The sequence below is a fragment of the Hermetia illucens genome, chromosome 3, assembly GCF_905115235.1.
Source record: "Hermetia illucens chromosome 3, iHerIll2.2.curated.20191125, whole genome shotgun sequence".
NCBI lineage: Eukaryota > Metazoa > Arthropoda > Insecta > Diptera > Stratiomyidae > Hermetia > Hermetia illucens.
Genome location: NC_051851.1, coordinates 78511581 through 78769316, shown reverse-complemented (window position 1 = coordinate 78769316; position 257736 = coordinate 78511581). Strand labels below are relative to the sequence as shown.

General features: G+C 41.0%; 4 protein-coding genes, 1 long non-coding RNA gene and 1 other non-coding gene across 8 annotated transcripts; 1 reads left to right on the top strand and 5 right to left on the bottom strand.

Annotated features, from left to right (window-relative positions):
• Positions 1 to 5739: 5739 nt before the first annotated feature.
• LOC119652389 (probable Dol-P-Man:Man(7)GlcNAc(2)-PP-Dol alpha-1,6-mannosyltransferase) lies at positions 5740 to 16009 on the bottom strand. Of its 2 annotated transcripts, XM_038056489.1 has the most exons (8): positions 15700 to 16009; positions 15266 to 15642; positions 8120 to 8252; positions 7888 to 8061; positions 7675 to 7828; positions 7249 to 7620; positions 6938 to 7183; positions 5740 to 6873 (listed from the first exon to the last, which is right to left on the bottom strand). In XM_038056489.1, exons 2-8 carry the CDS (start codon positions 15389 to 15391, stop codon positions 5748 to 5750), a joined length of 2331 nt encoding a protein of 776 aa, XP_037912417.1. In that variant the 5' UTR covers positions 15392 to 15642; positions 15700 to 16009; the 3' UTR covers positions 5740 to 5747. The 2 variants fall into 2 exon arrangements, with proteins under 2 accessions (XP_037912417.1, XP_037912418.1); XM_038056490.1 differs by lacking the exons at positions 15266 to 15642; positions 15700 to 16009 and having other exon boundaries at positions 8124 to 8255.
• Positions 16010 to 27648: 11639 nt separating this feature from the next.
• On the bottom strand, positions 27649 to 28794 carry LOC119652636. Of its 2 annotated transcripts, XR_005249566.1 has the most exons (5): positions 28643 to 28794; positions 28500 to 28584; positions 28231 to 28278; positions 28015 to 28095; positions 27649 to 27953 (listed from the first exon to the last, which is right to left on the bottom strand). It is a non-coding gene; the product is annotated as an uncharacterized LOC119652636 (long non-coding RNA). The 2 variants fall into 2 exon arrangements; XR_005249565.1 differs by lacking the exon at positions 28643 to 28794 and having other exon boundaries at positions 28500 to 28627.
• Positions 28795 to 79162: 50368 nt separating this feature from the next.
• Positions 79163 to 211708, top strand: LOC119650729 (paired box protein Pax-1). The gene is made up of 2 exons (XM_038053756.1): positions 79163 to 80086; positions 210338 to 211708. The coding sequence occupies exons 1-2, from the start codon at positions 80041 to 80043 to the stop codon at positions 211129 to 211131; spliced, it is 840 nt and encodes a 279-aa protein (XP_037909684.1). The 5' UTR covers positions 79163 to 80040; the 3' UTR covers positions 211132 to 211708.
• Trnas-gcu lies at positions 160411 to 160492 on the bottom strand. Its single transcript has one exon. It is a non-coding gene; the product is annotated as a tRNA-Ser (tRNA).
• LOC119650728 (proteoglycan 4-like) lies at positions 180943 to 184259 on the bottom strand. The gene is made up of 3 exons (XM_038053755.1): positions 183954 to 184259; positions 181864 to 183829; positions 180943 to 181616 (listed from the first exon to the last, which is right to left on the bottom strand). Exons 1-3 carry the CDS (start codon positions 184182 to 184184, stop codon positions 181057 to 181059), a joined length of 2757 nt encoding a protein of 918 aa, XP_037909683.1. The 5' UTR covers positions 184185 to 184259; the 3' UTR covers positions 180943 to 181056.
• A 13656-nt stretch (positions 211709 to 225364) lies between the features above and the next one.
• On the bottom strand, positions 225365 to 234135 carry LOC119650730 (high affinity copper uptake protein 1). Its single transcript, XM_038053757.1, has 2 exons — positions 233565 to 234135; positions 225365 to 226254 (listed from the first exon to the last, which is right to left on the bottom strand). Exons 1-2 carry the CDS (start codon positions 233592 to 233594, stop codon positions 225814 to 225816), a joined length of 471 nt encoding a protein of 156 aa, XP_037909685.1. The 5' UTR covers positions 233595 to 234135; the 3' UTR covers positions 225365 to 225813.
• Between the last annotated feature and the right edge of the window lie 23601 nt (positions 234136 to 257736).

The window sequence follows — 257736 nt, the reverse complement described above, 5'->3', positions numbered from 1 at the left end:
TAACTGTCACCTGATCCCCAATTTGATACCATTTTCAAAAATAAAAATAAATAAATAAATTTTATGTGAGTGTAATTACGCGGTGTTTCTAGCGGTTAATTATATATGTTTGTATACCGCTTTTCTCGTAAACCAAAAATGGTATCCATTTTAATAGTCTGCAGTGCGTTATTATTGGTGTCCTTATGTAAACTATTGGAACCAACGTATCGCCGTATCCCTATTTGACTATGATTTTGATATCATACCTGAAGCAGACTTCGAGGGTTCGTTCTACTGCCTGTCTCGATTGGTTGCGCCATTTCATTTTATCAAAGACCTGATCTGGATGTAATCGTGAAGTCTTTCCCCCCTTTTGCATGTGTGGGGACAGCTGTGTGTAACAGCTACGGTAAAAGTATGCTTGAAAGGTTTTGACGCATTGTTTTGAAGAAGCTTTCTCTCAAACCTGAGCAGCCCCAATATATTTATCCCTCGAAAAGCGGGGCAACGCTTCAATCCCAAGGAAACCTCGAAACTTTATACAAGCTGTTTGCAATCGGAAAAAGACGAAGTTATATTGGAAATGCTGAAATTGTCACCATAATCGTAACCAATTGAGCTGTTAAAGAAGGATTTCGATTGCCAAGTAAGTATAGTGTGCCCAGTCAGTGAAAAATCGATATTTGACTGACCCGAGGTGGTTTCGGATAATGTAACTAACGGGAAACTCCAAAAACTAGTCAATAGAATGCCAACGATTTGGGGGCTATGGACAAAGCGAAGGGGGTCACTTTGAAGAAACACTTTTATCTGAATCATTGTGATTTTCTGTTTTTACACCAGCTAGTACAGGTTGAACATATGGATTCGAGAAATATTATTTATTTTTCGTTAATGTTTAATAATTTGGTAAATAAAATGAAGTAAAATAAATCAAAACAAAATAATAAACACAAAAAAAAATATTTTTTCAATCGTTCTCAAACGATTAATAAGTTTATGAATAAGAAACATTTATTTTATTTATTTGTTGTAATTCACTATTAATTTTCAACTTTTAATACTGCAAAATGGTGGACTTTTGGAAAGTAGTTACTGCTACCAAAATCACTATGAAAAATTTATCTGTCGTCAATTATTAGTAAAGGCACTAACTTTTCATAACGATAGGACAAATAATTAGCTAGTATACTTATTACAAGTGATGCCTCCAATGTCAAAGGGCTTAAAGTACACCCACAAATAGGCAGATTGATAATTCCTACTCTAGCGACGGGGTACTAGAAGAACTCAATCGTCTAGAATTATCGATGCACGCCGTAATCAGAAAAATCTGCTTCTCTTCCTTTTAGAATAAAAACAAACTGCAGAAACCGATGGGTCAAACGCAATAACGACCGTGGGTCTAGTTAACGCTAAAAGAATAAGGGAGAAAATCCTTGGGTAAATTGCGGTTCCATTTCCCACGCAGTAAGCTATCGCAAAGGTCTTTATCAGGGCATTTAGCCAATTCAAATACTTCAAACAAACATCCACAGCTGTGCTTCAATATTCAGAGCTCAAAGATAGAACGTTAACCTCGACTCAGCTAAGATCTTCGAAAAGTCTTCGACTCACTCTTTCGCGAATGTCTACCATTTTTCATTTTCATTCGCAAATTTGTAAGTTCCTACTGTGCTATATGAAGAATAGAAAAGCATCTATGCTTTTTGATGGCACCTGCTGGTCCAAACCATCAGCCAAACATCGCCAAGTTACTTCCCATACATTGATTGTATTATCCTATTTTTATCCGCAAATAGCGTAAAAATCTCATAGACTTCTCAATCAATCCTGCACCAATTTCTACTTTATATGATTACTTCCAAAAGTGGAAACTCCTCTTCAATCGTAGCAAATGTGAAGTAATTTTCTCCTAAGAAAAGATAAACTTTGAAAAAAATGAAACGTGATGACATTAATCTAAAACTATTAATTGAAATAACCATGATTCCAAATTAGCAGTCTACTATACAGGGTAGTTTTGAAACACACACGGACAAGATGTATGGCAGGCAATTCGTCACGCAATTCTAAGTAAAAATATTAAGTAATTTGTTTTCCATTTCTTAATATTTTAACTGCTACAGGCATTTCAATATCTAAAAAATCAGCGCCTTTACAAAACTAAAATCATAATAACTCAAAAAAGGAAGATAGCTGGAGTCAAGACTATACACAGGAGGTGAAACTGCCTAGACAATCCTTGAATTTTTACAGGACAAAAAAGATGGGTGGGCAGTCAAGATCGCAGTTGCGTTCTGCGCATCTTCATCCGTATTGGTTTCTTATTAATGCCATGGTGTTAGTGCACGTGGCTGCATTCATTATAGAAATTTTCCAACGTGGCGACCCGAATAATACGGTAATGTCACTTTAAAAATTTCCTGTTGATTGTAACTGGTTGCTTTTTTAAGCTCTTGGAAGGCTCAGGGCAGTCCAATAAGATGTATGAGGCTATTTCATCTTCTTCATTGCCAAGTTTGCACATTGGCTTTTCATTTTCCAGCAGTTACGCGACAATTACATCAGGCTACCGTCATGGCAGGTAATGAATTGTCCCCTTTGAAGTTTAGAAGCAGAGAATGTGATCCGATGTCGAATGTTTCTTCAGTTTAACAGAAGATCGGCATGTGAAAAGAGAAACCCATTCGCGGAGGTCATATAAAAAATTTGTTTTTGCCAGTCATTGACATCGAGGCCACCAACAAATGTTCAAATAACAGTGCGCTATTATATAAACCCAAATCATTGCTTAATTCAATTCAGGATGCTTCGCTCCCAACAAAAAATGATAAACGATACATCCTTCACGAACCACCACCAACTCCAGTTGTAAGTTATGCAACTGTGAAGAGGAGATCATCCAAAACGCAACATCTGCATGTAGGATGTTGAGCAGTAGCGAGTACACTAGTCGTTGTAATTCGGTCTGTAAGATTCTCCATCAAAACCTTGCTTTGAAGTATAACTTGGTGGCAAATTACCATCCTTATTATAAGAATACTTTGCAGAGAAACTTGGTGATCGGGTCAAACTACTGTGTGATCACACTATTGCCACCGGTCACAGTGTTAATAACAATAGAACCGATCTAGTTTCTCAAGGAAGAACGACCGTGCTTCATCATCGATGTAGCAGTACCGTTGAACCGGAATGCTATTGAAAAACAGTAAGAAAACATTCGGAACTATGGCCCCTTGGCGAACGATATGAAGCAGACTTGGAGACTACAAAAGATCGAAGTAGCCCCAGTCGTAATTTCAGCGAGACGGAAATAGTCCCGCAAAATTTACCTAAAGCGCCTAAAATGATTGATTTTCAGAACGGACTTTACATAAATGTTCGAAAAACGGTCATCTTTGCAATCTGTGCTATAGTCCGAAGAGTCCTGTCCAGTAACAGTCTGATCTAGTGGGCTCTACTCCATATTCGCACTGTTTTCCGTTTAATATCTACACGTCTCTGCAGATTAGGACCGTGTTACTTCTTCCTTGGATATTGCTTTAGGCCCATTCTTAGGTTGGTCGTTCCTTGGAGCTTGGTCAGGAAAAGGGATTGTGGGCTTTTCTGACGATATAAAAATAAAAAGAGCTTCGATAGCTGAAATCAGGTTGATAATATATATTGATTCCAATATCTCCTAAGCGCATCCACTACGCCTATGCACCGTCGTTGCCGGTTCACTGAAATGTGCTTAAACTCTCTCCGGGTCTTCCCAAGAAGCCTACACGTGTTTCTAGAGCACCCCATTCGTCAAGCATGTAAGGTAGTGGGTTCCATTGCATAGCATAATTGGGCAATCGAGTTGTCGCTCTTCCTTCATGTATGACCTATCCACTGTCATTTCCGCTTTCTGATCAGCATGTTCACAGGTATCTGACCCGTACGCCGAACGGAGGGCGAAATACTTGGAGCTTTCGAATAATAATGATTATCAGTTTCTGTGCGCTACTCCACATAACAGAGATGTGTCAGAGCACTTCATTTCAAGACTGTAACGGTGCACTAGAAGTATTAGGTTGTTGCATATGAAATGGCGATTTTGCTGTATCAAACCATCACCAGTTATTTCAGTTTTGACCAACTAACAGTGAATAGGAAGGAAAAAAGGATGGAAAAGAGCCAAGAACTTATACTTTTTCTGTATGAGTTCAAATTCGATCATAAAGCAGCAGAGGCGACCAAGAACATTAACAGCGCATTTGGAGCTGATACGGTAAGCTAACGAACCACATGGCGGTGGTTCGAAAAATTCCGGTCAGGCGACGTAAGCCTTCAAATTGAAATTGAGTATTCAACGGCCGAGATTGAGATGGTGTGATACTCCTTCACCCCAATGCACGACCCCATGTATCCAGAACAACGGTTCAAAAGTTGAACGAATTGCAGTAGGAGACTGCCTCATCCACCATATTCACCGGACCTTTCGCCAACTGACAACCACTTTTTTAAGCATTTGGATCATTTTTTGGCGGAAAAACAATTTAGGAACGAAGAGGCTGTCAAAATTGCCTTCAACGAATTTATCAACACCCGACAGTTGGACTTCTACGAAACTGGCATAAATGCTCTTGAATCTCGCTGGAAGAAGTATTTTGAATCGACTGGCACTTATTTTGATTAAATAAATAAATTTTTGGAAGCTTTACACTCGTTTCAAATTTTAATACAAAAATAGTCATTTCATTTGCAACAACCTAATAAAATATAGGCCATAGAAACCGTCTAGAAAGATATTCGTTGAAATAAGGTATACAATCTTTGCAGCTCATTGTCAATAAAAGTTTTCGAAATTATATAAAAAACCAGAATCAAGTTAATAAATGAACTGCAAGTTTTAGTTTTCAAAAAGTGCTATTATTCCAATAGACGTTCAGCTATTATAAGTTCTCAAAGAAGAGGTACGCGGAAAACTCTTATATAACAGATATGTGCAGAATGAATCTATCCTATGGAACAAATTGAAAACTTTCATCATGTCAAGGATTAAGGGGACGTGAAAAAATGGAATGATTGCCTCATGCAACACGGCGTCAGACTGAATTTAAATAAAACAGAGTTTTTATCGACCGATCCCACTGAAACAGGCACTCACTGTCTGTTAAATATCTCGGATTAGGGCTAAGCCAATAGTGAACTCTGTTACAAAATTGCTTCACGCAACAGTGCAACAGGCGTTCTTTGTGATTGACGCATCAACGAACGTCTCAAATCCAAAATTTACCGCAGTGTCGTCCCGTCGCATCTGATTTTGAGAGTGGGCCAACTATAATAATCGAAGAACAGCGCCTCGAAGTAATGGAGACGAAGATGTTACTTCTCCCCAGTGGCGTAACATGCCATGATTACTCACTTGCCAAATTGGTCTAAACATCGAAGTTGATGGAAAACGATAAAACGCCAGCTGAAATAACGTTGGCTTGATGGTAATTTGAAAGCCTCTCAACTCTATCCATATCAAGCACCTGATTCGGCTTCTGAAGGCTGCCGAAGAACACAGATTAAACAAATTTGGAGGAAATCATTTGCAGAGAAATGGGAGTGTGAAATTTTAAAAAGTGATTAGAATCATAATTTACGGCAAATCTAAGAAATATTGTATTTTTATGAAAACTTTCCTTCAAATTTCTAAATGCGCCGAAAGTTTCAATAGCAACTACCTGGAAGACGAAACTCTCTCCTACTTATATTAGGTTTTAGAGAAAGACTGTTTTCTTCCTTTTTCATATTTTATTTATATACTCACCCTCATCAATATCATCAATAACTTTTTTCAAACATTCTTTGGTTGTCATATTATCTAAATTACAAACAGTTGTTAGATCCATTTTCGATATCCGCTCAACCATCTCCTTGATTTTTTCTTGTTTAATTATCTGTTTCACCGTAGCTTTGGTACTAACTTTATCGCTTTCCACTTCAACTGATTTCGGGCTGGAACCCTCAATAACAGAACCTTTCGACAAATAGTGCTGCTCAATCAAATGGCGCAATTTGGACTTGGTCTTCCCCATTGACTTCTTAGACAACTTTCCCAAGGCTAAGTTTCTTAATTCTGTGAATTTAATCTCTCTCTGTAGTTTTGAAGGAGATCGGAGTTTTTCTTCTGATTGAGTTTCATTTTCATCGAACTCTTCTATTTCGTCATCCTCATTCTCTTCTTGCGATTCGAGAGGCACAGGAGTCGTAGGCGTTGGTGGTCTTGACGGCGGTGGTGGTTCTGGGTTATATGGTGGCGTTTCTTCGATGCTTTTACCGAAGTGCAATTTCAGTTTTTCTTCGAACCCGTCGTCGATATCGTCGTCTTTATCTACGTCAAATTGCAATTGAACATATTTGTATCTGTCATCATAATCGAAATCCTCTTCGGTTTCAACGAACGCTTCATTGCTACTCAAGTTCTCAGAGTTGTCTTCCTCAATAATGTCTGATTTTTCTTCTTCCTTGGTTATGATCGGATCTTCTGGTTTTTGTAAAATCACTTTCTCGGCAGTTCTTCGTTTCTTCGCGCCACCTTCTGGAGACTTGCTCTCAGTGTTGCTGGGTGCTTTTTCTTTTTTAACTTCTGGTGGTTGTCCTTTTTTAGGTGGCTTAGGAGCCACTTTCGATTTCAAAACACCAGGTTTTCTCTTCATGATGCCGATACATGGTTTTGTTTTGATTTTAACTGGAAAGCCAGTATCGTATTGCAATCCAATATTACTGAAACATTCAATGAATTCCAATGCCTCGAAATTTTGTGTCAATATTGGCCAGTCAGTGTTTGTTTTGCTTTTCGCTTCCACCAGCAAGTGAGTGAATTGTTTTGTTTCCTCGTCCGCATAATTCAAATTTTCTTTTTTGCTATACCTTAAATAAGTCAAAATAATCTCAATGAATACCGCATTGAATCTAGAATAAAGAAAATACGCACTTCCAATCTGGTCTAATTTCCGTGAATCTGGAAACACCGGTTTGAGCCGCTAAATTACAAATGTGCACTGAAACATTTGTTTCCGCAGCAGCAAGACGATGTAATCTAGATATCGCAACTCCACCCGGGTAATTTGTACTGGATACCATTAGCAGGAATAGCGACAGGAAAATATTCAAGACAATGTGTCCTCCGGCGATAATAACTAGTAGGCCGTGGAATAAAGATTTCGTCCGATTTATCCACCTACAAAGAGAGGGTTGACTTGATAAGATATCCTTGCGTTTTGAAATCTGAAGCATCGTACTTACATCCGATGGCACGCGCACGCTACTGATAAATTCAGTAACGGAAACACATAGACAATGAACCGCAGTTCTTTGTGAGGTAAAAAAGAGTATAAAAGTACAAAAGTTAGAGCAGCTACTCCAAGTGCCCGTGAGCGAGGTTCCAAATAGAGTCCAATCGGTATAAAGATGAGTGAAAAGCCCATGGCTCTTGGAATGGCAGAATAAAAGTACCAGAGGAACGGCGATGTCCCCCAATCGGAACTTTTATTCAGAACCGTGTTGTACCAAAGTACTTCCCCTTCTGGCCACAATGGTCGTTGCCATAAAAACGAATCTAATAGTACAGTGAGCGATAGAAGAACAATGCCGGCTGGAATGGCTATTTTCAGGACTCTGAAATATGAGAAAGTATTCAAAAGGCACTCTTACAACGAATTAAATGCGTACGTTTCTAGAGAATATCTCTTCATGAATAAATCATACATAAGCAGAAGCCCAAGCAAGATTGCCACTTCTATTCGAAATATAATTATTGCTGCGCCTGCAAACCAAATAAATGGTTTCACTCGTTGCCTCATCCAAAATGAAACTGCCCACAGCACTAAAAATCATATAATTATCAATTAAACCAACATGTTATATACGTAATCAAAAACATACCCAGTGGTAAGGCGAAGACATTTGGGAGAGGCCGGCTCATGTAGAACATGAAGTGAAATTGAGACACCGTCACCACTGTGTACCACAGTGAAACCATTATCCCAAAACGCTTTTCAATCACGTCTTTGAGATGTTCCCATGAGAATGACAAAATCGCGGCCAGTGCCAAGCGAACTATAAAATTTAACATTCGGGTCAATACAATGAACTTGTTTAAATCCAATTCATTTACCTACATATTGAGCCCAAAATTTATGTATTTCGAACTGTTCGAACGACACAATAAATGGGGCCGAAAGTGTTGTTATAACGAGTGGGCCGAGAAATGATCTTGGTACGACACCAGGAAATTCATGATGATCATACTGAAAGAAATAGAAAATAGTTTAGTGATATAAAACAGTAAGATCAAAGTAAATATTGTAAAAGCACATAATGAAGTTTTTATGTACTCATAATTCTACAAAATTTTATTTATTTATTTTTCAAAGGTATCATTGAAAATATTAGAAGTATTATAAATTGAAAATGACAGCATCAAGCATTCTCATTTGACGCGAGGACTGAATAGGTAAATCAAAACGGAGCTAAAGCGCCGTTATCCTCTTGGAGCAACTTTATCACTATTTTAGTCGATTTCTATTCTGAAATCATCTTACCTAGAAGTATATTGACTAGTGCCTTTCATTTCGATCACCCGAATGATTCTTGTGCTATTTACTGCACCTAAATGATCTTGTATTATGAAGAGCCTAGCAATAAGTTATGAAATTTTAAAGAACAACAATTCTTTTCTACTTTAAAAGATTTCTAGTCGATATATTAGGGCGAGTTTCTTAATTTTGTCAAATATTTCTTGCTGAGTTTATCAGTATCTCGGTCATTTGTTCTTGTCTTGATGGATCGTTCCAAGGAGATCATTTTTTTGGGTAGGGTAGATTAATGCGTTTAGGCACAGTGTTGGGCTCCCGCAACGATACGCCGTCGGACTACCAACTAAACCCCTCTCCAACGTCAGAGAGCTAGCCTGGAACCGTTTGTCACATTAGTACTTCGGGCTAGCCCCCGAGTTCTCCCGCTTCGGGGAGCCTTCAAATCAGGGAATTCCTTTCACATTTCGTTCAACGAGCCCCTTGCTATCCAGCCCATCCACATGTCGAGCTCTATCTTCTTTACAATGAAAGGAATCTGAACGAAAGGCGCAATACGTCTCTACCTGTCAGCGCTCCTCAACATTTCCCCGACAATGTTGTCTAGAGGAAGAGCTCTTGTGTTTTAATAAAATTCTCAACGAATCCCATCCCATCTTCCACAAGAAAAAAACATGTGATGGACATCGTCCACGACCCTATTGCAAAATACACAAACAGGAGATCGTGCCTTATCAACCTTGTACAAATGAGACTGAACACCTCCACGCCCACTTAGGAGCTGGATAAGGAAGTAGTCTCTCTACTTCCGATTCAACTGCGCCCCCAAGACGCCAATGAGCCGCACAATAATCTGCCTCTTGGCTATTCTCCATGGCGCTTGTATATGGCTTTACGTTCTTTAGCAAGAAGGGCACCGGGAATTACCCCGCGATCACCCTTATGGCCACCCGCATAACTCCTCGTCTTACGATAAACCTCCTTGCCAAGAGTGTCAGCCCATACCTGTACGGCGTAGAACAGAACACACTGTGTTGTACTCATCAAAAGACATCGCCTGCTAGACGTAGGACGTCCAATGCTTGTCATTAGCCGCCTTAAGTTGGAGACACCAGGCGCAGTCTTGTCCGCTGCTGCTTTGATTTGACAGTGTTAATTGCAGCGCCACCACCCCCAGGAATGCCCTCCAGCGCGGCCCGCCTTCTCCAACGACAATTCACCCGGTGTTCACCTTCGTGATGTTTCACGCACAAAAACACCGCTGGGGCGGCGCACACAGAGAGGCTGCACCAACCACTTTGAAGGCGATATATTGATTGTCGCTTTCCGAGAAGTCTTCAAGAACTCGCTACTTGCATGCCAGCGACACCAGTGATTCCGACGCCAAGGCTACGTCGGGAATGTTCCACTTGCAGCCTCGGATGCGGAACGTTGGAATAGATCCGGTGTTTAAAACCACGAGTCCTGTTCTCGCCGTCATTTCAAGAATTCATTTCCTCTGAAGTCGGGGTAGGGCATGCCGCCGATTAAGATCCGCTCCTCCGTTCCCAAGATAGCGTCCTCCAGAGCATCAACTTGCGTTGAAAATCCGGCATTGTCTCATTCGGTGTTAGACACTGAAAAACGTTACCCCTCAATACTGAATTCAGACAAAGCACCCACCTCCCCCATCGCCTTGGGCAAGAATCCTAAGGTGAATGCCGTCTTGGACCTAGATGGCAGCGGTATCTGATATGTCGGGAAGCCATGAAGCTGGTTCCTTGTTTCGATTCTGTTCACTGATGAGCACTAGATCAACTTTGTTATTAGGTCCAAGGCCGGCTGCAGACGTGTGCCCATAATCTAAATAGCAACATTTAGTGAGGGCGAACCGAATTCGTATCCTATATATTCTCCAACCAATTCTGATTTCTCGCTGTTAAGAAGTTTGCTAGCAACGTCCACTACAGCGAGTTTTTGACCTCTCGAATTCGCAGAGGAGATACCAATTCGGATACTGCTTACTCGCTTAATGGAAATTATTTCACGTTTGGGGGTTTTTTTTTTTTAAAAAACACCGCGAAGTCCCCTGTCCCCTTTCATTTATGAGATGTTTGTGGGACACCACGCAAAGCGATTGGAGGAGAACATTTTACTTATCAAGGGGATGAGTACAATATGTAGAAGATGTCTCGGCTATTATCAACAAATGAGAACTAAAAGATAACCAGAAGAAATTAAACTAGGTGCACAAGAGGATGACACTAAGCGTCTCTCTATAATCAACCTAGATTTGTTAGAACTTGATGTTTACAGAAAACCAGAGAGCTTAATTACTTTTTAGAAACAGTCGAGTTGGATGGATTTAAACCCTTTGTGATTGAATTCTTGTTAAGCTAAAAAAAAAAACGAATGGAAAAAAGTGTCTATGGTGTATGACCAACACGGGAAACTGAAACGAAAAGAAGAGGTAGCCGCTACACTAAAAAGTTTTAGCAGGAAGGGAATGGTTTCTAGTCAAACAAGAACAAGAAAGATTCATGGAAAAAAGTGGAGTCTATTAGATATCTTTTCCTGTTTGAATACATCCTACAAAGGATAAAAGCAAAGGACCATATTTACGATATTGGAAGAATGGGGGGGGGGGGGGGGGGGACAGAGGTAGCCGCTAAGAGAGGAAAGGGAGAAAACCTAATAAAAAATAGCAGTAGCAAAGTACATCCAGGATAAATGCCATCATATCTTCACAAACGACTTGGCGATGGTGAAAGAAGTCAGGAACACCAAGATGCAAATGTCTATGAAAGCCCGGAAACCTTAAAACCGCCAATGATAAAAGGTTGAACAAAGATCTTGATAATGAATTGTGGAGACTGTTCAAGTGATCGTTATCTTAAATTTCCTTTCTCCCTTCTTTATTATTTTTTGGATTTTTTTTACCTCCATTGTTCCTTTATTTGTAATTTAAATAGTTCGCTTTTAAAGGTTTTGGGGCTATAGATGCAAAGGAAGAACTAAAAATTTTTTTTAAAAGATGTAGTCATGTAGGGTATTATCTGAAAGGTCTCGATTAGTACTTTCCGAAACCGATGTCAGTTTTGTGTAGGTTTCAAAAAAAGCAAGTAAAGAGGCAAAATGTGCACACTTAAAATGAGACAGACATCACCATCATATAAAATGAACTTATATAAACGGCGGAGTCGTGGGAACGTTTTAGTTTTCTTTTAGACTTTTTTTTAATTATTTCCATGTCAGTGTCAATTAATCCAGGTAGACATGTGTATGGATATGTATATGCTAATGAAGCTTGCCGGTAGTAACCAATATAATAGACATGTGTGCTCTGATTACCAGCGGTTTTTAATTTATGCCCCTAACATATATGTATGTGACTGTTTTTGTGCATGCAGTAAAGTGGAAATGGCTGAAGATGCGCTACATCAATTTAGATACGCACATATATATTCATGCATCCTCATACGGTAATAGACAATGTTTGTTTATTTAGGGTGAATCTTGGGGTTTGGCAAATTATGACGGAATATTTTGTATTCTTAACTATCTGCGAATGGGAAATCGTGCACAGCACATAAGTTAAACACAAAAACTTTATACCCCAAGCGCCCGGCTTCCGGTATCCCGAATTGTTTGTATCTGTTGTCTTCTTCACATTTGTTAATAATATTGAGCTCCTAGTATGAAGCGTATATACAATACAGTGCTTTCCAGATCAAGCCGTTTGTGTAAATGACTTTTTAAAAAATTGAATTTTTAATTATGTTTTCACGGAACTGTCATGTACTCATCATTCCTCACATAGAGAAACACAAAAATTTTTATACCTGAAGCGTCTAGCTCCTGGTTTTCCACCGTTGTAATTTTAACATTGTTTAGATGCTGGCGGCTATAAAAATAACGCCTTATATGGCATTATGAGTAATGAGTAGCTTGATAGATTGGCTTGTCGTCGTCGCTTCGAGCTAACACCGAGACCAGCAATTGATTTTCAGGAACAGCGGAAAATTCTGATATTTACAAAAGTCAACTTTCCATAAGGACAAGTGACATGGCTTAGATACACTAAACTTCTCCTGTCACAACCAGACTAACATATATAAACGGAATTACTGTGGACATTCTAGCTGTACATATTTAAAGTTTACAAGATGATGCCTGTCTATCCTGCAACGAAGGCATAGAATACTTCCTCTATGTGAGTGCGCCGACTACGGTCACATGAAACGTTCGACTTTTGTTGTTGTTGTACTCCAGTTGCAACTCCAACGGGTCACTACGGTCTTAATGTTTAAAGGCTAAGAATCTACTTCATCCTATGGCTATTGGCACTTGAATAATGCCTATAATGAAGAGTTGGGCCGATGCAGCTGCCTGTCTTCCTCAGACTAAAGAAGAAGGCATCATCCATCATCATGTAGGGAGCCAAAAATTCTTCGGAGAGTTCTTCTCTCGAACGCGGCCAAGAGATCGCAATTCTTCTTGCTAAGAACCCAAGTTTCCGAGGAATACATAAGGACTGGCAAGATCATTGTGTTGTACAGTAAGAGCTTTGACCCTATGGTGAGACGTTTCGAGCGGAAGTTTTTGTAAGCTGAAATAGGCTCTGTTGGCTGACAACAACCGTGCGCGGATTTCATCATCGTAGCTGTTATCGGTTGTGATTTTCGACCCTAGATAGGAGAAATTATCAACGGTCTCAAAGTTGTATTCTCCTATCTTTATTCTTCCCGTTTGACCTGTGCGGTGCGATGTTGTTGGTTGATTGGTTTTTGGTGCTGACGTTGCCACCATATATTTTGTCTTGCCTTCATTGATGTGCAGCCCAAGATCTTGCGCCGCCTGCTCGATCTGTATAAAGGCAGTTTGTACGTCTCGGGTGATTCTTCCCATGATATCGATATCGTCAACATAAGCCAGTAGTTGGGTGGATAATTGCTGCACTGTGTGATATCTCCCTTTTTATGTATGAGACAGATAATGCCTCGTTGCCAATCGTCAGGCATTGATTCGCTGTCCCATACCTTGAGCACAAGTTGATGAACCACTTGGTGTAATTGGTCGCCTACATATTAAACCAATTCGGCTGCAATTCCATCGGTTCCTGGCGACTTATGATTTTTAAGCCGATGAATTGCACGGACTGTTTCTCCTAAACTGGGTGGTGGCAGTATTTGTCCGCCATCTTCAGTTGGCAGGACCTCCAACTCGCCGATGTTCTGGTTGTTCAGTAGCTCATCAAAGTACTCAAACCATCGCTCTAATATGCCCATTCTGTCGGAAATCAGATTTTCCAAATTTGCCAACGAGATAGTGATCCGAATCTATATTGCCCCCTATATATTCTGCCATTCATCAAGGCTGAGAGGTGGCGGGGTTCGATCAACACATCGTCAATTTGATCGAAAGTAGTTCCGTCTGGAGAGATCCACGTATGTTTGTGGACCGCTTTCCGCGCAAACCAGGTACTTCCAACAACCATTTCGTGTGACCCTGCTAATAGAGTCCGCAGTCCGTTATCATTTGTATTTTGGTGTAAGCTATGGGAGCCAGCGTATCGCCTGAATACGGGCTCCTTCCCTACTTGGCTGTTAAAATCCCCAAGTATGATTTTGATATATCTGGGACAGGCTTCGAGGGTTCGTTCTACTGCTTCGTAGAAGGTATCCTTCTCCGACTCTATGCCTTTGGTGAGCGTGAAATCGGTGCAGGCAGAAAGCAGTCAGTGCGTTTTAGGTGTCAGTACAATGAGCCTTTCCACCTTTCATTAAGCAAACCTAACCCCTCGTAGAAATGATCATATTTGGGAAACAAAGTGGAACAACGAAATTTGTTGGATGCATTACAGTATGGGCGCATATATTATATACGAGATATCGGCAAAAAGACTTGATTTGATTTAAGTGAAACAATACTCAGCGATATGAATTTCCAGTTATTGTGCTGGCATAGAGCATTGAATTCACGGAAAATAAGGTTCACTATTGTATATATATATATCTTGCGATTGATTTGTACAGAATGCTTCCCTCGAAGCGATGTAGTTCCGATTTTCTGCTAAATTTAAAATTTGTATCAATTGCTCACAAGTAGCCTGGCAAATGGGTTACATGGTTCGATAGCCAACGGGCCCAATTATATCAATAAATCAATAATCGCAATTCAGACTGATTCATTAGTGATGCGAAACATATGATGATTTGAGGAACATTCGAACTCATACATTCAATTGCAGGTTACACGCAAGAAATGCATGAATGAGACCAATACGTGGGTGGCCCTGAATTCTCCATATTATTAGCATCGCGTAAGTAACTTTCATGTAAACAGACTAGAAAAGTTGATATGAACTCCGGAGTCCGCCCAACGTACTCAATGAGCTTCCGCGCCACCAATCAAAGGCTCATAAATCATAAAATGACCTGAAAAATGTTTTATACTCATATACACAGATTATATGATATTTTTAGTCATCTTTCCATATCGTTCACGAGATTGAAAAATCATCGCGTCTGATGATAGCGCAAGTTGTACAAGTAAAACGTAAAGGTGTCTTGCCGAGAGACTAAAAATAGCCGGGCAGCCAAGTCTACGGAGTCGAGTTGGATCGCCTCGCGGGCTGGCTCCCGAGATGGTTTATCTGAATTTTTCCGCGCGACGATTAACGGACGAATAAACTCAACATTTAGGAGATGGACATGCAGATTTATGGTAGTTGAGTATGAACTACTGACCTGCGAGAAATTCGATCGATGATAGAGAAGATCATGGGTCGCCTGCAGATTGAAGCTTTCCTCGACTTTGGTGAAGGGGGTGTAGAAGAGATGGGCCACGGCAACGAAGAAGACGAGAAGTCCCATCTTGAAGCCTCCTGGACTACGTTCCTATGGTTCCGATCAGTCCAATAGGACCACACTCCGCCACTCCGAATAATTCCTCAGGATCTCGAATATTTCGTCCCGATCGCGCTTACCCCAATGGGGCACACACTGCTTCGCCTTCGGCAATACACTAAATGCACACTTCTGTCGGTCGCCTCGAGAAGCCTGGACCTGTTGCTATTACATAATTCCACCCGGCAGATCTGTGATGTCGCCGTCGCGTTAATTAGCTGAAAGAAAACCATTTTGAGCAGCTGGATGACAGAAAATACGAGGTAAATGCTCACGAGATTGCCGCCGACTGTGGTTTCTGCTACGTGAACGCATAGGATCAGTCGCGAGAACGAACTAGTCACCGGGGCTGATGCCGACGTTGGAAGCGTTCAACCGCTATCCAAAGTTTAAGCGACTGGGAGAATGTGTGAAAACTGTGCTTATGGAATTTCAGGAGTGAATTTGGTTGCTCCGAATCTCGTGTTCTCTAATGTTTTCGTCGCGCAATGTTTGAGTTTTGCGAGGAGAGAAAATGTTTGTTGTTACACGCACTCAGTACAAAAATAGCCAGCGGCTTACCAGTCAGCTGTGCTGTGAGGACGCAATAAGTTGGCAAGTGGAACGTCAAAGTCAACAAAATACAGCGGCTAAAGCGGGTTCAGCAAGAATGAATGGAGTGACATTTTCAGGCTTAATTGGAATAGAAAAGTTCCAGTGGCTAACAGGTGGCAGCACAATATGATGACGACATGTGAAGAATTCGGAAATCGTTGAATCTTTTGCCTTACGTTTATTCGAAAAATTTATTGTGCCTAGAAATAGTTTTGGATATTTTTCCGAATTATGAGAGTCATTGTGTGTGTATGGTGGGGGAGAAGCTACAGCTTCTGAGCACTCAGGCCGTGTTGGCCCATTGTATTCGCCACCCCCCGTTTAACGGAATATTCCGGAATCGTTAACGTATCGCAGGATTTCCGTTAGTAGATGTGATGCTACCCGTCGCAATTTGAGAACATTTGCACCAAAGATCTGATGCCTGCCTAGGCGGGGCATTCACATAGGAAATGCTCCGTGGATTCCGCTTCCTCATTACAGTGGGGACACGTATCATCTTGAGTAATTCCTATTCTGAACATATGCCTAGCTGGTGAATTATGGCCTGTCAGAATGTCCACAATACACCTGCAAGCCCTCCTGCTTTTCGACGTTCGGTTCTGGCAAGAAAAGTTTGGTGTGTAGAGCAGCATTTAGGCTGTGCCACCTGTCATTATGGGAAGCTTGTTCCCAGTTTTTGAAAACAGACTTAGTAACGCTACTGATACTCCAATTGCTGGCTCCGGTCCCGCCATAGGGGAGATTGACATCTCTTTCGCTAAAGCGTCTGAGATTTAATTTCCGTCTACGCCACAGTGACCAGGTGCCCAGAGTAGTTCCACCGTATTGAATCTAGACATAGAGTTCAAACGGTCTCTGCATTCCTGAACGATTTTCGAGGTGATCAAAAGACTGCTCAATGCCCTCAATACAGCTTGGCTGTCACTGCAGATTGCGATGCGCCTGCCCTTCAACCGCTCGTCAATCACTCAGTTTGCCGCCCTTAGGATCGCTTGAACTTCGGCTTGAAAAACCGTTGCATATTGTCCCAATGGAAAAGCCCACTTCTCGTTTTTATTCGAGAGGTAGACTCCGGCTCCAGAACCCTCTTCTGTTTTTGAGCCATCGGTGTAGAAGACTTCGGTATATCCCGCCACGCATTCCTCTGGGTCTTCCCCGACCTCTCTATGCTTCAGGGTAACTTCATATCTTCTACCAAACAGATTCAATCCTCCCAGTACCTCTTCCAGTGCTCTGTGCCCCCCACATCCGTTATTTCCCCATAGATCTAATCGAATTAGTCTATGAGCTGCTCTCATTGCAGTGCTTTGAATAAATATATTCAGGGGCTGCAAATTGAGTAGTGCATTCAGAGCTGCGCCGGATGCCATGCTCATGGCACCAGTGATACCCAGATACACAGTTCTTTGCAGTGCGACTAGTTTACGGTCAAAAGCTTTTTGTCTCACCTTAACCCACCACACTACGGATGCATATACGAACATCGGCCTAATAATGGCAACGTATATCCACATTACTTACCACATGAGGCCTAAGACCCCATGTCGAGGCAAAGGTCCATCTGCACAGCCCATAAACAGTGAGAGCTCGTCTCATCTTTACCTCTACATGTTTGTTCCAAAGAAGTTTTTTATCTAGAGTGACTCCGAGATATTTCACTTCTTCGGAGGGTTGAAGGGTAGTACCCCTCATCTCAGGGAGGCAAAGTCCATCCAGTTTTCTTTTCTTTGTGAATAAAACCATTGTCGTTTTATTTGGATTAACTGACAGACCATGTCTGAAGCTGTCTATCAAATCAACGGCACGTTGTATATACGTACACACCGTTCCAAGATCCCGATCAACAGCAAGCACAGGCACGTCATCAGCATAATTTTGCAGTTCACATAGTAGTGAGTCGATCAGCATACTCCACAGAAGTGGCGAAAGCACACCTACTTGGGGGCAGCCCTTCGTTGCTTCGGCAGTCAGGTAACGATCGACACCTACCTCAGCGCACAGCAATCTCTGTGTTAGCATAGCGTGGATCCACTAAATTAAAGCATCATAAACACCATGCAGTCTGGCGATATCACAAAGTTTTTGAAAAATCGCACAGTCAAAAGCCCTTTCAATGTTCACGAACACCCCCATCGCGTACTCACCATTCAAAGTTGCATCCCCTATCTTTGTGACCAAAGAATGAAGAGCAGACTCACAGGACTTTTCACGTTGGTAAGCATGTTGGTTTTCACTAAGTGGATGTGACCTAAGTTTGTCTCCACGAATGTGACGCTCCACCATTCTTTCCAAACTTTTCAGCAAGAATGAAGTCAAGCTGATCTGTCTGAAGTTCTTTGGATTAGAATAGTCATCTTTCCCAGGTTTCGGTATGAAGACCACCTTAACCTGTTGCCAAGAAGAAGGCACGTAGCCCAGAGCAAGACATCCTCGAAAAATATTTCTTAGAGGTCGCTCTAAATGCTCCATACCCTCCTTTAGCATTGCCGTATAGATGCCATCCATGCCAGGTGCTTTGAAATGTTCAAAGGATAGTATGGCAGCTCTCACCTTTTCATGAGTAACAACCGCTTTCGCAGTGTTCCAGTTCCCCTTGCAACACTTGCGTGTTGAAGGGTTTGCAAGAACCGTCAACTCTCCCCGTACCACTTCTCTCACCCGCTCTCCCGGGTGGTGTACTTCGTGAAAGTACCGTCGGGTTTTCTAAGAGAATCCAACTTGGCCGACTCATCCCTTTTGAGGACTCTGCACAGCCTTGACGTCTCTCTTTCGCCTTCCAGTTCCTCACAGTACGCTCTAAAGGAGTCTCATTTCGAACACCTAACCAACCAACCGGTGAGTACTCATCCTTTAAGTTTTATTTTCATATTTCTACAGTTCTAGCAAAATAATAAGATACTCCCTGTTTTTCAAGACATCGTAAAAAGAATAAAAAGATCAACAGAAACTGTTTGGACGGTGAAATTAATTCGCAAGCAAATATTGGCTGAATAGAAGCATTCTAAATTTACTCATTCCGTTTTATCTGTATTTTCTTTCGCAAGCTATTCGATTTTCTCCTGAATAGCAGTAAATTTATGATCATCTTCTATACACAAAATAACATGTAGGAATATAAAGCCGTTGTTTTTTTTTAATTTAGGATTTGATAACTCTCTTTTCGAAATATGAATACAGTAAGGAACTCTTATATATCACACTAGTTCTTCCACCTGATATCGTTTTCCCTCTCAGTACAATTTGTTGTAACAAATGTTGCCCTTCGAACACTTCACGTGTCCTTTCCGGTGCGTGAGTCTTAATTGGCTCCTGAAAGATAAATGAAAAGGAAATTCGCGCGAGCCTAACGAATGGCCTACACGCGAGCTAAACTTGAAAATGAAAAAAAATTAAGGCTCGACCGCACGCTTGGAGCCGTAAAACTCCGGACCCGAGTTCCGCGATCAAAACGGAGCATTCCTGACGGATCATACCCTCGATCGATATTTCTCCTGCCTCAGATGTATAGTGAGGCGCGGCCTACGACGTCCTTTCCCTGCTTTGGCATCCTCAGGCCGTTGTAATGAAGGATGTCCCTTTTTACGGCGAAAACTCCCCGTACCTAGTTGAGGGCGAGATGAAATCGATCTCCTTTTTTAGTTTTCTTATTTCCTTCCACAGACTCGCAAAACGAAAAACAGAAACGCTTTCCCCTGACTTCGCGAATATATTACTGCATTTTTCCAGAATCTTCACTAACACGCACCCCCGAATGACCAGTCTTTGTTTCGAGACGTTCGCCATTGGCTGGAATCTCCCCACGAAATTATTTTACAAATAAGCACAATCTTGATTAAGTTGCGCAGTATTTTCTTGCTTTTTGCCAGGTCGCGCTGCTCTCCTTCTTGCTCAGCGGGCTACTAAGAGCAACTTCCACTTCCAAATGCTCATGTAATTCACCTTAAATAGGAAACAGAGAAACAGCCGAGCGGAATCACCGCAAGTCTTGGTGCTTTTCACTTCGTACTTCAAAACCAGACAACGAAATTATCACCGCTCACTTTTTCAATTCCGTTTATGGCACTCATCTCCCATCCCTGATCCAACTAATCAGCTGTCCATCCATCATTTGGTCCCGATCGCGCTAATCCTCAATGTAAAAATACATTTTCAGTCGCCTCAACTAGAAGCAAGACGTTAGGTCCAATAATATGTGACTTGGGCAAGTTTATGTGCAAGGCCAACGTTTGCCTTTAACCGATCCTATAATATTTGAGAATTATCATTACTTACAAATTAACAAATTTTCAAAATATAAATGGGTTTTAACATTTTCGGGAAAGGTAACAGGTGGTAGATTTTGACAAATAAAACGATATTATTAATTATAAAATTTTAAATGGTTGATGTAAGTGAATGTCAGGGTGGGAAGTAGGATATTGGGAGGTGTATATTGGGAAAGCTAAAGGGTGTTAAAATATAAACAAGTCGGGAAACCGGAAGCTGGACGCTTCAGGTACGAAAGGTTTTGTGTATTTCTTAGTACGTAGCATGTAATATATCCATATACTATGTGAGAATATCCACTTTCGCATGATATTGACATTCATAGTCTTATTATTATTATTTTGTTAAGGGAAAGTCGCACCGCGTCCTTGAAGAACTATTGTGCCCCTTTTACTGGTTATAGTGTACCTGTTGATCATAGTATCTCAAGCAGGCCAGTAACCGTTAGGAACTTTAGTATGTTCCCCACTTCCAGAAGTTTCAGCTTTGCATCTGGTATTAAGTGTTCTCCCAGATGTATCATAGTCTTGAATTTGCGAAGAATCCAGAACTTTGACGTATTATAACTTTGTTAGTAATAGTGCGATTTCCACCAAACTTGGTAAGATCATGCTCTATGTTATACTCTATATTGTTGTGAAATTTTGTCGTGCTAGCATGAATTTAAGGGGGGTTTTGCAGTCAATTATTAAAAATTATGGTAATATACTATTATTAACTTTATTTGTACAGATATCACTATGGAAGGTATTTCGGAGCCCAGGCACCATATAGTGGCAGCCCCCTGATTTTTTTCAGATTTTTCGGTTGGGTAGTTTATGAGAATGGCCCCCTTAAAGGAATGAGCACTTTCAACCCCCCGCACTCCCCACCTTTCCAACAAATGTCAAAACTAAGACCGGCTTCGAAAAGTACTAATCGAGACCTTTCATTTGATACCCCACATGACTATATTTGATGAAAAAAAAATTTACACACCCCTTTTGCATGTATGGGCCCCCCCCCCCCTTAAATTCAAGGTAAAAGGATGTAGCTCATTGTATGCGGGAGCGTTCACAGTTCCCACCTTTCTACCAAATTTAGTGTCAATCGCTACAACCGTCTCCGAGAAAAATGCGTGTGACGGACAGACAGACAGACAGACAGACGGACAGACAGACGGACAGACAGACAGACAGACATTGAATCGATTTTAATAAGGTTTTGTGTTTACACAAAACCTTAAAAAAAGGGAGAATATTACATATTATTACATGCATTCCTTTTTAAAATTGTCTTTTGAAAAGGCGAATGAAGTACTGCACATGTCACAAAGCCGCGGACATTACAGCTTCTCACGGTGTTTCTCCATGAGTAACCGCACAGCCTGTGTTGCGTCAGCACCTCCATGTTTCCTGGCCCCCCATGAATAGTAACGGAAGACGGGGGCCTGTTAGGGGAGTTTGGTTGATGCAACGCCCTGATCTCTTCCATTGAAACCTGCTCGAAATATTCCCGCCATATCTCCGCCGTACATACGGGTATTTTGTCGATCTAACGGATCAAAATGATTTATTTAGTTTATGGATTGATTTTATGTCATTGAAATTGTTTTTCAATGAATAATGACTTAAAATATTAGGTAAGAAAATATTATAAAAATACCCATTTTTAATCTATGACTTGATTTTTATTTTCTCTGAAAATACAATTTATGTAAATTTTTGCATTTAGATGGCAATGAAGCCATGGTTCTTCAACTATCTGTGTTCCCAAAGACCTTTTCTAAGTCTAATCTGATTCGAATTGAGCAAACGCCTGATAATAATGTCCATATTACACTCAATTCTTGAGAATTTTGTTGTAAAATTCTGTCGGTAAAACCAGAAATGTTTGTTTCGTGCCTCAGGGGCTTCTTCCGGTAGTAAAACAATGGGCGACAATGCCTTATCTATGACAGTCGCATCGTGCAATAGAATCTTGTGCATCATAGATGTCATAGGATTATAAATATAATACAATTTTGCAGTTTTTATCCAGTAATATTTTTTTTTGCTCGTACACGGAGGTGGAAAATCTTACAACGACACGTCCACTTTAGCTCCACCGCACAAACCCCGGAACTACAGCGAGCGAGTGTGGGATTTCGCACCCACTAAAAATCACCCCCAGATCTCTCCAGCCCCAGCCAGGCAGGACCACCATTTAGGTAATACTTCTCGGGGTAGGTTTTTCCTTAGGCACTCGTCCCTCTCCTCCTTCTTTGCTCCTTCACCAACTCCGCCTGTATTTGGACGATTGCGAAGCAACGAAAGCCAGTTCTTCTTCAACGTTAGTATCTTCGCAACTAAATTCTGCGGGCGCACGCTGCTACGCGCACGCTTAGTTGAGGTTCCTCCTCTTCATTCGCTAACATATTTTTATTGCATCCACCTTAGAACGGGCTTGCCGGAAGCCAGACTGGCGCTCCGACAAGCCATTGCTGTTTTCGATAAAGGGTATGAGTCTGTTGTAGATGACTGTCTCCATCATCTTCCCCATTCTGTCTAGCAGATAGATAGGGGATATTATGCTGTGTCTACAGATGGCTTGCTAGGTTTGGGAAGCAACACCAATTTTTTCTTTTTCCACTGGACAGGGAATATTCCTTCTTTTAGGCACGCTTTGAAAGTGTTGGCAAAAAGTTCGGGACTTGTCTCATCCAAACTTGAGGCCTTGTTGTCACCGATCCTACCATATATTTCCCGCAGCTCCTCCACAGTTACTAGAGTATTATGCTGGACAGCCGTTGTGAGTTTAAACGTCTGCTGCAATATCCTCTCAGACGGACGAATTCTGGCATGCAAAGTAGGTCATTCAAAAGAAAGTATATCTACCCCAACGTCTTTTTTGATGTTTAAATTGTTAAATTCTTTCGGAGTAGCTCCACAAATGTTGTCGTAGTTTGTGTAGTGGCAGTAGTAAGGGCATTATCAACTTTGCCTTTACCATTGTAAGCACGTTCTATGTTTACAATACAATACAATTTTCCTTCCAGTAAAAATGTCGCATGTTGTAAAGTTTTGACGGCATTTTACACATATTCAATTTCTCCTTGTGTTATACCCACGGTTTCTTTTACGTACCTGATTCGAATAGATCAACAATATCGTGCTGTGAGTGTGTGCTGTGTTTTCTGCTTTTTTAAAGTTTTGTATAAAACAAACCGTTATTAAAATCGATTCACTGTCTGTCTGTCACACGCATTTTTCTTCAAAATGAATAAACCGATCCGAAGAAAATTTGGTGGATAGATGAGAACTATGAAATCCCACGCATACAGTGAGTGGTATAAATTTATCATCATCATCAACGGCGCAACAACCGGTATCCGGTCTAGGCCTGCCTTAATAAGAAACTGCAGACCTCCCAGTTTTTCGCCGAGGTCCACCAATTCGATATCCCTAAAAGCTGTCTGGCGTCCTGACCTACACCATCGCTCCATTTCAGGCAGGGTTAGCCTCGTCTTCTTTTCCTACCATAGATATTGCCCTTATAGACTTTCCGGGCTGGATCATCCTCATTCATACGGATTAAGTGACCCGCCCACCGTAACCTATTGAGCCGGATTTTATCCACAAACTCACGGTCATGGTATCGCTCATAGATTTCGTCGTTATGTAGGCTACGGAATCGTCCATCCTCATGTAGGGGGCTGCAAATTCTTCGGAGGATTCTTCTCTCGAATGCGGCCAAGAGTTCGCAATTCTTCTTGCTAAGAACCCAAGTCTCCGAGGTTTAGGTGGAGTTTAAAGAAGGGCTCCCCATACATGTAAAGGTGGGATGTACAATTTTTTTTCATCAAATATAGTCATGTGGTGTATCAAATAACGTCTTAATGAGTACTTCCTGAATCTAATATTAGTTTTGACGTGAATTGCAATGTGCGCGAGCAAGGGGTCAAAATCTACACACTTGAAATGAGACAGGACTCATTTTCGGGAACTATCCAACCCAAAAATTCGAAAAAAATCAAGAAGGTACGGTTAGATGAAATCTAGGTCTCAGAATGTGTCCCATTCCGATATCTGCTCAAATAAACTAACTAATAGCATATTACCAACTTTTAGAAATTGACTAAAAAGCCCCCTTAAGTTCAACCTAGGAGTTTGAGCAGGGCACTGCTGCTAACAGAACTGAGCGATTTAAATATCTCGAGCCAATGCTATCAGCCAATGGAGAACTGCGTTATGCTCCTCACATAAGGAAACACAAAACCTTTTATACCTGAAGCATCAAGTTTCCGGTTTCCCGACTTGTTTCTACCATATGTTAGTCGCAGTGGCACAAAACTGTTTTGATAAATATTAGAATTTGTGGCATTAACTCCGCCATGCTATTAATATAGTATGCTGGTCTCAAGCCCAGGTAAAGAAGGAGGGTTTGAGGCAACGTATTTTGTACTACCCTCCGTAAAACAAAGGCGGAGGAACTCGCAAGAGCCCTTCGGAAAAGGCGCATTGATATCTGCGCTCTGCAAGAAACCCGATGGTCTTCATTGTCATACGAGTGAAAAGGCAGACGGTAACAGGTGCCATTCGAGAAGTGGCAATGAGTGTAATGAGCGTATAATCGATTTTGTGGACACCCATAACCTTGTAGTTATGAATAAATGGTTCATCAAAAGGTTGTCTCATCTTCCTACATTTTATATAATAGTAGGAGCAGTAAAACTCAAATTGACCATACATATTCTCATAAGACGCCGATATTTCGTCACTGTCACTGATTGCAAAGCCGTTCCCTAGGGGACCATCGCACCTCAATATCGGCTATTGATTGCCGTCCTACGAACTAAACCACCGATAAAACAGCGTGAGAAACGCACTGGCCCGCTGCGCATTAAATGGTGGCGATTTCGTCAGAAGAAATGATCTCACTTACGCGATTACCAACCATTACGAATGTAGAAGAGCCGTGGAAACAAATCAAAGGCACGATCCACAAAGCGACCTCTACATCTTTCGGGGTCACCAAACTGGGTAAGCGGTACACCAACCGAGATACTTGCCGTTGGAATTACGATGTTGAAATAAAGGTCCGTGAAAAGCAACGCCTCCACCACAAGTTTCTCGACGATAAAACGCTGGCGAATTGGAATTTATAAGAAAAACCGGGAAACAGAGAAAGTGATCGCTGTCACCCGGGCAGACCATTACAAAAATCTTTACGACAAACTGGACACTCGGGATGAAGAGAGAGATCTATATTGACTTGCCGAAAGCCGGAACTTGCACACACAGGATATCGAACACTTCTGTTACATTAATGACAAGAACGGTGCTTAAAAACCGTCGAGCCGTCCTGGAGATGAAGCATCAAAAAATGATCTTCACAATCACCTGAGGAACGTTATTATAAATACGGCCACAAACATACTTGGCCTCAGCCACAAAAAGAGTCGGAACGCCTGGTTTGACGATGAATGTAAGTTAGCAACGGAATGGAAAAATGCTGCATACCGAGTAATGTTGCATTCTCAAAGAACGCGGCCACGCTCAGAAACCCACCAAGGATTCCGTGAAACGGAGAAGCAACTTAACAGATGGAAGAGAGAAGCCTGGGAAAACCAATAAATCTGTGAACTCGAAAAGTGCAGGGAGCAACCACACCAGGCGCGCAAGTTTTACCAATAAGTCAGCAGGATGAAGTCTTACAAACCTCGATGCACATCCTGCCGAGACAAAGAGGGAAATCTGATTTCCGACAGAATGGGCATACTGGAGAGATGGGTTGAGTACTTTGATGAACTTCTGAACAACCAGAACAACGGCGAGTTGAAGGTCCCGCCAACTGAAGGCGACGGACAAATAAGGCCACCATAAAGTATAGAAGGAACCGTCCGTGCAATTCATCGGTTTAAAAATCATAAGTTGCCAAGAGCCGATGGACATACAGCCGAATTGATTAAATATGGAGGCGACCAATTACACCAAGCGGTTCATCAGCTTATACTCAAGAAGTGGGACAGCGAATCAATGCCTGACGACTAGTAACGAGGCATTATCCGTCCCGTACTTAAAACCGCAGATATCACGCAATGTAGTAATTATAGAGGTATCACGTTGCTAGGTCGGCTAGCCCCATATGCCCAGAATATCATCGGCAATACCGAAAAGGCTTCACTCCAGGCAAACCAGCAACAAACTGGTGGAATGTGAACATCAGTCCAAGTCCACCCAAATACTGGCTTATGCTGACGATATCGACATTATGGGAAGAATGACCCGAGACGTACAAACTGCCTTCATCCAAATCGAGCAGACGGAGCGAGATCTTGGGCTGCATATCAATGAAGGCAAAACAAAATATATGGCGGCAACGTCAGCACCAAAAACCAACCAACCATTAACATCAAACCGCACTGGCCAAACGGGACGAATAAAGATAGGAGACAACAACTTTGAGACCGTTGATAATTTCTTCTATCTAGGGTCAACCAATAACTACTACGAAGGTTGTTAGTAACCAACAGAGTCTATTTTAGCTTACAAAATCTGTTCCGCTCGGAACGTCTCACCATATGGTCGAAGCTCTTACTGTACAAGACAATGATCTTGTCAGTCCTCATGTATTCCTCGGAGACTTGGGTTCTTAGCAAGCAAAATTGCGATCTGTTGGCGCTTTCGAATTTTTGGGCCCCTACATGAGGATGGACGATTCCATAGCCTACATAACGACGAAATTTATGAGCGATACCACGACCGTCTGGTTGTGAATAATATCCTGCTGCAACACCTAATCCGTATGGACGAGGATGATCCCACCCGTAAAGTCTATAAGGGCAATATCTATGGTAACAAAAGAAGATGAGGCAGATCCTGCCTGAGATGCAGCGATGGCGTAGGGCAGAACGCCAGACTGCTTTCAGGGATATTGAATTGGTGGACCTCGGTGCAAAACCGGGATGTCTGGAGTTCCTTATTAAGACAGGCCTACACCTGATACCTTATCTTCTCTGATAGAAAGGAGTTTAACTTAGGAATGCTGGATAGCTTTTCCAGTTATTGGTATATATTCGAAAGATCGACCGTTTCTTATAGAACAAGGTTACTAGGCTACTACAAGGCTACTAAACAATGGATTGAACAGAGTATCAGGATTGTTTCGGCAACAGATTGTGTAATTTCATATCACTATTGCTGAATATGTTGTATTTATAGCGTGGAATACTACCGAACTCTAAATTATGTAAATGTCGACGACAATGTGTGAACCTGCATTTTCGCCGGTAGTAACCGCTCGAAAAAGCTCCCAGATTATTTCCAGTTACCGAATAGTTGTTAATTTGACTTTTTCATCGAACGATTTGCTGTTTCTGAAATTGATCCTATAGCCATAAATGGCCAGGATTTCTAAAATTTATTATTTTTTCGTTTTCAGCTGACATTTTATGTAATATAGTTAACAAGGGTTCAGACCACCTTTCTTCAAGAAGAATAAATTTGATTTAGCTTAAATTACAACAAGAGCCAAATGAGATATACTCTTATAGGAATGAATCGCACCACAGCAGTTATTTATTCTCTAAATCCATTTTAACAATATTTTGTCTCAAAAGTTCGAGGCCATTTCGTCGAAAAACAAACCCGCCTATTTATCTTTGATGCATTAAAAACACCGATGGCATTCATTTCACATTTAAACACTGAGAAATTGGAAAAATAAATGTTGGTACACTTTCTTAAAGTTTAGTGACAAAAAACTACCTCTAAGCTGTGCCTGCTTGTCCATCCAATTAACATCAACTCCCAGAAATAGTGCTATTTTTATAAACTTTGGAAAAAATTCTGAAATAATATTTATGAAACTATCAGCTTGTATTGAACAATATTTTGTGTATATTTGTACCTTTGACCTACCTTAAGTGCTACACAAATATTTTATGTTTAAGAACATTTGAAGTAGGAAAAGAAAATAATTACCTCATCTTTCAATGATTTTTTGGTGCCTGTAAATAAAATCGCCTCGCTCTTAAAAATAAAGTTAAATATAATAAGAGTAAATTGATTGAATGCTAATTCAATTAGTGATAATTTAGTATAATCTTTAGATAGATTTTGAGGGAGAAGAGTTGGAAAGAATGGAATAAGTATTTTTTTTCTGTTCAGTTTCAGTAATAAGGGTTCACATCTTTTAACACACCCAATTAAATATTATCTATATGGTATATATAGCAAATGTTAGTAGTTACCAAATAGTTCAAAAGCATATAATCTTTTCTTGAAGGCTGTGTAGGAAATATAATTATTGCGTCGCAACTAAAACGAGTGACGAAGCTGCGACGAAAGCTTAATAAATGTTAAACGCTCTGCCCCCAAGTACATCCTTATATACTTATGACCATTCTTTTATATTTCGCAAATCAGTTACGCCTTTATTTCTGCAACCGTGACCAAATTGTAACCACACACACACAAGAAATCTGTAACGAAATTCCACTTTTAATAGCCTGTTTTATGGAAACCGACTTTCTCACAAGGGAGAATACCCAGCACCAATAATGGACTTTGTCCACAGTCGACTCCATTTTTCAAGGTATGAATGTTTTCAAATTGATTTAATGATGTAATAAAAGACATACCTATTTCCATTTATTGGATTCATGCCATTCATCTTGGATACAGACAAAGGGGCCGATTCTTTGCTGTTTTGTTTCTAAATGCACAATTAAATATTATATGATTTTTATTCATTGAAATAAAAATGTGTTCAAAACACAAACGATTTATAGAACGTTTAATGAACTGAAGGCAAGAAGTTATGGGGGCAATGGTTAATAATTGCTTACATTTCCCATTAATGTAAAATTTAAGGTAAATACGCTTACTTTGGTGTTGTACAATAGCAAAGTTAATGTGGTGTAGTAGAGGTTATTGCGTTGAATTAAAAATTAGTCACAAGTTGGAAGTTTAGCGCTTTAAATATTAGGGGCTTATGACTTCTTATTTGTATCAATTTGAATACCACCTTCTGCCGAAATGGGCCACATGATTCTATATGATTGCTATTTATCACTTGGTGGGGTGTAGCGCGTTAACCACACCAACGTGTCATCTTCCGCGGTTACCTGAAATGTGTTTCAGCTCTCCCACGACGGGGCGTCTGCCCTTTGTCTCTATTATTCTGCACCAAGTGATCTTGGGGCGACCTATTTGTCGGCCATTTTGGGAGAATGGGACCTATTCACTGCCATTTTCGCCGCCCAATGATATGGCGACGAAGGCTTGGAGCCTTTGAGTGGCAATGGGGGTCACTTTGCACGTGCTAATCCTATATAGCATCACAGAAAGAACATTAGCACGGAATAATCCCAGTTTGATCTTGGTGCTGAGGTAATTTCATTTCCATATTTTAGATAAACCCGCCAAAGCGGATTTGGTGCTGTTAATGGGCAACATACAGTTCGCTTTCGTTGATTTGCCCAATAATGCAGATAGGAAGAATGTGATGACTTGTCAGACTGAGAACCCTGCCTTTGTTGATGATTATCTTTAGTCCAATTCTACTTGCCCCTCTTTCCAAATCCAATGCCGTTATCCAAGCTCCGTGACTCGGTGAGAGAGCAAACAGATGCTATCTTCTTAGTCGAGGAGTTTGAAGAAAGATGTCATCTTTCATTGAATTCCTTCACATCCTCCAGACAGGGCAGTATGGATCATGAATAATATGAAGAAATAATATCGGTGACAAAATGCAGCTGGTGGATTCGGCTTTGGACCTCAAATTCGTCTGAGATTTTATCTCGGAGCAGCATCTGACACTCGCTCTGATAATAGCTGTTAGTTTCTCCAAAATGCCCATCCTAAGCATAGCACTCCCAGTCGATAAAGCTTTCGAGATGTTGGTGCGCACCAGGAATATTTTAACCATTACCTTTGCTACGGCAGGGAGCACGCAGATACCCCTTGAATTGTCACACTCGAAATGGATCCTCTTCTTTGGAATGTTAAGGATCATCCCCTTCTTCTATTCTCTGGGAAAGGTCTCGAATTCCCAGGTTTTCCGTACGGGTAGAAACAGCAGATCTGCAGAAACTGCAGGTGCAGTGATAAATAACTCTGCGAAGAGACTGTCAAGCCTAGCGACTTTATTGTTGGAGTGTATTGATGTCAGATCTCATACTTCCCTACTTGGAGAAACAGTTCGTATCCGCGTGACTAACGATTTCATGGAAGAAGAAGGATGAAACTCACCGGATGTGATACGGTTAAGAACCGTAGTGTTCTTCCCACCTCTGCGGCTGCTCGTCGTCAGCGTCCTTTACGGGACCGTAGAAAGATTTGCCACCACCTGCAAATTCTCACATAATTCTGCTCTTTAATATCTATTCTAGTTTGCCAGCATATGACATATTGTTACATATTTTTCAACTTTTCTGCTGCTTAGACAATAACAAATACTTATCAAATCTAAAAACCAATCCACATCCCGCACCCGCAGTTTTGTGTGAAACAAAACCTTATTAGAATCCAGCTGATGTCTGTCTGTCCTTCTGTCTGTTTGTCTGTCTGTCACACCCGATTTATTCGGAAAAGGCTGGACCGATTGTCACGAAAGTTAGTGAGAGCGTGTGATCCGTTGTTCCCTTTAGATATAAGAAGTGGCGCCATTTTGTGTTAAGTTTAAGGGTCCACACATGTGAATAGGCTTAAAATACATCCCGTTCCGATAATAGTTAATAATATTATATTATCATATTTTAGAAATTTAGCCGGAAGCCCCCTTTAAGTTCATGCTAGAACTTCAAAGTTTGGCACTTGCAAGCCCATGGTGTTTAACGTAGTTACCTGTCGTGGAGGCTTAATCCTACGGTCCTCTTCAGGCATGGATTAATTTTGTGACCACAATCAGAGCCTCGCTGAGACAAGCAACAACGGTCTATACCAAGTGCATGGCTTAGCATTCATACTGGTGGATGGAAGAATTACCTAAATCTCTACCGAACTAAGGAGTACGGCTCCCATATTGAAACGCAATACCACGCCGAGGCCCGAAGGTCTCTTTTCGCTTGAGCACAACCACAACCACCATGAAACTCCCACTAGGGGGGCCAACCGCAAATAACCGAGCTGTACCCCATACAACGGGAGTTCACCCAAAGTATGAGAGTCCAGGGGCTTTCCCGGTTCTCATGGTACCAGTATACCCCTGGTAAGATTTCGTGACCAATTTGCCACTTCAGATGAGTCCCCGTGCAGACTCGGGTCTGATCGCCCTAATTAGGCCTTTGGAGCATTCGCCTACTGCATCACGGCCGGCAAACCAAAGTGAGTACAGCGTCTCCCGGTGCCACCACTATGGAGGTTCTCCTCGGCCACTTGGTTTTGGTTTGGCCGACAGTGTTGCCGCCCCGTCTTCCTCACCGCTACCTCTGAGCACCTGGGTGAGCTTACAATTGATTTTCCCATGTTTTCTCTCCAGCCACTCCCCGATGGTAGAGATTAGTCTGTATGTCCTTTTCTGAGTGGTCCTAGCTGTTGCCATTTATTTATGGACATCTCCCTTTCGACTGTTTTCACCTGCGAGATGGACCTCACGCTATATATCTTTGTCATCTCGTCTACCAAGATGTCAATCTGCATTATTTCCGAGATGGCGAATGTTCCATCATTTGAAACAGTCTTGAAGGCAAAACACATCCTTAGGGCTGTTCTTCTGTAAACTGCACTAAGTTTATGTACGTTACATAAAACATGCGATCCTGTTCTTCAAACTCGGATTGCATATACCAAGATAGAACTCACTACCCTCTAAAGTACGCCGTTTCCCTTCTAGATTCAGCATTATTCTTGCCACACTCGGTGTAGACACTTTTTTTTGGCAAGTATTCTTTATGTTCAATTTATGCACAAGGTGTGGGACAGCAAATCAATACCTAGCGACTAGCAACCGGGCAATATCTGTCCCATACATAAACAAGTCGGAATATCGGAAGCTCGCGCTTCGGGTATAAAGGTTTTGTGTTCATCTTATGTGAGAAACTTCAACGCACATTTTTCTGTCCGTGTATAGCTACAAATTCAACATAATACTTCATATTTTTCCAAACTACGAGACATACGTACTTATTACAGCCATAGATATCACGCTCACCCTAAACAAACAAACTGCCTATTACCGAAAATTGTACACATATATGCACGTATATAATTTGATCGTACCCATATTTCCGATTTACTTCTTATATCTATTTGAATTAGGCACTACCCGCAAAGTTCATTAGCAGGCATATATTATATACCTACACACGATATGTCTGGTTGACAAATAACTAAAAAACTAAAACAAAATAATTGTCTGCGACCCAATTCATAAGAACTCATTTCGTTGTGGTATTGACGAATTGATATGTGATGATGACGTCATGCAGGTTGTAGAGTGCACGAAATTCACAAAAAATTGTAAAGTTTCACCCCCCATAACTTTGTTAATAATTATTGGATTGGATTCTTCAAACTTGACCAAACTGTGCATTAAGTTCTTCATTACACGCATGCAAAATTTTGTAGTTCTGGGATGAACATAAGGGGGGGTGCCGGGTAAATTTCTAAAATGTGGAAATATACTATTATTAACTTTATTTGTGCAGATATCGGAACCCGATATATTTTGAGGCCTAGATTTCGTAGAGATGCATCACTGTGATTTTTTTTCAGATTTTTCGGTTGGATAGGTTCTGAGAACGAGACCTGTTACACTTTTTGTGGGTCATATTTTGAACCCTCACTCCCCTATGTTTCATCTAATATCAAATATTGAAATAGATTCGAAAAGTACTAATTGAGACCTTTCATTTGATACCCTACATGGCTACATTCTGTGAAAAAAAAATTTGCACCCTCCATTCACATGTATGGGGAGCCCCCATTAAACTTAACACAAGATGGCGCCACTTACTGCATGTAAAGGGATCACCAGATTACATACTCTCACCAATTTTCGTGACAATCGGTTTAGTGGTTTCCGAATAAATCGGGTGTGACAGACAGACAGACAGACGGACAGACAGACACCGTCTCGATTCTAATAAGGTTTTGTTTCACACAAAACCTTAAAAAGGGATTTCACACAGTGCAGCAATTATAGAGGCATCACGTTGCCGAGTACCATCTATAAGATATTCTCCGCTATCTTACTAGGTCGGATAGACCATAAAAAAGAGGCTTCACTCCAGGCAAATCAACAACAAATCAGATTTTCTCTCTGCGACAAGCGATTAAAAAACTGTTGGAATACGGAAATCGGTTGCAACATCTTTTCATCGACTTTAAGGCCGTCTATGATAACATGGTGAGGGTAAAACTGTTCACGGCCATGAGAGAATTTGTTATCCCGACGAAGTAGATATGACTCACTATTACACATCAACAACGGTCTAAAACAAGGGGACGTCTAATCATGCGTCCTCTTTAACCTGGCCCTCGAAAAAGTGATTCGTGATGCTGAGGCAAATGCAAGAGGTATGATCCTCTTTAAGTACAGTCAACTACTGCCCTATGCTGACGATATCGACATCATGGGAAGAACGACTCGAGACATCGAAACCACGTTCATCCAGATCGAATAGGCGACGCGAGATCTTGGGCTGCACATCAATGAAAGCAAGGAAGGAAATATATGATTTCAACATCAGCGCCAAAAACCAAAGAACGAACAACGTCGAATTGCACTGGTTAAACGAAAATAATAAACATTGGAGGCTACAACTTTGAGACCGTTGATAACTTCTCCTATCTAGGGTCGAAAATCACTACCGAAACAGCTATGACGATGAAATCCGTGCACGGTTGTTGGCTGCAAACAGAGCCTACAAAAGCTCTTACTGTACAAGACAATGATCTTACTAGTCCTTATGTATTCCTCGGAGATTTGGGTTCTTAGCAAGAAAAATTGCTATCTCTTGGCCGCGTTCGAGAAAAGAATCCTCCCTTGGCCCCCTACATGCGGATGGACGATTCCGTAGCCTACATAACGACGAAATCTATGAGCGATACCAGGGCAGGGCGCCAGACAACTTTTAGGGATATCGAATTGGTGGACCCCAAACCGGGATATCTGGAGCGCCTTATTAAGGCAGGAGTAGACCGGATACTGGTTGTTGCGCCGTTGATGATGATACTCTATGTTCTGCTTAAAATTGTATTTTGCATCTACATATGTATTACCACTCCCAAGTATTTGATAGCCGGCTTGGAAGTGATGATATGATTTTAAATTCTAATGGGAGCGTAGTTTGTAGTTGACGCTTAGTGATCAGGATGGCTTCCGTTTTTTCTTCCGCCGGTGCTAGTCCAGCGCTCTCTAGCCAAGCTTCTGATTGTTTCGTTTCAGTTCAAGCCAGCATCTCCAAGACTACAGCGCTATATCGTCGGCATAACCCACCACCATGAACTCCTCCGGAGTCGGAAGATTAAGTACAAGTACAACTAAATGCTTTCCGTGAAGTCAAGCCAATAACAATACTCCCATACTGTCAATCCTAAAGTCATACTGGGCTTCGGCAATTGGTAGTAATCTATTACAAGTTACCCACTCCAACCTTAGGCAGCAGTATCAGCTTCTGCTGCTTCCACACTGCAGGAAATATCCCCATGCATGCTCCGAACAATTCAGCGAACATGTCCGGCTTGGATTTCACGGCAAGCTTAAGGTCATCGTTTAGGTATGGATGCGTCACATGCTTTGGCGATGCATTGCATTATGTGGCGATCTCTATACATGGAAGTGATTGCCCTGTTAGTCAGATCTACAATTGAACCAGAGCTTGCTTTCCGATAGGTTTTCAAATCACCTTCGTTGGCCAGTATTATATCTATTTTGGCAAATTCTTCTAATAAACACAAGGGGGCAGCGTTAGTCTCTCTGCTCCCCCACTCGAGGGCCTACGCATTAAAGTCACTTTCAATGATCTTTGAACTTCGTCCCCTTGGTTTGCGAACAAGATTGTCTAGCAGACCTTCAAATTCAGGCAATCTGAGGCTTTCACTTATTTTTGCCCACACAAAGCCATTAGCCGCCTGACTCATGACATATTGTCCGCCAGTCGAATCTAAGATCCATATACATACCATCGTCAAGGTTTCTGTAGGGTTCACTTATGATAGCAATCTCCTTCTCCGACTTGTCAATATTTTGTGCAAGCAAATCCTGTTCGATCCTGCAATGATTGAGGTTCATTCAAATAACAACATTTGGCTATTGCTATGGCTTACGATTGGTTTTTTTGTAATGTGTGCCCGCTACTCGACAGACGTCCAATGTTGGACAGTTGCTGATCACAACCGGAAACCACGTTTTCATTTGCTGCCAGCCGGTTTTTGACAGACTGACTGTGCGATTCTGGTCCAGACTAAGGAGCGCCGCATCAACGGAGAATTCATATGTAGTGGAGAAGAATGCTCTCGATGAGCAATTGCACGCAGTTAAGGAGAGGCTTCCTAAAGGTCATGTTGCGATGGTGTTGAATGCCAGGATGGGTTCATACAGCACCTTGCTTGGGCATGTGACGGAAAGGCATCGTTTCGGTGAAGATCACAAAGACTATAAAAGGTTCGTATATTTCTGTATCTTTTACTCCACTCTTCTACCTACAACAAGGCCTCTCGGGTTCTAACTAATTGGCAATGAACATCTTAACAGATTGACCATATCGCGATAAGTAAAAAATCAGGAGTTGCTTTCAGGCCTAGAAATTGACCATCATTCAAAGCGTCGTCCACCAAGTCCAATACGGACTCACCCCATGATCCGGTTGTCGTCCAGCAGTGGGAAAGCTTTCTTGCTGTGCAAACGGCTTAAGCTTTAAACAATCTGCCCAAGAGTATTGATCAGCACTGGGCAACCATTAGAACTATGTTTACCTGTGGCGCGAATGAAGTTACGAGCTCCCAAAAGGACTCCACGAGATATGGCTGACTGGCGAAATATGGAGGCGGATCAAAAAACGTACGGAGCTGAGGGGTCTGCTGATCGAGCGGATTTGAGTACGGCACGCCGAAGCTTCATTCCCGTGGTAAAGCACGAAAAGCGCAGCTTAGTTTTCGCCTTGACCAAAGGAATACTACCACTGCTTTAGTAGGGGAAACTAAATCCGCTGTTAATAGCAACGACTTCACCACTGCATACCTAATCACGGAAGAACTTGCTGGTGGTCGCAGGCGTGTTAACGGTAGGCTTCTCTTCCACAATGATGAGCAGCTGAGGGACTTTAGAGATCACCTCGATTCTGATTCGCATAACATCCGATGAAATTTTATCTCTTCTGAATGATCTAGCAAGTCACCGTAACATTCGGATATGTACTGCATCCCAAACAGAAGTGAAATTATGTTTACCATCAACGACCGATCGACGGGCCATGTTTGCTCGTTCCGTAACGTTTTTGTGCAGCCCCTGCAATCTCTGTAAAAATGTTTTTCCCGCTAATGGGTAAATGCTGGGACGCTGAAATCTTTTCTAATGGAAAAAGAGGTTTGCGGTCTTTGCGTACTTCCTGCTGACGGGAATATATTAGCTAAAATTACTCCGGAATGCATCAAGGAAGACCTCGAAATCTTGATCGAGAGAGTTTCCGTCCTGGATCCTCCTTAACCAACCACATCATCACCCTACCCACTGTGAAGTACGAGTAATGTGCGGAGTTTAGAATTGCACTCCATCTGTTTTTCGTCAACTTTGAGAAAGCTTTGTATTTAGAATGCTCTTTTCAGTAGTGCCGATACTTTCTCTGGACTCCGTCATTGATGAAATCTGTCTCTCCTTCATCGAGTCATGGGCCTTGACAAAATGGCTCTATACTTGCAGAAGGAATCAAACTGAAATCTCGAAAAGCAGATATCTTAAAATATCATAACAACAATTTGAGACTATTCGGGGTCAATGTTCTCTTTACTGCTATATGGAGCAGCACATAGAGGGTGATGATCATAGTTACTCAACAGCTCCAAGCGGGTACTTTGATCTGCGAAAATAACTAATGGCCAGACAGCCTGTGAGGCGGTAATTACAAGACGAGGAGGCGGAAGTGGCAATGGATAGGTCACACAGCCGAAAAATCGCGGGGTGAGCTGGGAGCAACTGTACGTGCCCATTTTCATTTTATTTTTATTTAAAATTGGCATGATGGCGCACAGTTTCCCACCAGCATAAGAACGGGACAAAATGTACCAGCTGGTCCTCCAGGTTGGGGGTTGGGTAGGGCTAACAACCCTACACGGAAAACTAATGTTACGAAGTCACGAAAGGAGCCTCGGACAAGATGGATTTTACACGATAAACCCGGCAACGACACGGATTAACGATTTGCGCATTTTCTCATGGAACGTGCGCTCCCTGTACAGACCGAATGCTGCTGAGCAGCAAGCCGATACCCTGTCCCAATATAAGGCTGATGCAACAACGTTGGAAGAGATGCGATGGACAGGGACCGTTTCCTCGTGAAGAGCCACTACACCATATACTAAAGCGGCTATCCAGTAAACCCTGAGCTCGGAGTAGGTTTTTTAGTCTTCCAAAAAATGAAACCTGTTGTTATCGGCTTTGAAGATATAAGCGAAAGGCTATGCGCCTTGCGTTTGCGAGGCAAGTTTAGAAATATAAGCGTCATAAACGTTCACGCCCCTACAGAGGAGACGGCAGAGTCGGAGAAGGATACCTTATACGAGGCAGTTGAGCGGACCCTCGAAGCCTGTCCCAAGTATGATATCAAAATCATACTTGGAGATTTCAGCAGTCAAGTTGGGACGGAGCCCGTATTCAGGCGATACGTCGGCTCCCATAGCGGGCCACTATCTCGTTGGCATGGTGCTCCGAGTTGGAATTACGACACCACTTACAATCACCTCTGATAATCAGGTGAGAGTGAATACTGAAGTCATTCACAACACAGCCCTCCGCAACACCTATAAGAGGGAAATGGATGCTGCAATAACCGCAGTCAATAGAGGTCTTGGAGATGAAGCATTAGAAAATGATCTTCACAATCACCTGAAGAATATTATCATTGATACGGCCACAAAGATACTTAGCCCCAGCCGCAAAAAAGTCGGAACGGCTGGTTTGACGATGAATGTAAGCTAGCAACGGAACGGAACAATTCTGCACACCGAGTAATGTTGCATTTTCAAAGAACGCGGGCACGCGCAGAGACTTATCACGAACTCCGTCGAGCGGAGAAGCGACTTCACAGACGCAAAAAGGAAGCCTGGGAGAACCAACAAAAGAGAAGCGCGGAAGTTTTACCAACAAGTCAGCAGGATGAAGGCTTACACACCTCTGTGCTCATCCTGCTGAGGCAAAGAGGAAAATCTGATTTCCGACAGTATGGGCATATTGGAGCGATGGGTTGAGTACTTTGATGAACTACTGAACAACCAGAACATCGGCGAGTTGGAGGTCCTGCCAACTGAAGACGACGGACAAATACTGTCACCAACAAATGTATAGGAAACAGTCCATGCAATTCATCGGCTTAAAAATCATAAGTCGCCAGGAACCGATGGAATCGCAGCCGAATTGGTTTAATATGTAGGCGACCAATTACACCAAGTGGTTCATCAACTTGTGCTCAAGGTATGGGACAGCGAATCAATGCCTGACGATTGGTAACGAGATATTATCTGTCTCATACATAAAAAGGGAGATATCACACAGTGCAGCAATTATAAAGGTATCATGTTGCTGAGTACCATCTATAAAATATTCTCCGCTATCTTGCTACGCCGGATAGCCCCATACGCCCAAAACATCATTGGTCCATACCAAAGCGGCTTCATTCTAGGCAAATCAGCAACAGATCAGATTTTCTCTCTGCGGCAAGCGATGGAAAAACTGTTGGAATATGGGCACTATCTATTCATCGACTGTAAAGCCGCGTATGATAGCATAGCCAGGGTAAAACTGTACACGACCATGAGAATTCGGTATCCCGACGAAATTAATAAGACTGACTACGCTGACCCTGACCAATATGCGAGGCCAGATAAAAGCAGTAGGATCACTCTCGAGACCATTCGACATCAACAACGGTCTACGACATGCATCCTCTTTAACCTGGCTCTCGAGAAAGTGATCCGTGATGCTGAGGTAAATGCAAGAGGTACGATCCTCTTTAAGTCGACCCAACTATTGGCCTATGCTGACGATGTCGACATCATGGGAAGAATGACCCGAGACGTACAAACTGCCTCCATCCAAACCGAGCAGGCGGCGCGAGATCTTCGGTTGCACATCAATGAATATATGGTGGCAACGTCAGCACCGAAAACCAACCAAGCAACAACATCAAACCCCATTCGTCAAACGGGAAAAATTAAAATAGCAGACTACAACTTTGAGACTGTTGATAATTTCACCTATCTAGGGTTGAAAATCACAACCGATAACAGTTACGATGATGAAATCCGCACACGGTTGTTGGCAGCCAACAGAGCCTATTTCAGCTTACAAAAACTATTCCGCTCGAAATGTCTCATCATAGGGTCAAAGCTCTTACTGTACAAAACTATGATCTTGCCAGTCCTCATGTGTTCCTCGGAGACTTGGGTTCTTAGCAAGAAAATTTGCGAACTCTTGGCCGCGTTCGAGAGAAGAATCCTCCGAAGAATTTTTGGGCCCCTTCATGAGGATGGACGATTCCGTATGTAGGACGAACGTTATGTAGGCACATAACGACGAAATCTATGAGCGATACCATGACAGTCCGATTGTGAATAAAATCCTTATGGATAAGGATGATCCCACCCGGAAAGTCTATAAGGGCAATATCTATGGTAGAAAAAGAAGACGAGGTTGACCCTGCCTGAAATGGGGCGATGTCGTACGTTAGGACGCCTGAAAGCTTTTAGGGATATCGAATTGGTGGACCTCGGCGCAAAACCGGGATGTCTGGAGTTCCTTATTAAGGCAGGCCTAGACCGGATACCGGTTATTGCGCCGTTGATGATGATGATGATAAAGTTGGGGAATTGGGAATTGTGTAGCAATGCAGTAAACGGTAATAAACCTGAAAAATTCTTTTAAAAAGACCGATGAAACAAGTAATCTGTGCTGCCAAAGATTAATATGGTTAAGAATTCCTGTTATCTGGAAACTTAGGGACTATCACCTCGCCTTTGTAACATTAATATAAAATTGTTCCCAGTATTTTAACATTGCAAGAGGGAATAAATACATATAGTTGAGCCGAAATATAAAGCCATTCAATCAAAGTCATTGAAATTTAACAGGGTTTTGTTTTACAAATATTTAGTAAGTCGGGTGGCATGAGCCACTGTCATGTCTGTCAAATGTATTGAAGATAATTGAAAATGTAACCCAAAAACTGTCCCAGGGAGCAGAGTAAACCACTGCAGCTTTCACTCAGGAAATTTCCTAGATTACGTCTTCAGTAATTACTCAGACTATGTATGTGTGCAGTAATTTATTTTTAATTTATATTTTCTACTTTATATTAATGGCCGAAACGAGCGGCGTCGAAAGGAGGGCCGTCGTAACGACCTGCTTCGGATATCATCTGCACAGTTCACTATTTGGAGAGATTTATACAGTAGCAAACTATTTTAATACATTGCATTTTCCGGATTATATACTCCAAAGCAATGTTATATAATGTTGGAGTCAGTCTATCGCCTTGCTTTAATCCGGAGTGTGATTGGTTGGGTTACTTGGTTTTGTATCTTTTCATGAGCATTAAGTTGACTCCTTATCATTTTGATGAGTCTAATCGATTTGTTTGTCCAGATAGTTCAGTAGTTAGAGCACAAGACTGTCGGCAGTGGGATTTGTATCGTGATTTTATGCCGGATACCAGTCGATTCAGCTGTGAATGAGAACCTGAGTCAAATCAGAGTGCTAATCAGGAAAGAGTGTAATGCAGACCACATTGCCGGTCTTGAATGAAGTGCCCTAACACAATCCAAGGCCCTGATCCGTTTGGATTGCCGCGTCAACCGATATTATTATTATTATAATCGATTTAATCGATTTAATTTCAAATTCAAGCAATATTTTAAACGGTACCGGGCGGTCAATACTGTTAAAATCAACAAAAACTGAATGGACATCAAACGCATAGGAGTATAGTATGAAAGTATCCTTACTGGCTGAAAACTATTTAAAACCCACTGCAAATCCTCGCTTAACTTAGTAAATAAAATTGACAAAATTGACAATTAGAAATGCAAACCAGGATACACGCCATGCCAAATAATTGGAAAAAGTTAAAATCGCGGTTTACTGTCTGTCTGTCCGTCACACGCATTTTTCTCGGAGACGGTTGTAGCGATTGACACCAAAATGGTAGGAAAGTGGGAACTGTGAACGTTCATGCATATAGTGAGTTACATCCTTTTACGTCGAATTTAAGGGGGTCCCCATATATGGGGTGTAAATTTTTTTTCCATCAAATATAGTCATGTGGGGTATCAAATTAAAGGTATCGGTTAGTGCTTTTCGAAACTGGCAGAGGTACAAAAATGCACTGACTGGGTATAGAAACGCGATCAGGAAGCGAAACGGAACAGCTTCAGGGAATTCTGTGAAGGGATCGAACAGATCATAGAAGCAACCAGGCTGTACAAGGCTGTAGCCAAAGACGGGAGAATATCCGGGGTCGTACCCCACGGTGGCAGGCGACAACGTTCTGCCTGACACCCCAACAACGAATAAAAGAGGAAGGAAGGGGAGCTGGAAACTAGCAAAAGAGGTACGCTCAGAAGCTAGGCTAAGATGGGCAGTGGAAACTTTTAAACAACTGAAATCTCCTGGAGTAGATGGCATTTTCTCAGCACTAATCCAGAGAGGCCTAGGAGTTTTCTTAGAGTATCTTCTGAGGGTGGTAAGGAGGAGCATAGCACTGGGATACATACTAAGGGCATGGAGACGGGCAAAAGTGGTCTTTATTCCGAAAGCGGGTAAAAATGATCCTTTTCACCCTAAATCTTTCAGACCAATTTGCCTAACATCGTTCGTACTCAAAACGGTGGAGAAGGACATAGACAACTATATTAGAACTAACGTTTTAAAGCGTAATCCTCTAGATCACTGTCAACACGCTTACCGGGCAGGACGGTCAACTGATACTGCTCTGTATCAGCTGACAGAGGTACTATGGGATGCCATAGAAACAAAAGAAATTGCATTGCGCGCTTTTGGATATCGGATATCGAAGGAACATTCGACAACACATCGCACACAGAGATACAAGATGCCCTGAGCCGCAAAGGAGTGGAAAACACCCTGGCATTCTGGATGGACAAAATGTTAGAAAGCAGGCAAATAGGAGTACCGACAGGTACAAATTCGATTGTCATGAACACCACTGTCCACAGGGTGGGGTACTATCGCCGCTTATGTGGAGTATGGTAGTGGATGAACTCCTGAACGTATTAACAAATACTGGAATACAAGTCCAGGGCTACGCGGACGACATTGTTTTAATCGGTAGGGGCAAATATGAAGATACCCTATGTGATAGAATCCAAACTGGACTAAGGATTACTAGTGGCTGGTGCAGGAAGGTGGGACTGCAGATCAACCTAGCCAAAACCACCATAGTACCATTCACTAAGAGGCGTAAGCTTGATCACCTGAGAGCCATAACATTACATGATATGAAGGTAAAACGAGAAACACAGATCAAATATTTGGGAATTACGTTGGACCAATTACTCTGGAAGACACATGTCGGAAAGCCACGAGGACTCTGATAACTTGCAGATCCATAGCAGGAAAAAAATGGGGTTGCAACCCGAAGATACTACTTTGATATATACTGCAATAGTAAGGCCAATGATTACCTATGGAGCGGTAACCTGGGCAGAAAGAACCAAACTCAGCACACAAGCCAGGAAATTACATAAGCTCCAAAGGCTGGCTTGCGTATGTATCAGTGAGGCAATGATCCCCAACGGCATCCCTGGAGGTCCTTCTGGGATTAACCCCTCTCCATCTGCACATACAGATGCAGGCAAGGAGATCAATATTCAGGATGGCCGGTAGTATGAGTGAGGCGGGAAGCTGCCTAAATCGAAGAAAGATTGATATTCTTTCTAGGCGCTATCCCGAATTACTGAAACCAAGGGATAACATGACAACGAGGTTTTACCTCGATAAAAAGTTTGAAACACGTTGGAGTAACAAGCAAACTGGGAGAGCGTGGCTGCGATATACGGCTTAAACCAGCAACTGATTATGTGGTACACTGACGGATTCCTCACAGCCGAGGGAGCAGGTGCCGGTGTCATTGGTCCAAGGAAAATGTACTTTGAGCCAATGGGCAGGTAGACTATCATGAAAGTGATCATTTTTTTAACGAACCCACAAACTACCCAACCGAAAAATCTGAAAAAAAAACAGAGGGCTGCCAGTTTATGGTGCCTAGGCTCCGAAATACCCTCCATACCGATACCTGTTCAAATAAAGTTAATAATAGTACATTATTATGATTTTTAGTAATTGACAGAAAAACCCCCTTTAAGTTCACCCTAGAATCACGAAAATGCGGCAATATAGGCTACAGCATAGAGCATAATGATGCCAAATTTTGTGAAAATCGCACCATTGCTAACAAAGATGTACTAGGTCCAAACTGTCGCTTCACTGCAAATTCAGGACTATGAATGTCAATATCACTTGAAAGTGGATATTTTCACATAATATAAAATATATGCTACATACTAGTGGTATAAATGCACACTTAAATCTCTTTATAAAAGAAATACACAAAACCTTTCATACCTGAACCATCTACTACAAAACTACTTCCAATTATTCAAATTTTTGAATATATGGTTACCTTTTACCTCTAACTGGGGCATATCGCAACAACCTTGTTTAGGCGTCATCGTTAATGGTTTGCTAAAACTTGCTGTCCTCCTTGACTATTCTGCACTATGCGTTTCTGAGGTAACTCATTCATTAGCCATCTCGGGGTAGTGGATTCCTGTGTGAACTATCCAGTGTCATTTCCACCTGCTGATCAACACGTCTGACCCATGCACGAAGTTCTCGTTCGAAATTGTATCAGGCGACGGAGTAAAGTGTTAACAAAGGCTTGGAGTTTTCCAGTAAATGTGCAGATCATTCCACATGTTCTGCTCCTATATGGCAGTACAGAAAAGATATTAGCAGGGAACAGTCTCAACTTGATGTTCGTGTTAAACATTTCCAGATTTTGGAGAAAGCACCGATGGCAGATGTAGCACTCTTAATACGTCGAATGACATCAAGTTCAGTGACTCGCCAGCGGAAACAATACTTCTTATATATGCAAATTGAACAATACCTAGAATGCTATGCCCATTGATATGGGTAGGACATTGATGTAGCTGCAACTTCACCCGCCTCCTATTCCAAGTGCAGAGGTATTTGGTCAAGGTCCGTGACTCGGTGACAGGACAAGTAAATGCATCAGTGCAGTTAAGAAGTGCTCAAAATTTGGTCGTGAAGGCAGGCAGTAACACAAATGGGTGGCTATGCTAGGCCCGGTAGAGTTGGGTATGCTGGGTTTTTGAAAAATAATACATAATTAAATCACAAATTTCCGATATTTATTTGCGGCTTTTTTTTAACCATTTTTTCTTTTAATGCAAAGGAAATCTGTTTTCTGTATCGCTTTTGCTTGAACTGTTTTTTTGCGTGGAACCATGTTCTGTTTTGCTTAAACTTCACAATGCACCATTGAAAATGCAACCGAACTTGTTTTATTTATGCATATTATCTCCAGCACAAAACAGCCAAGGTATATTCATGAGAATTTTCCGCTCAATTAACAGCAATTTGTAAGTTAAGTGCTTCCATTAAAATCATTCTCACAGTGTCAACAGATTCAGTTGATAACGAAATTACCAGTACTAAATAAGCAAATTGGAAAACTGCAATAATTTTCAACTGATACTGCAAAAATCATTACATGCTTGATTTTCATATGAAAATTACAATTTTCGCGACATAAAAACAGGGCATTTGTTATTATCATAGCACATAAACACAATTTTAATTTGAACAAATAAGTCCATATTGAAAAATACCACACGAAACAAATGAACCGTTCAAAATTCTATTATTGAACACTTTCAAATTATTTTCTCCAACGCATAGCATGTGAAAAAAGACGCTTTTCCATATATATATTCAACTTGACTTTCCATAAACTTCAAGCGAACGTGGAAAATCTGTCGGAAAAGCACTTAATTCAGAAATTTGTGTTTACATGCCACGACGGTTTCCTGAAATGAGCGTTAAATTGAAGCTGTTGAAGCAAATAATTTGTGTCTTACTATACTTGAAAATTTAACAATATTTGACGAATCAAACCAGAGCATGATAATTGAAATAAATCTTCCATTCAATTCTCAATAAAACTTGAAATCTAGCGCTGCCAATTACTGGCTGCAGGAATCGTTAGAATTGACTGGTTTGAAGAAATTTAAATTTAGATTGGATCACTTTTACTATTTGCATATCATTTTGATGCATGTTATTTTTAGGAGTAGCCAAGAATGTGAGCTTTGGATTTATGCTCTATTAAAAGACATTGAAAAACTAGAGAAATTTATAGAGGTATTTCAGGGACTCCGAAAATTGATGAAACTCGGTTTTGATCGGGTATCGCGTTGTCAGGAAATTTGGTTGTTTACAATACGCAATTTATGGGTAATTGTTGTCGATTAGTAACTATGCACTTCTGCTCCCAACGGGACTTTACTCTGGCATTGTTCTGCACTATGTAGATGGAGAACGATCCTGGAGGATATAGAGAATCATAGAATCTCAACACTTTCTTAATGTGTATGTATTCCAATGTTACTCTTTGAGTTCAATACTATTTGTCTATTTGTACCTCTTTCTTGTACTACAGAATTTGGAGGGGGGTGAACAGCCCCGATGGCAATCGCGACAAAGTTTGACAAGGGCCTCATTGCTCATGTTTGGTTTTTAAGTATTTCGTGGACAGAGAAATTCTAGAGAGCAACTTATACTATGCAGTTGTCATTTTTGGTGTTTCTGGTTTGGTCTGTCTGTCTGTCTCTCTCTTTTTTTTGTTCCTCGTTGGAAGGTGGAAAGGTTCAAAACCTACTGCCGCCTGCCATGCAGTTATATGAGACTCCTACTCACTAAAATCACCTTCCGCTTCTTCCAGTCTCCCCACGGGACTGCTATAAGCATTGCATTGCGGGGCTGGATCAGTTCTTAACTGCGGCGCATTATTGTTCGCTCCCTTTCTTGCTTTCTTTGCATTTCTTCATGCCTTAGCTGTTGATGAATCATTTTCAGCTCAATTACCACTTGATTCCAAGCCTCCGTTGATTCCAACATAAACTCCACTATATTTTCAGGTGTTAAGCGCCTGTTTGCGATCGCCTCCAGCCTAGTTCGGTGTGCTGTAAACTGTTGCGAGCATGTTGTATTTGAGTGCCCAATCAAATACAACATGCTCCGCATTCTCAGCCACGTTACCACATCGTGGGCAGCATGGTTACCCGTCGTGTCCATGTCCACTTAAAAACTGTGTTAGATCGTAGCTTAGTTCACCGTGGCTCCTTTCAATTCATCTTCGAATGTGTAGAATGATACGGTAGGCCCAACGGCCAGTTTGTGCCTCGTTCCATCTCTTTTGTCATTTTGCGATGGATTCCCGCCGTGCTAGTTGTCGTCGAAATACACGAAGTAGACTCCCCGATTGCATACATTTTGTCGTAGAGACGCCGACCTTCATCTGCCAAGATGACTATGGAGATTGTCCCTGCCAGTGCATATGTTACTTCTTCTATTTGATAAGCACTGCATACCCGAAGAGCACTTAGTCGATACGCCATTCCTAGTTTTCCGCAGTTTGATTTGTTTTCCAGAACGGTTGCCCAAACTGGAGCTGCGTAGAGTAGCATGGAACTAACTACCCTTGAAATAAGACGACGTCGACTTTGTCTTGGTCCATCAATGTTCGGTAGTATCCTCGAAATCGCTACAGCGATGAAAAATGCTTTAGTTGCAGCGCACTCAATGTGTTTTTTAAAGTCGAGTCTTTTGTCAATCATTACTCCCAAATATCTAAGTGACTCTTGGGAGTAAATTGTTTGTTCACCAACTTTAATTTTCCCGGCTGTCTCCTTCCTTCTTTTGCTGATTAGCACTAGTTCCGTTTAATGTTCAGCAAGTGATAGACCGAACTTTTTCCACCAGGAATTGATCTCCTATATCGCTTCATTTGCGTAGATTTCGATCTCGTCGAAGCGTTTTGCCACTATTGTTACCCCGATATCGTGCGGAAAGCGAATAGTTGTCACGCCGTTAGGAAGGCGTAGAGTCAGCACTCCATTGTATATACCACAGGGGGGATCTAAGGCAGACCCCTGTGGTACGCCGCACGTCATTGGGAGTAATTTCTGTCCATCGTCCGAGTCGCAATATAATCTTCTAAGAAGAAATGCAACAACGATGCGTACAATGTACTTCGGAGCCTGTAGTTTGGTTAGAGCCTCTACGATTTTCATCCACTTTGCACTGTTGAATGCATTTTTTACATCGAGTGTCACCACTGCGCAGCATTTGTCATCTTGTATTGCAGCGCGAGCCAGGCCAGTCACCATGTTGATTGCATCGACGATTGATCTCCCCTTACGAAACCTGGATTGCTTGTCGGATAGGCCTCCTTCCCTTTCCGCAACAGCGAGCAGCCTGTTGTATAATACTCGTTCAAATAGTTTACCAATGGTATTGACCAAACATATCGGTCGATATGAGGAGGGGTCTCCCAATGGTTTACTTGGCTTCGGAATAAGTATCAACTTTTGCAGCTTCTATTGCTCGGGGCATTCTCCTTCTCTGAGGCATGCTGAAAAAACTTTGTCAAACATACCTGGGGCTGATCTGGCTGCCACTTTCAGGGCGATATTCGGGATTCCATTTGGCCTTGGGATCTTATTTTCAGCGAATTTCCTTGCTGCATCAAAAATTTCCTTTTCTACCACTACAAGAATTTCGTCGGAGTTTACATGGACTTTAGGCAGATTTGCGTAGTTCACATCCTCTGGGAAGAGAATGTCCACTATGCTTTGTAGTAATTTAGGACACGGAATCGGGAGGGAGCACTTGCCTTTCAGTGATGACATTACAGACCTGTAGGCGCCACCCCATGGATCAGAATCACCTTCAGTACACATCTGTTTGTCTGTCACACGCACTTTTCTCAGAAACGGCTACACCGATTGACACGAAATTTGGTGAGAAGGTGGGAACTGTGAACGCCCAGACATGCAGTGAGTGATATCCTTCTACGTTGAGATTTAGAGAGGAGTCCCCATACATGTAAAGGTCCCCTTTATTGTTTGTTTTCATCAAATATAGTCATGTGGGGTTTCAAATGAAAGGTCTCGATTAGTACTTTTCGAAGCCGGTCTTGGTTTTGAGATTTGTTAGAAAGGCGGGAAGTGCGAGGGGTGGAAATTGATGATTTCTTTAACGGACCCATTCTCAGAAACTACCCACCCAAAAAATCTAAATTACGCCGAATTTATACATGCAAAAGGGGTGTGTACATTTTTCTTCAAATATAGTCAAGTGGGGTATCAAACGAAAGGCTTCGATTAGATTCTAAAAGTCAATATCACCCAAAAGTGGATATTCTCACATAATATATGCATATATTATGTGCTAGGCACTAATGGGAAAAATGCACACTCACATGTCTTTATAAAAGAAATATACAAATCTTTTGATACCTGAAACGTCCGGCTTCCGGTTTCCCGACTTGTTTAAGGTTTTGTGCGAAACAAAACCTTATTAAAATCGATTTAATGTCTCTTTGTCTGTCTGTCTATCGCACCCGGTTTACTCCGTTGAATAGATCGTTACGAAATTTGGTGAGAGCATGTGGTCTGTTTATCCTTTTACATGCAGTGGGTGGCCCCATTTTGTGAAGCAGATCTTGTTCTCAGAACCTATCCAATCGAAAAATTTGAAAAAATCCTTTGAGACAATTCTACTCCCAGGACCTATTTGCTGTCTACTTACAATACCAGGTTAATAGCTTACTTTCGTGGGCCCAACACGAAGTGAAATAATCTACCAAACAATCTGCACTACAAATTTGTTTGATTAGAGACTCGCGAGTCCAAAATGAAGTTTCATTCTCAGGTCTCCGTTACTGAGAATTTAGTCTCACTATTGCAGGCGAACAGTCTGTAATGCAAAGAAGAAATCCCTGGAATGACTGCCCTGTCTATGGACGCATCAAATACCAGATTTTTGGTGCTGATGTGCTGCAGCTGCAATGAGTAACATCACATCCACTCATGGGGAATGAAATCGTATACTTTTGAAACGATCTTTATGGTAATCAAATCTGAACTCCTCTGGCAGAAGGTATTGTTCCAGTGCGTATCAGAGAGATTCGTTCAGCACGCAGTGAAACACCTTCTCTAAATCTAGAAATGCAATGAAGGAAGGGTAGTAGGTAAGGGGTGAAGGTAGTTTAGTATTCCACAGTTTTTGACAGATATTAATGGTGCCACGGAAATTCTCAGAGATGATAACGTAGGCACCATATTTAATACGTTAGCTACCAAAATAGAGAAGTTTATAATCATTTCAACGTGTTCATCTTCTATGCTCCGGGTTCACGATACCATTCCATTGCGCTTTATGTAAATCCCTGATATCGATGCACCTCCTCCGAACGGTTATTGCAAGTCCTTCCGTTTTGTTGCCAAAATTCTAGTGTTCATTGTCATGAGACGGTAGAAAAAGCAAATACTGTGCTATGATTAAAATTAGGAAGTGAGAAAAAATATAGAAACAAAATTATACAGCGCTGAAATACCAACATAGTTTCAGAATGAAGAAGTGAAACTACTGGGTTGGCCAGGAAAACTTGTCACATTTCAAATGGATATTGATGTAAATTATAGAAATGGGAAAATAAGTCGGGAAACTGGAAGTTAGACGCTTTAGGTATAAATGATTTTGTGTATTTCTTATATAAAGACATTTGAGTGTGGATTTACCCCATTAGTACGTAGCACGTAATATATGCATATATTATGTGAGAGTATCCACTTTCGGGTGATATTGAATTTTATAGTCTTGAATTTACAAGAAAACAACAACTTTGACCTATTACAACTTGCTCTATGTTATAACCTGTTAAGGGGGATTTTACAACCAATTACAAAAAATTATAGTAATATACTAGTAATATTCTTTATTTGAAAGGATATCGGTATAGACGGTATTTCGGAGCCTAGGTACCTAGGCCTCCTGATTGTTTTCAGATTTTTCGGTTGGATAGTTTCTGAGAATGGGCCCCTTAAAAAAATGATCACTTATCACTTTCAACCCCCGGCACTCCACACCTTCCCAACAAGTGTCAAAACTAAGACAGCTTCGGAAAGTACTAACCGAGACCTTTCATTTGATACCCCACATGACTATATTTGATGAAAAAAAATTTGCACATATATGGGACCCCCCCTTGCTTAAATTCAACGTAAAAAGATGTAATTCACTGTATGCGTGAGCGTTCACAATTCCCACTTTTTCACTAAATTTGATATCAACCGTTGGTCTACGAGAAAATGCGTACTGGGCCCATTGCTGTGGAACATCATGTAGAACGATGCACTTAATCCTCCCCTTCAGGAGGAAGCCACAATAGGGGGCTACGCTGACGATATAGCGCTGGTTATGGTCACAAAGTACCTCAAGGACGCTGAGTTATACTCATGCGGGCGATCAGTGCTGTTAAGGGTTGGCTAGAGAGTTCTGGTCTGACCTTTGCGGAGGAAAAAACGGAAGTGGTTCTCATCACTAGGCGCCGTAGAAGAAATTTTGCCGTATTCAAATTGGGAATCATATCATCGCTACTAAGCCTGCCATTAAGGGGGTCATCTCGTGTGAAGGCCGTTTTTTTCGCTTTTTTTAGAAATTTTTTTGTGAAGAACTGGATAAAGATACAAATACGAATTTTTCACCATATATTTATTAATATTTTTTTTGCGAATTTTGCTGTTTTTTAAGGCTTCTTTAATGTATAAAAAACAAAAATACTGAATGAATCGCAATTATCCTAGTTTGCGGACCGTAGAAATTTGTTCTGAATAAGTTGTGAAAATTTCAAAGAATTTCGTTGGATAGATTTCGGGCTATGGTGGCGGCCGATTTTCAATATGCAGTTTCGCATTTAAAAAGTAGAATGCAATTTTGAGCCATAAAATCTTAACTGATCATTAATCCGCTATACCTAGTCCATAAACCTTAGGTTTCTTGGCTTCAATTCTTGCCCTTTTAGTGAAGTCATTCGAACGCCATTCGGACCAATAAATACGCGCATTATTACGGAAGTCGACATAAACCGGGCATGTGACTTATTACGTATTTGATACTATAATTTCCGAACGAATATCAAAAAATCACTTTATATTCTACACTATATCTAGATACAATTGATGCCAAAAAAAAAATCGATTCCGCGGATCCGACACACGGGATGACTCCCTTAATTACTTGGGAGTGATGATAGATGGGAAGCTTAGCTATATGCAAAACGTGCAGTATGCTTATGACAAAGCATCCACTGCGAGTGTGGCCCTAACAAGGATGATGCTGAAAGTGGGAGGGCCACGGCATGCTTCTAGGTTGCTTATAACTAGGGTAGTGAGTTCGATCCTGCTCTATGCAGCTCCAGTTTGGGGAAAGGCATTGCAGGTTACATCTAACGATAACAAACTGAGTTCAGTCTACAGAAGAACAGCCCTAAGGGTGTTCAGAACTGTCTCAGATGATGTAGCATTCGTCGTCTCTGGAATGATGCCCATTGACATCCTGGCAGATGAGATGACGAATATATATAGTGCGAAGTCTATCTCTCCTTTATCGCAGACGAAGAATGCCGAAAGGGAGAGATCTCTAAATAGATGGCAAGAGCGTTGGGAACGCTCAGGAAAGGATCGGTGGACACACAAGTTCATCCCTGCCATCAAGGAGTGGTTAGAGAGACGGCACGGTGAGATTAATTATAATGTTACTCAGTTTCTCACGGAGCATGGAGGATACCGCCAGTACCTGTTCAGGTTTAAACTAGATACCTCACCCGATTGTCGAAACTGCAATGGAGTCCCAGAGGACCCAGAGCATGTAATCTTCCACTGTCCAAGGTTTGTGGAGGAAAGGAAGAACCTAGAGGAGACGCTAGGAGAGGTGCTCGTACCAGAGAATCTGGTGCGAAGCATGCTAGCATGTCAGGAAGACTGCGATGCGATCAACTCCATGGTCGTATTTATCCATAGCAATTTGCGAAAAGCAGAGACCAGAAAAGCGCGGTTACGTACGCCGCGTAGAAACGAAAGGGGACCAAGCTAAAATGAGCTGACTCCGCCCCGTGATGTAATACCGTACGGTGGTTCCACGGGGCTTGGGGGGAGTCGGGGGTGGTTTTAGTTCGTAAGAATCCCACACGCTGACGTGTCCAGGCCAGCGTCTTTTGAAGATGAACTGGAGGGCTGACATTTTTTTCAGGGAATTATGGCGGTGAAAAACTTTTCGATGAAAAGTTTAAAATTGAAATTTATTAAGAAATTTAACAAAGTATTTTTTTTATTTGCTTATTGCATTGCTGCTCGTTTTTGTGTAAAACAAAACCTTACTAAAATCGGTTTACTGTCTGTCTGTCTGTCCGTCTGTTTCTCTGTTTCTCTATCAATCACACGCATTTTTCTCAGAAACTGTAGCGATTGACACCAAATTTTGTGGAAAGTTACATCATTCTACGTCAAATTTAAGAGAGGGGGGAGGGTCCTTATACATGCAAAAGGTGGGTGTAGAATTTTTTTTTCATCAAATATAGTCACGCGGGGTATCAAATGAAAGGTCTTTGTTAGTACTTTCCGAAGCCGATTTTAATTTTAACATTTGTTGGAAAGGTGAGGAGCGAAGGGAGGGGGGTGGTTGAAAGTGATCATTTCGTTTACGGACCCATTCTTAGAAACTACCAAACCGAATAATCTTCAAAAAATCAAGAGACTGTCACTGTATAGTGCCTAGACTCCGAAATACCGTCTATACCGATATCTGTTTAAATAAAATTAATAATAGTATATTACTATAATTTTTTGTAATTGGCCGCAAAATTCCCCTTAAGTTCATCGTATTACGACGAAATTTTGCAGTAATGTAGGTTATAATATATAGGATGATTCTATTCTCTGGTGGAAATCGCACTATTACCAACAAAGTTATAATAGGTTAAAGTTGTCGCCTCTTTGCAAATTCAAGACTTAAAAGTGGATATTCTCACATAATATATGCATATAATACGTGCTACGTACTAATGGAACAACTGCACACTCAAATGTCTTTATAAAACAAAATATACAAAAACCTTTCATACCTGAAGCGTCCAGCTTCCGGTTTCCAGACTTGTTAGAGATTTTCATTATTTTCGGCGGTTAACTTTTTTGTTGCTTTTTTTTTGGATAGATGGAGATGGATTTCTAGACATTTTTGACTGAATCCAAGTCTAGACCCCTAGTTGGCCAGGTCAACTACCACCAACATTATACGATTTTTTTTCAGTCATCATCATCATCATCAACGGCGCAGCAACCGGTATCCAGTCTAGGCCTGCATTAATAAGGAACTCCAGACATCCCTGGTTTGCGCCGAGTTTCACAAATTCGATATCCCTAAAAGCTGTCTGGCGTCCTGATCTACGCCACCGATCCATCTCAGGCAGGGTCTGCCTCGTCTTCTTTTTCTACCATAGATATTGGCCTTATAGACTTTCCGGGCTGGATCATCTTCATCCATACGGATTAAGTGACCCGCCCACGGCAACCTATTGCGCCGGATTATATCCACAACCAGACGGTCGTTGCATCGCTCATTGAATTCGTCGTTATAAAGGCTACGGAATCGTCCATCCTCATGTAGGTGGCCGAAAATTCTTCGGAGGATTCTTTTCTCGAACGCGGCCAAGAGTTTGCAGTTTTTTTTGCTAAGAACCCAAGTCTCCGAGGAATCCATGAGGACTGGCAAGATCATTGTCTTGTACAGTAAGAGCTTTGACCCTATGGTGAGATGTACATCTATAGTATATGATCGTTTGCTTGTAGACTGTCAGACCTACCCTCTACCTACTTCCTGTGCTATGATCCGGAGTCATTTTCGAAAAAGGGTGAACAATGCGCATCTGTAACATAGTCTTGTTTGGAAAGAAACGAAGTCATATGTGCGTATTTGTAATTTTTCGGATCCCAAAGAAATTTCAACCAGTTCAAATAAACGAAGAAATGATCACATAATTTCAAATGTTTTCCATGCATATTAGCAATAAATTGACAAATTTTCAACCTATGACTGTCATAACACAATCACTGCGCAACCCATTGCTCCCCAGCCATATTCCCAATTAGAACAAATTTCGAAAACAATATTTCCTTGCACTGGATCAGAAGAGGAAACTATGTTGGTTTCAGTGCCAGCCACCCCTCAGAACTCTCTTCATGCCTTGCTTGAACGAATGAATGCTTCGACGGCATTCTGATTTGTGGTTATACGCGTGTTGACTGAAGACTTCGATTTGAGTATCTACTTTCATCACTACACGGAGCGTCCGTAGCAATATTATTTCATTTTACTTCAGATACTTTTTGCGAGTTGATTTCAAATATAGAAATTAGTTTGATTTGAATTCCATTTGTAGTACTGACAGATGCAGCATTACTGCATGGCATGAGTTTCGAGTTTTACTTTACTTTTTAAATGATTCCCATGTAAATTTCTGAGTTTTTCTTCTCGCTAGAGTTTTATTCATTGGCTTGTCCTCCAAGTCCTAATTTGTGAGAGGCACACATATAATAAACAGGAGCATCTTTTTGTAGATGGCTATTACCAACAAGAGGATGAAAACTGTAGGAAAAACCAAAAATTTGACCAATAATAAACAAGTGAGAATACCAGAAGCTGGACGCTTCGGGTATAAAGTTTTTGGGTTCATCTTGTATAAGAAATTTCTTATTCAAGTTTTCCCATTCGTATATACCGAAAAATTCAAAATATTCCTTGATATATATATGTATTTCCAAACTCCAACCCCGCGCCGTTCATATGAGTTCACTTCATATGGTGATTTTTGGATTTTTGTCAAACTTTCCAAAATTGCGCATTATGTCATTGCTTATAACCGTACGTGTTCGGGTCAATTTCTAAAATTTGGTAATATACAGGGTGTGGCAGCATAACTTCCTTTTTTCAAAACTCAATAAAAACTATTGTATGCATCGGAAAATATTTATTTATTTTTTATAATGTAGGTACATGTCTAAAGTTTTTATTTACATTGTTTTGTAGATCAAATCTGTTAGGTGACGTCCCCCATTCTCCATACATTGCGTAAACCGATTTCTGGCGTTTGCCATGACTCTTGTTAGCATAGCAGGTGTTATGTTGGCAATTTCTTCTTGGATGTTAGTCTTCAAATCTTGTAGGGTTCTTGGACAGTTCGCATAAACACGGGATCTCAAAAAATCCCATAGAAAAAAATCACAAGGGGACAGATCGGGAGAGCGTGCCGGCCATTCCAAATCGCCTCTAATTGACATAAGGCGCTCTGGAAAGTATTCCCTCAAAACAGCCATCGATGCTCTTGAAGTGTGTGCTGTTGCACCGTCTTGTTGGAACCAAGTGTCCCCCAAATCCAAATTTTCTAGCCGTGGGAAAAAAAAATTCTGTAGCATGTTTACATACCGGTCCGAATTCATTGTCACTGTAACCTCATTTACCTCAAAAAACCAGCGACCAATAATTCCAGCTGAGGAAATTGCACACCACACTGTGACTTTGGGTGAATGCAAAAGCTTTTGATGCAATTCTCGAGGGTTGGTGTCAGCCCAGTAGCGCATGTTTTGTTTGTTAACCGACCCACACAAATGAAAATGGGCTTCATCGCTAAAAAAACAATAGCACTTTCGGGAACGACATCAAGAAAAAGCTCACACGCGTTCATCCGAGAATTGAAGTCACGTTCTGAAAGTTCCTGCACTATCGCCATCTTATAGGGATGAAAATGAAGATCATCACGAAGAATTCTTCTCACAGAACGATCGGATAGTCCAAGGGCAAATGCGTGTTTGCGCGCAGAACGCCGTGGCGATCGCAACATTGACGCTCTCACTGCTTCAATGTTCTCAGGTGATCTAACGGGCCGAGGGACTCCAGTTCTTCCTTTTGTCGCACTTGCAGTTTGTCTGAATGGGACGGGAGCCAACGGGGCTAAATTAAAGCGATTCCGAAATGCACGCTGTGTTGCAATAACCGGACATCCGCTTGAAAAGTAAACCTCAACGGCAAAGGCACGCTCCTCACTATTCCAACGCATGATGGCGACTGAACCGTATCGGGACAAAACTTTACAGTATCTCCTCTTGAACGAGACCACTAACACGTTCACTGCGGCGAACGACACGGTGACGTCAGCCATCTTTTGTTCTCCACTCCGGCGAACGACACGGTGACGTCCAGGTCATATTTACTTTACCCAAGGCCCCTGCCTTGCAGGCCCTCTAAAAGGTTTAGTTCTGTCCTCTCTAGGCTCCGAAAAGGATCAATTGACCACGTACTTTCTTTGAACTCCTTTTGTCGGCTTCCTAAAAGGGTTGACCAGGTTTTCCTTTACATTTTTATATAATAACTTGGTTCAGTAACTGTATGTTGTGGAATTAGATACTTAAAAAAAATGAAGTGTTGCCGGTTTGGCCGCATAATACTGTTCTCCAGGCGGCGGACGACAGGGTGACGTTCATTAATTATTTTAATCCATTCGAACATAATTAATAAATGTAAAACAATGTCATTTCAACTCTAAAGAAGGCTTATTCGCAAAAAAATTGGTTAGGCAGATGAAAAAGATAATTTGCTTCGAACCCGCAGTGAACGTGTTAAGTAGATATCGGAATGTATGTATTTTGAGGCCTAGATTTTTCCGGAAGTTCGACGCTTCAAGTGTAAAGGTTTTGTGCAACAAAGCTATACACAGGAGGAGCAATTTCTGCGGCAAAGGGGCACGGAATCTTATTGTCCACCTTTCGGATAGGGACGATGTAAGTAAGCAGTATTGGTCTATGGGTGTGTCGATGTCCCCCAGATGGTTTTCCCAGCAGGAAACAGATAGGATGAGGAGTAGGATTTTTTCCCCCCCACTTCCTTGGAGAGGAAACATAGATCTATTGACGAAAATATTACCCGTGTTGGCTTTCACCAAGCTTCTCATTACCATTAATGTTATTATGAAAAATGCGATCACGTGTTCGCAACCACATGGGGGCACACTAATACACTGCATTACATACACAGCACTAACACCAGCCCTTACGCGCAAAATTTTGCTGGCGCAACTCCCGTCGCGGTAGTTATGTCTCTGATAGACACGTCGAGTAAAAAAAATAAAGAAACAGAATTTTGTTCAGAAAAAGAACCGTTTATTCCCGTGATAAAAAGACAAGTGTCTTTCATTTCATTCTTTACAATATTTTATAACATGATTATGCTGATTTTGATAATGCACATCCGGCATGTGCTACATAGAGTTTGTTAGCCGGAATGAATGTATTTTATTTCATTACTGTTAAAGTGCAATATTGCTTTTATTAGGTGCATTTGGTGTATTTGATTACATTTGAATTTAGGTGCATTTGGTGTATTTGATTACATTTGATTGTGGGAAATTAGGTGTCTATGCGATTTGTTATGGGGACATAACTCGGTCGAATGTGTGCAAGACTCGTCCGTCTCCATATAATTTCAAAGAATGTGCTGGCAGTTGAATCTCCTGTGTATAGCCTTCTTGATTTTGTATTCATTTTATGTGAGAAACTTTCTATGCACGTTTTTCCATTCGTACATAGCCAAAAAGTCAAAATAGTTCTTCATAAATTTTCAATTTGCAAGATACTCAAATGTACATATTAAAGCCATAAATATTATGCTCATCCTAAACTAACAAACATTCGCTATTATCGCATACTGTTGAACACATAAGTATATGTGCACTCATCTATGCAAATTGGTAGTAGGCATCTGAGTATCTTCGAATTACCCTGCTCGCAAATTGAATTGAATACCGCTGATACTAACATACACAAACATTCAAATGTGGCACTCCATTAGCATATACAGATATATATATATATACATAGGTGTGTCTGGCTCGAGTAATTGATACTGATAGAGAAACAACTAAAAAAAAGGTAAAAATAAGATATTCAAATGCAATATATAAAGGGATTCACTGATCATACGCAACTACCCACAGAGTGCCCGACTCCTGTCTCTCAGTACTACCGGCTATAACACCCCACTATTGCGTCTAGTGCACTAAACCGGAACCATATCACTTATTACGTAAAGCCAGGTCTATTCAGTGTACGAGCATAACCCTGGGGTTTAGGGAACCTCAGTTACTCTGGGGTCTCCCCTATTTATCTTACAAGTTTTTGCCATAAGAAAGCCTTGAGTATAATATGTCACTCTGTTCTACATGTCCTCGCGCTACAGCATAACCTTAATTATATTTTCCGGGAACAGTTGACCTTCTGCACAAGAAAAAGTTGCGACAGGCATCATCCACCATATCCTTCGTGTAAGTGCATTTGGATGACCGTAATTTCCCGATTCTGTGTAGCTAAGACTGAAAATACCTGTCTCCGCTCAGCAGCTAGATTAAGTACGGCTGCACGGCTTTGAACTTTCAATCAGGTTAAAGTTTACTGATTGGGCTATATGCCTTGCCGTGAGACATTATACAATAACTATTCTCGTTTTCCGCTTTTGCGCGGACTTTTCTGTGTATTTCGAATATTGTCGAGTTGTTTTCGAAATGCCAACTTCCGCAGGGCGTCATTGCACTTTATTGTCCAACGTGGTGGAATACATTCGCCGAAAAGGCTACCTTGTTTTTGTGATTTTGCAAGATTTTGGCCCATTTTCCAGTGCATTTCCTTGCAGAATTGATAGCGTTTCTAAGATCTAGCGTTACAACGAAAACTACTTGCGACGCTAGGTTGGTTCGCAACAAGGGCGTCGAAATGTGTGGCTCACTCCAGAGTCTTTTGATTTGACGTTCCTGTAGATTCCACGGAGAATTTCTGTTAAAGAGCTGCCTTCATTCGGCTTGATGAGAAGGGCCTGTGACCTTGGTTTACCTCTTTTCTCTTCTTTGGCATTGATTTTTCCGGCGGAGCTGACCCTTTTTCCTCTGCCTTTACCTCCGAATGAGCTCCATCTTCTCCGAGGATGACTAGTGCTGCCGTCTGGTTAGCGAGTTTGTTAACCGTTTTCGCGACAAGGAAGTTCGAAGGTTGCCATCTCTCCTCGCGGTCCTTTTCCCGCCTTTGGACTCGATAGCGTCTCTCGTGTTTGGCCGCCGACACTATTACGGTCTATGGTGCCGCTGCCTTTCTCATTACTAGCCATCTGATCCGCTGGGACAGTTTGTTTTTCTACTTTTTCAGTAGGTGACCATTGTAGGGAATAAGATGGTACAGTTATCAGTTCATGTGTAACCTATTTCGAATAGTTTGACATGCCTTAAGTCCATGCCATGCCGGGTCGTCGTCATCATCGCCGCTCTTGTAAATTCACAACCAGGATAACTGGTGTTTATCTGGCACTACCGACTGGCAGGTATGATGCGGAATAGGATCATTGCCGTCCAGCAATTTTGACTTACAATTCGAATCCATCTGGTTCCCCTCCGCTTTATTTCAAATGGCATTGAAATCGGTAGGGGTCTCCATACATGCTAAAGAGGGATATACATTTTTTTTTTCTTCGAACATAGTCACATGGATTACCAAACGAAAGGACTCGATTAGTAATGTTCAAAGCTGGTCTCAGTTGCAACATTTAATGCAGGGGTTGAAAAGTAATCCATGGGCTCCTCGTTTTGGCTTTACACCCAAAGTTAAAATTTTTTTAAAAAACGACTGCGGTTTCGTGAAAAGCAGTCATTTCTTTCACGGACCCATTCACAGAACCTATGCAACCAAAAAATCTCAAAACTGCTAATATATGGTAGCTAGGCTTCGAAATACCCTTCATAACGATATCTACTCAAATGAAGTAATAGTTTACTACTATAATTTTTGATAATTGACTGCAAAATCGCCCTTAAGTTCATTCAAGGATCATGAAATTGCAGAGCATAGGCTATAATATAGAGCATGATCCTATCAAGTTTAGTGAAAATTGAACTATTATTGTACTAACAAAATTATAATAGATCAAAGTTGTCGCTTTAGTAGAAATTCTAAGACTTTGAATGTCAGCACGCGAAAGTAAATATTCTGACATAATACAGTGGAACCTCTCTTAGTCGAATTATTCTCTAACTCAAACTTTTCATCGGCGTTCCCATCAATTTCCTATATAAAATTCAACCTCTAAGTCGAACTACTCTAAATTTACAATTCCGCTTAGTCGAACCATCTTTTGTAAATTTGGGGTAATATATTTCATACATTTATAATTCCTTTGAGTCGAAATCGAAGGAGTGTAAATCACAAATTCTTCTACACTCATGTATGTAGGTGTATATTTGTAAATTAACGTGGGCCATTGAAATTTCAGTGAAAAAAGGGACAATAGCGGTGCTCGCACTATTTTCACCTCGGCCACAGTTTCTGTGCATGATTTTCATCCCGTGCCTAGATTTTCTTCCTCTGGTTGTACGAAATTTGAGCATCAAGTGTCTGTTTTGAATGGTTTTTTCCAGAATACTTACATACACAAGGTGCTAAAACAGGCAAATCGGCTGTTCAATTTCAAATTTCCCTTAGCGCTTTATTTTCTGATTGGAAAGAAAAGTGCCAGAGATTTGCAAATGCTAGTTCTAGCGAGTAGTATGCGAATACCAATCAGTTTGTAAAGTTGTTTTCAAATAGTAAAATTCCGTGAACAGGCGGACCAATATTAAACGAATATATATATAAATTTTTTTTTTTTTTGTGCGTACACGGAGGTGGAAAATCTTAGAAAGACACGTCCGCCGCAGCTCCGCCGCCCGAACGGCGGAACTACAGCGGGCGCGTGTGGGATTCACACTTACTAAAACCACCCCCGGTCTCTCCAGCCCCAGCCCCGCGGGACCACCATTGAGGTATTACTTCGCGGGGTAGGTTTGCTCTTAGGCACTCACCCTTCTCCTATTTGCTGCTTTCCTCCTTCTTTGCTCCTTCAGTAACTCCTCCTGCATTTGGATGATTGCGGAGCCAACCGCAAGCCACTTCTCCTCGGACTCCAGCATCTTAGTAACCAAGCTCTCCCGGGTCCCGCTCCTGCCCAACACCTGGTTTAAGCTCCTTCTCTCCATCGCAAATCGTGGGCAGTGGAAACATCACATGCTCTGGATCCTCCGGTATGCCATCGCATCTGGGACAGTTCGGAGAATCATCCAACCCAGAGCAGTGCAGATACTGCCTGTAGCAACCACCGTGTCCCTCGAGGAACTGGGTAATGTGGTAGTTGGTGTCCCCGTGTTTTCGCTCAAGCCACACCCTAATGTTGGGAATGAGCCTGTGCGTCCACCGACCTTTCGTAGACTCGTCCCATTTGCGTTGCCAGAGATCAAGCGACTCTGACCTTGCCGCATTTCTACGCTGTGCATGCCCTTCCGTACGTCTTGCATTGTACAGGACACTTCCGTACGTCTTGCATTGTACAGGACACTCATTTCTTTGGCCAGAATGTCGACCGGGATCATGCCTGCCACCACCAATACTGCCTCATCTGATGTGGTTCTAAAAGCACTGCAAACCCTCAAAGCCATCCACCGGTAAACCGAGTTCATCTGCTTCCGTCACTGAGAGTTTGCAAGCGCCTCTGCCCACACAGGCGACGAGTGGAGCAGGATGGAGCGCACCCCTCCGGCTAGCACCAACCTCCGGCAATGTTTCGGTCCACCAATATTTGGCAACATTTTTGCAAGTGCCGTGGTGGCACTGGCTGCCTTTTGGCATGCATACTCTAGGTGTTCGCTAAAACTCAGTTTGGTGTCAATTATTACCCCCAGGTATTTGATAGCCGGCTTTGATACGACCGTATGTCCACCGACCTCCACTTTCACAGTGTTATTTTTCCTGCGGTTTGTTATTAAGACCGCTTCCGTTTTCACGTCCGCCAAGGTCAGCCCGGCCTTTTCTAGCCAGGACTTTACCGCTCTCACTGTTTCCGTTGCGTAAATCTCCACATCTTCTGGGTGTTTTGCTGCAACAACCACAACTAGGTCATCAGCAAAGCCGACAATCGTAGTCCCCCCTGGGACGGGAAGAGCAAGCACCCCATTATACATGATATTCCACAACAGGGGACCAAGTACCGATCCCTGTGGTACCCTGGTTGTGACAATGTACTCTTTGGGGCCCTCATCCGTCCCGTACCAGAGAGTCCTCTCTGAGAGGTAGTTTTCCACCAAATTCGCTAAGTATCCGGGGACACCTATGTCAGCCAACGCTCCTTTAATTCTATTCCAGTTGGCCGAGTTAAATGCGTTTTTGACATCCAACGCCACCACGGCACAGCAGCCGCCGGAAATCAGTGCACCTTTTGCCAGGTTTACCACCATGCCAATTGCGTCCACCGTAGAGTGGGCGCGTCGGAAACCAAACTGGCGTTCCGACAAACCATTGCTGGTTTCGACGATGGGCAGGAGTCTGTTGTAGATGACTCTCTCCATCATCTTCCCCATTGTATCCAACAGGCAGATAGGACGATACGACGCTGGGTTTCCAGGTGGCTTGCCAGGCTTCGGAAGCAACACCAACTTTTGCTTTTTCCACTGGGCAGGGAATATTCCTTCTTTTAGGCACGCCTCGAAGGTGTTGGCGAAAAGGTCGGGCCTAGTCTTCACTGCCAGTTTCAAAGCTGGCTTGGGGATGCCATCCAAACCTGGGGCCTTGTTGCCACCGAACCTACCACATATTTCCCGCAGCTCCTCCACAGTTACAGGCGGTATTATGCCGTCATTTATCTGGACAAAAATTTGCCTTCCCCTATTTTCGTGGTGAGGGAACAGAGTGGTAACAATCTGTTTCAGGAGGCGCAGAGAGGTCACCTGGGGTGATTTCCGCAGCCTTTTCATCACCACTCTGTAAGCCTCGCCCCAAGGGTTTATGTCGGCATGGTCGCACAGCTGTTTGAAGCAGTTCTTTTTGCTCTTCCGAATGGCTTCCTTTAGGCGGCCACGCAATTGCTTGTGTGCCTCCTCTCGACCGTCGCCACCGGGTTTTCCCCTGAGCCTCTGGCAAAGCCTCCTTGCCCGAAAACATGCGGCTCGTAAACTTGCGATTTCGTTGTTCCACCAGTAGTTGGGTTGCCTACTGGGGAGCAATCGCCTTCTGGGCATAGTAGCATCGCATGCTTCCGTCACCCATCGAGTGATCTGGGTGGCTTTCTCTCCAGTCGTACCATTCAGGGATATGTCGGATTTGAGCACCGCGGAAAATGTGTCCCCCTCGAAAGCTTTCACTGTCCAGCCAAGCATACCACCCGGCATTCTGCGAAAACTCTTTTTCGAGCTCCATCCGCCCTTGATCTCTATGCAGATTGCCTGGTGGTCGCTGTGAGTATAGTCCTCACTGACATGCCAAGCGATTCTACTGGCTAAAGGGGCACTCACGTATGTCAGGTCCACTATAGACCCCAGGCCCCTTCCCCGGAAAGTGTACGAAGACCCAACATTCGCCAGTACCACATCCAGCTCCGCGAATGCTTCGAGGAGAACACGTCCCCTGACATTAGTTATCCGACTGCCCCATTCAAGAGCCCAGTTCACTTTCCTTGTTCTACTACCACACTCAGAAAGAACACTTGCACATAACAGTGTTAACTTGATCTTAATGTTGAGATAACTGCGTTCCCAGTGAAAAAGAATCCAGCACTGTTAATGCGTGGGGCAACATCCATTTCGGTGCCACCTTCGGCTTAAACCACGCTTCCAACATATACATATTATTTGAATGACGAGTTCGATGATCTGCTGATTATTGCAGATAGGGAGAGTGCAATTCCCGTCAGACTGAGAACCCTGGTTTTGTTGGTGTTTATCTTCAGTATAACTCTACTTTCCTCTCATTCCAAATCCAGACTCGATGAGATATAAAACAGATGTCATCAACGTAGTCGGTGTGTTTGAAGAAAGATGTCATAGTCCATTGAATTCCACTGTGAGTCTTGTTTTCCCCGAAATAAATTTCGAATGTTGTTAACCCCACTACGCCACACTTCCATTCCTTCTGAATAAGACAGTATAAAGAACGTCATCGATAACAAGAAGAAATAATATCAATGGTAAGATGTAACCTTGGCCAAAATGGACCTCGAAATCCTCCGAGATTTTACCTCGCTGCAACACGTGACATTTTGCTCCATTATATGTCGTTCTAATAGTGGCTATTCGTTTCTCCAGAATGCCCCTCCTTCGCAGAGCACTCTGGATACCTATCGAAAGCTTTCACGAAATCAATGAAGAGCAGGTGCGGCGAAGATCTCAACTATGCGCACTGTTCTAAAATGATCGTTAGGGTGTTAATCTGGTCAATGCAAGAGGATTCGGAGCGGAATCCGGCCTGCTCTCTGTCGAGCAAGCTTATGTTAAGCATTATTTTTGCGACGACAGGGAGCACGCAGCTACCCCTCCAATTATCACACTCAAAACGGGAGTCCTTTTTTGGAATCTCAACTATCATCCCTTTCTTCTACTCTCTGGAAAGGTCTCAGATTGAGACGAGTTGAAGCACCCCATCTACAAAAAATGCAGGTGCAACGGTAAATAACTTTGCGGCGAGGCCGTCAAACCCAGCGACTTTATCTGGGAGCGGCAGAGGTGAGACAGTTCTGATAAGTTGTAGAAAAAAGTAGGGGTCTTTTCTAAACTTTAGGTTTTAGCGTAAAATAGGGGGCCACGGACAAAAAAGTGGGAGAAAGTTTGTCTCGAATTGATTCAGGGCTCCCTCAATTCCAAGCGAAAATTGTATGAAAAATTTGAGTAGGATGGCAACGACTATTTGTCAGTGCCTTTTCCCCAACGCATTGTAGAAAGCATGGAGAATAGAGCAGGAGAAATTTGGCAGTCTATTAGGAACCAGACATAATGTCGATGGTTCTCAGCTGTGTCCAAATTAACGACGATGCATACCCTGATAGCTGATTGTTTTGATGAACATCGAATTCTGGATGACGTTCCCCGAATTGTGAGAAACAAAGGAGGCAGTGAATGAGGATGATGATAATAACGCTATAATAAAAGTGCTCGATTGAGAAGATATCACCCAAGAGAATTCGACTTAAATGTTTTTATATAAGAAATACACGAAAGCTATCATGCCTGAAGCGTCCAGCTTCGACTTGTTTAGAAATGTTGATTTTATCTTAGTTTTATGTTTGAAAGTTATGTCAGAGTATGGACATACATATAACATACATTTGACGATTTTAATCCAGTGGAATCCCGATAATTCGATAATTCGTATTTCTGGGTAATTCATGCAAATTTACCTGACCTCAGAGTTTTTTTTTCTTTATTTCCCGCTCCCATACGAGTTATAGGGATTCTACTGTATAAATATTTGCAGATATTGTACTTTTCAATGGTTGATTCGCAAAGTAACGTGAAAATCGTTTTGTGTTAGTCATTATAGCCCCAAACACATCAAATCACACTACTTGTACGTATATACACAAAGCATCTTTCTTCAAGATTTCACACCAGACCCAGTGGCAGGCAGGACGTTGAATTATTAAAGCAATTAACAAAAATTTATTCTGGCTGCATTTCCAATCATGCTCCTTGTGTCGGCAAATGTCAAGGGCAAAAATTTACTATGCCCCTCATACCATATTATTTATGAGGCGTAACTTCCCCTCCTCAAAATACAGAAAAAAAGATGTCCCAAAGATACAAGTGATTGTCTCTTAGGGAACCAACAATATTGATTAAAATTTGTCGTTTTCTTCCCATTCTTTCGACATGTGTTGATCATATTTTCACTTCGAGGAGTGTGGCTGGTACTCATCGTCGACGCATGGATAATTCATTATAATTATCAGGTGAAATTTATGAGGGCAATTGATTTGAACTTACTGTGAATAATTACGATACATGTTTTGCGTTGTTTGTATCTTTCATCTGCGGATCACATCGTCGAGCTGGCACTTTAAGATACAATGGCCCTCTCAGACGCTTAGTATCTCCAATTCTCAAGAGATCTTCACGTCAAGTTATGAAAGGATTGTGACATGGTGTCACTTCATGTCATCTTATTACCAGAGGCGAATCATACTTTTCTGAACCTCATGTTTGACTTGTCAGTCTTTGAATCAGGTCTGCATATTTCACATATGCTCAAATATCTGTGACATTTTGACGAGGTATCCGATGGCGAAGGCGTTTGATATTCGAATCTACCGCCGACATTTGCTACTGCACAAGTCGAAACGTTTTTTTTTTCAGTTGCCGAAAAAGATCAAACAACAAAGTGATGTTCATTTGTTTTTCGACAACAGGAGGGGGTTTCCTTTTCCATATTTGATTACTGTTTCCCGACTCAGGGTGAAGTCTAGCGTTTTCCCTTGGCCATTTTTTGAGAACATATAATACTTATGTTGTCAACATTTTTTGTGGTTGAGTAGCTAATTCGCTCGTTCCGCTTTTTAGGATGTTTGAAGAGAGTTCCACACGGATGTGTAATGAGACCTTTGTACCAACTCAGGAGCATATGTAATCGCTTAGTAAATCAGATTCCTGTTTGTTTTATTGCTCCTTTATTCGAAATCCTAAGTGAGTGATCAGGAAATCTGAGTTTCGGAAAAGCATTTTTTCGTAGATATAGCACTATGAACGTCGTCAGGCTGTCTACAATTTCATTCCTTATGTTTGTAAAAGTTTGAAAAACAAACCCCGGGGGTGGGATCAAGAGTTTGGTTTTTTCTCGACCTGATGGCAAAAATAATAAAAAGATTTTAATTGATTTTTCGGCTACAGTTAATCATATAAATTCGTTATAAATCATGTTCCCAAACATTGCTTTTAATAACGAGCGCTTTTGGGGCATATGTATACACCTCAACTACAAATAGACAGATGCAGCAATAATTTAGTTGTGATTATACGATTCTGCTAAATTCAATTAAAACCTCAAATGTAAACCCATTAAGGTTCCAAATCATTTCATACAAACGACGTTTTTATTCATCCGTTTCTAATAAATGTCCTCAGGCAAAGCGTCTTGTATCAAACATGCCTGAGTAAAGTGCTGGGTTACAATCAAACTGCATACATACACGCATATATTCCATACAACCACTGTGAAATAATGCAGATTCTAAATATAGAAGTTTCTTTTGAAGAAATTGGCATTACTCAAAATAGGCCCCCGACCCAACTCATATCTTTTCTATAGACTGGAAGGAGGGAAGATAGTCTGGGCGGCCATTAAAGTAGAGGAAGTATGGAGAGATTAGGATGCAAAGCGGTTTCAAGGACGATGGGGTTTCACGGTGAATCGGAAGTAGATAGAAATCACATTGCTTTGCACCAAATGGCATACATCAGGAACGTCCACAGAACAGCTTTTTATCTGCTGTTAATATATTGAAATTTGAAAGTTAGCACCGTGAAATAATTCATTAGTGACTCTGAAAATTTAAATTAATTTTTTAATGCATTTGAAATATTGACTCTATCATGTTGGACTTAATTTACTAATAATCCTTGTTCGTCTCAATAAACCTCTTCCAACGCTCGAAGAAGCCCGAAGACTAAAATAAAGCGCCCTTCCCCTAATAAAATTTCTTTTTATTCTTTTCAGGGGGAAACCATCATACAGAAATATAAAAGGATAGAATTTACAAGCTGTTAGTGATGCTGACATGGTATGTCGACAAGTCACTTATATTTGTATTTAAACCCGAAGAGATAAATATAATTTGGTCGATTAACACTACATTTCGACCGCCTCTTTGATTAAAGTCATTATCAAAAAATAAAAAACAAATAAACTGCTCGTCAAGGATCATAAACATTCCAAAAAGTACCTTTTTGCCGTCAAAGGATCTCAATGCGACAGAATTACGCTGGCATAGCAATGTAAACAAATGAAGAAGATGAAACTGTCGCCTGTGGTATGAACTCAAGCGACAGCCAGGCAACAAAACTGGGCTTGAGAAAACTGGGGGAAATGGGAATTTCTATATTTCAATATATCAAGAAAGAACCTGATAGTGATTATTTTGGAAAAGAATCTAATAATACTTTTAAATAAGAGCATCCGTTCTGAAACTTTCAAAAATTCTCAAATCTTAAAGCGTGGAGAGTCCCACGAATTTAATTTAGATACTGATACTTAGATTGCCAGATAAAGTCTCAATTGTTTCGAAACTTTTCAGTTTGATTTTGTTTATTTTTGACTTATTTATTTCATTACATTTTTACACTCAAGAAGAACATCTCGAAGACACCACACACGCAAATTTTCGGCGTTAACTACTTTCGTTTTTTAAGGCTTGGTTGGAGACAAAACCTTATTAAAATCATCTGCAGGCAGGCCTCGGTCCTGCCGAGAAATGGACAAGAATTTTTGCCGCATGGGCGGCGTCAAGACTTGGGTAAATTAGTCCGAGCAAACCAAATATTGGTACCCTCATTGGAAAGTTCGAAGAACTCGCATTATCATCTCAGAGGGTTCCCGTGACGCCATTAAAGAAGTCAAACGATTACATGACCGGCTGATGAAGCTCACCATTATATCAACTAATTGCACTATTCAATTCTTCAACGCGAGCGCACCACAGACAGGTCGACCGTTGATTGCCGTCTTGCGAATCAAGCCATCGATAAAACAGTATGATGAACGCAATGGACCGCCGCGCATTGGATGGTGGCGATTTCGTGATTACCAACCATTACGAATGTAGAAGAAACATGGAACCGATTTAAAAACACGATCCACAAACGATTTACGGAACCCTCGAGGTCACCAATCCAGGTTAGCGGTTCATCAGCCGAGATATCTGGCTTTGGAGTGAAGATGTTGAAATAAAAGTTCGGGGAAAAAACTGCCACTACCACAAGTTTCTCCACGATAAAAAGCCAATTGGCAGTTTTACAAGAATGCCAACCAGGAAGCAAAGAAAGCGATTGCTGTTACGCGGGCGATCAATTACATTCGGGACGACGAGAGAGGTCTGTAGTTACTTGTTAAAAGCCAACACCAACGCACTCAGGATATGGAACACTTCTGTTGCCTTAATGACAAGAACGGTACTTTGCTTGTCTACTGATGCAATACAAGCTGCGCAGCCACTCACGAAGAACATCGCCCTCTTTAAATTGAATTTCTGGATCTAGAAAAATCGTTTGACCGTGTGCCACACGAACTCATCTGGTATATTCTACGGCAACACCTAGTGCCAGAGAAACTCGGGCGGTAGTTTCAATTGGTCTACCACGATCCGAAGAGTAAAGTTCGAAGTGTGGCTGGTGTATCAAAACCGTTTCGTGACTCTGTTAGTGTTCATCAAGGAAGCATCCTCATATCACTCCTTTTTGTTCTTATCACACGGGACATTCAACGTCCAGCACCGTATACACTGCCTTATGCAGATGATGTTTTCCTAGAGTCCAATAGCAAAAATAACCTCGAGCAATTTGTCCAAAAGTGGAAAGATCGCCTCATGCAATACGGTATCAGATTGAATCTTAATAAAACTGAATTTTGGACAACCGATCCCCATGAAACAGGCACAATCAATATCAGCGGCAATGACTTGCCCAGAACTGAGCAATTTAAATATCTCGGGTTAATATTATCAGACAATGGAAAACTGTCCTATGAAATTGCTTCACACATTAGCGCAATTTGGTGGTGTTCTTTGTGATCGACGTATCAACATCCCAAATCCAAAATTTACCGCAATGACGTCCGCCCTGCCGTTCTCTATGGTTCTGAGTGTTGGTCGACTGTAAAAGAGAATCGACGGGGTGTTGCGGTAATGGAGACGAAAATGTTGCGTTGGACTAGTGGAAAAACTGCGAGAGAGGCGTCTTCGATGGGATGGTCACGTAATTCGTGCTAACAAGAATTCACATGCCTAGATTGGTCTGAACATCGAAGTCGATGGTAAACGACCAAAAGGCCGGCCGAAACAACGATGACCTGATACGGTGGATGGTGATTTAAAGACCTCGCGACTACATTCAAATCAGACCATTGATAAAATAAAATAACGCAACCGATCACGACGAGCTGATCCAGCTTGTGAATGGAGCAAAGGCTAGGGAAAAAGAAGATTTTATTTTGAAAATGCGAATCCTGCTTAAGTTCATCCTAGATTCGTAAATAATTAGCATTAAAGCATCATACTGGAAAGTTTGGTGGAAATCGTACTATTATTAACAAATTTATAGTAGGTCAAATTTTCTGCGTCAAATTACTACTCCCCATCGTATCGGGTATATCCACCGTATATTCACTATGAGCTATATGTAAGTGGAACCAACGCCACCCAACACTTATTCAAAATTTTAAAAATTAACAATCTGTGTGAGAATCGTGCACTCGCTGCCACTTCGTTGACTTCAATCTAATCTTCGACTAAGTTGGTATAGTAAGGTTTTAATAAGGGGAAATGTGGAAGATACCCTTTTCCGGCTCTCAACTTCACTTTGATGTATCAGATAGAGAGACAAAAGTCCTCAATTTTGCTCCCGGCTAGTCACCAAGTGCACCTGGCTCCATTTTTTCCAAATTAAGGATACGGCTCATTTTCCCATTGCAGGTTACATCTCATTTTCCCATCCCACCTAGTTGAGTATCCTATCCTTTTTTGGCAATATATCATAGCTTGTCGTTACTTGTGTTTGTCTCTGGGACTTAGCGTTTGGTATGTGATTTTCTTCTCTGAATCAACGGGTCTTTGTGGCGATATGCTGTAAGTTATTGGCGAACTTGTGAGGAAGCTGTTGAAGTTGAAAACAATTAATTAACTTAATGGAATACAATTAATCCTTAATGGAATACAGAGGCAATCGGCTCAATGTTGTGTCATTTCGCCTTCAATGTTTCATCCCATCTGCCGGATTCTAAATGAAGAAGATAGAATTCTCGCAATTCCTTTTTGCTTAAATTTGTTTATCTTGTACTTTGCGATGGCGACCAACTCGATTGGTGTTTCTCCGTTTGATAATGCTCTGTGTGAGGGAGTTTTCCTGGGCATATGGGGTAAACAAGTTTCGGGGTTAGGACGGCATTCTGGCAATTCATAAGATAGTTGCATAAGAGAGGCGAATATTTAGGAAAAAAGGGGGAGTTTTGAAGGTTCCTGTGGAATATTTGCTAATTGTTTTTAAGGTTTTGTGTAAAACAAAATATTATTAAAACCGGTTTACTGTCTGTCTGTCCGGCACACGCATTTTTCTCGGATACGGCCCTAGCGATTGGCACCAAATTGGGTGGGAAGTTGGAAACTGTGAACGCTCGAGCATACAGTAAGTTACATCCTTTTATGTTGAATTTAAGGGGGGTCACCATACATGCAAAAGGGGGGTGTATTTTTTTTCACCAAATATAGGCATGTCGGGTATTAAATGAAAGGTCTTGATTAGTACTTTCCGAAGCCGGTCCCAGTTTTGACATTTGCTGGAGAGGTGGGGAGTGCGGGGGGTCGAAAGTGATCATTTCTTTAACGAACCCATTCTCAGAAACTACTCAATCGAAAAGTTTGAAAAATTAGGAGGCTGTCACTATATGGTGCCTAGGCTCCGAAATACTCCCCATTCCGATACCTGTTCAAATAAAATTAATAATAGTATATTACTATAATTTTTAGTAATTGACTGCGAAACCCCCTTAAGTTCATCCTAGAATAACAAAGTTTTGCAGTAATATAGGCTGGGGTATGGAGCATGGTCTTGCTTGGTGGAAATCACACTATTACTAACAAAGTTATAATAGATCAAAGTTGCCATTTCTTTGCAAATTTAAAACTGAATGTTAATATCAGGCCAAAGTGGATATTCTCACACAATATATGCATACTATATATTACTTGCTAGGTTCTAATGGGACAAATGCACACTCAAATCGCTTTATAAAAGAAATACACAAAACCTTTCATACCTGAAGCGTGCAGCTTTCGGTTTCCCGACTTATTGTTATCTAGAACCTGAAGAAGAAGTATACTCTAATGTCCCTTGTTTTAATTTGTTTCAGAGCGCTACCTTAGGCATCGAACAACCGTCTGTTTTTCAATAGGACAACACCTCCAAGTACGTTTCCTTCTAATGTCTAATGTCCCACAACTATTCTATATGCCTTGACAATTGGTAAATCTTAAACTCGTTGAACATTTGCAGCACTTTCCTGAATTCCAGGTTCATATAAGGCACATATCCTCCAAAAATGATTTCAGGAAAGCACTCTTGAAAGCTAAGAATGAAATTTCCTCCGATGTGATTCAATACCTTTCCAATTCGATGCATTATTGTTCTACAATTGTAATTGCGTACATAACATTGAATTTGGTTGGTTTTTAATTTAATTTGGTTGGTTTTTAATTTTTATTCTACCGCCGCATGTTTATATGTGCGCTCTTCATCCTCCTCTCTCCTGAAACAATGCACCAATAATATTGGTAGTCATATATGATACATGGGCATGACACAAAATACAACAACAGGACGGCTGAAAATATTTTCTTTTTGCTTGAACCGCATATGAAAGTATTATTTAGTACCTTTATACCACATTTTTTAGTACTATATTTTCCACCCTTTCGACAATATTTCTTCGTAGATTTTGAAATAGTTGTCAACAGAGTGGACAGGGAGTGCATCTAGAATGCCCTACGCCACGTCGTAAAATTGTGAGGAATTTGAAATTGAAAGCGGAGTCCGCCAGGATTGTATTTAGTAACCAATAATAGACTATGGACTATGCGACCCTTCCTTAAAAACCTCTACTACGCTGATAATGTAAGTTTACTCTCGGACTGAAGACAAATACAAGCAATACAAAGTTCTCAACCTGACATCGCACTCTCCTTATAGGCATTAACGTATATCCACACGGATATGTATGTCATAATTGCTAAATTTGCAGTGAAACTTAATTTTTTGCTTGATCTCTAACGACTGCCTCTTACTAGCACCAGCACTTAGTGCCCAACAGTTAGGCTCGGATGATCCTACCCACTTAAAAAGAACTGAGGAGCTTTGGTGGTGGTTGTCGGCGGTACAAAAATCTATTGAGGATCGACCGTTACATCAAGTACGATTGCAGGTGAGTGTACTTCCACATGGTTTGAACCAGACTGTGAGAGAGTTCCAGAACACTTAGGACAGCTGTGAGGGATTTGTTTACAATACGTGTTGCCGCCAATTCCTGGGCTATTTCCGCTCAATATTCCTATTATGGGAGATAATAACATCAATGATGCATGCGGAGTGATCTCTCTTGGGGCCCGTCAGGGGTATTGGGTGAAATATGCGATCAAAACTTCCTGGTCCCTACCCACCACGTAAGCAGAACTATTGAGTACTGTCTACGGTACATAACGGTAAGCTGGACATATTTCCGTGATCAGCTCATGCTTCTAGGCCAGGTTTTAATAAATCACTGTACATATAGCATTATGCCCGTCCATGTATTGCATTGGTGCCATAACAGTCCAGCCAGAACTGAAACGATGTAACGTCTCTAATACCGCAGCATATACTCTGCACTGGTCATTCTTTACCCGCTCTTTGATAATGAGCTTTTTATAAACCCTTAATCTGCCTTATAAACAACCGCATGCAAGGGAATCATGAAAAGTCTCGGCGTAATCGATATAGCAACTAAATAGATTTCTTTGGCATCTAGTTATGTGTCCTACAGCTCGAATCGTTATTGAGTTACTTTTTGCAACCCCTTTATCCAATTCGGCAGCGCTTTTGCTTTTCGAACATGTTGTAGTCTGCAGGTGCGCATTGACCCTTCCGATAATAACGGACGTTAAGAATTTATAGAGAGTTAGGAACCAAATAATCGGTCTTGTATCTATGAGATATTGCACTCTGTCCTTGGGCGGACAATTTTTGTACCAGAAATTCAGCATCCTATCCAGAGAAGGACCGCTCTAGTTCTTCCAGTTGTTTATGACTCATCGAACCGCTTTTTGGGTAACATTTGTAAAATTCATACCCGAGATAGTGACATGGCAGGTCCCAAAGTTGATCGCAATATTCTTTTGCTTCCGTTACCGAAAATTACATGGTCTGGGCACTCATCTGCAAAGGCTTCACTGATTCCTCACGAACATTGCATTCTAAATGCGTTTGGAGGGACTTTCGGCATATCATGGCAACTGCCGACAGAAAGTTTCTGCTTCAGTGTTTCCAGAATTTCAACTACGGGTATCTCATTGTGGATGATAAAGTTTCAGCAAACCCTCCCTCCATCCCTCTGTTACAGTTTACTCCGGTACTAGGTTGTCACATGGGGAGTTGTTATAGTGTTTATATATTCTCTGATAGTTACATACAAAGCGTAAAAGCGGAGTGTACAATTTTTTTCATAGTCATGTGGGGATCAAATGGGGATCAAATGAAAGGTCTCGATTAGTACTTTTCGAAGCCAGTCTTAGTTTTGAGATTTATTAGAAAAGCGGGGAATGGGAGGGGTCGAAAATGATGATTTCTTTAACGGACCCATTCTCAGAAACTACCCAACCGAAAAATCTGAAAAAAATAATGAAGCTGCCTCTATATGGTGCCCAGACCTCAAAATACTCTCCATATCGATATCCGTTCAAATTAAGTTAATAATAGTATATTACCATATTTTTGGGGAAATTGAGTAAGACCCCCCTCAAGTTTATCCCAGAGCTAAAAAAGTTGGTAGTAGTATACAATATAATATGAAAATCATATTATTAGTAGCAAAGTTACAGTAGCTCAAAGTTGACTTTACCCTGTAAATTTACTGCAACTGAATATCAATATCACACTAAAGTGGGTAGTCAGACATGCTAAATGCATATACAAAACGGGCTACGTACAAATAGGATAGTTCTTCACTCAAATATACTCACAGAAGGAGCAAACAAAACCTTTCATACCTGAAGCGCCCAGCTTCCGGTTTCCCGACTTGTTGCTTTTACATGATTCATATCCACGCCTCAGGCTGTTCACTTCTTTATGTCTTGTCTTGTGTTGGTACTCGAAATGATGTCGTCAATTCTCTCAATTCTTCATCAAAATGTTCTTTTTTTTCTTGGGGCTTAATATGTTATTACCTACTCGCCGCAGATTTTCAGAATTTTCTCTCTTTATCCTTCTGTTTCGCTCTATACATTGTCTGAAGTCTAATTCAGAATTTTCCAAACGAAATTTAGAATTTTCCAAACTAATTGTAGACATTTCCAAATTTTGTTTCAGACTTTTCCAAACCAATTTCAGAATTTTTCATTTTAAATTCAGACTTCCCGAATATTGAGAAGTTTAAATTGTGGCGTTACTAGTTAGTTTCAAACACTTACCCGGACCAAACGAGTAGATGGGAGCCACCTTAACTGCTTTCATTACTTTATGTTCTACTGAAAGACAATTTCATAAAAGTTATTTAATTACTTAATTTAGAGGGACGTATGCTCAAGGAGGCGGCCCAAATTTCAGGTATGAATCCGAAAAGGCCATATTGCATTTTCAAAAATAGATATGAAACAGTTAGTAGCGTCGGAGGACGCCATTAGACCATTATATTCACAGACCGAATATATTGGTTCATTGAAGCACAAAATGATAGAAAAATGATGAGCAGTTCCGATTTTTTTCAAAGAATGCCAGCTTCATCGTTATCCGGTGGTAGAAAATTGAGTTTATACTAAAATATTGAAAATATTCTGTATTTGAAATGGTGTGCTCAAGGTGGTGGCGAGAAAGACGGGGCAGCAACCCTGTTGGCCAAACTAAAACCAAGTGGCTGTGGAGAACCTTCTTGTGGTGGCACCGGCAAACGCTGCACACACTTTGCTTTGCTGTTTCACGAGAAATTCTGGAGCATATGAATTCAGCTCGGTTTTTTGCGCTTGGCCCCTTTGTGGGAGTTTCATAGTGGCTGCGGTAACGTTCTAGCGAATAACAGACCTTAGGGCCCCAAACTTGGTGTGGCTGTTCAACGCGGATGTACTCCAAAGTTCGGTAGAGATTAAAGTAGGTCTTGCATCCACCAGTATGAATAAACTGAGCCGCACATTCAGTATAGACTGGTACCGTGATTGTGCTCACAAAATCAACCCGTGTCTCAAGAAGACCATGCGATTAAGTCTACTGGACAGGTGCTCACGTAAAACCCATAGAGACGTAACTGTATTTAAAATGGGAAAATTTGTGCCCTTGATCGTTCCTCGATGTGTCATGTCATTCGAAGGTCATGGGAGGTATAGTCTTTCCAGGCTATGGTCAAATCGCCCTTAGACTTCGTCATATTTTCTCCCGTTAGGACGTGTATTTTGAGAGGTCATATGAATAAAACTTCGCGTTGGTGCAAAAATCAAGTCGAAGATTTTTTCGAATTCATGTTGGTTATCTCGGAACTATTTAAATTCGTTTCCTGGATTGCTAGAACCCTGAGCTTGTATATGCTGGCCTATTAGAGTCGTTCTTTGACAACACCAGATTTGTTCAGTGATCTAACGTTCGAGGGTCCAAAAACGTAATCGTTCATTCGTTTGCGTGGTCGTTTTCATCGCATCAATCCTTTCCAAGGCTGTTCATCCTGCCTCCTGTAGTTTTGGTGGACAACCAGTTTTGAATCCATCGCTACGAACCCACAACGTGGAGCACCAGGTCAATTGCTTTAGAGCCCCTTGACGAAGGAGTATGATCAAGTAGCAGGCATTATGGTGGAGTTATCCCAACTAAATTGGGGGCCTGCCTATACTTCGATCACAAGTTTTTTTCTTTTTTACTGAAGATAGTACAGCGTCCGTTGTCTCAAACCCTCCTTCTTTAGCAGGACTACTAGTTACATAGTATGGCGGAGTTGGTTACCACTCTCATTTGTGTTATTTTATGTGAACCGTTGTCAGTAGGCTGCAGGGAACAAGTCCAAAAATGACAAAAACACATAAGTAAAAGTTTCCAATGCCAATGTTCAGAATGTAATGGTTCGCCTTGGTAGAATCTCTACTAATAAAAGGCGCTGACATCTAAACTAGCCTCGATACCAAACCTCTTGGAAAAGTGGGCGTCTTTCTCATAAGGTAAACCTTAAAGGAATGCTTTTCTCCGCTATTATTCTTGAATAGTGACGCATTTGAGCCTACTTTACAAAGTCCACTAATTATAGAAATAGGTACAAATTAGTAGAAATTAGGCTAACATAAAGGGAGATATTAAACTAACTAACAATTTTCTAATGGCCTTTTTGCCTGATTACTAGACGAGCTTTTTCTTCCTATCGAATTTTTATTTGAAGTGGGTCGCTCTTTCCTGGAAGCTTCACCAATCGTAACAGGAACTCAATATATTTGTCCGAAATAAAGTACCCCGCGGTATGAGCACTTTCTCCCCAACCTCATTTTGTCCTAGGAACATGTGTAATACCCCTTTGTCCAAAGAATTGCTAGGTTTCACGAATAAGCGACTAGAAAGGATTCAATAAGAGAAAATACTTCTTCCTAGACTGCAAATGAATTGATTGGCGTCGCAATGGCTACACGTCCCCCTCCATCATCTTGTTCCTCGCTACTGGGCACAACTTATTCGTTTGACCCTTGCCGGTCAGTCATTTCGGTATTCAAAAGATTGGCTTCCCTACTGGCAGTTTTTCACGAATTTCATTTCATTTTTAACTTATTCCTACAAAACTTAGCATTTGTATCGAAGTTTTAGGACACTTCACTCAATTCAAGGATACTAACTTCAGTAAATATTTTCACATAATATTTTTACGCCAGGTTTGCTTTTGGGGAAAAATTTATTTGAATCTCAAGAAAAAGTTCTGTTTTGTGGTAAGTTTCCCATGGATCCGAAACAGCTTATTCCGTGAATTTTAAATGTAAATTATTTTTGCCGACCTGTTGGTCCCTAACGTTATATAACATATAACACCGAACCTTTCCATGGTATTCAAATTTTTTTAATTTTTTTTTGCCGTCGGATAAAATATAATGGTATGAATACTTCCCTCTATTCACAAAAATTTATTCACAAAAAAAGATATGGAACTGCCTCGCCAAGGTAACGAGCTGAAAAACAGGTTTTCAAATAAAAAAGTAACTCTTCATCCACCAATGATCATAGATCATTTGATCAATGATCGCCATGCTACTAACCCCGAAAATTATCCAAGTACGACACACCTTCCGAATCAGATAAAAGATACACAATCATAAACATGGCAGCGATCTTTCAAAGGTAGCACAAACACCATCGCTCACGATGTCTGCACCGATCGCGCAAGGCAGCCTGGCTCGCGGGGATCGTTGTATGTGTTGGCTCCTCCCCAGATTCTCCGAAAACGGCTGTACAGGTAGTTAACTCCTCTGAAGACCGCCTCCAACGATCCATTACGAATGTTCAGACACGCCCGTTCAGACCCACTCTCATTGTGCAGTTCCCATTTGTGCTTGGTGGAAGCGGTACCACGAGCGACTCATAGGCGGAATACCAAATGAGGATCGTAGAGGATCGGTTGGTTGACTGGTCATATATGCATAGCACTCTCGGTCCATAGGAAGCGCTGAGTCTAGAGAAACGTCTACAGCGAGATGTATGTGGTGTGTACACAGCGGTGAGGTTTGGGCGCGATCTTCGTGCGGCCTTTTTGTATTTGTTTAAACATTTTCTCCCAAAATCAGTGTTGGGTTTGTCGGTTAGCTTCCTACCGCGTGTTTTTTTCTCGCATTGTCGTGAAGTTTCAAAGCGATCATCGGTCGGATGCTGATCGGTCCCGAGGGGTGATCATGCCTGATGCTAGTGCATTTCACCGATCATAATGATGGGTTTTGCCTCGCTTCGGATAAGTTGAAATAGCAAACGGTTGACCTATGAGCGTTTAGTGTTAAGTAGCATTCATATGCGTTCACACATGACGAAGAAGTAGAGGACCCAGAAAGGTGTGTAGGCATTCAGTGGCGAGCAATCTTCCGATCGATTGAACAAGTCATGGACCAGGCCAGATGTAGATACTTTAGCATCGTCATCATTCGCGTGTAGTATCACCACATATTCACGAGTGGACGGGGCGATCGTTAGTGAAAGTTGAAAACGAATTGATCGAAACATTTTCAAGTAGTTCGGTGAATATCAAGGAGTGTGTCCGCAATTCGGTTTTTTGGTGATCGTGAAGGTTTAGTGGGTCGAGTTTTTTCCCAACATGCCTGTATTCATCTGACTCGGTAATTTTATGGTGGAATGAAAAACAACTTTTTGAAGTCCTTTTGGAAAGGATTGCACAGTGTTAAATTGATTATAAACATTCGAGCGTTTCATGGACTTTGTGATACTTTGAAGTGAAAAAATAATTGAAAAAATTGAAGAAAGAATCCGAGGGTTATCGAGAAGTGACAAATTTCGTTGATAAGAAACGCATTTCCTTTACTCAATTTCATTTGCTCAGAAAGATTTTTAAGTGTGTGGCCGCAAGTGTTTTTGAAAACATTAAGATAATCAGTGGAAAATACATTTCGACTATCTACATCATAAAATGGCGGCTGGAAACTATAAGGGATTACCGTCGGATATGGATACAGGTTGGTTTTTTCGTCTAATATAGATTTCATTATCAGAAAAAATTCCGAAGTCAATAAGTGATCTTTGTAATGTTTTCGAACAAAAGTTAACACTTCTCAAGATTTGGTTTTTAAGAAGGAATATTCTAAAAATCTCGAAAGAAACAGCATCTAAAAATGTGCGATCCCCATTCGTTAGACGCTTTATTCTACTGCTGATCACAATCTAATTCAGTTAATCCTATTGTTCGTCCAATTTTTCAATATGTGAGTAGGATGGCCGGTCACTCACCATATGGTGCGTTTTATAACTATAGGACCACCTTTGATCTGGCTTCTTTAATATATCCTTGTTATTTATTTTATTTTATTAAAAAAACATTTAGTGTTTTTTTTGTGTTTGAAGAATGACCTTATAAAAATCTTATTAATACTACTACGTAAAACACGATAGATACTACAGATCCTAATTACAGGAAATAACAAATTTATCGATGAAAAACTCAAATTGACAACTGATAGATATTTACTAATAATCTGCGAGCTTTTCGAAGTGTCTTATCAGCTTGAAAACGCAGGTTCCTATACTACCAACGAGCAGCATTTTGTAGATAATTCGTCTCCCTAACTTTATAAATGTGTATATGTTGGTCTTTAGAAAAATTGACAACCGAATTTTTCATATAGAGGGTAAAATTATCTAAAATCTGTCTGAAGCGATTTCAATTTCCGTATTAGATTTTGAAATTGCATTCAATACGAACCAATAAAAAAAAATTATTGGAAGTAATAATTCTCGAAAGTTTTTTTTCATATGTCACTTGGACTATCTTGTTGACCACCAAGAACTTTGAACATTACTCCAAATGGTTCTCCTTTGGAATGCTTACTTCGCAGATTACGGATTTCAAGACTTCTGATTTGTAAAACCATCTTGGGAATATTGCAACTCCAGAAGAAAGGCTTCCATGGAAAGAGGTGAATTCCCTTACATTCTAACCATTCTTGTGAAAATCAATCTATAGCTTTCAAAATAGAAATAAAAGAACTCATGCTAAGATGTCTGTTTACTTGTTTAAAAAGTTTTCAAGTATCTAAGATGAGAACCGTATCGCAGTTCGCTTTTAGCCTTTACCTTAGCGTTCCTTTTATTTTTTCAGAGTCCAAAAACAAGAAATGCGAAACCGTTGAAAGTATCCTTCTATATCGAAGTGCTGACAGATACGGCAGGAATTCATAGCGCTTTTCATGCAATTTAATTTGATTTGACTCGAATCAGCATAAGCAGCCGATGTGTTGTAGTAGTGAAACAGTCCTCATTGAAAATGAAGCTATGTTATTTTTAACAGCATCTCGCGGAACCCGACGGCCCAACATTTTTTTCATTTTTCACTAATGATTAGAGCTGTCGATAGGGGGAGGGGTATGGGGGGATAACTACACCTTTTGGGGGCCCGGAATAGAAACTTTAACAAGGCTGAATTAATTATGCCCTTTCAAGGGGAGGGGGAAGGGGCGTATTTTTATCCCAAGTCCGGTGTTCAATTCCTACCATTCTTCTGGTATAAAATTGCAAATGTCCTTACCATCATCATCATCAACGGCGCAACAACCGGCATCTCGGCCTAGTCCTGCATTAATAAGGAACTCCAGACATCCCGGTTTAGCGCCGAGGTCGACAAATTCGATATCCCTAAAAGCTGGCTGTCGTCCTTACCTACACCATCACTCCGTCCCAGGCAGGGTCTGCCTCGTCTTTTCCTTTCTACCATAGATATTGCCATACGGATTAAGTGACCCTCCCACCGCAACCTGTTGAGCCGGATTTTATCCACAACGAGACGGTCGTGGTATCGCTCATAGATTTCGCAATTAGTAGTTAGTTAGGCTACAGAATCGTCCATGCTCATGTAGGGGGCCAACAATTTTTCGGAAGATTTTTCTCTCAAGCGCAGCCAAAGTTTCGCAATTTTTTGCTAACAACCCAGGTTTTTGAGGAATACATAAGGACCGGCAAGATCATATTCTTGTACATTAAGAGCTTTGACCCTGAGACGTTTCGAGCCAAACAGTTTTTGTAAGCTGAATAGGCTCTTGTTCTTGATAAGAACCCAGGTCTCCGAAGAATATACATGAGGGCTGGGAAGATCATTGTCTTGTACAATAAGAATTTTGACCGTATGGTAAGACGTTTCGAGCGGAGAAATTTTTGTAAGCTGAAAAAGGCTCTGTTGGCTACCAACAACCGTGCGGGGATTTCATCCTCATAGCTGTTATCGGTTGTGATGTTCGACCCTAGATAGGCGAAATTTTCAACCGTCTCAAAGTTGCAGTCTCCTGTCTTTATTGTGTTCGTTTGACCAGTGCGAATTGATGTTGTTCATTCTTTGGTTTCCCTACCACACCTCATGCAATTTACTACTCTGGTCACATTCTCCTGCAGTCAGCAATCGTGCTCCTTGTCCACGACTTCTTCAGTTACAAAATTTGCCTACACGGTCCTCACTAAAAGCCAATGTGCATATATATTCATATTTATTGAACTCGCAGTCGTTGAAGAATGTGAATGCAGCAAACTTCGATTTTATCTCCCCAGTTATTTTCAGATTCGGATGGTTACTGATCCCTTTTCGTAGAAAAAGTACGCAACTACAAGTATTTCACGACAATTAAACCATAGTTTACAAAATTTATTGCAATTTGCAAATGTTTAAGGTAGTGAATGAGTTCGAAGAGGGTTCAACGAAAGTCCTTGTTGTACAGGCATATTCCTACATTCCTGTTGGAACACGGATTGAATTTGTTTCTCAGAACACAGAATCTCGTGGGCTTATCGAAGCTTGGTAGCCGATAACCCTCAGGAAATTTGATAAGGAGTTATTTTATGCAGCTCTCTCAAAGGCTCAGGTGTAATCACCCTTCCCGAATATATGGTTGAGAGTGAAATGGACGAGTTGGTTGAATATCAATCTCTCGATTTTATTTCATTGTCCTATGAATGTTTGCATTTGTGCTGTACCGCTGGTATAAGCTCACCACTTACACAGTATTAAATGGCATAATAATGAATGAAGAAAAACCAGAAACTGAAGCACAGTTGGTGGTGTTCAGATACCTATAATTTGTTTCAGATTTCTATAATTTGCACATAACAACGAAGGCGGATCTAGAGCTATTAACGCGTCAAGTAACATCCAGTTGGGTACACCCGTCGGTAAAAACAACGTTTTGAGACGCTGTGTTATCTTTCCTGAAAAAATATCCATTTCTATTTTACATAACAAAGTTCGAACTATAAGCATTGTCTTAATATGTGGACCAATATTTCTACTCGTAATTGATTCTCTCAAGTGAAGTGCACGGTGTATATACCAGGTAGAAGCAGTATTGACAGCCGGTTCTTGTCTGAATAAGTGCTAGCAAAAAATTAAGTCTTGCACTCGACTTTACAATTGTTCATGATATTCCGTTTTTCCATAAAAACTTTCCTTCCGTCATACTTATTATTGTCTCCTCTTCATTCCTTTGGGAACCCTTTCAATCTGGATACTCATATTACTGGATGTCAAAAAATTAGCTAATTTTAATCATTTAGGTTCGCTGCTGACGAATTCGCGAATATGGGTCGGAACTTTGACACTTTGGCGCCACTTTACAAAAACTCGCATGCCTTAAGGTTGTCCTATTTAGGCGGTTAGACAACTTTGAACAAATTTTGGATCTTTTTTTCATTGGGACAATGAAGTAAATCAAAATTCTGATAAAGGGCCTTAATTGTACATGGTGTAATCTTTATAAATTATTTTTTTTTAAACAATGCAAAAGAAAATAGCGGCAACATAGCTTTTCATCGACCACGCTCCCTTTTTTGAAGGTCTCGCGGCCGGACCAATTTCACCTACAATTTTTAATTTATGGTAGACAAAATTTTTTTTTTCAATTGTATGCTTAGTTAGAGAACTACGTAGAATTTTTCTGAAATGTCGATTTTTGGAAAAACGGCGCACGTTCAATAAAATTAAAATTTTCAAAAAAATCGACCGAACATTTTTTTGTAAAAAAAAAAACAACTATGCAACATATCGCAAAAATCTTATATATATCCGTGCAGAATGTTATGAGTTTGGAGTGAAAAGTGTAGTTTCGAGAAAAATGCATCGCACAAAGGAGTTGAATCAGCATTCAAAATAAAAGTATTTAAATATTTTCCCCATCTTAATTCTTTAAGTATGTCAGTATTAGGGCATTCTTTCAGCAAAAAAAACAAAAGATGGATTCTTTGAAATTTCTACAGTGGCCCCTTATGTGTAATGACATTGACATCCCAAGCCCTTTAAAATACCTACGATTGTAACCGAGAAGTAAACTGTGAGTGAAATAAGTCTCGCCGAACGTGTGGTGCTGCCTTGCTAGCTCATTTATCTAGATTGAAGTATGGAAAATCTTAATATTGGTTATCTCTTCAATCATCAGTTTTTGAAAAAGGACTCAATTTTGGTTATCCATTTACTTGTTTATCATAACTGCCAGGTTCTATTGTATCCTGTTTTCTACTACGAGGGGAAACTGCAATTTTGTATTCATGAAGTTTCCTCGTAAAATGAAATGATGATGCAACCATCAGATTGACGATGACATTAGGCGTTGTATTTGAAAATACCTAAAAAACAAAAGAGAAAACCATCATTGAAGGGTCGAATATGACATTAAAAATTTGAATCGCCCTTCACATTTTTGGCATAAAATCGAGAAAAAATCTATTTATGAGAGTTCATATTGCCGCTTTAATCAGAGAACCAGAATTCTTTTATTCACTTTAAAATAACTTTAAATCCACTATAAATAGGCGAATTTCTGCACATAATGCAGAGATCCCACATTGGTGGATGGTTTTGCCATTAGTAGTTCCATTTGTATGGCTATAATACACATTGGAACTATAAATTTATTTAAAAAAAACTTATTGACCTTATTAAAGCAACTTCTGCACACTATTTCCTTTTTGCAGTGTCGTTTTTGCGAAATTTTTTAGAAAAAAAAATACCAGAACTTTCAATTAAATTTATTACAACTTTTTTCTATTTGTAAGTGATTGTTATTTTAATTTGCATATCCTGATATTCCGGGAACAATTTATTCAGCTCTTCAGTGCTTTCGTGTTTTTCAACCCTCCAAACGGAATTCCATACAGTCAAAAACTCCATCTTTTTAACCTCGAACAAATACCTTGATACCTTTCCTAGAATTTTCATTGAATCGTTCCCTATATCGTTTCTTCTTTCAGTGTGGTGCGCATCCAAATCCTTGCTCTTTAGCAGTGTAAATATGCAGGGTGCTACACTAGTTCATCTCAGGCAATGGCAGCCGCTATCGGGAAGCACAAGCGCAATATAGCTTCGCTAACATCGGTTCGGCCGGCCGCGTGGAGTAGCAAAAGTCAGGAACCGAGTGATCGCAGCAGATCCAAGATCCACGACGGATCACATCCTGAATCAATGGTTCTCCTCCCTAACTCCCACAAACTAAAACTAATAAAGGGGCATCCTCCTTCCTCCTTTATGGTCTGAGGATGCCAAGGAAGGATCAAAGCCCAAAGGCCGTGCCACAAGAAGGTCTGAAGCAACTGAAGGAATTTACATAATTGTGCTTCAACGGCTAATCCTTTTTTTACTTTAAACAAGTCGCGGAAAATCACCAAAATTGCTGGAAACAAGTCAAAGAACACAAAAGTTTTACCTTTCTATGTTTTTTAAAAATGCTGATTTAAAGGCTAGTCTATTCTTCTCGAAACAAAATGCTGTCTAACTTTTCCGCTTCAAATGAACAAAACTCCCACTATCCTGGCACCCGAAAAGCACTTTTTTGAAAATGGATGGCACAAAGCAACGGTGTCGGACTGAAAAAAAAATCTGAAATGTGCTCAAGATATGAACAAATATCTAGTGAGAAGTTCAATATTGTGCATTTAAAAAAAATCAAAAAAGTCAAAAATGCGTTGCCCCAAGATGACCCCCCTTAAAGAACGAGTGCATTACTTAATATAATAATTCAAGAACTACTGGGACAATTTATTGATTGGCAGTTTCACTTTTGTAAACCTCCTCGAATCTGCTTCATTTTCCTTTATCAGGTTTATATCATTTCGATTTGGCAGTAAATTTTTCTGCAAAATGTTTGTTTATGAAACTCGCGGTCTTTCTTCGGGAGCAATTCGCTGGTCCAAGCTGTATGTAAAATTCAACCAATTCGATGATATCTTGTTCTTGCATTCTTCCCTTGGTTCCCTTGTGCTTACCAATTTTGTGATATCATACTTCAAATTTGCAACCACACAATTCGAATCAAAGTTTTTCCCAACGTTCGTACTTAATTTCGTAACTTTTCAATGTGATCAATACAGCTCGCATAATGTTGGAATCTGTATCACAAGTTAAAGGATATCTTTTGCGCCGGAAAGAATATGATTTAAAAGCAGTGGCTGCTTCTTGATCTATATAATCAGTTTCAAGGTATTTAAGACGTTAAGGTGCATTGTGTAACACTAACACTAACACTAACTTTATGTTATAAGCCGCTCTCTTCGCAGTATCTTCTTATAAAATGGATGAACTGTTTGATCGCCATACAGCAGGTGAATCTTCATTTTTTATAAAATTCATCGTTCCTGGATTCTCCCAGTAGTGAACCAAAAGAAATTTTAATTTAAAATTTACGCTTACATGCCCTCGCAAAAAAAGTGTTAATAGAACCAAAAAGGACCTGTCTCATCCACCTTGAAAGTAAGTTAAGAGAAGTAGTTTCACTTGCTTACCAAATCCCTCCTCAACCTGGATTTTCTTTTAATTCGGTGACAGTGAATCCTTCTCCCGTTTTAGCGTAGGTGTTTCAATTTTTCCATAAAAGGGGATCTACTCCGAGCCAATTCTGTAGCGGTGAATAGCACAATTCATTTTTTTTTTAAATTGTACTTGCGGCTGACTCTGACACAATAAACTCATGTCTGTTAACAGTTTACCCTCCCATTTTTTCAGCTTTTATATAATTAGACGTGCACTCATCAATTTGATGGTCTCATTATCTGACGTTACGCCTTATTCCTTTCGCTCTTTACGTAACATTGCATATGGTAAACCTGCATTGCATTCTATTTGCAGACATGCATTACGCTATGTTAATACGCATTTTAAAACAAATGGGAAAGACAACCCATTTTAAATTTGTGACTCATCTCATATAAATCACAGTCTTCCCAGGGTCTTGTATTTGGTACTTCATGAAAAATCACTTATATCTGTTGTTCGGACTCATACCAAGAACATAACAACCATACATAAACTCCTCCTCTATAGTCCTGCGCCATGTATTTCTAGGGTCACCAATTCGTCGGTCACTCTGGGATAGTTGATTCTATTGCATGACGACGTTAATTTTTGGGATAGTATCAAGCTCGATACCACCGTGAGAAAACCAACGCTACCAAGGCAGATAAAATAATCGACACCTTCGATGTTCTGCCCTTTAATGCAAGAAGTTAAATGGAAGACCAGTTAAACTAAGAATCTTGGTTTTATTAGTGTTTATTTTCATTTCGATTCTACTCACCTAACTCAAATTCAGAGTTACCTGATCAAGGTCCGTCGCTCTGTAAAAGAGTAAACAGATGTCATCAGCGTAGTCAAAGTGTTTAAGAAAAGATATCATGGTCCATTGAAACCCTTCCTCGTCCTCCGAATAAGATAGCATTTCCATGCCGTCAGCGATAACAAGACGAACTACCAAAATCTGCAACAGAGTGCAACCTTGTTTGATTTCACTTTCAAATCTCTCTGAAATTTTACCTCAATGCAGCAAGTGACATTACGCCCTATTATATGCCCCTCTGATAATAGTTCAATTGGGCTAAGGTTTCCCTCAATCCTCAAACGAAAAATTAAGCCATTAGTTTCTCTGGAATGACTTTTAAAATATTTCAAACACATTCCCTATTGCCCCTGTCGAAGAAGTTCTCGTAATCGATGAAAATTAGCGAATACTATTTCAAAATGATCCGAAGGGTGTTAAAATGGTTAGGAGGCTTCAGAACGAAATACAGCCTGCTCTATGTCGATCATGCTTTCAAAATACACTTTAATGCGTTCCAAAAATAAAAACGGAAACATCCAACATTGCTTCCCAATTGGAGGAGTATTTAATTAGTACCGGGTTACCCTGACCCATACTACAAGCTGTTGGGTTATTACATGTTCCACCGAAGTTCAATTATGTGAAAAATCCTGCCCTAGCTAGAGCTAATTTGCTAGGTAAACCTGGTTGAACCCTTTCTCAGAGTTTGCTGGTCCCCGGATTGTATGTTTCCACCGTGAGAAGGCGGGACAGTTTGAGATATGGTTTCGTCTTCTACCTCGCCAAGCCAACATATTGGGTGTGCATTGTAGACCCTTATCGTAGACGTAAAAAAAAGTAATAGAGCAGTATCTTCATTGACAGTTTACTTAATTTCAAGGTTTTAGTCGGTTGTCCTATAGTATTAACTTGTTATTCATACTAACGACTTATAAAACGTATCAAATATTCCTCTCCCCATCTTTTGGTAACTGGTACTCGGTTGGAAAAAGTGGAGTTATAAAGAGGATTTCTTTTCGATTTCGTTTCGACCAACTACAGCCTGTTGAAAACTTTTATTTTCGAGAATGTCCACTTTTAGAATGCTATCTGGCTTTTCTGCTTCAACTGTGCGGTTTTCTTGCTCCAGGCTCCCGTACGAATTCTATTCTTCTAACCTATTAGGTACGTGGAGCGCTGTGATTTCCATATTGGGAATCCGTTTTTGACTTCCAGTCTGTTTTGTAAAGGGTAAGGGATTGGATGAGTCCTCAAGCTCATCGGCATACATGTATGTATAATTTTTTTTTGGCTACTATTTTGGTCTACGTATTACTGGTGTTACTTGTATAGGTGTTCCAATTTCGTATTTATGATAGCAAGACCTTAATTGTATTGCCTTTAGCTAACTATAGTCTATTGGGCATCTCTCCTTTCTTGGCTTGTAATTGATACTTCTGTTGGCGCGTTTTTGCAATCAAGTGAGAAGCTTGTGGTTTTAAGTGGTTATTTTAATGTTAAACGCGCAAAACAAGATATAATATTAAAGCTCTTATAAAAATAAAATTATAAAAGCTATCGACTTAAAATTCTACACGTTTTTATATTGAGTGCTTAATATTAAAATTTTATAATTACAAAAAATAAAAAAAGAACAAAATGGCGGCCGCAGTATCCAGATATTGCAGCGTGGGGATGCAAAGAGAGCGAATCGCCTGGGGTAATACTCAAGTTTTCCAAGTGACCGTTAACCAATTCAACAAAAATACGAGGTTAGACAATTAAGTAATAAGTCTGATTTTATTGCCGCGCTTGTAATAAACCTGCAACTGTCAAATTTCCTTCTCCCTCCCCAGCACCCTTCCCCTCTCCATTGATTTATTCATCATCGCTCTAGTTTGTTTAGTTCTCCTGCTGTGTCGTGTTGAGTAGACGTAGGTTGTTGGTGCTCGTCACGAAAATGGAGAAACGAAATCTAGAGCAACGCGTCGCGATGAAATTTTGCCAGATTTGGCAAAACAGCTTCGAAACGTACGCTAAAATTGTAAAAATGCATGGTGATAGTGCTCTTAGTCGTTCCCAGGTGTTTCGATGGCATAAAGAGTTTGAGGAGGGGCGTGAAAGCGTGGAAGACGAGGCGCGGAGTGGGAGACCGGTCGAGGTGCGGACTGACGCGAATGCGCAGCGTGTGGGCGCCCTAATACTTGAAGATCGGCGTTTAGCAGTTCGTATGTTGGCCTCGAAACTGGGTATGAATCGTGAAACAGTCAGACAAATTTTAAAAGGCGATTTCGAGATGAAAAAGTTATGCACAAAGATGGTTCCATAGAACCTTTCTGAGGAGCAAAAGCAGTGTCGAATGACGTCGCAGAAGACTGTTTGAAAGAAGTTGAAAACGATCACACGCTGCTTGATTATTACAGGCGATGAGAGCTAGTTTTTCCAATACGACCCGGAAACCAAACGCCAAAGCTCACAATGGTTGTCACCACACGCCCTTCGCCCGAAAAAAGCGCGCATGAGCAAGTTGAAGATGAAAACGATGATTATTACCTTATTTGATAGTCGTGGAATCGTCCACAAAGAGTTTGTTCCACCGGGACAAACCGCAAATCAAGTCTATTATCGCCAAGTACTCGAAAGATTGCGAAAACGAGACGCCCAGACATCGCTCGTAACTGAATCCTTCATCGCGACAACGCGCCATGTCACACCGCCCTCAGCGTGTCCCAGTATTTAGCTTCTAAAGGGATCATCGTGCCTTATTCGCCCGATATGTCACCCTGTGACTTTTTTTGTTTCCTAGAACAAAATTGGTGGTCAAAGGAACATTATGGACATCCAAGCGGCCCTGACGAGGGTACTCGCGGACATCCCAGTCGAAGCTTTCCAGAAATGTTACGAAGAGTGGAAAACGCACTGGAATCGCTATATAGCTACCCAAGGGGACTACTTTCAAAGGGATGGCAGACTTGTAGAATAATTTTTGAATATACGGTTTTTATGGAATCAGTGTCATTACTTAATTGTCGAACCTCGTATGTGTTTTGATGAAAATCGACTGCACGTACCTAAATTTGGCCATCAATTTTGGCAATTTGGTAATTTTTTGAACATAGCAGATTTCGTTTTTTAGTTGTTTTCCTATTGGAAAAGTGCTCCCAAATTTCCGAAATTTAGTATTTTTGTCTAATTTTAAGTACGTGCAATTATGCCATAAAATTTTAAAAAAAATTGGATTCAATCGGTTCATTAGGTTTTCTCCGTATTACCACGCTCAAAAAAAATTGTGTTTCGAGAAGAAGCCTTTATTACTAATTTCTACTGTAGGGGAACTGACGCGCGTTAGCATTAAAACAAAAGTAGATATCAATGTAATATTTTATGCAGTTATATTTGTATTATTTATCAAAATAGAACCCCTAATGTAATTTTCATTTTCAAAAACTCGAACTTGAACTTACTATAAATGGGAATAGCATTTGCGTCTACTCTATATGAAGCTAACTCTTTTTCGGAAGTATTATATGTTTCTATTGAATCCGCATGGTTCAGATTCGATGGAACGTTTGATATGAGTATCGATTTAATTAGACTTAAATCCATTCTCATTTGTCACCTCTTTATTTACTGAGGGGGTCAGAAATACATGCTACGTTTTCGTGATTTATTCATTTATTCCGCTTTTCTTGAAATTCTGATATACTGTTGAATTAAATCAAATAAGGGGAGTTTTTATTTTAAAAATAGGCGCGCCTCGAATATCAATGTGAACTTTTTTTGTTAGATTGGTACATTTTTTATTAACATCCGACAACGTCTTTCGATTGTTGCAAATTGTTGTCAGCAGATTTTTAAATTAATAAATTTATTGAATAAACACATATATACCTCCTCTTCATTTCTCCATCGACCAGAGGGCATCCACACAATGTTTTCTTTCTTATTATTTTTTTCCATAGTGGTGGCCGAGGATTGGATGCCAGCCTCTCCATTTTATCCGTTGCATTCTAATCCTAGTTGCGTCAAGGATGTTTGTGCTTCTCCTTACAGAATCTTATGTGTAGTGACAACAAAGTAAAGTAGAGTTTCATGTGCAAAATTTCTATTAAACTGTTTAAGAAAAGAAATTAATGTGATGTGATGTGATTTGATGTATTGAAATTGGAAAGGTAATGAAAGCATGTAGAGGAGCATTTGAAGGCAAACCACTTGCGGAAGACAATTAATTTCGACTATAGATTTTGCATTCAGTTATGTATAATATCAAACTATAATACCTTTGTAATATTTAAAAGCATTTGCACTACCACTTTCGGTCTTCCCGCTAAGTCTATTTCAACTGTCATACCATTACATTTACCGTATTAATCGAATTCTTCTTCCTTTACTTGCTTAAGCTCTTCTCGAAGTGCTAGCTACGTTTTTATTGTTTTCTGCATTTTATTGCGTTTGTTCTTCTTTTAACTACGATATACCTACCACTTTTACTGCAACTAATAAGTATAACCCTAACTCCGAAGGGGCCCACCAGCAGTTCTATTCATATGGTCGTTAATCACATTTTTCAAAGCAGAGGCCATAAAGGTCTCCATGGCACCAGATAACCACCGGTAAAAATTTCAAATGGGTCGCTTGTAGACTCGAATTTGTTCAACCCGAATCATCATATGATTACTTGCTTCCTCGCTACCCGAAAGAAAGTTGAGGTGTGTCCCTGGTATTTAGCTATATCCATTTTGAACCTCAGCCTCATACTGCTACTTCTCGAACCTTTGATCATCTCTTACATTTCTAAATCCAATAGTCATAAAGTGCGCGAAATAATTATACCGGACGAAACCAGGCTATACAATAGTATGGGTGGCTTTTAAAGTTTCCACGGTATCGTGTTTTATGCTCTTAGCGAACTTCCTCCCAAATTTTTTTTTCAACCATCAGAACCATCCAAACTGAAATTGTTTTAATCATTAAAGATGACAGCTTGACACTCGGTGTCCCAAAATTCGTATTTTTGGGCAAGCCTTAACTTTTGGAAGAGTAGAATGCGGGGCTCTAGGGACCTGTCTTGATATTTGATGTCTTCCTCTCTGACGAATTTCTGATTAGCTAATTTCTGTTAATCTACACTAAGATCTTTTATTTGTCTTTTCGCCTTTTCATCAATTTTCCGTGGACGACGAGATTTTTCAGGGAATCGTTTACAGTGTATTATTCGACTAATTTTTATTGCAACTTGGCAAATACACTTGGCAATGCATCTCGCATCATTGTGTGTGTGTATGGTGGGGAGAAGCTTCAGTTCTGAGCACTCAGGCCGTGTTGGCCCATTGTACTCGCGTCTTCGGCTTGAAAAACCGTTGCATATTGTCCCAAAGGAAAAGCCCACTTCTCGTTTTTATTCGAGAGGTAGACTCCGGCTCCAGAACCCTCTTCTGTTTTTCAGCCATCGGTGTAGAAGACTTCCGTATATCCCGCCACGCATTCCTCTGGGTCTTCCCAGTCCTCTCTACGCTTCAGGGTAACTACATATCTTCTACCAAACAGATGTATGGGGACACGAGAATCGGAAGGCATTGTAAGAACTGGATTCAGTCCTCCCAGTAACACTTCCAATGCTCTGTGCCCCCTACATCCGTTGTTTTCCCATAGATCTAATCGAATTAGCCTATGAGCTGCTCTCGTTGCAGTGCTTTGAATAAATATATCCAGGGGCTGCAAATTGAGTAGTGCATTCAGAGCTTCGCCGGATGTCGTGCTCATGGCACCAGTGATACCCAGACAAACAGTTCTTTGCAGTGCAGCTAGTTTACGGTGAAAACCTTTTTGTCTCACCTTAACCCACCACACTACGGATGCATATACGAACATCGGCCTAATGATGGCAACGTATATCCACATTACCACATGAGGCCTGAGTCCCCATGTCGAGGCAAAGGTCCTCTGCACAGCCCATAAGCTGTGAGAGCTCGTTTCATCTTTACCTCTACATGTTTGTTCCAAAGAAGTTTTTTATCTAGAGTGACCCCCAGATATTTCACTTCTTCGGAGAGTTGAAGGGTAGTACCCCTCATCTCAGGGAGGCAAAGTCCATCCAGTTTTCTCCTTTTTGTGAATAAAACCATTGTGGTTTTATTTGGATTAACTGACAAACCATGTCTAAGGCACCCGCTGTCTATCAAATCAACGGCACGCTGTATATTCGTACACACCGTACCAAGATCCCGATCAACAGCAAGTACAGCCACGTCATCAGCATAAGCTTAAGCGTGTATTGGCAAATTTTGCAGTTCGCATAGCAGTGAGTCGATCAGCATTCTCCACAGGAGCGGCGAAAGCCCTTCGTCGCTTCCGTAGTCAAGTAACGATCGACCCCTACCTCAGCGCACAACAATCTTTGCGTTAGCATAGCATGGATCCACTTAATTAAAGCGTCATCAATACCATGCGCTCTGGCGGCATCACAAAGTTTTTGAAAAGGCGCACAGTCAAATGCCCCTTCAATGTCCACGAACACCCCCATCGCGTACTCACCATTCAAAGTTGCATCCTCTATCTTTGTGACCAAAGAATGAAGAGCAGACTCACAGGACTTTCCACGTTGGTAAGCATGTTGGTTTTCACTAAGTGGGTGTGATCTAAGTGCTTTTCCACGAATGTGACGCTCCATCAGTCTCTCCAAACCTTTCAGCAAGAATGAAGTCAAGCTGATCTGTCTGAAGTTCTTTGGATTAGAATAGTCATCTTTCCCAGGTTTCGGTATGAAAACTACTTTAACCTGTTGCCAAGAAGAAGGCACGTAGCCCAGAGCAAGACATCCTCGAAAAATATTTCTTAGAGGTCGCTCTAAATGCTCCATACCCTCCTTTAGCATTGCCGGATAGATGCCATCCATGCCAGGTGCTTTGAAATGTTCAAAGGACAGTATGGCAGCTCTCACCTTTTCAAGGGTAACAACCGCTTTCGCAGTGTTCCAGTTCCTCTTGCAACACTTGCGTGTTGAAGGGGTTGCAAGAACCGTCAACTCTCCCCCTACCACTTCTCTCACACGTTCCCCCGGGTGGTGTACTTCCAGGAGGGTCTGTACTGAGTCCAGTCTGGAGCTCGTGAAAGTACCGTCGGGTTTTCTAAGAGAATCCAACTTGGCCGACTCATCCCTTTTGAGGACTCTGCAGAGCCTTGAAGTCTCCCTTTCGCCTTCCAGTTCCTCACAGTACGCTCTAAAGGAGTCTCGTTTCGAGCACCTCACGAGCCTCTTATATTCACGTTGTGAGTTCCTGAAATTTAACCAGTGTTCGTTCTTGTTACTTTTGCAAGCACGATTTAGAAGTCGCCTGGTTGATTTCCTGAGTTTTTGCAGTTCTCGGTTCCACCAAGGAACCGTTTTACCGCTTTGGCCTCGGGAAATAGGACAAGCCTCTTCATAGCACTCTAAAAGTGTGCCGTTCAGACTTTTCAATTCATCTTCCAGCCCCAAAGGAGTCCTTTGTCGCGTAGGGAACTGTACTTTATTGCCAAGAAGTTCATTGAACTTTGCCCAATCCGTTTTCCTAGGGTTCCGTCTTTGTACTGCAGACTGTTCGCCCGCAATAGTCAGATTGAATTCTAGATATCGGTGATCTGACAGTGAGACCTTGTCTAGCACTCGCCAGTGTGTAATCAACTCTAATAATTTTGGGGTACAGATTGTTAGGTCAATTACTTTGCTTCTTCTCGGTCCCACGAACGTAGGGGCGCACCCTACGTTTGCAGTCATAAAACCAGCTGAAGTGATGAAATCAAATAGCTTCTCTCCTCTTGGATTGCATTTGCTACTGTCCCAACAAATATGTTGAGCATTCGCATCGCAACCTATTAAGAGTTCGAGACCACTTGATTCTGTATATGCCACCAGATCCCTAAGTTCTTGCGTCGGTGGAGGATACAAACAATTATAGGGTAAATAAGCGGAGGCAACTATGATGTTTTTCCTCTCGCCATTTATCTGGTATTATATGATGACCGTAGCTAAGTCCTGGGAACAATATTGTCTCAGCATAGTTGCCTCTAACCGTCTTGACATCAGGACGCAAGCTCTCGGTCTTATGGATCTTTCGTCGTAGAAGATCCTAGCCCCTTTTACTGATCCAATGCCACAGATTCTGTTAAATCGAACCCACGGTTCTTGCACCAAAAAGATATAGGCGAAATCCTGTAGCTTTGTCATTCTCGCTGCCAACAGGTGGGAGGGAGCTTTGGCATGCTGCAGGTTGATTTGACCAATCTTTATGTTTTTCGACATAAACTTAGTCTATTGTCTTATGGAAAACAGTTAGAAGCGTATGCGGCAGTCCGCGTATGACGGAGTTTCCCCCACACCGTACCTCCAGAGACTCGATCCCCTCGTGATTGATTTCTCTGAGAAAAGCCGTACTTGGGAGTACCGCAATTCCCATGTTCTCATCCACGAAAGATCTCATCTCATCCCGCAGAGCATTCGTCTGTTTTCTAGTTAGCACCTTACTTGGTTTGCGGTGTCCGGGTTGCATAGATTCGATCACTCGAACTGGCATCAAGTCAGTTTCGTTCACGTCTCTGGCTTCCCTTCCTTCCGCCTGTTCCTTGGAAGGTGTAGGAGAAGTTACTAGCAGGTAGGATTCACTCTGTAGTCCCTTCCCCAGTGCGAGCCCCGATACCGCCCCTGTATGCACTATCCTCCACGCACGTCTCCATTGTGGGAGAGCGCACCGAAGATGCTGCAATTTGCTCTATGTTGTGTGAGTCGAAGACCATCATTGTTCTTCGCTGTCCAAATGGAGATGCTGCCCTACAGTTTCCTGATATGACTGAATTTCAGTCTATGTAGGAAAAAGTGGAGCACCATATGGTGGCTTCCCCTGAGCACATTCAGACTCTGTTGGTCCAGTTCGAATACCAGGTTGAAGCCCTCCACGTTTGTAGATTGGTCCTTCCTGGCATTCATGAACTTCACCCTCCAGTGCCCAAAGTCCATGCCCGGGTTCTGTTCACCCAGCAAGCGGATGATGTCCTCTGCCTTCCTTCGAGGGCCCGGTAGCCAACATCCGACATGTTCTGTCCTGCGTAGCTCAGTGTTCACAATAGTGAACTTGGGCCGACCGCCGGAATTCAAAGTTGGAGCCACTTTAAGGCAGCCTCGTCAGCGCACTCCAAATGGAGAAGCCCATCACGAAAACCTTGATCGTTAAATCGTGGCTTCGTTCCAGGCTCCATCATTTTTTTCCACAGGCATTCCTGGAGGATGGTAAATTGTCCCTCTGACATTTTGACATCCTTGGAGGAAACTCCCACGGCAGCAGTCAGAACAGAGGCCGCAGCTTGCGCATACGTCCTCTTCCTTCCCGCCTTCGTGTTCATATTCCTGTGGGAGGGACCAGCTTCATTGAGATCTCTCTCGCTGATTTGATCACCTCCCGGCACACCGGTCCTAATCCCCGCGAGACGCGTGGATGTAAGCCCTGGTGCGGAGCACAATAAAGCGTTGGCCACAGCAGATGTGTCTTACGCTTCTTGCGCGCATTACCGCTGACTGAAGAGTCTGGTGCGTCCAGTGTGGATCTTACCGGGGTTTCCAGTTTATCCCCACCTACCGCCGGAGATTCCGCTTCCTTGCGTCCGATTTCTCTGGGCGTTACCGCGCCTAGTGGTGCAGCCACGTCCATGTCCTCATTCCCAAGGTGCTTCATCTTCCTTCGCAGTGCTCTCTTCTGCCGTCGGCTTAGGGCCTTTCCAGGTTCACGGTGTTCGGACCGCTTGGATCCATTTCCACATACTGGCGTTGAATCAGTAGCGTCCACGTCACCAGCTTCCCGTTCTTCCGTTCTTCCCAGTAAGGATGGCGCAGAAGGTTCTGACAGGCAGGATTCAGCCTGTAGTCCCCCCTCCTTAGTGGCCGAAGTTCCCTTCTGCCGGGCCTTCCTCTTCCGCTTGCGGGTAGATTTGGGCTGTAGTACCGCGGACGGGCCGGCCGTAGTCGGATTTCCAGTTTCTCCCAATTTGAGAGTTTCCGTACTTTCCTTTCTGGCTAACTTCGCCATAGGCACTAAATGCAAACTTTCCACTGAGTCGGAAAGCATGCCTTCTACAGATTGCTCTATAGGCAAATGTGAATGTGGTGAGGCCTCCAAAATCCGCGCCTCGGCCGCGACATGATTGCTCATGGTCGCGGGTGGATTCGAAGTCTGTGACTTCTTACCACTTGGAGAGTTTATATCCATCGTTTCCATATTCATATTTTTGGACACCCTTAGTGTAGTAGTAAACTACTACAGGCTCCCCCACCACGACAAGGTGGTGTCCGAGGGGGGAGTCTCGCATCATTAGAAGTCTTTTTTAAATTTTTGTGTAAAATAAAACCTTTTAACCGATTTTTACTGTCTATCTGGCTGTGTGTCTATCCGTCCGTCTGTCTGACTGCTGCACATATTTTTCTCGGAAACGGTTATAACGATTGATAGCAAAGTTGGCAAAAGGGAGGTGTCATGTAGGGTATCAAATGAAAGGTTAGTTAGTACTTTCCAAGACCGGTCTTAGTTTTGACGTTTGTTGGAAAGGCGGTGAGTGCGGGGGTCAAAAGTGATCATTTCTTCCACGGACCCATTTCCAGAAACTACCCAGCCGAAAAATTTGAAAACAAACAAGAAGCCACCACTATATAGTGTCTAGCCTCTCTCTCTCTGGAGAACCAATATCTGTTCAAATGATATTCATCATCGAACCAGTCATTTATTTTTCGTGCCAATATTCTTATCTAACCGTTTCTTCTGCCATTATATTATCGCATATTTGTGACTCCATCAGGTATCGCCTATGGGATTAGTCGAAAGATTCTGTAGTATTCCTCATTTGTTGTTTCCTTTTTCAATTTACGGAGTGAGATAAGTCTTTGAAACTTGATAACCATGGAAGTCTTTTATCAAGTAGTAGTGAAAATTACAGTTTGCTCCTCGAAATGAACTCAGGTCAATGATGTTGGATTTCTGGATGCATCTTCTCGCCCCCAAATATGGCGTGGAAATAACCTATCAATATTTTGTATTTTGAAATTTTACCAGGAGGATTCATTGGTGTGTATCTACAACGACTACGACTATGTCGACTAATATCACAACAATATGATTGTCAGACGACAAAAATATAAAAAAAAAACAACATGGTTTGACCGCGCATGCGGAGTAAAACAACTTTCTCATCCACATGTGACTATCAAGGCAAGATAGATCAGACTACATCTTCATTTGATACCTCTCTTTTCAGCTTCTGATAGAACTGAGACAAGGCTTATGGGGTTTCCTCCCAGCATTAATATACGTCAGTCTAGATATTGGGAGATGTTCCCTTTTGGAAATGATATTTTTTGAAAAGAGCAAAGAAAAGAATGAAAGCTAGAGCAAAACCTTAAGAAAACGGAGCTTTATCTTTGACTGTACATTTTAATTTTCTTTGCAACGATTCTTATGAGGACTAATTCAGCCAGTAGTAACATCTCCAATTTTATAGATACAACATGGACGTCCTGTTTGTGAGTTATACTAGGGGCGCACCCCAAACCAATCATAAAAAGACTATACTGAAACGAAAGGAATTCCAAAACCACCTGAGTTAAGCCAAGACAGAACCGTTGGGCAAATACACTGCTGGAAACAGTTATTGAAACATTGTTGAATAAACCAGCGGAACAACAAAATGAAAGAGCTAACAAAGAAAATTTGCCTATTTCATAAAAAAATTACCAGCCGAAACAGAAGATAGGTTCAACAAATGGCGGTAGGCTAATACATTAGAAAATGGGAGTATGCTATGTAATCAACGTAGATTGACTAAACGCACTTTAGAACCTAGCACCCTAAAAATCTCTATTTAAAAAGTAATATTTTGAACCCTACGCAATTCCATTCTTGAGTCCGCTTTTGTTGCTGTGTTCCCTTCCAGTTAATTTCTAATTCTGGTTCTGTTTTAAAGAGATAAATTTTTTGAGCCGATCGTAGAATCATTTGACGAGCGCGAATCCTTTGAGGAGCGCTTAGAGAATTGAAAGAATTGTTCATTTTTGAGGGTTTCTACAGACAATGTCACTTGAGCTAATTTGTTTCAAAGTACTTTTGGTCGAGTCGAATGAACTTTCTAGGACAATAATACTACTTTTTGTTTGCTGTAAGTAAATTTATCTATCTCACTGTTGAGTCGTTAACTAGTTTTCATATATCCAAGTTTATCTTTCAGTAAAGATTGCATCATTCGCGCTTCGTTATCGGTCTTCCGCAGAGCCGTATAGTGAAAATCTGGACCCGGGGGGTGAAAATGTTGCGAAAGACAGTACTCGAGGTAAAAATTATACGGGTCTGGGCAAAAAATTATGTGGGCCCGCCTATTATCCATTTTTTTGTTGAAATTTCCAATCTGGACCCCGGGAAAATTCCGGGCCGAGGGTGAATCCCCCCTTCCGCTCTCCTCTCATCAGGCCTGGTCTTCCGGCAAGTCCGCCTTCGCATATTTGTGAAAAAATTGGAAAGGTCGGTACCTCGAAACTGACATTAAGTTACGGTTTTTCAGTGTCAATGTTATCGATGTGCCATTGTATGAGAGCAGACCATGGAAAGAGATCAACATTGTCTTTATAAATCTCCGAACTTTCATAGATCCCTGTCTACGTGCTATCATCGGAGTTTTTTGGCCTGAGACAATATCAAATGGTGATCCTAGTAGATAAGCCAGATACTTGTGGGCGGACAAGTGACGCTTTGAGGAGGGACAATAATATCTTATGCAATAGGATCCACGATTACAGGTGAACCGCCTTAGGGTTGCTTGGCATAGAATGGTGGAAGACGGCTAAAATGTACATGTTTTGAAATATTAGACAACGCGGTTGCATCTCTTTTATTAATTAGGCGAAAGTTCCCAGTTCAGCCTCGAAAACTCTCAGAAATTCTTCAGCAAGCTGCATAGATATTCACCACTTAAATCGAAGATCAATCGAAGCACAATCAAACTAATGCAGTCGGGAAAAGTAGCAGGACCTGACGACATCGCACTAGAGCTCTGGAAAGCAAAGATTCGGGACCCAACACTGTGGCTCAGTGAGTTCTTCCATCAGGTTATTGAGGAGGAACACCATCTGACTCGCAAGAAAGCAACACCGTTCCAATATGGAAAAGAAAGGTAGTGCAGGTTGTTATATCATGCTATCAAGATTTTGGAACGCATTTCTAACAACCGTATTCGCGAAATCGTTCAAATAACAGTGAATCAAGTCGAGTCTTCTATGATTTGTGGAATAACTGACTCTACACGGTTTCCTCTGAGAAATATCGTTAGAAGTATCACCCTTTTACATTGCATTTCTGGATCTAGAGAAGGCGTTTGACCATGTGCCACACGAATTTATCAACACCTAGTACTAGAGGAGTCCATGTCCTGGGTTGAATTGCTCCACCACGACCCGAAAAGTAAAGTTCAAAGTTTTCTGTATCAAACCCGCTTCTAGTCAGAGGGCGCTTCCTTCATCTCTGATGGTGTTCATCAAGGAAGCGCCCTCGCACTACTTGTTTTTGTTTTTGTTATGGAGACTGTAACGAGAGGCATCCAACGTCCAGTGCCCCATACACTGCTTTATGCAGATAATGTTTTCCTAGCGTCTCTTATCTTGAGCAAATCTTTGAAAGATGCAATGATCGCCACATGCAAAATGGTGGGACTGGATATGAATAAAACTGATTTTTTCACTATCGATCCGATTGAAACAAGCACTGTCACTGTCAGTGGCAGTAATCTCAATCTCTCGGCTATGCGGACACGGCCGGGAAAACGGTGGCTTGATACTCTGACCACCGTTGATTTGGGAGCTTCGCGAGATCCATCTATCGAGATCAGGCCTTTAATCGAGCAAAATATCGATCAAGACGAATGGGAACAAAGGTGAGAGTTGTAAGAGTTCTGAGTTATGAGAATTGACATCTATACAATGGAAGACGTTTTAGTAAAATAAAAAGTACTATAAAGCTGACGTCGGATACCAGTCGTCTCGGCTGTGAATGAGTACCTGAGTCAAATCAGGGTAATAATCTCGGGCGAGCGCAAACTGACCACACTGCCTCCTATGAGGTACTATAATCCTGTAGTGTACCGTTACGATCTTGAATGATCCAATATGGATTGTTGCGCCAACGATTATTATTATTATTATAAAGCTACATATTGCTCTAATGTTTTTTAATCATAGTTTAATTCAAAAGCGGTTAGAAAAAATCAAAACATGGATCGATTGCCTTTCAACGGGCGATGGTGACTTTTATGATGATGCGACCCTTAAAAATAAAACGCGGATCATAGGAGAATAAGTGCAAGCGCTTTGTCCAAAAATAAAAATAAGTCAGGAAATCAGAAACGGGGTATGAAAAGTTTTCTGTTTTCCTTATGAGAGGAAATTTAAGTGCACACGATTTTGATTTACATTTAATTAAATTCAAAACTTTCTTCCAGGTATTGAATTCATAAATATTATGCTCATCCCCCCTCAACAAACATTGCATTTTACTACATATAGATATGTGACCAAATGAATGTTACAATAGAGTCCTGTGGCAAATTGGATTCGAAAACACTCGAACATTTACTCAATTTACTCAATTCAGATGGCTACATAAGCCATCTATCGTCAGGTTGATTCCCCTCGCGATTGGTCAAATTTTCCGAAATGACTCTGCACCATGCTGCAGGGCAAAGAAGGTAACATTGCATTTTCTTGTGATGATTATCATTATCGCGAGGAAATAACACGCTAATACTAAAACTACTACCTGCCTTCTGGACTAGGTAAAGGCATTTTTCAACAAATGCAGCTTTCGACTTCAAATTGGCCCGGAAATAGTCCAAATATCAATCCAGTTGAGAACTACTGTGCCACTTTTTAAAAAAATATTTGACTCGCAAAACCCCTTAAACAAAATCTGACTTACTCTCAGCCATAAAAGAATTTCACTCAATTACTACAGGAAATTCATTGAGTTAATGCCAGATAAAATCAAGGCGGTATTGAACGGAGGGAGTGGGCTCAGTAAATATTATTGTTAATATTTATATTAATAAGCAATCTGAAATATGTTTTTTTATGTTCACTCCATTATTAAATTAAATTATTTACGTAGCTTTTAAGCTTGAAGGCACGTTGCCTTCTACATATTCAGGGGAAATTGGAAAAAGGTGTTTTAATAAAATATTAAAACGAAAAAGAAACATAAGTTTTACATAAATTTAACGGGAATATATTTTTGGAAAGAAATGATTATTTAATTAAGTTGATAGAAAAACAAAAAAACAAACAAAAAAATGACGATTTAATAGTACAAGCTGCTCTGTAACATATATCTGGCCACGAGTGTACGCATATAAATTGAAAATCGTGGCTTTCTGAATACTTTCACTTTATTTCATACACAAAAGCGTACATACATATATATGCATCTAAACTGGACGCTACTCGCAAATTTCGTGCGGGTATACGTACCTATATATTTCGAGTTACTGAAACTGTTGCTACCTTACTCTTCGGAAACGTTACTTTAGAGGTTGAGCTTTTGGAATGTTCTTCTCCCTTTCATATCTGTTTGAAACTCAAATCTAATAGAAACACATCCCATTAGCCTGAGGGATTTATTTCTCCTGGAAAATAGGCGCGGTAACCTGCAAAATACAGAGCAAGCTTATTATTCCCATTCCAATTGCCATCATTCCCGTTCAGCACTTGTCGTTCTATAATACATACATTCCGCTGAATATTGGTTTTCCGTCGTTTGTACCTTACCAGGTCCGGCGGATCAAAAAGGCATTTGCACAACTTAGATTCACCAACAGGAAAAATGACAGCTGACTTACAGCCTTTGGCAACATTTGAAAATCTTTATTTTCCTTATGGGCCAACGAAAATGCATTTGTCCAATGGTTGCAGTCGATCTTTGGAGCAGCTGGAGAGCGTGATGAGTTTCACGGTATTGCTCAGTCATGTGAATGTTCGTCGTCGAAAAGAACGATAGACAAATCCTTCCATTCACGTTTAACTTAGAAAGGAAGGAATGAACCAGAATAAAATGTTGACTTTTTCATCCATCCATATGTCGTACCTGTATTCATAAGGATGTGCTTCGATTGATATGCAAAGGCCCTTATGTATTATGTATTTTTTATATACATTTTTCTTTATTGAATCATAAACAAGTCGGAATACCGGAAGTTCGCGCTTCTGGTATAAAGGTTTTGTGTTGATCTTATGTAAGAAACTTCAACGCACATTTTGCTTGCCGTATATAGCTACAAATCCAACATATTCCTTCATATTTTTCAAAACTACAAGACGTACGTACATATTACAGCCATAGATATTATCCTCACCCTAAACAAACATTTTCGAATACTCTTCATATATATGCACGTATATAAATTGATCGTGCCCATATTTCCGATTTACTTCGTAAAGAAAAGCACACATATGTACATATATAGTACGCATATTAAATACCGCTGGTTTAATGTACAAATATATCTATCTGAATTAGACACTACCTGCAAACTTCATTAGCACGCATATACTATATACCTATATACACACACAAATGACTAAAAAACTAAGCCAAAATAATCCTTTGAGACCCCATTCATAAGAATTCATTTCGTTCTGGTATTGATGAATTGAAATGTGATGATGACGCCATACAGGTTGTAGAATGCATGGAATTTACGAAAAATGGCAAAGTTTCACCCCCTATAACTTCGTTAATAATAATTGGATTTTCTTCAAACTTGACCAACTTGAGCATTATGTTTTTCATGGATGCAAAATTTTATACTTCTGGGTTGAACATAAGGTATATTTGTGCAGATATCGGAACCGGATGTATTTTGAGGCCTAGGTTTCGTAGAGATGCACCACTGTGAATTTTTTCAGTTTTTTCGGTTGGATAGGTTCTGAGAACGAGACCTGTTACACTTTTTTGGGGGGTCATATTTTGAGCCCTAACCCTCTACGTTTCACCAAATATCAAATATAGAACCAGTTTCGAAAAGTTCTAATTGAGCCCTTTAATTTGATACCCCACATGGCCACATTTTATGAAAAAAGATTTGCACCCTCCATTCACAGGTACGGGGAGCCCCCCCCCCCCCCCCCCCCTAAACTTAACACAAAATGACGCCACTCGCTGCATGTAAAGGGAACAACAGATCACATACTCTTACTAATTTTCGTGACAATCGGTCTAGCCGTTTCCGAATAAATCGGGTGTGACAGGCAGACAGACATGATGATGGACCCATAGAGTACGTTGTCTCTGCGGGTGTCCCACAGGGCTCTGTACTGGGCCCAATACTGTGGAGCATCATGTATAATGATGTACTCAACCTTCCGGTTCCGGAGGAGGCCACGGTGGTGGGCTACGCCGATGATATAGCACTAGTTGTGGTCGCAAAGCATCTTGCGGATGCTGAGTTGTACTCAAGCAAGTTAAGGCTTGGCTAGAGAGTGCTTGACTGGCACTCGCGGAGAAAAAGACAGAAGCGGTCCTCATCACTAAGCGCCGCAAAAGAAATTATGCCTGCATTAGAATCGGAAATCGTATCATCACTTCCAAGCCGGCCATCAAATACTTGGGGGTGATGATAGACGTAGGGATTAATTTTAAGCAGCACATAGAGCATACTTGTAAAAGACCATCCACCACGAGTATTGCTCTGGCAAGGATGATCCCGAACGTAGGAGGCCCGCGGCATACTTGCAGGGTGCTCATAGCCAGGGTGGTGAGCTCTATCATGTTGTATGCAGCCCCAGTTTGGGGAAAGCACTGCAGGTTTTAGGCAATACACATAAACTGAATACGGTTTACAGAAAAACATCCCTAAGGGTGTGTTCTTCCTTCAGGACCGTCTCAGACGATGCAGCGTTCGTCATCCTGGCAACCGAAATGATGAACATTTATAACACCAAGTCCTTCTCCCCCTTATCTCAGGTGAAAAAAACCGAAAGGGAGAGATCCATAAGCAGATGGCAACAGCGATGGGACCATTCAGAAAGGGGTCGTTCGACTTACAGGTTGATCTCTTCCATCGGGGAGTGGCTGGAGAGAAAGCATGGGGAGATCAATTATAATCTCACCCAGCTTCTCACCGGCCATGGAGAATACCGTCAATACCCTGTACAAATTTAAACTGGACACCTCGCCTAGTTGTCCAAACTGCGACGGGGTTCCGGAGGACCCAGCGCACGTTTTCTTCTAGTGTCCTAGGTTCGAGGAAGAAAGGAGGAACCTAGAGGAAACTCTAGGTGAAGTGCTATCACCGGAAAATTTTGTCTGGAGAATGGTAGCCTGTCAGGAAGACTGGGATGCGATCAATTCCATGATCGCTGTAATTCAGAAAAAACTACGAAGAGCAGAAGAAGTGAAGAAGGTGCGATTACGAACCCCGCGGGTAGACGGAAGAAGACCTAGCTAAAGTAAGCTAACTCCGCCCCGTGATGTAATACCTAAAAGTGGTTTCACGGGGTAGGGGAGGAGTCGCGGGTGGTTTTAGTGGGTAAAAATCTCACACTCTGGCGTGTCCAGGCCAGAGTCTTTAGAAGATTTCCACCTCCTCAAAAAAAAGGACAGACATCGACTCGATTCTAATAAGGTTTTGTTTCACACAAAACCTTAAAAAGATAATCCATCGAGGCTCTCTTGTTTTCGTCATCGCTTTTTCCGGGCGTTCTGCTTGTTTCAGTGAAATGTTAGAATGTCGCTTCACGAAACCATTGTACCTGGTTTCCTTCCTTGAATGGGATGCTCAGTTCATTATGTACAACAGAATCTTAAGTTAGAATTTTCAACTTTCTTACAAGGAAACCCTGTTCGAGCTGTGATAGTCATTTTCCTAGAGTATGCTTCATTTCTATTAGAATGTCCTTGAGTTTCTCTAGTTCTATCAACTCTAGTTTCACTTTTTATTCTGTTACACAAACCTCCCAAAGTCATAGCTTTCAACTGTGACTCGTAAAGTGCAACAATGTTTGAAAACAAGTGTTAATATCTTCCTTGATGTGAGCTGTGTGTCAAACCTTCAGTGAAACCTCGTCAGAGAATTAATAACTTAATGTGAATTGGACGAGAATAATCATTTGCCATGATTTTGTCTGAACAAGATTAAATCAAACACACTGACAAACTGTTCTTAGCTTTTCCAAAATAAGGAATTTGGCAAGCACAGCAATTGCGCCATAAGTTTTGCGAAGTCGGGAGTAGAAAGAGTTCCAACCTTTCTATCAAAAAGTGACCTTTCAATTCTTTACCAGATTTAAAATTAATATTCAATCTTTTGTGAAAAAATGGAAAGGGATTACAACTTGACTGCGATTGGAACAAATATACGATACACCACATGACAAAATCTGTATAGTCATTACCAATAAGTTTTCTTCCCTAAGGTTCCCGGAACGCAATACAAACTGCGGTTTGCCCTTGCGCAGGTGTACATTTACACAAAACAATACTTCGCAATGCCACTATTAGAATAAGTACAACTATTGCTACTAATATCACTTTCAAGAATAGTCATTGTCCAAATATGGTTAGCAAGCCGGGTTTGCGTCATATGATCCGTTGTTGTTAGTCTCTGACACGTTACATTTGGCTGCAAATCAGTTATAACTTTGTATGCCATCCAAATGAAAACAAGTAATTTAACGCCAAGCTGAGAATCGATGGAGCTCGACATCATAATGACGAATAACAATTTTCTATAAAGTTGCTAGACTTCCGCGTATAGTCGAGTAATGACTGTGTAGTGAATGCAGTTGACTCTAATGTGGACGGCGAAAAAATATTGGTCAAATCGATAATGGGAATCTGTACTGTATGATCGGCATGCGTTTGAATATATGTGTACATGTCAACTTGTTTTTTTTTAATACTATTTTTATGGCGGTTACTTACGCTTAAGTCTAAGATTTGTATGCGTTGGGCTTGAGGGGACAGGGAAGTTCAACTCAACAAAGGCTTGAGAAGATTTATTATTATAATTGCAAAGTGCTTTTAACCATATGCTTGGATTACCAGGAAGAAATTCTGGTACATTAAAATCTGATGAAAATGGGTAGTCAACGATAGTGGTTCTGACTGCAAATGCTTCACTGAAATTTTTAAACTTTGAATAGTTATTTGTGCATGTCAATGCGAAAAAAGGTCATATTATTAACTTTAATTTTGAATATTTTCGCATTTTCCTTTTGAAGAAAACGAGGTTCACTTTCACCAACACAAAACCCGTTACGGGTCTTTTTAACGGAAGGCTCGGCCCACACTGAGCGCGGAAAGTAGTCGGTGCTAAAATCCACTCACTGAGAGGTCAAAACCTAAACTTCACACAAATTCCAATTGTATTGAAACGTAATAAGGCTTATTCGTATCGTGGAAGCATTCAGTTCTATACGGTTTCAATTAGGAGCCGAACAGATACCGAGACACCGTTTTACATTTGTCGGCAGTGATCGAAATCGGACCTAAAATAAACTGAAGCGAATGGGATTGGACACGTGTGAAACGAGCCTTACACATAGGTGGATCTTTGGAAACACATCCACTCCAGCTCAACCGCGCGAATGTCTGAGTTATATAGAGGGGGCGGTTGTGGGGTTCGCACCCACTAAAAACCACTCCCGGTCTCCCCAGTGCTAGCCGAATCAGTTAGGTATCACTTCGCGAGGTGGGTTGTATTTAAGTACTCGTCTTACTACTCATTTCTGGCATGAACGTGTGGGTTCAGAGACCCTTCGTAGACTCGCCTCTCTGCGTTGCTAGAGATGATACGAGTATGATGGTATAGCACATTCATTTCTATCAGCATTATATTGATTGGCATCAAGTCTGCCACCACCAGCACTGCCTCATTTGATGTAATTCTAAAAGTCCCACAAACACTCAAAACCATCAGCTGGTAAACCAAATTAATCTCTTTCCTTCCTTGGAAGGTTGCAAGCGCAGCTGTCGTGTAAAGCAGAATAGATCGAACCACTTCATTGCCCCCAGGTGGTTGATAACTAGTTTTGAGACGACAGTTTATCCACGAACTTCCTATTTCACAGTATTCTTCTTCCTACAATTCTTTCTTAAGACTGTCTCCTTTTTCTCATCCGTCAAGGTCAGCTCAAGTTTCCTAGCCATTACTTTACCATTTTTATTGTCTCCGTTACGTGGACCTCCACACCCTGTGGGTGCTTTGCTGTAATAGCAACAACCAGGTTGTCCGCGAAGCCGACAATCGTAGCTTCTTCTTAGACGGGAAGAATAAGCACCCCAATATACATGACATTCCGCAATAACAGACCAAATTCCTTGTGGTGCCCTCGTCCGTCATCCGTTCCGTACCAGAGAGTCCTCCCTTAGAGGTAACTTTCGACCAGATTCGGCAAATATCCAGGACGACCTATGACAACGAGTCCAATGACATCCATCATTTAGGAAATCACACCAATTTTTGCTTTTTCCACTGAGCAAGGAATGTTCCTTTATTTAGGTACGTTTTGAAGGTGTTAACAAAAAGGTCGCGTCTAGTCTTCCCTATTAGCTTCAAAGCTCCATTAGGTATGCCATTCAAACCTGGGGCCTTGTAGTTGCCAATTATACTATATATGTCCTGCAACTCCTCTTTGGTTGCTGCAGGTATTAGGTACTCCTTGCGCCGTTTGTCTCCTGCTGTTTTTCGACGAGGACACAGTGTTTTTCAAAAGGTACGTCCAGGTCGCCTGAGTTGGTCTTCGCAGTCTTTTCATTACCACCCTGTAGGCCAAATCCCAAGGATTTATATCGTCTTGGTCGTATAATTGTGTGAAGGCGCTGAAGTGCGGAGCCGCTTAGCGAAAATTCACCCGAGCTTCACACTAAAGTAGTGCAGGGCAACTTACCAGGACTGAAACTCTCCTGAGCAACTCGATTGCTTGTCGATGTCAGGATGATAGCTGCGAGACCGGCGTAATAACCGGATTGGAGTCAGTCAGTTGGGAGACTTAAAAAAAAATTATATATAGACTGTGTGATATTATTCATTATTTGCAATTAAATATAATAAAAAAATAAAAATTAGTTTTATTCAAGCATCAATTCCCATAGTATGTTAACAGCTTCAAGTTGTCTTGAAGTTGCCGGTTCGCAGGTATCTCTAAGTTGATATATTATAGATATTGAACACTTAAAGCGTTGCGCATTTTCCTGTATATGGATTCTTGAGAACCTGAAGAATACATCCAAAATATACATATTTTTTTATGTAGTCCACTTAATTTGTTTTTGAAAGTTAGGGCCAAGAACTTAGAAAACCAGTGATTTGAAGGAGGCTACACCATTTGATAAGAAAAGTTTTTTTTGAGAAAGTCCTGTTTCGGATTGTAGGGGGTGGGAATCGCTTTCCCTACTAAAAGTGGTAGATCATAATCAGCTGTTCACCATCGTTTAACAAAACAGACGCTTCCTTCAAACAACAGGTAACCTTTGATTAGGAAATCATTCACATTTAAACCTCTCGAAGAGGTTAAGATTTAGCTTATTTGTCCCCATTTTTCCCACACCCATACTACCCTTCTTCTTGACTCGCGGAAAACATTCCATTGACGAGAATAATTGTTGGTTAATTATGTTGTGGTGAAAGCCTCATTGTCAAAAATGACCCTGTCAATTGCCCGATTCTTCGGGCCCACATTAAATCTCTGTTTAGCTAATAAGCCGGACATTTTTCACGACCTAAAAAATCAATATTTGCCTTGAAATTGTTGCAATATCAGCCGATTTATGCGAAAGAGAGATCGAAAATTCAATCCAGCATATCTACCTTGGCAAGCGGTTCCATTTTCATTGTACTTCACATCAAAATAAAATAATTATTCTGAAAGAGGTTAACATGGTCTTATTGAAAAAGCCATCAGTTGTCAATATGCATTATGCTATTAAGGTCCTCCGAAACAAAGCTGTCATCTAACAGCTTGACTCAGCCTGAAGAAAACACTGTTAATGACGACTGTGGCTATTGATGATGAGGCTGTTCCTGTTAGTGATAGCGACTTAACTGTGTATTTGAAGTGCCTCCTACCGGTGCTGTCAGTTGGTTATAAACTGAGCTTTGAAATAAATCCGTAATTAGTGCAGTTTGTATAATGTGGTGCTCTGCAACTGATACCGGTTAAGGGTCATCGAAGTAACTGGCGGTTCATAGGGCAGTTATATGACTGGTGCTGATGGCAACTAGTTGTCTAAAATCGGCCTGAACAACAAGGACCAAACGGAGTCTGAGACAGCAATAGTTAGCACATTGAATAACAAGTGTTTTCTTCATCCGTTTCGTCGCCGCGGGAGCCTCTTTTTGGTAACTATTCTGATACATTTCTGGTACCATTTCATAACAACATCGCCCGAAGAAGCAGATTTCATAGTGTTCTTTCGTAGTCTTATGTTGCTATCGTCGGTTCCCAATAAATTATCGGCAGTAAAGCGGCAGTAAAGTTCGTTTGAAATCCTGAAGAATCGCGTCAACTCAACATATTGAAATTATAGGGACAGTCTGGAGCTACTATTTGGAGGAAGCTGACGCCGGCAAGCTACGTTTCCCAACTTCTCTATAAGTCGAGCGATCCAGCTTTTTGAATCTAAGCAGCCTATTTGCCTTTTGAACGCTGGTTGCCGGCATTCATATCAGAAAATACAATGACTACCTGGGATAGTTTTCATACTAGTACCCCTGCTAGCCACAATTTCAACAAACACGAGTCTTGAAAAGTGCTAAGGAAGGCTGGATTGAAGTGAAGTCAAAAGGTCACAGGATAAAATTGGCATGTTTGACAACGTTAACAAAATGAGAATTGAAATGAAGTTTGTTGTCGAAGGTCACATCAAATGGGCTCAGATAAGATAAAGGTTGTCCTGCAAAAGAGTAGGAAAATAGTAGAAAGCCTACTAGATTGGTCGCAGATTTTTTGAACGAATTTGTACTTTTATTATTACATAAACTGAATGTTGAATGAAATATGTCAATACGAATTTGCGGATATAAATATACTTTCGTTCCTGATAAAAGAGTACTTTAATAAAGAAAAGTCACTGAAATAGGATGGTTTGAATTTAACTGTTTTTAATATATTTTACATGCATTGCAAGCCGTAGGGTTAATACTCTACACATTATGCTATCCCGACAATACAGAAATTGCAGATGGAATGCTTTAGAAGAGCTGAGTGGAGATAACGAACGAATAACTTTTCAATCGAGTAATCAGTCCCGCCAGTTAATAAAGTGGAAATTAAAGTGTTCCAAGCTTCCTTCAACAATAAAACGTCTTCGATTCGAATAAATTATGGCAGATAATTGCCACGTTCGAGAGCTCGTCAACAATCAACATGTGTATATTTGTTATCATGACCCGTTAAACATTATCAAGACCCTGTAACGATAACTCCTTTGAACTCAATTTGAAACTTATTCTGACATGGAATCATTCAAAGTTTTTATGCTTTATTGGAATCTATAATATTTTTTCTATCATTTCTGCTATGCATTTAATATGATTGATCCCATTTGTAATGCAGTCGAGTTATAGAACTATTGGAACCATTTCGACAAGAAGATGATGCATTGCGGAGCAGCAATTACATTATCATCAAGGGGCTAATATAAATTGAATTTAATTAAAGTGTAATGACTTTATTAAGTCAACACTTTGTAAGCATAAAGTATGGTTGAAATGTAGTAACTCACTGTATTGACATTGTTGTTAGTTTCCGTTTAGATTTCTTGGGAGAAGAATTTGGGTCAAAAATATGACACTTTGCTCACTAAGCGGTCCACAAAACATTTTCCAATTATTGGAAACTGAAACATAAAAATAGAAATTAATATTCGATTTCAACACACTTTCCTAAATAAACGCTGGTATGTCGTGTGTATGTATTTTGTTCTCCTTCTATGGTGTTTTAGACTCAGCTCCACCCAGGTTACGTATATATTTATATTTACATAAACACAAAAATATACTTCACACAACGGGAAGCGGTAAACAAAGACAGAGTCCTTTTCTATTTCCGACTTTGATCCGTTCGATATCGGGTTGACTCGTCTATATCTGATTCGCTATTTTTCTCGGTCGTACGTTTAGTCCAGTGTGATCGAAGGGTTGTCAAATCATCATCTAGGGTTCAAAGCCATCGTTGTTTCGATTAGTTTCTATCAGAACAAAATACATGATCATGCCATTGAAGACACCTCACGCAATTTTTCCACACTGGGTGCAAATCCATATCGATTGGGGATATTTTCATTTCATTTCATCACCGTCTACATTACCGCGAGGCGGTGTTCATTTTTCTTTGTAGGCAGCCAGCATTCGGGGGAGATTTTGAATACCAAGGCAAGGTGGGGAGAGTTTCAGTTTAATGGATCGCTCTATCCCGGTTGTTATAATAATCCTTGGCGTTACTGAAAGTGGGCAGTCATACTATCTAATATCTAATACTTCTGCCGCAATTAAGCTCAACTTCATGGATTGAGCCCCGCTCTGCCCGTGATATGAACGCATCTACAACCACCATGAAACGCCCACAGAAAGCCAACCAACGAGAGACTCAAACATCATTAATATAATAATAAAGAGGTGTACAGAGTCGGCTTTTGGCGCCAAAGAATTCGCTGGCAAGTCTGTTGAGAAGGGTCATCGCGCAAGAATCATGCACGCAAACAGATAAATTTAAAGTCATGCCAGCATGAAAAATTTTTTATAAAAGATCCTGAGGCCAGTATTTTTTTGTAGATCGTTAAAAGGACATGAAAACGCTAATAGGAGTCCTTATCTTCCACTATTAAGTATTCAACTCTGCTTCTGTCATTTTCTATTAGACACCTTCAACTGTAAGTTGTGTTAAGAATAAATAGGTCATACATGTCATAGAATAAGCGTTTCTGGTATGACAGCCAGATCTGTGGAATCTAATGAATAATGGAGTCCTCGTACTTCTCGTCTCAGAAGAGCCTTTTGGGATAACTTGGCCATGTTTGTTACAACGAAGCAGACAGAGGGTACCAAAGGTTACACTTTCAAAATGTAAGTGGATGCGATGCATATGATTCTTTCTGAACTGACTTTAGAGTCGCCTAGAGTATGTGAGTTGGATTCACCGTCTGATGGTTCTGAGAATCTACGGCTACAGTTTTTAGAATGCCAACAGATGAAGTAGTTCCGTTGAGGGCGGCCATGATTGCGTATGGGTGCGCGCTTAGAACGCAGGAGAACGGCAAGGTAGATTGCTGGCATCGCAGATATATCTAATCCCCGAAAAGCTGGTGGCCGCCTACTTCTCCTAACATTAGTCAATGGAGCAGACAATATCTGCACCGCTTTGGATTGGATGGCTCTACAAAGTGTCCTACATACAATAGCACACGAGAAGCTCCAGAGTATGTTCTTTTTAACTGCCCGAGATTCGATCGCGAAAAAAACCTGAATCGACGATGAACATAATCCCGGAAGGTGTAATTGCGCAAATGCTCGAATCAAAAGAGAATTGGCTTGCAATTATCTCTGCAATTGCAAAAAAAAAACAAAGTAAATTACTGATGCAGGTACGAAAGAGAAAAGTTGGCTACTTTAACTCGCTAAGTAAACGTAAATGGTGATCCCGACAGTGCTGAAAAGATTGTGTAGAAAAAATACATTGCTCCATTTGTGGCTAGTTCAAAATGTTTACTCGACAAATTGTCATTATTTTCAGGACGTTTCCACTTTCTTCTTCGGTGTAAAGAAATCTTTCGCTGAAGCGTATTTAATGTCAAACAATAATTTGCCAATTGGTGAGCGTGTTCGATGGGTTGTGCAAGTTTCAAACGTGTTTCGAATCTTTTACAAAACTGAAAAGTTTCTGAAAGTGGGGCTTTATTCATGTCAAAACGTTAGGGTTTGATTTTGAACCCTACCCTGCAGGGGTAAAGGAGAGCATGGAGGGAGAAACGATAGATCCTCTTTCTCTAAAAACCCGTCGAAAAATTGCAGAGGCCATTTTATCGGGGTTTAATATAGAGTCAGTTTGGTTTTGGTGCTTAGATCTACCTTCTTACGAAGAAGGAGGTATATTCGACTCAATGCCCCGCATGCCTTACTGATAGCGAGCTTATGGTGAGGATTGAACTTTAGGAATTCATTGAGTTGGATTCCTAAGTACTTGATCGATTCTGACCTGTTCACTGTGATATTACCGACTTTGAGCTTTAAGCATCTAGCATTCTTGTGGATGTATCTAGAGCCAGAGTAGCTAAATTTTCTCCGGTAGATACAGACTTGCACCTTTGCCTGGTTTATTTTTACCCCCATTTCTGGAAGTAGTAGTGGTAATTTCTTATCCGTTTAATTGCCTTGTCGGGCTGGAGGTCTGAAGAATAAACTAAAGTTTCATGGGCAAAGTGAATCACATCAGTATCGATTTCAGGGGACAAAACGTCAGCCATGAAAATATTATACAGGGTTGGACCAGAAACGGATCCTTGCGACACTTCAGATGTTGCCTGGAAGTCATGTCATTTCCGACGCTGATATAGAAGTGTCTATCTTCGAGAAAGCTGAAAGCAAGTCTTATGATCGGGATAGGGAAATGATTTTCAATTAATTTATAAATGAGTCGGTTCACCCAGACGCAGTCAGAGGCCTTTTCTAGGTCAAGAACACAGGCTGCCTTAGGTTTGTTATTGACGTTTAGGCGTGTTGAGTAGAGTAGAGATACAAACGTATCGGAATCCAAGCTCATGGTTATTATTGAGATCGCAATGCTGGACCAACTCAATTGTCCATGTTCTCTGAAATAGTCTGCCCAAGCTGGATAGTAAGGAAATAGGCCTAAAGTCCTCTGGTTCACTAACCACATCCTTTTTCCTAATGGCAACAATTTTGGTGATTTTCCAGGTGCACAGGAAATACCGGTTATGTATCCAGTCGTTGCTGACTGCAAGTGGGAACTTGATTGAAACCGCGGGGAGGTTTCTGAGGACGAAGTTTGGAATTTCGTCAGGCCTGGCTGACTTTTTACCCTTTAGGTTTTCCACCAGAGAGGTGAGTGAATTGTGGTAAGCTCAGAAAATTTCGTGAACTTGTGGGTTTGGTTGACGGATTCGTTGAGGAAAAAGCTTGTAGCAATTTGTCGAGATGAACTCTTTGACTGTTGATTGAAATATCACAGGGTTGCGTCTTTGCGAAGAGGAGGTGGATTGAATTGCCGGTCAAAAGATTCCGCATGGACTGTTGCTTTTCCAGCGTCACTGCAAATAGGTTCCCTGTTTTTATTGGGAGGTCCAGGCTTAATATCTATTAACTTGCGTGTCAGCTCTTTGTTACGGAAATTCTCACCCATTTCCCGGATTAACATCCTGAGGCAGTAGATCCCGGAGAGCAACGTTTTATGCCCAGCATTAACTCTATTTGTGTGTGCCCGGATAGCTGAGTGGTTAGAGCACAAGCCTATGGTACGGAAGGTCGTGGTTCAAATGTCACTGGTGATAGTGGAATTTGTATTGTGATTTGACGTCGGATACCAGTCGACTCAGCTGTGAATGAGTACCTGAGTCAAATCAGCGTAATAATCTCGGGCGAGCGCAATGCTGACCACATTGTCTCCTACAGTGTACTACTGTAGTGTACCGATAAGATCTTGAAAGAAGTTCTCTAACACACTTCAAGGCCCTGATCCAATATGGATTGTTGCGCCAACGATTATTATTATTATTAACTCTATTTCCGTGCTTGCGAAACATTTGATTTCTGCGTCAAATCATTCTGACCTTCAGGTGTGGCATTATGTCGTGAGCTTCGTGTTTCTGCGTGTAACCATATTAATAGTGTCTGTTGCCAAAATGGTTGCGTTGTAGAGTTCTTAATCCGACAACTTACGGGTGGTTGCGAGTTCCTTCAAGTTCAGCCTTGTTGTCATAACTCGCTTTTGTAGTATATATATATGTCCAGTACAGTTTAAGTTCCATTGCATAGTGGTTGGAAATACCTGCCAGAGTTTTACAGGAGATTACCTGGAAGCTTTGTCTTGCTTCCTCAGACAACAGGAAGTAGTCAAGGAAGGATTGACTAGAAGGTATTGTTGGTGAATTCGGTAAGATCATCTCAAAATCGATTGGTGTGAAGGCGTTTCCCCATTTGTGTTGATTGCCGTATCACCCCAGAACTCCGAGTGAAGTCGCCGCCGAAAATAATATATTTGGTGTTTGACTTAAGATTGTCCAGGACTTTCAGATTTTCGCCCAGTTGTTCAATGTGGGAGCTGCACCTAATTTATACGGAGACGTCCAAAATCTGCCTATTATCTTCCGTTTTCACTATTGCCGCCGCAGCTGAAGAGGTGAACAGCTTTTCGATGACGACTTCCTAAAAATGATAGTCTTTCCTGACTAAAAGGCAACGTTAGTGTTGTTGTCATTCCAGATAATGTTATCTCCGGTAAATTGAACTTTATTCCTGCTCTTAAGGTGGGTTACCGAAACACACGGGATATCTGCTTTCAGAGTTCCAATCAGCACTCGGGCAATGGCATGTTAAGCGTGTGAAATCTGAGACGTGGACATTGGTGGGGGCTGAAGCAAGCACTTCAATCAATTCGCGGAAAGCATTGGTGGGTTGGGAAATGGTTGAACAGGAGAGATTCCGGAACTTGTCAAGCGTTGAGACAGTTGTGCCACCATCTGTTTGACCCAGGAAACTACGGTTGTTTTCCAATTTTTTGTAGCCCCTTCTTTTTGGCTACCATCTCTTTGTAGGCTGTTGGCCTCAGTTGCAACTATGCGCACCTCACTTGCGGGTTTCATGCATTCTCCGCGTGGATGGCTTTTTTTGCACTTCATGTTCCCGATCTTCCAGCAATTAAAGCGCCATACTTGTTTAATTGGTTTTAGTTGTTCAAAAATCACCTTTTTATGAAGGATGTACCTAATTTTTTTAACTTCAATGAGCTCTTGAGTGGTCTCGAAAGTGACCACGAACGAACAGTCCTGATTGCCACTTAATGGGGAGCGTAGGATTCTCCAAATGGAGAGCTTTATCCCTTTTGGTCAGAAGGTTTGCACCCGAACGTATTTGAAGCTGAAAGTATTCAAATTTGTGACCTTTTATAAACTGTTAAAATAGAATGAATCTGGATGGTATCGAGTACAATTGATTAATTTGAGATAAGCAGTGAAAACAAAAAAACCTCAATACAATGAGACATGCAATAAAATAATTTTGCAGCATAACGACGTTACATATTGCGAAAAAGGTCAAGACATATGTCTCATCATCATTGTACCATTGAGTCTTTTGTCCATGGCTTACTTCAATCAATGATCAACACTTCCTTTCTTACAAAAAGATACAAAATTGTGCCAATTCATGGAGCGCTCCGATAACCGCGCTGGAGGCCTATGCAAAAGTAGAATTAAAGTAGTAACCAACGGCCGGCATTATATACTTTACTTCGTAAATGTATAACCAGTTTTTTACAACAAAGAAAGAAAATAGAAGTGACGGACTCAGCTATTTGCAGCAAAGGTTCTCGGATTTTCCGGAATTAAAGCGAAAATACCTAGGAAGAGTTTTCTTCAACAGGAAAATTACTCGCTCTTAGCATTTAGGAGACGGACTTAGATTTCGAAAATCCTACGTGCCTTACAGGCAAGCTATTCTCTGAATAAATATGATTGGCAAGTTCAACGAGAGGTGGTTGAAAGAGAGGGATTCCTCCTGGGTTCGAAATTTATTCTCGGGGGCCGGGGATAGAGAGTGATAAAACGCGGCTGTAAGTTTTTCCGCGTAATTTTCAGTTCGGGTCCGAGTTTCTCCTCTAGGGCTTTGACAGTAGGGATGGCGGAATGAGAATAATATATGAAACATAAGTGATTTGAGCTATGGCTATCCCTCCCGAAAGGCCTTAAGGTATTCATGATTCTGAATTTATCGAAGAGAGGTTATTCTACGTACATTGGACAGCAGCGGGTTGAAGGTGGTGGCGTATGCCGACGACTAGGTGATATTAGTGTCAGGGATGTTTCTGTCCATTATGAACGACATCATGGGAGGAGCGTTGCGAAAGGCGTGCCTGTGGGCCGTAAGATGCGGACTCAGCATAAACCCAACCAAAACGGAACTGATGATATTCACCACCAAGACAAGGATACCTGAAGTCCATCTACCACGGCTGAAGGAACAAAGATTGGTTCTTTCCTCTAATGTAAAGTATCTGGGTGTAATCCTGGACCCTAAGCTAAAGTGGAGGTTGAACATAGAACTGAGGGTTAAGAAGGCCTGTATAGGCTTCTATGCCTGCAAGACCTTTGCAAAGAAATGGGGTCTCCGGCCGAGGATGGCTCTCTGGATGTACACCGCTCTAGTGCGTCCGATCCTAACGTACGGATATATTGTATGGTGGCAGGCTTTGAAGGAAAAATACAATAGAACGAAGCTTAATAGGATCCAAAGAACCGCGTGTGCGGATGGGGCTCTGCAGTCCTGCCGGGCAGATGCTCTCAATGTACTCCTGCATTTCCTCCCCTAGACCTCCACATTAAATATGTTGCAGCGTGCAGTGCCGTCAGACCACGTGAGTTCGTTTGCTGGGCAGCGAAGTCCTACGGCCACAGCAACATCCTAGATGAAATACCTCGGGAAATCTGGGCATCGCTCGCGGACTATGTCACACGCAAGCTGAACTTCACGAGAAACTTAGCTGTGGACCAGAGCGAAGTGGAAGAAAGGCGGCGAATTGCAAGACTTATGACACAGTATTCTTTACGGACGGATCAAAGATGGCCTATAGAGTCAGCGCGGGGGTTTTCTCGAATACACACGGTGTATCCAAGTCGTATGGTCTCCCAGGTTTCGCCAGTGTATTCCAGGCGGAAGTCTGTCGATGGCTGGACCATGATTTGAGCCCCAAGCGTAACATAGGCATTCTGGCCGACAGCCAAGCGGCCATCAAGGCCTCGTACTCAACGACGACATCTTCCCGGCTGGTGGGGCAGTGCAGAGGCGCGCTTAACCGACTGGACGGCACACTCACGGTCACTCTCCTCTGGGCATAGGAACATAGAGGGGAATGAGCGGGCTGGCGGATTGGCCAGGCAGTCGGTGTTCCGCTGGCGGCTGTCGGGGGCCGAGTCTAGTCGCACTACCTAGCAGCCGTGGGCCTGAGATGGCGAAAGCTTACAAGCTGTGCCAAGTCAAGGAGAATTTGGCCAGCTTATAAGATAGCCCGAATACGAGAGCTCCTGTGCCAGACGCGTGCAAATGCATTTAAGATTACGGCGGTCTGCACGGGGCACTGGCCCATAGGGGACCATGCCGCTAAGCTCGGCATACCCTACAACTCGCGTTACCGAAACTGCGGAGAAGGAAGGAAAACCCTGATGCACTTTCTCTGCGATTGCCCAGCTCTGGCTAGAGTCAGGCTGCGGACACTGGGTAAACCATTTTTGGGGACCCCAGAGAGATTTCTAGCTGCAGGGTTGGAGAGCTGCTTTTCTTCGTGAATGCTAAGGGCTGGCTCTGAAGATCCGGGTCGGCTGGACTCGGCCTCCCTGCTCCCATAACAACAGTCACCGTCTTAGGAGTTTGTGGCATCAAAACGGCGCACCACAGCGCTAATTGGGCTCCTCGGAGCGGTCACTGATACCTATCTACCTACCTTGAGTTGAAGAACTTGTTGCCTTTTGGATCCTCTCTTTTTGAGTTTTCGGCTACAGATTGGAGCTACTTTGTATATTCATAAGGTTTTTATTTTCTAGTGCAATTTATTTTTGTTAATGCGAAATACCATTAACTCCATTCTAAATCGACGCATGACTGATAATAAAACTCCCAAATATTCCATCATCATCTTCCCATTGAATAATGAAATGCGAACCATTTTTTTTTCATGGGAGCAAGTGGCAAGAATGATCCGAATTTTTTCCCAGAGGCACTGGTCCGATGTAATCTTAAAGTTCAGAATATCGTCGCACTATTATACTTGGCCAAACTTTGAACACAGGATCATCTCATTCCGTACCATTATTCACATTGGAAATGTTCACGCTTTTTGCATGATTCAACAATCTGGAAAAATGTTACGCGTGCGGTTCTTAGATGGCACCATTTTGGCAAGTTTCATCGATGGGTGATAACTTATCGCCAGTTACAATGAATTTCATAAAAAATAATGGATTTTTTTTTCTTTATGAATTTAATGAAGCACAAAACCACAATAAAAATATTTATAAAATGTCTGTGAAGTGTGCTGAGTCTCAGAATTAGATGATGCAATAATACGGATCAATGGATTCATGCTTATTTTTGACCTTTCCACGTTTTTCACAATTATCTCTTTTTGTTTGCAGGTGATGGATTGTTTTACTTTGGACTATCTTTGACTAATGGAACGTGAGGTGTTACAGTTTGGAATATTTTCCAAATTGTACATATAAGAAGCGAGGTATGGGCATACTATGCGATAGCGTGCTATAAAAGTTGCAACTAAAGTGAATGCCTTGAAATTGTTCATCCTCTGCAAAAACATCCGATTCGGATCACGGAAAAAGATATGGTAATGGGTATATTTCGTAGTAGCTTTATTTCAAGTAAGCGTTAATTGATTGTCTTTAAGAGCTTTTATAATGAGTACGAAATGGATTTGCAAAGTGTAGTATTGTAGTATCATGTTCATAGGAATTCTTCGTGCCTCACAATACATACTCGTAATGCCAAAGGAGAAGATCTTTATGTCCAAACAGATGTGAAAATTTCGTTGTATCCTGTCAACAGATGAGTTAAAACTCATTCATTAAGCATTCCGCGCATACTCGTCATACTTACACCATCATTAGCAGCTCCTTAACCACCACTTAACCCAACAAGTCCTTAGAATGCACCTTCCGAGTTAATGATCTTTTGTACACCCTCATCTCATTACCAACGAGCTCGTCATCGAAGACAAGCCACCCTTAGAAAAAATGTGTTAAATGTTGACAAAAATAGGCGAAGAATCTGTGGATCGCGCTAAGGGTTATAGCCATGGACTGAAGACATAAAACATATAGTGCACAGCAGGGTCGCACGTCATTCCGTTGTGCGTACGCTCCCATACATAAGTAAGTGCATTGTAATTAGATTTATGTAACTCAAGTACTCCATTCAGGCAAGAGGGTGCAAGTAGGCAGCCTTCTAATGAAGAACACAAGCATAACTTTGTAAACTAGCCTCGGGAGCTGTCCGCCATGATTTATGATGCCATTTATCTCGGTGACAAAAGTTCATGTTCCCGTTCCCGCCGAGCCTGGGTCATCCTTGGTTGAAGCTGAAATCTCAAAACCATAGAAGATGCCGCGAGTCACGACCACGCACGAAAATTAACAAATTTATGAAATTAAATTTTGATACTAATGTGAATGTGGAGGGAAATGATATTCTCTGTGAGAATGTGTCGCGTTTACAAATTAGATTTTAAAGTTATTGCATCAAGTGTTCATGTACTTAATTAAATCGATTTGTTGCTGATGTTGATTGGGCTTTTTTCTCGTTTCTAAGCCGTGGTCGGTTCGCTGCGGTGGCAATCATCCTTGGCACAAAATCATAAGATCATGGCGAATAGTCGTAAATATTTTGCCAAACATTTTATGTACACACTAGGCACATGTAGGCATGTGATTTAATACTGCTTGATATGATAAACTGTGAGGTATATGTATGATCTATTATTGAAGCAAATATAGGGGGATTATAGATATCCAGCACCCAACATATACTTGGAAAATATGAGGAAGTTTTCAGATCATTTTATGGTTAAATTATTTCTGCTTCGGAATGGTCCTGTGTATTTAAATTAATTAATTAACAATTAAAACAAAAATGATATTTCTCTGAAGGTGAAGGATTTAATTCAAACTTTAAGGCTGGTCTGAACATATGAATCGTCTTGCAGTCTAGGCAAGCTAAAATAAAAAAATCGGAATATTACGTTTCTCAAACACATTCCTCTCTCGACCTACCGTTAACAGAGTCACTTAGACCACTTCTTTTTACAATGTTTTTCGAAGCAATTTCTTCACTGAAGAAAAAATGGGTTTAGCCTTTTTTGTTAGGCCTGCTAAGGTTGAATATATACATCGTTTCCACGATTCATACATACCTACAATTCATTTCTGCTCACCAGTGATGACTGCTTCCAAAAGAGGTTAATTTCGGTGAAGCTTGTTGGCGATACTCTTCTCTGTTCTTCTCTGCATGTTTTGGGTAGTTAGAAACGGTTTTAATCCTCTACAAAAAATTGAAAATGAATTACAGATTCAAAGTAAACACTTTTGTGCCAATCCAATAAATGGGTTCAATGTCCAGCTGAAAAGTTACTGGTCGGAGAATACAGTAATAATACCTCATATTCATTTCAAGTCCTTTATTGCAAAAGATTAAATGGAACCCAAGCATCTGTCAATCTTCGGGAATACAATGCTAATATCGTTTCCTCTGGACTTTTACAAGATCCTCCTCCGACCGACTCCGAAATTGTCTACTGCTGAGAAAGGAGTCCAATAAGTCCTTAAGCGTCAAACGCTCTCCGTTCATAATCTTTTTTAAATTCGGAAACAAAACAAAAAGGTTGATGACTGAAACTTCCTTTTTTGGTTAAGAACTGCGACACCACAGCGACGGGTGCAACGGTGTGTGGTTAATCACCGGACGGGTACGGTTCATAAATTTGCATAATCTGTAAAGGGCATGTTTCGTCTTCTACGACATTAACTGCTGGAGTCGGAGAGAGAAATTTTAAATCTGATAAATACAAAAGAAACGTTATCTTTTATATACTGCAAACAGTCTGGTAGTCACAAAACATCCGTCTGTAAAATTCAGATGACTTGAACTTTGAAATGATTGCCGCAAAAAACAGAAATAGTAAATATCCAGAGAGACAAGGTTGGAGGATTCACGGGGGTTGGACCTACTATTGCCTACCTAACTCCGCGACTCTCTCAGTGAATGCAGCGGTGTAATGCGTTATTAGGGATGGACGGTTCTAGTTCAACGCTGCCTTGATAATTTCTAGCTGGTCACAGTATATAGTAATTCCACTGTTAGGCTTTGATTACGTTTTAATAGTTTGCAATGAATAATACCTCGAATATAGGAACAAACACAGAAAAAAGCCTTACAAGGATAAAATCCTGCTCTTGGTATGACGGTTTAGCAAGTATTAATTTTCAAAAAAAGCAAGCGATGGCGGCTTTACGGTTTCTTACCAGGGTAGAGGCAAATCGTCAGACACTGCCTCACCATTTGGTCCGGTCCGGTTGATGCGGACTTAGGACCCCATCATTCTCAAAACGAAGTATTAATTTGCCCTGTGCTTTGAGTGCCACTAACAATTCGCCTTTAAAAAGTTCAACGTCGCGACTTGGGAAAACCAAAAGAAATTGATGCACATACCCTATATATCCCTGGAAAACAGTTTTGAAGGACGCATTGGTTGCTGCAGCATCCTATCATATAAATATGTTCCCTATTCTTTACAATCTCCACATTTACCTCTACATAAAGTAAATTTATATATCGTGCTGCAGAAGCAGGAGGAAAGGATTGTTACATGGGGGGCAGATGAGGCACCTTGACTTCCTTCCTGTCGTAGTAAAGCCAGTGTCAGGACCAAGGTCATCCAAGAGACTATAACCGGAATAAGATGGGCTCCCCGAAGGGTATTTTATTTTCCGCTACGAGTGGGACCGGGCTGCGAGAGGGACCGCGCTGCGTTATGTAATTCCCCCTCCCTCAATTTCTTCCTCTGCGGAGATTTTAACCTCCCCATTCTCAATTTGCCTAGTCATCTTAGCCTTCCTAATCCAACCTCTTCTACTCTTCTACTCTCCTTTATGAACACTTGTTCTGCCCTCACTTTCAATACCTCCAAAAATTTCTTGGGCGGCATTCCTGGTCTATTCCTTTTCAACCTCCTCGAGCGCCACTTCTCTCTATTTCTTCGCCTATCCCCCTATACTAAGAAAAGTGCTGCTGACAGTCATCGTTTGCTTTTAGAGCTCACTTGAATATGCTCCAAACGATAGTAAGTTCAGACGATGGGTTAGACAGTTCAAAGAAAGTGTTTATGATATTGAAGACGCAGAACGTCCGGGAGCATCAATGGTAATGCATTTGGAACGAGAAAACCATCCAGAATGGGTGCGCAGACACAACAAATTAATTTTTCAACATAACACCGCCAGACTTCACGTTGCAAATTGCCTGCAAGAAGGTTGTAGCTCCACATGGAGCATACTTTGCATAAATCTATTTAATATGTATTTTAAATCAACATTTAAACAAAACAGTAGAATTATTCACACACCTAATAAATAAATGCATTATTGGCTAAGTAAAGTCGCTTCTGGGCTAACCAGGCTCTGGAATATGAGGGGGGAGGGGTCCTTTTAACACAGCCCCTTTCCTTGAGCATTGAGAACTCGAAGCTAGAAATAGAAAAGTGAACACTGGATCGACTGCGCGTGGAGCCGGAAATTCGAGAACCGAGAGGGAAGATCCACGACAGATCGCATCCTCAGAGGTGTCTCTCATGCCTCTGATTTTTAGCAAGCGTGGCTTTTCTGGTTCTTACCCTTCCTCAGCATCCTCTGACCTGGGGAATGCTCCGACTATCTTCTGCGGTTGGATAGTTTGCTGAAACTCCCGACCTCGTTCTTCATCAGGCAGTTCTTCGCCGTGAGTTAAAAATCATGGGCTTCTTATTTCATTTGTGTTTACCCCTTCGTATGGTAGAATTCGGTGCGAATGTTACGTCTTGAATAAAATAACATAACAGCGTGGTTCGCAGGAGTAATTTTTTGTATAATACAAATGGTCTCTCTGACTCGGAGGTTCATGTGGTCTTGTTGTCATTTTTGCATTCATTTGCATTCATCGAAGCTCTGGTCATTGATACTCCCCGTATGACTTTTTAATGGGCATTAGTTGTGCCGAAGAATCACGTGCATTTGCTGACAATATTCGGTTTAGTTCAATTCTGTAGAGCATCAATCTGCTTTGGGCTGGTTGTGTGTTCTAGTTCCTTTCCTTAGTTTCCTGACGACACTTTTTTTGCTTCTTGTTCAATTCTGTGGTGACACATCCATGGTGATATCGCTGAATCCCTCCAGGAGGTGCTACTATTCGTCACAATTTCGGATTGATGAAACTTTTTACTGCAGTACTCGTATAACGTCTACTATGGTACAGAATTGCGTTACTTTGTCTCTCAATACTTCAACCAATGCCGCGGAGTAAAACATAACACCAACAACAACAAAGCATACTCAGTTCATAGGATGTCGAAATCCGAGTCCAAATATCCTAGTCTGCGTCGATAAGGCGACTCTTGCCAGTAACGTCTCCCTTTATTACCTTAATATGAGAAAACTGCTTTAGTTTGCCGAATTCAAATACTCTTCCAAGTTGCGACATTCACAGTGTTTACTCCGCGCTGATTAAAACAGCAGCGGTACAAACAAGAAAAGATGAATTTCTTGTTAGGTATAATTTCGTCTAAGGATTGCAAATTCCATGCTGTGGGTCCTGATACCGGCTCAACGGTGATGGTTGAAGTTGACCTCTAAATTCATGCAGCTACTGCGTGATAAGAGCCTTGGAGACCCTCGATTATTCTGTCCACTGCAAGTGGTAATTCGTCAAGACCACTGCTCTTTTCTGCTGTGAAGAGATAGCTTATCCTCTTATTAAGTTGCTCTCAGAAGCCAGATTTGGGGCGGCCTCATTAACATTGACTGCTACGTAGCTACATAGTTCCTGGAGAAAATGAGATGATCTCCGTCCGTTGGGGATCTTACTGTGAAAGATAGGCCAAACTTTGTTTCTTTCGAACGCTCTGGAACGAAAAAAGTCTTTTTCTTAATGGCTTTGTACACATCTTGCACTGGAAGGATATCTTGCTAAGCCCACAGTATCCGCATGGGTCTGCGGAGCATACCCGAGATTTAATCAAATTCAGACTATTCTCTGATGCCTGTTGTTTCGGAAAATTTAACCGAATTTTGATTTCTAAAAGCCTAGATTAGCAAGAGAAATTTGGTTATTTTGGCGTTTAAATATGTGTAATGTTGGCATGTATATTTATGTGGCTATATCTAGCCTCTAGTGCAAGGCTAGGTATGGGGTGACCCGGATTTTTCTCTAGTGCAGAGTATGGTGTAGGGAAGATATTCGTATGTCTTAGCCGACGAAAATGGTAGTTCCGCAGTATTGCACATGTGGGTTTACGTCCAGTTATGTGTACACTGCTATGTGTCCGGATAGCTGAGTGGTTAGAGCGCAAGGCTGTCGTACGGAAGGTCGCGGTTCAAATCTCACTGGTGGCAGTGGAATTTGTATCGTGATTTGACGTCGGATACCAGTCGACTCAGCTGTGAATGAGTACCTGAGTCAAATCAGGGTAATAATCTCGGGCGAGCGCAATGCTGACCACATTGCCTCCTAGTGTACCGTTACGGTCTTGAATGAAGTGCTCTAACACACTTCAAGGCCCTGATCCAACATGGATTGTTGCAGCAACGATTATTATTATTATATGTGTACACTCGCGAGTTTAGAAAGTCACATTTCTCGGCCCTCGTCTGGATCACCAACAAACCCTTCACAGTTAATAATAATCATTGGCGAACAATCCACTTAGATCAGGACCTTGAAGTGTGTTAAAACACTTCCTTCAAGACCGTGACGGTACACTACAGGATTACAGTATCCTGTAGAAAGTGTGGTCAGCATTGCGCTCGCCCGAGATTATTACCTTGATTTGACTCAGGTACTCATTCACAGCTGAGTCGACTGATATCCCATGTCAAATTACGATACAAATTCCACTGCCGCCAGTGAGATCTGAACCGCGTCCTTCCATACGACAGCCTTGTGCTCTAATCACTTAGCTATCCGGACACATAGCAGTTAGAGGGGCCAAAATCAATTGTATAAACTTAATGGAGTTTTGTATTGTAGAAATTAATGTTTGCCTGTTTGTCAATGCTTGGGAATGCAGTACTGAAAATGAGAAGTATAAAGTTGGATTATTGGTTTATTTTCACGTCAGCTGGTCAGTTGGTCAGCTTAACTAAGCCCGTAAGTACCAATCACTTTCCACTGGGTTCCTACATCGCCAATTAAACTAAAAATATAGTTCTGGACTATGGTCATTTCAATAGATTTGTCGGTCTGTAAAAAAACATTATCAGTGGCAGGGACCTACTCAGAACTGAACAATCTAAATATCCCGGATCAATGCTCTTCGCCAACGGTGAATTGCGCCATTAAGTTGCTGGATGAATCATCTCAACTTGGATGAATCATCTCAACTTGGATGAAGTGGTGCTCCAAAACTGGCTACCTTTGCAATTGATGCATAAAAATGCCCCAGATACAAAATCTACGGCAATATTGTTCGACCTATTGCCGTCCATAATTCAGAGTGTTGGAAGATCAGCAAACACAATGAATATCCCCTAATTTTGCGTGAGATCAATGGCGCAACATATTATGGTGACGTCTCAAATGACAGTGTGACTGTTCGATATTGGATTGCACTAAGAAAACTAAACACAGGAGGAGCAAATGAAGTGTCTAGGGTGAAGGAAATACCATTGCGAATTCGCGGGGAAGGGACGGGGTAGCTAACTGGTCTGTGGTCTTTGTGGTTCATGTATTGGTGTATCGAAAGCGCCTAGGTAATTTCGTTGCCTGTTTTAGCCCAGCCCATGTGGCAAACGACAAAGAACTGCGTGCGCAGCCATGTGTTTGCAACCACGTAGTCGCTCCCCAATACACATACACAGCACTAACACCAGCGTAAATGTGTCGAATTTTTTTCGCGGAAGTTCTGAAGAAGGTCGAACATGCGCATTGGTTTTTTTCCACCGTACACTTTCAAGCAATGCATCGGCTTTCTGTTGAATGAGACAGAGGCTACAAAAAGAGAAGAAAAAGAACTACATCTCTCCTTCATAACCAAATATTGTAAGTGGTTAGTAGGACTTCTGCCAGGCCTATACCCTGTTGGAAAAGTCGTAAATTTACATGGTGTAGGAATACTTTGATTTACCTAAAGGTCGCCAACCACGATCAGTTCGGCCTGTCAGTTACGCCTGAAGAGTCTGCAGTTAACCAGCGCCGGAACATGGGCAGGATGCGGCTGACCTGGTTGTTTGGACTGTTCAGCCGGCAGATGATCGAATGAAAAACGATTCGGCTAACCGGCTGTGAACTAATCATGTTGCGGCTTGCCGGTACGTGGATGGTGCATTCATTTCAACTGAAAGCCGGGTGTATTGCGTAACCGACAGGTCGAACCGAACGTGGTTGGTGGGCTTAAGTCTGGACGTGGAAAACCTTGGGACGAGAATTTAAGATATTTTTGTGTGTGATCATTTATCAGAAATGTTTACCAGCGATACTGATCCCCATAAAATTCTCGCCCACAGTCTTAGCAACCATATCTGGCCGTTTGGCCGAATCATTTTTCATTCGAACAGTCAAAATTAAGAGAGCAACTGCATACCATCCACGTTATGGCCACCGATCAAATGCTGAATCTTCAGGCGTAACTGACAGAACGTGGATGGCGGGCTTTAAGAAATAGGTGAAGAGAAAATCTAGTACATGCCTTTCATTAACTTTATCAGATTACGGAGCTTTTGTGTCTTAAACCTACCTATCTGAATCGCTAGAGCGTACGACTTTTAATCTTGGGGTCTTGGATTCGGATCCCACATTGGGCGCCATCTTTCAATAGCAGGAGGTTATGATATATTTAAATTGTTAGTCGAATTGGCAATTTTCAACTACTTCGGTAATGCTGTAGGAGCTGTACTTGGGTGCGGCATAGGACAATCCAAATTCACCAATATTCGAAAATGCTTTATATCTCAAACTTTCTTATTAACAATAGTCAACTCGAATGAATTTGATCGTCTCCAATCTACAGGTATTAGCCACTAAAATACGGTTCGGTATTCTATCGAGTTAATCAAACCGGGTGTTAATTTACATCGGCTTCGTAAAAAGTTTTGATTTATGTATTTCCAAAATTTCAAAGTTAATAAATGACCGAAATTGCCCTTACTATAAAAATTATCTTCCTAGAATTTCATTCTTACACACTCTCAGGCTATTTACTGAACATTCTCGCGGGTCATTGTTTCAAATCTAATGTCTGATGAAATATTTAATATTGACACAACTAGTGAATGTTGCTACTGGTTGTCGGCAATTTAAGACCACGGCTTAATAACAATGTACACAAATGCGCTCAGCACGGTCTTACCCCATCCGCCAGATGAAGAGCGAGGCCAGAAAGGGTCCATTCATACAATGCTATGGATGCTACCACGAGTCGGATACATCTTAAAAATTGTCCGGTACTTGGTCGTCAGTATGAGTACGTTATAAGCAGAAGTTTACTTTTAATTTACTCGAACGGCTAATGGGATTTTTTATAGTTTCTTGGGTAGCGATAGCTTGTAAGCATGTTCAAAGACGATATCTTTCGGTTTCTCTTGACGAGAGTGTTTTCTTTTGGTCTAAATCCGTATAGTGTGTCGAGTACCTCCCAACCAGTCGTGGAGACAAAAATAGGATGGTCAAGGCAAGAGAATATCATTGACTGGAAATTAATGCCAAGGAGCTTCTATATGGATATTGCTTACCAGCCAGCGGCCCCCAACTTGAGGTGTCCTTCTGAGTTTTGATCGAGTTCTGTGTTCAACTGGGTCGATTAGGCTTTATAGTAGTTATAGGACCAAAGCATCAAAGGAGAAAATTGGAGCCTTGAACATTATGTCTACCAGAAATGATGTTCATTGACATTGCATGGGTAAAGCATCTTTTTTCAAGATTTCTTATTTCCCTTCCTTTAGTATTATTAGCCCGCCATTACACGGTTAAGTATCTTGGCAAAGACAACAGGTTGTCGCCTCTTCCATATGGGTCTCCATCTCTGGATATTTATCTTCCTCTACAAGAGCACTCTGCGGTGCGTAAAGTGATTACAAATAGGAAAATCCTGCAAAAAGCTTCAAATATTGTCATTTTCGATATTAATTAGAAAGCAACCGTTGATGGTGGTCTCTGCCCGCTAGCGCTAACCCGTTTCACTCATCATCACATCGACTCATCGACCCGTTTACCCATGTCTCACAATGTCTATTGTAAACAAATTCATCCATTTCGAGGCTTTGTTTTTACGAGGAAAGAGCCCCAGCAGCTACGAATAGGAATATTTGTTTTGTTATTAAGACCGAAAGCCAAAACTAATGACTGATCACTTTATTTTTCGGTAGCCAGATATGAGTGTAAAAATTTGTTGATTAACTTCTTGGCCGATGGACTTATGCGGCACTAATACTTGTTGTGTCAACATGGCTGGAAGATAATATTAAGAGGCTCCAAGAATGGGGAATAAATACAGGTTTAGTTGGTCACCATTCATCGGAGCCATGGTTTAAATAGCCCGATGACGACAAGTTGAGCTTGCGGCTATGTGCAGTATTACTTGCAACCAGTAGTGTGCAGTGCTTTCAACAAGTGGCCAATGCTCGGTTAATGAATAATATTTGTTAAATACAAAGTCGCACTCTTGCTGTGCCAATATTGAGATAATAAAAACGTTTTAAGGTCTTTTGTTTAAAATTCTGCATGTTCGAGAGGTTTATTTAGGTGTGTACAGACGCACCATTCGAAGTACCTGCGCGTGAATGTATATGAGATCATATGAATTGCTAACTCAGTTTCATTCTAAATAAAATTCTCCAACTTCTCCTGCATCATTTTCAGTACGAGGAGTTGGCTTTTGGTTTAGTTAACCTGTAGTCGATTGAAGACGTTCATCCTTATGCATTGTATAGTCCCAAATATAATACATAAACAGGCATTGATCCACACTAAAATTGGTTTATTTACTAATTGTAATTCCTCATTCGAACCTGGCTTCGAACCTCATAACCTGGCATAATAACAGTAGGAACGGTTCCTTCATCATCATCAACGACGCAGCAACCGGTATCCGGTCTAGTCTTGCCTTAATAAGGAACTTCAGACATCCCGGTTTTGCGCCGAGGTCCACTAATTCGATATCCCTAAAAGCTGTCTGACGTCCTGACCTACGCCATCGCTCCATCTCAGGCAGGATCTGCCCCGTCTTCTTTTTCTACCATAGCTACTGCCCTTATAGATTTTCCAGGTGGGATCATCCTCATCCATACAGATTAAGTGACCCACCCACCGTAACCTATTGAGCCGGATTTTATCCACAACCTGCTGGTCATTGTAACGCTCATAGATTTCGTCGTTATGTAGGCTACGGAATTGTCCATCCTCATGTAGGCGGCCGAAAATTCTTCGGAGAAATCTTCTCTCGAGCGTGGCCAAGAGATCGCAATTCTGCTCGCTAAGAACCCAAGTCTCCATAGAATACATGAGGACTGACAAGATCATTATCTTGTACAGTAATAGCTTTGACCCTATGGTGAGACGTTTCGAGCGGAAGAGTTTTTGTAAGCTGAAATAGGCTCTGTTGGCTGATAACAACCGTGCGGGGATTTCCTCATCGTAGCTGTTATCGGTTGTGATTTTCGACCCTAGGTAGGAGAAATTATCAACGGTCTCAAAGTTGTAGTCTCCTATCTTTATTCTTCCTGTTTGACCAGTGCAGTTTGATGTTGTTGGTTGGTTGGTTTTCGGTGCTGACGTTGCCACCATATACTTTGTCTTGCCTTCATTGATGTGCAGCCCAAGATCTCGCCCCAATTGCCGCCTGCTCGATCTGGATGAAGACAGCTTGTACGTCTCGGATGGTTCTTCCCATGATGTCGATATCGTCAGCATAGGCCAGTAATTGGGAGGACTTAAAGAAGATTGTACCTCTTGCATTTACCTCAGCATCACGGATCACTTTCTCGGGGGCCAGGTTAAAGAGGACGCATGATAGGGCATCCCCTTGTCGTAAACCATTATTGATGTCGAATGGTCTTGAGAGTGATACTGCTGCTTTTATATGGCCTCGCACATTGGTCAGGGTCCAGACAAAATTGATAAGACTGACTAGTCTTATCAATTTCGTCTGGATACCGAATTCTCTCATGGCCGTGTACAGTTTTATCCTGGCTATCCTACCATGGCATTGATAAAAAAGCATTGATTCGCTGTCTCTTACCTTGAGCACAAGTTGATGAACCACTTGCTGTAACTGGTCGCCTCCATATTTAACTAATTCGGCTGTAATTCCATCGGCTCCTGGCGACTTATGATTTTTTAGCCGATGAATTGCACGGACTGTTTCTCCTAAACTTGGTGGTGGCAGTATTTGTCCGTCGTCTTCAGTTGGCAGGACCTCCAACTCGCCGATGTTTTGGTTGTTCAGTAGCTCATCAAAGTACTCAACCCATCGCTCCAATATGCCCATTCTGTCGGAAATCAGATTTCCCGCTTTGTCTTGGCAGGATTAGCATCGTGGTTTATAAGGCTTCATTCTGCTGACTTGTTGGTAAAACTTCCACGCCTGGTGCGGTTGCTCCCTGCACTTTTCCAGTTCACAGACTTGTTGGTTCTCCCAGGCTTCCTTTTTCCGTCTGTGAAGTCGCTTCTCCGCTCGACGGAGTTCGTGATAAATCTCCGCGCATGTCCACGTTCTTTGAGAATGCAACATTAGTCGGTATGCAGCATTCTTCCGTTCCATTGCTAGCTTACATTGATCGCCAGCCGTTCTGACTCTTTTTGCGGCTGGGACCAAGCATGTTTGCGGCCGTATTTATGATAACGTTCTTCAGGTGATTGTGAATATCATTTGTTGATGCTTCATCTCTAGGACCACTGTTGACTGCGTTTATTACGGCATCAATTTCCCTCTTATATGTGACGCGGAGGGGTTTGTTGTGGATGGCTTCAGTATTCTCACCACTCTCACCTGATTGTCAGAGGGGATTGTATGTAGGTGGTTCCTTGTTGGAACTATAATAAATGACGAATTGTGACACCGTTCGTTGTTAAAAATAAAACCTTATTGAAATGGGTTTACTGTCTGTCCTTCTTTTTCTTTTTCTTCTTTTCTTTTGTTTTATGGATTTAAGTGAAAATCTTAGAAAGACACGCACCAGGCAGCAGTTTGTGAGATTCTCACCCACTCCAACTTTCTCCTTCTTCCTTCCGCGCGAAACCGCCGTAAAGCATTACTTCGTGAGGAGGAAAGTGAATTAAGCGACTAACCCTTCCGTTTATCACACCCTACGTGCACGCTCCGCTTTTCCAAGTTCCACCTGAATCCTCTTGATTGCGGAGTCTATCGCGCACCACTTTGCCTCCGACTTCAGCATTTATCCCACGATGTTCCGTGGGCTTATGCTCATTTTCAGGAATTCTTCTAGGCTCCTCCTCTGAGCGAAATCATGGACAGTAAAAGATGACATGCTCCGGGTCCCCAGATGTGCAACCACATTCAAGACAAAAGGGAGAATGATCCAACCTACATTGGTACAGATACCTTAACCCCTGTGGTGGCCTGACTGAAATTGAATCAGATGGTAGTTAATCTCGCCATGTCGTCGCTGAAAGCACTCCTCAATACGGGGAATTGGCTTGTGGTTCCAGCGATCCCGCTGTGAGTTATCTCACCGTTGCTGCCCAGCAACTACCACCTTGCCGCCTTTCAGTATTCTATATCTTTTTTAGTGGCAGCGTGTGTTTTTGCGCGAATAGTCTCAATGGACATTCTAGCAAGTTAGGGACGCTGTCTGTATGAATCTACCCATTCTCCTCTTCGTGTACAGACAGCTACCCTTATTTGCTAGAATGTCCATGGAGACTATTCGCGGAATAACACACCTTGCCTCTCTTGGGATTGTTCTGAAGGAGCTGCACACCCTTAGCGCCACTAAGCGGTTGGTCATGTTTACTTTTCTCCGATTGCTATTTGACAACTGACTTTGAGGTGATGATATAGCCACCAGCACGAATACTAATTCGATTCCATTTCCTCCGGCTGTTAATCAAGATCGCCTCCGTCTTTCACTCCATAAATACCTGAGTCAAATCAGGGTAATAGTCTCGAGCGAGCGCAATACCGACCAAATTGCCTTCTATAGGGCATTGTAATCCTGTAGTGTATCGTTACGGTCTTGAATGAAGTGTTCTAACAGGCTTCAAGGCCCTGATCCAAATGGATTTTTGCACCAACGATTATTATTGTATGGTGATTTTGCAGCATGGCAATGATCGACACAATGTTACGAGAGTAGACCATTTTTTGAAATCTTGAAATGGGAAGTTTTACCCTGTTTGCTGTAGTATCCAAAGGTTTTTCCCTCTTAATACCACAAATTTTTGGCAGCGAAAGCAAAGCTAGACGTATTCTACTTCATTTTCCAATTACGGAAGAATTTGTTATCTGGTTTTATAGCTTTACTTGAGCACAAGGCTAACTCATCCTTCAAGTACAAGCGCAGGACTTTTGTTCCCTCGATGTGCGGAGATGGCTTTGTTGCATCGATTAGCTCCTCGGCACATCGTTTTTAATTTGTACCATGTCGCGAATAGTGCAGTGAGTTCTTGCGAAATATAATTAAGGGTTCGAATTTGACTGTCCCTCTTTTCGTCAATTTGTGAACAGATCTTCAAAGTTATAGTTTTTGGTTCTTATAGATCATATCAGCGGTGCGTCTTGATTTTAAGTATTTGTCTCATTTGGCCCTTGTACTGGCCCTGATACTCTCCTCCATCCTGAATTTCTGTCATCTTTTGTGACTCCACTTCACGTCACTTTCTAGTGTCGGCTTAGTGTCGACAGGATCTTATGATATAACGCTCTGACACATTTTAATACCATTTCTTTTTCTTGGAGCTTTTCAATATCGAACTTGACAACTGGGGTGGACCTATTATTCCCACTGTCGGAAATCTCTCTGTGTTTGCTGTCGAAATTTGCCGCTTGGTACGAACAGAATTTAACGGTGCGCAGGTTATTTCTTCTTGAGCACGTAATCAATTTCGTCAACCTGTCTGGTGAGGCCGTCGTTCCCTTGTGAATCCAGTGGTGAAGGAGACAAGCCGATGCCAGCGCCATGTTTCTGCATGAACCTGCTTTCATTCTCAGCACTTTTACGATCTATAGATTGAAGTCGCTGTGTTGTATCTTCACTTCTTTCGGGGGTAATGAATCAAATATTGTTTCAACGCGACTATAGAATCCGTCTTTTCTTGATTCGTCCTTAATTCGCATTGAAGTATTAGCCAAGCGTTGAAAAATTCAATTTTCACACGAAGTGCACTAACTCTTTCATTGATTGCCCTGAAGGCAATAACCCTTCGGCGTTGTTATGTCACACTCTTCCGTTGATGGCGCTATAGTTGAGGGAGTAGAGTAGTAGCCTCTCAATCTCCTCGCTTCGGATTCGAATCGCGATCGACATGGATATTTGTGTTCGTCTTTTTTTGCATAATATCAAACTCAAGCACAGTCTCAGTGCATTCCAGAGTCAAATACGTTACTGCCTAATAGTTTCGTTTTCTGGAGCGTTAAGTGATTACCTTATATGTTTCGGCCTGTTTGATGAAGGCCGCCTTTTCTGAACAGGGAGCTCAGCCTTTTTCGTCTATTGCTTGTCCAGGTCTCCCGTGGAGAGGTTTGAGTAGGTTTTCGTAGGAGAGCTGTAAATGTTAAATCAGATTACGTGTTCTAGGTATATTTTGAGAATTACTTCTTCACTTTGTTACGAATTGCAATTTACTAAGTTTCCTTGATCCTTTCCTTGATCCATTAGGCAAGTAAAGCGCAACCAATCGCTTGAGCAGATGTGCAGAATTGCAGTTGCAAATTAAGTCAAATATCGTAACAGACAGTTGCTGCTATATTAATCCCTCTCCGAGAATTAATCGAAGTTCACACATAAAACGGATAACAAGCATTTTTATTGAGCCGAGAACGCACCAAAGTCAGATTTTCAAACATTGCTTTCTACAACATAAAATTCACACCAAATTATTAGCTTTGACATTAATTACTCAATCAATTAAATTTCATCTTGGCTGATCATCTCCGTAGTCATTTCGAGAGGAAATGTTGCCAAAAATTCACTTAGAATGATTTATACAAAAGTCAAAAGATTTATTCTGATGCAGAATACACAGGAGTACGAGTACGTATGAGTAAGGATCCGTTCTCTACCTTAATAGCGAGCATTGGCCGTGCTAATCCACACAACATAATAATAATTAACGGCCATTTTGTACGACCAATGTGCTTTCTTCTATTCAACCTATGACGACAGTCGTACGATATAATCTAGCAAAATAAAAATTGTAGAAATATTTTCGTAGGCTCAACAAACACAAATTGAATGTAAATTTGGCATGAAATAGAAAGTTTAATTAATTAAAAGAATACGACAAAATGGATGTCTAGAGGCAATACATCAGCTTCACTTTTTGAGGCGAAACCTGTTTATTGCATTTGGATGGAGTTATGGTGGCCTCTTTGGCGGTGAAATATGTGTATTTCGAGTGTGGTTTTATTCTACGATACAATGATGTGCGTCACATGCGATATACTCAGCATACTTTCCCCCGTGCACAAAACAGTGCGCAATCCCGGACTATCTAGTGCATTTAGATGCTCTACCGTTGATAAAGATGTGAATGATGCGAATTATATTCTCAGGAGAGAGAAGGCTTCTACGGATTTATTTTACACAGTAAATTTGGGGCTTCTAGTCGAACGCATAGAAACATCCCCAACTGCATGTATGCCTTTGATATAGAATGGAAACGGTAAGCAGAAAGCGGTTAAAACCTAAACAAGTCGCCCTAGGTATGAAAGGTTTTGTGCATTTCTTTTATAAAATCATTTGAACTCAATTCGCAATTCGCAATTCTTTTTCGATATACATATACTCGTATATGTCCTTCTCTTCTCATGTCCTGAAAGAATATCTTCGAAGTGATGATGAACTTTGCAAAAAATATCCATTTATAAGAAACTTTATGTAATTTCCGAAAATGGTATGAAATATGGTATTAAATGATTGAGGCAGTGGGGAATTGTGATTATTCTGGGAAGGTCAAGCTTTTGACACTATTCATGAAAAACGCTATAAAAGGGGCACTCTTTTCCATTAAAATTTGTACCATCATAAACGGGACACACTGTATATTTATCTCTTTTAAGTTATTGTGCCGGGTGTAGTTCATCAGGGGAAATTTATATATTGCACTACGTTGCTTGGTCCTGGTGGAATCAAGAGGCTTCCAAGCCACCATCCAACGTATCGAATCATTTCTATCGGTCTTGTCAATTCCCATCGCCTTCGATGTTCAGGTCAATCTTAGCTAGTGAGTTCTCGCCACTTATCCAGTGCAGCACTTTTGTCTCCATAACCGCGAGACGATGTTCATTGCTTTTTGTAGTCGTTCAGCATACAGAACCATAAAGGGTAACAGGGCGAATAACACTGTGGTAGATTTTGAATTTGAGACCTCAGCTGATGCGTGTTGATCGCTAAAGCTTACAGTCACCGCATTGCAATTCAACCTAGTGCACGGCTCCCTCTGGCGCTAGTTGATGCCGCAATGCATACCAGCTGAGTCTGTGGAGCACGCTGTCAAATTCCTTGGAGCCCTTGAAATAAGTAACCATTTCCTGAACCCCGTATGCCCCCGCTTTACACTCTATGTCAAAACTGAAACTTCCTTCGGGAAGTGCTTATCAAGATCTTTCATTTCATGACTGTATTCGACGCTGCATGCATGGGTAATCTCCCTTAAGCTCAATGTGGAACAATTTCATTCGCTGCACGCGTTGGATTCACAATTTAAATGGTATAAGCGTCTCTGAGAAAAGTGTTTTTTTTTCACAAACCCCTAAAAACCGTCATCGTCATATAACATTTTCCTTTTGGTTGCTTTGAATCATGCCCTCGCTGTAGACCTCTGTAGACCCTTTTAGAGATCGCATGAGGATCAACTGGAAGAAATTTGGTAATTATCCGGCGCGCGAATGGCTTAGAATGGAACGATAGCCGAACTAGAGTCAAATTTCGGGACTCTTAAAAGGCATTAGAAACTGCCTTCAAAATATCGTTCAAAGTACAGCAAGGAGACATTACGATTCTAACTGGACTATTTTCAGAGCATTGAAAGCATGAGCGACATAGAACCCCATCCTTTCTTAAAATATCAAAAGGCTCTTGGACGGAATCTTCTGTGGAGGCCCTGGACTTGCTAGTCCATACGCACTTCCCCGCCAGGGATGAAGACTTTCAGTGAGAATTTTGCTCAGACGGCCGTGTAAGATTATCAAATCGGTAATTACCGAGGCTAAAATCAGCGTCAAAGTTATTAATAGCTCCAGGCCGAGATTGCGTAATGCCAGTCATACTCGTAAAAGCTTTTTGGCCAGCTGCGTGCTAATACAGGATTATAGCAGTCTGCACTGGGCACTAGTATATAGAGGGCCATGCTTCCAGACTCGACATACTATACAATTCGTATTGTCGAAGCTGCGGAAAGGAGGTAGAAACACTCAGGCCCTCCCTTGTCCAGTTCTAGCTAAAGCCAGACTGGAGACACTAGGTAAACATTTTTTTTTTTAATAACCACGCTTGCATGATGGGAAGTTACTATCCTTTGTGAATGCTACTGCCTAGCACTGGAGATCTGAACCCGGTGGGCTCTGCTTATCTTGTTCTTCTCACAGCAATCATGGTCTTAGGAATTTGTGGTATCAAAACGCCTCTAAGTGGGCTATCTACATTGCGTTATGCTTCCTGGACAAACCTAAATTTTCTCTTCTCTTTTTTGGCCATTTTGAGGGTTTTTTAAGTTTGACTTCACTCTGCGCTCTTCAATTCATATTTTTGGGTAAGCACACATTACACATTGGGTTTGCGTTCTTGGCTAATTCGGTCAGTTCAAGTAACCATTCACTGGTTTCTAAGATGTTCAAACGTTCACCAAATAAAACGTAAAAACGTTCTTCTAAATGGCTTCTGTGAACCTTCCCGCTCGACTATGGTTGGTTTTGTCCGGATTCTGCCATTTCTCATTGATCTGTGTTGTTCATTTATCTTTCATGCACAATTTATCTATATGTTACTTTTGTGATTTTATTGTGAGCACTAGGGAATACTACAGTCGAACCTGGATATAAGGAACTTGGATATAAGGAAAACTTCTTTAAATGGAACATTGTTTCGTGCACCTTCAATTTTCAAAGAAAAAATAACATTTTTCAATTTTTCGAACTTCTATATATGGAATAGAAAACCTCTTTATAAGGAATTCATTTTTTTTCCGGAGCCTCTATAAATGGAAATTTTTATGTTATTCAGTTGTCATGACCTCTATATATGGAATTTTCCCCTGAACGACAAAAAGGGAAGGTCTTTTTTTTTTCTTAGAATCGTGCAATTTTCTATTGTGACACGTTTTGAAATTTTTTGTTTATTCAAAGTTTAAAAAAAACCTGGATAAAAGGAATTTTTTGCTGAAAGCCTCTGTATAAGGAAAACTGGATAAATGGAAAACTTGTTTATAAGGAATTTAAGTGAGTTTCCCTTGCAATTCCTTATATCCAGGTTCGACTGTATATAGTGGTTCCAGGTATGGGGTAATTATGACTCAATTTTCACTGTCCATTGGATCTTGAAGGGGAGACTAAAATCGTTTCTTCTAAATAGTATATTATATAGTAACGAATATAAAAAAACTCCAGAACCAGAAGAACCATTTGCAATCCATGTTATAACAATACACAAATGTCAAGAGTTAAACAGTCGCATCCGAACTCTCTATATAGTAAGTATTATACGTATATGGCCTTCTGAATGTACTATAATTTTGAAGATCACGGATATGAAGGCAGTAATTAAGCTGGGACAAATCGAATATTTGGAGATAGGAAAACTCAAAATGCTCTAAGGTAACTATGGTTGACATTCACCATGGTATGAAAACTGTCTTTATCATATTAAAATTATTTTATCCGGGCTGTTCCAGCATAACAAAACCCAAACTTTGTTTGCATAACTACTCATTGCACTCAAATTATAAACCCTTTCTTCCTTGCACTAATCCCAACCATTCCTATACCTGGAACAGTGGCCCTGTCGATATTGATAATAATTTAAGTCAATAGCGCCACAAAATTTTCTTTGTTTTTCCATTAACCTTCCGCTAATAGCTTACAAATTTTCCACTTCCGCCACAAATCCCGCTCTTGAGACAGCCAATATTTTCACATATTTGCAGTGTGGTTTCTAGAGTCAAAAATCCTTAGTGACAACAAATGAAAGGCCATTAAAGAAGTAGCATGCAAGGATCAGCACTTCTGAAAACATCAACACATCCACTTTAGCCGTCTATCAAACGGTAAACCGGTAAAGGTCCCAAGCACGAACCCTCCGGTCGGTCTGCTATTTGTAGTACCTTAGATGCGGTGCTACTGTTCTAAGGTGGCTAACTATGGTAAAATGGCTCTAATGCGAGCTATAGACGTTATTATGTGTGTTTCTCATCAATGTAGACTACTGTTCGGTCGCGGTGGTCGATATCACATATCATAAAACCTAATAAGGTGTGTAAACACGGCCGAAATCCCGATACAAGCTCTGCACGGTCCATCTGAGATGAAGCGTTCTATGTACGGCTGACCATCAGTGGTAATTTCCAACGTTATAAAAGGTACAAATGTAAATAATGAGGTGCATTTTCGGTAGATTTCTTGAGCTCTTTTGACCGGGGCGTTGAGAGGCCTGTACCGCCACCGCTTCTATTTGAACCACCTTGAGTAAACACCGCCACCTTTCAAATCGAACTAACAAATTAAAACAAACAAATCGTCGGCTACTGCTTTTAAGATTTTTTCTCTTGTTCGCGAAGGGTTGACCGTTTCAGGGCCAGAAACGTCTGCTGAATGTTATCTTACTTGTCTGCAGTGTCTGCGGACACGATGGTAGATGCGGTACGTGTGGATTGAAGCACTTAGATAATGTCGTTCTTTTCAATTTCCATTCAATGATAAATTAAATATACCAAGTAATGGATTGTAAACGAGCTTTAATGAATCGCAAGCGAGGAGTTATGGAGAAATCAGTTTCAATTCAGAGGCAAACCGTGTTGTCTGTTCAACAAGGCACGAGTCGTTTCAGCAATGACGCCTTTACGCATGGATCTTCTTTTTTGAAGAAAGTTTCCAATATTTTCCCATGACGGATAATATTTTGCCCGATTCGAAACTGAAAGGGGCGCTACGTTGCAAGAGTAACGATGTCGCGTAGACAGGATTAATTATCTACGATAGCTCCAGGGTGAGTCATTTTCTGATCTACCTGTTGAAGCTTAATATATTAACTGCTTCTTCCATCTTCTAATCGACACACAAAGTTAGCTGCCCTATTACCAACATATATCCTCATGCGTTGTGGTAGGCAATACCAACTACCCAAATCAAATGTCAATTTGTGCTCAAACTTAACAAGTAACAACTCCATGTCCTTCAAGGTGGGGAATGTATGATAATACCGATTGCTACTATAGGCGATGCGATGCAGCAATTAGGACGTACCTACGGATTTCTCCTGTCCGTGGTTTTAAACATCCTAGATGGAACCATCGAAAAGTTAAGGACTAGCTGTAACTTATTGTCATCGTTCTTATTTGTGACAATCTCTGTTTGTCTAATCAACGCAGAAGTACTTCACGAATTTTCCCATATTTCAGTGTTTGGTTTAGGAAGCCGGGGGCCTTCAAGTGATGGTCTCATTCCAGGCCAATATTAATGCTCCTTTTTATGAGAGCATCCAAAAGTTAACTCTCAAATCCACTGCTGAACAAGATAAGGTTAATCCAATTCGAGATAATTATCAAAGAACTAAAAACCTGTCTAAAGTTCACAATGCGGGTTGCAGAAGTCTTTAAACGTTTCACCATTGTTGCTATCCGAAAACACATCTAACCGGAAGGCCATTATAGGAATTTAGAAGAGTGATAGTGATACGATTGTGGTTTTACAAGATTGCTCACTGCAAAGTCTGATTAACATTGAATAAGAACTGGTCGGGAATTCGGAAGCTGAATGCTTAGGGTATGAAAGGTTTTGTTGTTTTTTTTATGTAAAAACAGTTCCTAGCGGTTGACCTACATATTTTTAAGTAGATAAAAATTCAATTTTGACGATGACCATATTCTATCCAGATCAAGTAAATGGGATAAACTTTCACATGTATAGGCAGACCCATTAAATACAAAGGACAATTGTACGGTTCGCTGTATGTAAAGAATTTCATCGGCAGTATTTTTCTACCAAATTTCTCAAAATTAAGTTTCTTCCATTTTTTAGTAAATTGACTTCGACGGAGAGAATTAAATCAATTTTAATAAAGTTTTGTTTCACCTACAACCTTAAAAGTATTGAAAGCGTATAATATATAGATAGAAACGAACGACAATAATAACCTGTCTGTAAAATTGTATTGTACTTTAATGTACGGATATCAGAATTTCTTCTTGCCTTCTGTGGTAAAGAGAAGTGATCGACAAAATATCCGAATAAACATGTCGGCAAACGGAAGCTGGGCGCCTCAAATATAAAAGTTTTTACTGATATTTCATACAACAACACTTGAGTCCCTTTTTTACATAGCCCGTTGTGTATTTCCGTTGAATATATTCAATTCCATGTGATGCTGGCATTGAAACCTGGAAATCTGATGCGAAATTGTAATAAACGTAGTATTTCCACCAAACTTTCCAGGATCATGGAACATACATCTGTATGAGGACCCCTTAAGTTCGACGTGCAACAATCGAATTCACCACATGATTACGGTTCACAGTTCCAACTTATCTACTAAATTTCGTCTGAGAAAAGTGCGTGTGACAAACAGACAGACAGCAAACCGAATTCAAAAAGTTTTGTTTTCAACAAAAACTTAACTACTAGCGAATGATAAAAACGTAGTGAAATGGAATTGGTTGCTAATAGCAGGTGACACGTGATTCAATCGGTGCCTGACCGGAAGTTTGATCTGAAAGCAAGGGATTAGGCTGGCCCTCGGCCCGGTAGTTTGTCGTTGACCCCCTTGAGATAATTTTGTGCTAACTGTAGTATCCCTCTAAATGGCTAACAGACCCCTTTTAGGTCGGTATAAAGTTGAGCCTTTTTTCAATCATACAATGATAATGTATGTAATGGTAACAGAGGTGTTAGATAAGCGTCGCATTCGCTAAATCTTAACCATGCACTTGGCATAGATTGGTATTTCGCCTTCAGGGTTTACCCTACTATACTTTTCTAAATTTAATTTTCTTGCACGTATGCGATCCGTTATATGTAAATGAAATCCTATGTCTACTTCTAAGATTCTTCGTATTGTTCGTTTATGTTCTGTTGATATATAAAAGCGCGGGTATGGTTTGTTTTTTCATATACAATAATGATCCAAAATGTTCGCTTTTCGCGAATCAGTCGGACTTAGTCTTCACACATTTCATAGCTTTGTTGCCGCCAACCCTCTCATATATTTCTCACAACTCCTCAGCGGTGACTAAGAAGTATCTCACACACGCTGTATTGCCCTGTTTTTTTCCGACAGTGTGCCTACGTTTATCTGTTTTATCTCAGCATTTTCTTGACCACCCTTATAATCCCCACCCAAGTTTTTATATCAGCCTCCCCAAACAGCTATTCGAATTGATTTCCTTTGTTCCTCCATATGGTGTCTTACAAGTTGATGCTGCGTTCTTATTGCTGTTCTGCCGGTAGCTAGGTTACCCGCTGAAAGCGTTCACTAACATGTCCAGCGACCCTCGGCTAGTGCGCTACTCACATCTGTCAAGTTCCCTACCTCCTCCTGATATCTGCAAATACCAGATCCAAATCCACGAGTGTTTTGGTACTTCTTTTTAGTCTGCGTCTTCTCACATCCATCAGTAGTTTCACTACTATTTCTTCTGTTTCTATGGTGACATATTTGAAAGTTCTAACGAAATTGTCACGCCTACTTTTCAGTCGAATGGCAGCGTTCTGCAATTGGTGAAGCCAAAATTATCGACTGAATACTCCCTTCCTTGTGGACGGCGTTTCATTGTTTAAAACATATACTTCCTATTGTTCCTTGTCTTCCGTGACTAGGTCTAAGATATTTCTGAGGAATCACAATTTGAAAGCATTAATTACTTGTTCTACAGGATACGTTTTTATTTTGTTAATATTGGATAGAATGTCTTATTTAAAAGCATCATTTTATAGTTGGAATTACAACCTTCAGACGTATTTTCGTGTATTATTACATCAACTTTTTCCGCTGCCTTGTTGAGTATCATTAACACCTTTTTGGGGCATCAACATTTTGTTTGGCACCGGCCGCGCCAGTATATGGGGAAACCATTGATATATACGATTCGTGAATAGAAGATCCCCGCATATGTAATGACTAAACCACACCCACCTGATATACGGAGCCCTCGAGTATAAGATGTGCTCTACCCAGAGATACACGATTGAAGTGTTGTTTCTTCAAGACCCGAAGAGACTGCAAAGGAATATTGCATGCTTAGCGTCTTCTTTTTGCCCTCGGCGAGGCTACCTCATCGGGTCTGTCATTTGTGCATTTATGCTGCCCTTTTGCCGTTATTGATAATTTTCATGCAATCAAATTTGTTCGCCTGGTGGAGTCTGGTGATATCTCTTCGGCTACAAACCAGCTATAAAATGCGTAATCCCTCGGGACACATATCCTATATGACCGCAACAGACTTCCGATTTTCTTGTTCCTTAATCCCGTAGCCCATACAAAGGCCAGTATGAAGCAAGATTGAGATATCGACTCGAGATGCAGACAAAACTCTGGTAATGTCTGCGGCTCCCGGCACATGGTAGCATTCAAGAGTGCGCTGCCTTCAAGATTGATGCTTTTTTTCCACATATTGCACATGCACTTTAAGTTGTCGATCATACTCGCCATGATTTGACTCCTTCCTTGCCTCTTATGGTCTGGTTTTCAATTCATATTTTTATTAATTCCAGGCTTGGAATGGCTTTCGTTTTGATATCCGCAAGTACTAAGCCGGCAGTTTCAAGTCAACGTCAGATCTTCCAAATTACTTCTTTCCATATTCCATATCCTTTTTGTCTAGGTTGAACCCGCATTCATCTGACAATGTACAATATTCTTCTAACCTTCAATGCCATTTCTCAGTTTCTATGGCAGCGGCTGCTGTATCCAGATTTGTTGCATCGACGTGAAGTGACCTTTCCAGAATGCAAACTGCATATCAGCTGTTGCTAGCAATCTGTTGGCAATTATTCCTCGGCGGATCTTTCCTAAGAACACTCTTCATGGAGGAACTTTTGCTAGTTTGGTCTCATAAGTACCAGCTGTCACTGCTTTATTCGGAATACCATCAGATTCCCATGTTTTCTTTTCGTTTGGGTTCTTACATGCTTACACGCAATTCATCTTCTGTGATGCTAGGTATGTTCCTGGGTTGGCTGCTCCGGCTGCTTCAATCATGTTGTTCGATGATTGCGGGAGCGAGACTTCCAATATTGAGTTCAACACTATCGGAAAAGTTATATGCGACAATTTCTTCTTCTTCTCACTAACGTACCACCTCGTCTTAGGCGGAAGGGAACAGTTGGTGAAAGGGATATCAAGTATCGAACCCATACCAGCTTTAAGATAAGTATTTGTTTCTTTCTTATTTGCAATGTCTATTGTCAAAGATGAGAATATTTTAAGAATCCCATGGCCTCTGATGTTGCTCATGTGTTGAAGGCAAGTCATTGTTTGGTACTCATTTGTTGTCCAAATAAATCTTTCGTAGCAATGGTAAAAGTTGATGTCGTTTACGTTAACGGGACGAAACCGTTTGATCGCTCTTCGAATTTTGTAAGCTATAGTGATGTGTTTTGTTTTATTACAATGCAAAGGAAATCAACAAAAAAGATCAAATAAAACCCTTGCTAGCCAAAGAATCGTAATAATGACATCAGAATCTCAACTTTCATCTTATACATACAGGTCAGTGGACTGGAATGGAGTGGAGTGGAATGTTGGACATATTCGGCGGGAATTTCTCTCCATTATTCGATAATACGTTCCATTGAGGCAATTCAGCTTGAAATCGAACTTTTGCAACAGTAAGTTATATCCTATTACGCCTTATTTAAGGGGACATGCAAAGCGGAGAGTGTAAATTTTTTTTTCACCAAATATAGTCATGTGGGGTATCAAATGAAAGGTCCCGGTTAGTACTTTCCGAAGCTGGTCCTAGTTTAGACACTTGTTGGAAAGGTGGGGAGTTCGGGGGGTCGAAAATGATCATTTCTTTAACGGGGCCATTCTCAGAAACTGCCCAACTGAAAAATCTGAAAAAAAATCAAAAGGCTACAACTAGGCTCCAAAATACCTTCCATATCGATATCCTTTCAAATAAAGTTAATAATAATATATTACTATAATTTTTAATAATTGGCTGCAGAACCCCCCTTAAGTTCATCCTAGCACCACCTGGAGCAATGTAGGCTATAATATAAAGCTTCATCCTACCAAGTTTAGTGGAAATCGCACTATTACTAACAAAGTTATGATAGGTCAAAGTTGTAACTCCTTTCATTCATTCAGGATTTTGAATGTCAATATCAGCCGAAAGTGGAAAGTGGATAATAGTGCACTTGGTATCTCGTCCACTAAAAAATAAAATGTCAGTACCACATGGGATTGAATATCACGTATACTAACTGTACACAGCCATGAGAGAATTTGGTATGCCTACTAAATTGATAATACTGACTAGGCTGACCCTGACCAATGTGCAAGACCATTCAACATTAACAACGGTCTAACACAAGGGGATTCACTATCATGCGTCATCTTTTATCTGGTCCCTCAAAAAGACATCCGTGATGCTGAGGTAAAGGCACCACCCTCTTTAGGTTCAGCCAACTATTGGCCTATGCTGATGATATCAACATCATGGAAAGAACGACCCGAGACGTGCAAACCGCCTTCATCCAGATCAAAGAGGCGGCGCGAGATCTCAAGCTGCACATCAATGAAGGCAAGACGAAATATATGGTGGCAACATCCGCGCCAAAGAACAAAAAACCAACAACATCAAATCGCACTGGCCATCGAGAAGAATAAAGATAGGAGACTACAACTTTGAGACCGTTGATAATTTCTCCTATCTAGGGTTGAAAATTACAACCAATAACTGCCAACAGAGCCTATTTCAGCTTACAAAAACTGTTCCGCTGGAAACGTCTTACCATAGGGTCAAAGCTCTTACTGTACAAGGCAATGATCTTATCAGTCCTCATGTATTCCTCGGAGACCTAGGTTCTTAGCAAGAAAAATTGCAAACTCTTGACCGCGTTCGAGAGGAGAATCCTCCAGGACTTCCAGACTTTTAGGGGTATCGATTTGGTGGACTTCGACTCAAACCGGGATATCTGGGGTTCCTTATTAAGGCAGGCCTAAATCAGATACCGGTTGTTGCGCCGTTGGTGATAATAATGTTGACGACACTGCATCGGTGAGTCGCCTGTTTTCTTAAGTTCGTATTTCATCGTTGTTCACCTGATAGTCTGTCAGGAGCCTGTCACACAAAAGCTAGTACCATTGCTTCAAAAAAAGCTTTCCTGAAAATACTCAAGTAAAAGTAAAATAACTGGCTCCTAACCCTTTATTCCCAAACCATCGTTTGGGGTTATAGCCTTATGATTTTATGATATATAGTAGAAAAATCCCAGAATAAATAAAGTGCAATAAAAATATTGGTATAATTGATTGGAGGATCTAAACGAGAAAGATATGAAAATAATGCAAGTGGAGTTGGTGCATGCTAATCGACTTCTTGACGTTTCTCGGCATGACGCCACATACTATGGGGGGTACTTTTCTCGCATCTGAGCAAGAGTACAAATTGAAATATTTTAAGTTTAAAAATTCCAAATATTTTTTGAAAATTGTCATTGGAAGTCTTGATAGTTCTTTTAGAGAAATGGTTTCAATCATTATTAAGAGCAAGGCGAAAAGTCTATTATCAATTTTATTTAAATAAATATGGGGATAGGAGGCCTAGTTTTCATATAAGGCCTATGGCGTGCAGTTCTACATGATCACAGCCTTCCATTTCAATACCCACACGATTCGAAAAATAAAACCTTCAAAAAAAGTCTCTCCCAAATTTTTATTTGGAAATATAATTTTCAAATTTCAGTTGTAACTTCTTTATGTATTATTCACGTGACCAACTTCGAAATCAACTTTCAGATGAGATATTGGAATTTAGATGTCCAAAAACTAATATTTAAAAATATCAAGAACATTTTTTTCCAAAAGCAGTGATTTTCCTAAAAAAAATTTATAAACTTTTCAAACTTTTATAATAAACTTTAGAAACTTTTATTCGTGGAAGCAGGCACGCATCAGATATATGAACAGACGAACAACAGCTAAAAATGTTACGAATATAGCCATCCGTTGCGACCTTAAGACCTTGCTTTATCAAGCCGAAATTATTCCAGTATGAGCTAGAAAAAGTAAAATTTACTTACACTAACGAAAACAATGATAGATTATATAGTAATCTACTAAAAAGACCTTTGTCCTCTTGAGGTATAAGGAACGCCGTCGCACTTTCTACTGTAAAAAAAAGCCCCAAAAGTGAAGAAAAAAATCAAATAAAACGACTCATCCCATATCACATTTGATTGTACACACATTTTGGCAATAACTTGTGGATTTTGGACCGAATCTTTACCATTTTGTCATGTTTGTTATTATATTATGTGATTATGTGTTTTTCACTTGATCATCAAAGTATTTCCTTGATTTTGCTTTATTTCCCTATTTCGTGAAAACATGACTCCTAATCGGACAAATTCTCTAATCTTGGACATGAGCTTTTAAGGGTATGGCTGCTAACGATATTTTTAACATTCGTGTCATTGCGAATAAATTTAATTAATCATGAACGGAATGTAGGGTGAAATCACTTTATTTTCAACGTTTTTGGGCATGCACGCCTACACACATGTTATCATTTTGAACCCAGTAACTGGTGATATGTGTCGCGCCGTGTTGCTAGTTAGCAACAAAAAATTCCCACTTAGCAGTTCCGGCTAATTAGTCGCTAGACAATTCATGTAATTAGCATATTGTGTCTGCAGAAAATGGAAAAAGTAGAGCTGAACTTACGGACGCATTCTCACTTGAATTCATCGGAAAAGAATTATTATTTTCGATCAGTTTATCCATGTATATCTGATAAAAAACTCTCCTACCAATAAATAAAATTATGCGGTTTCCACAAGGAATGGTAGTAAACGTAGCTTGGCAGTATAGAATATTGAAAGAAAATTTCGCGTAAATTAATTTTAAGGATAATTAAAAAAAATATATATACAATAAAATTTTTATTTTTTAAGGTTTTAGTAAACTTTACAAAAAGCTAAACTTTTTTTATTCATAGTTGCTGATCTCAAAAATAGTCTTCTGCAAAAAACTTAAATAGATTAATAGGGACAAAAATAAATGTGGTACTTAAACACCACAATTATTATCTTAAACTTGTAGTGGAATTATCTTAAAGAAGAAACAATGACTTTACTTTAAAGCAATTATAATCTCTCTTTTTTAAAAAAAAAAAAGTATTAGTTATGTTAGTATTAAACTTGCAAAAAAAAATGTTGTCTAAATTTTGGGCCTTAATTTTTGATTAGGAGACACATAAGACATTCTCCTTTTTGCATTCAAAATTGACACACTTATGACAATTTTGATACACGATGCGACCATCTTTTCCTGCACAAATATGACGCCGTCCAGATTTGGCCCCAATTTTCAGCTTGCGGAGTTGATGATATCGAACGGCCCATTTCATAAGTCATTCATAAGTCTCTCTTTATTGTTCTTTCTTTTGGATTTGGAGTGGAATCAGTGAAAGTCCAAGCCCTTTACAAAGTCACGGTTTATTTTCCCATTATTGTTACTTGCTTGCCAAACGGCATAATTGTTGACCATTAAAATGGTGATAACTCTGCTTGATATTATTTCAGGTTTTCCCGTGACGGGATTGTAATTTATTTTGTAATGCTTGAATTATATAAGAACAGGAGATCGCTTCTTTCTCGAAACATAGGATGCTATAGTCAGAACAGTCTTAACAGGAGTAAAACCATCAATAACAGAATTTTCCTGTCTTTCCTTATTTGAAAGAAACATTTTTGGTAATTTTCTTTTGGTTTTTTTTTCATAATTCCTAAATAATTCAGACCGTTTGCTTTTAATTAATGAATAATTCTGTTAGTTTTGATACCTTTTGAGATGAAACAAAGTGGTCAGGGAATCTGAGCTCATTTTACTTTCCTGCATATATGAACATTATAAATTTTATGCACTTACTGAGTTGATTTGGATTTCAAATAAACGTGACAAAAACATTTTTCCTCCAAATGCGGCTAGGATTCCTAGGAAGTATAATCATAATAGTTTGAGTGAATGAATTAAGCTATAATACAATATTTGCTTTGTTAATCATCAATTCTAACCCAAATAGGAAGAAATACCCATTATTATGTAGTAAATTGCAATGTGCAATTAGATGCATTTAATCTAATGGATCGATGCAGGCAATTGAGTAACATTTACTTTTGCATTGGTACAAAACGCTGAATGTATGTTGCAGTCCGGGATTGTTGCTGAATCTAAAATGTACGGTCATTGTCTACGCAGAAGAATATCGTTCTTGGTTACAACTGACCGGCTTTACAAAGAGGAGCAGACTCCTTGTCTTGAACGGTTCGAGGTTGAAGATCGGACAAAAACCAATACGGAGTGGTGTTGTGAATTTCGACTTACTGTCGGAAATTATTCAATGATTTTTTTCCTTTTTCTTATGCGTTTTTTGCCGCATCCTGGCTTGAGATGGAACGAAGGCGTAAGTTCCATCTCAGGCAGGGTTTGTCACGATTTGGTTTTCCCGTAGTCCGTGTCCTACTTTCACTCTCCCGTGTCAAGGGTACTTCGAAAATACAACCACTGCAGCTTCATCTTTTAATCTCTTCCTTTGATACAATTGAAAAGAAACTAGTTTCTGTATTGTATTTTTTCTGTAATTCTTTTTATTTTTTATCATCATCATCAACAGCGTAAAAACCGTTATCCAATCTAGGCCCGCCTTAATAAGGAACTCGAGACATCTCCGTTTTGCGCAGAGATTCACCAATTGTATAGCCCTAATAGCTGTCTGACGTCCTACGCCATCCTTCCATTTAAGGCAGGGTCTGCAACGCCTTCTACCATTGATATACTCTTTTATACCTTGCAGGCCGAATCATCCCCCCTCCCAAAAGACCCATTCACCGCAGCCTACTGACCCAGATTTCATTTGGTCATGGCATCGCTCACAGATTTCGTCATTACATACGCCACCGAATCGTACATCCTCTTGCAGGCGTCGAAATTCTTCGCAATTTTTCTTGCTAAGGGGATTGACCCTATAGCTTTTGTAAGTTATCATATAATAGGCACTGTTGGCTGCCAAGAATTGTGCGCAGATTTCATCGTCGTTGTGATTCTCGGGATCGGTTTAAAAGTTTTACCTTCGCATTTTAATAAGTTTCAAAGTTTTCCTATCACATCTTTATTGTTTTCTGTTTACCAGTGTCATTTGATGCTTTTGCTGTCTTCATTTTTGAAGCGTTGCCACCGTGCATTTCATCTTATCTTTATCAATATAGAAGCAGTTTGTGTATCCTGGTTTTTTTCACATTATGTCAATATTGTTAGTATAGGCCAGTAGTTGGGATGTAGTTGAAGAAGATGGTGCCTTTCGAAGGTTAAAAGGAATATATGATAAAGCATCCTCTTGTCTTGCATCTTTTTTGCTAGCGAAAGGTCTCGAAAAGGATTCTACTTCTGGTAGTATGGGACAGAGAATGCCTCATAGTCAGTCATTAATTCGGGCGTGGTGTAGCTGGTTGCCTCCATATTTTAACAGTTCGGCTGTAATTCCACCGGGACTTGGCTACTCACGACTGTTAAGTCGATGAATTGCGAAAACCACTTGCTCCATGCTTGATGGTGTCAGCATTTGTCCGTTGTTTTTCGTTTGCGGAATGTCGATACTTGGGCAGCTGAGCAGTTTACCTAAATACTCAACCCTTGGTTTCAATATGCCCACACATTTCGAAATCAGATTTCGCTCTTTCTCCCGACAGAATGAGCAACGGAGTGTATATAATTAACTTGTTAGTAAAATTTCAGCGCCTGGTGCGGTTACTCCCTGCACTCATCTTTAGGAAACCGTTCCCTGTCCAATGCCTCTCTTCCAAAAAAGTGACATCATCCTTATAATGGACAAGGTATCGGCTAGCTGGTAAGCAGCGCGCATTCCATGAGAAAAACTCTGCCGGGACTGTCGTTGTGTTGTCAGTTCAGTCCGAGTTTCCTTCCATGGTTTCGTAACAATCGTTACCTCATGGAGTTGCTAGTTTGTCGTCGCAAGAGAGTGGCCTTCTTCCTTTTCCGTCTGCAATTTTTCGTTAATAGAGGACTCCCAATGGTCATCACGTAAAGGTGGGGACTAGACTTCATAGTAGAGCTGTTGGAGTTGCTTCAGCAGGCGTAAATACCAGCCTACACTTTCGCCAAAATTTGGCTTACATACACTAAAGTAAAATTGCTTATAGGAGGAGAAAGTGGAGGATCTGAAAACGAGGATAAGAGCAGTGAAAACGTTTATGAAACGAGTCCAAACCTAAGCTCCTTGTGGAACTTACATGACATGAAGGCATGTTCATTCATAATAGAAGGAAAATGTTGACGTAGGGAAGGGACTCTAAAAGCCGCACCTCATTAAGATCTGAGACAGAAGAGACGGCACGCATTGACGGCGTTCAAGCCTATGAGCTGCGCTAAGACCACTGTGTGCCTAGGGTGATAGATCACCCTAGCATAGGGTGTCACTTAAGGATTTTCTGTCCAGGCGGTTCAGTGATTAGAACGTTAGACTGTTGTGGGGGAAGGTCACGGTCCAAATCTTACTGGTAACCGAGGGATTCGTATCGTGACTGGACTCAGCTGCGAATGAGTACCTGAGTCAAAGGAGGGTAATAATTACGGTGTACAGTCCTGTAGTGCACCGTTACGGTCTTGAATGAAGTACTGTCTCTCTCTATACATATATCCGACTATTTACTCCAATGTGGTATTAGCATTTTATGCCGCAGGGTATAGTAATTCCATGTCAGGGAAGCAATTTTGGTCTACTATAACTCTGTTAATAATAATAAGATTACCACAAAACTTTTCGGTACAATGTTTCATACTATGGGCCACATTATGACAAATTAATTTCTAGAATTAACTCAAGGGAAGGTTTTCAATAAATTTGCGAAACGGGGTAATATACTATTAGCAACATTGTAGTTGTAAATAGCGGGGATTATTTACAACTAAAGACAAAACTTACTGCTTCGGAAAGTACTAATCAAGACCTCTCAATTTAATACCCCACATGGCAATGTTTGATGAAAAAAGGATAAGATTCACTGCATGCATAGAGTTCATAGTTCCAACTTTTTGACCGAATTCCGTGTTAATAGGTATAACCGTTCCTCGGAAAATTGCGTGTGACAGACAGACAGATAGACAATAAATTTATTTTAATAAGGTTTTGTTCTTCACAAAACCTAGAAGGCTAGTGTAGGTTCAGGTAACATTTTCTATTTGTGGTGCATTATGAGCCGTTTCGGCCTAACGAATCCTATATTGGAAAACGTGATCAATATTACATCAATATAAATGCAAATTAGTGAAGGCGAAATGAACATTTTGTATATTTTCAACTTCATTTACATTACAGTAGCATGTTTGAGCTAAATAAAGCTGTCTAAGTTCCGGACGTGCAGATTCAGCAGCAAAGAAAATACTATTGTACTCAAGTAAAGACGTCCCCTCGCCAAAAGCGCATCAAACAAGATTAAAGTGAATATTTTACTATTGTTTTAAAAATCACTTTACACATTGACGTCACTAAATTAACGCTTAAGCTTCATCAAAAGCAAATCACGTGACTTATCGACTACATCTATTTTTAGTAATGAAAATTAACAAATAGTTAATTAGAAATATTCATATTTAGTCATAAAAAACTACTAATTTATAGAATTAGAACTCCCAGAACTCAAAAATACTATCCCTGACGGCATCATTCATTAACGTAGTTCGTGGAAATTATTTGAAATGTGAGAATTCACCAATACTCGTATATGCTTCAGTACATAAGGCGGTATTTTTTGTTGCATTTGGGTTGATTCTAAATTTAAAGTCAATAAATGACATTGATGGCTTAAGGTTCCCAAAATTAGTTTTCAAAATCCAGTAATCGTCTGTCTTTGTATGTATTTATGTCTGAAAAATATTATAAACTAGGATCCTTATCCGGTCAAGCCATTCCTTTTGCTCGTAATTCCGTAAAAGGATCGTTTGGCGGTGTTATGTGATGGTTTCGGGTTCTAGGAGGCTAGATGTCTTTGCAAATTAATTGAGACTTATCAGCTCCGCAAACATCGCAACCCCAGCTCCCTGAATCTTTGTAATTATATTCTGCAGAATTCCTTCCTATCCTCGAACCCTCGCCCCAGTAATGGAGTGAAATATACTTCGACTCGTATACTCGTAAAATTACCTGATAAGACGGCTATGGTCTATCGAAATTTAAATTGAAAAAATCGAGCCGAAAGCGTACGTAGGCCCGACTTGCTTAACATTATCCCAATGAAAGGAAACACTAGCAGCGAAAGTAAAACCATTTCGGTCACTCCTTCCTTGAATAGGATGTGGTGCATTCACCATCTCTCTATCCAACTTGATATGTCTGTTGACTGATACCAGAAATAATTCTTTTTCACCCTTATCAGGCTTTAAGGTATCTATGTTGAACAAATCTTGTAGTAAGGTGGCGTTTTCCATTTCTAACCTCCCTTACGCCAACGCGAGCTATACGGTCCGAGATTCTTGTTAAATCTCCCGCATCAAAACTGTTTGGGGTTTTCCGGTAGTTCTACGCTAATATTCTCTGTGTGCTGCTTTATTAAAGCTGTATATGAAAAACAGCCACCACTGTTACTAGATATATCCAAGCCATCTTTAATAGCACTCTTCGCTGTGTCCTCGGGGTAATCTGGCAACACACAATTTCCACACAACAAGCGCATCAGCCTATGTGGGAGATATTCTACGTATGCGTCCAGATAGAATGATCAAAATGTCAGTGAATCCGTCATCCATTCAGCAAAGACGATAACTCTATTGCTAGCTATGCCATGTAATGGAATCCACTATTTCAGAATAGCCAACGAAAGGATCGCCTTAGAAATACGTGTCATAGAACCCTAGGGGAGGAGTGCAGCCTGTATAACGAGACGAAATTGTTTGATTATTTACACGGTCGACGTTTAAAACGAACAGACGAAATAGTCACCTTAATGTTCTTGTAGAATCCTACTGAAAAATTGCATGTTTAACACTTGCTCCAAGAAAAAAAAATACTTGGTTAGCCGAAGATTGATTTCCTCTGCATATGGATATTGTGCTTCAGCGACGAAACCCTTTTTGAACGCGAGGTACATTGGGAAACGTGGACGATGATTCGCAGAGAATACACCATAGATCACCACAAGTAAAACATTTAACGCAGATATACATTGCTTTCCACCACCACAACATACTATTTTCAAAAGCCTCCCATCGACATAGGTCGACAGTATGCGCAAAGTTTTGCAGGAAAATGGTGGCGATTGCACTTGCAATTGGAATAACGTGGGTCCCTTACCCCCTCTCACTTCGTTCTCTTGTATTATTAACTATGTACGGTACCCAGTAATTCCTAAATAGAAGATGGCGTATCAACCACAATTACAAGCCATCATTGCGCGGTCCTCGAAATGCATTTCAGCTTCCTCCACGACTTCGCTAGGAGCCCACACTCTGCTTCCACCATTTTACGCCGTATAGCTTTAGACCGACTCCTTTGCCAGCCTCTCAGTGACAGTAGATTCCATTATATGGCATTACAGCAAGAGACTTATCGCCCATTCTGAATATATTTCTTACGCCTTCTAATCAACATGCCCATGTGTGAATGATCCCTAGGCTACGTAGTTCTTCTGTGTACATTACTCTAGACACAGCTTTATCGAAGTCAATGAAAAGGAATGGAATGGAATGGAAGGTTATCATTGATTCGGCCACAAACATACTTGGCCCCAGCCGCAAAAGGAGTCGTAACGACTGGTTTGACAATGAATGTAAGCTAGCAACGGAACGGAAGAATACCGCATACCGAGTAATGTTGCATTCTCGAAGAACGCGGGCACGCGCAGAGACTTATCACGAACTCCGTCGAGCGGGGAAGCGACTTCACAAACGGAAAAAGGAAGCCTGGGAAAAAAAACAAGTCTGTGAACTGGAAAAGTACAGGGAGCAACGGCACCAGGTGCGGAGGTTTTACCAACAAATCAGCAGGATGAAGCCTTATACACTTCGATGAACATCCTGCCAAGACAAATAGGGAAATCTGATTTCCGGCAGAATGGGCATATTGGAGCAATGGGTTGAGTACTTTGATGAGCTACTGAACAACCAGAAGATCGGCGAGTTGGAGGTCCGGCCAACTGAAGATGACGGACAAATACTGCCACCACCAAGTTTAGGAGAAACAGTCCGTGCAATTCATCGCTTAAAAAATCATAAGTCGCCAGGAGCCGATGGAATTACAGCCAAATTTGTTAAATATGGAAGCGACCAATTACACCAAGTGGTTCATCAACTTATGCTAAAGGTATGGGACAGCGAATCAATGCCTGACAATTGGCAACGAGGCATTATCTGTCTCATACACAAAAAGGGAGATATCACACAGTGCAGCAATTATAGAGGTATCACGTTGCTGAGTACCATCTATAAGATATTCTCCACTATCTTGCTAGGCCGGATAACCCCATACGCTCAAAACATCATTGGCCCATACCAAAGAGGCTTCACTCCAGGCAAATCAGCAACAGATCAGGTTTTCTCTTTGCGGCAAGCGATGGAAAAACTGTTGGAATATGGACAACAGCTGCACCATCTATTCATCGACTTTAAAGCCGCTTATGATAGCATAGCCAAGGAACAAGACGAAATTAATAAGACTGACTAGGCTGACTCTGACCAACGTGCGAGGCCAGATCAAAGCAGCACGATCACTTTCAAGACCATTCGACATCAAAAATGGTCTACGACAAGGGGATGCCCTATCATACGTCCTCTTTAGCCTGACCCTGGAGAAAGTGATCCATGATGCTGAGGTAAATGCAAGAGGTACGATCCTCTTTAAGTCCACCCAACTACTGGCCTATGTTGACGATATCGACATCATGAGAAGAACTACCCGAGACGTAGAAACTGCTTTATCCAGATCGAGCAGGCGGCGCGAGAGCTTAGGCTACACATGAATGAAGGCAAGACAAAGTATATGGTGGAAACGTCAGCATCGAAAACCAACCAATCAACAACATCAAACCGCACTGGTCAAACAGGAAGAATAAAGATAGGAGAATACAATTTTAAGACCGTTGATAATTTCTCCTATCTAGGGTTGAAAATCACAACCGATAACAGCTACGATGATGAAATCCGCGCACGGTTGTTGTCAGCCAACAGAGACTATTTCAGCTTACAAAAACTGTTTCGCTCGAAACGTCTCACCATAGGGTCAAAGCTCTTACTGTACAAGACAAGGGATGTCTGGGGTTCCTTATTAAGGCAGGCTTAGACCGGATACCGGTTGTTGCGCCGTTGATGATGATGATGTTGCTGAGTACTATTTATAAGATATTCACCCATACGGGAGAGGCTTCAGGAAAGTCAGCAAAATATCAAATTGTCTCTCTGTAGTTGGTGGATGGAAAAAATCTGCAACATGATAGCATAACCAGGGTCGAATTGTACAAATGCATAGAGAATTCGGTGTCCCGAAAACAAACAATGCGCAAAGGCAGATAATAGCAGTGGGATCACTTTCGAGACCATTTACACAAGTGAAGTATCCACTCGCTCATTCTCGCTCTCAACTTAGCCTTAACAAAATGAAATCCCCGCATGGTTATTTGGCAGTCATCAAAGCTTATTCCAGCTTTAAAACTGGCTCGAAACTCGAAACGTCTCAGCATAGGGTCTAAGCTCTTCCTGTACAAGACAATGATCTTGCTAGTCCTCATTTATTCCTCTTACACTTGGGTTGTAACTAGCAAAATTGCAAAAAGGGAAATCCTCTAAAATTGCGAGAAGCGAATCCTCTAAAAAATGTTTGGCCCCCAACAAAACGATGGACAATTCCGTAGCCTATATAGCGATGAAATTTATAAGCGATATCACGACGCTCAACAGGGTATGATAGGCAATTCACTCAATATATGTATATGGTGGGAAGGTTCGAAAGATCTATAGGCATATTATCTATGGTAGAAGCAGAAGACGCTTCAGATGGAGCGGCAGCGTAGGTCAGCCAGCTACTAAAGATATCGAATTTGCGGACCTAGACGCAAACAAAGCCAAGATATTTACAGTTCCTGATTAAAGCAAGCCTAGACTGAACGTCGGTGAACATGAATGGTTTCATTTTTCGTTCCTCTTAATAGTTTCCAATATTCTTAAGTATGGGGTAGTATTGTGCCCTAACCATTACTACGATGAATATAAATTCCGCACTACTAAGGTTTACGCGGTTCCTTTCGCGGCACTCATACATAGTTTTTTCAGTAATTCTCTTTATTTTTTTATTTATGTATGTTCGTACAATATTTTATTGGAGATACTCTGCATATTGTACATTTGAATGTGAAGAATGCTTCATTCAGCATAGCAGCTACTTCTGTAGTCTAAGATGACAACTTTTTCTAAATTATGTATTCTAGAACAGAAAGAAAAAATAAATTTAGAAAGGGTAGTTTTCCCTCCCAAAGATCCATTACGAATTCTACTATTTCAATATATTTGAAGTGGTTTTTTCAGCTGTTTTTTATTTATCGCATAAATGTCAGAAACTTTTTCCAGACTTACTATAGCACTATTAACAAACCGTTGCAGAAAACATCTATTTTTCAAGAGTGCACCAGCGATCAGCAGTTGTCTATTCTCTCATCATAAATGTGCGAGAATCAATCCTAATGCGAAAAACTGCATTTTCCTTTATAAAATCTAATTACTTCTACAATAATACTTCTCAAGCCTTACAACCCTTCCTATAAAAATCTTAAAGAGACCGCCCAATGAACCATTCATAGTTGTAATAATTCAACGACTATCTTTCAGTATTTGCGAGAAATCTCTTGGCTAAATCTAAACTCCGGGAACCGATGAAACTGATAACCATCGTTCACTGCCTCGTAGTCATCCGCTTCACAGAATTGTTTCGATTAACTTGTGCGGCTACTTTTAATTACCCTTTTTATAGTAGGCAGACATCCGTGGCAAGATTTTCCCTTTAGCAAAAGAATTAAATAATTCAACGAATATGGAGCCGATGGGTAAGGCGAGTGATATGGAAATCGACTGATATATGTTGCTTGGTCCGACGAAAAAAGGGGGCTGTACCGACGAGGATGGGATTCGAACCCACGCGTGCAGAGCACATTGGATTAGCAGTCCAACGCCTTAACCACTCGGCCACCTCGTCGTTGGAGCAGGTTCTCCAGGCGCCATGGGCGACGCGCTTTGCAACTGAAAATCAAATGAATTTAAAAATGTCTGTTTTGATTCCACTGAATGTTATCACGGTAGACGTTTCTTTTTAAATGCCGTTTTAAGCATGTCTGAATTATCGGCTCACATCTAAAGATAATTGAAACTAGCACCTAGGCAGGCGCTCAAGGCGATTACAAGTATAACTGTCGTGATAGAAAAACTATGGCGAGGCTGAAAATCAACAATTTCGTCTGTTTTTATGATGAAGCTAAATTTTTCAAATATGAAGGTGGAAACCGTTCGAAAATTTAATACTGACGGAATGGAAGTTAATATATTTTATTTCGTGTTAGACTATTTTACTATTTAATTAGGTGTTGGTAATATGTTGATCCGATGTACGCTGAACTATGACCGTAAGAATACTTACCCATTTTTAGAAGCTTTTGGTAACTAGGAATTTGGAAAGCTATCCAAGATCTTTAATATGTAAATTTCTCAAACATTTAATAATGATTGCTCTGCCTATAACAGCTGAACATCTTGACTCAAATTACCAGTTGTTCCGGAAAATTTCGTTTTTCACTTAAAATGTATATATAAAGCTCGTTTCCTAAGTATAACCTCACTCTAAACATCACACTTTCAAGTGAATAAAACTATTGCCTTCAGCCACTAAAAGAACCTACCACCAAGTAAATTTAGTTACTTTAATAAAGTATGCCCCAAATAAAATAGGGAAAACGAAATTTAAGCCGTTTCATAACTAAAACTTGAGTATTGAAAATTTAAGTTTTTATAAATAAAACATAACGATTAAGCAGTAAATGTAATAAACAATTAAGTTACTATGATTATTAACAATTTGTTTAAGAAGATGGATGTTGCTGTTACCCAAATTATTTATGTTTCCAGGTACAGACCATAAGGGGACAACGTAAATATTTCTATTACTGGAAAACCTTCCGTTATCTCTTAAATTCTTCAAGTAATAATTGTGATTCGTCCAGATTATAATAATTTTTTTTTCATTTTTGAAAATGACTATTAACCTTTTTAAAGCCTGTCTGTCTGTTACACGCACTTTTCTCCTAAGCGGCTAAACCGATCCGAACGAAATTGGATGGATAGATGGGAATTATGAAATCTACTTCTCCGTAACCCTTTTTAAGGTTTTGTGTGAAACAAAACCTTATTAGAATCGAGACGGTGTCTGTCTGTCCGTCTGTCTGTCTGTCACACCCGATTTATTCGCAAACGACTAGACCGATTGTCACGAAAATTGGTGAGAGTATGTAATCTGGTGATCCCTTTACATGCAGTAAGTGGCGCCATCTTGTGTTAAGTTTAAGGGGGGGCTCCCCATACATGTGAATGGGGGGTGCAAATTTCTTTTTTACAGAATGTAGCCATGTGGGGTATCAAATGAAAGGTCTCAATTAGTACTTTTCAAATCTGGTTCAATATTTGATATTAGATGAAACATAGGGGAGTGAGGGTTCAAAATATGACCCCCAAAAAGTGTAACAGGTCTCGTTCTCAGAACCTATCCAACCGAAAAATCTGAAAAAAATCACATTGGTGCATCTCTACGAAATCTAGGCCTCAAAATATATCCGGTTTCGATATCTGCACAAATAAAGTTAATAATAGTATATTTCCACATTTTAGAAATTTATCCGGCACCCCCCTTATGTTCATCCCAGAAGTACAAAATTTGGCATGCGTGTAATGAAGAACATAATGCACAGTTTGATCAAGTTTGAAGAAAATCCAACAATTATTAACAAAGTTATAGGAGGTGAAACTTTACAATTTTTTGTGAATTTCGTGGACTCTGCAACCTGCATGACGTCATCATCACATATCAATTCGTCAATACCACAACGAAATGAGTTCTTATGAATTGGGTCGCAGAGAATTATTTTGTTTTAGTTTTTTAGTTATTTGTCAGCCAGACATGTGTGTATGTAGGTATATAATAGATGCGTGCTAATGAACTTTGCGGGTAGTGCTTAATTCAAATAGATATAGGAAGTAAATCCGAAATATGGGTACGATACGTGCATATATGTGTACAGTATTCGATAATAGGCAGTTTGTGTGTTTAGGGTGAGCGTGATATCTATGGCTGTAATATGTACGTATGTTTCGTAGTTTGGAAAAATATGAAGGATTATGTTGGATTTGTAGCTATATACGGACAGAAAAATGTGCGTAGAAGTTTCTTACATAAGATGAACACAAAACCTTTATACCCGAAGCGCGAGCTTCCGGTATTCCGACTTGTTTGTATCTGTTGTAGGTTAAATTCTTCGCATTTGCTAATAATATTACACTGAGAGTCCGAAACGTGAGGGTGACTACTATCAATAGAGGGTTTTCCATCAAATGATTTATTTAAATCGCTTTCTAAAAACTAGAGGGCGATGGAATTTTTAACTATGTGACACGGAGCTATCGTGCACTCGCCGCTCCTCACATCTTCTTCTTTTTCCTCAGCCTTTGTCCCGTTCCGAATTTTTAGCTATGTGACACGGAGCTGTGATGCACTCATCACATCACATCTACTTCTTCTTTTTCTTTAGCTTTTGTCCCGTTCACAAGCGGATCGCGGATATTCTCATTTCGGATGTAATCAAAATGTGTCACGCCACCAGTCCAATGCAACATCTTCGTTTCCAATACCACAAGACGCCGTTCATTGTCTTTTATAGTGGGCCAACACTCAGAACTATAGAGAGCGGCAGAGGGACGACATTGCGGTAAATTTTTGGTTGCTTATCACTCTAATTTATTATTACAGAAAATATCAAGGATATACGAGTAGAATGACAATTCAATTAAAACTTGAATTCAACTGAAAACTTAAAATTAAAGAATACTTCTTCTCCTTTCTGCGAATGACGAGTAAATTCTTAAGTCTTAATTCGACCAGTTTGGCCGAACGCTAGCAACTAACTAAGTTCAATTATTCACACAATTTTTCACATCAGTTGACAAGGCCTACTCCGCCACGAAGAGCAACGGTGGTCGCATCTGTCTGTCGAATTAACAACATTCGAAGCAAATTTCGAATGTTGCTAACCCTGCTGGGGCACAAGTTTTAGATTTGAGACGTTCGCTGATACATCGATCACAGAGAACACAAGTTGTGGAATGCCAGAATTAAATGCATTTCTGCTAACCCCACCCGCCTCAGCAATATATATATACCTGACCGGATACCGGTTGTTGCCCCGTTGATGACGAGTGGTTTCGCTAAATTACTTGGTCAGTGAATCGATCAAAAGGAATTGTTTTTTATGGTTAGAATTCATTCCTAAATGATGTATAGTATCTCAACCTGCATGTTATCGATATCGGTTTACCAAATTTTATTTCGAACGAATACAATAAAAATAGGAGACTACAACTTTGAAACCGTTGAAAATTTCTCCTATCTAGGGTGGAAAATCACAACCGATAACAGCTATGACGATGAAATCTGCGCACGGTTGTTGGCTGCCAACAGAGCCTATTTCAGCTTACAAAAACTTTTTCGTTCGAAACGTCTCACAGTAGCGTTAAAGCTCTTACTGTACAAGACTATGATCTTGCCAGTCCTTATGTATTCCTCGGAAACCTGAGTTCTTAACAAAAACAAAATGCTAACTCTTGGCCGCGTTCAAGAGAAGAATATTTCGAAGAATTTTTCGGCCCATACATGCGGATGAACGATTCCGTAACCTACATAATGACGAAATCTATGAGCGATACCATGACTGTCAGGTTGTGGATAAAATCCGGCCCAATAGGTTGAGATGGGTGGGTCACTTAATCTGTGTGGATGGGGATCATCCAGGCCGGAAAGTCTATAAGGCAATATCTATGATAGCGAAAGAAAGCGGGGGTTTTTAGGGATATCGAATTGGTGGACCTCGGCGAAGACCGGATACCGGTTGTTGTGCCGTTGATGATGATCAAATTTTGTTTCAGTTCCCTCCAAAACTTCCCGAGAAGTTTGCACCCCTCCTTCTTCTCATCGGCCATCTTGGCGTAGGGAATCCTATTGCATCGAATAGTCAGAAATGGAGTTGTTGCCGTTTCTTAATCGGTGTCTGCTCATCAACAACACTACGGGTATCCGGCCGGTACGTCAACGAAGCTTTTCATACGAAATTGTGTTAGGCCAGAGTAACGCTTTGCCTATATGGATCAACTTTTTGAGGTGTTCTTTGATACTTCTTTTAAACCAAAAAAAACAACCAAAAGTCCCTGCATTTCTTATAATTACTGTAAGGAATGTTAAAGGTTTCAAAGGTATTTACATAGATAACTTACTTACGTTACTTATCAAATGAAAAGCCTTTAAGAATACTTTCCGAATTATAAATTTTCATATGCACCGTTATAAATTTTAAAGTTAATTACAAAGGGGAAGAGTGAGAGAATCAGAAAAGGGTCCAATCACTTCATGGGCATATGGCATCTAAACTCTGAAATACCCTCGGTTACGATATCAGTTTAAATAAAGTTAATAATGGCATATTTCGAAAATTTACTGCGTACCCTTTAAGCTCATCCCATACTGGAAAATTTTGATGGAAATCCTACTACTACTAACAAAGTTATAACAGGTCAAAGTGGTCCCTTTCGCGTCAAATTATTAGTCCCTAAGAGATAAAACGTATATACATTACGATCTATATAAAAATGGAAACATTGTGTACCCAAATATTCTTACACAAATGATCAACAAACCTTTTACACATGAAGCGCACGGGTTATGGTTTCTGATTTGTTTGCGCTTAGATTGACTGGTCCGATGAGAGGCGATTTCTCTTTATGGTCCGTGTATATTTACTAGTTAGTGGCATGATTTGAGGATTTTACCATGTCAAATTTCGGTGCCACATTTGTGATGGTTAGTGCAGCGTTTTCGGCATTCGCCAAATCAATACTGACGTTCATTGTTACCCGAATTAAGCCTTAAGGCTATTAAGAAATTCTGCACCGTAACCTGTTGCTCTATTTGGATCGCTTTCAATCAGCTATGCACTGCACGGTTTTCAAAAAGTGGGTTGTGCCTCAAATTCAGGTCCTATTCTGAATTGACTTTCCTGTTTTCCTGACTTTAACCCAATAGAAAACCTATGGGCATCATAGTTCAGGACATCTAAGGGTACCACCATTTTAACAACATTAAAGAGTAGAAAAGGTCAATCAACGATGCTTTGGACAGAATTGGGCGTCAAAAGATAAATAATCTTGTTTCTAGTCTCCAAAAAGTATCAAGGATATGTGGTTCTATCATTTATGGACCTTTGAAAAAGCAAATTTTTTGAAATAAATGAGCAAATTTTTTGAATAAATGAACAATCTTTTTAGGATTTCAAGGTAATTGCACGTTTCTCACAATAATTATAGGAATTATTAAACAAGTCGAACTATTAAGCTGACGCTTCGGAAACGGTTTCGATTTTCGATTTTATTTAAGGGGGTTCCGCTAATGGCGTGCGATATTCCAACCTTTTTTTTTAAATTCTTTTCTTAAAAATTAAATATAATGTTGTCAATCCTTTTATTTGTTATTATTGGGTTGAATTATGATACAAAATGTTTAATTGATGAATTTAATAATCATCTGTATTTGCTTTTACGGTCGAAATGAGCTCCTCTGAAAGGAAATGGGTTCCACATCTCTATCTAGAACTTGCCTGTATCTCTCGAATAACTTCTTCTTTGATCTTATTAAATATTAAAATGGCGGAGTAATGAAGAAAAATCTTCAAAAATTGGCCCAATTATTATTATTAACAAAAATACAAAACCGCGATTCGAACCAAAACTACTGGTGTGCAAAATGTGTACAAATTTCAGCTCAATCGGTTCAACAAAATTTTAATTATGATTCCCACCAGTTAGAAAAATTTGGTTTCGAGGAAAACTCGTTTAAAATTTTCTATTCTACTTTCAAAATATATAGAAAAGACAAGTCGAGAAACCGGAAGCTTAACGATTCAGGTATAAAAGGTTTTATATTTCCCTACGTGAGAAAAGATGAGTGCATGACAGTTCCGCGTGTATATAGCTAAAAATTCCATTGCCCTCTATTTTTTAGAAAGCCATTTAAATAAATCATTTGATGGAAAGGACAGTATTGATAATAGTCAACCTCATATGCTTCACACTCGAAGTTTATTATATTATTAACAAATGTAAAGCCCTTAACCTACAACAGATACAAACAAGTCGGGAAACCGGAAGCTCGATGCTTCGGGTATGAAAGGTTTTATTTGTTTCGGCTGTGAGTATATTTGGGTGCACAGACTACTCACTTTAGTGTGATATTAATATTTAGTACTTTGGATTACAGTAAATTTACGCGGTAAAATCAACTTTGAGCTACTGCACTGTTAATAACAGTCCGATTTTGAACAAACTTGAGGATATCATGCTTCATACTAGAATCTATATAATTGCATTTATAAATCCAAATCTTAAGGGTGGTTTTTACTCGATTTCCCCAAAAATTTAGTAATATACTATTATTGACTTAATTTGAGCAGATATCGATATGGAGAGTATTTTCTGCCCTGGACACCGTCTAGATGTGATGATTTTTTTCAGATTTTTCGGTTGGGTAGTTTCTGAGAGTGGGTTCGTGAAAGAAATCATTTTCGACTCCTCCGCCTTTCCAACAAATGTCAAAACTAAGACCAGCATCGGAAAGTACTAATCGATATCTTTCATTTACAAAATTTACACCATCCTTTTGCATATATGAGGACCCTCCCCCCCCCCCTCTTCATCCCTTCATCTCCACGAAGAAAGATGTCAGTCACTGCATGTCTAGGCGTTCTTAGTTCCCACCTTCTCGTAACAATCGGTATAGCCGTTTGCGAGAAAAGTGCGTGTGGCGGACATTGAACCGATTTTAATAAAGTTTTGTTTTGCAAACAAAACTTTAAAAAAATCAGTTCCTGGAAAACGTCACATAAGGAAACCCTCTTAAAATACAATAGCTTTACTGAAATGCTCTCTTTAGGCTTTGATAATTAAGTAGAATGTATCAGTTCTAGGAATATTTTAGCCATTATCAAGCACACAAAGATCGATCGAATTAGTGCACTTAGGATGGGGTCCTTTTTCGAAATCTTGGTGCTTCAAAACTGCCGCCTTTTGCAGTGAACAAACGTCTTAAAGAAGTATTACAATGTGACGATTTTAAAAATCAATTTTTTTCTTTACATATTTCGAAAATATAATATATTGAAAATGTACTATCAAAATTGAGATGAATTTCGAAATATTTCTAAAGTTAATAGTAATGAAAATTAGCCGGCAGCAGCTATTTCAATCGTCCCTTGGTATAATATCCTCGATCCTATGCTGTTATTATTCAGCTGACTAAGTTCTAGGTATTATAGGTAGCAAGTGAAAAGTAGAGACAGTATAAAAGAAATAATTTTGGAGCATTTCATTAGTAAACTTTATTACGAAATTACGAAATTACGATTTCTTGCCAAAACTTTAAACGCGTTTTACTCGAAACCTTGTTTTGAAAGTTTCAGGAAAGCACTCATTAAAAACGAATTAACCGATTTTGAATGAATTCGTATTTTATACACCCATGCCGATATGAGCAACCTCAAAAATTTTTAACTTTCTAATAATTATTTTCGAATATCCAAGCCGATGGAAAACAACCCTAAGGCCAGCCGAAACAGCAATGGCTGGATAAGCTAGAAGGTGGCTTGAAAACCTTTCAAATCCATTCGGACCAAGTCTATCATCCAGGAAGTCATTGTTGTTCTTATCTCATATAGTTCAGTCATGTAGAAGTCGCCATTTCGTGTCTATCAAGTTCTTTACTGATGAATGGGGAAAAGTGGAATGTTTATTGGGGGAAAAGGGGAAATGTCTCCTGTTTAAAGACAATGCCGCTCCTCCTTCCTCTTCTTAAAAAAATAGACCTTTCTCTTTCTTGTACGCATCCTTATCATTCTCTGCCCTTACGTGGTACGGTTGAAAATTCAAACTTGACCGCGATGATATCAAAAAGTCCTGGTTTGAGGGACCGCGCCTTTTGAAGATTTATGAAAATAATTCGATTACTATTTTGTTTCGAAACCACCAAGTTTATATCAAGAAGGTATTCGTCACCTACCAGAGAAATGACAAAATACAATAGATCCTCACATTTGGACGAATTGCAAGAAATAGTCACCGATCATGTTCCGCCATAGATAAATTAAATAGGATCTACATGTTTTATTCAACCTTCTACAATACTGTAAATAACCTACAATAAAACAATTTCTTTTCTATTTTTCAACGAAATTGTAGTACATTCAGAAAAACTGGAAAAGATGACTTATCTCCATTTAACATTACAACAAAGAAGGTACAGAATACGATACCATCTATCAAACTTCAATTACCACTATTAGTACGTAGTCGCTACCCGAATCAGCTAGAAGCTAGGGGTCAGCAACAAAACAAAATTTTCGGTCAATTAACACAATTTAAAACTCACAACTCGCACTAAAGGATAGGTGTTAGTGAACCGCTTGTTTTTTGTTAGAAATATGTAAGTTCATTTACGTGTTCATATAAAAGTCACCCAATATATACATAATACAACGTACAATTTATATATAGCGCAACATATGTATCTAGACTCTCGTCCAAGCCCAAATGCTTAGCGGCAACTTCTCCGCACGTAGAACATGACGAATTCAACTGATTTTTTAGATAAACTTATTTATTTGGGAAGTTATTGCAACTTTTGTTAAATTGTGTACATTTCTCATAAGAAATGATTCTGATATATCGCAATAAGTAAAAGTGAAATTGGTCTTTTTTTAGGTGATATTCAGATATTTTAGACCAATTTACGTAATTAAGCAGTTTAATTCAAGGTTTTTACATTGCTATTTTGGTCTTTAGATGTCAAGTAGCATGACCGCAATCAAGGCAAACCTATGAGCTTTTAGGAAATACGTAATAAATGGAATCAATAATAATAAATAATTCATTGCTGGTATCATATGAGTTATAGCTGCCAGATGTCAGGTATGAGCTGGCTGTGGTCGTGTTACCTTTATATAAGATAAGGTAGCCGTTGATGACTTCTCGAGCACTGACTAAAAGCACCTGTCTATTTTTTTTTCATGCATTTTACAGCCTTTTCACCTACCATAAGGAACACAGTTGGCTGCCGAATCCAGTACCATTAAAAATTCATATCTTTTTTCGATTAAAAAAGTGAACTTTTCCTGAAAATTCTCCCTGAAATTATTTTTATACTAAATAGTGAACACCCATTAAGAATTATTCTTCCAAAACTCGCTGACTCTCTCAAAACACATTACATGAAGTCATCGCCTCAGAAGGTAATAAGTCATATCAAACGGTGCGTGAAAATCAAAGTTCCAATCTGTCTTTCAATTTACATATTTGTACAAGCATGTTTGCATATTAGCTGAATTTAATAGAACACATGTCGGAAAAAAGTATGCCCCAAAAAGTCAAATGGATTTGTCGTCTGAGTCTGTAGAAAATATTCAAGTGTCGCGAACCCAGTTTGTACCATTTCTTTTGCTGTACGCACCGCAGAAGCCCGAAAATTCCATGAAGATTTTTCAAGATGTTTTTCAACTCTTACATTTAGCCAAGGGCGAAAAGTCTTCAATGAATTCCTTGTAAAGAGGATGTGGATAATTCTGATGAGAAGATGGTTTTCGGAGATTAATTTTCATGATTGATTACTGAATTTTCATGTTGATCCTGAAAACGTTTTTCGTGAACAGACCTTTGTTTAATGATTTTGCCTCTAAATTTCTCATTGTATTTATAATTGGAGCTAATAAGTGAAATTTTGGAAGTAATGAGAAATTTGTTAGTGTTGTTTATTATTTCCGAGAACTTTATGCCACAATGACCTGTATTAAATCTAGACACAGAGCTCAAACAAATTCTGAACGATTTTTGTCGTGATCAAGAAGATTGAATACAGGAGGAGCAAATCTGAAGACTAGCGAGCACAGAATATCATTACGCATCCGTGTGATAAGGGCGAGGTAGCTAACTGCCCCGTGATCCATGTGGTTAATGTATTGGTGTGTCAGTGTGTCGCTTAGATGGTTTTCTTGTATCTTTCTGTGTTTCCCCATCCCATGTGATAAGCCATAAACAGCTGTGCAATGCCAGCCATCACATACACAGCACTAACCCCAGACCTTATGCGTCGACTTTTCTCGCGTATTTGCCGTAGACGCTCGAACAGTGCAATGAGTTTTCTCCATCGTAAAATTTTGAACAATGCGCTGAGACTTGATTCTCCTCCCCTTTTTCTTTTAGTGTTCCAATTGAAATTTTTTGTTTTTCTTTTTTCTGTTTTTTTTTGTTTGTTGAAAGTGGAGCATAGAACGCGGAAAATGTATTTTGATCAAAAACTTTTGGTGATTTGATTTCAGTTGATTAGGAGGCACGAATTAAAGAAACCGAGTTTGAGCAGCTGTATCGCAACCATTTTTTTTTTTCTTTTGCTTATAAAAAATTTTTGCGTTTACATTCAAATATCAATGTCAATATCCAATGCAATTTAATGTAATAAATACTCTCATTTTTTGCGAAAAATTATTGAAAAACCTGTTGTCAGGAGGTACTTCCCCCTTTAACGCGGTCAATTCTGCTGACTTATCCCAGGAGATTGCGATACACCTGCCCTTCAATCTTCAAGAGCTGTTTTTTCCAAGATTTCTTATGGCTTTGTGAACTGATCAAATATTTGAAGTGCTCCTATAGGGACGACAATTTTTAGTAATGACCACGCGTTTCCGATTAGAAAGAGGTGAGTGCTTTTGCTCAGCAAGCAATTTCTGAATTTTTCTTAGTATATTGATGGATTCATTATCCTGTTGGAAAATGAAATATATATCTATTAACCGATTTCCTTCATTCAAAACCCTTTCTTCCAGAATTTTCCTTACATTCTAAAGTTAATATCGTCTCCGCCATACTTAAAATTCTTTCCTCCGTTTTAAATGTAGGTAAAGTTCATTTGTGTCACACTCATTGGCGTGGCGCGTGACGTCTCAATCAAAGAAAGTTCAGAACAGAAGAAGCTATTGCAAAAATCATAACACGGCTCAATATGTCGTTTCTTAACAATAGTTTGATAGAACTAAAGCGGAACAGTAGTAAAAAATGTCCTTTTCTCGATATGTACACATTTCTCGAAAGGCATTTTAAAAACTGTCCCACTGAAAAATTATTTTTTTTGTCGAGCGTTTATCGCGAATTCATAATTGTATGGAGCCAATGGAAGGAACCACATCCTTGCCTCCTGAGCAGGAAAATTGGTTGCTGATAAATCGTGTGATGTATTGCTCCGATCGAAATGAAAAACAAAGCTTAATGTTCCAAATTGGTTTGCATTGCCTTGAATAGTAGTAATTTTCATTGGGAGAGTTTTTTGCACGTTGTCAATTTGCAAGCGCATGTGGTTTAAGGGAGTCGTCCCGTATATTGGATCTGCGGAATCGAATTTTTTTTGGCATCAATTTCTAGCTATGGTGTAGAATATATGAGCAAAGTGATTTTTTGATATTCGGAGTCGCTCGGAAATTATACTGTTAAATACGTAATAAGTCACATGCCAGATTTATGACGATCGTCGTAATAAAGCGCGTATTTATCGGTCCGAATGACGTTCAAATGGTGTCGCTAACAGGACAAGAATTGAAGCCAGGCTGCACATGTCTTTCTTCAAGAAACCTAAAGTTTATGGACTAGGTATTGCAGACTAATCATCAGTTAAGATTTTATGGCTAAAAATCACATTACACTTTATAAATGCGTTTTCATCGAAAGTGGATATTGAAAATCTGCTGCCACCATAGCCCAAAATCTAACAAACCAAATTCTTAGAAATTTTCGCAACTTATTCAGCACATATTTCTACGGTCCGCAAACTAGGATAATTGCGATTCATTCAGTAGTTTTGTTTTATTCATTAAAGAAGTCTTAAAAAAACACCAAAATATACAAAAAAAAGTTCAACACGGCACCAAAAATTTAGCTTTTAATATTTTTTAACAATCTTACTTTCCGGACTGTAGTTAAGTCCGCACGTTGAAATTCCATTTAATTTTTTTCTTTAGGATGATCGCTGCGCCATCTAGCGTGGCAGCAGGAAAACACCTTTTTTGGAGATGGGTGTATAAATTGTTCTCTATTTGAATAACGAACTATCCCATCGGGTTGGAAAAATTATTACGCATGCTCAAGATATTAGTAAATATATGGTGAAAAATTCGCAATTGTATCTTTATCCAGTTCTTCTCAAAAAATTTCTAAAAAAAAGCGATAAACGGCCTTCACACGGGATGACCCCCTTAAAGTAAGTACAGTAGAAAGAAGTCTTGCGTCCGTGATTTTTCCAGTAAATTGTATAATGTTTTGTATTGATTCACTGACTGCGACGTTAAAAACAAATTCTGTCTACTATTTTCTCCCGAAAAAAACGTGTGGTAAACAGGAAGATTCAGCGATTTAAATAATTTTCTGTTCTGTTGGAAAGTACTGGAAAAAAATATGTGAAGATTTGAAAGTAATTTCAAGACTCAATTTTTGAAATACTCATTAGAAAAGTAGCGAATCGAATGGTGTATCTAGAGGTGCGTCGGATGTTTCGGACATATAATTCACCACGGAGAGGCTAGCTTTCCCTTTTGTCTCACCTTAACCCATCACTTCCGATGCATAGGCGAACATCGGCCTAATCACAGTATATCTACATTATCATATGAACGCTGAGTCTCCATGTCGAGATAAAAATATTTCTGCATATCCCATAAGTTATGAGAGCCTTTGCCTCTCAGGGCCGTAGAGAGGAATCGCCCCCGTTCCACCATCCCTCTTAAGCTTAAGGAAGTGTAGTGGAAGAAAGTGGGCCGGTCCGGCATCAGCTGGATGCGAACTTGGGGTTAATGCAATCCTCAAAAAAAAATGGTTTTTTGTGGGTCTGGTCCGAATATAGGGCGAATTTCACCTGGATATAATTCGCACTTACGTCGTGTTTGCGATTACATATAAAGGGGCGATTACCACCTACAGCCACTTTCGGTCACGCTGCTCCCAAGGCCGACGAAGCGTCTTATGAGTTGCCTCTGCCCTGGACGAAACTGTCAGTCATTCTTTTGGTACAGTTAGCCTTTTAGACTTCTCATATTCTAGGTAAATTCTAATGAAAAAAATATTTATGTTGGTCGGCGAGGTACACACACGGCTCGAAAAGTTCCTCGCAGTTTTTTACTTTGGTAAGGTTTGATAAAAATTACCTACGGCCAAAAGGAAGACTGGGCCATGGCGTCTACATCATGTTTGAAATTTTAAACCGATTTTACATCGTCAATATCCACTTGTATTGTTGCCATTATAACTTCATCATCCACGTACCACAACACGATCAGTTTATGCTTTTCCGCCACTCGGAAAAACAAATGAAGATCTGCCAGATTTCCCTGCAAACCAAAAGAGAGCACAATTCCTATGAAACGTTTGTTCCAGTATCAAGATGATTATTAAATCCATAATGACACTTTTGTAGTTCATAGACTTGTTAATTTTCGTTTTCGTAACCCTCCGTTTGATGAATGAAGATTTCTGCTCCGATCAGTCTATCAAGGAAATGTCTTTATATAAAACTGGCTACAATAGAGTTCTTCGTTCACAGCAACACTGAGGATGGATTAAGCCGACAAATCCAGCAAATGAATACTGCCTTTCATCCTTGGCGCTAGACGATTAACCCACACGATCTAACCCTAACCCTGCTTATCAAGAATTCCATTGCCTCGTCGGTTTCAAGTATCAAATTATATAAAGTTCTTTAAGTGCCCCATTGTAGGTAGGTTCCGCACTCAGTACTCCCCTCCAGAGTACCTTGGAAACCGTAGACTTCACAATTATCACTTCCAAAATCAATATCCTAACTTTGCTTCTCCACTGGAAAAATCAATTCAATTTATTGGTTTCCGCTTTATTACTTCCTTCATTGGAAGATAAAGTTAATAACCTTTCCTTAGAATCAGACTCTACTATCGCGTTTCAACATAATCCACTTATTTAAGAAACCAAAGATGCCATGAATGACTGGAAATCTCAGATCCTATTTCTTATATATTTCTTTACGCACACGAATAAATCATTTTGTAAAACTGGCTGAAATGTATTTCTCTTCTGTAAATAATTCATATGGTATTTTGCCTGCAATGCTGCCTTCCTTCCTGAGAGGATAATTGCTATACTCAGCATATTGGAAACCCATTCTCGCACTTTATGCATTAAAATCGGTTAATTGTTCGTCTGTCTGTCTGTCGCTTTTCTCAGTAACGGTTACATCTAATGACATAAAATTTGGTAGAAAGGTTCGAACTGTCAACCCCTATTCATACTACTGATAAGTGTGGTGGAAAACCTACTAAACCTATTAACAAAGTAACCGTAGGTTGAAATTTCCACTTTTCCGTCAAATTACTGTTTCCTAATAGCTAAAATGTCGTACTACCTCGAATTGAATATCGGTTATATTCAACGTATGTACACTACGAACTATATATAAATGGGACCATCGTGTATCCAAATTTTTTTTATAAAATTTGATTTTATTATTTAATATAGTTGCCTTCAAAGGCGATATAACGATTGTAGCGATTATACAATTTGTTGACGCCATTTTTATAGTACGATTTATCTTTAGCCTCAAAATAGACCTCAGTTTTCGCGATTACCTTTTCATTGCCGCTAAATTTCTTTGCTTGAGGTCTGAGAACAGGGTCGCTGGGGCCAGATCCTGCGAATACGGTAGATGCGGAAGCAATTCCAAGCCCTATTCATGCAATTTTGCGACCCGAGGTATTTTCTTAATGAAAGAGCACTTTTTTTTCTTCAAATCTGGCCATTTTCCACGATCTCATTCTTCGCTATGTAATAGGCATTGTTAATGATTTTTCCCTTCTCAAAATAGTTTATGAATATTATACCATGCGCATCCTAAAACACTGATGCGATAGCCTTGCCAGCCAACTGTTGCATCTATCCCACGCTTTGGGCTCTCGTGTGAAATAGTGGAGCCATGTTTCGTCCATTATCACATATCGACACATAAGTTCGGGTTTCTTATGGAGGAAGAGCTCCATCCATATACTGCGCAGAATCGTCGAATCATTGTTGTTTTTGATCGATTGTAAGCTCGCCCGGTACCCACTTTGAACAGAGCTTTCGCATACCCAAACATTCATGCACTATATGTCCAATACGTTCCATTGACATCTTCAGAGCCTCAGCTATCTCGATCGACTTCACTCTGCGGTTATCCAAAAATATTTTGTGGATGTCATTGATGTTTTCGTCGGTAACGGCCTCTTTGGGGCATCCACCGCGTGTATCGTCCTCGGTGCTCATTTCGCCTCGTTTAAACTTAGCAAACCACTTCTCAACCGTTGATTTTCCTGATGCAAAGTCCGAATAATGTTTACCAAGCCAAGTCTTGGCTTCAACAGTATTTCTTTTCGCCAAGAAACAATGCTTTATTAACACACGAAATTCCTTTTTGTTCGTTTTCTTCAAACTAACAAAAGTTGCTTCACTCAAAATGCTCCCTCCCACAGACTAATAGCTCGACAGTTGCTATATACGTGTCTCTTAAAGGTGAGGGTTCACTAAAAATCATATGGATTTAAGCTAGTAGCGCCATCTGTGTGTTAGCCCACGAACTTTTCAGCCCACCTGATAGATAAAATCGTCCCGTCCTTTCTTGCGGACACTAAACCTAAAATGTTCACTAATCCCCTTGTTAGCTTTATTACTGTCAGAGATGAGTCTACTGTTTAAAAATGGGGGTGCACACACATGTGTGAGATATTAAATTGTTCTACTGCCGCTAGGTACCTCAGCCTGTGGACTTTTAATTAGCCTTCAACTTCTGTTATTCGCTACCATCGCTTCCAGGATTTTTTCGATATACTCAACTATGTTTCCCAGGTGTATGTTCCCTCCACTTCCGTTTTCAAGATATTATCCTCCTCTAGAAGTAATCGAATCTGATAATATTTATTATACCAAACTTTTCACCGGTCTTCCAAATATAATTTTATTGCGTAATGATTTCATTGAATTTATTCTGTCTTAATGGGACACTAATCTCTTCAATTCATCACTCACGCCGCTCAGTTCATTGGACAGATACGTATGTACTACATGCAGGAGCAAATTATCATACAAAACATGTGTGTTCCTGATGATATCTTTTAATCCTGTTCGGTATGCATACATTACAGAATAGATGTCACGCAAATGTCAGGCCACAAAACATGATGTTCTTTGGCTTTGACAACATGTTTGACTATTTTAATCCCATGCCAATAAATTAACGCAGAACAGTCTATATAGTCAGCAGCGCAGCGCCTATACTTTCAGGGATGCGCCTGTTCTTTTCAGTAATATCAATGTGTGTTCCATGCCTTCATATATCGCAGTTCGATATCTATTTTTGGTTTATGCAAATTGCATACTATTCTAATTTTAGATAAGTCCGGATAAAATCGCGCTTAATTCCAAAAATCATTTGCCAACGTCTCGCAGGGAGTTCCCTTCTGACTCGAGAAGCATTTGACCAAGTCACTTAACATTCGATAAATTTTAATGAAGGACAAATTTGAAATTGCAAACAAAATATCGGAATTTTAAAGTGGCGTTTGTGTGATTTGTAAAGGGGTACTGAGATTGGCGCATGCCTCCTTAAAGCGCTATGAATGGATTCTCTTTGATGGTTCATATTTCATAAAATTTTAATGTGTGGCCTTTTCAACATAAAAATGTCGTTTGATCTCAGAATTAACGTGTGGTTTTGCAGATTTTTATGGAATTTATAGGAAACCGTGCGTATTTAGAGCTAGCTTAGAAAAACAAACATCAGTTATTGATTTGGCATCTAGAGATTAACGAAACCTATCTTTTCATTTATTTGTTTTAGTTTATAAGCACCTTGTCCCTTCTCTATTTTTCCACTCATCTAAAATGTATAGTGAATAAATAGATGATCTGGGCCGGAATAATAATAATAATAATTATTTCAATTAATTTCAATTTAAGAGCAGTTTTCATTTAGGGAGAGTATATATAGGTCATTAAAGGATGCATGAGGATAAAGACGAACTACCACACAACCAGAATGCCCTGAGTTTACTGTCTTTGAACATTTCAGTCCCTCAGAAGTCATTGTAGGAAATTTCGCATATCCCTAACTGATGCGAGAGTCCGCAACGGGACCTAAAACCCAACAAACCTGGGACGTCGCGCGAACCTAAACAAGATCAACACCCGAGCAAATACTGGAAATTAAAAACGAAAAAAAAATGATATTCGGGGACGCCCCCTTGATTAAGGCAAACTTTCAAGGTTTGAAAAGGAAGAGGGCAAGAAGTAGTTCTCATTTCAAAACTTTAGTTTCTCTCCGTTTCACTACACAAATTAAATGATGAGAAACCAAAGAAAGCTAGAAAAAATAAAAATAAATGTAAATGTAAGGCTAATAAAGGATCCCCCTTCTAAGGATCTAAGTCTTCTTCAAGTATTCATCTTTATATGTTCATACATACATATGGTGCTACTCCTTTGCTAAGAGCTTTGGATGAATCTTCTCTAAACATTTGTCTTTACGGTACTAAGATTTAGAAGAATCACTTACATTTACATCACATCGCATTTAAGATGGTACAAATTTTAATGATGGATAGTGCCACTTGTTGGAGGAAAATTGGTCCCTGGGATGAGCACTCTACCATTAGAGTTAGCGTTTTTCATGAATAGTGTCAAAAAGGTTGACCTTCCCAAAAAAATCACAATTTCCCACTCCTTCAATCATTTCATTCCAGATTTGATCCCGTTTTCGGAAACTATATATAATTTCTTATAAATGGATATTTTTCAGTTGCAAAGGTCATCATCCCTTCTCTTCCCACCACATGCTGCTAAGGCAATTTCTCTTTTGAAATATTGCTTCCCCCTGATAGTTTCATGAATGAAAGGTTCTGTTATAATTAATTTGTTGCTTCTGCGTATAGCAGTTTCGATGGTGTAGCCAGATTAATTCACCATCATCAACGGCGCAACAACCGGTATCTTGTCTAGGTCTGCCTTAATAAGGAACTCCAGACACCCCAGTTTTGCGCCAAGGTCCCCCAATTCGATATCCCTAAAAGCTATCAGGCGTCCCCATCTTCGCCATCGCTCCATCTCAGGCAGAGTCTGCCTTATCTTCTTTTTCTACCATAAATTTTGTCTTATAGACTTTGCGGGCTGGATCATCCTCATCCATACGGATCATCCCGCCCACCGCAATCTGCTGAGCCGGATTTTATCCACAACCAGACGGTCATGGTATCGCTCATAGATTTCGTCGTTATGTAGGCTAGGGGGCCAAAAATTCTTCGGAGGATTCTACTCTCGAACACGGCCAAGAGTTTGGCATTTTTTTTTACTAAGAGCCCAAGTCTCCGAGGAATACATACGGACGGGCAAGATCATAATCTTGTACAGTAGGAACTTTAACCCTGTGGGGAAATAGTCTCTGTTGGCAGCCAATAACCGTGCACAGATTTTATCGTCCGGTTAACTGCTTTACCGATATCCTTATCTGTGAGATTGCGTTTAGTTATGATGTTTTTGCAACTCAGTTTAGCGACTCAATACGGAAGGAGGATCTTACAATGGAAGGCCTTATCATTTTAAAGCCCACTGCCTACATACCGAATTTTTTACTGAAATCTCTCTTTTAATTCACTAAAGACCAGGAAATAATCGCAAATGGATTAGTGTGTGGATCTGTTTTAAAAATTTCTTGAAACCATCTCAACATTGACTGAAGTGTATAGAAAGAACGATTTCAATCAAATTTACTCGTTTGGTGGTGATAAACCAAGATCATCCAGCTGTGACGAAAGTTAAGATAAGTGTCACACACTTGCCTTTAATAAATAGAAATCAGGAGTCAAACATATTCCGGAAAAAATAGAGAAAAAAAATTAAAAATAGGGAACAGATTGTTTAAAGGATAGCCTTCAAATGTGGCATGCCTCAGTCTGGTTCTCGTGGAAGTTAAGTATCTCCGTGGATTGTATCAGGGGTAACTCAAAATTATCAGCAGTCTGTTATGTGAGGTGTACTTAAAACCTTAGAAAGGTCAATGCAGGCAGTTTTTCTAAAGACACAGATAAAACTATTTCATTTAAACGTCTATGGAGTTCATATTCTTCTGCAGGAAGACAAACAATTAAAGCTGCTGGCAGGCTTGTCGAGAGAGGAAGGAGGATGATTAGTGCGGGTTTGGAATTTTCTGAGGGTCCTGGGACTAGAGGCTTTAACAAAATTTACGACCCTGATTCTCAATTTAGGTAAATATTGGAGTAGATTTCAGGAAATCTTACCCAGCATGAAACCAGAAAACGAGGTAAAAATTTTCGACTAATGAAACATAAACACGTCCAGATGGAGCTTTACCTCCTTAAAATCAAGACAAAGGACGTTGTTAACCCGAGCTTCGTCCTTAAACTTCTCACGTGCCCTATTGTTTGCGGGGCATCTCTTATAACCCTTTAAAATTGACGGGTGTACTGATGCAGTTAAAGCATTGGCGATGTCGAACCAATGCCCCTGAGCTGCCAAGATAAATTCTTTTTTTGCTCGCTTATTTTCGTTGCCACTTCTTCCTACCTAATTAATTTCAGTTTCTAGAATCGATTCCATTGGCTTATTTCGCCAGGAATTGTTTCAGATATTCTCCTACCACCTTTAATGTTGATATTAAGGGACTTTTGTGTACTCTTTGTGTATTCTCCAGGACTTCAATTTCATGCTGGATCTCCCTGAAAAACCATTATCGTATTGGTATTTCATCCCTTCCATAAATATCCCCGGCTCTCCCTTTTGTGGAGTATAACAAGGACACTCTTATTGTTAGTTTTATTTGATTTCCTATGAGATTATGCTTCTCTCAGCCTAATTTTTCGTATGTGATTATTGTATGATCAAAACATTAAAATGAACAGATATAAGAGGCAATTTGAGAAGCGTACAAGCCTTGCTTCAAAACATTGCATTTCCTCAGGGCCCCAGAAATTATGCGGGTCTGGGATGAAGATTATGCAGACTCTCCTATTATCCCCAATTTTCATTTAAACCTCTGTTTTGGCTCCGGAGAAAACTCTGGGACCAAGGAAATCCTCCCTTCCTTCTCGGAGGTCTGCGTTTTATGAAAAGCTCTCTCTAATACTAAATTAACCGCCACAACAAGTTCCTCTTTTCAGTCTAAATTCAACCCCAAAGATATGCGAGTGCCTTCTTCCCTCCTAAGTAGGATTAACATGACGTCAAATAATGCCATCAAGTCAATGACACAAAAAAGTACAGAACATTTTTATTAGTATAAAATTAGTCCAAGATATATTACGATAAAAAGTAAATTGTAACTTATATCTAGGAGCCCGTTTCAGGCAATGAACTCCACTAAATCAACTGTCTCAAAGTGGCTTTCAAGACAATATTTGGTTTTGTTGCCAGACTGCGTTTTGTACGTCTAAGACTATCATGACCTGCCATTGTCCTCTTCTCTATCGCCGGTTGCATTTGCACCTTAACAGCTTCAGGTCTTATCGGTGTATCGGCCATTGACACAGGAATTTCGACTGGAACTGGTTCATCAACCACCAAAGGAGCATTCGCTTGCATACTTGCTTCATCTAGCAACAGACGCCTTTGCATGTTGGGAGTCATTATATCTTCAGCTTGACCAGCTTCAGACATTTCTCTTTCGGATGCAGCTTCAATGGTCACTTCATTCCCATTAATAGTTGCATCCACATTAGACATTTCAAAAACTTGCATCCTGGCTGGATTAGTCTCTGAATAGTTGGCAAGGATTTCATATATGTTTGGTTCAGCGACAATCTCAAGTCCGGGTGTTGTGATAGTCATTGGGAATGCACTCGGTTCAGATAATACTAGTTCTGGACGGAACTTCACACAGTCGGTACACGCCATTCGGATTGTGCAGTTGTGACAAGTTACTGGAAAATAAATTTGTTTAAATAAATCCTTTTTGAAATATATATTGGAAAAGTAAATTTCGTCTATGAATGAATTCTTGTGACTGCGTTCTTGATTGTATGCTAATAAATTTGGAATTAGGTTGAAAAAAAAATGTTCAGAAAGGTTCTACCAGGGAAGTTCTCTGTTAAAACCGCACTAATCAGGAATGTAATGAATCAATCAAGACATCTACTTTTCCATCACATACTATCCACGTTTCCTTACACACTGGTATCTCTTTCCTCTCTTCCATTAATCCTCTTGCAGTTGGTTGCACTTTCTCTTCAAGTAGAAGCATTTGAATAACAGGAAGTTCTTTCGGACGCCTTGGACTAGCTTCGACAGGATCCTGCAAATTGTCTACCGGATCATGGGGCTCGTCTACTATTAGCTCTGGCTGAGCAGGCATCGTAGTACCCACATGGGGCGCAGCTATTGATTCTGTTGGCGCCACTGGCTCTACCGCCGTTGGATCAACGGATTCCGAACCAACGATAACTGCTGGAGGGGATGGTTCCCCTAAAACTGGATTGATTGAATAGGGTTGCTGCTCTATGGGTGATTCCATTGTCAAAGGTGCCGATGGTAAAACTTCTTCTACCGTAGGTTCACTTTGCCCTGCTTGGGCACCGATCATTATAGGATCAGTTGACTCCGATCCAATAATTATCGGCGGAGGAAATGATTCCGCCAAAGTAGGGTCAATTGAAGTTTCCTGCGTGGGCTGTGATGGTGCAGTCAAAGCTTCCATGATAACTGGCATTTCAAACTGGTTCTGTTGAATGTCTGCAGGCTCCATAGGAGATGTTTCTAAGGATGGTCGAAAGTCTTGGACTGGTTGAGAGACAATATTCACTGATTCAGTAGGTGTATCCGGAATATTTGTCACTCCTCCAGGAAGAGAAGAAACTAGATCTGCTGTAGGATCTGGCACCGTTGTAGGTGCTGGCTGCCCAGCAACTATCGTAGGTGCAATCATTGACGGCAGATCTATCATTTCCATTTCTGCTTGAGATAGAGTCGTTAGCTCTTCAGGAATGAGCGTAGCTGATTGTTCCATTGGAACAGAAGTTATTGGTGTTTGGTTCACTGACTCCGGAATACTTGTTTCCGCCGTGACTAACAATGGCTCTTTTGCAGGCTGATTTATCAAATCGAAAATGAACGGTACGTCTTCAAATTGAGGACTTGTCGGTGAGATCATTCCTACATCCACTACTCCAGAAATCAAGTCAGAAGGTCCAAATAACTCCGATGGCAGTGAAGGTCCCGTAGGCAGCCCAAGAATTGTTGGCTCTGCAGTTATTGCGGGTGATATAACCTCGTCTGGTAACACCGGGTCGAATGATACTTCTGATTGTGATGGTAAAGTCGATTCTGGCCCTATTGTTGCATCTGGAACTGGTTCAGGCTGCAACACAGGCTCAACTACTGACGCTTGGTCTTGTGTTATTATCATTTCTGGTGAAATCACTGGTTGAATTATTGTCAATAATTCTGAAGGTGGTCCTTCGGCTGGTTCTTCTGGAGTAATTGATGGACTCACAGATAAGCTAGGTATTTCTTGTTCAATAGGAGGTGCAGGAGCTGGCTCTGGAACAGCGGCAGGCTCCGTTGCTGTTGTAGATCTTTCTACCACAACTGGGGAAGTTGTTGTTGAATCAGACAAAGTGAGTATAATTTTCTCGGGTCTCAACATTTCTGGGTTCACTTCAACCATATCATTATCATTAGTAACATTTTGCCTATCATTATCATTAGTAACATTTTGGGCGATCACAGGTTTTTCCTCTTGCGGTGGAATGGGTTTTGGTTTTTTTGTGGATGATGGCTTAGGTTTTTCTGTTGGTTCAGGTCTTAATAAGCCGGACATCGGAAGCTCTGGTGGTATGAAAACTTGCTCGTCAGGCATTGTTACATTTACTTGTGTGTTAGGGTTCTCATGTGGCGAAATAATCCAATCTGGCAAATTTTCAATTGGCATTGCTGGATCAGTTTGCTGATCAGGTTCCTCATTTGTTGGACCAAACAATTCAGGAAGTTGTTCCACTGGTGTTGCTGTACTGGTCTCTGTATTATTTTTTTTACTCGGCACATTTAACCATTCTGGAAAGTGATCAATGGGCAAATCAGGGTCTAGATGTGGCATTATGAATCGTCGGACAAATTGTTGTAAATATCCAACAGTCTCCTAAAAAAAAGAATGGAAATATATAAATAGTATCTTCAATTAATTTTATTAAAGATAACTCGGGATATTGTGTCTGTAGGAGTGGCAAAGCACTCTGCGCTGATTTTAAAAAGCCACTAATTACCTGAAGGCTCTGCACATGGGTACCATCGATTCCATCAGTAATTATAACACTTGGCGATGGTAACTTATATCCATCTTCATCATCATCATAAACATCATCTTCATCATCGTCATCATCATCTTCTTCTTCAGAGTACTCTTCATGTGATGGACGAGCGACAACCGCAACTATATAAATCACTAGCAAAAATGCACTGAGTTTCACCGAAACTCGGGTAAAATTGCGCTTCATATTCCTCTCACGATAGAAAACACGACCTACACAATCAGGTTCCTACTGGTGCCGTGGTGGAACCTGCCTTACCCCTATATATACTGAATCTATTCTATTGATAACAAATCTTTCCAAATAACGAATTTTCTCTAGTTCCATATCCAATTTTCTCATGGTATCTATCACGACTCTTTCTGGAGCAGAGGCTAGTTACCACTCTCTATATCATGGTATTTATATGGCTCATTAAAAGATCATAGTTATTTCTTTTGTTATTCCAGCGATAAAATTCTTAGTAATTTTTGAGTTCAGTAAAGAACACGATACCCTGTCCGAACTACGAGAATTGAGTGAATGTTGCCACAAATTGCGTTGATTTGTAACGTTCCAGATTCCCAAACTTATTGTCAACGGACTGTACACCTGTTATCACTGAATATTGCTATTTGTAGTCGCATCTGCGCAGGCTAGCCTCCCCTATCTATCGGAACTACATTGCGCAGAATATGTGAAAGTGAATTGTCGTCAACATTTTTTATCGCACACATAGCGAAGGATTAGGAGGTATCTATCTTTTGTATTGTTTCGACTTTGCAATGTCGTAGGCCGAAGGTGAGCTTTCGCTTCTTGAATGAGTTCGACTACCACATAAAAAATACGTGTACAAGAATTCATATCTTATAGCTATCTTTAAATGGGCCACCGTGTTACTCTGTGGGCTTTACTGACTGCAGTTCACAATGTTAAATAATTGGATGGCGCAATATCACCTATTCAGGTAATCACCGCCTAATTATAAATGCTAAAATGTATTTCAAGAACAAGAAGAATAAGATACGATAGTACCCACCGGTATTTATTTTTAGAACCTGACTAGACTATGAGTTTTGCAAAACCTGATCCTCATTTCGCTACCTCAGGCATTCGATTGTTACCTCTAAACTCAGTAGGATATTGGTCCGGGTAGCAATTAAGAATCCTTTTATAAGGAAAGGAATAGTACTCTTACTTATGGTACTTCCACTTTTTCTCTGAAATCTTTACAGTATTACTTATCACTATAAACTCAAACGGTACTTGCTCAAATCCGAATCGCTAAAACCTCACCAGATGCTTAACCTTATTGCTTTAAGCCAATGCAGTGGTAATTCGATTATCACTCTGGTTTCCGCTCATTTTCTTAAGTGTCGATCAAAATACACTACTTAGAAAGGTAAAAAAGTTTCAGATCTTGTAGTGGTCATTATTATTATAATATATAAATCCTTCTCCCTTAAAACAGTTTTTGTCTGAAAACTTTGACAGTGGGTCTTTTTTACTCGAAAAATAGGACTAGGGATTTTTAAGAATTTTCCTCTATACTTCTTCTTTTTCATCAGCCTTTGTCCCGTTCACAAGCGAGGTCGGCTCGTCGTGATCGGCTTCGCCATTTGGCTCTATCGAATGCCTGATCTGGGTGCAATCTCGAAGCTTTCTAGCGTATCAAGCCACTGTTATTTAGGTCTGCCTTTTGGTCATTTACCATCGAGATGTTCAGACCAATCTTGCCGTTCAATATCAGCTTGCCCCAGCAGATGATTGATTGGTTCCACCGCTTTCACGGCTGCCGTCTAAGTTGCCCTCTGTTAAGTGGGATTCGAATTCTGTTGCAAAGTTTCTTCCAAGAAGACTACATGCAGGAGATTTGCTTCCCAGCGCCGTTTGCCAATCGCATACACAAGAAAATCATCTAAGTACACCAATACATCAAAAACATGCGCAGAGCCCAGTCGTAAGATACCATCATGCATAATGTTTTATAGCGGGGGGCCAAGAACCGAACTCTGTTCTTCATCTTCATATAATTTCATGCCCGAAGTTGGCTATGGTTCACATGGTAGACCATGTTCTTGCGGGGAGCTTTGATGATTCGCTTCCACCTCTCAGCGTTGAATAGATATTTAATATCTGACATAGGGTCACTACTCCACACTATTCCCCCTAATCGGGGGAAAATGGGTACCATCGAGCCTCTCAGAAGCCAAACTGCTTGTTTAATAAGCAATGACTACATTGAAAATTTGGGTAAAACCGATTATAAATTATCCTCTCGAGAATTTGGCTTGTCTCCTCTTCCCTCCTTTGTGGGGTATATTCTCCCTTTGGTATTGTTATTTTACCCCTGTTTGATTTTCAATGAGATTGTCGAAGTGATTATCCTTTCAGCAGTAGAGCAGCACAAATACGAAAAAAACATCCGTAACGAATTGGAATTCCCGTAGATAACGAGGTCGAGAAGCTGACGCTGAATCTGCCAATTGTCTGCAAGAGGCAAATTGGTCTATAAGATGGTGGTTCATCCAAAGCTTACCATCAGCACCAGCCTTAGCCATTTCCACCCTACGGAGAAAAACCCTTGTTTTAGGTTAACTGGTTAGCTGAGTGGTTAGAGCACAAAGCTCTCGTACAGAAGGTCGCAGTTCAAATTTCGCTGATGGATTATTATTATTATTCAGGTAAACTGTCAACGCATGTTAGAACATATGTTTTACTGCTTTGAGTACTTTGTTAAGGATTCCATCTAGATAGTGGATTGCATTATCAACAGCTCCGCGTCCAGAACGCATCCTCGATAGCTATTTGTATAGCCGAAAAAATTATGTCTGGGTTGGAGGGGCAGAGGTTGCTTGAAGCAATCGTTTTTGTTCTTTTCAATGGCCCATTGCAACTGCTTCTGGCTCATAAGTCGGGGTATGTTTTCTACGTAGACTTTGCTTCCTTCATGTTTCACCGATAATCGGCCTTTGATAGGATGAGCTTCGTGGCAGAGGAACATCACAAGTCCGAAATATTTGTTAGGTGATCTGCGGTACCTCATCTGCAACTATGCCAATTAGATTTTTATCCCGCAGCAATATCTTCAAAGACGTCTCCTAGTCAAGCGATTTTGATGACCAGCTGGTATCACTCTTTTCAAGCTAAGGATTATCACTCTAACTCGCTTGCCAATTACGATATGCATATGTGTATGTATAGCCCGATGATCACTATGTGTGTATTCTTAGCTGACATTTAATCAACGAGTTGTTTGCGAATGCTAGATCCACGAGAGAGCCTAGTTCTCCACGCCGAACAGTCGTTACCTATTCAACATTGACAAGAGTCATTTTCAGGTGGGAGAAGGCGTTGAGTTAAATCCTTTCATTTTCGTTCGTTTCTGGCTTCGCCATTCCACTATGTTGCAGTGGCCAGCAGTAATCTTAGTCAGGCTTGGCGTATCTAGTTAGTCTAACAAATTCATGAATTTTAACCTTTTCATGCTTCCTTGGTACGACATAGTAGCTATGACTTCCCTGCAAAGTAAGCAAGGGGGATATTTGTTGCAATCCTCCGGCAGCAGAAAATTCATCTTCGATACAACTTCGACCTATCGTGAGAATTGGTGGAATTCTCAATCCCAAGATGAGGAATTTAAAGCACCTCTTCATTGGCATTTATTTGCATAGTCTGTACTCTACCTACTACTCTGTAGTAATAACTCTTTTTCGGAGCTGTACAGACTTCCATCCAAGTAGTGTTCTCTTCTAGGCCCTTGCATTAACCACATCGAGTTGCAGCTGACGGTAGCCACCGTGTTTGCGTTTGGTGCATAGTTGCAGGAAAAATCCTCCCTTCTGTCTTCGGGTTCAAAAGAGCATCTGTTTTGTCGGAGAATATTAGCATAGAGTATACTCTTCGATAAGTTTCTCTAAATTTCAAAGTTTTTTGATTGTCCTGAAGTCCAGCTTGAGCTTATATTACTTTAATTTTCAGCACCAATGACTCCAATATTGAGCAAATTTTTACTATCTCTGACCTTACCCGATCAGGATTTCATCCGAATCATTCGGAAATCATGTTTCAACTAACAATACAATGGCAACTGCATTCCACGCAGCCAATCGGACTGACCAACTAGTGAAGTACTGATGGTGTAGGGTCAGCCTATGGGTTTCTTTAACCGTTTTTTTTTCGATGTGATCTCATTTTGTGGTTCTAGCTCAGACTCTGACGGAGCCCGTCGAGCGAATAAATGACGTTCTCAGCATGATTTCTTCTATTACTCTCTTTCTCTCTTAGTCGACTTTTCTCCCAATTGTGTGTGATGATTCCTATTAAGTTCCAGACAAGCTTTATTGTAAGATGCTTTTATAGTCCGAACCTGATATTTGATTGCGTGCCACAGTTATCCGTGTGGAGGTCTTCAAAATAATAGTGAACTTCTCTTGTAGTTGGATCTGTCCTAAGTTAAGCAAAATGAAAAGGTCCGGACTTCTTAAATTGAATAAAAAAAACAACAAGTTTTTGATTTAAATAGTTAAAACTTTTGACGGAAATCAGATTGCTAATTGCAAGGCTTCCAGGTTATATACTACCCAGAGCAATTATTACCCGCTTCAGCACTTTCACTATAGAGCCGAAAATATGAAAAAGGTAATATGGGGATTTCTCGTCTAGAAACCTACTTGCTTTGGATATCAGCACAAGGTTTTGCCACTTCTATAATGCAAGGAAAATTTCTTCTTCCATACATGACCTACATAACATATTCAATGTGCCCGCGTCTTCTTCGCCACGAGCTTGAAGGCCTCATTGCACTTTCTTTTCCTATATCCTACTACATTGGCAGAAGCTCTTTTTTATTTACTGTATGTGCTACTATTATTTCCCAAGTCTCTTATGACAGTCCTGATCCTTTCGTTGTTGAGGGAGTAGTCTCTGAATGATTTTCAGTAGAAGATTTCTGCACTTCATCCTCGGCAACATATGACCAAGAAGACTCATGCAGGAGATTCGTCTTCCAGCGGATTGCCAAACTTTGTATGGTGGAAGAAAAGCCTTGCACATGTTCAACGTGCTTCAATTACCTGCGTGCAAAAATTTCACATATTTACTCTGGTGTTAGTGTCGTGTATGTGATCTATGGGATGAGGAAGCATACGCACGAAAACTATCCAAGCCTATCCTATCCCTACCCAACCCACGTATTTGCAATGACATTTCGCGCGCCTAGAAATTCGATTTACTCCTCCTGTATATACTACACTAGAGTTTAACTTTTGTGTGACCCATCACAATTCTCTGGAGACCTACTTAAAGCTCAAATCGTCTCCCTTGCTCCGATACACAACCTGCTTGAGACTTCTTTAGAATTCTTTATAGGCGTGTTCTTCCTGTTTAATTAATCTTACTTGCCGCCATCGAGGCAATTGATACCTGAATGAAGATTGAGTAATTCGCTACTCCTCCAGCAGTTCTTTTTTGCTCAGGAATGTACATATATAATCTCGACAGCCATACAAAGTTGCAGACATAGAGTTATACAGTAAACCAATTTTAATAAGGTTTTGTGAAAAACAAAATGTTGCTGTAATACAGAACTTAATATATAAATAACACAAGATTATCTGGTGAAATTTCTACTGTCATCAACAAAGTAATACTACGTCAAAAATATTTTTGTATACATTTCCCCCTGTCCATTAGCTACCTGCTGACAGTCAAACGTCAGGCTTATTATTTTTTTGCCCATCAGCAAGCGACGAATAGGCACTAGACTAAGTTTTTCCTTGGGTAATTGTGATTCTCTGTTATTTAAATTAATTAAAAATCCCTGGTCTTCATCGAATTAGGATATAGTAATCACTGTGAAGTAGCCCTCTAACTTTATTTAGAATAAAATAATATATACTTTATAGAAAAAGTAATTATTAGCAGATGTACAGCAATGAGAACTAGTAGTCCTCCAAATATCCGTATCTTTTTTTAAGAGATGGAAATCTTCAAAAAGCTAACCTAGAGGTTCACGATCCGTGAGAGTGTGGGATTTTTTCCTACTAAAACCGCCTCTCACCGAGCTATGACTGAGATTTCCGCATCCAGCAGCTTTCTTTGCATATCAAGGTTTCGTTTTTATTGAGAGAAGACCCTGTGGTCCACAACAGCACTTGGGTTGGCTGTTCCTCAGTAGCTTATACCTTTAGGCATCTTTACGTTAGCAATTCGTTTGGTTTTCCTCTTGTCAGTCGTCTCATTATATCAGTGATATCAGTCAGACTTATTATTTTCATGTGATCGTAGTCGGCGGCTATGTTTAATTGCTTGGTCTTTGATGACTTCACTAACCGGCTGTGTTTTCAGGTCCCTATGCAAGTCTTCATTACGAATGAACCTAGGAGCGTCTAATATGCTTCTAAGCACTTTATTTTGGAACGTTTCTATGGCTTTCAGGTTTGATTCTTTAACACAGCCTCAGAGATGGATGCTGTACGTCCATATGGGCCTTGCAAATTAGCAGCTTGTAGTCAATGGTCAGCTGGGAATTCCTCCTCAATAAGCAGCACATCTATCTGTATCTGGCATTTAACTCGTCCTTCTTTCTTATGATGTGTCTTTTCCAGCTGAGCTTAACATCGAGCAGCATATCTAAATATTTGACCTCACTCGACTGTGACACATCTTGTGCGTTTATGATGACTTAAGCTGGATTCTCTTTTTTGTTTGTGAAGTTAATGTACCTTGATTTGCTCTCGTTCAATTTTAATTTCCATTTCATGGTCCTTTCTAAAATGTTGTCAATAACCTTCTGCAACTCTATTTTTTATTCCGTAGTTTTATCCGTGGTAAGGTTAGCAGTGTCGTCTACAAACGTCACTATTTTGACTCCTTCGCAGCAAGGTATATCATCGGTGTACAGGAGAAACATGTTGGGCCACACCACACCAGTTGCAATTTTTTCAGTGCAGAGCTGGTTCCTTCATATTTCACTCTTAATAGGCGTTCTGATACATATGATTTTAAGATACCGAAAAATTCTTCTGGGAGGTTTCTATGCAATTTATACAACAGACCTGGATGCCACACCTTATCAAACGCCTGGGTGACATCGAGAAAAATTACTGAGCGCACCTACTTTTTTTCCAATGCATTTTCTATCGGATTCGCGATCCTGTGCACCTGTTTGATTGTGCAATCCTTTTCGCAGAAAAAGAATTGGTGATGTGATATTAGATTTCGATCCGAGCGTAGCGTATTGGTTGATACGATTTAACTCTATTTGACTACACATGCTCCCTGGTTTGGAAACCATTATAATTTCGGCCACTTTCCATTGTCGAGGGACGTATTTTAATCTCAAAGCTGCATTAATTATTTGTAATAATTTGACTGGACCCTTTTCTGGCAATTCTTTTACTATTCTCCCTGTAATAAGTTCATAGCCAGAAAGCTTAGGAAGCACATTTGTTTTAATTTCTGTCCTCAGATCATTTAGGTTTACACGACGTATTGGGTAATGGTCCACTTTTCTGACTGGTATTACGACGCTTGTGTATCTAGATGCTGGAAGCTACTTTCTAGATGCTTCTCGGACAAGTCTGCCTTATGTTGTGCAGAGCGAACCTATTGCCCATTTTCCTGTTTAATAGGTGGAATTTGTTGTGTGGGTCTTTTTAGATCTTTCGCGGCCTTCTACAGAACCTGTGTCTTTTTGTGCTGTAATATTTGATACATATTTGCTAAAGGACTCGCCTCTTGTATCTTCATCATAAGCAGATCGATCTATGCCTCTCTACCTCGAATTGATAAACAGTGTTGACCTGATCATTTATGTAAACGTTTTCTTGGATGTTCTTTTTGAATATTACTTTGTTTGTCTAGTAGTCAGCGTCCTTACTTTTTCATAGACCAGCATCGTGACAGGCGAGTGACCGGGCATTAAATGTCGATTATTGACAACATGGATATGTTTGTCTGAAATCCCCTTAGTTACAAAGAGATAAATGACATCCAGTGTTTTCGTTACGTCAGTCGGCCAGTATGTAGACTTACCGCTGGAGTGGAAACTGCACTTTCGCGTTCTTCCTGCTTGAAATAATACTGTACTCCTGGATGTTATTAACCTAGATCCAGAATCCATTTTTTGCGTTAAAGTCACCCCCTAAACCTACAAGAGTCGAGCGTAATCTTCTTTTTTAATACCGCAACGGGGCGGACAGTATATCACATGCTGCATTTTTCATCGTCATTTTTTTGTTTTTCGTTGCGTCTGATATCCTCTTTAACGAAGATTGTAGTTCCCTCTCTGTCTTATCGACTGGGATGTGTTGCATGATATGAGCAAAATCCACGAATTTTAGCATTCGTAGGTCGCATAATTCGTTCGTTCACAGCCTCTATAATTGGCTAGGTGTTGGCCCTTACAATTTACACATTTGACCGAAGAAACTCTGCTGTTTGGACAGTTCACACAGCTAGCATATCCGTGCGATGAACATTTAAATAAAAATACTGTCCTATTGTTCCACTTCTTAATAAGATGTTGCCATCCTGCCCTCCATTTTAAATAAGCTTTTATTTTAAACATAAAATGAAATCAATTCAACGGAAAATTAGAAAAAAGGAAAAACAGGATTAAAATAATGATGACAATTCATCATCAACCGCGGTATCCGGTCTAGGCCTGCCTTAATAAAGAACTCCAGACATCCCGGTTTTGCGCCAAGGTGCACCAATTCGATATCCCTAAAAGCTGTCTGTCGTCCTGACCTACGCCAACACTCCATCTCAGGCCTGCCTCGTCTTCTTTTCCTACCATACATATTGCTCTTATAAACTTTCCGGTCTGGATCATCCTCATCCATACCATCCATGGTATCGCCCATAGATTTCGTCGTTATGTAGGCTACGGAATCTTGGAGGCCAAAAATTCTTCGGAGGATTCTTCTCTCGAACGCGGCTAAGAGTTCCCAATTTTCTTGCTAAGAACCCAAGTCTCCGATGAATCCATGAGGACTGGCAAGATCATTGTCTTGTACAGTAAGAGCTTTGACCCTATGGTGAGACGATTCAAGCGAAACTGTTTTTGCAAGCTGTAATAGGTGCTGTTTGCTGCCAACCACAACAAGCTTCTTTGATATGGGCCAATGGTGTTCTAAGCGTATGGGGCTATCCGGCCTAGCAAAATAGCGGAGAATATCTTATAGATAGTACTCAGCAACGTGATACTTCTATATTTGCTGCACTGCGTGATATCTCCCTTTTTATGTATAAAACAGATAATACCTCTTTGCCAGTCGTCAGGCATTTATAGGCTGTCCCACACCTTGAGTACAAATTGATGAACCACTTGGCGTAATTGGACTGTTTCTTCTATACATGGGGGTGGCAGCACTTGTCCGTCGTCTTCAGTTGGCGGGACCTCCAATTCGCCGATTTTTTGGTTGTTCAGTAGTTCATCAAAATAGTCAACCCATCGCTCTAATATGCCCATTCTGTCGGAAATCAGATTTCCCTCTTTGTCTCGGCAGGATGAACATCGAGGTGTGTAAGGCTTCATCCTGCCGTTGTTGGTAAAACTTGCGCGCCTGGTGCGGTTGCTCCGTGTACTTTTTGAGTTCACAGACCTGTTGGTTCTCCCAGGCTATTTTTTCCGTCTGTGAAGTCGCTAATCCGCTCGATGGAGTTCGTGATAAGTCTCCGGGCGTGGCCGCGTCCTTTAAGAATGCAAGATTACTTGGTATGCAGCATTCTTCCGTTTCGTTGCTAACATCCATTCATCGTCAAACCAGCCGTTCCGACTCTTTTTGCGGCTGGGGCCAAGTATGTTTGTGGCCGTATTTATGATAATGTTCTTCAGGTGATTGTGAAGATCATTTGTTGATGCTTCATCTGCAGGATCTCTGTCGACTGCGGTTATTGTGGCATCCATTTCCCTCTTATAGGTGTTGCGGAGGGCTGTGTTGTGGATGGTTTCAGTGTTAACTCTCAGCTGATTGTCAGAGGGGGTTCTGGGTGGTGTTGTTATTCGAGCTGGGAGCACCATGCCAACGAGATAGTGATCCGAGTCTATATTGGCCCACCTATATGTTGTCAATTTGATTGAAAGTGGTCCCGTCTGAAGAGAGCCGTGTATGTTTGTGGACCCGTTTCCTCGCCAGATAATTCCAACAACCATTTCGTGTGACACTGCTAACTGAATGATCCGCAGTCCGTTATCATTTGTATTTTGGTGTAAGCTATGCGAGCCAATGTATCGGCTGAATACGGGCTCCTTCCCTACGTGGCTGTTAAAATCCCCAAGTATTATTTTGATATTATATCTGGGACAGGCTTCGAGGGTTCATTCTACTGCCTCGTAGAAGGTATCCTTCTCCGAATCTGCAGTCTTCTCTGTAGGGAGGTGAACGTTAATGAGACTTATATTTATAAATTTGCCTCGGAAGCGCAGAGTGCATAGCCGTTCGCTTATGTTTTCAAAGTCGATAACAGGTTTCATTTTTCGGCTGACTAAGAAACCTACTCCGAGCACATGGTTCACTGGATGGCCACTATAATATATGGTGTAGTGACTCTTCTCCAGGAAACCGATTCCTGTTCAACACATATCCTATAACGCTGTTACATTAGTCCTATATTGAAACAGGATATCGGCTAGCTGCTTGGCAGCTTCGTCTCTTTACAAGGAGCGCACGTTCCATGAGAATACGCAAATCGTTATTCCTTTGTCGTTGCCGTCCGAGTCTCCTGTTGTGTCTTCGTAACAAGTTGTCTTCCGTGTAAGGTTGTCAGCCCTACCCAACCCCCAATCTAGAGGAACAGTTGGTACAATTCGTCCCGTCTTTAGGCGCGGGAGACTCGCCTTCATCCCTCTCCATCTGCAGCTTCTCGATAAGGAAGACCTCCCAGCGCTCTCCACGTGGAGGTGGAGATAGGGTTTGGTAGTCGAGCTATTGGTTCAGCATGCGTTTCCCAGATTTTATGCTCCATCGCGGTTACCAATCCACATTTCGCCCTGGGACCTACCCTTTGACCACCAATGATGACAATTGCTAGACATAAAATTATTTCTTTTCCTTTTGAATTATTTCTGACCATGTAAAATCACTAATTTCTACATAACTCTCAGTAGATATTTTATTATTTGGTCGGCGTAACAGTTAACTGAAGCTTATCCCACCTGTCTTCTTGTTGCAGGCCTTCTTGTTTAGGCCATTATACTAACTAAATACATTAGTCTGATCAAAATATAGTTGGTCTCCTTTGTTTGATTTGTTCAAACTCCCAAGAAAACATGTGGCTGAGTATGTATTATAGCAATTACTACATTTACTACAAGTATTTTATTTATTACTTTATCTATGTAAATAAATATCAAAACAGATTCCTCATAATATTTACTTTTTATGATAGAAGCTTTGAACCCTTGTGCATGAGGAAAACCAACTTTGCGATGTGTCCAATTTTCTGATCTACTTTCTTGATCGGGTGTAATAAACCTTAAACCCCATAATGTTGTTTTTATTGTACTTTCGTCACATTTTACGTCTACTGCGTGAAATTTCTCCACCGCTTCATACTAATACGCGCCGTTATAGGTTGCAAAGGTGAAAAGACTCGTTAGGTTGTTTATATTATAGATCTCACATCATCTACTTGTTATCGCAAACAAGTTCTTTACCGTAGACACTCATACATATTCATAAAGAACTCAACATATTATGTTTCGGAAAAAATAATGCTAATCATTCATCCATAAATGCGTGTAGTCATGAAAAATGAATTTACAGCAATGAACGTGAATGCTTGGACCAAACATCCATCCAAATTTGGCCTTTATCAACAAGGAGGGCAGAAGCAGGCATTAGAATCTGAAAATAAAAATATCCGTGCAGGCTCACTCGCACCTAATTTAAAATAGGCTCTGTTGATTGCCAACAACCACGCGCGCCGTTATCGGTTGTGATTTTCGACCCTTCCCTGTTCCTTCTATCTGGCTTCAGATACCGGTTAGAGTTAGTTCAGTTACCTTACCATCTCAGAATACAGAGTTGTCTGACTATGTTAGCATAGGAAACCTTGAAGTAGAAATTTTTCCAAAAGCTACAGTAGATTGCTGATTTGCCAAGAGTAAAACCTAAAGTATAGGGCTATTAGGCGCAGAATGATAGAGAAGAATATCTAGGTAGATGGTACTCATTAACACGAAGCCTCTATAATTTCTACACGGAATAATATTTCCTTTCCTAATGTATACCATAGCTTATATGATTCATTTCGCTGTCACAAACCTTAAGCATAAAGTGTTAAATTGCTTGATGGAGTTGGTTCTTTAAAAAATGAATCGGATCGTTGCTTCCACATTTGGAGATTTGGTTGGCGTAGCCTCCAACTCGCCACTATTCTGGTTGTCAATTCATCAAAATACTCAACCTGTCGCTCCAATATACCCATACGGTCGGAAATAAGATGTCCCACTTTATTTTGACAGGATGAGCTTCGAGGCGTATGTAGGGCTTCATCCTGCTGGTAAAACTTCCGCGGCTGGTTCGGCTGCTGCCGTAGGCTTCGTTTTCCGGTCTTCCACTCGACGGAGTTCGCGGTGAACCTCTCCGTGTGTTCGCATTCTTTTAGATTACTGCATTGCCCGGTATGCAGCATCCTTTCATTCCGTTCCTTCAGAACGAGATAGTGATCCGAGTCTATATTGTCCCCACCTGTAAATGTCCTGACATTCATGAAAACTGCGAAGTGGCGTCGCTTGAATAACACTTGGTCAATTTGACTGTGGATCTCTTTCCGTGCAAACGAAGTACTTCTAACAACCATTTCATGTTACACTGCTAATTGAATAATCCGTATTCCGCTGCTATTGATAATTTTAAGCAAGCTGTGGGAGCCGACGTCACCCGAATTCGCTCTCCCCCTACTGTGCTGTTGAAATCTCCAAGTATCGTTTAATGTCATAACTTGGGTGGATTTCTTTCCATTGCCACGTAGACGAAAACGACACATCCACAATCAACTATGGCTTGGGCATCCCGAAAATATAAATTTTGAACGATTCATGAATCTTTCCACCCATTGAAGGGATTTCGAAAAATCGGATTTTAGATCCATAGGAATGAGTAAAAAGTTATTATGCTTCAAATAAGAAGAGGGGATTGTAAGGGATTCGTAAATGAGAACAAGTTTGCTTTACAATTTAGAGAGAACCATATGAGGTGCGTGCCTATGCCCTTTAATATCACAATATCCTCAAAACAGCCATCTCAGCTCAGTGGCATCGCTAAAAAATGGGACGTATTTCCAATGAAAAAACGCACAAAACCCCTTTGCCAAATGTGACAGTTAAGAGTCCCGTCGCAAAGGCAGATTTTTCGATGGAATCCAGAATCCACTTTCATGTTTGGACAAGCCGGAATACCGAAAGCTCGACGCTTTGAGAATAAAAGTTTGTGACAATAGCTCCAGCAGTTTCGGAATAAATGTCCTATGACAGACGGACAGAGACACTGACAGACAAACGCAAAGAGAGGCATTGAACTGTTTTTAATAAGGTTTTGTTTCATACAAAACCTTAAAAAGCCCAGTAAGAGAAGATTCAACGCGGATAATATGGTATTTTGAATGTAGCTTTTAAGCCTATAAGATCTTTGGCAGACAGGGGGGCAAGAATAAAAAAGGCATCATCGTGGGGAATATTCAACACCTAGGACAAGGACACCACACTACTGCAACATTCCACCAACCACCGCGAGGGTCCAGTATATAAGGACATGGTTGCCAGAAGGGAAGCTAGTAAATAATAAGAATGAGCGATGTTGCCCGGACCAATTGTAGCACAGATAATAAGGCTGAAATGATAATGAAATGAATGTATGTAAATCGTTCGAAATAGCAAAATAACTGACACCGCACATTTCGCGAGCACAATGTCCGCCGATTGTAAATTTTAGTGAACATCATCTGGCGGGGAAATAGTTATGCAAATTCCTCAGGTGGAAGCACAAAAGTCGAATAGAAAGTAATGGCATCGTACTTCGAATTCATCGTCCTTATATGTCTGCTCCTGATCCCGGTGCTGGCGTTCCAGCTTTTCGAGGTCTGCTGTATTCTGTACCCAAGGCCTTTGTGCCGTCACCAACCAGCTACCCTTATGAGGTAGGAATTACTAGCGAAGGAACATCTGAAGAAGGATCGTGCATGTATTATTGTTTTAAATCCCCATTCTAAGAATGTTCGACATTAGGCATGTTCTGGATTAGGTGAATGCTATAGCGGAAGCACTCGAAGAGTCGAGTCAGGCGGTTTCGTTTTATCAATCCATTTCAGATGTGATCGTTGATGTTTGGGCGCGAGCCTCTCGATTTCGTTACTTCAGGATCAAATGCCAGTCTGCTTAGATGTTTGACTTATCACTTGCACAGTATTAAGTCTGATGATAATGAAACTGAAACATTGTCTCATTGAAACCTGAGACTGTGTGGATACCCTATAATCCACAAAGGAGTGAACAGGAGAAATACAATCGACTTCAAAGACTACTTTATCTTGTTGCGAACTGAATTTTATATAGAGTGAAAACTATCTTAATGAGATTTCTTGCGAGTTTTCGATATTCTGATTGGTGAAGGACATCTTGTGCAATTTATTCGACTTTAATGAGCGATTTCTTCCTTTCCATATTAATGCGCCATTCGTTACATCAGATTGCAAGCAAGTTATAAAAGAACATGAAATTTTGTGTACACTTTGGGCATTTTATATAGAGGCAAAAATCAATATTTGTGATAGAAACAATTCGTCGCTCATTTAAGAATGGAAATCACATTAGGAGGTTTCGAAAATCTAATTTTTTATTGAATAGATCCTTAGCTTAATTATAACAGAATACACCCCGAAAATTTTAAAGGAGATTCGCACTGTTTTTGATTTTATGAATGTTAAACCGAGTGCTTGGCAACCAATTTTTCTCAGGTATTTTCTGACATGATTGTGGTTATCCACGTAGCAACCTGTAATCGTCATCATTAACGGCGCAACAATCGGTATCCGGTCTAGGCCTGCCTTAATAAGGAACTCCAGACATCCCGGTTTTACACCAAGGTCCACCAATTCGATATCCCTAAAAGCTTCAGGCGTGCTGACCTACGCCAGCGTTCCATCGCAGGCAGGGTCAGCCTCGTAGTCTTTTCATCCTCATCTATAAGGATTAAGTGACCCGCCCACCGCAACCTATTAAGCCCTATCTTATCCATAACCAGACGGTCGCGGTATCGCTCATAGATTTCGTCGGTATGTAGGCTACCGAATCGTCAATCCTCTTGTAGGGGGCCAACAATTTTTCGGAATGTTCTTCTCTCAAACGCGGCCAAGAGTTTGCGGTTTTTTTTTTGCTAAGAATCCAGTCTCCGAAGAATACATAAGGACTGTTAAGATCATAATCTTGTACAGTAAGACCTTTGACCCTGTGATGAGCTATAAGCTGAAATAGGCTTTGTTGGCTGCCAACAACCGCGCGCGAATTTCATCATCGTAGCTGTTATCGGTTGTGATTTTCGACCCTAGATAGGAAAAATTCTTCTTCTTCTATCTTTATTTTTCTCGTTTGACCAGTGCGATTTGATGTTGTTGGTTGGTTGGTTTTTGGTGCAAACGTTGCCACCATATATTTTGTCTTGCCTTCATTGATTGTAGTCCAAGATCTCACGCCGATGAAATCAGTTTGTACGACTCGGGTCATTCTTCCCATGATGTCGATATCGTCAGCATAGGCCAGTAGTTGGGTGGATCGTGCCCCTCGCATTTACCTCACTTTTTGCAGGGCCAAGTTAAAGAGGGCCCATGATAGGGCATCTCTTCTCTTAAACCGTTGTTGATGTCGAATAGTCTCGAGAGTGGTCCTGTTATCTGCCTCGCACATTAGTCAGAGTCAGCCTAATCAGTGTTATAAATGAAAAGATTGTGCAACCGATTTCCATATTCCAACAGTGTTTTCATCGCTTGCCGTAGAGAGATAATCTGATCTGCTGCTGATTTGCCTGAAGTGAAACCTCTTTGGTATGGGCCAATGATGTTCTGGGCGTATGGGTCTATCCTAACCTAGAAATATAGCAGAGAAAATGTTCTAGATGGTGCTCAGCAACGTGATACCTTTATAATTGCTGCACTGCGTGATATCTCCCTTTTTATGTATGAGACAGATAATGCCTCATTGCCAATCGTCAGGCATTGATTCGCTGTCCCATACCTTGAGCATAAGGTAGTAACTTGGTGTAATTGGTCGCTTCCATATTTAACCAATTCGGCTGTAATTCCATCGGCTTCTGGCGACTTGTGATTTTTTAGCCGATGAATTGCACGGACTGTTTCTCCTAAACTTGGTGGTGGCAGTATTTGTTTGTCGTCTTCAGTTGGCGGGATCTCCAACTCGCCGATGTTCTAGTTGTTCAGTAGCTCATCAAGGTGCTCAACCCATCGCTCCAATATGCCCTTTCTGTCGGAAATCAAATTTCCCTCTTTGTCTCGGCAGGATGATCATCGAGATGTATAGAGCTTCATCCTACTGACTTCTTGTTAAAACTTCCGCGCCTGATTGCGGTTGCTCCCTGTACTTTTTTTGTTCGGAATCGTTAAAACATATAACTAAATCGTATCATATGTGTATTCATATGAAACGATTTTAAAGGACATACTTGATTATTGTAGATCAGGTTGGCCAGCCGAAAAATTCAGTAATTTTTCTGAAGAGCTATAGCTGGGGCTTAAGTTAGGTTTTATGTATTCCCTGTCTACATGGTAAAGATTTTGACATCATACTGATTTTGACTAGAGAGTGTAGAATTATTCCTTGAGATGAGTTGCAAGGCGGAGGGTAGCGTTTAAAGTTGAGATTCGTTCCTCTATTTTCAAACGATTTAGGTGAAAAGAGCATAATTCGAAGCGCCCTAAGTCGAATTATGCCTGGAGAAGTTATTATATGGAATTATCCGAAAGCACTCTTATTTACCTGTAAAACATCTTTACCAAGGGCTTACTACATGAAAGAATCATAATGTAACTTCCGTACAATCTATAATATTATAATGCAATATATACGAGGGGGACCCATACGTTCCGGGAATTACGCTTTGGTGGGGAGGGAGAGTGGGGGAACCTATTGTTTGACAACATGTCCGTTAGGATTACGCTACCTGCGTCAGTGTGCGAAGTTGTGTCGCTGTAAGTGCATCGGTTCGCCTGTGAGATTTTCTTAGTAAAACAACTTTTTACATTTCGACGAAAACGTAATGGCAGATTGTCGAGAACAACGCGTGGCTGTGAAATTTTGTTTCCTGTTGGGGAAATCGGCCGCGGAAACTATTGTAATGCTTAAGACTGCTTATGAGAATGCTGCCTTAAGTAAAACGAGAGTTTACGATTGGTTTTCACGTTTTAAAAATGGAGAAATGTCTATTGAAGACCAACTTCTTTCAAAACGCCCCTCAACGTCAAGAACTGATGAAAATGTCGACAAAATCAATGCCCTCGTTCGTGAAGACCATCGCCGAAGCATTGATCAACTGTGTGAGATGTCGGGAATGTCATGGAATTCAATTCAGAGAATTTTATCCGAGGATTTGCAGCCAGATTCGTCCCGCGCCTTCTCACAGATGAGCAAATGGAGCGCCGACTTCAGGCATGTTTTGAGCTTCAAAATCAGCTCGAAGAGGACTCTGAATTTTTTTCCAAGGTGATAACTGGTGATAAATCGTGGTGCTATGCTATGGATACGACTCAAAAGGAATGTGGAAGGAAAGCGTTTTGCCCCTGTGGAGGAGGTAAAACAAAAATCGCTGGAAGGGTTAAAGGACATCCCGATAAGTGAACTTAAAAAATGTTTTGAACAATGGAAGAATCGTTTGGAGAAGAGCGTTGTAGTAAAAGGCGAATTTGGTGTAAAAATATTGAGAAATAAAGAAGTTATGACGAAATTCCCGTTTTTTTGGGTCCCCCCTCGTATGTATAATAATACAATATATATGTATAATAATACAAGTGCAACATAATATATGAAAGTAGTCTAACTTGTGATCGCTTCGCAGGACATTTGCATACATATGTATGCATATGCAAGAGCAAGGCCGCTCAAATTCCAAACATCAATTCAGTAACAACGATGCATGCTATGCTAACACCAATGTCCGCATGCACTATATCATGTGAAACTAGCGTTAAAACAGCCAATAAACTATGTATGTAATAACTATGACTTCACATTGGAATTTTGCAATACTTTTTGCTTGCACTAAATGCAATGAATGAAAGAATTATGAAATTTCCATTCATAGTTGAATGACTATTTTTGCAGCCTACGAAGCGAGTGCTCCAACCTTAAAATCAACACCTTTTAAAGTTTGTTATGTGATTCGAACTACAAAACTATAATTAGTATGAGTATTACTGAAGAAAGCATTTCCACGTCAACATGTAAACAATTACATACTCGAACATTCGTTTATAGTTTTGTACGTATGCCCTTTAATAGCATCAGTCAGCGCAGTCAATTACCTTGTACTAGAAAGTGTTAGGTTGCAAATGCTCATATCTCACGTGCAACTGTAGTACGCATTGAACAGTTGTTCAGTAAATGTTCCCTTTATGAATTGGTAATGAATGAAACTTAGTTTCATTGAAACCAAATGACTTGTTTAGGGATTCGTACAGTAACAGGAAATAATATTCCCTTTATTGTGATAAAAAGAGGAAAATGTAGAAATCAACCGCATTTTTTAAGGTTTTATAGAAAACAAACCCGAATTAAAATTTGTCCACTGTTTGTCAGTCCGTCTATCCGTCTGTCTTTTTTCCCCGCAACTAGAAATACTTCAAAGAAACATTGGCAAACATGTTCCGACATGCCCAAATTTGTATGCACTAAAGTCACTCATTAACTACTGTCCCCTCCTCAGCAGTTGCGTTCACAATGGCGCCTTTCTCCCCTCTCCTCTCGTAGAGAGAAAATCTGATTCCGAGGTGACCATTTTGCGGATAAATTAGACTTGGAATGGAAAATATTCGGGCTATTTTCCCTTTTTTTAATTGAAATTTCTATTCAAGTAAACCCCGGTGGTGCATAAAGGGGTATAGAGCTCATGACTGTAGCTATAAGCAGTCGGTATCTGTCATATATCCTTGCCAAAGCCATGCAGACAATGGACCTCTTAGCACTTTCTGGCATTGAGTTTGCAAGCCAGCAGCAAGCAGTTCGATGACATCCGGCTGTGCGTAAGTTTAATTTCCGGTCTGATAAACCCCCAGACTCTCTACAACAGAGATATAAGATAAGATAGATTACTTGATTATTCGCTTCAGCACTTTCCCCATAGTGTCAAAAAGGCATATAGGTCTGTTCGAGATCTGCACCAGGAGATTGATCAGCTTTAGGCATCAACACTACCCTCACCAAGGCATGGTGTCTGTGGAGGTTACTATCTCATCAAAAGGCATCTGAAGATTGTCGGATCGATTGCCCTCCTGAGGAAACAAACCCCGAACAACTTTCAGGAGGAGATCGATACATTTAAAAATGAAATCAATTAAATTAAGGACAATTCTCAGAAACTACCCAGCCGAAAATCAGGGCTATGCCCCTATATAACATTTAGGGCTTAAAGTATTCCCCATACGGACATCTACTCAAATAAAATTAATAATATTATATTATTACACATTGTAAATCGTATGGAAACACCCTTCAACTATTCTAGAAGTACAAAATTTTTCCGATCTGTTTTCAGCTATCCTTACAACTCTGCTTGTCAGTAATTATTAATGTGATTTTCATTTACTATGATTTTGTGACTTCGATCTGCTATGATTTTGTTAATGTTTGTTAATGGTGGAAGTTGCGTCGAACATTTTAGTATCGCATCCCATCTTTTTCTTCAGCCTTTATCCCGTTCACAAGCGGGGTCAGCTCGTCGTGATCGGTTTCGCAACTTGGCTCTATCAAATGCCTGATCTGGATGCAACCTCGAAGCTTTTAAATCCCTATCCAGCATATCAAATCACCGTTGTTTCGGCCTTCCTTTTGGTCGTTTACCATCGACTTCGATGTTCATACCAATCTTGGAAAAGTGAATACTCGGTAGCACGAATTGCGCGATCATTACATCGAAGACGCCTCTCTCACAATTTTTTCCCGATCGGTACAACCCCATAACGATCGCGGATATCCTAATTTCGGATATGATCAAAACGTGTCACGCCACTAGCCCAACGCAACATCTTCGTCTCAATTACCACAAGACGCCGTTCATTGTCTTTTATAGTCGTTATAGTCAGCCAACACTCAGAATCATAGAGAGCGAAATGACGGACAACATTGCCGAAAATTTTCGATTTGAGACGTTCGTTAATACATCGGTCACAAAGAACACCAGTTGTGGAACGCCACTTCATCCAGGTTTCGTTAATGCGTGAAGCCATTTCATAATGCAGTTCTCCATTGGCTGATAGCATTGACTCGAGGTATTTAAATCGCTCGGGTTGGTTTTAATACCACTGAATAGATGTTTAGACTTGCCCGTTGGCGAAGAATATACATTTTACAAAAAACAAAAAGTGCAAGTTGATAATCCAATTTACTCCTTAAATACATATTTTATAAAATATTGTTGCAAAATATCAACCTTACTGGCCCCACGAATAAATCGGGCATGCTATGATGGTGTTTCTACGAAAACTATGGATGGGCTGGAAAGATCATAGAGCGCCGCAAAGATTGCTTGCAATCCAAGAGGCGAAGAAACGTATCAGGCTATGGAGAGCTCTATCTTAGCGCAAACGTGCACACAAGAATCAATAAACCATTCAGAAAATCGTCCCTGCGAAGAGATTGGTTCCGACGGGTAAGGAGACATACAAGTCGCAAGTGCCGACAATCAATGCAAAATCTCCCTGTATTAGATGCACTATATTGCTTCACAAGATTGTCACATTTCCTGGACACCTACCTTTCTTACGCTAATAGCACAAGCCCTACTAGTAACCGAAGATGAAACTGTGATGCTGTAAGCCGGCCATAATAGAATTTCTAAAAAGTGTCATACATGACATTACCAAAATGGCACAAAATATGTTCGTTCGAATATTCAGAGCTTACCGAAAAAAGCTATCATTCCTCATAATAATTAGTCATATATATCAACAGCGAAGATTAGAGTCAGACATCAAAACTCAATCGATTGCGGATTCTGTCATCTTTCCTCTCCTCCTCTTTAGATCATAATGCATAATGGTGTCCTACCGTTACGAGTGCCTAATCGAACGGTTATTATGGGTTTTGCAGAGCAGAGTTATTATCGATCGATTCGTCAGAGCAAAGCTATCTAATTGGTCAAATTCTAGTTTGCAAACATCCATCTGCAGCTTCCCGAACATAAAACCACAATGGAGCCTATGACAAAAGGAGCGAAAACAAAAAATAATCCATATCTTTCTGGTTTGGCGAACATATCATCGTTCTAGGCCATCCTTGAAGTACACCTGATTTGTGATGGGAATAGCACGAAGGAAGGGATTGGAGGTAAGGTGTAAGGACCAGTACTGGTGAGAGATGAGAGACCAGGAAATTGATAGGGTGCCTGGGTAAAAATTGGACAGTGCGTTAGTTTTAGCAGGAGCTGTGCAGGATTGATTTGAAGAAGAATTTGAGAACAATAGTAAGATTTGTCATCCTTTTGTCCTCACGCACTTGAGCAAGGCGATCAGGCCCAAGTCTGACTCATCTAAATTGGTTCTTGCCACGAAGTTTGACCAAAGGTTATCTAAAACAATAGGAACCAAGATGGCCCTTTTAGAGCGTATGCTAATAAAGAATTCTTGGAGAACATGCTTTGGACCCGGTTGCAGTTGGACCAGTTTCTTGGAGTTTTATGGTGGTTGTGGAAAGAATTTCACATTACAATTCGACACCCTCTTGGTTAGGATTGGTTAGGGAATTAGCTGTTCAAGTTTTGTAAGGAAAAGGGGTACTTATTGGCAGGGAATCTATGCATTAGAAGGACGGAAGCTCATAATCAATTATACAGGGTGCGGCAGCATAACTTCCTTTTTTCAAAACTCAGGAAAAACTATTGTATGCATCGGAAAATATTTATTTATTTTTTATAATGTAGGTACATGTGTAAAGTTTGGAAGATCAAATCTGTTAGGTGACGTCCCCCATTCTCCATACATTGCGTAAACCGATTTCTGGCGTTTGTCATGACTCTTGTTAGCATAGCAGGTGTTATGTTGGCAATTTCTTCTTGGATGTTGGTCTTCAAATCTTGTAGGGTTCTTGGACGGTTCACATAAACACGGCATTTCAAAAAACCCCATAGAAAAAAATGACAAGGGGACAGATCGGGAGAGCGTGCCGGCTATTCCAAATCGCCTCTAATTGAGATAAGGCGCTCTGGAAAGTGTTCCCTCAAAACAGCCATCGATGCTCTTGAAGTGTGTGCTGTTGCACCGTCTTGTTGGAACCAAGTGTCCCCCAAATCCAAATTTTCTAGTCGTGGGAAAAAAAATTCTGTAGCATGTTTACATACCGGTCCGAATTCACTGTCACTGTAACCTCATTTTCCTCAAAAAACCAGGGACCAATAATTCCAGCTGACGAAATTGCACACCACACTGTGACTTTGGGTGAATGCAAAGGCTTTTGATGCCATTCTCGAGGGTTGGTGTCAGCCCAGTAGCGCATGTTTTGTTTGTTAACCGAACCACATAAATGAAAATGGACTTCATCGCTAAAAAAACAATAGCACCCTCGGGAACGACATCAAGAAGAAGCTCACACGCGTTCATCCGAGAATTGAAGTCACGTTCTGAAAGTTCCTGCACTATCGCCATCTTATAGGGATGAAAATGAAGATCATTACGAAGAATTCTTCTCACAGAACGATCGGATAGTCCAAGGGCAGATGCGTGTTTGCGCGCAGAACGCCGTGGCGATCGCAACATTGACGCTCTCACTGCTTCAATGTTCTCAGGTTATCTAACGGGCCGAGGGACTCCAGGTCTTCCTTTTGTCGCACTTGCAGTTTGTCCGAATGTAGTGACCCATGTAACAATTGATTTGCGGTCTGGGAGGGGAGCCAACGGGGCTAAATTAAAGCGATTCCGAAATGCACGCTGTGTTGCAATAACCGAACATCCGCTTGAAAAGTAAACCTCAACGGCAAAGGCGCGCTCCTCACTATTCCAACACATGATGGCGACTGAACCGTGTCGGGACAAAACTTTACAGTATCCCCTCTTGAACGAGACCACTAGCGCTCCGCTATGACATCAACTAACTGAGTGGCGCGCATTTTAAAGAAGGAAGTTATGCTGCCGCACCCTGTATTTCCATGAAAAAATTATTATTTCGCGCCTCTTAAAGTTCAAAAATAATTTACATTTGATAACATGCCGGGAAAGGTCGCCAAATATGAAGGTTAACCCCGTGCAACGCTATTTATAGAATCATAAAGTATAAGATCATCTCGATATTGTAAATTTGGCAGAGGGATCTATAGACGTCAGGCTTTACGAGGATTTGATTTTTTGCCTTATCCTAGAGCCGCTACAGTTTCGAGAAAGGAGATACATGTTTTGTACGACAACAGCAGATGTGTAAGACATGAGTGGTAATTTCCTTTCCTGAAAGCGTGTAGGGAAAGGGGGGTCTAAAATGGGACAGATTAATATAAAGATATATGCTGGTCAGTAGGATTCGTCTTCTTTTATGACGCTAAAGTCCGATGTCGGCCTACCGAAGTTTTCACCTTCTCTCTTGATCGGCTACGTCCTCCAATTTCGGAAACCAAGCAACATGTAAGTTGCGTTGTCCAATGAGTTCTCTCATCTGTTTCGGGATTTTCCATATCGTCTTTGAATTCTGTGGTCCATGTGCTCTACATGGCTTGCGCACTGAAGGTTTTGAATTCTAATATTGACGACAGCTTCTAGTTTGTCGTGTTATACGTAGTTACATTCACCATCCGCCATCCACCCTCATTGGACCTAACATTTTCCAGAGAACTTTTTGCTCTCTGTTCTAGTTCATTATCCATGTCTCGCTCGCAAAACAAAGTTTTATACATTAGGAGCAGATTTTTTGACAACCAATACCAATAAAATAGGCATTATCACTGTCAGTGACAGTGACCAGCCCAGAACTGAGCGATTTAAATATCTCGGGGCAATGTTATCAGCCAACACTGAACTGCTTAAATTTCTTCACACATTAGCGCAACTTGGATGAAATGGTGTTCCACAACGTGCGTTCTTTATGATCGATGTATCACCCAACGTCACAAATCCAAAATTTACCGGAGTGTTGTCCGTTCTATCACCCTCTATGATTCTCAATGCTGCTCGACTATAAGCGACAATGAACGGCACCTCGTGGTAATGGAGACGTTGGACCAGTGGTGTAACATGCCATAATCACATCCGAAATGAGGATATCTGCAATTGATGCGGGGTTGCACTGGTCAGAAAAAAATTGCGAGTGAGGCGTCTTCGATGGTATAGACATTTGATTTGCACTGACGAGAACCCGCTTGCCAAGATTAGTCTGAACATCGAAGTCGATGGAAAACGACCACGATGGCTTGATATGCTGGATCTGAGAATCTCGCGAATCCTTCAAATGGCAAAACCGAACAAAGCGAGCCGACCCCACTTCTGAACGGGACAAAGCCTGAAGAAAGTTATTGCTCCATCTACAGGTCTCACCAGTTATTCGTTTACGTTTCTTCCTGCAGATCTTGTCAGAGGTACGCCTTAATTCTATGTGTTCGCCTCATTTGCCTCTTGTGGCTTTTGATAGTCTGCGTTGCTCTTGTTTCTTTTCAATGTCGAACCCAATAGATGGTATCGATATATTGCTTTGACGAGGTAGTGGCGGTTTCGCAATTAGCCCCGCGTCATGAGTGTAAATCAAGGGTGCTATATGCAGCTCGTCTCTTAATGAAAACATGGAGCCCATGTTCTCTTGTATATTTTAGGGTAAGGAAAACAAATCCACATGGTTGTCATATTTTTTTCTGAAAGCGCATTTTACGAATCTGTTTCTATTCTCGTTATTTATATAGTGGAGACCAAGGCCCCAGTAATTTCACGGTGGACCTCTGAATTAAATATTGACTCAGGGCGACTATACGATTCGTCTTTTACTGAGCCGACCTTGACTTCCCCTGGAGCGTATACGTTAATTAGCCAAACGAGGAGAAAATTTTGTTTTCGCTTGAAGTGCACCAAACGTTGCTCTAAAGTCTACGTCTATGTCGCCGCATATGATTATTATAGTCCCGGCTTAAGAGCGCTAGTTAAGAACAGGGAGCGCACGTTTCAGATCCCGAAATCGTAGTCATTTTTCCGTTGCTGTAGTCGCTGTTGTATTTCCGATCCGAGGTTTCGTTTCGAGTTCCAAAACAATATTATACTGTGAAGAAGTTGTCAAGCTATTGCATAATATCATAGCTTCAGTCGATATAAATGAATTTCTGGAAGGGAATTATTCCAAAATGATAGTTTCTGTATCATACACGAGGAAAGAATCTCTGGGACTAGTTTGTATCAGTACAGATCTATTAGTACAGAAAGGTTGAAATTGGAAAAACTGCGTTTGCAGCTACCAAACCAGCAAACCAAACTTCACTGTAGCTACGACTCAATAATCTTGGATATTGGATGTTAGGATTCCAATCATCATGCGGAATAACTGCAGAAATGCTTGCACGTCTGGGGCAAAGTCCAGCATATCGAGTTTTATAATGTGCTGGGTTATCACGAAGGGTCCCAGCGGTAGCCATTGACGGTCTTGTAAAGTTAGTACCCAATATGGGGTGATTACTTATTCCCGTGATTGGTATTCTAGTCAGACAAAGGGGTTTTCTTTTTTGAGCAATAGTTTTCACTAGGCTTCACGAGTCCCTGTAATTGGTGAATAATCGTTGCTGTTGCGGTTGACATATTACGTTCTTAAGATTTGGTTTCATACAAAACTTTAAAAACAAAATTCCAATATCAAACAAAGATATCTGCTTATTTCTTGGCTTAATTGGCTTATTACTATTTCAAGTGACTGTACCCACAATTTCTAGATTTTATCAATACATTTACTGTAAATTATGAGTAGCAACACACGAACATAGATTATTATTTGCGCTGCAATGCTAAAGTGCAATATGAACTCATAGCGCAATTTCCATTGCACTATATTTCTCTTCTTGGAAAGAGTCTAGATTTGTTTTGATTTTGCCATACAACAGCAACAACATGAACAACAATCTTCTATAACAACAACATAATAACAACAAACAATTAACACTTTGTTTCCGTTTCGGTTTCAGATAACCAAACACAACAATACGGCGAGGTCAATCAATTGGGTGGAGTATTTGTGAACGGACGTCCACTTCCGAATGCAACACGTATGAGAATTGTGGAGTTAGCTCGATTGGGTATTCGACCGTGTGATATATCCAGACAACTGCGAGTTAGTCACGGTTGTGTATCAAAAATACTCGCACGATATCATGAAACAGGATCAATACTACCAGGTGCGATAGGTGGTTCGAAACCGCGTGTAACTACACCGAAAGTCGTCAATTATATAAGGGACCTCAAGCAGAAGGATCCAGGTATTTTCGCTTGGGAAATACGGGACAGACTTCTATCTGAGGGTGTGTGCGACAAGAACAACGTGCCAAGTGTTAGTTCAATATCAAGGATACTTCGAAACAAACTAGGAAATATCTCGCATGCGAGCCAAACTCCTGCGCATCATTCACACCTCTACAACTCAATCTACTCACCCTACGGTTACAGTATGAAATCCACACCTTGCTCGAGTCCGTCGCCGCCACAAACTTCCATACGAACCACTCATTGTTGGCCATCTTCCCACTCAGTCAGTGATATCCTAGCCAATGTCCACCATCAGGCCACCTTCGCTGCCCTGCGGGGACCATGTCCAACCACCGGAGCCCCATTGGGCATGGGAATGCCACCGAATTCAGTCGCTGCAACGACTCTTATGGAGGATCAGACGAATTCCCCACAGCAGCCCTACAACTATTACATGTACCTACAGAATGGTGGGATGCACCACCATGGTGGCTTGGCCAGTGCAACTGGCTTATGAAAATAGGATATTAAATCACAGTATTTGCCACGAAAGAATCAGCCACCTTAGACATTTCTCGCAACCTTACTTAACGATCAGTGTACCTCAGGAAGCGGCAATAGTTCAAAATAAGTTGGAAGCAACTTTGGGGATTTGGAAACTTGATAAACGATGAAACAAAATGAGGTCCTATAAGCACGAACTGTGAAACTTATCGATGCACATCATTTAAATTTTGAAGAAAACATTTCTTGACTCGATACTTGGTAACAATAAATTATTCAAAATTTTATTTATATCTTAAATTAAGTATTCGGCAGGATATTAATGCGCTTGGGTTATTTGCTTCCATTTTGCATGGTTCGAAACATAAATTACATTGGAAATATTTAAAAGCATAGTTTAGATTGGGGATATTCATCTGGGGTTATTTAAATTGCATGACTTTCCTTGGGATGTGACGGCCTTGTTCATTGAAAATAATGGTACAAATTGTTCGTTCGTTTATCACTCTTTGATATATAATAAATTCATAATAATGACGGTAGTATTTATTGCTCTACTTCAATCACGAGTACTTCCAATCATGTGAATACTGTAAAATTAAAAAATAATTATATTTAATTTAAATTACTCTTAAAAAGTGTTTGAAATGTTTTTGAAATTTCTGAAATTTTTTTTCATAATTAGTTGCAGCCAAGCAACGATAAAATTAAATTAAAAGAAAAAAATGTATTAAAACTTATTTTTACTGCAAAGGTATTTGTTATTTTACTTTTTGTTAGAAAATCGAAACAGACAAATTTCAAGTGTATAGTTTAGATTTTAGGAATATTGAAACAATAAAATATTATTTGTAATAATAAAAGCAATTCAGACGAATTTTGAATGTTTTAAGATATGTGCCCAAACCGATTAATGTGCAAATTATGTTATTTTAAAGAAAGAGTTACTGTTAAGACAAATGTTCGACGTGTAATATACAATTAAATTAGGATTAAGTAAGTGAAATAAAGGTATTGATATGATAATCAATGGATGCTAGCATTTTTCTGTTATTATTTCACTAGACTTAGATCAGCTTATTGCCCTGTAAATATACTCAATGACGTCTGCTGTTCTTTAATTTGTAGTGCACCGGGCATATATGCAGCCTTCAGGTTTTTTGCTTTTCTTACCAATTTATTTGAATTTGTGTAAAACTACTTATCTGCCTATCGTTTCTTCCGAAATTCCGAAATTTTCAAAAGAATATTATTAGAATATTTTTACCTATTAAAACCACTCACTGATCCTGACGCTCTTTTCCGCGTAACTGCTGCAAGCTATTACGTGGCCAGGCGCACTTAACTCTAGGCTCTACCTCGGTGCAGTATGTGACATTTTGCGCCATCATACGTCACTCTGATAATAGTTATTATTTCCCCCGTAATGCCCATCCTGCGTAGAACAAGCCAATAACACTCCACATGCAAGTTCTTTTGGACTTCTTTCACGGAACGCACTAACTTTCCAGGATTTCGCATGGAATCAGAGTTCGGGCGCGTTACACTCGCCATCACTTCCAGCCGTCAATATATCTTTCAACCCCTTCTGTTCATAGATACGCTTTCAAGATCTTATGCCGCCCTTCGGGACGTGACCGACGATCTGCGTAACACCCGATCAGTAAGATATTTCCCACTCTGTCGAGCGACATCTGACATGTTTCCAACCCTATGAAATGTGATACACACAACACAACACCCAAGCGAAGGGAAGCGACTCTCAGCACACACACACATTACCATTATTGTGGCAGCAGGGAGAGGAGTTCTTTTAACAATACTACAATTTTATGAAGAAAGCGAGCATTATCGAGATCCTCGCTACCGAGCATATGCACATTCCAGAAACCAATCATATTCCATTTTCGGAAATCCAAGTTCTTTGAAGTGAGGTCAGTTCCTATCTGTGGCATTGTTGACTTTTCGGTAGCAACAAAGTTTCGAAATTTGCAGGTTGCTAGCCATCATTGTACAGTGCTGTGCACCAACGGGAAGTTCCGATATAGTGGAAAAGGAAACTTTTTAACAGCAATTCGCAGTTCATGAAATGCTTCCTAAAGGTCACATTATGATCGTAATGGGTAACCTGAATGCCAAGGTAGGCTCTGACAACACTTTGCTCAGACATGCAATGGGAAAGTGCGGTGTTCGCAGTGTTTGTGGATTTCTGCAACTTCCACCACCTCATCATTAGTGGCACATTGTTCAAGCACAGAGCTTGTTTTAAAGTCAGTTGGGTTTCAACTGGCCGACATCGTACGAGCAATCAAGCTAGCCACTTCTCGATCAGGAGTACATTTAGGAGAATTCTGTATGCGAGTAACAAGAGAGGCGCTGGCATCGGCCTCGAAAGAGACCATCTGTCGCTTACCATCGCTTGGGTATTGCATCCGCCACTTCTCGCAGGGTTGGAAAGATACGACCCCCAAGTTCAACATCGGCTGCTTGTATAATATGATCCAGCTGTTGCTAAACATTGAGAGAATTATCTTGCTGACGGGTGTTAAGCAGATCGTCGCTAACGTTCCGAAAGGAGAACTCGCATGTGATCGCAATGCTTTCCGAATTTAACGGCCGACTCTTAGACTTTACCCAAATAGCTCTGGATTTGAAAAGAGAGAATGAAGATAAATAACAAAAACCAAGGTTCTTAGTCTGACGGGTCATTAGACTTTCCCTATCTACACTAATGGGCAGGGCAGCATCTCAACACCAAGATCAAGTTAAGACTGTTCTTTCTGTGTTGCTATATGGGTGTAGCACAGCCACATACACTCGCTAGTTCCAAGCTTCCGTGAACAGGTGCCTGTAACGTATCATCGAGATGCATTGGTCTCATACTATTTCAAATAAAGAATTTGGCCCCTACTTTATTGATCGGAAGGCGGAAGCCTGCTGGTATAGTCGTCTAATATTGGCGTTTGGACAATGCTTTGCGGATTACGACACAGTATGTTTTCTCACAGATCAATTTGGTGATCATTAACAAGCATCACAGCCACCTAATAATTGCTAAGCTTATAAATAGGGCACAAGGCTGTCGTACGGAAGGTCGCGGTTCAAACCTCGCTGGGGGCAGTGGGATTTGTATCGTGATTTGACGTCGGATACCAGTCGACTCAGCTGTGAATGAGTACCTGAGTCTAATCAGGGTAATAATCTCGGGCGAGCGTAATGCTGACCACATTGCCTCATACAGTCTACTGTAGTGTACCGTTACGGTCTTGAATGAAGTACTCTAACACACTTCAAGGCCCTGATCCAATATGGATTGTTGCGCCAACGATTATTATTATTTCCGAGTTATCACAATCTCGGCGGATGCCGGATTTTACCTAATACTAGCACTAAGTGCCAAGCATTTAGGCTCGGACGATCCTACCTACTTAAAAACTAAAGGGGCACTGGTGGTGGTGGCCGGTGGTAGGTCAGTGGGAGAATCCGTCCAGTACTCCCCGCAACATCGAGCACGTATGCAGAATGGTGTACTTCTGCATGGTTTGAACCAGACTGTGCGAAAGTCCCAGGACATCAAGGGAAGCCGTGAGGGATTTAGGTACAATACCTGTAGCTGACAATATTATGGGAACTACAACCACCCGCTCGAGACGCCAAATTTCTTTGATTTCCCGAGCCAATGGTTCATAGTTCACCTTCTTCTCCACGTATTTCCGTTCAATGTTGCTATTATGGGGGATAGCAACATCAATAATATACGCGGAGCGACCCGTCTTGTCAACTAACAGTACGTCAGGCTTGTTGTGTGCGGTATGGCGATCAGTCAGAACTTGCCGGTCCCAATACATGCTGTAAGCAGAACTATCAAGTACTGCTTGCGGCTCATATCGGTAAACCGGACATGTCCCCGTGATCAGCCCATGCTTGTATGCAAGGTTTTGATGGATAACCTTACATACAGCATTATGCCTGGTGATGTATTGCACCGGTGCCATAACAGTACAGCCAGAAATGAGATGGTCCAACGTCTCTAACGCCGAACCACACATTCTGCACTGGTCGTTCTCCACCCGTTCTTTCATGATGAGCTTTTTATAAGCTCGGGTGGCGACCACGCCATCCTGAATGGCACACATGAACCCCTCCGTCTCAGCAAAGAGCTCCCCAGCACACAGCCATCTGTTCGACAGATGCAAATCGACAAATGGCTGCCAAAGACAATTCACGTGTTTACCGTGCATTGCCTTCGACTTCCATTCCTCGATCCGCTCTTGGTCCGACTTCACCCCACTCAGAGGATTGAAAGATCGATCCTTCAAGTTAAGCGGAGTCAGTCCACAGTCTGCCTTACAGACAGCCGCATGCAAGGGACTCGCCTGCTCTTTGCTGTAAAAATAAGCGCGCAGCGAGTCGACTTGGCGATGATGTTGTGCCGCCACGTCAACCACGCCCCTACCTCCGATGTCACGAGGCAGGTTCATCCGCTCCACGGCAGACTTTGGGTGATGCATTCGGAATTTGGACATAGTTGTCCGTATCCGCCGCTGGACGTTTTCCAGGTCGGTCTTCGTCCACGGCAATATTCCGAATGCATAAGCCAGTGAAGGGATAGCGAATACATTCAACGCGCTTATTTTATTCTTCCCCGAGAGATGCGATTTCAGCACCAGCTTTACACGTCGCAGGAATTCGGACAGCAGAGCTTCCTTCAGATCACCAACTCGAGCATGGGTTCCTTGCAGAATTCCTAGGTACTTGTAGAAGTCTGTCTCGGTCATAGCTTCGATGTGGAGGTCACCAATGCTATGTCCGGCATGCGGCTCGTGATGACCTTTACGGATGGCTTGGATTCGACATTTGTCTAATCCAAACTCCATCCGAATATCACGGCTGAACATGTCTATTATTCTCAACAGACTTCTAAGATGGTTGTCAGTACCAGCATACAGCTTGATGTCATCTAGGTACATCAAGTGTGTCAGTTCGCACTTAGCACGTAGGCCATATTTTATTGCAAAACCATGCCCTCTAGCATCATTCAGTAGCCATGAAAGGGGGTTCAGTGCCATACAAAACCAAAGAGGACTCAATGAATCCCCCTGGAAGATGCCCCTCCGTATACGGATGGGCTCTGAGGTATTAGCACCCTCAGATGTACGGACCGATAAGGTGGTATGCCACCCTTCCATGACTGTCGCCAAAAACTTTATTAGTTTCGGATCAATGCGATACAGATGCAGGATGTCGATTAGCCAGGTATGCGGAACGCTATCAAAAGCCTTGGCATAATCGATATAGCAACTGAAGAGGTTTCTTTGGCCTCTAGTTGCTTGTCCTACAACTACCGAGTCGATAATGAGTTGCTCTTTGCAACCCCTTGACCCAACTCGGCAGCCCTTCTGCTCCTCGGATAGAATGTTGTTGGTCTCGAGGTGCGCATTGATCCTTCCACTAATAATGGACGTGATGAATTTGTAGAGGGTTGGTAAGCAAGTGATCGGTCTTGTGTCTGCGGGGTCCTGCACCGTGTCCTTCTTAGGGATAAGGTAGGTAATCCCCGCAGTGAGGAAAGGTGGAAATTCCTCCGGCCGACTCATGACCTCATTTATACTGCGTGCCAACCGACTGTGTACGCTGGTAAATTTCTTATACCAGAAATTCTGCACCCGATCCAGACCTGGGCCCCTCCAGTTCTTCGAGCTGTTTATGGCTCGTCGAACTTCCTCTTCGGTAACATCCGCGAAATTCATGCCAGGTGTATTGACATGGCGGGTGCCTTCGGCGGTGATCCACTCAGCATGCTCAGCATGCTGGGCAGGTAACCCCCAAAGTCCACCCCAATACTCTTTCGCTTCCGTCACCGAGAACTGTATTGTCTGGGCGCTCTGTTGGGATTCGTTGAGAGATCTGAAAAAGCTCCGCTGGTTCCTCGCGTATGTTGCATTCTGGACACGTCTGGAATAACTTTCGCCATACCGTCGTAACCGACTGCATATGACAGAAAGTTTCTGTTTTAGTGTGTCCAGAATTTCAACTACGGGTGTCTCACAGGGGATGGCATAGTTCCGGTAAACCCTCTGCACTTTATTTCTCACCCGTCGGCTGGCATTGCCAGTGCTGATCTGAATCAGTCTAGCAATGTCCTGCCTTAGTGAGTCCCGCCGACGTTCCAGACGAATTTTCCATGGTGGATCTCTTTTGTCACTCAAACCAATAACGCGAAAGCGAATCTTCTGACCGTGCAATCTGATAGCCGCAACTGCACCACAATACACAAGTGATTGTAGTTGCAGCAGCGACATATCAGCACACAGTCGAGACGCAATCTCATCATTGATTTGAGATAGAATTCCCGGAGTTGCTGGAGATGCATAGAGCCTGGGAATACCTGGTCTATGCAAAGGATCCATATCCGAGAATTCTATACACGCTCTTTGGAATTCGTCCCGAATTTCAGCGGAAACCTCAGCTGGACGGTGGAGAAGAGTGCTTCGGCGAGTACTGAACCTGTTGCCTGCAGTGCGGCGTGGTGTTGTTGATGCCGCCGCCTCTGCCCCCATCGACTCTCGGTCACCAGTTTCCCCGATGACTTCAAGTCGAACACGTTCCCTGATGGTGGCCGGGATTGTGTCACTGCGAGTGATGAAGCGGTACTGGTCTGCGACTCGCTGCACAGTCACGTGCGCGAATTGCGGGAAACGCTCGACGAATCTCTGGTGCAACAAGGGGCGGTAAGATGTTGTACCCGCCCCCGCCGTTATTTCGTAGTAGGAGCGGATGATGAAGAGGTTCATTTCTTCAGTCCATTTCATCCGCTTCCTACGCGAACCTGCTGAAGTGGTCGCCACAGATTGTGGCGAAACAGCTGCAGCAGGCGGAGCTGTGCTCCTGGTCGTCGTGGCGCCTAGACGTCGAACCGCCCCACGACTAGCGGTTTCGACGCCGTGCTGTCCATTACGAGAGCCCGACCCAGTCACCAAGTCAGACGACTCCCGCCGGTTATCCGTACCGGACCTCAAATTTCTCCTTCTTCTCATTTTTTGGTGGTGCATTTTATCCCTAGCTGCCAGGTGTGTAGATAGCTTCCTTAGTGAGTAATCTGCAAGACTGCAAAGTTCCTGCACTTTCCTCACCTACCCCCTGAGACGCTGCGGTGGCGTACAGCCATTCAGACTGAAGCTATCTATCCCTCCTCCTTTCACAACCGGGCTTGGGACCGGCTTCGGCGGAGTTATTATTATTATAAATAATGTAAGCTGCTTTCGGTTTCACCTCCGAATGAATGGAGGGAGGAGCCATGCTCGATGCATGTACATATTTCTCATCGCTCCTCAACCGAACCTTTGAATCCTACTTTCAGCCGCTAGACGATGTATTCATACATCAAAATGAAATATATATTGTGGGTGCGTAAATCCAGTAAACCCAATTTGGTGGTAGTCTCCAAGTCTTACTTCCCTCTCAGAGCTTTCTACAAGATTTCCGATATAGTTCCTAGATAAGACGAGCGTTGCCGAGTTGGAATCATCAAAGAAACACTGCAGTTTCGATATCCCCTCAGCCACGTGATTGTTTAACTTTAGTTTAGGTACCGGAAGCGATTTTTACCCGAAGCGGTTTGTCTAAAGGTGGTGCACGACTTTTCCGCCTTAACACCGATGGGAACCTAGTGTCATAAAGAGTCTACTTCTGCTGATCCGTTAACTACTGGGTCCCATTGGACTGATTCCCAGTTGAATATCTAGAAGTCCGAAAATCTAGACGAAGGGTCTCTATCCAATAGCGGGGTTGCACCTCGCTGTTGGTTGGACCGTTACGATCGAAGTTGAGTCATTGTTTCCTTTTCTTCTAGTCATGTTTATTTTTGATAAAGATTCCACGATAAAATGACGTAAATTTTGCCTGCCCCTAGCTGAGATTATAAGTGATCTATCCGTGCCTTCTCTATACCCAAACATTAATGTCAGGAATCTCTATGCCCCTTTCCAGTCGCCCCTCTCTCACTTCCAAGATAATCCTTACGCAATACTTGCTAGCACTATCCCTTTTTACGTCCTGTGTTCTGCCAAGCTACAAATATGATAACACCAATGTTTGATGTGACTCTACAGAAGCCGCTGGCTCGGCATACCCTACAACTTGCATTGCCGAAGCTGCGGAGAAGGAAGGGAAACCCTCATGCACTTTCTCTGCGACTGCCCAGCCCTGGCTAGAGTCTCTGGGTAAACCATTCTTTGGGGACCTCAGAGAGATTTCTAGCTGCAGGGTCGGAGAGCTGCTTTCCTTCGTGAATGCTACGGGCTGGCTCTGAAGATCCGAGCCGGCTCGACTCGGCCTCCCTGCTTCCATAACAACAGCCACGGTCTTATGAGTTTGTGGCATCAGAACGGCGCACCAAAGCGCTAATTCGGCTCCTCGGAGCGGCCACTGATACCTACCTACGTACCCCTACAAAAGCCAAATTATCGATGTGATGCCGCACCTCAGTACAAGGTTCATCCCGAAATACTAGTATTTACGAATTAAAAAATGTTACTACCGACAAAACCGTGTCTATAATTGTATTTATTGTTACTTTACTCGCGGCGTATGTCTATATAGTAATGTATAGTGGTGGCTGGACGAAAAGAAAACCTTATCCACAGGCCTGTTTCAAACAACAGCCAGCTTAGAGCTTGAAGCCCGTGACTTAGTTGATTCGCATTCTGCTACGAATCTGTAACAATTCCCTTGTTTCTGCGGGTATTACTACCCTGTCCGTCCGCTTACATGATTGGATCTGTCTTTCTGAAGGATTCGTGCGAAAACTTGGGTCATTATAACTCACTGAATGGTTCCCTGCGGTTTAACATAGAGTAGCATGAAGCAATTCCGCTTACTCCGCCGCATAACTAGTGTCCCTTGCAGATATTCTTTTCCACTTCCTGGTCAATGCTACTTACCATTTAGTACGGTGTCGCCAACCAACGGTCAGATAATTCACTATTCCACCAGCAATTGCTGGTGCTGCTGATTATTATTTATATCATCTCGATATTGGTGAGTAGCAAGCCGACGCGATGCGCTCTTTCATGTGGAGGACATGCCCCTCCCTCGACGGCCGCCATTAGCAGAGCCAGTTCCTTACTTTCATCGCTCCGTCTCCGCATTTCCACGGTTGGCCAGGTCTTATAACATTCTTTTAGGACGTGGACGATAACTTCACCCACAAAAGAAGTAAAGGAACTTTTGGCAGGGGCAGCTGGGTCGCGGGGATATCCCATATTGCATTTGGGAGGCCAGCGCTTCATTTCTTTGCGTTCATTATCTGATGATCCATTTCGAGAATCAAAATATCACCACGAGCGAATAAGAAAAAACAAATTTTTATTAAAAAAAAAAAAAGTCAAGCGACGACGGCTTTACGGTTTCTTACTAGGGCAGAGGCAAATCGTCAGACGCTACCTCACCTCTGCCCTGGGATCAGCGTGACCGTAGCGGCTCGCAGGTGTTGAATGCTCCTTTATATAATTCGTAAAACACGACATGCCTACGAATTATATTGAGCGCAAATCCGCCTTATTGACCGTAAAGCCGTCGTCGCTTGACTTTTTTTTTTTAAAAGTTTGGGTGCAACCCCTAGGCGAGGGGTCCGTGGACCAGAAAAGAAGGAGTAAGTTGCTCCTCAATTGGTCCGGTCCTGCATTAAGTTGATGCGGACTTAGGACCCCCTTCATTCTTAAAACGAAAATTTTTATTAGTTCAAATAACACCCTGTATTCTTGATATAAGAATCAAATCGATGTTTTGTAGTTCGCAGAAATATAGTGCCAGCTCGGCAGTTAGAAACGAACAGTTTTAACCAATTCCAATTTCTTATAATTTCTAATTTTCAAGCGTTTTTCATCATCATCAACGGCGCAACAACCGGTATCCGGTCTAGATCTGCCTTAATAAGGAACTCCGCACATCCCGGTTTTGCGCCGAGGTTCACCAATTTGATATCCCTAAAAGCTGTCTAACGTCCTGACCTACGCCATCGCTCCATCTTAGGCAGGGTCTGCCTCGTCTTCTTTTTCTATCATAGATATTGCCCTATAAGGGCTTTCCGGGTGGGATCATTCTCATCCATACGGATTTTATCCACAACCGTCATGGTATCGCTCATAGATTTCGTCGGGGGCCAAAAATTGTTCGGAGGATTCTTCTCTCGAACGCGGCCAAGAGTTCGGAATTCTTCTTGCTAAGAACCCAAGTCTCCGAGGAATACATGAGGACTGGCAAGATCATTGTCTAGTACAGTAAGAGCTTTGATCCTATGGTGAGACGTTTCGAGCGGAAAAGGTTTTGTAAGCTGAAATAGGCTCTGCAACATTACTCGGTATGAGGCATTCTTCCATTCCGTTGCTAGTTTACATCCATCGTCAAACCAGCCGTTCCGACTCCTTTTGCGGTTGGGGCCAAGTATATTTGTGGGCGTATCAATGATAACTTTCTTCAGGTGGTTGTGAAGATCATTTATTGATGCTTTATCTCCAGGTCCTCTGTTGACTGCGGTTATTACGGCATCCATTTCCCTCTTATAGGTGTCACGGAGGGCTGTGTTGTGGATGGCTTCGGTGTTGTGAATGGCTTCAGTGTTAACTTTCACCTGATTGTCAGAGGGGATTTTGGGTGGTGTTGTTATTTGAGCTCGGAGCACCATGCCAACAAGATAGTGATCCGAGTCTATATTGGCCCCCCTATATGTTCTGACATTCATCAAGGCTGAGAGGTGGCGGCGTTCGATCAACACGTGGTCAATTTGGTTGAAACTGATCCCGTCTGGAGAGACCCGTGTATTTTTGTGGACCGCTTTCTGCGCAAACCAGGTACTTCCAACAACCATTTCGTGTGACACTGCTAATTGAATAATCCGCAGTCCGTTATCATTTGTATTTTGGTGGAAGTTATGGCATATCATATCTGGGACAGGCTACGAGGGTTCGTTCTACTGCCTCGCAGAAGGTATCCTTCTCCGACTCTGCAGTCTCCTCTGTAGGGGCGTGAACGTTAATTAGGCTTATGTTTCTAAACTTGCCTCGCAAGCGCAGAGTGCATAGCCGTTCGCTTATGTTTTCAAAGCGGATAACAGCAGATTTCATTTTTTGGCTGACTAAGAAACCTACTCCGAGCACATTGTTTACTGGATGGAAACTATAATATATGGTGTAGCGGCGCTTCTCCAGGAAACCGGTCCCTATCCAACGCATCTCCTGTAACACTGTTACATCAGCCTTATATTGGAACAGGGTACCGGCTAGCTGCTCCTCAGCTTCACAGGGAGCGCACGTTCCATGAGAAAATGTGCAAATCGCTATTCCGTTGTCGTTGCCGGGTTCGTCGTTGTGTAATCCGTTCAGTCCGAGGCTCCTGTTGTGGCTTCGTAACAAGTGGTTTTCCGTGTACGGTCTCCAGCCCTACCCAACCGCCAACCTGGAGAACCAGTTGGTACAGTTTGTCCCGTTTTTAGGCGCGGGAGACTTGCCTTCATCCTTCTCCGTCTGCAGCTTTTCGTTAAGAAAGAGCTCCCAGCGGTTACCACGTGGAGGTAGATAGAACGCTGGTTGTTGTCGCAAAGCATCTCCAAGATGCTGAGTTATACTCAAGCGAGGCAATCAGTGCTGTTACAATTTGGCTAAAGAGGTCTGGTCTGACGCTTGCGGAGGAAAAAACGGAAGCGGTCCTCATCACTAAGTGCCGGAAGAAAAATTACGCCTGTATTAGAATCGGGAATCATGTCATCACTTCCAACCATCAAATACTTGGGGGTGGTGATAGACAGGAAGCTTGGCTATAAGCAACATGTACGGTATGTTTTTGCGACAAATCATCAACTGCAAGCATGGCCCTGGCAAGGATGGTGCTGAACGTGGGAGGGCCACGGCATAGCTCTAGGTTGCTTATAGCCAGGGTGGTGACCACGATATGCAACCCCAGTTTGGAGGGAGACGTTGCGAATTTCAGGGAACGCTACCAAACTGACTTCAGTTTACAGGAGGACAGCCCTGAGGGTATGCTCTGCCTTCAGGACTGTCTCAGATGATGCAGCATTCGTCATCTCTGGAATGATGCCGATTGACATCTTCGCTGATGAGTTGGCAAACATATACAATGCGAAGCCAACCTCTTCCTCATCGCGAACAAAGAAGACTGAAAGGGAGCGATCCAAAAATAGATAGAAAGAGCGGTGGGCACGCTCGGAAAAGGGTCCGTGGACTCGCGGGCTCATTCCTGCCATCAGGTATTGGAGGAGGAGTGGTTGGAGAGACGACACGATTAATTATAATCTCACCCAGTTTCTCACGGGGCATGGAGGATACCTCCAATACCTTCGCAGGTTTAAATTGGAGACCTCACCCGACTGTCCAAATTGCGATGGAGTCCCAACATGTATTCTTCCACTGTCCGAGATTTGTGGAAGAAAGGAGGAGACTCTAGGAGAGGCGCTGGTACCAGAAAATCTGGTGCCGAAAATGCTAGCACATCAAGAGAATTGGGATGCGGTCAACTGTCTGATCGCATTTATTCAAAATAAACTGCGAAAAGCAGAGGAGAGGAGAAAAACGCGGTCACGTGCGCCGCGTATAGAAGAAAGGTGACTAAGGTAGAGTGAGCTGACTCCGCCGCGTGATGTAATACCTTATAGTGGTTCGGCGGGCATGGAGGGAGTCGGGGGTGGTTTTAGTGGGTAAAAATCCCACACGCTGGTGTGTCCAGACCAGTGTTTTTTGAAGATTTCCGCCTCCTCAAAAAAAAGACAGACAGACATTGACCCGATTTTACCACGAAAACCAATTCCCTCAACTATTCGCTTCCTAAAACAGTGATAATCGCCCACTCGAAAGGAAATGTAGAGTAGTCCTCTATACAGGTCGTCACTCCAATGTCCAATACATATGTATATTCCGCCTAAGAAACGGCCAGCGCCATTCCTAATCTACATCCTTCTCCATTCTAAGACATGTCTCCTCGCCTTTCTTCTCCTCCCACCAAGTATTATAAATCATATCACATCAACCATTGCTTCAGGTGCCACATATCACCGGCATCTCCACTTCAAGTGAAGTTCTACTACGTTAGGTTCCTTACGTTTAACCATAAATTAAGATAGCTGCTTCTGTTAGGTTAAGTATGCTTTAAGTGTGATTTTCACTATTAAAAATAAAGTGTAGTTTCTGCGAATGATGTTTTTTCAAAAACGAATCAGTTTTAAAAAGATTTTGTTTTGTTAAGCTAAGCTTTATTAATTACAACTTCCTAGAAACTCTAAGAGAACACACATATTGGATTTCAAATCAATGCTACATTTCACAGATACTACTGTCCGATATTCACAGATGTGAATTTTTTGGGCTATCCGCATATTGAGATGTTTTTTCTGCTGTTTCTCGGTGTCGAATTGCAAAAGAACATGCGCTTGGATATTAATCACTTTTCTCGTCATCCTTCGCATTTTTTGTGTCATTTGCAATATACAGACGTATGTATGTACACATGTCAAATGAATGTGCCTTTAACACAGAAATGTCCGTCCAACGTCGACATATTCGATATATGAACATACTTTTGGGCGGACACTCTTCCAATCCGTTTCAGATCATTTTACAGCAGTCAAAGATTTATCTTTTCTTGACATTCCGCCGATGTCCAGCATGGGTATAGTCATACTATGTGATTTTCCAACCAAATCCTATTTGCATTTCATGGATCAAAGTAACATTTGATCAGGCATGAAAAAAATGCATATTCTGTGAGAACATCGAAATGCGTGTGTGCAAGTAAATGTGTAAACGCATGTGAACATTTGATATACGCAAACGAAAACACTGAAAAACTTATCTGAATGAGAAGCGATAGATATAGTAACTTCTTTCAACCACAGTCTCACTAGCAGTCATTTTTATCACGTTTTACTACGTACCATTAAAATATTCGCAACCACTTGGCAAAGGATCCCGTACCTTCCCACCAATTCGAGAATTTAATGTTTTTTCACAATAAAGTCAAAGCCGCCGAAAATTTTAGTGCAGTCCCATTTCCTGCAGAAGGAAGCCTTCAGCCAAATATCATATTGCAACGGATTGAAATTTAGGTTTTTATATGAGATACTAAACAGTCGACGCAAAAACGGGTATGAATATGGTGCGGCGGCTCCTTTTTGATGGCTGCATCTCATATTCTCCAATGAAGAGTTTGAACAAGGGAAAATTCAAAAGCCAATTATGTTACTTAACGTAAGCATGCAAATTTTATTAAAATTCTTAGAAATTCTATGAAAATTGTTTGGAATACGGTTATCTGCCATCTTATATTCTATTTCTTGTAAAACTTGTTTGCATTCTAGTACGAACATTGATAAATATAATCGCCTTATTCATACTTAATTTATCACTACAATGGGAGTTACTTAATGTTAATTAACAATAACAAGCATGGGAGTATTTGAATCTTTCACAACAAAATTGTTAACATATTGTATAAAGAAAACTGAGTTTACTAACTATCCACCATTACATGTAAAACCGAGAAAACGGTTCTAAAGCGTTTTGGTTGCGGAATTTACTGGGCCCTTACCATCTTATCATTATGGAGAAAACTCCACGAAAGAGCGGGAATCGGAGCGATGCTTAGTCTTACGAATACCAAACAAAGCAAGCCCTTAAATGAGCTTAGCTTAGTAGCAGCACTCACTTCCGCCCGCCTTGTTTTTCTTGATCCAGCCAAAGCAGAAATAACCGGCACCTGCCCCAAGTATAATCGCCAACCACAGCCAATAATTGCATAGCATAATGATCATCATCAATGCATAGGAAATGGTTACTTGAATCATATGTAATAGAGTCTGGATTACATGCGGCCAATTAAACATTTGTTGGAGAACAGTCCGCTGCCTTGGGGCTGCACAACATTCCGTAGACCCGCTATGGTTCTCCTTCGACAAAAGCACCGATTTTTCAGCTTCCATATTCTTCATATGGAGCCAATCTCGTACGAATTTCAAGCCTTCATATGCGAATGTTATTATAGCAATTGCAATGCAGGACCCCACGAACTTTGGAACTGTATAAGCTTGCCAACTGTCCCATAGGATCTTTTCGCAGGCACGGGCGTGGAACTGAAATAATAGAATTTAAAATAAATAACTAAAAATATTACAAGTAGTATGTATATATATTAACTAAGAAGAAGACACGATTTTTGTAGGGGTATTTAAGGTGGGAAGCCACATTAAAAGCTTTTCAAAATCGATTTTTGTTATTGTATAGATCGTTAAGCTAACAATGACAGAAACGCTGCAAATTTCAAATCAGATGAGAGTTATCACTGAAGCCATCCACAACACAACCCTCCGCGACATCTATAAGAGGGAAATGGATGCCGAAATAACCGCAATCAAAAGAGGACCTGCAGATGAAGCAAGAACCTTATCATTGATACGGCCACAAAGGTACTTGACCCCAGCCGAAAAAGGAGTCGGTACGGCTGGTTTGACGTATTCCTTCAGATTTTATGAGTGTAGAACCGAACACTTATAGGGTACAGACGCAGGCTCGAGCGCACAGTATGTAGGTAACCACTCTAAGCTCTCACGTAATCTTATCGCGGTATGTAAATAGCGTATTCATGGATATTTAGGGTCAGTCTTAACGGAACCTTCTACGAGCACGTTTATATTTGTTGTAATTGTATTTGGTTTGTAATTAAGAGCTGGAAATGTTTTTCTCAAAATGACTTTTTTTCACATCTGCGGGAATTCTAACTCAAAAAGTATAGAACTGACATTCCAAATTTTGCAGGTGTGATTCTTTATAAAATTAAGAAAAAGATAAACTAACCTCTGGGATGATATCTTATTTTTAAGGGCTTTTTTGCATTCTTATTTTAAAAATGGTGAACATTTTTCCAACAGCTGCGCATTTTTTCATTATTTTCGCCTGTATTGAGGTTCTTATTCTTAGAAAATAATGTAAAATACTGTAAAACTTACCCACATAATCATTACTTATTACGTACTTATTGTCATTTCCAATTGCACAATATTTTCTCGCATACAGTATTTTACAATAAGTTAGTAATGTAAAAGTGAAATGGGAGGCGACACACGTCTCGCAATTGGAGAAATCTTAATCTGGCTTAAATTATCCTCAGCCCAGAACAAAGGGTTTCCAGTTGATTTCTAAAAAATATAGTAACTACTATTAATCTTTTTTGAGAAGATATTGGTATGGAGGAATGTCAGGACCTAGACAACGTATAGTGACAGCTTCGAGATTTTTTTTGATTTTTCAGTTCTGATAAGAGGTCCTTCAAAGAGATGATCACTTGCCAGTCCCCACACCCCGTATTTTGCATCAAATGTTAGAACTAACCAGCATTGGAAAGTAATAATCGAGATCTTTCATTTGATACCCTACATGACTATAATTGTTGCAAAAAAAATTAAATATCCCTATTGCATGTATTTATTTATTATTAACGAACAATAAACAGATTGAACTCCAGTTACTTATTGACCTTAGGAGGAGAGGAAAGCAAGAGCCTTAACCTATGCTTAAAACTACTTAAAAGGACAAGGTTAAGGAACGAAAGTGTTGTGTGTTATAGGTTTGACAAAGTCTAGGAATCAGGGAATGGAAATAAAGTTCAAGCTTCGCGAAGGGCACTTTGATAATATCTGCGTTGGATGTATTATAAAACGCAGGATGGCAGGTGATATCTATAGAGGCGAAGCAGTTCATCAGACCCGAGAAAAGTTTAAAAATGTATGATACATAAATCTTGATAGGTTCTACGCTGTTGAAGGAAGGGGAGGGGAGGTCAATGATAAGACAATTAAAAAAGACCCGAGCGCCAGAGGGAGGGGGGGGCGGGAGAAACAACAGGAAAAGCAAAAGAGACGCGACAGGATCGGTTGGAAAGGTAAAAGGGATGCACTTTCTGTCGTAAATTTAGACATTTGGTGGTAAAGTTGGTAAAATCGAGCAAGTTGCAGGCAGTGGACCTATGTGTTGCTCTTTCACTATGAGGTGGCCAAAGTGTCCAGACGTTCAAGTGATAAACTTCTCCGAAGTATCCATGCCTCTACTGGAGGGAGTACCAACCTTCTCATAGTCGTTTATATTCTAATTCATCTTTGGACAATGAACTTATATATTCCCATGTATATATATGCATACAATTACTGCACCGGTATATACCGACCTTTCGAAGGAAGCTGAAGTCTTTACAATTTTTCGTTTTCGAAATTTTTAATTCAGAAAATTGGGCTAGTTATGACGGTTGGAAGTGTCTCTTCCCTTAAGAGGGTAACGTTTCTAAACATTTTTCGCATTTTTTTAGTTGATTTTTTGAATGAAGAACCTTTTAAGTATATTGTGAGATGAGATAAAGAAGATAGATACAGCGTAGACTCGTGGTTCGAATGGTAAAAAGGGGCAGCTGCTAATGCATTGGATTCATTCAAACGCTCTTTCCAAGGATGTTTTGGATTCCATTAAGCCTATTTATTAAGATCTGAGGAAAAATGCCCTCCTGCAGCGATGTGTCGAAATTTTACAGTTTACGATTTTACGCAGAACAACAATGAGAGTTCGAACCAACAAATCTGGAAATTCTCACCAAAGCACTTAATTGGAGGCTTTGTCATCATTGAGGTTGCAGCAACCAAGCGCCCATGAATAGGCGCGAGCGGAGCCGGGAGCTGAAAAATGAATTAAAGAAAGTAGCATTCGTCGTAGACTGGAGCAAAAAGGGACTTTGGACATAGTGGATGATAGCAGAATCCAAAATTTTTAGTCTTAAAAACTTTAAAGCGTTTTTCCCACAACTCACGTTTTCAAAATCGGTGCCCTTCATAACTTCAAAATTACTCCACGGATCCTTCTCAAATTTTGAACACTATTTCTGCACATGATTTACGAGGTAGCGCTAGAGAGTTTCTTTTCAAATTTATTAATATTTTTGATTTTGCAATAAAAAACTAGCCGATTTTTTTTCCGCAAAAATTTCGAAAAGCCATCCCATTTTACTTGGGGAAATTGATCATCTAATGAAAGATTTTTTACTCTTTGCTTTCAGATAATGCAGCACCGTGTTATGAGAGGCACCGCAATTCTACTTTTTTCGGAGATGCTTCCGAATAATTGCTGCCATTGCTTTATTTTTTAATATTTCTTCATGAAAATATTTTACCAAATATTCTTCGAATGCCATACCTTAATATACCATTAGTTTTAATAAATAGATTTTATCTATGTCGTTCCAAAAAAATTGACAAAATTGTGCTTTGCTTTGCCTATATGTGGGCCTAGTAAAATTAGAAAAGGTATATCCCGCCTCCAAAGCTAACCTGCCTCTATATAACAGATACTAAGGTGAGTACACCCAGCATTGCCCAGAAGACGCTGGTGCATTTGCTACTCTGGGATCTTATAATAGTGAACTTGAATTGAACCAGTAAGAAATGGCGGGCGGTGTGCGTGTTCCGTCCAGTATATGGGGGGAGCTGAACTTTACAGGCAAATGAGTGGCGAACAAATCAATCTCAACCATTGCAATAAAAATCACAACCTTCTGCCACCAGCCATTCGAGGATCACTCGGCGTATTCGAGAATCGGATATAGACGTGACGGTAAGCTACAACCTTATTAGGTTTAGAAATGCCATGACATAAACTTGTAGAAAACAAGCCATACAAGAAAGAACGCCGTTTCCGAAAGCCGGTTTTCTCAAGTCAAAAACCAACGAGTCCTTATCTACAGCTACCACATTCCTCCTAGTGCAATATAACACAATACCTTTTGCGGAGCTAGATAGAGATCGTACTACCCAAGGTTATATGTGTGCGATCTTCCGAGATACGATGATTGACCTTTATACCTTAGTACCTCATTAGTAATAGGGATAGATAGATCTACATCCACAGCGACCACCAGCCCAACTTTCTCGATATTCGAATTATGAAAGCGAAAACCAGAAATTCTTTGGAACAAAATACTTGGATAGTCATAGCCCGGCGTGAACACCGATTTGAGAAATCAGGACGTCAGCATTGAACTGAAACAATCAAAACGCCACAGAAAAAAACCGAACCTCTAAGAACAAGAAGACTTTGTCAAAAAACAAAAAACAAGCTGGAGGATCGTGAGCAAGAGGAAGAATACTGGGCTCTTCGAAGTAGCGAAGGGCGTACACTGTTACATTATTAAATCACAAATCGTGGGGCTATTCCTCGTCAAGACTCCATGAAGAGCGGAAGTATTGCTCCACCTACTGCAGCTTTCTTGGTCGTAATCTATCTTGACCAGTTTAGCAGGTTTGCGTAGCCAATGAATGAAATGGACGGGATGGACAGACATCTTTATCATTCGCTCATACTAGAAAGTTAAAACGGTAGTGAAACATCATACAAAGCAGGAAGTTGCAAACCGACACCGAACATCACCTACAGCATTACCAATGGTTAAGAGTTAATAAGAATATATGATATATAATAAGAACACTGTCTGGAATTTGAGAATAGAATTCAGAAATGGATCTAGACAATCCCCGACCCCATGCATTACAGTAACTCCGAAATAGTAGCTTGCAATGATTGGCTGTCAACATTGGGATGATATGTCGCTAAAGTAAGTACAGTCGTTTGTGAATTGCAGTGTAGTTGAAGCTGTTTAACATTTCTGTCATAATGAGTCGGCTGCGACGCTATGGCGAAAGTCATACCAGACATGATCAAAGTACAACGTACAAGAAGAACCAGCAGAGCTTTTTCAGATCACTCAACGAATTGCATCGAAGCATCCAGGTAATGCAGTTTTCCGAACCATTCACAAAATAATATTAAGTTTGATTGTGGAGGTTATCCACCCAGGATGCTGGGGATGTTAAGCGGATAACTACCGAAAACACCCGCGTGTTATTATTCCGGATATGAATTTTGCAGATATTACTAAAGAGGAGATTCATCGAGCCATAAACAGTTCGAAGAAATGGAGGGGCCCTAGTCTTGATCGTATGCATTTGGTACTTAATTAGACGGAGGATTTTCCATCCGTCCTCTTTACGGGATTATTTGCCTTCTTCGAAAAAGGGCAGCATAATAACTCAAAGCCCACCCCCATTTTCCAAAGGAATTTATTGAACCCTTTTTAGTTTTATATGGCACTAAAACCACTTTCTGTTGCACATAATTTATATGTTCAGCCATGATATTCGAATGGAATTTATGTTTAGACAAATGACGAATACAAGCCATCCTCAACGGTCATCACAAGTTACATTTCGAACATAGCATTAGTGGCCTCCACATCCGGGAAAAATAAAATAAGCGAATTAAATATGTTCACTATTACTGGTATATTCTTTTCGAATATTACCATATACTAAGAGCGATCTGAAAAACGTTCAGAGGAGGATACGGAGTAGCATGACCGACTTCCGAATGCCTCACTCAAATTATGCAACGAAGCGGATGAACTTGCCCCGTGGCATCGGAGATGGAGGTGTGATTCACTTTGCAGCACAACATCATCACCAATTCGACTTACTCCGAGTTAATTTGTATTGTAACGGGCAGCGAGTCCCTTCAATCCAGCTGTTTACCGGCCGATTCCGCGTAACTTGAGGGATCGATCTTTCGATCCTTTAAGTAGGTGGGAGTCGAGGCAAGAGCGGATCGGTAAAATGCAGATGCCTCTGTGCAGATGACTCTGTAAGAAGATTCTTCCAGGATTCCAAACTCCAGCCGTTAATAATTAAGGAAAATTTAAATTCCTTGAGAGGCAGCCAATTGAGAAACCAGATACTAGGGCGCAAATGGATCTAAAAAAAGAAGATGAGAAAGGAATAGTGGTCTTGGGAGTGAAATACGCCCTGAGAATGCCCCCAAACCACCCCTAACTCGTGCATCAAAGAGAACTACTACTACTACTAAAACAAACATCCTGTTTTATAGCCAGGCAGAAAGTATTGCATTACCTCAAACCAACTCTAAATTGGTTATGCTGGCAAAACGGAGACCTCGTAATAATCGCAATGGCATAGTTCACTATCCAACTTTGGTTGGACATACAAGTATGCAGTATGGGACCACAAAACCCGAACCTACACAAATTACCTATCCACCCCTCAATTGAATCCACAACAACATTGGCAACCACCTATTGAGTACTTGGGTACGTGAGAATCCTAGAGTTGCATTTTTTCAAAGATTTTCTAACTAACAGTTTTGTTGAACTGCATTCGGGAGGGGAGAGTGTTTAAAGTAGTGCATGTTTCTCATCATCCTGTAGTTGGGGCCGTAAATGGCTTAACTAACTACATTCCATCTTTGCTATAAAAATTCAAAAAGTATGGAACCAAATACATATGTAAAGTGAATACATTATGAAAGTCTAATAGTAATCAAACAATATATGTAAAGCTGGATAATTAAATATAATATATGCTGGATTTTATGGGTTCCATCTTTAAGGTCTACATTAGTAAATATGGAACATAGAAAACAATTGCCAGTAAAAGGCCAAACGACTTAAAGAATCTTTAAGACCTCGTAATGAAGTGTGGCTTGAAGGTCTCTATCAGTTTCAGATACATATGTACATGTAAACTTTTAGTGTAAGACTTCTCACTATACCTATATTTTCTGATATATATGTATGTAAATGTGACCGTAGAAGTCGGTTGCTGTTCTCTCTTTTGGAGCATTTGAATATAGGAAACGAACAGATGAATGAACAAATAAACAATGAAAGCATGAAGGGAAAAAGTAGATTAAATTCATAGTCTTGCTTGATTATAAAGATAAAATCTGGACTAGCCTACGTTATCAGAACAGATAAGTTACACTTCGAAATGTTAGACTGAATTTTTCGGCCTAATTGAATCAAAGTAAGTTCAAAGAACTTTATCAAAACTATGTGTTTTTAAAGTTTAGTCATGGTTATAATGACACAAGCTAAGTGCATAAATTAGATGCATTATTAGTATCTTTTGCAATGAACCGAAAACTAACAAACGGACATAAATTAATGTTTTGGGGCCATTACAATGACTTTAAAACACTTTGAACGTGAAAATCTAATCTCATTCATAGAATATCAGTAAGATTGGGTTTGAGTGTGGAATGTGCACTAAATCAATCTATGAAAAAAACTGTTCGGAGCCATTTAAGATGCTATGTAGGTATAGGGGAAGATGCAAAGGAAATTTTGAGATCATGTATGTTTAAACTTTGTTATAGAGGAACGAATCACCAATTATATAAAATGGCTTATGAAATATTTAGCACTTGATTTTATTGTTTAAAGAATTAAGGGGAAAATTTACAACAAATCACCACCCAGGATCATTAAGCCCAAATCTATTATATTTGCTGGAATAAATGAAAATGATTAAGAAAATCTGCGGATCACTTATGTACTTACATACATGTTCATCCTACAAGGACTGTCCATTTTGTGAATAGTTTTAAGCGGTAATGTTCCAACCAATCGTTTCTACTGTTTAAGTTCAATATACAAACTTACTGACGGTCAAACAATATTTTAAGGAATGTATAAACTGTTCACAGCCTTTTATACGGCAATAGTGCACATACTTGGCTCTAAGCCGCCCAAACTGATATGGAATTATTAAATTAAACTGGTAACTGAATCAGTATTACAATTATGAATTATCACTTTGTCTATGTAATTTATCTCATTTCTTATCTAGGTAATTTGTCACAGACGAATAACGCACTCAGGTGGCTATATAGTCGTTGTTGTCTACGAACAGTCCACACTGAGTCCACAAATGAGTGTCTGAAAGAATTTATTTTTGTTTCTTAAATCCATATCGGTAGCTGATTTACTTTCTTGCCAATTTCACATATACAGATAAAGATCTCATAATAAAAATTGTATATAATATTAAGTAGTCATTGTTAATTATTATATATGACTTGGGACCAACATTTCACTTTGAGTTTTCAATTGAAAATAACTTGAGGATTGTTGTTACCCCCGGAGCTCATCGAGTTCAAGTTGGTTCGGTGTGCAAAGTTGCAAAATCACTATATGAACCCACCTGAAGAAAAACGTGTGCAAAATTCAATTCGAATCGAATTTCGAAAATATTGGTGCCGGGTGCACATTATCGGTATGAAACACTTTATCATTTCCAGTACGCATTATCAAAACGCCAGTTGCTTCACAACTACCCATCAAACAAGAGGCTCCAAACATTACCTATGGAACCTCTCCAAAATCAACTATTGACTTTTCATCCTTGGGGAAATACGAAGACCTAATATAATATACCTACCTACCTACCTAATATACCTGACCTAATGACCTTAAGCTTAGGTGCAGGCATGCGCCTTAGTTCATCCAAGAAGCTGGTTCTGGTATAATAAAGTGATGTTGCCCATTCTTGTTCTCGATAGCTGCGCTTAAAAATGATCCTCTAATCGTTTGTTTGTGATATTGTCTGTAAGGAGCTATCTGATAACTTTTAAAGATGAACTAAGCCCAAACTGCAAGCCACTTAAAAGTTATAATTTCCTTTCCCAGAGTCGACAAGAGTTGGCCGATGCATTTCAAGATCAAGGAAAATTTGTATAAACAGTTTAGCCAACAACGCATTCGGTGAACCTTTCTCCTTCTCAAGGGACTGCTTAGGGAAAAGTGCTGCGTAACGGAGCACAATCTGGACGAGACTCTGAATCTCATCTCCGGTCCACATATTTACCAAGCCTTAAGAAAAAGTCACAAGCGCGTGGATAGGGTGCTTAGCTTAGTTGCTACCACTTGTAGGCGATCTTCTGCATCCACACGGTTGCCAAACCTCTAAAAACCATCGTATTGCAAACGTGTGGATAGTGTGTTTGGCTTGGTAGCTAGCGCTTGGTGCCGATCCGACGAAGTGTCAGTTTTTCGCACAAATCAAAGGATGTGCGAGATGAAGGACCGGTGTGAATTGCAGTTTGTGACCGAACCTTGTGGAAGTTTGGTCTTGCCCAACAAGAAACAAATGCATCCAAAAAAATATTTTCTCTTTATTTTCCAGAAAGCTCAAGTGCGAAAACAGAAACAAAAGAATAAAAATGCATATGCGCATGTATTTCCACCAAGCTTCCTATAGAGGAATTTTGAAGCATCATTCGCTCACAGATTCCTTTAAGATCAATTGCCATTAATTCTAAATGAATCTCTAAGGAAGTTCTGCATTTGGTTCCCGCTGGGTTGCGGCAAGCGGCAAACATGTTCAGCCCGTTTAATGCTAGCCACATACTTGCAAGCAAGTTGTCAAGTAAGTTGTTGGTTACAAGGAGATTGCACGTTTGTCGACAAATTGCCGTTGCAGCGAGATTAGACGATTAGGTTACAGCAACCGTAACTTGCCCACACACGTCTAATCTGGCGCCAACCAACAACTTGCTTTTGAACTTGGTTGCACGTCTATGACTAATGTAACGCATTTGTTTACGATGACGATATTGATATGGAAAATCAAGGTAAATATTTATGAAAGGTTTGGTTTGCGGCAGGTGGGAAGCGTGTAGACCCGGTATTAGATCCAGCCCGTGGATTTCAAGAAAGATAGCACCCTACAATTAGAGTTTTCTGAGCGTTGGTTGTCTGCTTCAATCTAGAGCTGGAAAAGAAACGCATGAGGATCTTCCCTTTTTCGCCGCAGTTTCGTTAGTTCGTCTATAGGGATGCTGACATGACATTGTCCCCTTTTAGATAGTGCTCTGTGACAATCTTTGTGATACTTTAGATACATCGCCAGTTTTCTACTCCGCCCTAGTTAGGAATCCCGTGGTAAAGTTTCTGCTGAAGTCCAGCCTGCATGTAGGGTAATCAGTTTTGGATCCTATAACATGCAGGAATATGTTGAAAGACTCCGTTGCAAAAAAAAACGCGATTTTTCAGATCCTACCAATTTAGTCCTGTTGTACTTCCTACACAACAAGATGTGTACATTCATAAAACCATTTACCAGCAGAGCCCTCATTTCTCCCACAGATTCACTTTTTCTAGCACCCTCTCTAATATCGGCGGGAAATTTCCCTGATACTAATATCACGACATGGTCAGCATACCTTCAATCTGACAATTTTTCTTGCCTATTAGTCAAAGTTTCGAAAATGCGACGCCACCCTGGAGCGTCCCCCTTTTCGCGATCCTGGTCGAATGGCTGCCCCCGATTGGATTGACTTATAATAATAATAATAATCGTTCGCGCAACAATCCATATTGGATCAGGGCCTTGAAGTGTGTTAGAGCACTTCATTCAAGACCGTAACGGTACACTTCAGTACACTGTAGGAGGCAATGTGGTCAACATTGCGCTCGCCCGAGATTATTATCCTGATTTGACTCAGGTACTCAGTTACAGCTGAGTCGACTGGTATCCGAAGTCAAGTCACGATACAAATCCCACTGCCACCAGCGAGATTTGAACTGCGGCCTTCCGTATGACAACCCAGTGTTCTAACCACTGAGCTTTTCGGATTGACTTATCCTGGTTTTTAATGCGTAAGACACCTCTCCAATCTTATTTTATTTGAAGCATCTTAGCTGGCTTTGGTGTTAACATTACTGAGTGCTACTTGCATGTATGTCCAAGAAGGCTACTAATATATTTGGCTTGTGATTTAATGTCGGTTCAGTACTACTAAATACTGCGTTGACAGTTGAAAATATGCAATTCTTCCGTAATCATCCTTACGTGGATGACAGGATACGCTGTAAAGTTTTCAACACAAGAGGGGTGAAATTGATTTAAAATCCTTCACGGGTTCATAGTCACGAACGCCCTCCCTCGGTATAAAAACTATAGCACGCATATCCAGGTGTGTGGTACGTGCTCAAATACCATACAACTCCAGTGAATGTTTACCCGGCATGAAATAAGCCTATTGCCTGGACTACAGGATTTATATGCTGAAAACCTCTTTATTGCCCAACTGATTTTTTCCTTTGGGAAATCCTTCTAATATTTTCTGGCAACCGGGACTGCCTGACCTCGAAACGAGGTTTTAGCCCACAAGCGTCTTTGCTCCCGAGAAAATGTGCCTGAAGAACAGCTCCAAAATTTCGCCAAAAGATCCGACCGGCAATCATCCGATTTTTTAAGATTTCACAGAATTGCTAATGGTTTGAATGTTTTGACAATAGTCCAGGCAAGCATGGCTAACAGGATTTATACTTATTGCAAATGTTGAAAACCTTAGTAATTTTCCTTAGGTTGGACAGATTTGTCCTCTGAGCCTTTGAGTCCGCTTGGTCTATGATATAAATGTTACCAGTAGAAGTACTTTTGCCCTGATAACTTGACCTCTTCCACAAATCAGTCCTCCTAAATGATTTCGTAACCTTTAATTTAAGGTTGAGATTAAAAACTATTCAACTATGATTCGATAATGATCTCTGATTTGTGACAGTTCTCAACTCTCCAAGGAGCTCCCCAGCCTTCACAAATCTCTCAGTAAACACCGATACGTTAGTACTAATAATATAATCGAAAAGAGATTCGTGCTGCCCAACAGTGTGTGCTTTGCACTGGCATCGCAGCCCACCACCAAGTTGAAACCGTACTTTGATGAAAAAATCTAACTTTGATAAAAAACCGGGCTTGCCACAATACATACTTTGCGTATGCTCTAAAAGTAAACCTGTCCTTTCGTGCAAGTCATCACATCTTTCAATATCATGGCGTTTTTGAACCGACTTCTATGTAAATTGTAGATGACGTCGCGTTGTTCGCAAAATACCAACTTCCACAGTAAGTTATTCCACTTTATGTCCAACTTAATGAGTTATTGGGGGGGTTATATCAACGAAACCGGTACAGCGAAAGTTTCCCTATTCAACTTTTCAGTCATTCTGTTATTCAGCAAAATATGATATCGCCAAATATTAACTTCATTTCCGTTTCTGTTGAAAAGTACCTAAATAATACTGAAAAATGAAAAGAAATACTTAGGTACTGCTGAACTTAAAAAGACACTAAATTGAGTACTTTTGGTATTAAAAAGATAGCACTGTCTAGAGCTCCTTTGTCTCAATATATCGTGCTATCCACTCAACAGCAACAGCGGTACCTGAAGATGATGCCAGGCCACTTCGGTGAAGGGCTACGAAGAACGTGCGCTGTTAAATGGCCGCTATTGTCTTGCTTTTACAATCTGCAAGTGCTTTTCTTCATCCTTTTCTTCCCGCTCATTGGGCGACCACTTTATTCTTGATAATCTTTCCCAGACTATCAATACTTTTCTGCCACTTTTTCTTAAAACGGACTTCAGCGACTTACGACTGGCACTCGTTACGCCTATTTTGACGATAGTAGTTTCCCAGTTGGAAAGTCATAATATTTTTAAAATAGAGTTCAAATTAAGACTAGTGAATATTCCGTGAAAGAAAATCACCCGAGTTAATTCGGTCACCAGTCTAAAGGTCTTAAATAAAACCAATCCGACCAAAAACACTCTTAACCTGTCAGAAGGCAGGTTCCAGCAGTCACCACGAGAAGTTGCTACTTGTTTGCTATGCAACCTCAACCTGAAAGATATCTGCAACTGAAAGTTCCATGCACTTTTCGCAACAAGGCGTTAGGTACCAATTCGAATTTTCGTAGAATCCCTTGAACGACAAGCGTTCACCCTTTTATGACCGTATACCAGTAACTCTTCGCCTTAGCATTACGAAAAAATGTCACTAAAGACGCTAAAACGTGTTCATAAATACAATGATATTATCAACTATGCTTCTTGATTCTCCCTCATTCAAGCTTCCATTATCCTATTCAACTTTTTTGTCTCAGAATTGAGGGAGCCCTAAATTCGTATCCAGACGACGACCGGTCCAGTCCAGGTGTCAATTTACCCCCGTTCATTATCAAGTAGATCCGGAGTCAGGACTCTGTCAATCCTAAGCCAAAAATTAGTTCTGCTTCGGCCGGCGTGTTACGGAGGCAGTATAGTAGGCAAACCAAAACGGTAATCGAAAAACCGCAATCGAGGGTATTTTACATCCCGTACAAAGGAAGCCTCTGCGGTACCGGATAATCTATCAGGGTAAGAGGCCTTACATGCCTATCGAGGTCACTTGGCAGTTAGACATTGCATTGAGATTACATATGGACCGATTAATAAAAATAAATAAGAAAAACCAAACAGAAAAAGAACGACAAGTCAGGACCAAGTCTACTTCTAAATGCCGAAGGAGACGGAACAATCCAATTTATATAAACAGTTCAAGTTAAGACAAAATTGCGACCCCTACCTACAAAGAAAAAGCAGTAGAATCTAACCAAATTCAGAAACAAAAGAGGACTATAGAATGAGCAAGGGAAAGACAACCGCATTATCAAATTCATAGCATGCTAATCCCAAGCCCAGGAGGGTTTGAGGCAACGTATTTTGTACTATTTTCTGTAAAACAAAAATAAATTGCTGAAATGAGGGAAAGAGATAAATAAAGTATATGAAAGTTGGAGTTATTCCGTTATGCTAAATCCTACCTGATTTCTCTTGGTGACAGGCCCAGCGATATGCCAACCAAGAAAATGCATCTAATTTCTTTTAAAACAAAATGATCCTGTTCAGTCATATGCCTCAGAAAAATACTAAGACCTCGCTCTTGTCGTGAAATGAGCAAGGGTTCTTGATACATAGACGGCGTCAGGATGTATGTAAATTAGTCCAAACAAAACAAATACGTATCTGCACGCTAAATGTTGGCACCCTTAATGGAAAAAGCGAGGAATTCGCAAGACCTCTTCGAAAAAGGCGCATTGATATTTACGCTTTACAAGAAACCTGATTGTCTGGTGTCAAAAACTGTGAACTACAACACCAACGCGATAAAAGTGGCTACAGACTTCTCCATTTTGGTAGCCCACACACTCTATACATTGATAACATTGCGCTCTCTGAAGGTTTCCGAGGTGGAAAGCACAAAGCTGGAACCTGACAAGCTCAGTGAATTCTTCAATCGGGTTATTCAGGAAGGTAGAGATGGTGACTGGCAAGAAAGTACCACAGTTCCAATGAGGAAAAAGAAAGGTAGTCCAGTAGAATGTTCAAATTATCGTCCGATCCGGTTACTGCCCCATACAATGAAGATTTTTGAACGCATTCTTGACAACCGTATTCACGAAGTCGTTCAAATAACCATGAATCAAGCTGCTACATCCGCCCTCTCAACATTGCATTTCTGGATCTGGAGAAAGCGTTTGACCGTGTTCCACACGAACTCATCTGGTATGCTCTACGACAGCACCTTGTGGCAGAAGAACTCGTGCGCTGGGTTAAATTGCTCTACCATGATCCAAAAAGTAAAGTTCGGAGTGTGGCGCCTGTTCCAAACGGCTTCGTGTTCCCGCCGGTGTTTATCAAGAAAGTACCCTCTCACCCCTTCTCTTTGTTTTTGGTTTGGATACCGTCACACGGAAATCCAATGTCCAGTGCCTTATACACTACTTTATGCAGGTGATGTTTTCCTAGCGTCTAATAGCAAAAATGATCTCGAGAAGCTTGTCTAAAAATAGAGCAATCGCCTCATGCAATGCGGTCTCAGATTAAATCTGAATAAAATTGAATCTCTATAGACCGATCCCTATGAAATAGGCAATGGCCGCGTGTACAATTTTACCCTGGCTATGCTATCATAGGCGGCTTTAAAGTCATTGAAAAGATGGTGAAACTGATGGCGATATTCCGGCATTTTTAACATCGCTTGCCGCACAGAGAAAATCTGATCTGCTGCTGATTTGCCTGGAGTGAAGCCTCTTTGGCATGGGCCAATGATGAGAATATATTATAGATGGTACCCAGCAACATGATACCTCTATAATTGCTGCACTGCGTGATATCCCCTTTTTTATGTATGGGACAGATAATGCCTCTTTGCCAGTCGTCAAGCATTGATTCGCTGTTCCATACTTTGAGCATCAGTTGATAAACCACTTTGTGTAATTGGTCGTCTCCATATTTAACCAATTTGGCAGTAATTCCATCGGATCCTGGCGACCTGGGACCTGGGACCACCAACTTGCCGATATTTTGGTTGTTGAGCAGTTCATCAAAATACTCAACCGATCGCCCCAATATGCCCATTCTGTCGGAAATCAGATTTCCTTCTTTATCTCGGCAGGATGAGCACCGAGGTGTATAAGGCTTCATCCTGCTGACTTGTTGGTAAAACTTGCATCCCTGGTGCGTTTGCTCCCTGCATTTTTCGAATTCACAGACTTGTTAGTTCTCACAGGCTTCCTTTTTCCGTCTGTCGCGTTCTTTAAGAACGTAACATTGCTCGGTATGCAGCATTCTTCCTTTCTGTGGCTAGCTTACATTCATCGTCGAACCAGCCGTTCCGACTATTCTTGCGGCTGGGACCAAGTATGTTGATCGTATCAACGCCCTTCAGGTGATTATGAAGATCATTTGTTGATGCTTTATCTCCAGGACATCTATTGGCTGCGGTTATTGCGGCATCCGTTCCCCACTTATATGTGTTTCGGAGGACTGTGTTGTGGATGGATTCAATATTCACTCTCACCTGATTATCAAAGGGAATTGTAGGCGGTGTCATAATTCGAGCCTGGAGCGCTATGTCAACGAGATAGTGATCCGAGTTTATATTGGCCCCCCTATATATTCATCAAAGCTGAGAGGGTGCGGCGTTCAATCAACACGTGGGTCAATTTGGTTGAAAATGGTTCCATCTGGAAAGGCCTATGTATGTTTGTGGACCCCTTTCGGCGCAAACTAGGAACTTCTAGCAAATATTTCATGCGATACAGTTAACTAAATAGGTCCGCAGTCCATTATCATTGTTATCTTTATGTAACCTATGGGAGCCGACGTATCGTCTGAATACGGGCTCCGTCCCTACTTGACTGTTAAAATCCCCAAGTATGCTTTTGGTATCAAACTTGGGAAAGGCTTCGAGGATGCGCTTAACTGCTTCGTAAAAAGTCCAGTCTCCTCTGTAAGGGCGTGAACGTTTATGAGGCTTATGTTTCTAAATTTGCCTCGCAAACGCAGAGTACATAGCCTTTAACTTATATTTTTAAAGCCGATAAGAGCGGGCTTCATTTTTTGGCTGACTAGGAGCATGGTTTACTGGATGGCGACTGTAATATATGGTGTGGTGGTTCTTCCCCAGGAAACCGGTCCCTATTCAGCGCATCTTTTACAACGCTGTTACGTCGGCTTTATATTGAGACAGGGTATCGGCTAGCTTGTCTATACAGGGAACGCACGTTCCATGAGAAAATGCGCAAATCGCTATTCCGTTTTCGTCAACCCTACCCAACCCCCAACCTGGAAAACCAGCTGGTACAATTTGTTCCGTTTTTAGGCCCGGGAGACATGTCTTCATTCTTCTCCGTCTGCAGTTTTTCGTTAAAAAAGTACTCCCAAGGATCACCACGTGGAGGTGAAGATAGAGTTTGATCGTAGAGCTCTTGGTGTTGTTTAAGTAGGCTTCTTCCAGGTTCTATGCGCCATCATGGGTACCAATCCACCTTTCGCCCTGGGACCCATACTACCCTTAGACCGCCTCACTCTTTTATGAACATCAAAATAAAATCTTCACTCTTTTATGGACATCCAAAGCTAATCTGTCGCATTATAATAATATTTGTTTCCTATTTTATTTTAAATGAAACCCTTCTTTTATTACCATTTCAAAGTTGTATCCAAGATATAAGCGAACCGCCGCGAGACAAGTACGAAACCATTCAGAAACATCTATGAAACCTAACCATCACAGCGTTCCCACCTGCAGCCATTGATTGGGAATAAGTATGTGTTTTATTAATCCGAAAGTAAATGCCTCCGAAACTTTGGGGGTTAGTATCATTCAAATCACAACTTTGAAAGAAAATGTAGCACATTCCTGTAAACTTATGTGCACAAATTTAAACTAACGGTCGAAGTAGCTTTCAACATTCTTTCAATCATTCATTTTTGACAATAGTCGAAACACATAATAATTCTGCTGGGAACTCTTTTCTCATTCTTTCAATTTGTTTTTACACAGCCGAAACTATATATATTTTTAATATCTAAATATTTAACAAAAAAAAATTATCCAATTTCGGTTCTACCATTTGCTCTATAGAACGCATTTTGGTTATCCCAAGCTACGGTCCAAACTAGAATGCAAAAAGATGGATTCAGTTTTATTCCGACCAATAATTCCGAATAATGGTAAATCTGAATTTGGAGATAATTGCGCTATCAGGAAATCGGGAAAGGACTTACTCAATCAGCAACGTTCGCCATTAATGGTCTACGAGAGAGCTGCTGTATTTTTGCAACAGCTTAAACCCAGAAGAAACAATTCGACAAGTGACGGAGGAACATATAATCCTCAATTGGAAAAATCGGTCAAATACAATAAAGCAGACGACAACGTGCGCGAAAAGCAGGATCGAGTGAATGCTCTCATCATGAAACACGAAGTAGCACAGAAAGCGAATGAGACATGCTTGAACAGCAATTCATATTCGCCAGTCGGTCCACCTAGCAACTCATCGTGCAATGAAAACTGTTCCTTGGTTGAATATCCTATGAGGTATGATTCCATGGGCAAGTTTCGGAAAACTCCAAGTTCCATTTCGATTCATAGTCAAAAGGTTACTCACTACGAAATGCACGAATGCCCCATTGTGGGAAATATATATGGATGCAAAGGCAAAGATCCCCTTTATCACATATATGGGAATAAATTCTCAACTCCTATGTTGACTTCGTCCACCTTCAATTCTGGACCACAATACCTTGCTCTGCCTTCAGACATCTCACTTCAAACGAAGTCATCAGGACTACGTCTCAGGTCTGGGTCTGAGAATACCGTTGAACCTGAATCGTGCCTAGAGGTGGAATCGTTTGCTAAGACATCACTGAAAGAACCCCCCACGCGCAACTGGTCTGACGTTGAATATCGCATCCTTGCTTTATTTTCCACCCTTGTGATTTTCACAATGGGAAAGATATTAACAGTTTCTTTCAAATACATGGACAACTTTAAAAGGGTCTCGGATCGTTTTTTAATCAAATGCTGGATACAATGGGGACTGTCATCAATTGTCAGAAAGGATAAAACTAACAATTTGAATATTATCGTTTTTGGACCAATTATGGCGGTAATGGGAACACTGTATTCAATCTTTTGGCTAGCCTATACATTCGTAAGGTTACTTTTGAGTCCAACACCGCAGCGATTTGTGAGCAAATTTAATTTTGAAAGTTTTTTTGGAAAAGCCTGTTAACAAGAACATTTATGAAAAGACGAAATACAGGCCTTCTTTCGCGAGAAAATGTACGTTTTGAGCTCTGAATTTTATGTGTCCAAATTCAATGTACAATTCAAATAATCAATGTGTGAAATAAAAATCTTCCCTCAAATGTGAAATGAAGTTTTTCCCGTAAACGGAACATTTTACAATTTTGGGAACCTGAAAGCATCAATTAATGCTAACCTTTGTCGAAATAGTAAGAAAAGGAGGGCGGCAAGAAGTCTACGTGAAAAATGTTCACTACAAATCGCACAATTGCGACGCTTTGTCCCAATTCTCTGCTTTCTTGGGGCCTTATGGTTTTAACCTAACATTTTAATAAGTAAAGATACAGGAAGACTTTTATAAGATGGAGCCCCGGGCACTCAAGAAAACTTTAGACCGATGGGAATCCCCATTCGTTCGGCCGGTGGGAATTCCCATCCCTCCTGCAGATACATACTAACCATATAAGACGAGATGCTAAAAAATTTGTAGACGGAAGTAGCGGAAATCCAACAAGTCCGGAAACCGGAAACTGGACGCTTTAGCTATGAAAAGTTTTGTGTATTTCTGTCCCATTAATACCTAGCACGTAATATATGCATATAATATGTGAGAATATGCAGTTTCGCGTGATATTGACATAAGTTTTGAATTTGCAAAGAAGCGACAAATTTAACGTATTATAACTTTGCTGCTAAATTTCGTGGTTCCATGATAAACTTAAGGGAGGTTTTGCACCCTATTACTGAAAGTTATAGTAATATACTATTATTGACTTTATTTGAACAGATATCAGTATGGAGGTTATTTCGGAAACTAGGCACCATATAGTGACAGCCTCTGGAATTTTTTTTCAGATTTTTCGATCGGGTAGTTTTTGAGAATGGGTCCGTTAAAGAAATGATCACTGTCGCCCTCCTCACTCCCCACCTTTCTATCAAATGTCAACATGTCAAAAACTTCGCAAAGCACTAACCAAGACCTTTCATTGATACCCCACATGACTGTATTTGGTGGCAAAAAAAATGTACACCCCCCGTTTGCATGTATGGGGACCCCGTTACATTCGACGTAGAAGGATGTAACTCACTGCGTTCACAGTTCCCACCATTTCAGCATACTTGGTGTCGATCGCTGTAATCATCTCTGAAAAAAATGCATGTGACAGACAGACAGTAAACCGATTTTTATAAGGTTTTATTTTAACAAAAGCTTTATGTATTTCTAACGTGAGAATATTTAGGTGTGCATTTACCCCATTTACTCGTGCTAATGTGTTTACTATGTCGGACTTTTCAATTTAATCTCATACTGGCATTCAGTCTTAGAGTACAGTTAATTTACACAAAAAAGACAACCTTGACCTATTATAACTGTCTTCGTAATAGTGCAATTCTCCCCAAACTTCCACCATATTTGGTGAAAATCGCACTGCTCTATGCTACAATCTATATTACCGCAAAAGGATAAACTTAAGGGGGTTTCAGTATGTTACATTTATTATTGCTTATTCCAGTCCCCACTCGTCCCCATTTTGTATTAAATGACACAAATAAGAGCTTTGGAAAGTACAAATAAAAACCTTTCATTTGATACCCCACATGATTATGTTTGGTGAAAAAAAATGTACACCTCCCTTCTGCATGTCTGAAATCCCCACCCCCACCACACATACTCGTCGACTATCTTAGAAGAATAGATTCGACTGCAATGCAATTGACGCTTCGCCTTACTTAATATGTAACCTATCCACTTGCACTTCCACCTTTCAATCACATCACGTACGGGTGATAGGCCTGCACCCAAATCTACTTCTTCATTTGGAATAGTATCAGGAAGGTGTACTCCGCAGATACGACACAGATAAGTGTTGACGAGGGCTTGGAGCTTTCAAGTAACAATGGGGCCACTCCCATTTACCAACACAAGCTGAGAACCTTGGTTTGGTTGGTGTATATCTTCACTCCACTTTAGTTGCCTCTCTTTCCAAATACAGAGCCATTAGGCCAAGGTCCATGACCTGATGACAGAGGCGAGAGAGTAAACATATGTCAGCGTATTCGAGGTCTGTGAGGAAAGATGTCATCGTCCATTAAACTTACTTCGTTATCCGGACAAGGTAGCACGAATAACGTTACCAATAATAAGAAGAAATAGTATCCGTGACAAAATGCAACCCTGGCGGACTCGGCTTTGGACCTCGGCTACATCGGTGCAGCACGTGACGTTTTACGCCGTAATATGTGGTTCTGATAATAGCTATTAATTCTTGCGGAATTCCCCCCAAAATACACTCCCTGTTCATACTGTCGAAAACTTTCTGACAAGGAACCGGCAGATAAAGGGTGCGGGACGCCGAGCGAGGGCGAAATGGAGGCTCTCGACGACTGTGGGCCAGTTCCCATGCCAACTTGGAAAAAGCGGTTGTGGCGGTAATGGCCGCCGCTAAAAAGAAAGTGGAAAGTAAAAATTGTAAGATGCGGACACTCAGCACAGATAGCGACTCGACTTCCAGTCGAAAAGAAACGATTGGAGATAGGAGGAAGGGGGGTTCTACGAAGGGGAAGAAGAACGAGCTCTCTAGTTTTCTAGTTCGCCTGTTGAGAAAGATTGAATGTGGACAGATGGCTTCAGGGAAGAGTATAGGCGATATGCTTATTAGTATCTTATTGAGAAGTGGCGCTCTTATTGAGAAGTGGCGCTTCAAATGAGACGATGGGGGAATTGATGTCGAACTCATTATGAAGTACAGCGGTTTGCTTAGCAAGATTGACGAGAAGGTACCCCATTATAAAGAGAGGGCGGAGGGTCTAATGGCTGCGGGGGGTGGCCAGTTCGTCCCTTCGCCTTTGAATGAGTTGGTAGGTGGCGGTAGCCAATTGACTCCGCTGCTGGCGCATTACCCGGGGTTCATAGGTCAGCCGAGACAAGGTCGGTGGTGGTTAAAAAGCAGAAGCGTGAAGTAGTTCCGACGCTGGGAGTTAAGGTTCATACCGTGAACCCGTTGAAGTGTGGGGGGAAGGTGTGACCTTACGGGTGCCTTCCTAAAAGCAACGTTGAAGGTTGTGGACAACCCAAAGTTCTTCGAACATGGATTGGAGGTTGTAGTGGCACAGAAGTTGGGAGCTCATGCCGTCATACATGATGTGCACTGTTGCATCAGTGCTGATGAACTGATGCAGCAGATTCACGTCCACAATAACCAATTGGAAGACAATATGTCCTTCGAGCAGTTTAAGAAAGAGATGAAAATTGCTAGTCGCCTAATAGGGTTGGTTACTCAGGCAGTCAACAACGCTGTCATAGAGGATTCACACGCAGGGATCGACAAGTTGACGTCCACCGAAAGGGAAAGGGAAATGGTTTGACTACAAGTGTCTTGGGTTTGACCACTGTTTGTTTGATCACAGTTTGATTGACTGTCGTGCTAAGGACCATATGGCTACCTATTTACCTATTTACGTCGCAAGGGTGGCTAGGGTTGATGGCCGCCACTAAACGCCATATCGCTCACACTGCTGCAGTTGAGCTGCGCTAGAACAACTGCCATGATGCACGATCTCCGTCAACACATCCGTGGGCATGTTACCATGTTGCAGGAACCGTGGGTAGTTAGTGACTGCATCAGGGGCTTGTCTGCAGGTATGCGAATCAGTAAAGGCGGCTGTCATTAATGATACGCGTCTAGATTGCGTCTGGGTCGAGAGCCTCACTAATAAGTGGGGCGTATGGGTCTCAATCACAGGTCTTCAGAACGGTGGTTATGTGCAAACATAGACTGTCCACCCCCAGACCACCTGGAGCAGTATATCGCGTTCTTATATGATGTGGTTCCGCGGTTTAACGAAACACCATTCAGCTAAGGCATGAACTCGAATGCGCTCTCTCCACTGTGATATCTTGCCACCATGCCATACGCACGGGCGAGGTATTGTCTAAAACGTTTGTTAAGCACGATTTGTTTTGTCTGAATGCTCCGTCAAATATTTAGACATTTAAAAGCTCCAGTAGCATCAGTGATACTGACGTTACATGGTGAATGCTGCATCAAAGACGTTTGTCCAAACATAGAGATTGTTGAATGGATGCAATGTAAGTGTCCACACTCCTATTGAAGTTTAGCTGATCAATAGGGTTGTGAATGAGTTTGTTGATCCCCCACTATGCCTACTCGTTGGAATACCCGTGGGTGTAACTGGTTAGAATATGTAGCTTGGATGGAGGAGTTAGCCAGCCACTCTCCCCTCTCTGAGTATGTGCTTTTGTATACGGATCTAAAAGTGGAATTCTTGAATGAATGTATATCTATTGCCAATGACATGCTGACGAAACCCGAACGGAGAACTCGAAAGCATGTTAAGTGAGGAGCGAATGCTCTTTGCAATAAGCGTTGAGAAATTCGTAGCCTGAAAAAGAGATTCCAAAGGGCGCAGCATTTAAATGTTATCAATACTGATGTTGATCAACTTCTAGGTGTTCCGTCGAAGACTAGAGGCATTCGTTGGCGAGCATTTCGATAACCTTTTGAGGAAGGGTCTACCGGATATGCAAAGGGAGACGAAAGCACGACATTTCCAGCATCAAGATGAACGAAGAACCTGTGTTGACATGACGTGATAGTGTTTGTAGGTTGCTAAAATCCGAGCCTTCGGTGCCTCCTGACGATCGCGTTGAAGGAGGAGGGGGAGAAATTTCTTTAAAAAGAGCATGGCGAGACTCAGGTCATGCGTAAAGCCTTCTAGTGGGTCATTCCATCCCATGTCCAGTGTTTGTTTGAGTATTGTCTACGGGAGGGTTATTTGATTATCTATATTGGTCATCCGTGATGTTGAAAGTTGACGAGTGTGGCTGCCAGGAATTAGCTCTGTGGAGGGGCTATTTCCTTGGTAGAAAAGAATTCGCCCAAGGTGTCAACGAGCGTGTGTGGGTGAATATGCGCGGCTCCCCACAGGGATCTATCGCAGGCCCATTTATATGGAATCTGGTGATGGATGTACCGTTGGGTGAGCTTACTTTCGTAGTTGAATACGTAGCATACGCGGATGATCTCCTCATTCTTCTTGACTAGAACCCCAGCATCGGGGTGCTGAGTACATGTACATCGTTAATGCATGGTCTCAAAAAGTCGCAAGTCACTATATCAACCGATGATGTTAAAGGCTGTTTCGTCGTCCTCTTTCGTTGAAATCGAACGTAGTATGGTTGAAATATCGAAAAAAAGTTATATACTTGGGAGTCACAACTGCGGACCGTATTTCCTTGTACCTGAACATGATTGAGCTCAAGGCGCGTTTTACTAAGTCCATGTATAAATTCATGTATATATTCATAATGGAGGGAATTCCTAGACGCTGCTTGGTCTGCAGTATAATAATCGAACGGCCATAGTGGCTGTGGTGAGCAGTCCCAAGTCTCTTGTGTTTTGTGTTAGTATTGTCTTGCGATGCTCTATGTGTTGTGTTGTACGCTGAGCGGTAATTAGTGAAAAGGTTTCGTTGCAGTTCTCCGCGCCGAACTGATTCCAGTCAACCCGTCGGGGAGTGCGTCTCCACGTATTCGAGGAGAGCGAGCAGGCCTGAGTCTGCAAGGAACTCACCTGAAGTGACTCTTGCCACGAAACCGGACTGCAGGTTATCTGGTACCATAAGAACCTCTGAAAGCATATGTTGCAGAAGAATTCCAAGGGTAATATGTTCTTAGCCCAGTTGTGGGGGCACTCTGTGGGAGTTTCAAGGTGGTTGTGGTTATGCCAATATTGCGGGCAAATTTCTTGTGGGCTCAAGCATGGAGTTTCGCTATACCCCTGAGATGCGGCAGAAGTGTTACATAAGCCTCGCATCTCCTGGTATGAATGCTGAACCGGCACTCAGTATAAATCAATACCGCAATGCCAGCCATGTCGGAGCTTTGATTCTGGTCTCTAAATCAATGTGTGTGCCCGAAGAGAAATATGGGGTTTTGCCTACATGACAGGGACTCACATTAAATCCCAGGAATTTCATCCCTTTCAGTCGCCTTTTACGATCAACAAGGAAGACTTTGACTTCTTAAACCCCAACGAAAGGGGCAAAGCCTTTTAACCATATAACATATTTTAGAAAAGCATATTTAACTTGTTGCAAAGCGGACACCTCTAAATTTGATACTGAGCGCTTAACGATTTCCAAAACGCAACCGCCCAGCCTTTCTAAAAGTAGCCGCACCCTTCTCCGAAGAGCTCCTATATTAACGCAGAAATATTGCGCAATTTTTTAATAAAAAACACATTAAGAGATTTTCAGGATCGAATTATTTTTATTGCATAGATCGATAACTTAACTTCCCGCTTCGTTGCAAAAATTTTAAAGGAAAATTCATGTTCCTTTCGATTTTATGAGCGTAAAATCAAGCAATTATCGGATACAGCCTCTGGCTTGAACGCCCGGACGGTAATCCTTACGTAATCTCATAGTGTTATGTAAACAGCCTATTTATAATTACTTGGCATCAGTCCCTTCTACGAGTGCAATTGTATTTATTGTAACTGTATTTTGTTTGTAATTAAGAGTGATAAATGGCGACTTTTCGAACAAGCTTTTTTGAACGCGTTTTTCTCGAAATGACTTTTTCCACATTTTGCGCAAATTTTAACTCTAAGAGTAATGAGACGATCATTATAAAATTTGGAAATATGAGTTCACGCCCCTACAGAGGGGACTGCAGAGTCGGAGAAGGATACCTTCTACGAGGCAGTAGAACGAATCCTCGAAGCCTGTCCCAGATATGATATCAAAATCATACTTGGGGATTTTAACAGCCAAGTAGGGAAGGAGCCCGTATTCAGGCGATACGCTGGCTCCCATAGCATACACGAAAAAACAAATAATAACGGACTGCGGATTATTCAATTAGCAGGGTCACACAAAATGGTTGTTGGAAATACCTGGTTTGCGCGGAAAGCAGTCCACAAACATATGTGGGCCTCTCCAGACGGGGCCACTTTCAACCAAATTGACCACGTGTTGATCGAACGTCGCCACCTCTCAGCCTTGATGAATGTCAGAACATATAGGAAGGCTAATGTAGACTCGGATCACTAGCTCGTTGGCATGGTGCTCCGAGCTCGAATAACAATACCACCAAGAATCCCCTCTGACAATCAGGTGAGAGTGAACACTGAAGCCATTCACAACACAGTCCTCCGCGACAGCTATAAGAGGGAAATGGATGCCGCAATAACCGCAGTCAAAGGAGGACCTGGAGATGAAGCATCAACAAATGATCTTCACAATCACCTGAAGAACGTTATCATGGATACGGCCACAAGCATACTTGGCCCCAGCCGCAAAAGGAGTCGGAACGGCTGGTTTGACGATGAATGTAAGCTAGCAACGGAACGGAAGAATGCCGCATATCGAGTAATGTTGCATTCTCAAAGAACGCGGGCACGCCCAGAGACTTATCACGAAGTCCGTCGAGCGGAGAAGCGACTTCACAGACGGAAAAAGGAAGCCTGGGAGAACCAACAAGTCTGTGAACTAGAAAAGTACAGGGAGCAACCGCACCAGGCGCGCAAGTTTTACCAACAAGTCAGCAGGATGAAGCCTTATACACCTCGATGCTCATCCTGCCGAGGCAAAGAGGGAAATCTGATTTCCGACAGAATGGGCATATTAGAGCGATGGGTTGAGTACTTTAATGAGCTACTGAACAACCAGAACATCGGCGAGTTGGAGGTCCCGCCAACTGAAGACGACGGACAAATACTGCCACCACCAAGTTTAGGAGAAACAGTCCTTGCAATTTATTGGCTAAAAAAATCATAAGTCGCCAGGAGCCGATGGAATTACAGCCGAATTAGTTAAATATGGAGGCGACCAGTTACGCCAAGTGGTTCATGGACTTGTGCTCAAGGTATGGGACAGCGAACCAGTGCCTGACGATTGGCAACGTCTCATACATAAAAAGGGAGATATCACACAGTGCAGCAATTATGGAGGTATCACGTTGCTGAGTACCATCTATAAGATATACTCCACTATCTTGCTAGGCCGGATAGCCCCATACGCTCAGAACATCTTTGGCCCATACCAAAGAGGCTTCACTCCAGGCAAATCAGCAACAGATCAGATTTTCTCTCTGCGGCAAGCGATGGAAAAACTGTTGGAATATGGACAACAGTTGCACCATCTGTTCATCGACTTTAAAGCCGCCTATGATAGCATAGCCAGACTAAAACTGTACACGGCCATGAGAGAATTCGGTATCCCGACGAAATTAATAAGACTGACTAGGCTGACCCTGACCAATGTGCGAGGCCAGATAAAAGCAGCAGGATCACTCTCAAGACCATTCGACATCAACAACGGTCTACGACAAGGGGATGCGCTATCATGCATCCTCTTTAACCTGGCCCTCGAGAAAGTGATCCGTGATGCTGAGGCGAATGCAAGAGGTACGATCCTCTTCAAGTCCACCCAACTACTGGCCTATACTGACGATATCGACATCATGGGAAGAACCACCCGAGACGTACAAACTGCTTTCATCCAGATCGAGCAGGCGGCGCGAGATCTTGGGCTGCACATCAATGAAGGCAAGACAAAATATATGGTGGCAACGTCAGCACCCAAGACGAATCAACCAACAACATCAAACCGCACTGGTCAAACACAAACACGAAGAAGAATAAGGATAGGAGAATACAACTTTGAGACCGTTGACAATTTCTCCTATCTACGGTCGAAAATCACAACCGATAACAGCTACGAAGATGAAATCCGCGCACGGTTGTTGTCAGCCAACAGGGCCTATTTCAGCTTACAAAGACTGTTCAGCTCGAAACGTCTCACCATAGGGTCAAAGCTCTTACTGTACAAGACTATGATCTTGCCAGTCCTCATGTATTCCTCGGAAAAATTACGAACTCTTGGCCGCGTTCGAGAGAAGAATCCTCCGAAGAATTTTTGGCCCCCTACATGAGGATGGACGATTCCGTAGCCTATACAATGACGAAATCTATGTGCGGCATCATGACCGTCTGGTTGTGGACAAAATCCGGCTCAATAGGTTACGGTGGGCGGGTCACTTAATCCGTATGGATGAGGATGATCCCACCCGGAAAGTCTATAAGGGCAATATCTATGGTAGAAAAAGAAGACGAGGCAGACCCTGCCTAAGATAGAGCGATGGCGTAGATCAGGACGCCAGACAGCTTTTAGGGATATCGAATTGGTGGACCTCGGCACAAAACCGGGATGTTGTGTTGTGTTTTTTTAGCATAATTAATAATAAAAATAATCGTTGACGCAACAATCCATATTGGATCAGGGCCTTGAAGTGTATTAGAGCATGATTAGTAAACAAAAATTGTGAAGATTGAAATTTTTGTTTCAGCAGGTCCAACATTTTTAATTTTGATTATTTCCACCTACATTGTGGTTCATACTTTTATAAAATAAGTTAGTAATGCAAAATTCAAACCTTCTTGGTTTCATATAAAAATTGTAGTCGCTCCAATCCCGCAGTTGGAGAACTCACGTTACAACCTTCAATGGACTAATAGACAGTAACTTTGGCTTAAATTATTTCAAATATTTACAAACTTTGTTCAAAATATGTATGTATATGTAATGCAATTATAATTGGATGGAATTCCAATTAGTTCTTCCTACTAAAAAAATCCCTAAAAATACGTGAAAATAAGACTTGTAAGCCTTAACACGATGAGTTCGGTCTGGGAACTAATTTATAAGATGTCCTCTTAGTGTGGGTTTTTGAGCAAACATAAATTAAGGGGTTCTTGTAAATTTAAAATATATTAATATTAATAAAATATATTAATAGTTTCTTATTGATTCAACTTTAAAGTTCGTTCTGGAGAACCTTTTATTGCTAGGTCCTTTAGTGTGATACTATTATTATTTTATTATTCATTTATTTGAATGTAATGGCAAAATCTTAATTTTTATAGAAACTAAAAAACGTCTGAATTCGTCTTTTGCCACCTAAAGCTGTACTGATGACTGTGTGGCTGTACACTTGGTGGTTTATGAATTAGGCATCTCGACCAAATTCTATGCCAATGGGTATAACCACCTTTAAGAAAAGCACTTGATAGATGGTAGGTAGGTAGGTATCAGTGGCCACTCCGAGGAGCCGTTTTGATGCCACAAACTCTTAAGACCGTGACTGCTGTTATGAGAGCAGGGAGCGAGAGTCTAGCCGACTCGCATCTTCAGAGCCAGCCCGTAGCATTCTCGAAGGAAAGCAGCTCTCCCATCCTGCAGTTAGAGAACTCTCTCATGGTTTACCCAGTGTCCGTAGCCTGACTCTAGCTAGAGCTGAACAATCGCTCTCGTGATCGGGCTATGTTATCAGCGGGCCAAATTCTCCTTGACTTCGCACAACTCGTAAGCCTTCGCCATCTAAGGCCCGCGGCTGCTAGGTAGTGCGAGTAGACTCCGCCCCTGACAGCCACCAACAAATCACCGACTGCATTCACCGAAGGGCTGCCAAACAGAGCCTCGCCAGGCCAATCCGTCAGCCCGATCATTCCCCTCAATATTCCTACCCAGAGGAGGGTGACCTTGATCATGCGGCTCAAACGGTTCAGCGCGTCTCTGCACTGCCCCACCAGCCTTGAAGATGTCGTCACTGGGTCCAAGGCCTTGAGGGCCGCTTGGCTGTCGGTCAGAATGGCTATGTTATGCTTGGAGCTCGAATCTCCCTCCAGCCATCGACAGACTTCCAATATCGGCAGTACTTCCGCTTGGAATACACTGGTGAAACTTGGGAGACCATACAACTTAGATACACTGTGTGTATTCGAGAAAACCCCCATCGATAAAGAAGACTCATAATCTTGCAACACGCCGCCGGTTTTCCACTTTGCCCTGGTTGGAAAGTCCACGGCAAAGTTTCTCGTAAATTTCAGCTTGCATGTGGCAAGGATGTTACTGTGGTCATAGGACTTCGCTGCCCAGCATTCGAACTCACGTAGTCAGACGGCACTCTCGCTGCAACATATTTAATATGGAGGTCCAGGGGGAGGAGATGCAAGGGTACATCATCTGCCTGGCAGGACTGAATAGCCCCAGTGGCACCTGCATCTGCGGTTCTTTAAATCCTATTAAGCTTCATCCTATTCTATTTTTTGCTCAAAGCAGGATCAGACGCACTACAGCGGTGTACATCTAAAGAACCATCCTTAGCCGGAGACCCCATTTCACTGCAAAGGTTCTCTTGCAGGCATAGAAGGCTATACAGGCCTTCTTAGCTCTCAATTCTATGTTCAATCTCCAATTTAGCTTTGGATCCAGGATTGCACTCAGATACTTTACATTAGAGAAAAGAACCAATCTTTGTTCATTCAGCCGAGATGGGTGGAATTCAGAGATCATTGCTTGGTGGTGAATAGCATCAGTTCCGTTTTGGTTGGTTTATGCTGAGTCCGCGTCTTATAGCCCAGAAACATACCTTTCGCAACGCTCCTTCCAGGATGTCACTCATAATGAACGGAAACATCCGTCACACTAATATCACGACATACGCCACCACCTTCACCACGCTGCTGTCCAATGTTCGTAAAATTTCGCCCAAAACTATTAACTAGAGCACCGGAGAGATGGCGCCACCCTGGGCGTGCCTCTGTTCACAGCTCTGGTCAAATGGTTGCCACCCAGATCCAACTGGATTATCCTGGTACTTAGCATAGACATAAACCGATTAGTATGATACCCCTCCAATCCAATACTGGTCAAGGCTTCCTTAATGGCGTTGGTACTAACGTTATTGAAAGCTCCCTCTATATCCAAGAAGGCAGCTAGGATATACTGCTTGTACTGCAGCGACGGCTCAACGATGCTAATTACCTCCTCGTAGGGGGCGGTTTCTGTGAATTTTCCTTTGAGGTAGGCATGCTGGGGCTTAGAGAATAACGTTCTCTGCATAATCGTTCTTAAGTGGATGTCCAGGACGCGCTCTAAGACCTTCAGCACGAAACATGATTGGTCGAAAGTCCTCCGGGGACTCATGACCGCGCCTTCCCGCTTTCGGTATGAATACCACTCGTGCGAGTCTCCAGGACTGTGGTACGTATCCTAAAGAGATGCAGCTCCGGTAAATCTCAACAAGCATAACTGGCATTATGTCATGTGGGCCTGAAGATTTATATGCAAAGAAGCTGCTTATAACCCAGCCGATCTTATCCTCGGTAATTACTGATTTGATAGTCTCGCACAGCTGGGGTAGCCGCAAACCTTTCAAGCAAGGTGCTGGCTCACACTCCTCCTCGCTGGCGGGAAAGAGCATTTGAAGCAGTCCAAGGTTTCACTAGAAGATTCCGTACAGAAGCCTTCCGTCTTTTTAAGAAAGGATGGGCTCTTATGTTCCTTGGACAGAATCTTACTGAGCCTCGCGTATTCACTGGTGCTTTCGATGTTCTGACAATAGTCCAACCAAAACCGCCTCTTGGTGGTCCTGATGGTGGACTTGTACTTCTTCAGGAAGTCCTTGTATGGCTGCCAATATTTATGCCTGTGGCAGATGTTGAAAATTTCTCTGGTCAACTTCCTGAGACTGGATAGATCTTCATTCCACCAACATGGCAGTGTCTTTTGGCTGTACTTAGTAGGGCACGAGGCCTTAAAGGCGGTATCGAATGTCTTTTCCAGAGCCCCAACCTTTGACTCCAGTCCCTCTATCGTGCCAATCTTACCGGTTTGCGCACCGGGTAGTTTGTTCTTGTTACTTGTCCAGTCGATCTTGGGGTCTTTGAAGGGTTTGGAGACCTCTGCGGCGAGATCTGGACTGAAAAGTATCCAACTGTGATCCGAGAAGGATCTCTGGTCAGCCACTCTCCAGTCCTCCACCCTAGGAATCCCATTGTCGGTTATTAGGATGATATCAAGGACCTCCTCCCAACCGTTCCAGTTCTCTGAGCTGAGGAAATGGAAGGTTGTTGTACTACCCTGTTACACACCGATAGATTTGAAGTAATAATAAAAGAATGAGTCACCTCTTTCGTTGATTTCGGAGCTGCCCCAAAGCGTATGCCTTGCATTGGCGTCGCAGCTTGATGTTGTAGTTCTTCAGGCGGAGCTGATCGGTCGTGAGCCACGTAAGCCGAGGAAATATACACGTTCTCTGCCCCCGCCACTGAAACTCAGGTTCGGGCACAGAAAAGCGTGCAGACTCTTCCTCACGAGAATACTTGCTCTGGGTCTGTCCTGATCAGCGTCTCCTGTGCTGTTGAATAAATTAAAATATTTACTTTGGAGCCCTTCGATGGTTCAATCGTCTCCAACCCACGCGTCGTTGTCGATGTCTTTCTCT

Excerpts from the sequence above, each read along its gene's own strand:
- LOC119652389 (XM_038056489.1), bottom strand. The coding sequence starts at position 15,391 with ATGGGACTTCTCGTCTTCTTCGTTGCCGTGGCCCATCTCTTCTACACC. Across the intron at positions 8,062-8,119 it reads ATTTTGGGCTCAATATGTAG|TTCGCTTGGCACTGGCCGCG; the intron begins GTAAATGAATTG and ends TAAATTTTATAG. Across the intron at positions 7,184-7,248 it reads GCGTGCGCGTGCCATCGGAT|GTGGATAAATCGGACGAAAT; the intron begins GTAAGTACGATG and ends CTCTCTTTGTAG.
- LOC119650729 (XM_038053756.1), top strand. The coding sequence starts at position 80,041 with ATGGCGGCTGGAAACTATAAGGGATTACCGTCGGATATGGATACAG. Across the intron at positions 80,087-210,337 it reads ACCGTCGGATATGGATACAG|ATAACCAAACACAACAATAC; the intron begins GTTGGTTTTTTC and ends TTTCGGTTTCAG.
- LOC119650728 (XM_038053755.1), bottom strand. The coding sequence starts at position 184,184 with ATGAAGCGCAATTTTACCCGAGTTTCGGTGAAACTCAGTGCATTTTTG. Across the intron at positions 183,830-183,953 it reads CCCATGTGCAGAGCCTTCAG|GAGACTGTTGGATATTTACA; the intron begins GTAATTAGTGGC and ends TCTTTTTTTTAG. Across the intron at positions 181,617-181,863 it reads GAGGAAAGAGATACCAGTGT|TAACTTGTCACAACTGCACA; the intron begins GTAAGGAAACGT and ends TTTATTTTCCAG.
- LOC119650730 (XM_038053757.1), bottom strand. The coding sequence starts at position 233,594 with ATGGACAGTCCTTGTAGGATGAACATGTAT. Across the intron at positions 226,255-233,564 it reads CTTGTAGGATGAACATGTAT|TTCCACGCCCGTGCCTGCGA; the intron begins GTAAGTACATAA and ends CTATTATTTCAG.